At 44.2% G+C, this 265,087-nt stretch overlaps 6 protein-coding genes across 19 annotated transcripts; 2 read left to right on the top strand and 4 right to left on the bottom strand.

Moving 5' to 3' along the window:
- Window positions 1-2,402: 2,402 nt before the first annotated feature.
- On the top strand, window positions 2,403-22,965 carry TGFB3 (transforming growth factor beta 3). Its single transcript, XM_035108132.3, has 7 exons — window positions 2,403-3,598; window positions 10,829-10,992; window positions 11,981-12,110; window positions 16,320-16,427; window positions 17,845-18,019; window positions 18,736-18,889; window positions 22,001-22,965. Exons 1-7 carry the CDS (start codon window positions 3,253-3,255, stop codon window positions 22,157-22,159), a joined length of 1,236 nt encoding a protein of 411 aa, XP_034964023.1. The 5' UTR covers window positions 2,403-3,252; the 3' UTR covers window positions 22,160-22,965.
- Window positions 22,966-27,208: 4,243 nt separating this feature from the next.
- TTLL5 (tubulin tyrosine ligase like 5) lies at window positions 27,209-139,740 on the bottom strand. 9 transcript variants are annotated; one of them, XM_088672412.1, is made up of 36 exons: window positions 139,623-139,732; window positions 137,755-137,921; window positions 132,130-132,236; window positions 131,123-131,205; window positions 130,241-130,347; window positions 129,556-129,686; window positions 128,326-128,408; window positions 124,921-124,990; window positions 124,403-124,487; window positions 119,732-119,833; window positions 118,742-118,833; window positions 116,750-116,857; window positions 103,993-104,074; window positions 103,698-103,759; window positions 102,316-102,404; window positions 101,283-101,324; window positions 99,442-99,555; window positions 98,921-99,012; window positions 98,514-98,576; window positions 97,923-97,958; window positions 94,849-94,905; window positions 87,786-87,937; window positions 86,832-87,147; window positions 85,348-85,468; window positions 82,414-82,560; window positions 80,380-80,480; window positions 79,288-79,400; window positions 78,695-78,808; window positions 76,534-76,923; window positions 74,727-74,917; window positions 66,576-66,721; window positions 48,841-49,039; window positions 41,348-41,568; window positions 32,555-32,643; window positions 31,688-31,813; window positions 27,209-27,799 (listed from the first exon to the last, which is right to left on the bottom strand). In XM_088672412.1, exons 2-35 carry the CDS (start codon window positions 137,829-137,831, stop codon window positions 31,689-31,691), a joined length of 4,107 nt encoding a protein of 1,368 aa, XP_088528538.1. In that variant the 5' UTR covers window positions 137,832-137,921; window positions 139,623-139,732; the 3' UTR covers window positions 27,209-27,799; window position 31,688. The 9 variants fall into 9 exon arrangements, with proteins under 9 accessions (XP_088528538.1, XP_034964049.1, XP_088528529.1 ...); XM_035108158.3 differs by having other exon boundaries at window positions 32,555-32,640; XM_088672403.1 differs by having other exon boundaries at window positions 74,727-74,914; window positions 139,623-139,731.
- Window positions 139,741-139,967: 227 nt separating this feature from the next.
- On the top strand, window positions 139,968-149,411 carry ERG28 (ergosterol biosynthesis 28 homolog). Of its 4 annotated transcripts, none has more exons than XM_060272612.2 (5): window positions 139,968-140,149; window positions 141,005-141,158; window positions 143,728-143,818; window positions 147,180-147,298; window positions 147,567-149,411. In XM_060272612.2, the coding sequence occupies exons 2-5, from the start codon at window positions 141,026-141,028 to the stop codon at window positions 147,644-147,646; spliced, it is 423 nt and encodes a 140-aa protein (XP_060128595.2). In that variant the 5' UTR covers window positions 139,968-140,149; window positions 141,005-141,025; the 3' UTR covers window positions 147,647-149,411. The 4 variants fall into 4 exon arrangements, with proteins under 4 accessions (XP_060128595.2, XP_034964117.2, XP_088528627.1 ...); XM_035108226.3 differs by having other exon boundaries at window positions 139,983-140,149; window positions 141,002-141,158; XM_088672501.1 differs by lacking the exon at window positions 147,180-147,298 and having other exon boundaries at window positions 140,054-140,149; window positions 141,002-141,158.
- Window positions 149,412-151,689: 2,278 nt separating this feature from the next.
- Window positions 151,690-195,448, bottom strand: FLVCR2 (FLVCR choline and putative heme transporter 2). Of its 3 annotated transcripts, none has more exons than XM_035108203.3 (11): window positions 193,228-195,448; window positions 175,595-175,736; window positions 174,297-174,437; window positions 168,997-169,064; window positions 168,172-168,275; window positions 164,000-164,110; window positions 163,216-163,321; window positions 162,799-162,910; window positions 161,891-161,946; window positions 158,267-158,360; window positions 151,690-153,807 (listed from the first exon to the last, which is right to left on the bottom strand). In XM_035108203.3, the coding sequence occupies exons 1-10, from the start codon at window positions 193,801-193,803 to the stop codon at window positions 158,280-158,282; spliced, it is 1,497 nt and encodes a 498-aa protein (XP_034964094.3). In that variant the 5' UTR covers window positions 193,804-195,448; the 3' UTR covers window positions 151,690-153,807; window positions 158,267-158,279. The 3 variants fall into 3 exon arrangements, with proteins under 3 accessions (XP_034964094.3, XP_034964102.3, XP_088528602.1); XM_088672476.1 differs by lacking the exon at window positions 151,690-153,807 and adding an exon at window positions 154,371-154,506; XM_035108211.3 differs by lacking the exon at window positions 158,267-158,360.
- A 12,226-nt stretch (window positions 195,449-207,674) lies between these two features.
- On the bottom strand, window positions 207,675-214,654 carry BATF (basic leucine zipper ATF-like transcription factor). The gene is made up of 3 exons (XM_035108240.3): window positions 214,258-214,654; window positions 212,324-212,428; window positions 207,675-208,288 (listed from the first exon to the last, which is right to left on the bottom strand). Exons 1-3 carry the CDS (start codon window positions 214,321-214,323, stop codon window positions 208,079-208,081), a joined length of 381 nt encoding a protein of 126 aa, XP_034964131.3. The 5' UTR covers window positions 214,324-214,654; the 3' UTR covers window positions 207,675-208,078.
- Window positions 214,655-233,393: 18,739 nt separating this feature from the next.
- JDP2 (Jun dimerization protein 2) lies at window positions 233,394-256,169 on the bottom strand. Its single transcript, XM_035108255.3, has 4 exons — window positions 255,602-256,169; window positions 242,567-242,790; window positions 236,740-236,844; window positions 233,394-234,559 (listed from the first exon to the last, which is right to left on the bottom strand). The coding sequence occupies exons 2-4, from the start codon at window positions 242,765-242,767 to the stop codon at window positions 234,374-234,376; spliced, it is 492 nt and encodes a 163-aa protein (XP_034964146.1). The 5' UTR covers window positions 242,768-242,790; window positions 255,602-256,169; the 3' UTR covers window positions 233,394-234,373.
- Window positions 256,170-265,087: the final 8,918 nt, after the last annotated feature.

Here is a 265,087-nt window from a genome sequence, read left to right as displayed (position 1 = left end):
CGCCTGGCAAGCCCGGATGCCTGAGAGTCCCTGCATGCAATTGATCGCTCTCCGGTTAACAATCCTCAAGAATGGTTCGGGGCTTTGCCCTGAAATCTACAGTACTGCGAATACGACGAAGAAAGGAGAGCCTGTAAGCCAGTCCCGAGTGCCTCTCCCTAGAAACTGAGAAACTACCTTAGACACACACCACGTACACGTGCATTATGTATTCAATTTCTGCCAACATTGTTATGGACACAAGACAAAGGGGCGTTCGTGGTGGAAGGACATTGCTTTAGTTTGTTCTTAAAGGCTTCCGTAATGCTTGTCACATCATCCCTGTCAGGCGGGGCTAGGGCAGAAAAAAGACTGAATAATAACAAACCAGAGCACTTGTGGTATTAAAAGTTACAGGATTTCAAAAGTCCTGCAATAGGCATCGGCTGGAAACGAAGCGCTGTGACCGACCCCAAAAAACTTCACAGAAGCAAACTATCGAAAAAAGGATTGTTTATATGACCACCATGATAGCATCGTGAGCACCAATCATCATGAATGTGCAATAAAAGGGACTTCTGAAGAGACCAGGCTTCCTACCGGTAAGCACAAAGTATAGCTTTCAAGGGCTAGCCAGCACTTCTCATTTGAGCCATTTCCAGCTGTTGGCTTGTTGCAGCAGAAACAAACCGACAGACCAAGGGTATTCTATCACATTGAAGCTGAACACATTCATCGGATGCATCTGTTAAAGTGGGCTCTAGTCCAAAAAGTTGATGGAACATGTTAATAATTAAGGCGCTATTAAGCCCTTCATTTTGGAAAATGAAGAATAAACAGAATTATTACTTATGACTCCCTGCCTCCTCCATCCCTTATTTGTGTTTTTTTGTTTTCTTTTAAGTAAATTTTATCATGCTTTTGTTGTTCATTTATGCTGCATTTTGTAAACCACTTTGAACATTATTTTACAGTAGTGTCATACAAATACTTTAAAACAAATGCATCTCACTTGTGCTTATTTCTTTCTAAAGAAATAATTTCTGGCATTTTTCCACCCTAAGAGTTCCTAAAACCGTGCAACAGGTGTGCTATTTCTGTAGCAACTACAAAGATTTCTCATATGATGGAAAGGTCACATTAGGTAAGCTTTAACTTTCGATGTGCTTTTTAGTAGCTGGAAATAACTGGGAGGCGGACACCACGCCAAGTACCCAACCCACACTTTTTTCGGCTTTCTTGGAAATCGCTCCTATATATAAACAAGGACGCCTGGAAGTTACTTCACCGGCGCAGCTTGTCCGCCAGAGGGCACCGTTCGCTTGCCTTCGTTACTTGTCTTGACTCTCAGCCTCCGGAGATGTTTGGAAAATAAATGAAGCGGGGCCCGCCTTGATCAGGTCTAAGAAGTGCACAAGCCTCAGCCTCTTCCCTCAACTCACAACCTCCCCTTCGAAGGTGTACAATATTTTAAAAAGGGAAGCAGAACCGGGGGAATAAACTCGCCAGACTGCGTATATCCAGTTTTGCGAGATCAAACCTTGATGTCTCTCCATCATGAAATTATTGTTTTATAGCACAGACGTAATTACCATGTCTGCTATTGAATTCAACGGGGCTTACTCTCAGGTAAGACATTGGCAAGAAAAGTGATTGAAGGATGGATACCAAGGTCCCCCCCCCCCCTGTTGGCATTTGGTCATTCCCATGGAAAAATCCGGACTCGGACTACATAATTCGGCCACAACCCATCCATCCTACAATCATCCCATTGGTTTCCGTCAAGTTTCCTTGCGAGCAAGGCTGCGGTCCTCAGCAGCGCACCAAGAACTCAACTCCGTTTGAACCAGGGGGACTTCTTGCGCCCCCACCCCCAATCCTGTAAAACTCTGCAATGAAGGTCGGGGTGCAACTGTCACCATTCACACATCCTTTAAACCCTATCTGCTGGTAACGACCCGGACAGAATTGTGGGCGCTTCTCCAAATGCGTGGGGTTGAGGCTCCCATCGGGGGCGGCCACCATCGGGTGAGAGGGTGGTTGGTCTGGATCCATGAATCTGGCGGTCAGAAGCGGAATTCTCTGGCCAACCTTTCATTCGGAGGTGGGGGGAGTTGGCAGCATACATGAGAAAACTTGTGATGCCCCCCTTCCCCGGAACCGCAGATCATGCGCGAGAAACAGGGCCTGGAGAGACAAGCACCCCCACCCTAAATCAGCGCAGTACGTGGGCGTCAATATGCCTGTGTGCACGTATCCCCCCTCCCCCGCGGGCCTTTCCACAGGACGCGCCTGTTTAACACATTAGAACTGTGCTGGACGCGCAGGCTGGGCTGGGAGAGCTCCCTCGCTCGCTCCCCCTTTGCCCGTCCCAGAGACGTCATGGGAGGGAGGTATAAAATTTCAGACGAGAGGAGCAGAGAGAGGCAGTGTGTGTTGTGAGGGCGCGCAAAGGAAGAGGAGGAGGCGGCGGCGGGACAGGGGGGCGCGAGAGAGAGAGAGACGCGAAGGGGGATCGGCGCCGGAGAGCCCCGTCGAGCTCGAGGGGAGCCGTGGGGAGAAGGGGCGAGGCGGACCAAGGGGAAGGAGACGGCCGCCTGGCACCTGGAGACGGCGGAGAGAGACGCAAGCACAAGCAGGCAGGCAGCCGGCCGGCGACCAGCTCAGCCAGCGCCGGCGGGTCTCCCGCGACGGCGCTCGCTTTCTCCCTTCCTCGACGGCGCCAATGAAGCCGAGGCGCAACTCGTGAAGCGCCTCCGCTTCGGCCCGGCTGGCGGGGGAATGGCGACTAAGCGGGAGGCATGAGCGGGGCGCGCCGGCCGCCGCAAGTGCTCTCCCGGGCACGCCTGACACGTGCGCTCCCGGCTGCGCCTCCAGGGCTCCTGGCTCCGGAGCCGAGCCGCCCCGCGTAATTGTGAGCCCGGGGTGCAGCGGGGGCGCGCAGGCGCGGCGGTTGGACCCCCCTCGACGGCCGCTGTGCGCCTTCGGACTCATGGAGAGGGACCCCGGCAGGGCGAGGCGCCGATCCGCTCCCTCCTCCCGCTCCTGTTGCCCGAGTGCTGCCCGCGCTTCTTCCTAGAAGTCCCCCCTCGCTCCCGCGGACGGGGAGTTCCTTCATGCACCTTTTCGCCGAGCGCCGCCAGCCTGCAGGATCCGCCTCGTCGTCGGCGCCCTTTTGCGCGCGCGCGCTTTCCGCCGAGGGGGCGTCCCGCCGCCGCTGCCGCCGCCGCTTCCTCCTCCTCTCCCCGCTCCCTGCCGTCACCGCGCCTGAAGATGCACTTGCACAGGGCTCTGCTGCTCCTCTCCCTCCTGAGCTTGGCCACCGTCAGCCTGTCGCTGTCCTCCTGCACGACGCTGGACCTGGAGCACATCAAGAAGAAGAGGGTGGAGGCCATCCGGGGCCAGATCCTGAGCAAGTTGCGCCTCACCAGCCCCCCGGAGACTCTGGGGCCGAGCCACGTGCCCTACCAGATCCTGGCTCTGTATAACAGCACCCGGGAGCTCCTGGAAGAGATGGAGGAGGAGAAGGAGGAGAGCTGCTCCCAGGACAACACCGAGTCTGAGTACTATGCCAAGGAGATCCACAAGTTTGACATGATCCAAGGCTTCCCGGAGCACAGTAAGTCCTGAATCCTGTGTTCCCGAAAGGGCTTTTGTTAGGGGGGGGGGTGATGCCTAAGATTCACAGCGGAAAATCAGATCCTCAGAGGCTGCCCAGGTAGCTTGGAAGAGATGTTTCTATGCAACTAAAAGCTCCAAGGTGGGGAGAGGATTGGGTGAGCACATCTGACTTGGGTTACTCTTAAGTCCATTTTAGGGATGGAAAGTTGAGGCAGAGTGGCACGGTTACATGGGTATGCTGGGATTTGAACCCAGGTTTGAAGACCCAAGGCTTGGTTCCCTGGATTATTCTGGTTCTCATAAATGCCCAGGGATTCCAGGTTGCAGGGATGGAGAGAATTTCTCTGCCTGAGCTGCTGAAATCAGAAAGGCAGTGCCTTGGCAGCTGAGATGCCTTTTCTCTAGGATGCAGAATCCTGTCCAGCCAAGAGGTTGGCAACAGCTGCCCATTGCACCACTGACTGCAGTGCATGTGCTGTGAGTGTATGCCAAGGCAGTTGTGCTGTTGCTGTCCTTGCATATGGACAGCCTTGCACACATATTATCAGCTATTCAGCTAATCTAGCATTAGATGCACTGTCTGTCTTTGCAAAGACTTGTGTGTGTTGCCAGTGTATGTTTTGGATGCACCCGTATATCCTAAGCAGCCATGAGTCAGGAAGGAATGTTTGTGTGTCCAGGTTGAAGTGGGGGGAAGCATTCGAGTGAGAGAATGAAATGCATCTGGCTGTGAATTTGTGGCAGATGTACTGAAGTGTGGGTCTGGCTGATTTACATGTAAGCTGTGCGCTCTCTGTACATTGGCTTTTGTTCATATGTATCCATGATTTTTGTACCCGCAGTAAACACTTTTCAAAACTGGGCCTGGAATCTTGGCAAACGCTTAGAGTGCATAGGCAGGTTTTCCAATCATCTGGGGGCTGTGAGATCCTGGCAAAAGCCATGTTTCCTTTTGCTGCCATTAGGTGTCCTCGTGGGCTCTTGAATTACAGCAGAGCGGTTTGGGGGTGGGAAGAAGGATGTGGCCAAGTGCTGTTGAGGGAGGGGTGCCGAAGGCAGCAACCGGAGGAGGATGGCAGGAGTATCTTTCAGGATGTTGATCAATGGGAAGAGGTTGGAGGAGATGTGGAAATGTGGCTCAAAGGCAGGCGCCCAAACAATACGGGCTTCGATGTTGTGCACAGTTTGGGAGCAAGTCCCATTGAAGAAAGCGAGCCTGGCATCTGAGTAAATGCGCCCCAGGAAAAGGCTGGCAGATGGCTAACTTGCTTTGAAACCCTGAGCTATGGAAGGCAGGCACTTGCTGTGGAAGAGCCCCCTCCCAGCAGGTGAAGAAGCCGAAGCAGCGTTGGCACCAGGGCAAGCCAGAGCTGAGCCAGCTCTCAGTGTCTTGGAATAACATCAGCCCCAAATCCAGCCAATGAACAGGAAACAGAGCCAATGTCTAGAAAACTAAAGTAGGAGGGGTGGAAGGAAGTGGGAAAAGAGAGACTGAGAGGGAGAGCAGGGAGGGACGTACTTCAGGATTGGGAGAGAAAAAGCGTTATGAGGCTTGGAAGCCAAAACGTATCCTTGAAGGGCTGAGCAGATACATTAAAATGTTCCATATGTGAGTAGCGGTCACCACAAATACTGGGCAAGAGTTCTTCCTTGTGGGGTACATGCACACATACCGGTACATGAACACTAGGCAAAGTGAGGTAAGCCGAGTTGAGTGGATTTGGGTTATGTTTGGCGAAGCGGGCATGTGGCAAGGAGGGGTGGGCATGATCAGGCATAGCCACAACTGTTCAACCCACACTTAGATTTGCAGCCGTAAGGGGAATGTAAGGGGAAATGTTCAGCCACTGAAGCCCTTTGGCTCAGATCCACTCTGTCCACCGCCCCAACACACCACTGTGGTCGCCTGATCTGAGTAACACAGGAGCTTTGCACAAAAACAAAACAGTGTGGATGTCTTTCCAGGCAGGAAACCATTTTTACCAAGTGGCTCCCCACACAGTTTGGGCAATACCAGCTTTGCCAACCAGCACTATCCCCACCTCAACAAAGAGGGTTTGTGTTAGCATGGTGGAAGTGGCCATACCATGTGAGGAGCCACTTTACACAGAGAGCTTTCCATGTGAACCTACGCACTTTCCTTTTCAAGAGGGGAACCAAAGCCAGCATCCAACAAAATAGATGCATGCTAGTGCATGGACTTTTGACTGCAGAAACTAAATTCCCCCACCTCTCCTCTCCCTGTGTTGAGGGCATGCGGTGGAGAAGGAGTAGGATCTTTTATGGTTGGGTGCTACCCCGAGTCTCCAAATGGAGTCTAAGAAGAACAACTGGGGGCGGCCCAGAGAGCAAGCCGAGGGGAAGCATGGAGGATGAGGAAAAGGAGGTGGAAAAAGTTGGAGTAACAGGGCAGCCTCTTCCCGATGCAGAGGAGATGGTGGCTGAGCTACTAACAGGAAGGAAGCACAGTAGAGCAGCCAGATCCTCTTTATCAGTGGCAGGGAAAAAGAAGGTGCTCAGGAGGCTCCACAAAGATGCAGATGCTAAGCAGATGTTGTGCATCTGTGTCTTCTCACATGGAGGGGTGGTAATGTGGAGTCCTAGAGGCTGAGCCTATGCAGATGTGGAGTCACGTCAGGAGCTATCAGCTTTTCTTAGCGCTGCTGTTGCAATGCCAATGCTGCGATGACAGCCAACCATCATCTGTATTGTTATTCTTGCCCAGCTTCCCAGTACAGCAAGAAGTTCCAGAGGGGCAGCGCCTACCTAGACTGGAGACTGGCTGGAGTTTTGTAATCTTCAACATTATTTTCAAATATGCCGGTAGAGCATGCAGTAGGTGGAAGCGCACATCTTAAACACCTTGACAGTTGATCCAGCTGCTCCACATCAACTCTCCAGGGAAGAGCAGTCAGGACCCAATTTTTTTTCAACATCTGACAAGAGTGTAAAACTCATCTCAGCGCTCTCTGTTTCTCCCATGAAAGCAAACCAACCCTGCTGGTTTAAAACCTGGTTCTGTTATTCTGTTTGTGTACAGAGCCAGATTACATCAGTAGGGAAAACAGAAGACTTGAGGAAGATCCAGCCCTTGAGAGCAACCGGACTACAATGTCCTGAACAAAATCTTAGGAAGCAGTAACTTTCCCGCCAGCTGTGAAGGAGATTTCTGCAGGTCCTTCTCGCTCCATTAACCCACTTCTGTATTTTGCTCAGTGGGTCCTGCCTCTTCTTGATGATGTAAATTCCAAACCCAGAGCCAATTTGCTCACTCCAGTTTCAGGATCAGTTCTCTGAATGATCCTTCTGAAAACAATTTGGGAAAATATAGCTGTTGTGAATGGGTCCAGGGAAGTCCTTGCACCCAAAACCAAATGGGAGCTTTAGAGGAGACTGCTTGAAATGTTATCTAGTGGCAGGGGCACATAGCATCTCCTCTGTTCTATCTACCTGCATACTGGTAGCGAAGCCATTCAGGAATATACAGTAACATATTCACACATTACATTCCCACAAGTATTTGGGTATAACGACTGCAAAAAACAACAACATGTGAACCAGTCCTGTTGTTTCATGCTGGAATAAGGTATTAAGGTGCCAATGCAGCTAGATTCATTTGTCGAAGTGAATTATTCCCGATATTCATTTGACCAAAGCACTGCATAAAAGTTACATGATTAATGTCATGATATTTTTTTAAAAAGTCAGAATAATTCATCTAAATGGATGAGGGAAAGAAAGGTGTCAATAACCATTAATAATGGATCTACATTTATGGTGAATCGGAGCCTATGACCCGGCAGATCCTGTTGGATTCCAGCTCCCATCACACCAAGCAGCATGGCTTGGTTGTAGCCCATCAAGATCTGGATGTCCACTGACTCCACACATCTGATGCAGAAGGACCATGCCATTGCCCCAAGATGCTCTTGATTAAAGTTAGACTCGCCGTAAATAGGAAGTTGGAACCCATAAATCACTACGAAGAAGCTGGGGAAATGGAGGGGAGGTTGTCAAGCTCCTTTTGTAATAGATATGCCCCCCCTTCATTTGCTGCGAGAGGAAACATGGCAGCTGCTGGGCTTCTCCCTGCCATGCATGCAGCTGTGCTGATGCTCATGAAGTTTAAAGCCATGGGGAATGCTATCTAGAGGAAAGGAGGAAGCAGTGAGACATGGAAAAGTGGTTGGCCCAAGGTGAGCCTATTCAAAATGCTAGAGCGGTGTACTTGGGTGTAGAGAGAGAAAGCACAGGCCAAGACAAAGGTGGAAGGGGTGGCGAGACTCTCAGAAGAAGCTGGTGGAGAGGTGCTGCCGGGTAGAACTGGGCTGCTCTGACAGAATGGCTTTAGTCTACCGGGCAGGTATACGTGCTCAGTCTGTTACTGTGTATCTCCACAATACAGTGATAAGAGCTGAGCCACAGACTCCATGGGCAGAGGTGTCACCTCTGTTGGTCTTTTGGGACCAAGTTGTCTTCATCCCAAGAGACGCCGCTGAACTTAGATCACAGGGAGAAAGATGGGGTTGAAATTTAGCCATAGCGAAAGCAGTGATCTGCCTTGCAGAAGTCTGTGGTGCTCCAGCCACTTGCCTGAGCAATGGATTTGGTCCCATGTCTTGAAAAAAAGCAAAAAGAGGGGTGGCTGATGTTCAACTTTCCCATGGCTCTGTCCCTCTGCCAGGTGGTGATTCAGAATGAATGCGGAGCCAAAGCCAGTCTCCTCCCCGTCTTTCTCCCTCAGGAAGCAGGGAGAGCCTTATTCCATGGAGGGTTTCAGGATTGATACAGGCAAATCTGAGCTTACACACACAGGAAACTGTTCTGGCTCCCAACCATCCACCAGATACCTTGCAAGTATTTGTCCTGGTCCAGGACTTCGGTCCAGCAGGGGAAGTGAGATAGCAGGAGGAGGAGAGCTTAGCTCTGATAGGAAAGCAGACCCGATATTTTAGGAGCAGCCTCACATCCTTGTTCCAGATAGTGATAAAAGAGGAAGTTCCCTACACATGCACACAAACACGCCCTGCATTTCATCCCTGGGACAGTAGTGCATCGCAAAGAGAGAACGGGTGGCTGCGGTCCATGTTTAGCCTCAGCGTGGCAGGCTTCCCAAAGGGCCAGGCATGCTTGTCAAAGGCAGCTGAGAACACCACAGCTGTGTGCCTCTGGGGAAGCCGCCTCTGCATGTGTGTGAACTAAGGACCTCGCCCAACCCTCCCCTGGTCTTTCTAAATATTCCAGTCCGACTTTGGTGACCAGGGTGCAACTGGCCATCTTTTATTACAGGGACAGGCAACCTGCAGCCTTTAGCCTCTGCCCAAATTCATGTGGCTGTTTGCAAACAATCTAGCCATCCCCCAGAAGCTGGATGGGCAGGAATGAAAGAGGAAGGGAGGGAGAGAGAGAGAGGAGGGAAGGTGGGAGGGAAGGAGTTTCCCCACCCACTTTTGCCTCTGATCCTGCCCACAGCCTTGTCTCCCACCAGCATGCGGTCCTTGACAGATTACCCTCCGCCCCTCAAAAAAACCAACAACTCCAGGTTTTTCACTCCTGCTTTCCTATGCATGTAAACATCTATCCTTTATAAGTTTTACAATTGTTGCTTGTCCCCAGCATTGGGGATGGAATGAGTTTAAAGCAGGGGTAGGCAACCTAAGGCCCGGGGGCTGCATGTGGCCCAATCACCTTCTCAATCCCGCCCGCAGACGTTCCGGGAATGAGTGTGCTTTTACGTGAGTAGGATGTGTCCTTTTATTTAAAATGCATCTCTGGGTTATTTGTGGGGCCTGTCTGGTGTTTTTACACGAGTAGAATGTGTGCTTTTATTTATAATGCATCTCTGGGTTATTTGTGGGGAATAGGAATTCATTCATATATATTTTTCAAAATATAGTCCAGCCCCTCCACATAGCTGAAAAAGGTTGCTGACCCCTGGTTTAAAGAAACAAACGAACGGGCAGTATAAAAGAGAGAAAACTAAAATGCAACCAGTGTTTTAGTAGTGAATGTCATGTGCTTGGGACACAGGGCTTCATTGTTCCTTGATGCCGAGAATTGTTAATCCACTTACAGGAATAGCAGCTCAGTAGAAGCCACAGCTACCTTCCACACTACCTGTGACTTGGTGACTACATGCGACTATTTCACACTTGATGCCCTAAGCATGTTTGCTATGGCTTTATTGGTTCTGCAACAGGGTTTGTGGCTGTAAGCATGTAAGAGTGTGAAAGATTTGCATTTCCAAAGTAATGGCGATCCTGTGCCATATGTACAACTATATATACTCGCGCATACCTAGGGAATCCCCGAAGTCTGTAGAAACCACTGTCTTCTTATTGGGTGTCCCTGTTTTCTCTTCCAGTCTGGTAGTGAACTTGGGTGGTCAAGTGCTATGGGCAAAATGATATGTTTTATTGAGCCATTGTAATTCAGTGCACTGTAATTCAATGAAGTTCTTGAATTTAACATATGGTTTGTTGGTTTATTCCAGGGGTCAGCAAACCTTTTCAGCAGGGGGTCGGTCCACTGTCCCTCAGATCTTGGGGGGGGGGGCAGACTATATTTTGAAGAAGGGAAAAAATGAATGAATTCCTATGCCTCACAAATAACCCAGAGATGCATTTTAAATAAAAGCACACATTCTACTCATGTAAAAACATGCTGATTCCTGGACCCTCCGTGGGCCGGATTGAGAAGGCGATTGGGCCGCATCCAGCCCCCGGCCTTAGGTTGCCTACCCATGGTTTATTCCTTGCAGCGGAGGCTGGTCCTTTAGAGTGAGCAGGGCACTGTGCCACCAAACACAGCCTGCCCCCATTTGCCTACAGGGGGTGGCCCTGGCTGTCAGTTTCCTCCTGCTTAGTCTCAGTCTTGCCCAGGCAGAACCAGCAGGGAAGGGGTGGTAATAAAATGAGAATTAGTTGGCTCTGCCTGCCATTGACTCCACCAGCAGTAGGTCTCCTCCCCTGGCATCAGCTACCCCGGATTCCTTCAGGCCAGCATAGCAAAACCACTGTCTACCATGACAATGCTGGAAGCAATGGGGATTTTTCTCCTGCAAAAGCATCTACAGTTTAGGGAGAAGAATCAAGGCGCAGCTAGACCATCTCAGCTATTAATAACGCTGTCACCAAGTGCTGAATTTATGAGCCTGAGATCCTCTTATCTGTTGGATTATGGGCCATCCTGGCTAATAGGTTATTTCGGTTCCTTCTTTTTCTCTTAGATGAACTGACTTACTGCCCCAAAGGCGTAACTTCCAACCTGTTCCGTTTCAACGTGTCTTCGGCTGAGAAGAACAGCACCAACCTCTTCCGGGCTGAGTTTCGGGTCCTGCGAGTGCCAAACCTCAGTTCGAAACGCACAGAGCAGCGTATTGAACTCTTTCAGGTGAGCAAGCTCAATGCTGGGGCAGAGTGAAGTGTCTAGTTGCTGCCCCACCCCACCCCAAATATAAATGCTAACAACTGGGATCCTCAGTTATTAAACACCATTTAATGTTATTTCTCATGATGGTGTTACAATATTCTGCACCCAAAAAAGAAATGTGGGAGGGGAAGAAATGTGCAAAGCTGTAGCATTAGGGGAGTGTTTTGTAAATCTCCATCCTCCTCCCATTTTCACATTTGTTTTCTACATCTTATTTAACTCCTGCATTTAAAACAAACACTGCTGTACTTCAGGGAATAGCCTGATGTAATTAAAGAAACAATAGAGCGTTGCAACATTGTATATGTTCCAATGCTCTGTTATTTCCTTACATACATTAGGACTCAGGGTTTCCCAAAGTTGGGTCTCTGGCTGTTTTTGGACTACAATTCCCATCATCCTGGAACGTAACCCTCACATAAATGGGGAGTTGCCTGTACGATGTTTAGTTGGACCCTTAGTACCTTCTTTGCCAGCATTGCTTTTCGAGTGTTTGTGGTGACACGCTGGAAGCAGAATCCTGTAAGCAGTGGCACAAGACCAGCTGGCCCATGCGCAAGGAGACAGCACATGTGGAATTTTCCAGCAGTTTTCCATCCGATTAGCTGCCACTTGCCTAGCTGTTGCGCAGCAGATCAGCCTTCGGTTTCTGACTGGCCTCCTTGTTGCGTTTCATCACACCCGGTCAATCCTCGTGTGTCCTCCTGTATATTTTCACTTCTTCCTGTCTAAAGAATGTACAGAACTCGGAGGGATTCTCCTCTGCATTGAGCAGCAACTATTTTGATGCGTTCTTGGGCTTCATCGCCTTCGTATCCAGCAAATTGGTAACATATAGGAAGCGTGCAAATGTTTGTATGGAGAGGATTGTCCTAGTCCGTTCTAGTTTGGGAAGACACACTTGTTGCTGAACTGAGCAGGGGGTCTTGCGTGTCTCCTCCCGATGCAGATCCTGAAGCCTGATGAGCACATTGCAAAGCAGCGCTACCTCAGCGGCCGGAATGTGATGACGCGGGGCTCCCCCGAGTGGCTGTCCTTCGATGTCACGGACACAGTGCGAGAATGGCTTTTGCATAGAGGTGAGTGCATTAGGAAGCAGGTTCAGGGACCCTCTTTGTCTGGATCAGGTGGTCACACAGACATGTCTGTCAATAACTCATCACCGAGAGTGAACTACTCGCCATTCACAGCAAAATGTTTAAATTGTTTCCACTGTCCATTTTTCTTTTTGTGTTTCCTGACCCTCTGTCTGTCTACCCCAACAAAATGAATGCAAGATGTTATATTTTGCCCCGAGGGGGAGCAAGCTGCGGCAGAAATAAGCTTTCCAGACAAGATTTATTTCCCATTTTTGTTTTTGTTGTATAATTGTTATTAATAATTTAATAATAATTTGATGTAAATGGCTTTGTGAAGTTTATTATTACTCAGTTAATGAGTAATGTAAATGAAAACAAGAAATACAGTACATATTTGCAATTCATCAAGGAAAGGGAATACAAATCAAAATAGGGAGCGCTAAAAAGAGGATATTGACCTTGGAGAAAGGCATTGCGCTTGGCATGGAATCTGTGGCATTCAGTCATATTTATTTCGACCTCCCCATTCCTCCAAGGGGCTCTGAGTAGCATAAACCTCCTTCTTTATCCTCATATCTTTCTTCTTTATCCCTGTGAGGTAAGTTAGATTGAGAGGGAATGGTCAGTTGAAGGTTACCTATTGACTTGGTGGCTGAGTGGGCATTTGAACCCAAGTCTTTCCAGTTCTAGTCCAACAGCTCTACAAGCCATTCAGACATGCAAATCACCATTTTGATGCAGCTTTTTAATCTGTGATATTTGATGTATTTTAATGTTTGTTGGAAGCCGCCCAGAGTGGCAGTGGAAGCCCAGCCAGATGGGTGGGGTATAAATTATTATTATTATTAATTATTATTATTATTATTATTATTATTATTATTATTATTATTATTATTATTATGCTCACTCAGTGACTACAGCGTCTGTGAAGCAGACAAAAGAGTCTAAATTTAACCAGTAATAACTGTCATCAATTCATTCTATTTTGTGAGGAGGTAAGCATTCTGGCAGATTTCTCAGCAGCTTCAGATATATGAGTAATTAACTTCTCTGGGGGAAGGATGCCTTTGAGCAAAGCACTTCACTGGATTTCCATCATCCTAAGTAATAATGCTGTTCAGAGAGTTCGCTGATTGATAGTTTTGTCCATTTCTCAAGTAGTTCATTAACCTGCTCCAGTTCTTAGATAAACAGACTGAAAGGCCAAAATCAGAGGGAGAAATCCTGTCCATGCTACAGAAAATCAAGGCAACTGACTTGTAAGGGAGTCCCATACTTGTAAGTTGAGAGTGGCCCCCCACTGCTTCTGTGGCTGTTCTTGCCAAGCCACTGCCAACTCTGTTGCTTGACTCTCCTGTTGTGCACAGTGAATTGCACAGAGGGTAGACCAAACTAGCCCAAGGAAAGTTGGGAAGGTCAGGTGGGTGGGGGAACCCAGCCGCAAAGGTCTTATGGGCAACTGGTATCCTGACTGCAGGTGGAGGTGGCTGGCGTGAGACTGCCAGTAAGCCAGTGCCACTGATTCGGTGGTACCACAAGCCCCTCAGAGCTATGCCAGGGTTGTGAGGGGGGTCTTGGCAAAGTGCCATCAGATGGCCCCTCTGCATCTGCCATCTTTGTTTTCTCAAAATGCCGTGCCCTTGAAGTTCTGTCATTCCAGGGCACTGTGGGTTAAAAGAAAAATGTAAGCCCTCACTGGTAGTTGCCATGTTTTTGTGACATCATGACTCTTTGTTTGTTTTTTTTAAATCAACAATGTTCGGGAAAGTTGAGGGGACATACCATTTTAGAAAAAATAAGAGCCTGAAGCAGAGATCCTGTCAGATGTCACCATTGGCAGGCTTCACCACTGTCGTACCAGCACCGCTGTAACACTTCCATTTTCAGATTTAGCATGTAGAGGCCATGCTCTAGTCTACATGCAGGGCCAGCTCTAGGGGTATTCTGGGTGGCGCGGGGCGCCAGGGCGCTGGCCCGGTACGGGGGCACCGTGCGGAAACCATGCTGCGCACTGCGCCTGCCCACCAACCGCGGCAAGAAATGGAGCGGGGCGGGGGCGCCGGAGTGATCTCCACACCATGATGCCAGGGCGTCCGACGTGCTTGAGACGCCCCTGTCTACATGCACACTTGTTGCACTGGCACACCCTTACGAAGGTGGAATTCGTGCAAGGGGGTGCACCAATGGTCAGCTACAACATTGGGCAAAATCTGTCACCCCATGATGAACCCGAATGCACACTCATACAACACGCATCGAGCCGATGTCTACTCTGTCTTAGAGGAATTGGCAAGAAATTTGCTCCTGTTTAGCACAAGAAGCTGCTGGACATGAGGGCATCTTGAGGCAAGAATATTGATTCATAGTTGGCCTGTCCTTGCAGGTACAGTCGTATCTTGATGCCAGTCAAAGCTGGTATGCAGGCAATAAATTCTAGGAGGAGAAGCCGATTTTACGCTTCTTATATTTTTCTTGGCCAGAGTCCAGGGACTGAACCATTGGTAGTGCAAAGCTGTTAATCTGAATAGTAGCATGCACGTCGCATAGCTTTTGATGTAGGTGACGCTTGGAGATACAAGCAGCAGGTACCTAACCCAGGGCTTTGCGGCTTGTGCAATATAACAGTTGGCGCAGGGCTCGGCATTCATCAGAGAATAGCAGGAGAAATGCTGGCAGCTATAGAATTCAAGATGTGGGATTCAGCAGCTGCCACCAGCTGGGAAGATTAGACAGGTGCTGAGAGCCAATGGCTGCTTCTAGCTTGATCCTCGAGAGCCTTAGACAATTCCTCTGACTGCAGCTAGCAATGTCCACTTGCGCAGTATATGTTGGTTACTGCTTCTTCCCCCCACCCCTTGCCAGAACTTTCAGATTCCATGACAATGCAATGCAAATTCAAGGTCGAAATTACGTATGTAAAATGGATAAACCTGTGTTACTGTTCCCAACAAAGACCCCAGTTGCAGCATTTAGGGTTCTGTGGTTGTTTTGTTTTTGTGGCATTTCTGACCTGTGGTACAGAATTCCAAAAAGAAAGTTTCTTGTTAGTCTCAACCATTTATATAAAGGCAAGGACAGGAGAGTAGTGCAGCCTAACGCTGTTCATATTTACTTAGAAATCAGTTCTGTGGGATTTCTCCCACCAAATTATCAGAGGTCTGGAGCCTTGAGTGTCAAGAGTCCTCTCTTTTGTGTGTTTTCTGATTGGGCTCTAAATCTTATTATAAACATAATTCAGGAAAATCCTGCTTAAATGTTAATTTCCACATTATATTTGAGCCTTCACATGATATAAAAACTGCTTCTGGAACTACAGTCAAACCTCCGTTTGCGACCGCTTCGGTTTCCGACCACCGCGGCCCCGGAAGTGTTTACATCCGGGTTCCGTGGCGCCCGGATGCGCAGAATCGCTCTGCAAAGCACACACATGCGCAGAATCGCTCTATTGACACTTCACGCACGCGCAGAAGCGTGCATCAGGGAGCGGCCAATTCGGGGAGTGGCCGGCTCCGTGGAACGGATTGCGGTCGCAAACCGAGGTATGACTGTATAGTGAAACATGGCAAAACTATAATGGAATATAGTGCAAGTTTAGCAGTCATTTTCATAATATTTGCAGACTGATTTTTTTTCTGGAAGGAAATTACATAGTTATGAGCACTAAACTTGCAGTATATTCCACTATAGTTCTAGCGATGGCTTTTATGTGGTGTGGAAGCTCAGATGTAATGCAGAACTTAAAAGTTAGGGGAAAGTTGCAAAAATTGAATAAACTGTCATGTGAATGTGGATAGAATCAAATTTCTCTGCCATCCCTAGAAGGCTTTCGAGATTGCTGCCAAAGAGCAACCTGGGTCTGCTTACCTGCCCCCCCCCAATATCTCTCCATAGCATCTTCCCTGTCTTAATGTCATTACATTATGCATTTTCCTATTCCTGCCACTGGCAGCCAATGTTGGGGAGCAAAGTTTAGGAACCTGGATGATGTCAGGACATGAGCTGGTTAGCAACATGGAGCTGGTTAGGAAAATGCAGCATTTGGGCAAAAAGTCCATATTCGCTGCATGTAAAACATAGGAGAATGTCAGTGCTGTTGTCTCCAAAGAAATTAAACACTGGTGGGACAAAGGAAATGGAATTGCCAAAGAACCGTTTGGATTGCAGGGACATTAAGTTGCTAGTTCTCATGAATTCTTTCTCTCCCAACAGAATCTAACCTGGGACTAGAGATCAGCATCCACTGCCCATGTAACACCTTCCAGTCCAATGGCGACATCCTGGAGAACTTGCATGAGGTGCTGGAGATCAAGTTCAAAGGTGACAAGGGAGAGCTTGGAGGGGGGAGCAGCGAAATGGGCTACCAGGAGAAATTAATCCCATCTACATTGGAGTGTTTTTAAAACATTCTTTCTGTGTGGGTTTTGTTGTGTTTCTTAGCGATAAACCTGTGTAGCGGGTTGTCATAAGAGGGCAGGGGGTACCTCAGAAGTGTGGAGGCACAAATGCATGGGTTTAATAGTAATCTTCTTTCTGTGGGGAATCTTGGGAACTGTGGTTCTGTGAGGGATGCTAGGCAATATTTTGTTGGAAGCAGCCCAGAGTGGCTGGGGAAGCCCAGCCAGATGGGTGGGGTATAAATACCGTAATAAATTATTACTATTATTATAAATTATTCTAACAGCATTCTAAGCACCTCCCCCAAACAACAGATCCCAGGACTCTTTGGGGGAAAGGCTATGACAGAGAAACTGGCACAGAATGCTAAAGTGAAGGGAAACGGTATAATCAAGGGTGGATCTGCTATGAAACTACTGGGCCCCTAATCCTGGAGGGGCCCCAAAAGCAACTTTAATCCACATTGCTTAAATTTTTTAGGTCCAGTAAGACCCAATTTGAGTCGCATGACTTAAATGGATTAGGTTGTTTGGTTTTTTGTATATATGTCAACAGTCCCAATGTTTTAAGAGTCAGTCACACAGATGTTGTCAAGGTGTGGTAATCTGCCATGGTACAACCGCAATGAAGAAGATAACAGTGGTTACCCCGCCTCTTGGTTGCTGGTTGTGAAGGGGCCCCCATGACAGTTCAGGCTTCGGGGCCCCCAAAATGTAGGCCCACCACTGCATATATGCCTTATTTCATAAAGGTGTGCGAAGCAGATACATTGCTGAAGTTAAAGTCTCTCTGGAAAACTTGGTTCTGATGCGTTCTTGGTTTGACTCTCGTTTCCAGCTGTCATGATGTGGGCATGAAAAATTTGGGCATCCGGCCTGAGGTGGCACAGGCAGCCAGGGGCTGAGTTAGGTTCAACATTAGCAGCTGCCTGGCTTTGGGCCCTGGGCTGTGGCCACAATACCCACAGGCTTCACGTCCTGGATATTCCTTCTGCTGCACAGTTCCAGTCATCTGACATCTTCCTTAAGCCATTAATCTTCCTCGGCCTTTCTTGAGACTGAAACCAGTAACAAGAGGAGCCAGATTAATGGCTCCACCATCGGTTTACAAATTATAAAGCAAATTACCCACAACACTTGGTTTCAGGCTAAGAGGACAGCTCATTTCTCCTGGCAAGGCTGGCGGCAGTCCTTACAGAGGAACCTCACAGGGGCCAGGCTGCTGGAGAGTTTCCCAAGCTGCCCTCCTGTTAAACATCCTTCATGGGTTCCAACATTTTCCGCTGCAACTCTAGAGCAGCCATGCGGTTTTGCTGATGCCCTTCCCCTTTCCCATTCAGGCATTGAGAGTGAGGACAGCCACGTGGGGCGCGGGGACTTGGGGAGCTTGAAGAAGCAGAAGGACCTGCACAACCCCCACTTGATCCTGATGATGCTGCCCCCCCACCGGCTTGGGAGCCCCGCCCTGAGAAGCCAGAGGAAGAAAAGGGCGCTCGACACCAATTACTGCTTTAGGTAAGCGATGGATCCCTCTCCTTCCCTTCCACCTCACCCCCTGGGGTTAACTGTGGCTCCACCTGTTTGCTCTGCAGCTGCAAGGCTGGCAATTGGCTAGTTTTTCTTTTGTTTTCATGTTTGCACTGGGATGGGGAAACGTTCTGGAAGCCCGATGCAAAGCAGGGGTGGCTAGTTCAGTCAAATATTGTGGCCATGCCAGGTGCTTGACAATGAGGGATGCCTTTGAGTTTTGCATTTCCTGCTTTGCACATGCTCAATTGCATGCCACGTTTCCCTCAGTTGTGGTGAAATAGGAATTCAGGGTCACACACTTCTGATCCTGCTCTAGGAATTTCAGCCTGCCTGATCACAGGACCCACACTCCTTCCCCATGTGCTGTTTTGGTGGTTCCCCTGACCCTCCCCCAGAGCCATTTGGAGGGGGGCCGGGGGAACACTCCATTGTGCAATAGGAAGTCCTTGCCCAGAGCTTTCGCCGATGGACTTGTTAGGCGAGTAGTTACAAATTTAACCAATTCCAGTCAGGCAGCAAAACTTAATTTGGGCTGCCATGTTTAGCTGGTAGACTTCAAATCCAGCTTGCTAGGTCACTAGTCTGGCCTACTGCTTGTTTGGGCTACCAGCACCTCCAGCAACAAGTGAAAACTATGGTGCAGAGGAGAAGTTCCTCTTTCTCCAAAGCCCTTGATTCCATTTCAAACCTTTTTGTTCCAGGAACATGGAGGAAAACTGCTGTGTGCGTCGCCTCTACATTGACTTTCGGCAAGACCTGGGCTGGAAATGGGTCCACGAACCCAAGGGATACTTCGCCAACTTCTGCTCTGGACCTTGCCCATACCTCCGCAGTGCAGACACAACTCACAGCACGGTACATCAATTCCTTAATATTAGCAGGGAACCTAGAATTTGGGAGCTCTGTCTCCCCCAACTTAAAAAAAAGCATAGTTTCTAGTAGCTCACAGAACTGTTGTTGGCATCCGCCTGTCTCAAGAGACAATTGAGTGCCCCTCCAAGGTTGAAGTCAAACTGCTGTGTTAGTTCATCAGGTCACAAGCCTGGGCTGAGTGTAGGAAGGTCCAGGGCTGCCCAGATGACAAGACCCCACCCCACCCCACTCGTCTTTGCTGGAGTGTTTCAAAGGAAAGCATAGCAATACATTTAGCTACAGAATTTGCCAGTACCGGTAGAAGGCACACAAGGCCTTAGGGGTGTGAGTTTGAAGGAAATCTGTATAGAGAAATGGCATTTCCTAATTCTTAGAGCTATTTTTTATTTTCTTGTTTTATAATGCTCAAGACTTTGATCTGCCTCATGTTGAAGTGTGGCATGACTGATGGAAAGGCACTCTGCGGACACTCAGAATCAGTACCAAAGTTTAGAGTGGAGTAGTTTGCTAGCAGTTGGTATTCTACCCAGGTATTCAGTTTCACATGGAATGAGAATTAGATTTAGTCCTGGGTTCAGCTACCACCTCAGCTCTGTACTCACTTTCAGGCCTTTGGCAAATGGCAACCTCAGTAGTTGCCTTTCTGTAGAATGGGTGCGCCTTTGAGCAAACTTGAGAATAATCGTTGATGCGTCTTGGTTGAGGCTGTCTCTTCTTGTGCTGCTGAATATACCTGGTTGCCTCTGGCATGTTTCCTCATGTCCTCTTCATACTGGAAATGGGATGAATTATGCAAGTTACCATAAATGTACTTCTGTTCCAGTTGGAATATTTTGGGTGGGGAACGGAATAGAGGAGGGGAAGGAGTCATATGCATAATAAATGTAGTAAGGTACAGGATGTGTAGGAACTACAGAGTAGGAAACGAAAACTGGGAAAGGGCAAGGCGTATAAAAGTCAGTGGGATCCTTCCATCCAAACCCATCCTGATTTCTGAGATAGGTCAGATGTTGTATATTTTAAATTTTGCTCTCACCTGTGCAGGCCGCAAACTCCCTGCCCCCAATGATTCTGGTACATGTCCCTGAATTTGTGTGGCATAGTAGATTCTACAATCCATAGTGCAGGTGCAGGGGTGCCTATTTCTAAGCACTGCAAGCATTTCCTGGTTGTGGCTTTTTGTAGAGGAGATCTATGTTATCCCTAGTGGCTGGTCTCAGCTGCTCAGTCAAGCTGCGTTGGCATCTGTACAGCATAGGCAGCTTCCTTTGTTCCTTGATGACCCAAAAAGAGAAATCCCTGAAGAGAGCCCTATGGAAGACGGGGTAGTGTTTTTCTGGCAATATACTTGGCAGCAGCAAGATTTTAAAGGAAGTTGATGTTATGTCATAACCTCAGACTAAAATGACAGAAAACCAGTGCATGACAGATGGTGTGCTATGGTCTCAAGGGAGACATTTCCTAGAGCATGTGGAAAGGGCAAAACTTTATAATGGAGAGAGGCCATTGTGAGAGTTTCCCCAATTGTTGTTGTTTAGTCGTTTAGTCGTGTCCGACTCTTCGTGACCCCATGGACCAGAGCACACCAGGCACTCCTGCCTTCCACTGCCTCCTGCAGTTTGGTCAGACTCATGTTGGTAGCTTTGAGAACACTGTCCAACCATCTCGTCCTCTGTTGTCCCCTTCTCCTAGTGCCCTCCATCTTTCCCAACATCAGGGTCTTTTCCAGGGAGTCTTCTCTTCTCATGAGGTGGCCAAAGTATTGGAGCCTCAGCTTCACGATCTGTCCTTCCAGTGAGCACTCAGGGCTGATTTCCTTAAGAATGGAGAGGTTTGATCTTCTTGCAGTCTATGGGACTCTCAAGAGTCTCCTCCAGCACCATAATTCAAAAACATCAATTCTTCGGCGATCAGCCTTCTTTTCCCCCCCAATGCAGCTCAGTAAAATGCTATTACTTAGGTTGTGAGCCCTATTGGGATAGATATGACCTAGATGAAGCTGCCATAAGCTGCCCTGAGCCCACAGGGCAGGACAAGGTTTAAATATAATTAAGGAAAGACACAGTGTAAGAGGATCTGTTTATTAGGAGTGAAGGGAAGTTCTGGCTCCTATTCCCGAAGGAGGAAAACCCTTCACTGGTCAAATTCTAGTAATATGCAGGTGTGCCAGCAGCACGGTGAAGCTGTGAAAAAACAGTCAAAGGTGTCCATTATGGAGAAGCCATTAGAGGCGAATTCCGCAACCCTTGTCATTTCAAACCTTAAAATGAATGATTTATGAGGGTTTAGGGAGAAGCTGAGGACTAGAATGTGTGCCATCATTGTTAGCATTGGGCAGGGCTATGTAGGCCGAGGAAAATTGTTCTTCTTTTACAGTAAGGCAGACTCCTCAGTATTTAGAGAGGCATTTTTAGCAGGGATAAAAGCAGATTGTGACTCTTTCCCCCATAAATCACCAACACCCCTCTTGCATGAAAAGCAGCAGCCTTTGGGGAGAAACACTACTCTAAGGTTAGATGTTTAAAAGAGTGGCTCAGATCCAAGACTAAGGAGGAGGCGGAAGAATCTGTCAGTCTCCCAGGGCTCTGATCTGGCACTCCCTCTTTCTCTCTCTGGCAATATATGAGATGGAGCAGAGAGAGACCTCATTGGATTTGTAGAGGATTCAAAAAGCTGGGAGAGAATGTAGATATCCGAGAGGGACTGGATTAAATCCAGCATGATCTGGAGATGCTGGCCAAAGCAAGTTGATTTTTTTCAGCTGTTTTTCTTGAAATTCAAACAGGGCCATAGGATGGTTACACCCAGGGTTTTTTGTTTTTAAAATAGCAGGCTTTGCTTATTCGAATGCAGAGTCGAGGTCTGAGTGCTGCAGGGCTGCACTCGGGTTTATTACTTCGGGCTGGGCTTCACTCAGCTGCTGCAAATTAATAACCATATTGCCTAACAAGCTGTTAAATATGTTAGTGGCGGAGCTGGGTGTGGTAAGCTACACAGTTTAAGATCATTGAAGGGAAAGCATGTTTTCTGCCTAATGGCAATTTGTGTTTTGGCCTAAACAGATTCCTGTTTTTCCCCTGCTTGCTTTTCCAGGTACTTGGCCTATACAATACACTGAATCCTGAAGCATCTGCCTCCCCTTGCTGCGTGCCTCAGGATCTAGAGCCTCTCACAATCCTGTACTACGTTGGAAGGACCCCCAAAGTTGAGCAGCTCTCCAATATGGTGGTGAAATCCTGCAAATGCAGTTGAAAGGGACCCAATGTCAACCATTGCCGAGAAATTGCAACGATCCGTTCTCTGCTCCCAGGTCAAAAAGAAACAAGTACGTACTTGAAGGAAGGCACTGTAATCTGGCTTTTCTTACACTGCAGTCAAGGACAATCTACCCACTACGAAGACCTCTAATTAAAAAAACAACCACCCACCTCTCTGCCTTCATGCCTCTCTTTTTCTTTGGGAGTTACTTTTGCAATATGGAGGCTGGGGAAGAAGACACACATACCGGCTAAACATTTAGTGGACAGAAAGAAGCAAATGAGGAAAAATTCACTGAAGGAGGGGACGATTAGCAGAGCTGTGGACATTTGGCAGGAACAATGGGACTTCTTATCCCACCATTTGCTTCTCTGCGAGCCCAGACTTTCCTACAGAGTAACGAAGATTTCCTTATGAAGGAACGTAATTATTTTCTTAGAACCAGAACATATTGGACATAATTATTCTACATACAAATGGGTGCAGGAGTCAGTGGTCTCAACTTCTCAGAACGACCACTTTAGAGAGGACCTCTCGACTATGGCGAATTCTCACAGCTTCTCTCCTCCTGGAGTCCCTGCTCAAATACCTCTGGGTAAGAGTGGGCAGCAAATGCAGGATTCTTCAAAGTCATCTCTAAAGGATCCTGCACTTGCTGTGGTGGCTAAGGTATTGTAAGGAAATCTGCACATCTCTTGCACAAGGACCTGGCCCAGGCCATACCTGCCAAGGTTTTATTAAAAAGTATTAGCCTCAACTATTGTAAAAAAATAAAAATAAATATTTTTTGGAATTGGGAATTTTCTGTTCAAACAAGTTGCTTGGTCAGAGGAGGGGAATAGGTAGATGCACCAGAACTGCCAAATTTGGCTCCTTTCCGACAGCCTGCTGTTCTTGATAGATATCTTTCATGCTGTGGTCTGAGGGATTGGAGAGCAGATAGAGAACTTGAGCTTGTTTTCTGCCGAGAATGAAGTCGCTTAGTTTACCATGAACATTTGGTTGATTTTGGTTCTTGGTGAACTAGTCAGGTCACTTTACCATGAACATGATAATGATGCTGTTTACTTCAACCACATTTTGCTCTCCTGTGAAGCTGCTTTATACCAAAGCTATTCTTCATTGTCCTGTTATGTTTGGGGCTGCCAACTCTGGCTGGTAGCAGCTCTCCAAGGTCTCTGGCAGGGGTCTCTTGCAGCTGTGCTATCCCACATCGTTTTAAGTGGAGAGATCAGGAATTCAACCTGGGACTGGTTCCATGTGCTCTACCATTGACCTCTTTCAGGAATGAGGCCAATAAAAAGGGGGCCAACTCTGCTCTTGTTGGTCCTTTGCCCTTCTACTTATGTTTCATTTTCACATACTTAAGTGAGGGGCTGTGACTGATCTGCAGTAATCCAGTTCTCCTTGCTTGCATTTCCTCCTTTTCCACCATAAGCCCCACTCCATCGCAGTGACTCTGCTGTTTATGCTCACTCCTCTGCTTTTCTCGTGTGTGGTCTCCCATCTACATCAGCTTAGTACCAAGCTCACCTGCCAATGAGATTAACCTTCTGCCCCTCACTGTGGTCCTGAGCCAGGCTAGGGTTTCCACACCTGTAATCTGGACTGGAAAAAAGCTTTCCCCAATATTAATAGCTGGTGCAGACAGGCAAGAGTTGGGAGCAAGGAGGTGAGCAAAAGTGTCAAGGCCCTGATAAGGATTGGGGTGGGTGGGTGGGCCTCCAAGTTGCTTGTTTTTTAAGCCCGCCATGCAATTGCTGCTAGTCTGTTTCGTTTGATCCTTAGCCAGATAAATACTGGTGATAAAAAATACATGTGGACCTCCCCCCGCCCAACGCTTTTTCATAGGTAGTCTTCAAGGGCAGGGGGGCCACATTTGGCCCTTACCCTGGCACCAGTTTGAGCTCATCCAGATTGAGATGCACTTTTTCTAGAACTTGGAGAGTGATCTGTGCCATCGCCTCTGCGGCCCTTTCAATTAAACCCCAACCAAGCTCCTGTAGCCCAAGTCTATCGCTGTTCGTTCTCTACCATACTTGCTTTAATTCATAATTTCAAGCATTTTTTTAAAGGGATGTGAAAAACTGTAGTTAGAGCAGCTGGGCTGCTGTCAATCCATCATACAGGCATTCTTTGGCTGAGTGCCTGTGACAGGGAAATTCATGCTTGGATAAGAGGATACGTGCCCACTCATTGCCTAACTTTTGGCATTTTGATTTCTCTTTAGGTCTCATTGACCTGTAATCATGTTCAGATGAAGCAAGCGGCTTTTGTTTTGTTCAAACTTTGTTGGACGTTTTAATTCTAAAGGGCAAGCAAGATTTCTTCATCCTTCTAATAACGGAATACCCTTTTGGAATGGGAGAACTAATGCTGTACCTATGAGGACACACCACTGACTTGTGTGCCAGCATTTTAATTGTATTATTTTTTCAGCCCCCCCCCCCCCCATTCTGATCCTGCTGTTGAATAGCAAGATGTTATCCTTCTGGGCAGAAACTAATTGAAAACACATTAGCGGCCCAGCGCAATTTCCCCCACCAGCATAGATTAGCTGATACACATTTTGGGTTTCACATGCTGAGGTTGCATTTTTATTGCACGGTTCATGGCCAGAGACTTACCCATTCCCATTATCCTCAGTCTCCTTTCTCTATCAGCAAATTGTGGAGTTGCTCTGTTCAGCCTTTTCCCAGGACCATCAACCCTTTCCAGAGCCTTGGGCCTAGTCTGGAATCTCCCAGCATAATGAAGAACTAAACCCTTCCCTGCCCCATTCAGTATCATAAGCAAGGAGTTTTACCATCAAGGGATAAACAATTTGGGATGTGATCTATTGGTTCCAGAAGACTTGTTTTTCCAATGCTAGTGTATTGTAGCTTTCTGGAGGTTGGTGACACCAGAAAATTGTCCCTCTGCTTCTGGGCAAACTCAAAGCATAGTCAAAGGACACAATCTCAGCCATGTCTCCATGACTGTTTGAACCTATCACTACATGAACTTGAAGGAGGTAACTACTTGTGCCCACAGCTCAGTCAGTAGAGCATGAGACTCTTAATCTCAGGACAATGTGTTTGAGCCCCACATTGGACAAAAGATCCCTGCATTGCAAGGGGTTGGACTAGACAACCCTTGTGGTCCCTTCCAACTATAGAATTCTATGATTCTAATGGCACACATGGCTGTCTGACGTCAACTGGAGTGAGACATTTTCCTTTCTTTTAGGCAAGGGTAAGTTCAGACAATGACTAGGATGAGCCTTTTTCTGCATGTTTAGTGTTTGATCCCTTACACTTAAATCTATTAGTCTGTCAGACCTTGTAGGGTTGCTTGGTCATTCGAAAGGAATGTCAAGTCTTGGTGTGTGTTTTTGAACATTTTTCTTTGATGAACCTGCGTTTTGTCCTTGGGTCTCTAACAAATTCCCATGGATGTGCAAAGAGGATTGAGCTGGAGATTGGGGTGCTTACTAACCTGATCTGCAAATCTGTATCTATGCCTCAGCTTTGTAGCCAGTTCCTATGTCTGGCCATAATACATTAATCACCATTGCCTGAGATGTTAGCTAGGCTGTCACCAGGGAGAAATCGGTTCATAAGAAAATGGTTTAAAGGCCATCTTCTACATCCTTGAAAATGTTTGGCTCTGCTGTGGTGATCTTTTCTTCTCAACGGTAAGTAGCTCAGAAGACACGAGCTGATGACTAATGTTCACAGTGCAGAAGGTGTCTACTATCGTCACATGCATCATGGCTGCTGCTAAGGGTAGTACTGTAAGCCAGTGTTTCTCAACCACTGTTCCGTGGCACACTAGTGTGCCGCGAGACGCTGGCTGGTGTGCCGTGACGTGCCGCGACGAGAAGGGCGATTTACATTGTCACGTGCCTGGCGGCCGCCAATATACAACGCTGACCCACCGGAAAGCAATATTTGGCAAGTGTTTCTTACAGTCATAATTATAATATAGGGCGGCACAGAGTTAATTTTTTTAACTTTTTAAATGGTGCTGTGCCTCGTGATTTTTTTCACGGAACAAGTGTGCCGTGGCCCAAAAAAGGTTGAGAAACACTGCTGTAAGCAGCATGTCTTCCAAGGGGATCTTCACCATGACCAGTTTTAGCACTTAAAACAGCTTGTTTACCATGTGACAAACCACTTAGGAAACACCTGCATTTTAGTCCACAACTTTGGCTAGCTCTCCAACCCACTTATGTGGGATGGAGACAATAATTTATGAATACCATAAGGAGAAAACTTGAGTGGTGCTGCCCTTTTCTCCCTGGACATTCATGACAGTACTAAAATATTCATTAAGAGTCTGCCCAAGTACGTGTTTCCCTACTATCTGTCCAGTTATGGTACAATGTAGCTCTAGCATGTAGGAAGCAGTTCCTTGGGATGGCAAGATTCCTACATGGTGTGGACTGTTATGCTGGGTGGGGAGTGCAAACTGATTTTCTCAGTCAACATCAGGAGAAAAAAAGACGGTATCACAATTAGAAAGAAACGTCAATACTGAACAGTGTCATAACTAGTCTGTGAGCCTATGTAAACTTCCCTGAGAGTAAGCCCCGCTGAACACAGTGACCCTGAGAAGACAGGCATAGGATTTTGCTGTTAAGCTTGCAAGTAGTGAGGGCAGTGTAATGAACAAGGTGGCCAGTTTGGACAAAAATGAACAGGGACAAACTCCTGTTCTGTGACTGAGTAAGATATTTGTTTGGTTTGCAAGACTCTCTCCAAGCCCAGCTTGCCTCACAGGATAAATGTAAAACACTTAGAATGCTGAATGGTGTGGAAATGATAAATAATGTACTGTTTCCATGCTCACGCAGCTGATCTGAAGTGACAGAACCCTATTAGTGGGATCAGTCTGGGCTCTGGAAACACAACTTCAGTATGGAAACATAAGAAATGTAAAGAAATGAGAGGGAAAATCAACGTAATGCATGAATAATAATAAAGCCTCCCACTGCAGTAAAATTAAATGTCAACTAATTGGAAGGACTTTTACCCAGCATAATAAATGTAAATTGTAAGCTAAACAAACAAAATGAATGACTTTATTCAGACTGAGCATTTCTATGGCTTTCTGCCAAAATTCAAGATAGCAGCCAGCAGAAGTGTCTATAGTCAAGTCAGCATTTCAGCTTCTCATGCCACTGGTGGTGAAAGCTGCCCAGTACCTGATAGAGAACCTTGATTGTTCTCAAAGTGAGTCAAAATGACTGAGTGGATGGAGAAACCTGGGCCTCAGGATACATAATACAGACACCATTAAGAGCTCTTGTCTTATGTGAGTCATAAGCTTGACTAGTTGATGGAAGATGTGATATAAAATGCAAAGGAAGGCCTGAGGCTTAAGCAGCAGAAGCTCAGCGGAACTAGAAAGCCTCAAGTCAGGGCTCCAACAACTCTTCCAGAAACACTCAGCTGCTCTGCTCTCCTTTCAGTGGGGAAAATTCTGGAGTGTGCGACAGGTCTTGCTCTCAATCTGGGTGTTGCTAGGAGTGTGGAATGATGAGCACTCATCCCTGCTTCATCTCCTCCTTGCATGCTGATGCACTGGATTGTCTGTCCACCCGTTATTAAGGATTAATCCTTCACTTCAGAAAGTAAGTGCAACCGGGAGCTGAAAGGGAGACAAAAGAAAGCTGGTTAATGGTTCCAGAGATATGTGCACGAGCCACAGGATACAGGAGTCTTCCTTGACACAAGTTACGAAACCAGACAGGATAATTCCAGATAGTGTTAGCTGCAGGCAGACGAAATGCTGCTGTGGTGGTTCTGATCCCTGCTGTGCAGACTGAAGAATAGGCGCTGCTATTCTATAATAGTCTATATGATTGGCAGGGATCAGCAATCACATGACTGCCTTCTCACAGTAAGTGCAAGCTTGCTCTAGGGAAACAGGTACCTGCTATTTCCTGGGAGACTGAAGCTGCCACCTTCCGCATGCAAAGGAGATGCTCTGAGCTATGGTTTCTCATAACGTGCGCTACACATGTAGCAAGTTTTACTAAAATCAGTTGACTGCTCTGTGTAACCTACCTTGAGTAGCACTAAGAATATTAGCAGCATTTTACAAAGACGATGTGTCAAGCATCACACAAACCCATGGAATTTGGAATGATATCTGGGCCAAAATTGAAGTTTTTGTGAGCAATGGCTGATCCAACAGAACAAGCATATTAGCTATTAAAAATTAAAAGCTGGGTCACTGAACAGAAACTTTCAGTACAGTATCAAATTAAGTGAATTCCCATGCTATCAGCTCCACCTCTGTGCATGGTAAGCATTTATACTTTAACTTAAGGAATACTGCAAATGCCAGTGCTCACAGAAAAATTATTGGCCTTGTAACAGTAGCATTAGAGTTAAGATAAAACTTCTATTTCAACCCCACATTGCTTTAAAACTAGTATGCAAAAACATGTATATCTGTGACTAAAGTCTGCTATGGAAATAATCTATTTTGAGACCATATTTTTTCACTTTCTCTTTCTTTTTTTGCTGGAGTTAAACCCTGCTATATTGCAATAACTGTTTGAGCTAATGAATGAGTCTTTGCCTTTCCCCGTCCTACTCAGTTCATAGGCTTTGAGGATTCTGGACATCCCAAGGCCACTTCACACATTGCAAGTTTGGTTTTCAAGCTCCCAACACACACTCCGCCATACCCACACACATTAAAAGGCATCTTAACACACACAGATACTTAATCATTTCCAGATGCTCTATGCCTGATTCATGAGTAGCCAAAGATGTAACTTCATGTTGGTTTGCCCTACATTGATATTTTAATCACAGGAGTGACCTTTGGGGAATATTGTCATGCATGAAAAATGTTCTGTGCATAACAGAACCACTATCTGAGCTTGATTAAGAAGGCTGATTTCAAACAGCTTAAGAAACCACTGGGTGAGATCCTAAGGTCAGAAATACTCAAAGAGAAGGGAGTCCAAGATGGATGGGAATTTCTTAAAGGTGAAATATTGAAGGCCCAAATGCAGACATTGTGGCTGCTTAAGGAGCTTACAGATGAGCTAAGATTTAAGAAGGGCATGTATTAAAAAATTGAAGAAGGGGGAAATCATACAATTTATTAAACATATATGGCAATGATTTCTATCCAATGCTAGGGGATTCTTGGGCAAGGGAATTATTGGCCCTCTTCGCCATGTTATTGTCTCTTGCAGCCCTTCAAATGTCTCTGAGGGTCAGAGAACCCTCTGTGAAGGCCTGGAGGTTGTTGGAGGAGAGGCAAATAGCCCCAATCAAATAGTTAGTAATTTTTAAGTGCAAAAGCTTTTCGGAGGGTTCAGGGGAATGTACAAGGAAGGGCTGGGTCTGGAATTCCCTTGTTCAATATCACATATACAAGATCAAGATGAATTGTCACCCATGCAATAAACAAACACATCATCAAGAGAGATATGCTAAGCTTCTCTCTCAAATGTGCCAGCTTATCGTATTATGTTTTGTTGAAAAAATGGAGGGAATCATTAAAAACAATGAACCTTATCTGCAGGCTGAAATTGTATAGTCCAAGATTATTCCATCTCAAATCACTCATCCTACTCTGCTCTCGACTCAGAGAGCTGGTTTGACACACTACTTTTTCTCTCATTCCAGAGTTCCAAAAGTGTTTTCTACAGCAGAGAAATACTCTGTAGACTTGGATTATTTGGACTCTTTGTTGCATAAAACCAGCAGATAACAGGAAACATCTTCTTCCTCTTGTAAAACAAAGACAAAGTGGCTGACTCAAAGTACTAGGGGCAGGTCATTCTCATCGGCTGAGGATTAAAAGTATCTGTTAATTACTCATTAGAAGCAAGCACCAACCCTCAGATTTAGTGGGGAAGGTGGCTACAGTGTTTGACATTATACACCAGGTGCTCTCTTGAGAAGAGTTTTGAGAAAGCAGCTTTCAACTTTGCCGGGATTCAATCAACTTCAACTGAAAATATGGTCATTGAATAAACAGTTGCAATTGTGAAAGACGGTTTATTTTAGAACTGTAACTGCTTACTAAGAAAACCTAAGGGTGGAATTACACGTTACATACAGTTCCATAGTTCATTTTTCACTAGGGTATTTGTGCGCGCGCTCTCTCTCTCTCTGCATTATGAAGTTGCTGAGGCTGCAATCTGAAGTGGAAAACTGGCAAAGGGCAGAGGGGCTTCTTAACCTTTTCACCTTCATGCTATTATTCCACTGAAACTCATCCTCCAGTTATTTTCCCCACAATTGGAAAGAAAAGTTGATGCACAAAAATTTGTTACAGTGCCAGTTCTGCAGCCTCCCACCTGAAATGCCATTGGAAGGGAGGTTTCAAACTCAAGACAACTTACGCTGTCAGTTTTGGTAAGCAAGAGAGGCAGGAAGGTGAAAATGAGGAACGGAATTAAAAGGGATTACTATTGTGCAGGAAGGAATGCATCACTGCACAGAAGTTGGAGGGATTCCTGTTTCCAGCTGCTCCTGCTGAAGGATTTAAAGATATTGCTGACAATGAGGAGCTTTCTGAAACTAAGAGCCAAGGCTCTCAGGGGCCAGAGGTTTCAACACAAAAGATGCACACTTAAGAACTCTTCTGTCTTTATAGAAGCCCTGGGAACCTAAACCTACAATATAGATGATGGAAAACCTGCAAATAGTCAGGATTATAGATGCTGCCAAAATTCACTAGACTCCACTCTGAAAATGAACTTCAGGGGCTCAGTAACATTTGCCTAAAAAGAGATAAAAGAATCAAAAGCACTCCATATTTTTCTCAAACTCAGATTAAAATCCGATTGGGAGAAGCCTTCCCAGGTGACGCCTTGGAAAGCTGTCCCTGCTCACCTAGAGAAGATTCTCTCCATTGCCTTCTAGGGAGCTTCTTTATGAGGCTGCCCACCTTGCATAGGGGATCTTATTGTCCCACGCGCCTCCCAGGGAGATGAGTTTTTGCCGCCCAATAGTACTTTGGGGGAAGACTTGGAAAGCAAAACAAGTGCAACAATTAAAATTTCCATTCATTTGAAGGGGGCTGCATTCTACAGAGTACCGCAAGTGTACAGAAAATGGATTTAAAAGAAAGCAAAGCAGAGAAGAAACTAGTGAAGGTAACTGAACATTGCTGAAAGCCCTGACTTAATCAATCAAGATTTTATTGTACAATTCAAGGTATTGGCAAATTGTGAGTTATGGTTGGAAATGTGACTGTAATACAAGGGCAAAAACTTGCAAAAATCATAAGCCTTCATGTACGTGAGCGGCAAATATACGAGGGTCCGGCTGCTTAGCTCAAACAGCAAGAGCATATAGAATCCATTATTTATTTCTTAGAATATGCTGGCAAGTGACATATTACTATGAACAGACTTGCTACAGGTCTTTATTATGGCTAGTCTTTTCCCTTTCACAAAAAGTCCCACCCTCACATGTTCTCGTGGGGGGTGAATATGCCCCTTTTACTCTACTCAATTATGGAAGGAAAATATTTGGGAGGCGCAGATGAGTCTTCTGTTACCTTAAGCTGGCCCTCCCTCCACTGGCCTTTTCTTTCTGTGCCCTACAAGTGTATCAGTGGCTCTGGATCGGCTGGACAAAGGTCTAGTTCTGGCGAAAATAATGTGTGGGGAAGCTTCCAAAAGACCTGGAAAATGGGGGAAAATGGCTTAGTGTGGGGCAGGTTCCTCTGCTTCTTTTCCACTTGGCTTATCGCCCATCAATTCCAGAAAAGTTGACAATGACCTGATGCGAAATCAAACTGCAACACCATGAGAAGCTGAGTGTGTACTCCATATAGTGAAGGGGATTTCAACATACTCACCAGCATGACAGAAAAAAGTAAGTTGGCTTGGAGATGTTCCATTTTTGTATTTGAGCTTTTCAGGGGTGGGAAACTTCCAGCACTAATATGGATTCAGGACAAGAAAACACTCCCCCTACTTTAGTTAAAAGTGCTTTCTTCATTCCTCAGTTAAAAATTCAGAAAAAGCTCCGCCCAACATGACGTATGCCTGGCACAAGCAAGGACTACTCCTTTTCCGCAGCATGGAGTGGATAGGCCCTATTTTCTTAAAGTCTGCCATAAAAAGTAGCTTAAAAATTTGCATATATATTTTTGGCCTAAAAAGCTCAACAATTTTGAGCAAAAAATGCTCAGAAACTGTCCGGACTTTCACTGTTTGAAATATGGCAACCCTATTTTATGACATTTCATGTTAACTGATGTCATGGCTGAAAACTGATTCCTGTATTGCAGGGGGGTTGACAAAACGACCCTTTGGGTCCCTTCCAAGTCTACAATTCTATGATTCTTGTCAGGGCAGACAAGTTACAATGCAAATGGAAAACAAAAAAAAGGTTGGCTGCAATGCCTTAGTTCTCTCACCTTTGGAGTTTGTGAGTGGCTCACAGGATTTAGCACTGTTAAGGCTATTCTGGAATCCATTCAGATGCCCTTCTGTGGAGGTTGCCCTGCTAGACAAAACACTGAATCAGAGTATAGCACAAACCCAACAGGCTTCTATTATAAGCGCTTATGCACCAACACTGGATGCCGATGAAGACATTAAAGAAAAATTTTACTCTCAGCTGGATACCGTCCTATCAGAGACACCTAAGGAAGATAAAATTATCCTCCTGGGTGATTTTAATGCAAGAGTTGGGCGAGATTTCGATCTGTGGCCTGGGACTATTGGGAAAGAAGGAGTTGGCAACAGCAACCAGAACGGAATCTTACTTTTGACGATATGTGCAGCACACAACCTTGTTATTACCAACACACTCTTTCGACAGAAAAATAAATTAAAAACTTCATGGAGGCATCCTCGGTCAAACCACTGGCACCTCTTAGACTATGTTATTGTCCATGCTAAAGATCGCTGTGATGTGCTCCTTACCAGAGCTATGACGAGCGCTGACGACTGCTGGACAGATCACCAACTAATACGCTCCACAATGGCTATCAAGATTATACCTCAACGCAGGCTTCAAGGAAGGAAACCAAGGCGCAAAATGAACACTCAAGCCCTTCAAGACCCCATTAAGCAGGATTGCTTCCAAACGACTCTTAAGGACCATTTGCTTTCAGAATTCCCTGACAACATTGAGGAACACTGGACTAAGCTAAAAACATCCATTATTGCAGCCTGTGAACAAACTATTGGATACCAAACCAAGAAACACCAGGACTGGTTTGATGAGAATGACAGTGAGATTGAACACATGATTGACAAGAAAAGGAAGGCCTTTCAGATCTGGCAAAGAGATAGAAACTGTGCCACTAAGAAAAAAAGCCTATGCCAACAATAAGGCTGAGTACTAAAGAGTACTAAAAAACACCTGGTGGATTAAAAAAGCTCAAGAGATCCAGCACTTAGCCGACACTCATGATGCACAGAGTTTCTTTAAAGCCACAAAGACCATCTATGGGCCAATAAATCATGGCATATGCCCCCTACACTCAGCAGACGGTAACACACTTCTAAAAGATAAAGAAGCTATTGCACTGCGCTGGAAAGAACACTACCAACAACTCTCACAAATTCCACAAAAACAAGTTAGAGATGAGCTTGCTGTATCTCCAAATATGGGAGAGTTGTGTACAGCTGTTAACCAAATGAAAAACAACAAAGCCAGTGGACCTGTTGGGATACCTGCCGAAATCTTCAAAGTGGGTGGAATTGAACTTACACAACAACTTCACAAGCTCATTGAAAAAATCTGGGAAAGAGAAGAAATCCCAGCAGACTTTAGAGATGCCAAAATTATCAATCTCTTTAAAAAAGGTGACGGAACTGATTGTGGAAACTATTGAGGCATCTCTGTATTACCTGCGGCCGGCAAAATTCTTGCAAGGATCTTAGCAAACCGTCTGGTAACAATATCCGAGGTGACCCTTCCTGAATCCCAAAAGAGTTTTCGGCCTTCTAGGGGGACAGTGGACATGATTTTCACCGCTCGACAGTTTCAAGAAAAATGCAGAGAGCAAAACCAACCCCTGTATATAGCGTTTATTGTCCTGACTAAGGCTTTCAACGCTGTAAATCGTAATGCCCTGTGGACTGTCCTTCTGAAGGTTGGTTGCCCAGATAAATTTGTAAACATCATTCGGCTCCTCCATGATAATATGACAGCAACAATAGCAGATAACAATGACTCTCAAAGTGAACCATTCACAGTGGGATCAGGTATTAAACAGGGTTGTGTTATTGCCCCAACTCTTCCCCAGCCTGGTGCTGTTCATATAAACTTCCCTCCAACTTCCAGCGCCAGCAACCATGATCTGTGGTCAGGGACGATGGAAGCTGGAGTCCAAAACATCTGGAGGATTCTACATTCAGAGATGGTTGGGCTACTCAAAATGGATTCAGTTCTCAAATAATTCATGCAGAATCCATAATCAATTTCCTATGAACAATTCAGATGTTCTTCCATAAAGTAGTGCTTTGGTTCCAGGAATGTTTCATTTTGCCAGGACTTGTGTTCAGTGAATATCAAAACAAAGAAATCATGAAAAAATGAGGCAATGTGAAGGGTAACCCGGCTACATAAAGATTTTCAATTAATGCTGTATGTACCAATTCAGTTATTAAATTCAGAAAGGAGTACATTTTCATGACAGCTCAAGTACATGTCGAGAAGACTGACAGCAAGGTGCCACATGCAATGCCTGTCAGGATTTCTCTATTTTCCTAGTTTGAAGCTGAAAACATGGGTCTTCCTCAGAACTTCAAGACCATTCCTTACTCAAGCAGCACCCATCATTTGGCTGACAATATCCCTATAAACTTAACACAGAGATAGAAGTACACAGAGACAGAGTAAGTGAAGCAAGCAGCTTCAATTTTGGTGGGTTGCACAGTGCTTTTCTTTCTTATTAATTAATTCATGGAAGCAAACAAAAAACAAAAAACCTGCATGCAGTAGACATTGAGAATAAAATATTCCAGCCTAAAAAAAGAATACTTTCAGTCTGACAAGTGGAAGAAATGAAAAAATATATACAGTTATAAAACAGATTCAGCATAGGGACAGAATGGATGGGTCAAATTACTTTCACTGTATGAAAACTGTAATATATTGGACCGTATCTTTGCTACTTTGCAGATGTAATGAGAACTTGATATACACATATGTAATGTAGTAGATTATGTATTTTACTTTTTTAAATGAAAAAATAGCCCTAGAAGAAGTTACAGACCCAGCTCAAAAGATCTACAAGTTCCATTATTGAATTCATATTCAGACATAACTTAGACTTAGGCTGGGTCATTTTCCATCCGAAAATTAAAATCTGAAGTAGCCCCAAGGCATTTTGTCAGGTGAAAAGCATTACATTTTTGCTCACTGCAGCATTATGAATTAACACTGCTGCATTAAGAACTGCCTTCTATCTCTGAGCCCTACCCTCTACCTCTTTTTCAGCCTAATACGTTGCTATACTTAAAATTACAATCTTTGCAGAGATGACTCAGATGTATTTCTCTATTTCTGACCACTAAGCTTGGACTAATTTAATATCCCCAAATTCCACATGCTCTTAGATGTTCTGCTGGCAGATAAACATATACTTTCCAATAGAGTTGCTGATCTTCCACTTGATCATAGGTCACTGCCTCCTCCTTTGTTTCCTGACAGCTGCATTTCCCCTAATTTCCAGATTCTCTCTCTCTCTCTCTCTCTTTAGCACTCCTCTTCCTACCCATGGTTAGCCTTTTGCTGTTTCACTTTTCTTTATCTCCTTCCACACTTCACTCACTTTCTCATTTGTCTAAATCAAAGTTCATGCCCAGGTCTTTTTCCAATGGCAGCTGACTCCAGGGGGTTGGAGAAGCAACACTGAAAACTTGGTTTCTAGTAAAAAATGAAGTGCACCTCTAGGGCATGCAGCACTCTCAGCAGTACCCCATCTGAGAAGCACACTTACCGGGCGACCCCTTAGCTAACCTGCTCCCAAATTTTTTAATGACACCAGTTTCGCCCTAAATTCCATGACTTGGCACTTCAGTACTTTGCAAGCACCTGGATCTCATCAAGAATTGATGTCTGGATTCCAGCAACTGTTTCCTAGAGGTTTGCCCTCAAGTTCATCAAGGAGCCTAGACAGATGTTTATCAAATACCAGAGGTCCAAAAAAGCACCCGTGGTTTCTAACAGCTGCTCAGCACCTGGGGCACATCAGGGTGATAGAGCCTCTCTCTTGGTGAGATGGTTGCTCATACATTGAGCCTGCCTACTGATCTAGAGAGAGGCACCATCCTGACAAGGAATGTGCTCTGAGTTGCAGCAACTCCCTACCCTAGAAGCCTGAAGATGAATACAAATCCAATGAGTTTGAATATTAGTGTCACAGGACTATCTTTATCATTATGTTGAGAAACATACCAATTTAGAGTTATATTTCAATAAATAAACATTTATAATCCACCAAAGTCCCCAAACATTTAATTCATAAGTTGCATGTCTTTATAATGTTTCCTATATTTTTTTAAAAAAGCAATTCACTCTTACAAATTAGGAAGTGATGCAAAATATATATAGCAAGAGATGAGCCTTCTTTGTCTAGTTCTTATTACCTTCCTCGGTGGGAAAAATATGCCCACTTCTCGCTCTGGGATCCGGGGCGAAAGAGGATGCGTTCCCGCCCCGTCCCGGTTTAAAAGGACTGGAAGCCCTGCCCCGGCTGACCCGATTGGCCAGCCTGCTTATGACGTGGCGGGAATTCCCCCCCTCGCGAGAGGGCTGAAATCTCAGCCCCCATCGCGAGAGTTCTGTCGGGCCAAGCCCACAACCCCACCTCCGTGTTAGCGGAAGTGGTTTTCTCAAGCTATTCAAATATTGCTGAATTAGAAATATTCATCTTTAGGATATCCATCATGTATTCAGCAATTTTAAAATATCTCTAGTAATTCTCTTTCCTTCTAAAGATCATATGTGGTCCAGCTGAGACTGGAATAATGAGATGGTTCAGATTTTAGGTTTTCTTTATTGCTCAAAGACAGTTTTTCTAGAAACCATTGAAGAGAGATTCAATGGTTGTAGCATATTGTACCTATGATGAAATGGCAAAAAGACAAGGCAATAGGCAGCAGATTTGAGATAATATAGATAGAAATATATCCAACATCGCACATATTTACATGGGAATGGGCCTCCATTAAACACACAGGATTATTTGCAAGTAAATGTGCATAGAGTGGCATTGCAAATTACCAAGACTAGAACACAACAAAAGTAAGTTTGTCCTCCAGAATACAAAATGGTTTAACATGAACAGATCAAAGGAGTCATGTGGGCCAATATCTTGGTTGAACCTTTCCTTCAGAAGCTTCATGGAGACACATGCTCCACAACCTCCCGAGGCAGCTTGTTCTGAACTGCATGTTCTCTTCCTTATCTCAATACCTTGCACTGGAACTTGCACAGTTTAGTATATTCCTCCCCCACACCAGAGGAAAAATATTACAAACGTAGATTAAAAACTTGAAGTTTGAGTTTGTTTGGAACTTAATCCCTTCCTGTTAAGGATTTGGGGGGTGGGGGTGGGGGCGGGGGGCGGGGTGACCAAACATAAAATCTCTTAGCATTCTTAGATGTAATGGAATTCTTGACAGTGGAGTTCAAAAGGCTGGAAATATCAACAAAGAACAAATGGTGTGTATTAAATGGCTGAAGAACAATGGAAAGCATAAGACTTGAAGCACCTAAGAAGTAGTTTTCGTTTGAATTGTTTTTTAGTAAAAGGGAATCTCTCTTGCATATAGAACATGGGCTGTCTCTCCCCGCCCCCTGATCCTGTAAGAAAGACAAACTGGGCAATACAAAAGGACACACAGATCAGTGAAAGAGGTTTGGATGTGGTCAATCCAATCCCCCCGTTGTTCTGGAATATATTGGGAGCTCTCATTTCCGTGTAACTGAGAAAAGTCAGTATGTGATCCCACAAATTGCAAGAATAGACTTGGAGACTTGTGCTAGAGTCTGAACAGCAACTCAGAAAGTATTTCCGGAATGGCTCCTTGCAGCCTCCAGTAATTGGACTATGCTCTGAAATTGTGAGGGAATCTTTTACTTTTTTCACCCTTCTATGCATTTTTGATGCTGAGTTTTTTCCGGTTTTCCCACACTTATGCCTGTCACAGAGCAGAAACCACAAGAACGCAGTAAAGTAAAGTCTGTCCAAGGAGCTGCAATTCCATCTCACAAGGATAAACATTCTCCCTGCCAATATGTGAGTACAGCACACCGGCATCTTCAAATAACACATCTTGCTGAAAAGGCTTGTCACCTGAACTAACATGCATCACCTCCAGGACGGGGAGAGTCAAACCAAAGCTATTATCAGCACAGGACTATTGAAACAGGTATGGCTATCTGTACTTGTTGAACTGACCAATTTAATTAACACCTGGATCCCATTTTAATGTATAAAAATTGAAGGGGCAATCATTCTAATAGAACAATAATAAAAAAACCTGTGACCAGAAAGAAAGGAACAATGACACTGCTCTGTGCAGTACAATAATCTCAGAGTTGGATGGTCAGGGAAGGAATTTTGGGCTCTTGTTCGTACTCACAGTACATTGGCACATAGGAATCATTTGCAATGTTTGTCAGTGAACACAGTTCTCCATCTTACACTCTTGTAGGAAACAGAAGAGGCAATGGCCATACCTGTTCATTGTTGGGGATTTCCCCCTTTTGTACTTTTCAAACAACAACAACTGTGCTACATAGACACCTGGTTACAAGAGAAGCCATGCAGACACACATTCACATTGTGTGGGGTTGCGGTGGAGAGTTGGATACACCAGGCTACCAAATATGAGTATGCTTAAGTGCTAGAAGGTTCCAAACAACCATAACAGGGCAGCAGGGATGGAGAAGGATTTTCTTTAGTCCACATCAGATCAAATTCAAAACTCTGTGTCTTTAAGAAGATCAGAATGTAGTTATTAAGCAGATTGTGTGCTGTGCCACTTTTTGCAATGCAGTTTAAGTTCAAAAGATGCACACAAAAATGCTGATATACAAAGTGTACACAACTGTGCATTTTAGGGAAATTCATATAATTTAAATGCAATAAATACAATTTTGAAACCACTGGAGAATGGTTATACTAAGGAGTGGGTCTCTTAATTCAGATTTTGGCCTGGCTGATAGACATGTGAGACATTGTTGGTCAGGAAACATTGGTGGCTCCTCCTTCTGGCTGTGCTTATGTGCTCCAGAGGAGGCACCATCCTAAGGATTAAAGAAGCCCTTTAAAAGGATGGTCCTTCCATCCCTATGGGTCATTATTACTTCAGAGGATGCTGCATACTGTTGTATCCATCACTGCAGCTACACATATTTCACCTGATGTGAAGGCTGCCTAGTCCTATAGACTGGGGCAGCGAAGCAAACATCACAATTTAAAACAATAAAGATTTATAATGCAACTCAATATCTCCAAAGATAGATAATATAATTTACGAGGAGCTTGGAGAGGCTTCTGTATAATGAGAGACTGAGAATAATGAGATTGTTTAGTCTAGAAAAGAGACAAGCAAGAAGCAGCATGATGGAGCACAAAATAACAAAATGGTCAAGGAAAGATAAGTCAGACTCCAACTTAATGAGTTCCATAAAAATAGAAAGATGACAAGTTTACAAGCAACAATGATTTCAATACCTCTCCAGAAACTATACTGAAACTAAAAACTGAGGACAATACAATATGAAATTGTTCTCACATTTAAAACATCAACAGTTAAGGTTTTTGTTAGGAGTCTACAGAAGTAACAAAAGCAGTCTATCACACTGCAAGAAATAAACCATATCACCAGTACAGGGAGATAAGAATACACTTCTATATGTATTTAAGATAATTTGTTTTTAAAGCTTTCTTTGTAGCATTAAATACAAGTAAGAAAGATACAGGATAGTGGCTAAATTACACATTATTTTTTCAAACACAGACATAGATCAGAACAAGCATACATCACAATACAGAAATGCAAAGTTTTCTTGGCTCAAAATTAATACCCCAGTATTAGAAATCCATGACAAAGAAACAATGATCAGAAAGTGAAGTGTGCAATGAGAGGCCCTAGCAGGATGAATGCCAGCAGTGGGGAACTTTTGACAGCCTGCCATGTCTGTCCCACTGTGTGCTGCACACCTACTAATCATATGGAGATCGGAAATGAAGAGCAGGCAGGCAGATCTCTTATTTCCGATTTTAGCACTAAGCACCACAGAGCTAAAATTGTGGGTAACTGCTCTGATTGCTCTTTAATATTAAAAAGATAGAATTTCTGCCTATTCTCACTCCAACGTTGGAGTGGGGCTAGGAAGCAAGGCTGAGTTTTAATCTTCCTCCAGACTTATAGTGATACTGTCTAAAGAGCAGGCAGAGGGATTTCGCTAGCCACCTCCACCCCTGGAGAGGAGGGCTGGAAATGGTGATGGTGATGGTGATGGTGTGTGTGTGTGTGTGTGTGTGTGTGTGTGTGTGTGTGTGTACAGTGCATGGACCTGTGTGCCTGCATGCCTGCTGTGTGTGTGCACTGTTCCTCTGCATTTTTGGTGCATGTGAATTTATTTTGTGCATGTTTGTTTTGTGATGTTCGGATTCCCAAAAGGTTGGTCAAGTGTGAATCAGGCCCTTGGGGTAAAATAGATTCCCCACCCTGGCTGTATGCCATAGCAAAGCCTTTCTCAACTTTAGGCGCCCAGATGTTGTTGGACTACAACTCCCATCATCCCTAGCTAGCAGGACCAGTGGTCAGGGATGATGGGAGTTGTAGGACACCACCACCTAGGGACCAAAGGTTGAGGAAGGCTGCCATAGTGTATAGCAGTGATGGTCAAACTTGCCCTCCAGCTGTTTTGGGACTACAACTCCCATCATCCCTAGCTAGCAGGACCAGTGGTCAGAGATGATAGGAACTGTAGCCCCAAAACAGCTGGGAGGCCAAGTTTGGTCATCACTGGTGTATAGCAATTCATCTTACGGTATTTAAGTTACTTCTCCCCTCCTTCATCAAACAAAAAAAATGTTCTTAAAATTTATCTAATAGTTACATTAAACACTAAGGATACCCCCGCCCCCCAAGGAAAAGTTAGTCATTTACTGCCCATGTTTCTCCATCAACACCTTTCAATAGTGAGTTCTGTTTCAGGAACACAAACTTACTTGGAAATCCTCTGAGATGCCACCTTCCTAATAACTGCTTGTCTATGGCTGGCTGGGGGCTTAGGGATCAAGTTTGAAGATGCACTCTGGGATGGCATCACCTTATTCAGGTTCGGTACTTTCTGGCTGCTAGAAATGGCACTTGATGTCCTGTGGGCACCAGAATTAGTTGATAGGGTCATAGAGCTGATGGTGGATGTTGGGAAGTTAGCAAACAGAGCCTAGCAAAAAAAGAAAGAAAGAAACATAGATTTAATCTGCCTTCTATGAATAGGTAATGGTTTGTCCCGCCAAACCATTTCTACTTGAAATTTACGATGCAATACTAACTTTACAAACACCTTGTTCTATAGTTCACTGTGCAATGAAAAAGTAATTGAATTTATGCTTTTCTCCAATCTTTAGAGCCTTAAAATTCCTGATGTTTGCGAGATTATTGCTCAGTGCTGCCTTTGCATCTTCTCTAATTGCATGCAGACGAGGAGTTCTATCACCCAGTGGGAAGAGTCAACAAAGCAGCTTCTAACAGCATGACTGTCAGAGGCTGAAGAAAGGTCAGGACTGTTTTTCTTGGGGGCAGCAGACATCCAAAAGGCTTTTGTTTCTCTGGTGTGCTGTAATCCTGGCTGTTCTACACTCTAGCCAGCATACAGAATGACCTGAGCTTCTGGATTCAGCTTCAAAGAAAGCTATCCCACTGTGAACCCCCTTAGTGTATGTTAGGAAACCAGGGGAAGCTACTCTACAAACAAGACAGCAGCAAGTGAAGTCAGAGGTTTGACCACACAGCAAAAGAAGCCAGAGCTGGGAAAATCTTGACGCAGATAAATGGAGAAGAAAAAATAGAAAGAAGCTTTCATCTGCTATGGATCAGGTGCAATGAGGGAAGGACGCAAGAGCAATTCAGGCATAAAAAGTCAGATACGTACAGAACTATTAGTTTGCTGCCCATGTTTCTCCATCAACAGGGCCTGGGATAGCTGAGACGGTAGAGCACGAACTCTTAATCTCAGGGTCGTGGGTTCAAGCCTCACATTGGGCAAAAGATTTGTGCATTGCAGAGTGTTGGGCTACAACATGATCCTCACTGGTGCCTTCCAGCTCTACAAATTCTATTATTCTATGAGTTGTCCCAAGCAACACTAAGGAGTGTTTAATGCAATGCAAACATTTGTCATTACACATCCATTTTTAAACTGACAAATCAGAGTCCTGCTCTAAGGCTAAAGTGATGCATTTAGTTTGCTTACTGCTCCCCTTGAACAATCTCAGAGGGGGGGACACACACCAGATTTTCTGCTAACATAATTAGCATTTCGTGGTCAGCAAACAGTAGTTTGCCAGCCCAGAAAATTGAAGAAAACAATCAACTAGCTGTTGAATAAAACAATCCAGAGGGAAACAGATATTCTGCAGCATGGATTGTATCACATTTAATGTGAACTTTTCCAACAAGCATTAAGTTGTTAAGTTGGACTGGTATTGTTTCGATTTATGTTATTTCTCATGTGAAATATATTGGAAAATATTCTAGGCCTAACTATCCAGAAACAAATACCGGTAATGGGCAGAGACTATAGAAACTGACAGCCAAATGGAATCTTCCCAGGAATTAATTTGTAACGCCAATTGTTTATAGATTACCATATCTGAGCTTGGAGTAGTAAGTTCTATGTACATCGGGCTATAGAAAATACTGCCGTTTGAATTAATCTTCCCTGCTTCCAACCAATGGGGCGGAGTTTAAAATTCTTCACACCACTATCAAATCTTAATGTAACCTGCCTTTCACTGTCCTCTCTTTTGAATCTTTCCCTTCTCCCAACCCTTCTGTTTTCCAGCGGCTGGCTTGTCTTCCAAGGTCGTTCATAGATTCCCCACTTGTAATCTCAACGGGGTACTATTTGCCTTGGCCAGTGCTCCATTTGAGCTTATGGCTTCCTGTTCATTTGCATGTTGCTTTGGGTAAGCCCCCTGCTCCACTGCACCCCTGGGAAACAACTGTGCATTATTTGAGGAGGGCCGCCACTCTGACTGCCTGCAAGAGGTGATTCCCGTTTTTTATATCTGCAAGGTAACTACTGTACTTGGGCTTCACTACATACTTTTGTAAAACACTAGAAAATAGAGACAACTTTTCTCAGCTGATGCAGCATTTGGCAGGAAAGTCCTCCAGAGGGTTTTGCCATAGTAGGACTTTATAGAGGAAGTCCACTTGGCTCAGGGGGTACTGCTCTCTTCTATCTGCCTTAGGAATAGGCTCCAAACCTATTCAGCAAAAACCAGAAATTTTACTTACTGAGAGAATTTCTGTTTGAAGGTGGGGTTGGAGCACATTGCACTCAGCTCTCCTTCCTGTGTGGCTGCTCTCTGGATTAGGGTGTGCTAGTCACAGCTTTTGCCAGCATCCTACATACTGCACATAATGTTTAGAGTCCTTGTTTGTCTCTTCTTGTACTCTTTAATTCTGCAGTGGAATTCTGCTGCTCTTCCTGCGATTCGTCAGTTTTGTCCTTACAAAAGTCTTCAGAAGGATCTAATCGATTTTTTTAAGAGGGGGTTGAAGAGTTTGCCTTTGCTCTGCCAGTTAGTATAGAAGGTGGGGCAGCTCCTCCCCCGGAGGAGAAATGCCTTGAAGACCCTGCATGCCTAGCCCAATAGGAGGACTCATACTTCCACTTTTCTTTTCATTTAGTAGGACTACCTCACTCTTCCCGTGAATGCCATCAGAACTCTGGCATTGATTGAAACACAGCCACAGATGCAATAGCAGCTATATAAGAAGAGCCTGCTAGATCAGGCCAATGGCCCATCCTGTTCTCAAAACAGTGGTCAACCAGATGTTTGTGGGAAACCCACAAGCAGGCTTGGAACACAAGAGCACTCGTCTCCTCTTGTGGTGTCCAGAAGTATTACTGTGGAGGCAGAGCAGAGCCCTCTTCTCCATGAATTTGTCCAATCCTCTTTTAAAGCCATTCAGACTGGTGACCATCACTGCCTCCTGTGGGAGCAAGTTCTATCGTTTAATGATGCGCCGCACAAAGAAGTACAGTGGTACCTCAGTTTAAGTACACAATTGGTTCCGGAAGTCCGTACTTAACCTGAAGAGTCAAATACTCAAACCGAAGTGTACTTAAACCGAGGTATGACTGTACTTTCTTTTATCTGTTTCTGAATCTTCAAGCATTCAGCTTCATTGGATGTCAGTGAGTTCTAGTGTTATGAAAATCTATTCGCTTTCTCAAAGCCATGCCCAATTTTACAAACTTCTACTATGTCACTTCTTAATTGCTTTTTTTCTAGAAGTCTCTCAAGGTGGACATTGCTCCATCTAGTTCAGTACCGTCTACGGGAGTGAAAAGTACATGCTCTGAAACTGAGTTACTGCTGTTCCCCTGCAACAGGAGGCATTCTGATGCAGAAATATCCTAAGTGCTCTAAGAACCAGAAGCAATTTTGTTGGCTGCAGAACACAGTGGATCTTTCCTCTGCAAAGGGCTCTTGCAGAACTCAGCAACAAAAGCAAGCTTTTACAATATAACCCAGACTCTCCCACTGCCAGATAACCCGCTGTTTTCCAATAGCCCTGTCTGAAGAATGCAAAACAACAATTCTCACTTACACTCTCCATGTCAGATTGCATGGATACAGCTTCCATTTGAGATTTATATCCTAGGCATTATACAGAACTCAAAATGGGGAAAAACTTCTCTTTGAGGATCAATGATTTATGAGAAGAAATAAAGAGGGAATGGAAAAAAGAAAGAGGGGGGAAAGTGGAGGAAGGAACACACACCGAAGAAAGGATTGAACCAGGAGTTCCCAAGCTATGAGCCAGAAAAGCCAACCCCCATTCCTTCTTCTCAGCTGTTACACTAAAAATACATTAAATACATTCCTGGCATGATTTTTCTATGTGTATGACTGAAGTTCTTTCCAAAATAAGTTATGGCACTGTGGACCACAGGCTAAGGGACCCCGAAAATGGCAAATGTAAACCATCCTAGGAACAAACTAAAGAATGAGAAGAAAGTTAAGAATGAGGATAGCAGTAAGAAAAAGCAGAATAATTTTTATTCTTAATAAAAAATTATTTAAAAAAAGAAAAGTAAAAGCAGATCGAGAGTGATCAGAAGGGGAATGGAGAGAGAATTCCATGTAGTCATTGAATGCCTGTTGTGCTTTATATTCAAAAGCAGAAACTAAGCCAGGAAAGTGTGTGCTTTGGTGCACTGTTTTTCTTTTTCTTTTAGCAGGATGCTTCACCTAAAAATCTTATCAAAAACACAGTTTGAGAAATAAGCTTATGTAGGACACACAGTTTGAACAATTTAAATCAAGGATGGATGATTTTTATCAACTAAAGGGGCACGTTCCAGTCCAACAGGGCTGATAAGGGATATAGCATGGGAAGTGGGGTGTGACTGGGGAGGAAATATGGTCTGGAGAGAGTCCTAAGGGCCAAACAGAGAGTGCTACAGGGAAGCATTTGCTCCCCTGGCCTGAGGTCCCCCATCTGTGATTTAGATAATTCAAAAGCAAGGAAAAGCAACTTTGAACAATCTCTACACTTCAGTGGCCAACATGGCAGCCCTAGTGTTACAATGGAATATGAAGTAGTGAAAATAATCAGGATCTCTTCGAAACTGAAAGGGAACATAATTCATCCTGGTTTATTACACCGCGGATAAAGCATATTTGGACTAAGCTTAAAAAAAAAACCTGAAAGGGAACCTGCCTAAAAACAAAGAAAAAGATGAATTTATCACATGTGACCCACCTAAAATCCAAGCATATTATTATTTCACTAGTGTTGTTCAGCCCGTTTAGAAAACGGGCGGTAGAGGATATGTGAGAGCGTGCGCGCGCAGCTGCTGGTTGGGAGGTTGGGGAAAGAGTGAGAGCGGAGGGAATCGGCGCGTTTCCGCGCAGGCGCGCGCACTGCTCCGTAACCCATCTCACTGAATCCTTACTTGAAATCTCGGAGCAGGACACGGGAGCGCGCGCGCGCGGTTGCTGGTTGGGAGGTTGAAATCAAGAGAGGGTTGGGCGGGGCAGAGGGCAGGGGAGAAGCGGGCAGGGTCCTGCCTGCTCCTAGGCGGGGCTTCCACACCTCGTCAGTGCGTGAGGCTTGATACAAATACTGTAAGGTACTACCATAATGAGTGGCGATAACAATTACAAAGGCAAACGGGCTTTATGGGACAGTGGCAACGGAGCGGGTATCTTTTCTGCACTTGAGGTGAGCCGCGCTCATGGGAGAAAGGTGTCTCTCTTCCCCCACCTCCAGTACGACGGCGAAGTTTGTTTTGTCTTGGGGGGGATGAGCCTCCCTCCCTCCTTCACACTCTGAGACGCTGACTTTCCCAGGAGCAGTCACCCGCTTTCGCCCCATTGTGAACCCGGCGGGCGGTGGCACCATCCCGACTACATCCACGGCGACCCTCCCTGCCTTCAAGACGGCTTCGTCAGAGACACAGCGATCTGCGTCCCGAGGAGCGCATGGTGTTGGGCGGCTGGGCTGGCTGAGTGGGTGGGTGGGGGCACCGTCCCTTGACGGAGGCAGTTCCGCCGACGAAATGGTAGGCAGAGGGGTGGGGGGACCTGCTGCTAGTCGCCGGTGGGCGGGGAGCGTAGGAGGGTGGAAAAGCAGCCTTCTCCTCCTCACGCTTTAGCGCAACTGCAGTGAGGTGCTTGTCCGGCCGGGAGCAGCGGTTGGCAGAGGGGTGGGGGTGTGTGGAGAGCGCGCACGTCCAATCCCTGTGTCCCTGGTTGTCTCTGCTGTCCAATCCCTGTGTCCCTGGCGCACATGCGCAGTACCCCAGGGACACACGGGACAACTGGACGCAGGGACAACATGGACTTTATATATATAGATGAGAGGAAATTAATTCTTGAACATTATTAATAACTTATGGAGCATTTATCTGCCAATTTCTATAGAAATGATGTGTTTTACTCTCACAACCACCCTGGGATATCAATAATTAAGTTTCCAATTTTAGAATTTAAAGAACTGAGGTTAAAGAAAAAGCTACTTGCCCAGGGCTATACAAGGCCATGGGCAAAGAGGGAACAAATTCTGGTCTTGTACATCGAAACCTATTACACATGTATTATAACATCTTCTTTATACTATTTAATTCATGTTTTAAACTGTTACTTAATGATTTGTGAAACTTGAATGGTACATATAATGAATTAATAGGTTATGGTGGCAGTGGCTATGTGGACTTTTGCTGCAGCCTGATGTCAGCATGTAGATTTATGGCAAACCCTGCTGGTTACTAAGGGCAAAGCCAGATCATTTATATTTTGTTGCTTTGCGACATTTAAATTATACTGATCTTATGTTTAACTAAATTAACCTACAGTGTGTGCTGTGAGAGCCTCTGTCACTGAACAACCCCCTTTCTTCAATAATGGAAACTTCAGTGTTGCCTGAGCCTGCGGCATGGCAAAGATCTCTGTAACTACAACTCTGAACGGCTGTGCTTGGAGGAGAGGAGGAGGAGTGCGGGGGATGCAAGCAGAGGTTTAACAAAGAATCACTTTAACAGAAACTCCTGAGTAATGGCTTTGCCCCAAGCCAAGAACAACATCATCTCAATGTCAGCAATTAGAAGAGGGATCAGCCAGGCAGCACGGCCCCCTTCAACCCCCTTACAGACACAGCTTTGCTCAAAGGGCTACCCTGAGCTGAGCACTGCCCACGTGGAGCCCTTTGGATAAAAGATAAAAAAATGTGCCGACTATTTCTGCTCTGCTAGTACAGGAAGGAGAACAAATGGAGGGACAGTACACAGTGGGTCCTAACAACCAAGCGGGGATTGCTGAACTACAAGGGATCTTTTCTATATGTTTGCTTTCCAGAATCTGTTGTGAAACTGTGCCATTAAGTTATTATTCAGCTTATTTGTGTACCTAATGCTTATGGGTTTATGGGAGAGGGGATTAGAAAATATGCTTATAAAAGCATGGCTAAGTAATAGCGTGTAAGATGTGCAGTTGAGTGAATGTTGTTTCAGAATAAGCAAATATGGGGAGAGATTATTAATTTGCTTCCATTCTGTGCCTTATCCACTTAAAATTATTAGTTCAAGTCTGAGAGAAGTCTGTGGGGCTGTAATTATAACACAATCACACAAAAAACCTGGATTGTGATTTTTTAAAATTATGGCTTCTAATGATGAAGAAAAGACTAAAGGTTTGTAGGCGGCATTTCCTGTAAATGCTTGTGATCAGATGGAGTGGCTTTCTGCACAGGGCCATTCCTCTTTAAAGCTCTCCGTTGCCATTTGCAATTTGTAGGAATTGGAAGAAACAGGGAAGCAGCTATGCGAATCAAAATTCATTTACGTATACCAGCATAAATTGTGCAATTGAACAAAATTGGGTATGGGTGCTTTATTTTGAACACTAATCTATTCGGAATGGGTTTGGAATCTAACAATGATACATCTTCCAAGACGGCCTCACTCATCTTAAGTTACCTGGTGCCTGGCTCGGCTCTGGTCCAAAAGCTGCCGAGACTGAAGCTTCTGCTGTTGGAGCTGCTGCAGGGCAAAATGGAGCTGATAGCTGCCGGCACTTGGCGAGGCCCTGGGAAGCCCTGGTTGGCTTCCTATCAATTTACTGCGTATGCAGTTCTCTGTATCTCCTTCCCAGGCAAAGTTGTCAGCCTCCAGGGCCCTGCAGTAAGAAAGGTTCCATTTAAAAAGTTTTACGTTTTACTCATAATACTCTTTCACAGGAGCCCTCCTCTCCCCCCACACCAAGCACAGGAACTCTAGGATACTGTAATAATATCAACAACCAGGAAAAAAAATTCAGTGCCAACTGGGTCCCTACAAAGAATTCTCAATAAGCACAGAAATAAAAATTACAACCTAGAAGGCCTTGTGTGCCTGTCTCTGGAAAGATGAGGCAAACTCAGCCAATCAGTGTGGTGGGGGTTTGCTCTCCTTCCTACTCCTCAATAACAGACATTTACCATAAGTAAATTTTGACTCGGCCATCCCTGTGACCAATGCCCCAGAAATACAATTTTGATAGAATTCTCTCTAATTTGTGGCTACTGTAAAATTTGAGCCTACAGTGAATTAAAAAGAACTCTATACTTCTTCCAGAATCTCCATATGCAAATTTTGGACCCATTTTAAAATATACCTATTTTACTGTGTTATGTTTATGTCAACATCTAGTATACTGGGGAAACCATTTAACTTGCTGTTTCTTGGTCAGTTTCTCACATTCTTTCTGTTCCCTAATTTCCTTATTTTGCTCCAGTTTGTTCAAGAAGGTTCTTATTTGAATATACTGAAAGAATGGTGGTATGAAATTCTTGTTTTGTTGATAAAAGACCCGAATGTGTGAATAACTGTGGAAGAGCATTTATAGCACAATACTAGCCATGTTCTGGGAAAGTGCTATATCCACTTTCTCCAAGCACAAAAGGAACAAATAGGATTTTAGAAAGTGATACAGAAGATACAAGACTGAAAGGGAATCATGGTGCTGACAGAGTAAGTATGATTACAGAGCAACATGCAGTATTACTGTAATAATTTGCCTAGAACCTAGGAATCTTATAGAGATTAGAAAAGAATATGTAGACTCTGGCACCAAGAAGGGCATCAACAGTCCATTTTTAGTCCCCAAAACAGGTATACAAGAATTCAGATAGCACCAAAAAACAAAAACAAAACAGTAACTCTGAAATTCCTAGATGCCTAATTCCATCATGTTTTTGTAATTTTATACGAAGTGCTTTCACGTACCCAAATGAGATTGACCAGACCAATTAAATACATGAGGATGTCCTGTGTATTAGGAGGCAGAAAAATGCACAGGAGGTGGCCAAGGAAGCTTGGTAAAGGCAAGACTACACATGGAACTGGCTCATGATGCTTGTAGTTGGTTTTGTCTCATTCATCACACTAGTATAATAGCCAACCAAAAAGTAAGGTCTTCAAATAAACAGACACCTTTTCAAAGGACAAAAGCATTGTTACAACCTGGCCATCAACAGAGGGAGCTCAGCTGTGAATTGCAATGTGATACATGCCAATAGAAGCCTGCCTGTTTGCTTTGAAGTTTGAGTTTGTGGGCCTGGCTACAGTACTGCACTCTACGCCAGGCACACTTGTTTTGTGCAGAACAGGTGGTAGATTGAGAGGGCCTGGAATATGAAGCCCCTAAAAAGCACATTACATGACTCAATGACTCCTGGAACTTGGTTTAACTGGGGGGGGGGGGGACCATGACGCTCCTCAACGCTTAGTCTGTCAGCTCTACATGCTTCCTCACTGGTATGTTCATTAGATTATGTCTTTTGTGACAGAATCTTTTGTTTTCATCCACAGACACATACATTTAGCACTATGACTACATCAAGGCTATGTGCAGCTTTCTCCCGATTGAAGTGCAGTGTTTGAGGACCAGAACATCAAAATGTTTGTTTGCAAAGCTATTGTACTACCAAACTTACTGTATGCTTGTGAAACTGTGGAAGGACGTGTGGATCCAGAATTGGCCTCTACAGTCACTTACAGACTCACTGTTAAGACATGTTCATGGAAGACAATTTTACTTGGCTACAAGTGATCACCAGAGAGAAGCAGCAGCACTGTTGCACCTAGGCATGAACCTCTGAGGCTTAGATTATCAACTTGCTCTATACTAGTGACCTTGCTTATCCTCTAAACCCCAAGTCACGGAATGCAAATTGAGGCTTTACAACACTGCTGGTGTGTACATATAGGCACATGTCAATCCCTTTCAGACTTGTCAGGCCAAAAAAGCCTAGCGGCTGGAAGAGTCAAGATACCTAGCAACGCCGGGGGGGGGGGGCTTTTGTGGTGCTAACAGTGAACATTTTTTATTCTAGCTTTCTGTTTTGAACCTAGCCAGATTTTGATGCCTCAGGTTTAACAAAGCAGTATCCCTTTAAGTCTAGTGACCTAGATTGATAGCCAAATCCCTACTGCATGTCCTGACTGGCTCTTTTCAGTCCCAACTTGCTATAGAAGACCTAGTCTAGTCCCAAAGTCACTCCTGCTGCAGGCAATATACAGTGGTGCCTCGCTAGACGAATGTCCTGTAAGACGAATTTTCCGCTATACGAATAGGTTTTGCGATCGGAGGTTGCCTCGCAAGACGATTAGGTTTTTATGGCCGCCGCTTCGTCTTGCGAAGTGTGGCCATAAAAACCTCCGATCGTAAAACCTAGCGAAAGGGGCATTCATCTAGCAAAAGGGGAACCTGCTGTAGCAAGGGAAGAAGGCAAAGAAGCGCCTCTCAGCTGATCTTCCTTTGCCTTCTTCCTGCGCTGCAGCTGGTTCCCCTTTGTGTTCCGCTGGTCTCTGCCGGTGAGGGGCAACCAGCAGAGACCAGCAGAACACAAAGGGCTGTAGCGTGGGAAGAAGGGGGGGAGAAGTGGAGGATCAGATCAGTTCCCCCACTTCTCCCCACCACCACCACGCCATGGACACCCGGGAGCATCGGACGGAGCTTCGGAGAAGTGCTGCGCCTCTCTGAAGCCCCATCCGATGTCGGCTTTGTGCCAGGCACAAAGGAGGAGCCGCTTCTCCCGCCGCCGCCTGGCACACAGCTGCTTGCCTCAGCAGCCGCTGCCTGGTTTCAGGCGGTGGCTGCCTCGGCAAGCCGGCTTTGTGCCGGGTTGCCTCCCCTTCTCCCCTTCTTCCCACCACCGCCAAGCCAGTCAGCAGCCGAGGCTTTTCGCCGTTTGCGTTCCCCCAAGGGGGAGGCAAACGGCGAAAAGCCCCCTCCCACGCCGCACTTCGGCTCGGGGACTGGCTTGGCGGCAGCGGGAAGAAGGGGAGGCATTCTGCTTCCCCGAGCCGTAGCGCATCGGGGGACAGAGCCGAAGATCGGCGGGCACTGCTTGCCAGGGTTAACAAGCCCTGCAAGCAGCGCCCGCCGATCTTCGTGTGACAGGCGGGGGTGGGGGGAAAGCGGAGGATTTCTGCTTCCCTGAGCCGTAGCGCATCGGGGGACAGAGCCGAAGATCGGTGGGCGCTGTTTGCCGGGGTTGGCATGATCTCTATAAATTCAGTACGGGATCTCTGTGAAGGCAAAACGGTCCAGAAACAGTCAGACTAACTGGCATACCAAATATCCGAACATCTTGAGGTTGAGAGCACATTCCAACTCCTGGATTGATGTCTTACTGAACCAGTCAGCCATCTAGCAGAACCCACCAGATTGACAGAAAGCACTAACAGAACAACACACCCCTTCTTCCTGGATGCTTGTAGGGCCACCTACAAGGTCTAACCATTTTATGTTTGGGCAGAACTCCAACTGAGATCAAGTCTGTTGAGCCACATGCTCTCCAAGGTGGGCTTCCCGTTGGACCATTGTTACAATGGACTCTCTAATTCTGACTAAATCTGCATGACTGCTTATGCGAGTTCAACTACAAGTCCAGTGTTAGGTAGATATGGTCTCCGATCATCACCCTTCAGATGTGTGAGGGAAGGTATCTCATATTTATATTCTTATATGTTCTTATGTACACTAGGAGTGGTAAAAGAAGCTCTTGCAGAGGTCTGGAGGAGAGACATGACCATCATGTCTATTATTTGAGCCAAGGTCATAATAGTCATGCTTTCCTGTCTTGTCACTGACAACTGAAAAATCTTGTGTTTTTGTTTATCAGCGAGGAACGTTCTGTACTGTGCAATGTCCAGGATAAGCCCTAAGTGCTCCAGGCATTGCCTGGGAATCAGTGAGTTCTTTGTCCAGTTCACAACACAGTCAAGTGTCTAAGACATGAAAGTACGGCCTCAGTGTTGGTCAAGCTCTTTTCCTTTAGCCAACTGGATATAGATGCCCTGCATCTATAGACATGTTCCCTGCATCCTAAGGTGTGCACCAGGACCTTAGGAAACAGCCATGGAGCCAAAGTTAGGCAAAAGCATAATACAATGCAGTAAAAATGGCAAAGGTTATTCCAATATCTGAAAGGAATGTGGAAATATGTCTTATACAAATAAATGAATGCTACAAATTCATGTTTATAGAAGCCAAAAAGGATTTCAGCATTTCCATCCTGAAGCACTGCTAGCCAAGTGACTAGTTCATCTACTTCAGGTCCAGGATGGCTTATTTAATTTTATTTAGAAGAAAGAAAGAAAGAAAGAAAGAAAGAAAGAAAGAAAGAAAGAAAGAAAGAAAGAAAGAAAGAAAGAAAGAAAGAAAGACCCCTCTATTAAGTATACTCTGGAGCACTTGTTGGAATGAGGCACTGGTACAATGGCTTGAATTTCCAGGTGTTGAATCACGACCATAAAGAATCAGTGCTTTGCCTGGTATTTGCCTGTGCAAAGAAATACCACGGCTCCACTCCCTACGTTTGGGGAGGGGTGGAAGACGGAGTAGCAGTGATCTACAAGTTTCTTTCCCTCCCAATCCTGAAGGTCTTTCTTCTGTGGACTTTGAATAAGTGAGGAAAGGGAGGAAATCACTGTAAGAAAAAGATGAACCCAAACAACCTCATGGCGTGCAGAACCAAGATGAGCTATTGCTGGTTCAGGGCACCCTTCGTCTTAGAGAAGTTGCTGACAGAAGCTTGGCCCTGCCTCACAATCCAAGGGGAGAGTGCCACCTGAAAGGTTATCAGAATGCTCTCCTAGAGTTCAGGCAGGACATCCTCACAGTGCAGGCTACACTTTTGGAAATTTAGCCTGAAGCAATTGACCAAAGCCAAGCATGGTGGTCTAGAGGAGGAATGTGGCCACGCATGATGTAGGTCTGCCAAAACGTTAGCTGGCAAAGATGGACTGAAACTGTAGAAGAGGTGAAACACTGGAAGGGCTGTGTAAGTAAAATCTAAAGACATTCAGATTAAACTATTTCTGAATTCAATTGACATTACCCACACTATCATGTTCAGAACAACTAGAATTCGCCAGTTATTAAATATCTAACTTTTGGCAGAGTGGACTTTCACTTAGCCCAAAGTAGCATCTCTGGACCTGTGTCAAGAGTACTGTAACACTGGCCTCTATGAGCTGGGAAATATTTGGCAGCTGAGTGTCTCATTTCCCCCCCCCCCTCCTCCCTCTTTTCCTTTCATAGAAAATCAAGCTTTGAAAACAAATGGGAAAACATATGGGAACTAAGTCAAAAGGAAAGTGAGGGGTCATCTGGTTAAGAGGTTCAGTGCCTCCATCCCATCACAACACATTAGGTCAGAGGAGAAGAGGTAGTAAAGGCAGCAATGCTTATCCCCTTTGTGTGATTTGGATTAGCTGAATCAGAGAGCACACAGCAGCCTCTCTTTCAATTAGCCAAAGCCAAATGGTTAGGTGCACTGAACAGGAAGCAGTCCTGGCTTCTGGATGCCTGCACATGCTCCTGCACCTGCACATGGGCCCAGCCTGCTGGAACATTTTAATGATAAAGAATACATGTGATGAGATTAGCATGAATGAGAGAACTGCTGCTATTCCATTATTTGGGGAAGAGGAAGAGATGCCTCTGTAGATAATGCATGCCACAATTCCAAATTCCAAATTCAAAGTATTCCAACAAATGCAAAGTACAGGGAAAGCAGATTATCTGGAGAGCATATTGGTATATTACATAAACTCAATCAAAACACATGAAAACTGTTCCACAGATGGGAGAATTGCTCTTACGGCTGCCATGTGCACTACATGCAATTTTACTTTAGCCAGAAAACGATATTAAATTTGAGACCACATTAAGGAGGCAAAGTAAAACCTAAGTGGTCCTCTGGTTGGGACACAGTAGAGCAGGGTATCCTATGTGGCCCTTCAGATGCTGTTGGACTAAAACTTCCATCATGCCTGACCATAGGCTGTCTGGGCTGATGGGAGCTGGAATCCCACAACCTAGGGCACTAGGTTGGAGAAAGCTAGTCCAATGCATCAATAACAGCTCTTTCTGGAGTGCTAGATTGCTGAAAGAGGTGTTTATTCATCCAATTGTACAAAAGAGTAGATCTAAAGTACATTTCTAGTGGTATATTGGCCTACAAACTTCACAATAACACTGTAGCACAGAAAGGAATTAATTCTGGATTCTCCAGTCACTGGTTATTAATACGACTCAATTAAACAGCACAGGTAGGTAGTACCTACTTTCACACCATCAGAATTTTCACAGAAAGAAGTAACTGCATGCCTCAGATTTCCACAGTGGCAACTTACATCACTACCTTTGTTACACAGTCCTGGCTTAAAACTGAAGGTTCACAGTAGCATACCTATAGAGTAGCATTTTCTATAGAGAAAAGTGAAGATGAAAAGCATGAGGGAGATGGAAATCACAAAGCTCAGTAGTAGACAGTAGACAGGAGTGTAAGTTGGTTTCACATAGCCCCCAAATACGCCAAGGCTTAAGGCAGCCTTCTTCAACTTGGTGCTCCTCCAGATGTTTTGAACTACAACTCCTAGAATCCATGACTACTGGCCATGATGCCTGGAAGGGAAGCAAGTTGTAGCCTAAAATATCTAGAGGACACTAGATTGGAAAAGGCTGCCCCAAGACATCAGTCTTTCCCAGAAATAATCTCTGGCAGCCAGATCCTCTCTAACTTTCCAAGAAGCCATTCTCTGTCAGCTAAGGTTATTTCTCATCTTTAAAGCAAGATTGATCCTCTAAACCTTCAAGGAATGTATCTGCGACTTTCTTCATGTTTTAGAGAGAAAAAAGTATCGTAACACTGCACTAACAAACCTGAACTGCAGAACCAGGGAAGCTTTTTATATGTAAAAAAAAATCCAGTAAATATTAGTAAACACCTAGAAAAAGATTTCAAGTGAGTCACATGAGAAGTAGCAGAAGAGCAAGAGAGGGCTTGTGCCAAAAGAATTTTAAACGTAGAACTAGGTTAAAGCCTTTTACCCGCTTGGCTAATTATTTTCCTCCCTTCCCCCATCTGCAAACACTGGCATGTGCAGCAAAGAATGCAGCATATGAAGGCTGGGCTCAGAAACACTGCACAGGGCTGAGGCAAAAATACCTGGCAGCTGCTAAAACGAAACTTCAAAGACTCGGCTCACTTTGAAAACACATCAGGCAGGAGCCACTCTTCCCCCACAGCTTCCCGAGGAGCCTGTGGGAAACTTAACCACTTCAGCATGTTTTGCAGCCTCCAAGCCCATCCAAGCAGGTGATAGTGAGAAACTGAACAGCAAGAGGAGCATCAGGCAACACTTTCCCTGCACTCTGGGTCTCACTTCCAACAGGAAACACCTAGTGCAAGGGCCATGAAGGTACAGGTTTGCCACCAGTAGTAGATAAAACCCAGAAGTGAGTATGTCAACAAAGACACAGGTGCGAGTAGAGGAGACAAGATAGGATTGCTTATTAGTAATGCACCAATAGCTGACACTTCTATGCACATAGTAGCACATATTTCCTGCTTTCATTCTTCAGGATTACACAGGCATCTTTTTCCACACACAACCTCCTAACAGTTGTTCAGAACAGCCACAATGAGTTGCAAGGACAACTCCGATCCTACTAACTTCTGCATAAATCAAGATATCGATTCAAATACTAGATCAGCTGAAAGAATTTCACTCTCAGTCTCCATCTTTAAAACGGACAAAACATCTCAGATGCACAAGCCTCCACACTTGGAGTCAATAATGTTTCTGAATACCAGAAGCCACACAAGGGGAGAATGCTCCTGTCCTTGGGTTCTGCTAGCTGGTTTCCCACTGACCACTGTGAGAACAGGATGCTGGACTAGACAGAATGGGCATTTAGCCTGATCCAGCAGGCTCTTCTTATGTTATTTTATAGGCAGAGAAGGTGATTTAACTCTTTACTTCATATCCCTCTCTGATGTTCTAATGGAAAACAAGGCAAAACAAAAGTGAACTAATGGCATAAGATTACAGGATCTCAACAGACTGAATATATGTGTCCAAGGTCACAAATTCAATGTTCCTATATAACAAAGTCTAGGAGTGACATATTGTCCCTGAATTGATGTACTGGAGAACAAATGGAGATGAAATGATGATGATAAAGCAACTCCAGGTGTTTTAAGCTGAACAGATTGGCTTCTGCCATGAAAATGCTTGGTGTCAAATTCTACACTTGTCTTTCTAGAAATCTGCTTGCCACATAGCTAGCAACAGAAATGGGGGAGATATTTCGGTTAGAAACCTAGTTTACTGCATTCAGTATAAAGTGCACCATACAGCTGTTTGCACCAAGATCAAATAAGATATACATTGGCCAGGTGCAAACATCAGAGCTTTGAGAACCAAGTACAGCAACTTAAGGCTGAGGTTATGAAATTAGAGTAGGGAGCATTATAGTGAAAGCAGCTGAGGGTATATTCCCTAGAGAGCAGCATATAAATAACTAGAGTAAGCTCCAGCAGCTTTTGTTCAAGGAAGATAGTGAAGTTGGCACTGGTAAAGCCGAATCTGAGACCTTTTACACAACAAAAGGCTCCTACTGATTAAAGTACCTGAGGTCATATGACCCAGAAACAAAGGAGTTATTGTCAAAATGGGAATGATACACCTCTCTGAATGCAAGGTTGCCCTCTTCAATCTTTGGATGAAGGGCGGTGTAGAAATTTATAGTGCCAATGTCACACAAACTGGCAATTTGTACTTGAGGCATTTAATTCATATTACTAAGCACATATTCAGTATAATTATATAGTATAAATATATAATATAGTACAGTACAGTGGTACCTCAGGTTACAGACGCTTCAGGTTACAGACTCTGCTAACCCAGAAATAGTACCTTGGGTTAAGAACTTTGCTTCAGGATGAGAACAGCAGCGGCACAGCAGCAGCGGGAGGCCCCATTAGCTAAAGTGGTACCCTAGGTTAAGAACTGTTTCGGGTTTTTGTTGTTGTTTAGTTGTGTCCGACTCTTCGTGACCCCATGGACCAGAGCACGCCAGGCACTCCTGTCTTCCACTGCCTCCCACAGTTTGGTCCGACTCATGTTGGAGTTTCAGGTTAAGAACAAAATAAAAGTGAAGAAGTGTGCATGCACACACCAATAACAAACTTAGCTGGTCTCTAAGGTGCTACTGGAAGGAAAATTTTTATTTTGTTTTGACTACGGCAGACCAACACAGCTACCTATCTGTAAGGTTAAGAACAGACCTCCAGAATGAATTAAGTTCTTAACCCGAGGTACCACTGTATACATATTTATATACTGTAGCATATAATATAGTTTATTGTTCTCGAAGCCACCAACATGAGTCGTACCAAACTGCGGGAGGCAGTGGAAGACAGGAGTGCCTGGCATGCTCTGGTCCATGGGGTCACGAAAGGTTGGACACGACTAAACGACTAAACAACAACAACAATATAATATAGTACTTTATATGACTAAAGAGTCAGACACGACTAAACAACAAAATGACTAAAACAGAAGCAATATGAACAAGCTCTAAATTAATTCAGATGTTGAAGAGCAGCAAAATGTTGCAATGTTCACTTTCTGCAAATAACTGCCTAACTCCCTCTTCTCTTTTCTGCAACCCTTCACGTCAACAACGCAATCTGTCCTTCGGCTTGTACGATGAAAGTTTCTTTTTTAAAAAAGAAAATCTGAGAAACTTAAATATTTATGAAATATTTTGTAACAGGAACACAACCGATGGCCGGAGGGGGCTCGCTTTAATAAAACGAAGCCAAGAATCTAACAGCAAATAGAGTGGATTAAATCACTATAACATGCATTAATCCTCCCTTCCCCCTTCTTTTCTTGAGTGTATCAGGTTTGGGGAGCAAACTGGTAGTTTCTTTTGGAAATCTGTGTGTTCTATGCTATAATTTGATGCCTCATTCATATACAGCGGTACCTCGACAACCGAACGATTCGACTTCCGAAGGTTTCAACTTACGAAGTCAACAACCCCAGAAGTGTTTGCGCCATGTGCGCCATGCGTGCGCGTTCTGCGCCTGCGCAAAGCAGCGCGTGGGGTCGCCGCATGCACAGAAGCGCAAAATCGTGCATGTGCAGAAGCGGCGCTTCAACAACCAAAGACCTCGACTTACGAAACGGATCGTCTTCATAAGTCAAGGTACTATTGTAACCATGGAAAATGCCTCCTTCCCCCCCCCCTCTCACACACACTAACACATGCACACACTTTCCTTCAAGTACTGTATCTATTTGCAAACAGAGCAGCAAAGAAATGTATGGCAGTTGCTGCAGTATCAACAGCCCATTCCTAATCAAATTTACTCAGCAATGTTACAAGTATGTGCACTATAGCCAGAACCAACTGATACAATTTAATTTCATTTGTACTGGAAGCTAATAGGGGTGGGATTCAGTTTTGAAGCAAAAGTGGAAACTAAAGGGGGGGAAACCCATACACTCAAGCCCTATGTCAACCACTGGCAATAAAAAGAACACTCTTTGTAAGCAACTCAATGACTGTATTCAATCACTGTTTGGTTTGGAGGGGCAGGAACAATATCTGGACTCATGAGGTCTCTCTTGCCCTTAGGGCTTGGCTTAATGGAATCCCTGGCTTGATCAAGTCAGAGTTTGCAATCTTAGTTTGGAAATCCTGCTCAAAATTTTGCCGTTGTGTCTGAACCAGTAAGCTGACTGTGGCCAAACCAGAAAGTATTCTATTAAGACATGCATGTGAGAAGAAGAGAAAGGAGCACAAGGTTCATTCCCAGAGCTCCAAACCATAGTCTGGGAGATAAGAAATGTGATGACTAAATGAAGCAAACTAAAATCTCAGTGGAAAGCTTATGAGCAGCAAAAAGATCCAGCAAAGGTTAATATAGAGATTCTCATAAAAGACAACTAAATTTACTGTGACATAAACATCTGTAGGAAGGAACCTTCATCAGATACAGATTGCACTGGGATGGAAAACAATGATGCATTACCTAACTTGAAATATTGTCATCTAGAACCAAAAAGCTAACATAATAATATGAAAGACTGACCAGTAGAGGGAAAGAAGGGAAGCACAAATATTATATGATATCTGCTGAAAATTCAGCTGCCTTTGGCCTTCCTTCATTGTCACCTACTTGTAGTCATTCCATCAGACCACCTGAACCGTAAATTTAGGTGTTGGTGCTTGAAATTTCTTTTTTGCTCTTCCCATCCAACCCTTTTCCCCTTATGTATTATGTCCATAGCTGCCAAGTCTCCTGTATTCCCCGGGAAATCCCCGTTATCCAGCTGTTCCTAGCTGGAAAAAATGTATTTTTTTTGCTTTTTCCCAGTTTATTCTGGCGCGGTGGCCATTTTGGAACTGGGCGGAGCATGCTCAGAAGCGACTTTTGATGCTGCTCTGCACAGTTCCAAAATGGCTGCAGTGCGACTTCTGGCACGGCGGCCATTTTGGAACTGGGCAAAGCAGCATCAAGAGTCACTTCTGAGCATGCTCCGCCCAGTTCAAAAATGGCGGCAGCGCTACTTCCGGTCTGCTACTTCCGGCCCGGTCCCTTATTTCTCCGACAGCAACTTGGCAGGTATGATTATGTCTAGATTGTAAGTCTGAGGACAGAGACTTTCTTACTAGTGATTCTTGTGAGCTGCCCTGGAGCCCTTTCAGCTAAAAAGTGGGCTAAACATGTTTTAAATACCCAAAATGCGCTCGCTCTCTCTCGCTCTCTCTGTGTGTGTGTGTTAAGTTGTTGGCAATGGAGTAAAAATAGTTAAAGCTATGAACCCAAAAATAAATAGAGGAAAATTTAAGAGAGGTGAAGCTGAAGTAAACTAACTTTTGATAACTAGGATGAATTAGTGAAAGGGAAGATGTATGATTTTCATCCCTTACAGCTGCGATCTGAACAAAGCTGCCAAGAAAAGCTAAGCATAAGGACAATGGGAATGAAAAGAATGCTACCCTGAAAGTAAGCTGAGGAGTGACGATCAGCTGTTAATTATCTGGGTGCCACATATTCCAAAAATATAGTACATGTATATTACCCTTACTTGTGGCAATCAGAAAGAAACTGAGCAGGAAGACAAGAGTCCCGGGCCTTCATAGCCAAGTACCCTTGCCCTGGGGCAGACCTCCATGCCAAGGTTTTTTTTAGCGTCTTATCTCTAGAAGGTTCATAATGCTGCTCTGTGCAGAACTAATATGTACAGCAGCACAGAGACCTCAGAGAAGAAAGTTTACCAAGTGCCCAAGTAGATGTTACCCACCATAAATGAAAGCCATGGTGATAACATTCTGTCACCTCTCTTTCCACCCATCGCTTGAGCAATTGTTGTTAACTCAGAAGATATGGTCAGAAGTGGCTCTTGGAACTCACTGCACTCTACCTAACTCTCTGGCAACTAATATCCCTGATTACCTTGGAAAACTAACTGCTCATTAGTGCCTGGAAATCTGAGGTTGCAGGATCAGGCCTCAAACCACTGAGAGATATAAGCTTCCTGCATTGAGGCTCCAAGCTGACAAAGCCAAGACTTGAGGCTGCAAAAGACAATTGGCCACAAAACTGTCCCATTCCACAATAATGGGCTCAGAACTATTTCAGAAGAGGTGGAGGTACAACTGGACCTGCCAACAAAGGTTTCTCCAGTATGGTAAATCCAATACACAGGCAGTGCAAGTCATGCTGCTATAGTTGCAAGTAAGTATTTGACCGCATGAGTGGATAAGCCCCACTGAGTCAAAAGCCATGGGTTGCTATCCATCCCTTAAGGCTACAGTCATGTGGCTATGCCCTGTGGTGGCCCAGGAACAACTTGTCTCAATGCTCTTTGACTCTGATGGACAATCCTTCTAGAGAAACAGTTCATAAAAAGATGCCTTCAGTCGTCAGACCAGTGGCCCACTTAGCTCAGGAATGTCTACTCTGACTGACAGCGACTCTCCAGTGGTTGAGACCAGGGCTTTCCCAGTCCCGCCAGAGGATCCTGGAGATTGAACATGATACCATTTCTAACACAGAGCTAAGGTCATTCTTCAAATACTGTGTGGTTAAAGCTTCCTCAGGGAATAAACGTAATTGGTGGCTACAGAATATTCAAGGAAGGCCATAAAAACGGATATTTTCCTCTAGTAGGGGTGGTACTAGGTAGTATAGCAAAAAGCAGAGAATGAATAAGATGAATTTAGGGTGAAGGAACTATAACCAACCAAAGCTGTGACTTCTGGAAAACCGTTGGGTTCTGGACACTTTAGGACACACACACACACACACAAAACCATTATCTGTTTTCTCAGAAGCAATTCCTACTATTGTGCTCAATGGGACTTACTCCCTATTGTGTTTAGGATCACAGCCATTCCTTTGTATTGGGCTTAAAATAGGAACAGAGAGGGTGTTTTCATAGAAACTCCACAGCTTCTCCCACGCTAGGATTCTTCTAGTTAATCAGAAGATGTGGCAGCTGCAATGTCTGCCATGTCAAGAGCATGTGGCCAGAGAACAGAGAGTGTCGGGGCCAATGCAAGCAGCGAAGGATAGTGGACAGTAAAGGAGTTACAGTAGCTCAGCAACAATCTGATGAGGGATGAAACAACAACAGAAGGCTGCATACTTTAAATTCAGAGGGATAAAAACTGTGAGGCCGCTGAATAAGCCACCAAATTGGGGCACTTACAAATTGAAATTGTGCTTATAAAAACGTATTGTTGGAGGACAGGGAGGTGTCTCATTCTAGTTCTGCTTTCTGTAAGAACTGAATAGTTTGGGTGGGGGATTGGTGGGGGCGATAAAGGCACAAATGTACCACCCTTTATCTACCGTTCCTACAAATCTAAAAACACAGATATAAAAACAAACAGCAAGAAACATAGGAGTGAGGATCTGCCAGAAGAATTAGCACTTTCTAAATGTAGAAGGCCAATGCTTAGAAAATGGACAGATGAATCCAAGTAGCTTCAGTAATCCAATGTTGCTCAACTTTCCATGATTTTAGTTACATGTTTTGATGCCTGTGTAAAATTCATCTTCGTGTCTGGCAGACTTCCAACAGGACCCATGGCCCAGCACAAGAAATTCACAGAACTCTGTAATTCAGTGTCCAAGGGCAGGACCAGTATGCTTGGAGTAAGTTTGACATAATCAACCTCTTACATCACACTTTTAGAAGCACCAGGGACTTACAGAAGTAACAAATGAAATATTATTGAAACTCTAAATAGTGGAGAGAGGGATCTTCAGATTCAAAAAGAACACGAATAATTCAGTCAATAGGTCTGTTTGGAGCATAGCCTCCAGGCCACTTCTGGAGTCTTCACACCTCAGAATTACTTTTCAAACAGTTTACTAGCAAACCTTGGTCACAGACCAAATCAGCGGCCCCAAATATGTCTCCCCTTTCATTAGATTCAGGCTTGAAAACTTTTTGTTTTCATTTCTCTGCTTCAGAGCAGTCATTTCATGAGCTCAATTTCACAAGCTGAAACAGCACTAGAGGCTTCCGGGTTCAGCGCCAGCGCCGATCGGCGGGGTTTCGTCTCGTCTCCGAGACGGCCCGTCCCTGCTAGGAGTGGGGAGGGCAGCGAGAGCGACGCTGCGCCCCTTAGAACCTCGGGAAGGGCGTCCCGGGGGCAAATTTGCTCGGCACAGCCCCAATCCGGACTCCCCAACCCTTCGGCCAGCTCTAATAAGAGCTCCGGAGCGAGGAGGGTAGAAGTCGCGGGGGCCATTTTGAGCGGCAACGTTATTCTAGCAGGGAGAAGCTTCAAGCCGAAGGCGGAGAGCGCTGGATTCTTCCGAAAATAAAACGATTGGAAACAAGATTGTAAGTAACCTCACGATTTGGATTATAAAACAATTTGGATCTGGGAGAGAGGGGAGAAAAGAGGAAGCCACCCCCCCCCCACGGCAACAAAAGAGACAGTAAATAGAAACCCGAAGCCGTAAACAGAAGATTTGCAATTCAAAAGGATCCCTCAAAGGCATCAAAGAGAATCTCCCCTTTGATGCAGGGTGAAAGGGGAGAGAGACTGTGGTTGTGAGTGCCCTGCAGCAAGAGGTAAAGACTAAGAAAAACCTTTCTTTTCCTCGGGAGCCAGCAGCCCAGACAACCCAGTGAGTTGATCAGGATTTATAAGTCAATTTTTATTTCACTTTGTATTTCTGGACTTTGTGGAATTTCTTTTTTGGTTTAAATGTTTGTGAAATGTGAGTTCGAACTTTATTGTTAATAAGACTTGAAGAATGCAGCCAGTTTGTTAAAATGGAGTCGAGAAAATAAACTGTGATCATATTCCACCCCACGTGACAAGTTTTGACCTTGGCAGGATTGAACTATGTCAACAAAAAAGTGTTCCCCTGAGTTCCAGCGGTCTGTTTTGACCTTAATGTGGGAAACAAGAATAGAACTATGTCAAGAGGAGACACGACGGCAAGAGTTACAGCAACAATTTCAGATGGTGATGGCAGAATATGATTTTTTAGAAGATGAAGCTTTTGACACTGAAAAAGATGAATGTGAGAATGACAATGATGGTGACTGTGATTTGGAAGGAAAAGATGAAGATGAGGACTGTGATGATTCAACACAAAATGAAGCACACCACGAAAAAAATGATGACTTTACTCTACAAAAAGTTGGATGGAGTGCCCTGCCTTTGAGGGGGGCACGATTGGTATTACTGGAACTCCAGAACGCCCACAGGGAAGAAGGAAAAAATATGCAGAGAAGAGAAGAAATTCAGGGGTCCTGTATGGTGGCCTGGATGGCAAAAGACTGTAAACAGGGGGTGGGGTGAAGGGAAAGTGATGTTGTGATTATAAGGATGGATTAACAGGTTTATAACTGGTCTGCTGATTATGGAATTTGCTGGATTGGGGGGGTGGAGCCGGTAATCGGGGATGTAAGGTTAAATTGAGAATAGTTATAGTTTTAAAAGTGAATGGATTTTGGAAAAATGTGAAAATATGGAGGCTTATAGAGGGAGTAAAAATTAGGCACGGGAAGATAAAATGGGAGTTTGATTTTTCAGTGATTTGAATATTAGATGAAAATGTTAACAATTGATTTATAAGTTGTATAAGATACAAAGGTGTATTTTTATAAAGTAAGAAACTGTTGCAGATGATAAAAAAGGGATGAAAACCGGGGAAGGGGGGGGAGGGGAAGCCCACAAAATATGGTTTTACAATTATGAATGTAAGAAAAAATTTTCTGTTTTGTATTGTTTTTTTCTCTTTTTTTGCCCTTTCTTTTTTCTCTTTTTTCCTATTTCTATTTTTCTCTTTTTTTGGTATGACAATAGATGGTTGGATGGATGGCCTCCTGCGTACTGCCCTGGTTTGCTGGAGCTCCCTGGTGGCAGGGGGGGCTTTGGGGTCAGGGGAGGGGGAGGAGGACAGAAATCCAAGCATAAAATGGACCATCTCTGACTGTTCACATACATGGGATACTTCTGTGGCAGGGGAGGACCCATGTGGGTGGGTAGGAAGGAGGTGGAAAAGGTGTTTATGTATGTACCGTTTTTTTTTTGTATTTTGTGAAATTAATAAAAAGTATGTTTAAAAAAAAAATGAAACAGCACTAGAAAATACACGTATTATGTGGTGTACCACCTCCATATACTAGGAACATTTATTATTGCTAATTCACTTACAGAACTTTGAAAAATATGTGCATGCACACAATTTAGACAGGCTTATTCTCTATTGAAGCCATGCATTCTTTTGAATATTTCAGGAAAAGGAAGATCCTATCCTGTACAAATAGTAATAGAGGTCAAATAAACTCTTGAAAAGGTAAAGAGGTAAAAAAAAAGGTGAAAACCCAACTAAAAACTTGTGGAAATTCTGCCTTTCTTGCTATTCTACGCACCCTCCACTGAGAACACACAAAAATGCTCAGGCTACAAGAGCCCAAGAGAAATCTGCCTGACATCTCAGAGGCAGACAACCCAAAAGGCTTTGTCTTTCCCATTGGCCAAGTGCCTCAGTCAGTTGGCTTGCCTCGTTCCTAAGCAGATAGGGAAGACACTTCCCTTTGAGTAGACTTTCCATGGAAGAGAAAAGGGATTCTGAATTTTACTATCAGAAAATATACAGCCCATTTTCAGCTTATACTGTTACCTAATATGCACCATCTCAGCACTGTATAAATATCAATAGCTCATTCTCAGGTTTCATTGTGGAATCAAATAGCACCTCCCATCTATCATACCTGTTCAAACTGCAGCTACATTTCAGTTGTTGCCTTGCAAACTAGTAATACTGAAAAGCATTTCCGCACATTGTATTAGTATTCTCAGTCTAATGTTTTTAACTTACCTCACTGTCAAAGATGCAGGGCTAATGTCACCGGTGTGTGTTTGAAAAGCCCAAAATGAGTTTCCTTGGTTGAGAGGTGATCGGTAACGGGGAGAAGTTACATTTCCTCTGTTTATAGATCCATTCATCAGATTCAAATTTGTTAACTAAATACAAACAAGAAAAAAGGGAAATCACTTTATGAGACTTGAGGAAGTTTGGATGATAATACATTTCATAGAATCATAGAGTTGGAAGAGACCACAAGGGCCATCCAGTCCAACCCCCTGCCAAGCAGGAAACACCATCAAAGCATTCTTGACATATGCCTGTCAAGCCTCTGCTTAAAGACCTCCAAAGAAGGAGACTCCACCACACTCCTTGGTAGCAAATTCCACTGCCGAACAGCTCTTACTGTCAGGAAGTTCTTTGAGTGAAGGTATTTTCATTGTCTAATACATGGGTGCTGTTGGACCACAACTCCCAGCATCCTTGACTACTGGCAATGCTGGCTGGGGTTATTGGGAATCAATAATAACTTGAAGGCCACAGGTGCCCAATCCCTGATCCAACCGATACTGTCTCTATATGTTGATAGTGAGTGGGGTAGGGCAGGGTAGTGGAAAGGTAGTTGTATTTAAGTCTGGGAAGACCCTGGTTCAAAACTCCATTCATCCACAAAGCTTACTGGGTGATTTTAAGCTGGGCACGACTTTCAAGTTATCCTACCTCAGAGGATTGGGGGGGGGGGTGTTATCATGTATGATACCTTGAATTCCACTGAGAAAGGACAGGATAAAAATGTAACAACAAAAGAAAATATTTATAAATATGGCGTCATTGTTCTTTGGAGTTTATCCCTTTCCTTTCATCACTGTAATGGTTAAGATGAATGACACGAATAGTCTATGAACAGAACTGTGTTCTCTTCGATTCTGATCCAACCCCACCCTGTCCCAAGAGCTCAGGACTTGTTGCAACATTATTCAAAACCACAGCATAAAAACAAAAGATAAAGCTCCTGAAGCATCAATGGAGCAAAAATAAGTTGTGTGTTAATAGACACCATGGTTTTGCCCCACCTCTGCAATGTTTCATCTTAGATGAACCTCTGGAGAAATTAAAAAAATTCCCTAAGAGCCAAGTAGCTACAAAAATTTCCTCTTATCATTCTTCTGCCATTAGAAAGACAGTAAGAGTTAGGTGGACTCTTGGTGAGATTCAGTATGTTTGAGGAAAATCCACAACATTAAGACGATAGTGTGATTTTGAAGAGCACTCTCACTCTTTCTACTAGGGTATCCCTGCTAAACTCTTCTGACACCTTCTTAATTCTACTTTGTTGGTGCAAACATTCTGCCACCTATTGTGCAGCTGCTGTATCAACACATAAATGAAAGATGCAAACTTAACCAAAACCCAACTAGCAAGCTGTAGTGACCTTTATTTATTTATTTATTTATTTATTTATTTATTTATTTATTTGGTCGCTTTATCTTGCCCCGGGCAACCCAAATTTATATTACGAGATTATGAGTGGCTCTAGTTGGAACTAGGATATAAAAAAGTCAGCTCAGAAAATGCCCTGCCCAATTCCCGCTACAACGTAACAAAAAACGCAAAGATTTTTGAAAATTTTAAAGCAGCATTAAAATGTGCACTTTGCAAATGTAATCAGGCTGAAGAATTTGTATTTTCATAGTGGAGAATATGTGCATTTGTGGATGCACACAAGCCTGTAATGCATAAGATTTTATTTCCAGTAAAGAAGCGCTGCATGAAGACAGCTAAAATAAGATCTCTCCCACCAGCATCAATGTGCATTTAGTCAGCTGTTTCACCACTCTATCCTATTCTCCCCCATGTGCTACCTTGTTGCATTTTCCCTCCAATATCAAAACACCGTTTATTTTAAAGTTGTCTTTCCAAGTAAGGCAGGTGTGTAAACAGTTGAGTGTGGCCGGGTAAGGACATTTCACACATTCCATGTAGACAGGTGTTTAAATTACAGCAGAATTAAATACAGGCAATGGATTCAAAGGAGAGCACACAAGGCATATTTGAACCAGCCCACCAGCTTCGTTCATTTTGATAGTTACTCCTCCATGCCCTGATTTGTTTCAGCTGCTATAATTAGCCTGCCAGCTTGGTGGATTCCTTGGGTAGCCTGTAATACGTATGCATCTGTACAGCAGCTCTGCTTTGAATTATCTGATAGTGACAGTCTTTCCCATTCAGTTAATGAACTTTCAGACTGTCATGGATATATGACGACATCACTCCCCCCCTTCTTTTTTATTAAAAAAATGCCAACAGGTCTTTTTAATTGCAATTCTTAAATCACAAATAAGGAACAAAGTAGAAAACTCCTGAACAAATTAAGGGTTTCTTTTACTAGAAAAGTTGGGGGTGGGATGTAAGGAAGGGAAGGAAAACTGATTGCAGTGTTTCAGGCACATGAAATGGAAGAAACTATTATTATGATGATGACAACGATGTAGAATAAATGAGTTATTTGTTATATGAAGTTCTTGAAAGGACTTACAATACAGCAAGCTTTGGCAGTATGTTAATAATACACAATATCATCCTAGTCTATCAAAAGTCTGCTTAAAAGGGCAAGTCTTTAGCAGGTGCTGAAAAGATGTCAAAGAAGGCACAGGCCAGCCCTTGCTCGGGAGAACAATCCATAGATGAAGAGCCACAATTGAAAAGTGCCTCTTCCTTGTCCCTGGCCTCACTCATAGGAGGGACCCAGAGAGGGGCCTAAGATGAAGATCTAAGAGTCCAGGTAGGTTGATGTTGGGAGAGGTATTCCAGATGATATTGGGGTCCTGACCTGTAACTGTCAAAACCTGCACTTTGAATTGGGCTCAGAAGCATAAAGGCAGACAGTAAAGTTCAAACAGAATTGGTGTTATGTGGTCTGTTTGCCTTGAATTTGTCAACAGTTGGACATTCTGCATTAATTGAAGCTTCTGAACAGGTTGCAAAAGCAGCCCCACAATAACACATTGCAACAATCCAACACTGACTGGTTTAGAATCCAATTGGGCTGTAGTTTGGATTATAGTAGTCAAGTTATCCTTGTCCAGATAGGGTCACTGTTAGGCAAACAGGCTAAACTGATGTAAGGTACTCTGTGTCACCAAGAACCCTCAAACCCACATCCAGTGCCTCTCATCTCTCAAGGCCAATTTTTCTACTAGAAAAGTCAGGCAAGTTAACATGAAGTGTATTTATGGCCAATAACGGGGGCAGAGGAGAGGGTATAAATGCACTGGTGCACTATTCCCTGGCCTTAAGACTTGTAGTATCCAATTGTGGATAGGGAGCCTCTTGGGGAGAAAAAAAGGCCATTCTGTTGTCGACTGAGGCTCATTTTCAGCCACACCCATACAGTACAGATCTACCCTTAGGCAAGTTCATTTCGTTTATACATTTGTATTTACAACTATAAGCCAGAGGAAAATGAGAGCAAAGACTAAAGGGCTAGAGAGGTGTGAAATCTGTGTGTGTACCAAAGTTGATCTGGCTAAAGGCCCATGACATTCCTTCCCTGCTTGCTGAGCTTACCAGCTTACAGGATATGCACATGCATAAAAAGCATAAGTGTTCTAGTCTCCAGAAAACGTTCCAGACAAAGACCTGCCAAAGACATTCCTGGGAAACCTGACAAACTTGCAGATTCGTTTGTAGTTTCTCCAGCGTATGCATCCATTTAACAATAAAAAAAAGTAGTTTGTGCTGCAGTGGATGGTTACTTGCTTCTTGCCGTTACTGAAAAGTCAGGCTCTGAATTAAGTACTCTCAGCTTCAAAACTTCTCAGTGGGAGCTATTTCAATAGGGCATAGATGTGCCAAACGTTTGATGATCACAGAATAATCCTTCCCACAACAAAAGTTCCTTGAAGCTCAGCTTGGTTCAACTGGCGGCCTCCTTCAAATCACAAGGTCCATTCCAACTGCACAAAAGCTGCTGCAGCTGGAATACAGCAGGAATGGTGGTGCTCCAAAGACACCTTTCTTCTTTTAAATCTCTGGTCTTCAGCTGGTAGGTCATGACCTAGAAATGGGTCATGCCCTGACTTCAGGTGGGTCATATTCACCAAGTTAAAAAGTCACAAAGTACAGAGGAGAAGAAAGACAGTGGGGAGGGTGTCAGGCAGGGAAGGAGAAACATGGGCATCCCCTCAATAAATAAAGCAAGTCTCAAGTTCCAGGTTGCAGTGAAAAACAGCACTTGGGTCTGAAAACTTTGAAATTACTTTTCTAAAGATAAATTTCCTAACATGAGACATCTTACTGAAGTTGCTGCAAGCCAGTATTACTAGAAGCACATAATTCAACAAAGAAGAGTGACAAAAATGTAAAGCCAAAACAATGTAGAAGAAAACAGAGCACTTTGGGATGTCATTAGAAATTATTTGTCTCATCATTTCAGCATAAACTATGTTATTCACCTGCCTCCTTCTTTTTACAGCCATTGGTCCAATCTCTACCCAGAACGTGCTGGTCAGACAAAATCACACTGTAAAACTACAGGTCAGGTTTTGAAATGACGGGTACCTAGCAGAAGGCTAAACCCACAGCAGTAGGTTATTTGCACTCCGTATAGTTCTTTGAGGAATGACCTGTTCCTCTAATTATCTCCCTACCAGAATGAAAACATGTGAATATTTTAAATACTTGTCTTTAACTGCTTTTTACTGATAATTTCATTGTTTCATTCTTTCTGCAAACTCTGAGATTTTATTACAATCAAGCAGTATATAGATATATTGAAATAAAATAAATAAAATAAAACTTGAAAGGAATATGTGCTCATCGTCCTAGGGATAGATCATCACATTTGCAGGAAACCTGGCTTCAACATTTGAGCACTGGCTGGCTTAGATAAGAAAGATACATCTCATTCCCTCACTTGGGTGGTCTGGTTTTATGCCTGTGATCAAACTCTCTGGAAGGAAGAGCTGGAACTGTTCCTAGTGATAGCCAGCCCTAAATTCTCACACATTTGTTCATGGACAAGGGCAGCCAGTGCTCCTAATAAATTCTCCCTTCTCTTTATCAAGTTATGTCAATTCAACACAGCCTACTTGCCATCTATGACCACCAAGCACAGCAGCTTAGGAGACAATAGGAACAGGCTACTGCTTCTTGCCCCAACACATACATAAAACTACCATAAATATCTTACACTGATCAGATACTGCAGCACAGCATATTGTACAGAAAGGATAGGTACCGGTAATTTTTTTAAAAAGAAAAGAATCTGCACCCCCAAATGCATATCACCATAAGTCTTACTAAGCAAAAAGGGAGGTAGCTTATTAAACAGTTGTTGTTGTTAATTAATTAAGGGAGGTAGATTATTAAACAGTTGTTGTTAATTAATTAATTAAATTTTGAGCCAAAACTTTTATTGATACCCCACAACTTTGACCAACTAGAGACCAGAAGACTAGGATCATTAATGGAGAGTCTAGGACTGAAGCCGAAAACGATGAAACATTACTTGCAAACTGCTCAGTCACAACTACTTTAATCGCTTCTATATAGAAAACCCTATCTTGTTTAAAAGGAGGAAAAATAGGAAACAGAAGGAGTGAAAGGAAGGAGAAGGAACAGACTTGTTAGCACAGAAAAACAGAAGCAAGAGCACTTTAGCAGATACACCACCAGTTCCAAGCAAGCAGACTAGCCTTCAGGAATGGTAACTCTTTTCCATATAAAGTTGCACATTCTTGTGGGCACCTAATTCCATAACCGCTACCAAATACCAGTGCTAATCAATCGCCTTAGTTGCCTTTATTCCTATTTGTAATATAGCTGCTTCACCACACTAGAAAGGAGAACTCCCGCCACCCAAGAATTGTGAAAGGAGCAGCAGAAGATGCCACTGCTGTTGCCTCACACCATCCCTTCTCTTTTAGCTGCTACATCTATCCTCTCAAAACAGTAGTTTCTTCATTTCCTCCAGAAGGATCCTTCGCCCGGACAGGGGAGATCCAAGGCTGTTTGAGCAAGTTTCCTGCTGCTTTAAAAAGATAGGTCCACTTATTGGTAAGTTCAGGATGGTGTGGGGTAACTATAGGATTTATTTCTGCTCCTACTTCATCTGCATGAATGTAGGACAGTGATGGCGAACCTATGACACGCGTGTCAGACGTGACACGCAGAGCCCTCACGCTGCTGTTGTTGTTTCCCCCCCATTTCTTCTCCCGCTCCTCCTACAGCTTGTCTCCGCTACAGCTTGTCTCCGCTGTTAAAACCCGTTGTCTCCGCTGTTAAAACCCAGATCCTTTTTTGTTGTTGCTGGTAGCCAGAGATTGGTTTTTTAACCCTTTCTGTGCTGTTTTTCTGGCGCTTTGGCAGGCAATGATTGGGTGTAACAGCGTTCATTTTTTAACCCGTTCTGTGCTGGGGTTTTTGGCGCTTTGGCAGACTATGTCGGTGCTGTGTGTTAGTTCCAGCGAAGGTATTATTCGTCATTTATTTCTGTTCTCTTCCCCTCCCCCCAAAAAGCGCAGCAGCTTTGGGGCATCCCCCTAAAAAGCAAAGCAACTTTTGCACACACACCCCCAAAAATCCTCCAAAACTTTGGTCAGCAGCTCCCCCTAAAAAGCTCAACAACTCTGGGCACCTCTGGGTTTTTTAGTTTGGTTAAATAATTGGTTTTTTGTTTATTAAATACGGTTATATATTACAATTATACATTTTTGTTATTTAAACTATAAATATCATGAATTTATGGTTTTTATGACACACCACCTGAGTTATGCTCGGTTTTTTGACACACCAAGCTCAAAAGGTTGCCCATCACTGATGTAGGATGAGGAGTAAATCAGCTCCCTGAAGCTTCCTGTGACCTGGCTAACCACACTAAATCATGGTAGAAGGGAACACCCCCTCCCTCCCTTATTTGCAGTTTCAACAGTTGGTAGACTCTCCTTCATCCACAATTCCCAACTGTGCAAACAAACCTCAATAATTTTATTACTTGCTTTCATGACAGCAGAATTAAAGATCAGATACTGGGCTATTTTATAACAGTTTGCTCTACTATTCTCAAGCTCTGGGAGGAAGACCTTTCATTGCCTACAGACAGCCACCCAATCTTAAACAACTCCTCACCCACAATAATACAACCACCAGACTTAACATGGACACTGGTACCAGAGCCTGCAATAAACCCAGATGCCAACTTTGCTGCCACATACACCCGGACAACACCATTACTGGCCCCAACAACATCCAACATACCATCTCAGGACTATTCAATTGCTCATCTTCTAACATTGTGTATGCCATCAAATGCCAACAGTGCCCTTCAGCTCTCTATATTGGACAAACAGGCCAAACCATACGCCAAAGGATAAATGGATATAAATCTGACATCAGGAACCACAAGACAGAGAAACCAGTAGGAGAATCTCCCAGGACATTCTGTACAAGATCTCAAAGCAGCTGTTTTATTACAGAAAAATTTCAGAAACAGACTGGAAAGAGAAGTTGCTGAATTGCAACTCATTAGCAAGCTTAAAACCATGGAGCCACCTGGAATGAACAAAGACATAGGATTCTTATTTCATTATACATGATCAAGCTTTCCTTAGCACCTCAGCCCTTGCTCCCCCCCCCCCCGCAAGACCAATTGCAGTCATTAACAGTCGTTAACAGTCATCAACAGGTTTAACACTCCTATCAGCCCATCACCCATTCCCATCACCCCCACCCCCTACCCTCTGAATATACATAAGGGTCTGGTGGCCTCTGTTTCAGTGTATCTGAAGAAGTGTGCATGCACACGAAAGCTCATACCAAACTAAAAACTTAGTTGGTCTTTAAGGTGCTACTGAAGGATTTTTTTTTATTTTGCTCTACTATTGTTTTCTTTTGCGCTATGCCTCTAGCAAAAGTGCATCTACATTTTGTATGTAATGCTTCCAGTATCCTCTGGTGTAAGTCTAATTCAAAAAGAAATTATTTCCCTACAACATTTTGCCCTTGACAAGACTCTTTACGGACCGAGAGAAAACAAAATGAGCATTTTAAAGTGATGCGATCAGGTATTGCCCAAGATCCATTAAAAACCATTAACTAGCGAAAACATTCTGTCCAAGCTCTCATGCACAGACTTCGTTCCATAGACTACTGTTGCCACTGTACCTGCTGTGTAAGGAGACTGATGTGACTAGAAGGAGAGTACTTCCTGGCTGCCTGCTTCTCTGCCAGTCTCTGCAGTTCTGTTGTAACAAGACCATGACTGTACTGCTTGCTCTCAGAAGAGTCATCTCCATCCTTGTTAACTCTGGCAGATCCACCACGTTGTTTGCTTGGGCTGTGACTCCTTGAATCTGCTAAAGATGGTGAAAAAAATTACTTTGCAAAACTTTGTACTAGACAGTAAAGAATCTGCTTTGTGTGTTATTGGTGTGTCTGAAAATGGCAAGAGATGAACATCTGCACAACCAATTAAAACCATGGTGTTTTCTACAGAACCTACTGATATAGTCTCCTCTGAATGGCTGTGTTGCAGTTTCTACTGTTAAATTCTCTGGCTGATTCCAACTTCACACACCCTCCTTTGTGCACAAAACAGTTTAAATCTCCATTCTTTTCCTTTGTTTCTAGAGAAGGTTTAATACAGACCACTATGTTGGCATCCATCAGTCTAAAGAGACAATGGATTGTGCCTCCGGGAGTGAAGTCAAACATGCATTAGCAGCACCAAAGTGACACAAGCAGCGTGTATGGAGGTCCTGGGCTGCCCAGATGACAAGACCCCCCTCTTGGCATCGCTGATGAGGTCCAAAGGAAAGCACAGTAAAACGTTTGGCACCAGCTTGGCTGCAGGAGTTGCCAGAAGGAGGTATACAACACCATCCAACAATCTTAGGGACTCCACTCCGGATATGCGTAGAGATTACTCCTTAGCATTTTCTGTTCCCAAAGAAGAATGCAGCAGAGGTTTAGGATCGAAGTTTTCCTTCTAGATGGTGGTTCAGGGGCAGAATCAGTCCCAATATGACAGCAGATGCAGGAAGAGCATGGCGTAAACAGCTGGCAATTACTGACATTATTTCCTACTGATATCTAAAATCTTTGCCACAGTATTTAGTAGTGAGGTCTCAGGAAGGCCTCACCACTTGAAAAGAGAGGAACCATCACAAAAATGTGAATGCAGGAAAGAAGTGCAGAATACAACACCTAGAAATACCACTGTTAAAAAAAATGCTGCAGTACTATTTTGAAGTGAGAAAGTTGCAAGCCACCAACATGAAAAGCTACCAAACGTAGAAACTGACAAGGAAAAAGAAGCAATGTATGCAAGAAGCTCTCAGGTGCTAGTGGCCCAATTGGCAATTGAAAAGCACCAAGGATGTGAGAATATGCCATACCAAAAATGGCACCAGTCTCCATATTTAAACCCTTCATGTGTATCATTAGTGACAAAGTTCTGGGACAACTGAGAGATATATTGCCTGATAATGTGAGCAGAATAGCTACTTCACAGAACAAATACAGAATTATTCCAAGAAAAGAGTTATTAATCTGAGTCATCCATTCATACTTCAATGCAGGTTACTTTCTGTTGCTGCCCTACACTTTGCCCTAAGCAGTTTCACATGCGTAAACTTTAATCATCACTTCCTGGACTGCCGGGGATCACTGCCAAGCCGTGTCATGTGCCAACAGCAGCTAGATTGGAGAGGCAAAATGATCCTATATTTCTGGAAGTTGCCAAAATAATAATAATAATAATTTCACACATGTATTATTAATCTAGGATTTAACTAGAGGCCAATTTCTGAATCTGATTAGCTGAATTATTATTATTTTTAGCAAGCCATGAGTTTTTTTTGCTTGCATAGCCACATTCTGACCCTTTGTGCCAATTCGAGCTATTCTGAATACTGCTAGACAATAAAAATATTACAATACGGTGCCAGCTAAGCAGTCAGATATGGTTTACCTGCTTTTGCAGAAGATGGTCGGGACAGTCTCTGGCTGTAGATCTGCAAAGCACTCTGAAAGGAAGAGAAGGGGCTGGCAGTGTAACTGCCAGACCGACAACGGTGTAAGCTTGCATTGTTTGAGGACAGGCGGGGTGTAATTTTTGCTGTGTTAGACCAGATGTCAGGTGCTGTGCTTTGGAGAGAAGGGGAAGGAGTCAGTCTAGAACCAGATGAAAAAGAGAGCCCTGGGCGATGATCAGGCACCTGTGCATTATCTGAGGCAGCAGGATGAGAGGATAGCTGGGAGTTGATGCTTTGTGGAAGGATGGCACTTGGAACAAAGGAAGACGTACTAAGGAGGCTGGGTTGCGGTGCTTTCTGTTCATCTTCTGCCGAAGAGGGCATCCCTAATTTTTTTTGTAAAAAAAAGACATATCCAATCTGATGAGAACATTGAAGTAAAACGCAAATTTAGTACAGTGGTAACTTGGTTCTCAAACTTAATTCCTTCTGGAATTAAGCGTTCCAAAACCAAGGCGCACTTTCCCATAGAAAGTATTGCAAATCGGATTAATCTATTCCAGACTTCTAAAAACAACCCCTAAAACAGCAATTCAACATGAATTTTACTATCTAATGAGACCATTATCCATAAAACGAAAACAATAATCAATGTACTGTACTATAAAATAAGTAAGACAGTATTGTAGATGATAAAAATTAAATTTTTTTTACCTGCACTGATGATAGTCATTGTTTGGATGGGGGGCTTTTATCCATTTCCACAGTCACACAATCAATCAATCAATCAATAGCTGAACTGGGTTCCACACAGTCACAAAAACAAATTAACCAAAAAAGCCTCCAAAATCAAAAAATGCAAAATAAATAACAAAAACTAAAGCACCAAACTTAATCCGTTCCAGAAATCCATTTGACTTCCAAAATGTTCGAAAACCAAGGCACATCTTCTGATTGGTGCAGGCGTCCCGGAAACAATAGCCGACAGCTGCATTGGACATTTGGCTTCCGAAAAACATTCGAAAACTGGAATACTTACTTCCAGGTTTTTGACATTTGGGAACCAAGGCATTTGAGTATCAAGGTGTTTGAGAACGAAGGTACCACTATATTCACAATTACACTGGAGTAGCCTTTTACAAAATTGTGCAGAAGGACAGTTACTGACTGTGCAGAATGAGATCTGCTTGTGCTATTGGGCTCCCCATCTTCCCCCACAAGTCCCACGAATCTGCTCTGGAAGGTTGAGGGGAAACCCATAACAGGTTTAGTGGGTCATGGGGGGAAAGAAGAGGGTAGAAAAGTCTTGTTGCGCAAGTGAACCTCATTGCCCCCTGCATGCCCCACTTAGCGTTATGTTGCATTCCATCTTATGCAAACAAAGGACATGAGATATTATACAAGGCAGACTACACAACAATTTTCCATAACATGCTTTTTCTACAACTGAATTTTTCAAATGAGTCTTATAAAATGATGACTATGTTCTTTCTCAACTGCCTCTGAATACAAGTAGGGAGAGTGCTGCAGCATTCAGGTCCTGCTTGCAAGCTTCCCATAGGCATCTGGCTGAACAATGTGAGAAAAAAGATGCTGGACTAGGGCTGATAAGGAGTCCAGCAACATCTAAAGAGCCACAAGTTCTCCAACAGTGGACTTGAGTACCTTCCACTTGACTGATCCATTGTTACTGACACCGCAATGGAAATATAGCAAAGAATTCTGACCATGATTAACTCTAGATTACGGGTTTAGAATTTGGGAAGAAATGACCATTTTTAGCATACCTTCCAGTAGCACCTTAGAGACCAACTAAGTTTGTCATTGGTATGAGCTTTCGTGTGCATACCAATGACAAACTAAGCTGGTTTCTAAGGTGCTACTGGAAGGATTTTTTTTATTTTGTTTCGACTACGGCAGACCAACACGGCTACCTACCTGTAACATTTTTAGCATGTCAGCTGACTGATTATTCTGTTATAAATATTAATGTCAGTGGAAGATTTGTTAACAAATACCATTTATCGCTGTAGCCACCAATTATAAATGTGTCTGAATTCAAAAAGAAGCCATAAAATTCTGTCAGACCCTAACATCCAGCACCTGTTCCTAATGTTATGTATTGCTAGTTTAGTCCTCTCCATTGTTCTCACTCACTGGATAGTCTGGTTGCTTTGAGTTGGTCACTTCTCAGTTTCTCTGCCACATTTTCCTTTTCTACTGGGGTTTCAGGTTGCTGTTTTGCAGCTTCTTCCACTGTTTCTGGCTGATCTGAAATGAAGTTTGGAAATTGGGGGGGGGGAATCCCAATTATAACTCTGCTGAAGAACAGTATGAAACAAGACTTTCCAATGTGTTACCCACCACCGCTTTTTAATATATGGTAAATAATTTGACAGTATATTACAAGCACAAATCCATTCCAGCACCAAAAATTATTGTCAATTTGGTATTTCCACACATTACCTAGGGAGACTAAGTTAAGTACTGCACCTATGTTTTTATATGCAGTGGAGAAAATTTATAAAATATGTAACCACAGAAAGGAGGAAAGAAATGTAGTTGAAGCTGAAAGAAATGTAGATTGCTTTTGTATACTTTTGTTCTTCTTTGTTAAATGTATATAAAATGAGAAAAGGGGGGGAGAGTGTTTAAAAAAATACTGCGCCTATGTTTCTCCATCTCTCTGTGGGAAATTATCAGTAACAATGATAAGCAGCAAAAAGTATGCTCACTTTCTTTGGCCTTACCTTTCAACTTGCTGGTAGCATTCTGTGTAACTCCAGGATTTGTTCCCAGGAAGACGCTTGCTGACTTATTCTTGTGGGTGTAAAAAGTCAACACCTCCTCAAGATCACTTTCGCTAAGATGTGAAAAGAGTAGAAAAGGAGCAAGTGGCAAGCTTTTACAATGTGGTGACAGAACTGAAATAGATACAGAGAGACTCTTGAAGCATCAGCATTGCAGGGGGGTAGACCAGATGACCCTTGGGGTCCCTTTCAACTCTACTCTGATTCTATGAAAGAGAGAGAGAGACAGAAGGAAAAACTAACTGAAGACAATGATAGGTCAAATACCTCACCTGCTTCAATAATGAACAGAGGTAGGAGCACAGGCTTACACCTGCTGCTCCCAACCTTTGTGCATTCGACAGCACACAAGAGGGGAGTTTCTATGCATGTACAATTGAGCTCACATAAATCCCTTCACATAAAGAAGCCCTACAAAAAGGGTAGGGTAGAGAATATCCAGGCCACAGGCCAATCTTGACAGAGGCCATTTTCCCCAAACCACACCCACTTATCAAACAGCTTGATTGGTGGGAGGGTAGAATTTGATTCTGCATTGGCTTCTAGGTGCCTGTTCTGAGCAAGGAACAGGCACTAGCAGCCAACACAGCAGCATTTAACTCCCATTCATTGGATTATGAGCTTGATTCAAATTCTGCCCAGGGAACAGGCACAAGCAGCCACAGAAAGCTTCTTTCTTCCCTTCATCTCCCCTTCATTCTCCACCATCACCACTTTGAGGAGCACAAGAAAGAAGCCTGCATTTCACAGGCTTTCCTTGGCTGCACATGGCTGTTACCATTGCAGAATTTATCCCCCACATATCAGCTGCCATGTGGCATTTGAAAATTCTGCTCATAGAAGAGGCATATGCAGCTAAAGAAAGCCTCAAAATCCAGGGTTCTTTCCCACCTAGGGAGGGGTAAAAGAAGCATTTTGCCAGCCCTCAGTGCCTCCCAAAGCACTGAGCATAGCGCCAACAACTCCCCCTCTGCTGCAGTTCAAGGTACGAGAGCCTGGCACAATTATTCCTGCTTTAAAGTAAATTCATACCTTGCCTTAGCAACAAATTTGTGAAAGCCTTCAGCATCTACCCCTTCCTCTTCGTCCTCCTGATTCTTCATTAACTTTCTCTGAGCCATTTGATCTGTTTCCTGGAAATAAGTAAAATTAAGTAACCTCTCAAACAAGCCTTCCTGCACATAAAGGCTTCCTGTTAGGGTCTATGTTCTACGTAACATAAAGGCTGGATTACTGCAATGCATTACAGGTGAGGCTTCCTTTAAGACGGTTTGGAAACTAGTGCAGAATTCAGCGACCAGACTGGTGACATGGAACACAGTGTCCAATCATATACACTGATCTGGTCTAGCTGCAATGGCTGCCAGTATATTGCTGAGTCCAGTCTAACATGCTGGTTTTCGCTTATAAAGACTTATACAGTTTAGGATCCCAATAGTTTATGAACACCTCCTCTGACAGGAGCCTACCTGGACCCTGAGATTATAATCAGAGGTCTTTCTGCAAATCCACACTCCAAGAGAAGTTTGGAGTGTGGTACAGAGAGTGGGCATTTTGGCCCCCTCCCTATGGAATGCTTTCTCCAGGGAGACTCACTGTGCCAACATCTTTTCAGCACCAGGCAAACACTTTTCTGTTTTCCTAGCATTTGACCATCTGCGCCGTTATCATAGTTATTTTTAATCTTTTGCTGATTACAACTGTGTAGGGAGGAATTCTGCTTTCCATTTTTATAATCGATATATAATTATTTTTGTGTTCTTAGAAAAAGTTTTGGGATCTGCATTGAATTTGTTTTTGTGCTAGAAAGGTTATCTTTTAAATGAGACCTCAGTGAGTATTCCATGATATCTTCTCCTGTACTCCAAAAACTCCAAAACACGATCTGTTAGTTCAGGTAGCCAGTGATAGCTTCTCAAATGCACTTGTAGCAGCATGGCTATGCCTGAGGCACAGGACTGAAGACAATATTCTTACCACTGGAATGTAACTTCATGGTAACAGACTTCAGTAACAAGATGAGTTTTGCTTATCTTGCTCAAGACAAGGAGCTTTTATTCAAAATGTATATACAGTTATCTCAGTTGAGTGAAATAAATTTCTCTTGAATCCAAATTGTGAAATAAACACATCTCTGCCTCAAGACGTTCAGTAGCTTAAACATTTGTTTCTTAAAATCCTAACTGATCTGTTCTTGCTGCAATAAATCATGTATGTTTATAAACTGATTTACCATCTACTGTGTATCTTTATAGTACAAATGTACCCCTAAAAAATCCTGATTGTGAAAGTAATTCTAATACTTTGAAAATATAAAAATGCAGATTCTTCTGCACTACCCAGATGCTGGGTATTAACTATTCAATACAGTAAAAGCTAATTCATTCTTTAGTAAAAAAAAAAAGTGCCAAGTATAAATGGCAAAACACACATAATGCACATGCTTTACCTGAGGAGCAGGAGGAGAGAGGGGCTGTTTCAGTGTAAAATGCACCTACGCAATTCACAACTGACAGGGCTGCGCATGCATTTTGCCATTTGAACGTGGATACTTCCTGATTAGCAAGACATAAATGTAGGTTCCTGCACTTCATTATGAAGAAACAGGGAAAGGGAAAGCTAAAAAACAGAAGCTTCTGCTTATCCTGTAATATGAGTAACAAAATTTGAGAATTTCACAATACCATCTGTGAGCTCCAGAAGTTCATGGATCACCCGTAGGTAACATGCAAAAAGATTCTACTTAATCATTACAGTAGGATAGAAAGCAGGAATATGAATGACTCATGCTTCTGCTTTCCCTCCTCCTCTGAAACATTTGGGCCAACCCTAGAAGCAATAAAACAAAACAAGGAGTGTTGCTCTAGATCAGGCATGTCAAACTTGCGGCCCTCCAGATGTTTTGGCCTACAACTCCCATGATCCCTAGCTAGCAGGACCAGTGGTTGGGGAAGATGGGAATTGTAGTCCAAAACATCTGGAGGGCCGCAAGTTTGACATGCCTGCTCTAGATCATCTGCATAAATCCTCTGCTGCGTTAGAACTGAGCTGGCACATGCCACTCACCCTATTATAGCAGATGATGAATTCACCTAGCTGATGAGCCAAGATGCGCCTACGGTCAAACAGGGCCAGGCGCCGACTCGGGAGCAGCATTCTCAAAGACTGTTGAAGATTATTGGCTGCTCGCTTTAAAAAGCGAACAACCAGTTCCTGCCACCAAGAAATAAAATCAAAGAGTGAGCCCATTTGTTTATCTTCATATACACCACTCTATTAGAAACAATTTTCAAAGTCTGTTTGGGTTGAGGATAAGAGAAATTAGGTTGCAAAAAGTCAATAACTAAAAGCAAACTCATTGACAAAAAGGTGCAAAGCAAAAGCCTTGGGATTCTAACATAATCTATGATTGCTGAAAGTAACTGCAGACAAAAGTGCATCTCTCTAAGGACAGCAGGCTTTCAGATAAAACTCTGACCACTTATATTATTGTCACCTTCATGCATCTCTGGCACCACCTCTGGTCACTCTCTATGCTCTGTGCCTTGCACCAACTTTGTCTCAAAAACCACACCAATTCCTCCTACTATGCCATCAGCCAATGGCACGGAGAACTACGGTACCCTCACTTTAAAGTGAGCGCTAGAGCAAGACGCCTGCTGTGAGTGTTTAGTTTCAAACGTATTCTGTCTCCATTCTGGATTTACTTTTGGTTAGGTGCCCTGCTAGCATGCAAGTAAACTGCTTCATAGCCAAAGCGTTGAATTTCACAGCTCGCCTCTCACTAGCATTATATTAGGCTGGTTTGATCTGTTATTTTAAACATTATTTTTCACAGCATAGCAGACAAAGCAGCTCTCAGAGAACCAGTTTCAATTTTCCACTTAGAAAGAGCAAGGGTAACATTTTCCACTGAGGCAAACTGATTACAGTGGAACCCCTACTTACGAATGACTCAGTGGAACCTCGGTTTATGAACACCTCGGTTTATGAATTTTCGGTTTATGAACGCCGCGGACCCATCTGGAACGGATTAATTCACTTTCCATTACTTTTAATGGGAAAGTTCGTTTCAGTTTATGAACGCTTCAGTTTATGAACAGACTTCTGGAACCAATTACACCCATGTTTCAGTTTATGAACGCCTCAGTTTAAGTACTCCGCGGACCCGTCTGGAACGGATTAATCCACTTTCCATTACTTTCAATGGGAAAGTTCGCTTCAGTTTATGAACGCTTCAGTTTATGAACAGACTTCCGGAACCAATTGTGTTCATAAACCGAGGTACCACTGTACTTGCAAATTTTTCTACTTACGAAGACAAAAAAATAGTTTAAAATGGTGGCGCGCTTACAAAATTTTCGACAGCCGAACGGCCTCGCTGCCCTGCGCTCGCCACCGCCGCTGGATCGGGCCCTCGCCACCAGCGCCACTGCTGCGAGGCCGGCAGACCGGCCTCGCGGAATTGGGGCCTCGCCGCCGCCACACCTGCGAGGCCGCCTCTCCTGCCCTTGGCTTCTTCGCTCAGAGCGCAGCCAGAGCCACCATGCGGAGGAAGCTCCCTCCGCCCCTCGCCGCCGACCTGGCCTAGGTGCCCACTCGGTATTGCTTCCCCGCCGGGAGAGGCTCCGCAACGCTGCCCGCAACGTGTCCGTGCGAGCCCCGCGGGTGTCCTGGCTCAGTCTCCGACGTCGCCAGGACTGCAACTCCCATCACCCCGCTGGGAGAGGTGACGGCGATTATCAGCGGGGTGATGGGAGTTGCAGTCCTGGCAACGTCGGAGGCTGAGCCAGGGCACCCGCGGGCAGCCGTCTGGGACTTGGGCTCGTGCGGACACGTTGCGGGCAGCGGCAGCAATGCGGAGCCTCTCCCGGCGGGGCAGCAGTACCGAGTGGGCGCCTAGGCCGGGGCAGCAAGGGACGAGGGGCAGAGCTTCCTCCGCATGGTGGCTCCGGCTGCGCTCTGAGCGAAGAAGCCGAAGGCAGGAGAGGCGGCCTCGCAGCGCCCACCGATCTTCGTGTGACAGGCAGGGGTGGGGGGAAAAGCGGAGGAACGATCCTCCGCTTTCCCCACCCCCACCCCCGCCTGTCACACAGCACAGAGCCAAAGATCGGCGGGCACTGCTTGCCGGGCTTGTCAAGCCCCTTCCGCCCCTCGCGCTACCTCCCGCGGCCCCTCCAGCTGCCGATCCGGCCATCGGGACCATCGCCGCCGCAACCGCCGGCCTCCCCACCTGTGGATCCGGCCATAGGGCCGGATCGGGCCCATCGCTGCCTCCCGCCGGCCTTTAAAGTGCCTTTTTTTAAAGGCCCCGGAAAGAATTAATCCATTCCCAATGCATTCCTATGGGAAACATCGTTTTGACTCACGAATGTTTCTACTTACGAATGTGCATTCAGAACGGATTAAATTCGTAAGTAGAGGTTCCACTGTATTCCCAATTCCTGACATAATGGTTTTAATCTATGAGCTAGATTGGCTCTCTACCCATACAGGATTTTCACAGTGTCTCCATGTGGGCAGCCAGTTGAGGGCAAGGACTAGAAATGTGGACTGGAGTCAATAAGCACTGTAAGGCAACTGCCTCTGTGATTTAGCTACTGTCTGGGGAAACTGGCAGACAACTCAAAGTCATACCTGGAAACCGATTGACATACAAAGAGCTTAAAGTAAGAAGTGAGCTTCAGGGGGGCTATGCAAAAAATAAAATAAAGGCTGGCAATCAGAGGTGGCCATCACCTCAGCAATATTCAAAAATGCTTCTTCTACCCTGGAGTCCAATGTATACCTCTTCTGCCTGCTCTGCACACCAACAGTCTACATTGGTTCAGAGAGGAGTTCAAGTCATTTCAGTAACAGAAGCAGGATGAGTTAACAGCATCTAGCTGTTTAGCTCAAGCTGATGGGAATCAGCTTCACACTAACTGTAATTCAGGAACGTGGAGTAAGATGAGCTGGGCTCCTCCCTGAAAGGAGGAGGGCAAGCAAACAATTTCTTACCATCTGCTCATCCTCTTTGGCAGCCCAGGCAGGATTATGGACCTGATCCCCAGCCTCTTTCATCAGGCGCAGCTGCACACGTTGCAAATAGGCAGAGAAAGCCCTGCGAGCCTGAACTTTGCTGTAGAAGCAGAGAGGCACAGACAGCAGTCAGAAGTACAGATAAACACCTTTGTTTTTCGACAAAGAACCCCTCAGTACACAGGGCAAAGGACCATTTTACAATCTTGGCCAGCAACTAGAGCCCCCAAATTCCCATATCTGGTTGCCAACCTGGACATGAAAAAGCAGCATCTATGGCAGCAGAATTTGCTGCTGGCAGTCCATTTTAGAAAATCAAGTTAAAACTCTAGCTCATTTTTCAAAATAGACAGAAAAACATGTCTGGATATCAGAGTTCCTCATTCTCTCACTAGAATACCACAGGAGGCTACAGTAGGACAGAAAGTGGGGTTGAGTACTTCCCACATGAACATTAAGATAAGTGTGAAACAATTTATCGTCGTCATGGTTCTAGTATGTTCTGAAGTTATGATTTTGCTTCTCATGAGTAGTTTTGATTAGTCCACTAAAACAGGAAAACTCCCTCAAAAGTGCTATGCAAAGGAGACTTCCCATATTTCGCAGACTAAATAAGAAAAACTAACTCAAGTCTCAAACAGGGAAGCTTTATCTCAAAAACAAAACCTCAGGGGTGGGAGGTGGGGAAACAGCATTTGGTGGTGTGAAGCGTACACTAAGATTTTGCTGCCAATCCATTTCTCTCTAAATCCCAAGGGGGTCTGTGAAAGTCATTCAAGGTGAGCCTGTAAGACAATTTATTGTCTTAATACAACTCTACATCATAAAGCAGAAAGACATATCACCCAAGGACCTGTTTGTTCTAACCCTTCAACTGTTCTTCCTTTCTGATCCTCTGTACCACATACCATACATTTGTTTTATCATGCTTCAAAAAGTAATTTACCTAACTCCTACAGTGGGTTAGCTAAGAATAGATAGCAATGGAAGCAGCAAAGGAACAAGTAGAACAAACAAGCAAATCATGAACTGTGTCACCAGTATGGATTTCTCACTCTACCCCTACCGCAACACTGGCAATGGAAGTTCTCTGTTGAACCATTTGAACACCCTACTTCATTCTCACTGCTTCTTATCAACACTGTCTTTACTTTTGCCCACGAGCAGGCAAACAGCATAAGCCAACTGGACAAGTATACAAACTATTTTAGTATTCTGTATAGCATCTGGTACACTTGGGGCACTAAGTGAATGCTGGGCATCAATGGTAACATCCATCCATCAGCCTAGGGGAGGTTAAGAGGCCAAAGCATATGTTTTATGGAGCAATTCTTCTACAACCTAAAAACCAGGGGTGTGGTACAAAACCATGCCTTTTCACAAGTGGACAAGGACTCTGGTTTACATGCTTGTCCTCATATTTGCCACAATGATAGTCAAATAAATCTCATGAAAACTCCTACCTTAGATTACTGTTCTCCTGTAAAATCTGTAGCAAATTAAATGGAAGCTCAGTATCTTTTGGCATTGGTTCTGTTTTGGCTTGAAGCAGCAGCGCTTCACGGATAGGTTTCTGTTCAGACTCCTTTGACAACTTTTCCTTTTTTGGATGCTCCACCTGTTCATGCAAATCTGGCTTAAATTTCACCTGCATGTTCCTAAGAGAGCCAGCTATTTCCTCCCGAGACATCTCCAGTTCTTCATCTTCCTCCACTATCTCCTCCTCTTCTTCACATTCCATTTCTGACTTGAGGACAAAGTCAGTTGACTGTGAAGTCCCTGTCAAAAGTCAACAGGTGTCCAGTTCTCAACATTTTAGGATAAGTAAAGTAAGGCAGAAAAATTCAGGCTCTCATATGCACCATGTGTACTCATAGAATACATGCTAGCAACTGACCACCAATACAGGAAATATCTGGTGTACACAGTCTTTTTTCTTTTAGCCCAAATACTGTATGGTCAAGATCTACACATGGCAAGAGAAGCTAAAGATAAAAGTAAAGGACCCCTGACATTCAAGTCCAGTCATGAACGACTCTGGGGCTGCGGTGCTCATCTTGCTTTACTGGCCAAGGGAGCCAACATTTGTCCACAGACGGTCTTTCCGGGTCATGCGGCCAGCATGACTAGGTCACTTCTGGCAAAACCAGAGCAGCGCACGGAAACGCCGTTTACCTTCCCACCGAAGCGGTACCTATTTATCTACTTGCACTTGACGTGCTTTCAAACTACTAGGTTGGCAGGAGCTGGGACCAAACAACGGGAGCTCACCCCGTCATGGGGATTCGAACCGCCGACCTTCCAACTGGAAAGCCCAAGGCTCAGTGGTTTACACCACAGCCCCACCCGCGCTAACCACCCTTTAAACCCAGACACCAATGTTATAATATGGGGAAATAGGCAGGACTCGCATGTACCTGACAGTTTTGCATTTCCTGGTTTCAGTTTGCCAAAACGCCGCCTTCGTTTCCGTACCTCTAGTGACAGGAGCTTCCGCTCATACAGAGCAGCATGAAGCTGAGCATTACAATCCATAATGTCCAGACCCAGTTCTCCAGCAAGATTCAAACTGCAAAAGAAAAGAACAACGAGATTCCTCAATGCCTTTCCTCCCTAGCTACGGTATATCCAGATAAACGTATATGCTGGTCTCTGTAGTGAATGTATACTGTTCCCACACCACCAGACAAACAGGACTGAGTTAGTACAAGTACACTGTTACACTTCTAAGAATTATCCAATCACGAGGAGTACAGAAGAATCAGAGTTACCTACCTGTAACTAATACTCTTTGAATACACACACAGTCACACTAGCGGGAGCCAAAGTTTTTATTCCGTTCTTCAAAGCAGTGGGGATGTATGTGAACATGTGTATTTACTGGGGCTCAGAGAACCATGTGTAACAAGCCATGATGTGCACTAGGCTTCTATATTAACTATACACACAGGATAGTAGCTGGAGGGCCGGGGTGCGGGGTGGGGGAAGGAAACTGGCTGAACAAGAAACAATGATTATGCAGCATTAAGTTCCTTGGATTTGTGCACATGAAAGCTAATACCAGGGAGGCCTATCCAACCACTCCCAGGACATCTCTTGCCCAAATACATCTTATTTGTTTCATTTGTATCCTACTCTACTTCTGAACAGTCTTGCAACCTCACAGCTCTGTGAAGCATGTTATCCTTAAAAAGAAAAGAAAAAAACTTATTTAAGACTACCTATGAGCATCAGTGCACAGCTGAACAAGAATCTAAAACAAGGATCTGAAGAAGGATCTTTACCACTCCTGCCATTATAGTACTGCACCAGCTATAAGATATATGCCACATCACTCAGCCTCTCTGTTGAACATTGAAATCCTAATCAAATCAGGGCACCATTAGGCCATGGCAGTAGCCATCAGTTCCTGGACTCATTGTTTTTAAGATTTGTTTTCCTATACTGAAGGGTTGCCTTAGAAGAATTTTAAAAAGATTTCAACCAAAAATCCCCGAGCGTTTTCCTTTCCTCTTAAAAGCAAACTATTTTCCACTAAGAAGCTGTATGCTTAGGAAATATGTCCAATGGTATGCCAGGAAAGGCAATAAAACTTTAGGAGGGGCATTCTCTGCGATTCCAGATGCCAAGAACACCCCAACAGAGATAGTCACCAGCCAGCACAGCACAGGTATATTTTGCTATTGTGAATGCAAAGGAGTAATTCATTCCATGCACCCCCTTGTGGGAATTGAGACTCAATTGACATGAGGCAAAACAATTCTAGAAATGCTGAAAAACCCTTTTTAAAGGCAAGCAAAAGCAAGATTCATATAGTGGCTACAATGAAGTTCTCCACTACTGGATACCTGAGAATTACAAGTGGGGAGAGTGCTGGTACACCTGTGGGCTTTATGAAAGCATCTAGCTGGCCACACTGAGAACAGAATGGTAGACTTTCTGCTTGGCCTGATCCAGCAGGGATCTTATTCTCTTAAGGTTTCCTCAACAGGCTCCACTGTGCTAACTCAATAGATTCAAGTGCCATACAATGTTGTAGCAATCACTCTGAATCTGGAGAAGCAATATAATGCATTTTAAAGATCCCAGGTTTGGTAGTTCTGTGAGCCAGCCCTTTGTGAAGGAAGCTAATTGGATTTTTAAAGTTTTATCAATTATTCATCTTTTCACTCTAAAACTTCATTAGAATTAGCCTGTGACATTTCCTTTGTGAATTAAAACCTCCCAAATCTTCTTCCCACTTCTTCATCCTGCTGGATAAGTAATGTTAAATGCATGTGACCTATGAATGGTAAAAGGGATGCCTGATATTCTGGCAAACTATGCTTTGTGGAGTTGTGAAAATTTATTTAATTAGTTTATATGCTGGTTTTCAGGGAGAACCACTCACGAGTGGCCCACAAAATTCAAAATATAAAACAATATATTAACGCAAGCTAAGGAACAGTAGAAAACTGTAGGACCAGGGAAAAGAACAAATACTTATTAACACAGTATAAATGATGCTTAATTTCCATTTCCTGTAAGCGAAAGCTCAAAATGACATCATCACTGACTAGCCAGTGCAAGCCTTGCTACTTGTGACCAACATGTACAAAGTTAAATTGTCATCACTCTCCGTGAGAGACTGGATTTTGCTGTGAAAAGGCAGGGTCAGAAGCTTTTTAAAAAGTGGTTTTCTGTGCTTCTGATATATTTGGAGCCTAGAACATATAGTGATTTCCTGCTCTTCCATGCCCTGCTGTTCTGAAGAACCATAAGTCTAACCTCAAGCAGTAGGCATCGGTTAAACAAAGGAAGCTACATAAAATACCATTTTCTACAATCAAGTAGACGCCAGGCAAAAAAACCAGAAATTTGTACTACTGTGATTTTCTGTTTAAAGAGGGGACTGGAGGACATTCGGTTAACCGGATGACTCTTCCCACTAGAGAATATAGGCAGCGCCCTTTGAAAAATATTGCCTCCTCTTCCAGGGGGAGGAGCCATCCCACTCTCCAGATCAGGGGTCGGCAATTTTTTTTTGCAGCAGGCCGGTCCACTGTCCCTCAGACCTTGTGGCGGGCTGGAGAAGCGGCGCGGGGGGGGGGGCTGGAAGAAGAGGAGAGGGGGCAAGTTGTCCTCCTTCCCACCCCAGCCACTGCGCTTACCTTCCCAGGGGCTGCTGCTGCTGCCACCACCACCACCACTGCTGCTGCTTCTCATGGATAGGCAGAGCGAGCTCGTCTGCTCCGCTCTCTGGTCCACAGGAGGAAGAGGCCGCGCCAGCCTGGTTTACCTCAGCGTGGCTCGGGGATGTCTCTGCCATTCAAATGGTGCTGAGGTAAACCAGGTGCAGCGTTTGATTGACAGAGCCGCCGCTCAGCTTCTTCCTCCCATAGCCATTGCCGGGAGTCTTGCTTTGTGGCGTGTTCTGGCTTCGCAGAGCAGGCCGGATCCACAACCCAGACGGGCCTGATCCAGCCCGGGGGCCTTAGGTTAGCAACCCCTGCTCCAGATCAAACTGACAGAGCTAAGGAGACCCCCTCCACCCCTAACACAAGCAAAGTCCGTAAACCATGCTCCACACAAAAAATTATGTCACACAGACACAGATACAAGACAGTGTATTTTAACACAGAAAAAGAATACCTCACACAGTGAAAAGGAATTCCTAGATAACTGAGATGACCTCAAAAGGAATGTCTATTCCACCCCTAAACCCAGAAGGCAACAAGCAGAACCAGGGTGGGTCAAATGAAAAAGTGGACTGGAGGGCATTCGGTTAACAGAACGACCCATCTGACTTCCATAAAAGAGGAACATCTGGCGGGGTCGACAATATTCTGGCAGATTGGCTAAAACAATTCTCTATATTATCAGGCCTTTGGCTGATTAAATATTCTATTGCCTCTGTTTGTGGGAGGGAATTATATTTTTGTTTTTGTTTTCTATGTATTTGGTGTTCTCCTTTTGATGTTGTGAACTGTCCTGTGATCTTCAGATGAAGGATGGTGTGCAAATTCAATAAATAATTTTAAAAGTACAGTACTTAGAATACCTCTGGATCAGACACTATAAGCTAGGTGTGTAAGAAATATTAACTATTATTCCCATGTCCAACAGGTAGATCGTGATCTACCAGTAGATCAATGGACGTCTGTGGTAGATCACCAGTAGATCAGTGGCTCCCCCCAAAGAAGCTAAAAAACTTTGGCTCCCCTAAAAAAAGCTCAACATCTTTGCCCTGCACCTCTAAAATGACCTGAACCACCAGAAACAGGGCTTTCCTTCCTAAAAGAAACCTCAATGTCACTTTTCTCTTCCCTAAAGAAGCTCAACAACTTTTACATGAACCCCCCAAAACAGGACTTTCCTTCCTTAAAAAAAACCTAACAACTTTGATCTGAACCCCCCAAAAAGGGGGTAGATCACTGCCAGTTTTTAACTCTGTGAGTTGATCGCAGTCTCTTGGAAGTTGGCCACCCCTGCTCTAAAGCAATGTAAACTTTGATCTCCTTGTTGTTGTTGTTGTTTAGTCATTTAGTCGTGTCTGACTCTTCGTGACCCCATGGACCAGACCACGCCAGGCACTACTGTCTTCCACTGCCTCCTGCAGTTTGGTCAGACTCATGTTGGTGGCTTCGAGAACACTGTCCAACCATCTCGTCCTCTGCCATCCTCTTCTCCTTGTGCCCTCCATCTTTCCCAACATCAGGGTCTTTTCCAGGGAGTCTTCTCTTCTCATGAGATGGCCAAAATATTGGAGCCTCAGCTTCACGATCTGTCCTTCCAGTGAGCACTCAGGGCTGATTTCCTTAAGAATGGATAGGTTTGATCTTCTTGCAGTCCATGGGACTCTCAAGAGTCTCCTCCAGCACCATAATTCAAAAGCATCAATTCTTCAGCGATCAGCCATCTTTATGGTCCAGCTTCTTCCCCTTCTATTTGCCAGGAGGTGACGGGACCAGTGGCGATGATCTTAGTTTTTTTGATGTTGAGCTTCAGACCACATTTTGCGCTCTCCTCTTTCACCCTCATTAAAAGGTTCTTTTTTAATTCCTCCTCATTTTCTGCCATCAAGGTTGTGTCATCAGCATGTCTCCTTCTTTGGAGGTCTTTAAGCAGAGGCTTGACAGGCTTATGTCAAGAATGCTTTGATGGTGTTTGCTGCTTGGCAGGGGGTTGGACTGGATGGCCCTTGTGGTCTCTTCCAACTCTATGATTCTATGATTCTTCCAGCAATCTTAATTCTGGCTTGGGATTCATCCAGTCCAGCCTTTCGCATGATGAATTCGGCATATAAGTTAAATAAGCATGGAGACAATATACAGCCTTGTCATACTCCTTTCCCAATTTTGAACAAATCAGTTATTCCATGTCCAGTTCTAACTGTAGCTTATTGTCCCACATAGAGATTTCTCAGGAGACAGATGAGATGATCAGGCACTCCCATTTCTTTAAGAACTTGCCATAGTTTGCTGTGGTCGACACAGTCAAATGCTTTTGCGTAGTCAATGAAGCAGAAGTAGATTTTTTCTGGAACTCTCTAGCTTTCTCCATAATCCAGCACAGGTTTGCAATTTAGTATCTGGTTCCTCGGCCCCTTCGAAATCCAGCTTGCACTTCTGGGAGTTCTCGGTCCACATACTGCTTAAGCCTGCCTTGTAGAATTTTAAGCTAGCGTGTGAAATGAGCGGAATTGTGCGGTAGTTGGAGCATTTTTTGGCAATGCTCTTATTTGGGATTGGGATGTATACTGATCTCCAATCCTCTGGCCACTGCTGAGTTTTCCAAACTTGCTGGCATATTGAATGTAGCACCTTAACATCATCCTTTAAAATTTTAAATAGTTCAGCTGGAATATCATCACTTCCACTGGCCTTGTTATTAGCAGTGCTTTCTAAGGCCCATTTGACTTCACTCTCCAGGATGTCTGGCTCAAGGACAGCAACCACAGTACCTGCGGTGTACGAGATTTCCGTATCTTTCTGGTATAATTCCTCTCTGTATTCTTGCCACCTCTTCTTGATGTCTTCTGCTTCTGTTAGGTTCTTTCCACTTTTGTCCTTTATTGTGGTAATCTTTGTACAAAATGTTCCTTTCATATCTCCAATTTTCTTGAACATATCTCTGGTTTTCCCCATTCTGTTGTTTTCCTCTATTTCTTTGCATTGCTCGTTTAAGAAGGTCCTCTTGTCTCTCCTTGCTATTTTTTGGAAATCTGCATTCAATTTCCTGTATCTTTCACTATCTCCCTCGCATTTTGCCTGCCTTCTCTCCCCCGCTATTTGTAAGGCCTCATTGGACAGCCACTTTGCTTTCTTGCATTTTCTTTGGGATGGTTTTCGTTGCCACCTCCTGTATGATGTTACGAGCCTCCATCCATAGTTCCTCAGGCACTCTGTCCACCAAATCTAAATCCTTAAACCTGTTCCTCACTTCCACTGTGTATTCATAGGGGATTTGATTTAGATTGTGTCATACTGGCCCAGTGGTTTTTCCTACTTTCTTCAGTTTAAGCTGGAATTTTGCTATAAGAAGCTGATGATCTGAGCCACAGTCAGCTCCAAGTCTTGTTTTTGCTGACTGTATAGAGCTTCTCCATCTTTGGCTGCAGAGAATATAATCAATCTGATTTCGATGCTGCCCATCTGGTGATGTCCATGTGTAGAGTCGTCTCTTGTGTTGTTGGAAAAGAGTGTTTATGATGACCAGCTTGTTCTCTTGACAGAACTCTATTAGCCTTTGCCCTGCTTCGTTTTCAACTCCAAGGCCAAACTTGCCAGTTGTTCCTTTTATCTCTTGATTCCCTACTTTAGCATTCCAATCCCCTATAATGAGAAGAACATCCTTCCTTGGTGTCATTTCTAGAAGGTGGTGTAAGTCTTCATAGAATTGGTTATACTTTTTAATTATAATTCTGTGACTGAAGACTTCCTAGGTCTTACTGGAACAGCCTGTAAGGTTAGATGAACCAAGAGCAGAAATACTGGCTAAACTCAGCAACTGTGAGAGTGGAACCCTTCAGCAGAAAGATGTCTGCATTCAAAAGCTGAGGGGAAGCAGAGTTCACAGGTGGTTGAGAATTCCCCAACATGGCCTTTGAGGAGGGCAGGGACTGAAAGAATCATAGTTTGGGGGAAAATATGACGAAAGATCCTAGCCTAGTGAACTCAGTGCTTCTCCATACATGGAATTATGTGGAAGATGCTGATAAAAATGTTTCATAAGGTTTCTCCGAGATTTGGCAATATTCTCTACTGTCTGCAATGCTGGAATTATAAAAAGAAAATAGGAAGTTATGATACTTGTATCCTTTTGAGATCTTGCTGAGATGTGTGAATTTTATGAAGCAGAGACTGTACTTGAGGCTGAGTAGAGGGGACAAGAGCTTGCAGCTAGCCCGTTTATAAAGCTTTAAAATACTGCTTAGTTGGGATCAAAGGGTATGTGAAGCCATATGTAAATCCAAAGGGGGGGAGTGAGTAGTTTTATTACCTGGACTCGGTCCTGAGACATCTGGCGGCGAGATGACCACGTTGCAAGTCAAGGCCTCTAAAGAGTAAAAGAGCAAGAATTGTGTGATTTTAAAAACTGCACCTTTGAACTCTGTCTTGTGTCAATTGATGATATATCTTGTTAACTAGGAGGAGTTAAAGTGCAAGAAACCTAAGGCTTCTGCAATTTTCTGCCTGGAAAAACTGATTTTGGAAACTGGTGTCTTGTGCCTAAAGAACCAACTGCAAAAGAGAAGGAGAGGCTTTTCTAGGGATGAATTTTGAAATGAATGGAAATGCATCCCTCTCTCAGCTTCGCTGTATGTGTGAAGACTCTTTAATATTAATGATTTACTTTCCTGTACTGCAGAATACAAAGAACATTATGGGGAATTTCCTTTTAAGTCCTACTTAGTTTTGAATTATTCTGCTTGCTAAATATTTAGTTGTTCTCTTTTAATCAAAAGAGAGCCAGAATAGACAACCTACAGAACAAGTGCTTACTCATTGAACTACACACTGCACACTACAATGTAAAATGCAAGATTTATTTATTTCATTAAAATTATATACTGCTTGATTATAGAAAAGACTTCAAAGCAGTCTACAAAAAAGATAAAACAATCAAATTATCACTAAAAAAATTACAACCACAATTTAAAACATACAGCCTACTGAAAATGTGAAGCAAACAATAGAGAAACCAAAAAACATCTCACAGGTATTAGTTTATTTTGCCACTCCGCCCAGTGTCCAGGGATCATAGAATCACAGAAATGTATAGTTGGAAGGGACCCTGAGGATTATCTCGTCCAACCCCCTGCAATGCAGGAATATGCAGCTGTCCCACACAGGGATCAAACCTGCAACCTTGGCGTTATCAGCAGCATGCTCTAACCAACTGAGCTATCCATGATCTATTGGTATGTTAATTAATAGCCTCAAAGAACTGTTGTTGCTTAATCTGTAAATATCTATACATCTACAATAATTCTTTATAAGACCACCAAGAGAAAGTACACAACAAAACTATAACTATATCTTTCTTCCTAAAAGATTTATTGTTTTTCATGACAAATCTCTGTACATTACACTAACTTGAGTTTTCTGCCCATCAACTGACAGGGAGTGACTTCAAGCTCTGCTTTCTGCAGGGACTGGCCACACTATTTTAAAATATAATTAACTAGCTGGCCCTGCCACATGTTGCTGTGGCTTTTTGTGTTAAATGTACCTTCAGAGTCTCCCTTCAGAGTCCCCTCACCTTCAGTGTCCCCCTTCATTTTACATACAATCATTTCCCCAATACACGTGTTCTGTAAAATTTTGCCCTGTCCCAACCCGGACTCCCCTACCCACGCGTGTTATGTGAACTCCCCCCAACCCGCCCCGACACATTTATCCTACCCAAAGGCACGGCCCTGTAAAAGGCCCATTTTTAGTTTGTTGCCTGGCTGGGCAATGGTGCAGTTTTCCCGGCTGGGCAATAGTGCGGCCTAGTCAGTTTTCCCGGCCGGGCAATGCTGCGGCCTAGTCAGTTCTCTCGATGCGGCCTAGTCAGTTCTTCCAGCTGGGCAATGGTGCGGCCTATTCAGTCTGCTGGGCAATGCTGGGCCTTGTTGCTGCAAAAGGCCTGTTTTCAGTTGGTTGTTGTGAAATTTTATGATGTCACCGGTTGTCTGCAGCCAATGGAGATGCTGCTTCTTCGTTCTTTTTCCCAGCATGCACTTTTGGGTGAGTTGTGTGTTCTGGAACAGGGGGGTTGGGGTTTTTACCTGGCCCAGGTGTGACATCTGTCTTAGGTAACTTTCTAAGGTCCTTCGGACATTGGCATGTGATGTTGTGTCAAACTTTCACCTCAATCGGTCAAGCGGTTTCGGTGAAAAGTGGACACACACCCACATGCCCTTTTTACATATATATATATATATATTCTGGAAAACACAAGTTAGAATAAAATCATAATCTCTGATAGCCGATTTTGCTTACTGAAAAAGCAGAACTGGAAAACTCAATAGGGTTTTCAGGGCCACAGAAAGAACTTCCCTCTGGGTCTAGAATGCCAAGGGGCAATTTCCTGCATGTCCATGTTTTGCTGTTCTGAGGTAGGATATGTTGATCTCCCTTTTTAGAGATTGGTTAAAGAAACAACTATTTTCTACAACCAAGTAACTGGAAAAACTCCTGGTCAGAAACCACATAGGCCAGGTAAGAAGCTTGCGTTATTTGATGAATCATTGTATTTTAATATTCTGCTGGAAGCCGTCCAGAGTGGCTGGGGTAACCCAGCCAGATGGGCAGGGTATAAAGAATAAGTTGCTGTGGTTGTTGTTGTTGTTGTTGTTGTTGTTGTTAGATTATTATTATGCTTTTGACATTCTGTTTTCAATTCTCCTCTGACTTTTTATACACAGTATTGGAACACACACACACACACACACACAAAATGGATGGTCTCTGGCCACCACATACAGTTTAAAGTACTGGTAGTAACTGAAAATCACAAAAATCCACAATACACACAATACTTAGGACCACCAGTTTTCACCATAAAAAACAGCTAGTTGAGAGTTTAACTATGCAATCATAAGAACATTAATTTTTGACCTTAGCAAAACAATAATAGCAAGTAACTAATTCAGCTTTCACAACCATTTCATAATGGCAGAGCAACAAGCAGTCCCACGATACTGAAAGCCAAAGAAACAACACAGACCACCAAAGAGGGAACCCCCTAACACACATTTTTAAGACTATTTCCCATGCAAGGAATATTTGGCCAGGGTATGAGGATCACAGAAAATGGGAAGCAGAGTGTTACTACTTCCCTCCACAACTACAGCCCCCACCGCAAAAAAAACCAAAAAAGCAAAAACCAATTCCTCTGTAAAAGGCCTCCTACTGGATGTCTCAGCGCTTAGGGAACATTTGTCACTACCCCAAACACAGCAATTAGCCTTGAAAACAACCTTCTATCCACAAAAGGAGTCCCATCTATAGTCTAAGATGATTGCATGGTCAAAAATACAAAACCAACCTTTTTTCTTTAATAACTTGCCTATACAAGCTGCTTACCGAGTTCGTTTAGAAATTAGGCATCTTCTTGACCCTCTGCAGAAAGTAAAAAAAGAATATTGTGATTACATTACAATTATACTACATCAATGTAAAACAGATACATTAAAAGCCCAAGGCAGGATTCGCCTAATGAATCCCATCAGCAAAAGTCCTGCAGAAAGGCTTCCATAACAAGGCTTTTCGCCTTCTCTCCTCACTCCCCAAATCAGCTTGGTTGGCCAATTGGGATCTGGTTGGCTACTGTGAGAACAGGATGATGGACTAGGTGGTCCATTGGTCTGATCCAGCAGGCTCTTCTGATGAACCTCCAGGAGCTAGCTACCCATTGAGGAGGGCTTTCATCTGAACAGCCAAGGTAATTGTTATGTTTTTGAGAATTGCCTTCTTTATAACCCTGTGAAATACTTTATTTCTGTTATTGTTTGCTCCAGCTAGTGAGCTAAGAGCCAAAACGCATTCTACAAGCAACTGCCCAATGGACCCAGTACTTTGTCTACAAGCAATCCGCTCTTCATGTTCACTTTCATTTCTCTCTTTCCTCCTATGGGTCTCCTTCTGTACTGCAGACTCCTAGAACCACTTTCCTACCTGTCGCTGAAAAGGCGAGAGGCCAGCATATAGTTCATTGTCGTCTTGTGCTCCATATAGGATCTGAAAAACCAAGAGGAAGGGAGTCAGATTAAATTCAGATTAGGAGTATTTAAAAATGGAAGACTCAGTGAGGAAAGAGTGAAAGCTTATCATGAAAAGTGAGGGGGAAACAGCTTCACCTTTCAGGAATGGAGGAAAAGGTAAAAGGAAGCTGGTAAGAATTAGCTAACACAAAAGGCAACAGAATAGCGTTTGATATGCAAAAGGACCCTGAAAGTGAAATTTAAATTTATGGCCTTTGAAAGTGAACTAAGGTGGTAATAAATTAGCATTTGCATCTTCTACCTCCTAATGTGTTCTATCATTCCAGGATGAAATGATCAAAATTAGATTTTTTTGCTCACCCATAAGTGTCCCAAGTTAATGGCGTAGGGAATATACGAATGAATCCCCCTCTTCGCTCATATTCCTCCTTCACTCGACGCAAGACTTTTATCTGGAATCAGAACAAGCAATGAAAGGCATTAGTACTTTTTAGTTGTTTAGGTTTGAATTGGTTTTGTCGTCTTGCTGTAATTTGACCTGGCATCAATTTCATAAAAGGTGAGTAATAAATATTTCAAATAAATAAAAACAAATAATGGAAAGGGTTAACCTCGGGATAGAATGCATTGAGATACACATAATCCCTGTGAATCATTTAGTTATGGGCTTAATATTAACAGTTCCACTTTTAAAATACAAACCATTTTATTCTTTGCCACTTAATTTCCCCAGCTATGCTGCCAAGATGCCAGTCTCAGTCTGCTGACACAAGGCAGAGGCATCTAGTAGCCAAATGCACCCATTCATGGTGACTAATTGTTCCCTTCTTCTGCACATGTACCATGTCCAGTGAGCGAATACAGTAACTGACAACCCTTACCTCCTCCATGGAGAGCCCCAGCATGGAGCCAAAATGCCTTCCTACTGTTTTCTCCTTCGCTGAGGGCGTAAGGTTTTTCATCTCAGCATCACTGGCAGACAGCGGCCGAGAACGCTGTAGAATCACAATGAGAAACCTGATTTTAGCATTTTCCCTCCTTCTAATCTTATTCCAATTATTTTTAATGGGGTTTCAAATACCAAAGTCTTTGCCCAGCAAGAGACATCACTCTCCAGGCATCAGAACCAGGAGTCACACTCAAGAGGCAGAAAAATCCAAGGGCACCAATGCCAGGATTCACACTCTCTGCCTCCAACTATAGCAAGTCCACACCCCATTTGATACCAAAGCCAAACTTCACATTCCCAGTGTTTGACCACAGAACCACACCCCAAAGTAGCAGGAGCCAGCATTCACAGCTTCTGTCTCTATGGGCAAAACATGACACATATTCCTGGCTCTGGTACCTGGGGGTAACATTTCCAACTCTCAATTGCTGGATAACCCATGTCTTGTAGTAGTAACCTGCTTAGGAGATGAAGCTACAGTAAGGAAAAGAAATGTAGCTCATCTGTTTTTACACTAGTTCCAAGTGTTAAAATGACCACAGCTAAAGATCTTTACTGAGCCAGAAGATTGCATATCCTGCATTCAGCTCTATCTCACGTCACAAGGCTGTTTGAGTTAGTTATGGGCAAGCACAAAATGCAAACAAACAAAAAAAGGGGGGGAAGCAGAATATGAAATCCAGGCAAGACATTTTTGACCTAGCTGCACTGCCAAGGCTGAAAACAAAAGGTATTAAAAGACCTTGAGATAATAAGTTCCTAAAGTGTTTTTTAAAACCTTGAGATCAAAGCAGCTGAAGCTAAAACCAAGTTCAGCTGCACCACAGATTAAAGGCTCAGCTTGATCCATCTCCATAAAGATATGAATATTAGCAATATGGCCCATTATTTCATATGGGCTATATTCCTCTTAAAACAGAAAAGCAGAGTTAAAAAACCCCAAAGTGGATTTGCCTCAAAAGAGACACATACAAACCTAGACAAAAGAAGACCTATTATCAGTAAGTAACTCAGGCTTATGGATAAACATAAAAGAGGTTTTCTGGATCAGACCAAAACTTTATCTAGTTCAGCAATCTTTCCCATCACTTAAAAATAATAATAAACTGTAATCCTTCCAGCCAGTTATAGTATGGATCTTCTGCCATTTTAAAGCATACCAGTAATCAAGGGAAAGTACCATTTCTTCTCTTGAACAAGATGTGTCTATTACCTCCTCTTTGACTCTACGATGCTTCGTATGAAAATAACACCAAACAGTTGTGCGTGCTTGCCTCTGCTACCATAAAGTCAGTTATGAGCACCCAGTCTCCAATTTCCAAGGTTTCTTCTTCTCTTAGTACATCCTTTCTTGTCTTTCTTCTCCCTTACATTGGTATTTCTCCATATTTCAGAAATATGCATACACTCTATCAAAATAATCTAAATTTTGAATTTGTTGCAGTAACTTATGCATATTTTGCCGAGCCTACATAATCTTGTTTAATGTCTGTGCTTTATTCTGAAACAAAGTTGGGATTCACTTGACACAAATGGGTGCAATTTTAGGAAAAGTAAGTGCGGGAGAGAGGCAGGCAGGCACACCGAGGGTTATCACCTGCCTGCAGCTCCTGCCATTCCATATGCATTGTTCATTTCTCTCCCCTGAACCTCTTTACCATTCCTTTATAGTGTCTTAAAAGTCATTGCAGATGAAATAAATATATTACTTTAAATTTTGAAACAGACAAATGGAAGTTTGTAAATGAAGAAACATAATAGCCCAATACCTACCAATTTGGCATTTGTTGATCGGGACTGTGCAGAAACAGGGCGCTACAAGAGAAAGACAAAGAATAATGATTTGATGTTCCCCTTTGAATCCTGGGAGCAACTCTGCTCATGTAGCATGTCATAAATTTCACACCAGCAGACATGGAGTCTCCTTCTTTGGAGGTCTTTAAGCAGAGGCTTGACAGACATGTGTCAAGAATGCTTTGATGGTGTTTCTTGCTTGGCAGGGGGTTGGACTGGATGGCCCTTGTGGTCTCTTCCAACTCTATGATTCTATGACCAGATTTCCTATGCCTCTCCCTCCTCAATTTGCTCCAGAGAGTCTCTCAAGTATATGAAGCAGATTTTGAGGGTGTGAGCTAAAGTGAGGAGAGGAAAGGGAAGACACATTTGCATGAGTGGAAGAACATCATGCAAGCAGGATATTACAACTATCACCCATCTACCGTACATTTCTAATCTGTGTAAAATGTCAACTGCTTTTGCTTCATCCTCATCATTACATTTTTACCTCTTAAATATATACTCAAGACATTTAGGATTATACATGCAGCACACAATAGTGTTGAATGTGAAATGTTTAAAACCAACTTCCTCTTCTGCTTGAAAAGACTAAAGCAAAAGCACATGTAAATGAAACAATGCCAGATTGATGACCAGTTCACCATTTTCTTCTCATTTCCCTGTGTTGACTATAAGTTCCTTGGAACAAAGACCTGCCCTCTTGTATGTACTCCAAAGCACCATGCACACTGATGGCACTATGTAATCACCATAATCATCATCAAAATAGCAAAGGATTGGGTGCGGGGAATGGTTAGCATCTAGAGGTCAATTTCACTTCCAGCAGTATAGAAGCCATACACAGCGATGAAGTAATAAGATACAAAACAATCAAAGAAATCACAAAGTCATCAGATAAGAATGAATAAATGAAATGGCAATCATCCTTGCTTAAACCTGTCTTCAAAATCTGTTAATAGCAGAAGAGAAGGTTTTTATCTTTAAGCTACTTTCTCAAATTTCTCCTTACTTGAGGTTTCTGATAAGGGTGTCTCCTTCCCTCAGGGGTAAAGTATGATGTTCGGCTGAACCGCTGACCTGGATCCTGACAAACAAAGCCTAAGAGAGGAAGCAAAATAGGCCACAAAAAACTTAATTTATAGATTAGTTTAGTAACTCTGTATCAATAGCCAACAGCAGCTTAATTCCTCCAGTGAAAGAACTGTGAAAAGAGGGTGTTTGAAGGTACACCAGTGACACGCATCAGCTGGTGGAATAGGCGCAAATGCCCCCCACTCTGCAAATTCATGAAGATTTGAAGGAGAAACAGGGGGGGGGGCGCATTTGAAAGCCTTGAGTAAAGTGCAACCTTACCACTCACTCATCAGCTAATGAATGGCAGTGAGTGCTCCTCCAACCAGCGCACACATTGGTGCTACTTCTCCTTCAAGCCACTATGGTTTGAAAGAGAAATGCAGGACAGAAAGGGTATCTAAAAGCCTTTTGTAAAAATCCCTGCATGAGGAACCCCTATTTGCTTTAAAGTCCCAACAAAGAATCAAATTATGTCACTATGCCATCAGGTGACTCACAGGTGGGCAGGGCTAACAGGTCAACGAGCCCTCCAGGGGTGGGGGAGATAAAGATATAGCCTTCCAGTCAGAAAAAGTTCTCCATCTAAACGAAATCTAAATGCACTATAGTACTTGGAAACACCGAAATGCAACCAAATTCAAAACACACAGATCAGCTGATGATGGGGGTTTATCTCCTCTCTCTGCTCATCAAATGATTTATCGGATGACAGGAAAGGAGGAGAGTTGCATCTGTGCTGTGTCAACTTTTTTCCAGTCAAAATTGGTGGGCCTTGGGAGGCCAGAAAAAAATTGCCTGTAGGCTGGGTGAGGCCCATAAACTGGGGGCTAGCAACCCCTGGTACAATGCTTTGTGGACATGTGAAGGCCCAAGGAAAAAACAAAAACAAGAATCAGGTTCCCTTTTTTCCCCCTCCACCACCCCTTCACATCTCTTTATCATTCCTGTTACCTACTTATTTTAATAGGAACCATGCCAACAAAGGCAATAATTATTCTAGAGTTACCCAATGATCCTCAGGCTATCAAAGCATCATACAGATGTCAGGCACTCAACAGCATTCCCCCCGCCCCCACACACCCTGTTCACCACTATTCATTACTCTTTCATACTACACAGCTAAGGACACCTACGCTTCTCTCAGTTTATATACTTTTCAGCTATAGCAATCCTGCCTTTCACAAATACCTCTACTATTCTACAGCATACCATTCTAATGTCATATATACACACCCACCATACAAACATGGCATGCCCACTTTTAACCCGCTGTCACCATCCTAAGCCAACAAAACACTGGACTGAAACTCAACTCACCTACAAGTGTGAACATGTCTGAAATCATACTAGCTTTAATCTTCAGGTCCAAAGGAGCATCACTATCCAACAAGAAACAGGAAAGGCAATCAGTTAATTGTATCTCCAGTTAACCAGTTAATTTATCCCATGTCCCTGAAGGAACTGCATATCCTGAATCCAGAATGCTCTCTGGCCTCCTGGGGAGCCTTTCCTCTAAAACGTAGTATATAAAGTGGTTATTCAGTTGTAGCCATCAATAATATTCAACACATGGTAGTCATTTCAAATTCCATCTTTCTCAATAACTCCTTACCAGGCCAGAGAAGGGGACAGGTTCACTTCCAGTAGCCAAGGCTTGAGAGAAGAATCAATGAGGACATCAAAGCCATAAAGCTCTGAAACAAAACACACACAAAGTATTTCGTGGTGGCGCAATTGTATTTTCAAGGAATCGACCCAACATCAAAACAAGGGACTGTCGATAAATATAGAATATTTTACCACATGAGAAATGTGGTGATGCTTGCTCATTTCTTTAAAAGTGTGATACAGATTACCATGGCCAGTTTTGAATATTCTGTGGCCACAATTGCTCCACCTTTAAGATACTGACTCTTGCTTTGGAATGAAGATGTACTGGTGCTGTATTTTGTCACTGCTTCCTGGTTTTGTTTTTAGAAATATACAAGTCCAGTCCCACAATAGAGGCATCTGCATGCCTTTGTCCAGTTAAAGTTCAGGAAAAGCCCTAATGAAATAGAAAGCTTCAAAAAGGGAATGCAGAATAATGGCAGCAGAATAAAGGGGGTGGGAACAAGGCATGTCTTCCAGAACCCCATCTTTTCAGACATCAGAATCTAGTTTTTCTAAGCATTTGCAAAATTAAGTGATCCAGACATCATTGCAGCCTACACCAACAAGAAGTATGAGTTAGAAATGGGGAAAAGAGAGAGTCAAGAGAAGACAATTAAGTTTACCCATGCTGCTCTTACAACCAATATTTTGCCCCCATTTTTGAGGCCTGCCACTGGTCATACCTTGTATTTTTACCTTTAGAAAGGTTTTTACCTTAAATATATATATAGCCTATGAAGTGGGCAATGGACCAGTGGGAACAATCTACTCCAAGATACTTTTCCTGACAGATGCTCCTGCAACTTCAGTCAGTGGTCCTGTCCAAGATTGTAGGCTCTGCTTAGAATGAAGGGGTGATGGAAAGCAGACTGAACTAATTCCTCCCCCATGCCTAGTTATAATGCTTTTTAGCTTGTGCAACTGAAAAACAAAACACATAGATAAGCTACTTGGAGGTTTAAGGCCCACTGTGTACTCCCTGGCTGTTAAGGTTGGCAAGGACGAGGCTGGGCACATGGATTTCAGAGGTGCTGCAAACCTCTCCAAAGAATGGTAGGGTGCCCATATGTCTAAAGGAGGTGGTTGTGAAGCCATTACTAAATAAGTCAAAGTTAAGATTCTCTGGCTTGGAAAACTACTGCTCAGTCTTGAATTTTCCATTTTGAGACAAAGGGTTGGAGCAGGGCGGTCCAACACCCTTGAGCAGGCCCGGCCCTACGCGCAGGCTGGGTGGCGCAGGGCACCATGGCGCCGGCCCGCCAGGAGGGCGCCGCGAGCTGCGCCCACCCGCTGGCCGACCGGTCCGCCGCGCAGCTGCGCCTGCCCGTCCGCCTGCCGCGCAGCAACGCCTCTTGCACCCGCGCTGCGCCCACCACACTGGGAAACGGGGTGGGAGGGCGCCGGAGGATCCGGAACACCACGGCGCCGGGAGCGCTTAAGACTGCGCTGCCCTTGAGGTCTTTGATGCGTGTGCACACACACACACACACCTGTCACAGCCCTCACACTGGCTTCCCAAAGCCAGGTAAGCAAGGTGCTGGGCTCTGGGAAGGATATGGGGGGGGGCTCTAGGACCCTGCCAGAGCCTTCTGCCTCCTTCCCAAAGCCCCATGCCTCACTCAGCTGGCTTCAAATTTTGGCCTTGCTCCTCTCCTTCCCTGCAAGAAGGCTTCCATTGAATGCCCTTAGTTCTCACATCAGTGCAGGAAGGGAAAGAGAGTATATGCATGCACATGCACACACATATGCAAGACAGACACGGCTATAGGAATTTCTTACACTCAACTGAGGGGGGGGGGAAGAAACCTGCAATCAGTTCTGACCTGTATGTTACTAGAGGAGAAAAGAGAGGAAAGCTGAAATGGATCCTGGAAGAGTGGTGTGTGTGTGTGTGTGTGTGTGTGTGTGAGAGAGAGAGAGAGAGAGAGAGAGAGAGAGAGAGAGAGAGAGAGAGAGAGAGAGAGAGAGAGAGAGACTCTGCTATGCAATCCTGCAAGGCTGCAAATGCTATTGCTTTTGGCTCTGGCCCTGCCTACCACCAGTGCACAACCCCCAACAAATTACCCCCCAGAAATGCAGCCCTCAATAGAAAAAAGTTCCTTGCCTTTGTTCTGGAACAAAGCCCTAGAATGTGAATACCAGAGCCTACTTTGTATCCCTTTGTATTCCTCCTAGTATTACACTTTCCTTTCAACCTTTGCAGAATGCTAGAAATATTTTTCTTTTCTCTTAATAAAGCCCCAACTCCCATTATGGTTTCTTTATGTTCTCTTTCTGCCCAGTCACATACACAAGCTGAACACAACACACTTGAGCTGTCATTCATACCTTGAGGAACACAGCCTTTCTGGCACATGTATTAATACTTGTATTGATGTTCCCATGGGAAAAAAGCACACAAAGGAGGTCTTTATACTCTACAAACAGATGTTTGTATTACCCAATTCTTTTTTCCTGTGCACTGGAGTAAGAGGTCTTCAAATGCTCTGTGTTTTGAGTCCTCCTTCCATGGCTGTTACAAAACTCCAAATACTCAGGTTCTTTTTCCAAATTCAGTTTATGAGACGGAACTGCACCTTTTATTTGTCACAGCATGCAACAGATTGTTCACAATTCTCAGCAAGAGACTCGCTCTCTGGTAAAAAGCAACTTCATAGTAACTTCAAAAAGTTGTAAACAGTAGCTGCACCCTTGTCCTCTAGACCCAGAGATAACTCATGTTTTAATATGTAGGTTAATACAGCTATTTCCCTTTTAGGAAAGTCAGTCTTTCCTAAACTCAGTTTTTTTCTCCATATGCTTCATTATTCATTTCTTCATCACACTGTTTTCTCCCCTTCTGAAGTTTTCATGTTTCTCTTTCTCTTTCTACACCTACACCTATACCCACACACCCCACATTTATTAGGCAGTATCATAACTGCTCCTTTGTGTTTGAAAGGCATACCCAACACAGTGTCCTTCAGATGCTGCTGGACTCCTACTCCCATCAGTCCTAGTCATCATGGTCAGTAATCAAGGATTATGGGAACTGGAGTCCAAAAGGACCTGGAGGACACGGCACTGTCCTATCTCAGTATACATTGTTCTTCTGGCATCATATCCACACAGTAAACTCTTTGGACCCTACAGCTTTGTATTTTTGAACTCGCACCACTATTCCCTAACATAAGGCCTATAGCAGGCCTAATTTTTATAGAAAGATGCATCACATTCTGATCGCAATCATAAAATGTTTGCTACCATTCTGAAGAACACCCCAGCTCATGCAAAGTACAGAGAGCAGCCGTGGCGTTCCAAGAAAAGGGATAGTTATGCACCGTTCAAGAAACCCAGGCACCTTCTCTACAGCTGCTTGACACAGCCAAGCTTCACAGTGTCGCTTTCCCTTTGTAAAGGGATTAAAGAAAGCAGATTGATTAAAGGAGGGCAATGCTCTGGGATATCTCCTCTCATCCTGCAACATCAGCCCTGACAGCTCATATTGCACCACTGACATTAAAAGGGAAAATGGAAGCAAACTGAAGATCATGTTTCCTCAGATGTTTTCCTAACGTTCCACTTGTACCAGAATCTACAAACAACAAATGGCTATTTCACATTCACAGCCTTTCTGCATGGTTTGATATGAGTTCAGAAGGCAACGTCTTTTCCCCTGAGCTCCTTTAGAGGAGTTCGCAAAATGACCGTCAAGATCCTTATGAGAAATATTTTGGGAGATCTTCTTCCCCTTAAAAAGAAATAATCCTGGTTGCCTCTAGAAGTAACGTGCAATAAGGAGAGTGGGGGAAATCAGTACTAATACTTGTCCTTATAAAAATACTGAAACCCAAATTTCAAAGTTCCTATTTCTATTTCTCTGTAACATCTAAATCAGGAGAATAGTGCATATCCTAAACTGGTGCATTGATGCAGTCATGGGTTGGATGAAGGCTAATGAAGTGCAACTGAATCCTGACAAGACTTCGAGTCCCTCTGGATGGGTGTTTCCCAGGTGCAGGAATTGGGTTGCGTACCAGCTCTGGTTGGACAGTGTTCTCGAAGCTATGAACATGAGTTTGACCAAACTGCGGGAGGCAGTGCAAGACAGGAGTGCCTGGCGTGCTCTGGTCCATGGGGTCACGAAGAGTCGGACATGACTAAATGACTAAACAACAACAACAACCAGCTCTGGTTAGAATAGCATTTCCTCTGAAACAGCAGGTATATAGTTTTGGGGTGCTCCTAGGTACATCATTAGTTTGTGCCCCAACTACAAAGTCAAGAGATGCAAATCCCCCCAAATATTTGTGAGTTATTTAAAATCACATTATTAGATGCACAGCTGGAATATATACCACAGACCAGGAAAAGTACTATCAGGCCAGTAGGTTGCCAGTGTGCTTCACAAGTTAAGAAGCTGTTAGAAATATAAAAAATGACACTCTTGTACAAATGGGAGCTAAAGGAAAGACAAACTTTGGCTACAGAAGTGCAAACAGACAATAACAGATGATAAAAAAGAATCCAGGGAGCACATTGCTAAAAATAAATAAAACAATTTAAATACATTGAGCAGCATGAGACAGGCTAGTGAGACAGTTGGACCTTTAGATTATAGGAGTCAAGAGTATGCTAAAGAGGGTTAAGGAGACTGCAGAGAAGCTGAATGAATTAGTTGCATCTGTCTTCACAGTGGTAGAACATTGGGTCATCCAATAACGCTGAATGTTGGAAGATACAGGACAGACAAAAGAAAGTTCTTCTTCACATAACACATAATTAATCTATGGAATTCACTCTCATAAGAGGCAGTGATGGTCACCAACGTGGACAGCTTTGGAAGAGTATTAGACACATTCACAAAGGATAAGGCTATCATTTGCTACTAGCCATGACAGCTATGTTCCTCTTTCACTGTCGGAGACAGCATGCTCCTAAACCAATTGCTGGAAACCACTGGAGGGGAGACTGCTCTTACTTTCAGGTCCTCCTTGTTTGCTTCCCACAGACATCTGGTTGGCCACTGTGAGAACAGGATGCTGGACTAGAGAGGACACTAGTCCAATTCAGCAGGCTTTCTTGTGTTCTCGTACATGTTGGGCTACAACTCCCATCACCCTGGATACACTGGCTAGGGTTGATAGGAATTACCATCCAAAACATCTGGAGGGCACCAGGTTGGGGAAGGCTACCTTACCCTGTGAGAAAACTGTGTAGGGCATTCAAAGTCTTGAAAGCACTTTTGGTCTTTTTCGGGGTTCAGAGCAACATCTACTCCAACTCTAGTGTGGCAGAAAAGGACCACACAATAAAAGCTTTCTACACACACACCTTTTTGCCTGACATAGAATAAATTAAACATTGAGTTTCTCTGCAGATTAGGGGCCAAGGCTTTAAATAGTTGCTCCCAATACTTTCTTTATGGTGGTTTTCAGGGGAAGAACATTGCAGTCATTTGTTCCATTCGCCACTTCAGCTTAAAAGAACATACATCATTCGGTGAATAATTTCAGCAGTACGATCATGACACAATTTCATACTCTAATCTTTTACTGAACCACATGTGTTCTCTAATTTCCAAGACTGGAAAATGACAGCTTAGTTTAAGTAAGTGCCATGGGGATATGATTGTATGTCTGTATTAAAACACCTTTAATGAATAAATAAATCAAATACCTTTCCTTGCTCTCCCCTTCTCCCCAGTTATTATAGTCATATATTGAGCTCACTCTACTTAACTAATAAACCTACTGTATGCAAAAGTTGTTGCATTTTTCTTAAACAACTACTAACCCCTAAGCCTCTGCATGTTTCTTTATCGCTTTGACAGAGAACGAATGGGTTACAATTCAGCAATGTAAAACAATTTCTCAGTTTTTATGGGCTCATACGAGCTTTAAAAGGCTTCTGGTGCTCAGTCCCCCATTTGTTGCTTTCCTGCTCAATAACTAACATTCTCTGGGTAGTTTATAGTGCTACATTACCTATATCAGTGATTATGAGAGTGAGATATGGGACTGTGATAGGATTATACTTGCACCAGATCTATGCTGGTTACAGGTAGGTAGCCGTGTTGGTCTGGATCGAAGTAAAATAAAAAAATTCCTTCAGTAGGGTGCAGCAGTGGTGAATGAGTCAGAAAATGAACTTAGTGCCTTCTCACCATCTCTTCCCTTCCCCCCCAGGGAAAAATTTCAGTGCTTCAAAGCGCAGGACTCAATATATGCCATAATGGGGCTTTTCGATGCCCACCCAGAAGCAGACTCCAGAAGTCAAAACAATGAAACCTTTAATAGGCCTGGACCGGAATATGCCAGTCTCCTGCCTCCTCCTCCTGCTGAATCACTTCTGTAATGGTCTGCTTGGAGTGCTGAAAGCTCCCACTCTCCCTTGTTTAACTCATAGATGCCTCTGTAACCCTCCAGAAGTTGTACAAATGGGGAGAAGTTAGTTCTGCCAAACAGGAAAAAAATGCTTTTTGATCATCTCCCAAAACTATATTTACCACATTAAGGGGCTTGATCCTATATGAAGTTGGTTTATCCCAACTCCCACTTGCAAGTTGTCCTTTTTTCCTCAAAATGCAGAACCTCTTTCCACTCAATGCAGATGCTAAACACAGCTTTCACATTAGAATACAGCGCAGTGGCATTTTCCAGACTACCTGCCAAATTAATGCCTGGTCAGGATGTATACATAATACCTGCAATCTCCAGGGAGGCTACAGCCAGACCACCTAGGGCTGCAATTTAAGTTGTATCTCCCAATGTCAAGCTGGTTAGCGTTTACAAGGGGAAATAACCCTCACTGAAGATAAAAATACATTATACTAATCGAGGTTACTTTGGCTGTTCAAAGTTTAACTCTATGTATGATGAGAGACTACTGTATGCCTCAAGATTCAAGGATTAATAGCTATAGATTCCAAGGGATTTAGGAGCAAATATTACTAGCCAAATAGGAATATTTCGCCCCCATGTTTTCCCTTTAAGATTTTAGAAGAAATCTCCTACTTTGATTAACAGGGCCCTAAATTCATGGGCAACCACTTCTAGGTGCTTGAAAATAAAACAGAAGATTCCAAAGCAACTCTATACAAGCTCCAAATCAGAAAATGTGAATATTGCAAGGTCTGGTAGATGCAGAATGGGTAGCATAATACACAAAAGAGTGGAAAGGAGCTAGAGAGGACAGGACAGTACTCGCATTGTAGATAACCAGCAAATAATTATTCAATTACAGTCAAACGTTCAAAAACTAGAGCATTTACTTCTGGGTTTTCGGTGTTCAGGAGCTGAAACATTCCAAAATGGAGCTGTTTAGGGAACCGAGGTTTGACTGTATTTTCATAATACCCCAAGATTCTGATCACAGGAAAAAGTAAAAATGGAAAATACTGTTTGAAAAGCCGAAATCACCAAAAGGTAACTAGGAATCCTATAGTTTTGGTTCTCTTTATTCTACAACTACAGTGCACATGTGTAATTTGCCAATGGATACAGTAATCCACATTGTGATAAAACATGTGAACTGTAATTAAAACAATACATTTCTGCCCATCTGTAAAAAGAATTTATGCAAGCAATGCCTGCTGCAATCTCTGGGGGAAAGTCTGAATGGGTACTCCTGGTGTCATAGAATTTGGAGGCAGGTCCTGCATAGAACTCTCCACCCGGCCCCATGACTTGTAGAAGCAAAAACGAACTATGCAAACTAAGGATTTATGCACATTGTTTAATATGCATTTGTTTATGTAGTTTGTACATTTAAAATCTTCTTGGCATTAATTAGAGTCACTTTCAAATGCAGCTATTTGTTTTATAGTGCAAACGACAGCTGTTACACTAGAGAGCTGAATATGCACACCATTTCATAGAATCATAGAGTTGGAAGTGAAGCCCAAGGGTAATTAATCTAGTCCGACCCCCTGCAATGCAGGAATCTCAGCTAAAGCATCCATGACAGGTGGCCATGGATTCTTTATCAAAAAAGTGAAAAAGGTTAATCACCTGCCTCAACAATGTTTGTGCAAATGATATGAAAAGTTGTGCATGTTACTTTTGTAAGCTGTGCTTAATGTGCTTAGCAAGCTATTTAGCCTTGGAAAAAGAACACCTCACATATAATTATCAGTAGTCCTAGGACAGCAGTGGGGAACCTCTGGCCTGTGGATCTACCTAGGCCCACCAAGCCTGCCCAATTCAGCCAAGCCAGCTGTTTAACATCTGACATCAGACAAGGGACAGATAAAGCAAAGGCTGCAAACAGTGCAAAATTCAAGCCATGACTGCAAAAGAACTTCCCTCTGCAGCCAGTTTTACCTTTGGCACTGTTTGATTTGGGCAACTTACCTGCCAAAGGCAGTATGACAGGGTATCAGAGACACTCAGAAGCAACTGATTACTCCCAAGAGTATTCGACCCCTTTTGAAAGCAGCACAATAGTCAAATTCAAACAGTGCCCAAGTTAAAGTCTTGGCTGCAAAAAACCAACGCAGCCTACATAAGTTTGGCAAATTTTGGCTCCACACCACTGTCCTAGAACCACAAACTCCTCGAGCACAACTTTCTAAGTGAGGAACAGGCCAACTCAGAAGGCTGATGGTGAACCTCAACTTTGGCTAGTAAACAAGACTGGCCGCAAGCATTCTGATATCTGAGGCAGATACCAAAACAGCAACTTGAACCCCTGTCCTGGATGCTGGAATCACTGATGCTGGCTTTTCCCATTCATTCATCCATACTGCCCATGGAGTTTTTATCCCTATTTCCATAACCCCCAACACACATTCCACACTCTGCAACAGGATTCTGACTTCTGATTAGCTGCTGTTTATCACACATCCACCTTTCTTCTTTAGCAGCAAGGGAACTCTGGACTCCTTGCCCGCACACTCCTGCTGACACCAAGATCCCCTGCATGAGGCTTAGTACTGCTTTACACCTTTCTTCTCCGAGGGGGAGGGCAAAAGTCCATGCACATCAGCTACCGCAACAAGAAGATTGCTCCCTACTCTACAGATTTGGTTATGAATTAATGTAATTGAGATAGTAACTATATGATATCAAGCTTCAGAGCTCTAGTATCTATATCCCTGAGCTAGAGGGTTCTTCACTTTTAGGCCTGAGCAGCCATAATAAATAGTAACCCTTGATATGATCAAGATTACTGGAATGAAATGCTTCTGGGTTCTACAATTCCCAGCTCTGCAGCATCTGTCCTGTATTTACACATAAGGCTGCAGGAAGCAATAGGTTGCTGCCAAAGGGAAGGTTGAGAAACAGGTACTAGAAAGTGGGAGAAGGCACAAACTGGTACCATCCGTTGCTTTTTTGGAAACATTCCCAGGTTTCTTGCCAGCAAGTCTTCCAATCTTTGCCAGCACATAACTCCATTCAAAAGCGCTGCCAGATGTGAGCTCTATCGCCGCCATGTGGTATGACCATCCAAACACAAGCCCAGAAAAAACCCAAATGAAAGCAACACACTTTCTCTCTAAAATGCTAAATTTGTGAAAGAGGCATGCTTGTGCAAGAAGTGCAAGCATTCTGTGAATCTTCACTTAGTCATTTTTGCATCATTATGGATGACAGATAGTGCAATTCACAGTTTTGAAGCTACCATCAGTGTATTTATCCCAGCCTGACAGTAGTGAGGTCCAGGTGCTGGATGAAATTTAATGGTGGAAACAGAAGTTAACAATTCAAAGCTATCCATTTGGCATTTGGGGAAATCCACAGCATTGGGATTTCTAGGCACACTGTTCAGACGCAATTTATTCTTAGATCAGGATCTGAGCCAAGTGTACAGTGCTTCATAAGTTCTGAAGAGCTCCAAAAGGCTGTTTTCCCCAGTGTTTAAAATATTGTGAGTAGATCTGTTTGACTTTGTACAAAAAATATTGCAAAGCTGGAGAAAACGGTGTGTGTGGGGTGTGTGTGTGTGGGGTGTGTGTGTGTGTGTGTGTGTTAAGAAAGAAGAACTAAAATCATTGGGGTAGTGTGTCATTATGAGAGAGTGGACATTGTATTGGACAGTAATTTCATCTTTTTCATTAATTTCAACTACAGCCCTGGGCTACCCAATGCAAATGATAGGCATTGTGGAATTCAGTGCTACAGAAGGCTGCAACAACCACTAACCTAAATAGCTTTAAAAAGGACTTGACAAATACATGGAAGATCGCCATAATAGTTGAAATATTCAAGACAGCGTATTTCTAATTATACTCAACAGGAGACAGCAATGACAATTACGCTCAGTTTCTGAGCTTCCAGGAGCATCTGGTTAGCCACTGGAGGAAAGTGAGTATTACGAGTAGATGGATTGTTGATCTAATCCAGAAAGGAAATATGTTATGTTCTTACATTTGAGTCATTATTTTAATAATTGAGATAAAATTGGGGACAGGGTGGACAGTGTATGGCTGGCTTTCAAATATTTGTCTTCATCAGGCTTCCTCAACCTCGGCCCTCCAGATGTTTTGGCCTACAACTCCCATGATCCCTAACTAGCAGGACCGATGTTCAGGGATGATGGGAATTGTAGTCTCAAAACATCTGGAGGGCCGAGGTTGAGGAAGCCTGAGTCTTCATCAATATTATGTCCCTCCTCCAATAGGAGAGATCTTGTCCTTGACCTAATGCTGCATGTCTCAAATGCAGTACAAAATTAGTTACCATCCTCTACTTCCCTCTTTAGCTCCAAGCTTGGAGCTGGGGAGAAGTGTGAGGCATTCCCGGCCATACAAGAAGCCTCATCACTGCTTTATTACTGGAGGAGGTTTGTGGAGCCTTGCTTTCGTTCTGGACCCTACAAGTACTCAACAAACAGCCAGAAAGATCTGCTTCCTTTCTTGCAGGCCTTTTCCACCTGGTCTGGGAGAGCAGGGCCTTGATTGACCCCAGCTACAAAAGCTGAGGCTGCTGAACACCCTCTTGGGCTAGGGAGGGTTGGGGGACTTGTTGCTGTTCGTTTTTTGTATCTTCATTTTAGATCTTGTGATTTATGTGGTTGTGTATTTTTTAATGTTTTATTTATAGTTTATGACTACTTTTGTTATGTTGTAGTTATATATATATTCATGTTGTAAGCTGTGGAAAGGTGGCATACAAGTAAAATTATTTATGTATGTAAACACAGAAACAAACTTCCCTGTTTCATCTTCATCTCAAAGCAAGGGAAGTCAGAGATGTGTCAAGTTCTTCTGCTCCAGCAGCATCTGCCAAGCTCAGAGTGCCCGGCAGAGGCAAATCCACATGTCTCCACCATGTTCCTCAAGTTCAGAGCCAGGGAGGAGAGGCAGAAGTGGAGGCTTGCTTTGGCTCTGCACATGCACCTGGCAAGAATGCAGTCAAAGCATATCTTAGCTCCTCTTTCAACTCAAGTCCTGGGGAAGAGCCAGTGATCCTTCCCCACCAACTGAGGAACCAGGGTTAGGAGAAAGCATTGGGCAATATCACACTCACCAGGAACTAGTTCAATAATCACCAACCTAGACTGCTCCCCCGCCCCTAAAATTAAACCAGGATACAAAAGCAACCAAGTGCAAGACAAAAAGAAACAAAATACCATGAGAAGCAGAGAGACCCAAGAGATCACAAGGAGCAAGGGGGGGGGGGTGACCCCAATTCAATTTCTTCTGTTCTTAAAGCATCATTGAAGCCCTCCTATTTCAGGAGACATCTGATGCACATTTTCAAACTGTGAACAAGAAATATGCTTTTCCTTTCTTTTCTTTTTTTAAAAAAGGATTAAGTTTTCCATCTTACAGCTGCTGCCATTAATGAGTTGAGTGCTTTTCTGTTACACTTTTACTAGTGGAATGCACCCTCTAGGTCATCCGCGCACTGAACAGATGAATATTCTCTTGCATTTTAAACCTTGCATGTTAATTTAATTGCTGGCATCCTGCCCATATTACATTACTAAGAAAAACAAAGCAGCTTACCTGTTACAGTTGTTCTTTGACAGCAGCCCATGCCACAGTGGACGTACACAAGCAACGAACACAACCAGCCACCCATGTTGTGACCATGTGTGGCATCATTCAAAGAACAGCTGCTTACAACTTCATATGGTCTACAGAGGGTGTCTGGCCCATTCTTTGTCCATTAATGATCTAGTATGAAGGGCAAATTACCCTGACCCCCATCAAAATATGACTTGAGGAAGAAGAAACACTGAAGGGGGAGATTCAACTAAGTTGTTGGATGTGAGGAATGAGGTCTGCTTGTACAATGAGGCTTACCCCTGTGGACCCCTTAAATTTAGTCTGGAGGGTTGAGGGCAGTGGTGCCAACTATAGGGGGCTCTGGGTGCTTGAGGACCCACAAAAAATTGTCATGGGTACTCAGCACCCACACTGCAGGGCCCCCGTTGCAACTTCCGGTGCCTCGCGAAGCACTGGAAGTCACATCCGAGGCCTTGTGAGGTCTCAGAACCTGACTTCCTGTCTCACTGGAAGTCAGGTTCCAAGGCTGGGCAACACACATGACGTCTTGACATCACACACACTGGGTATGTCCCATTGCATGAGCAGACCCTGTCCCCACCCCCATGCATACCCCACTTAGTGCTATACTGAATTCCACCATAAGGCTGGAATCCTTTCACACTTAACTGGAAGTAAAAGTTCCTCTGAAGTCAATGTAACTTACTTCTGACTCAACACATATAGGATTGCATTTTCAGAGAAACTACATACAACAGATGAGGTGCCTTCATTTCCTTACCAAAACAAACACCTCGGTGTGGGAGAAAGGCTTTGCAGGCAGCAGCTATTACCAGTTCAGCTGAAAGTATTGTCTTTATTATCAGATCCTCTACACTGGCCATCAGAGCTGGAAGGAGAAAAGGGTAAAGCAAAAAAGAATGAGAAATTTGATATGAGGATTGTTAACCTGTGATATTGCAACAAAGACACATGAGAAAATGAGCATCAACAGCAGCCAGCAAACAGAAAGTTCGTAAGAGCACACCCACAAGAGAAATTTAAAGGAAACTTGTAGGAAGGATTTAGGAGGCTTGCTTATAGGTACACCATAAATACCAACCAAAGTATAAGAATTAAAACCAAGTAAAGTAATATTCTAGTTTTACGGTACAATGTAAAGTGTTATTGCATATTATAACGATTATTAATTACTGTATTAGATTTATTATCCACCCTCCATCAGAAGGTCCTAGGGCTGGTTACAGCAATATAAAACACAGCATTAAAACACTTTAAAACTAATTACAATCACAACTAGAGTGGGTCTTCGAAATACATAACTCAAGAGGTAAAGGCCAAGGTAAAGAGGTGTGTCTTCAGCATACAACAAAAGCTATATAATGAAGGTGTCAGGCGAACCTCCGTGGGGACAGAATTCCACAACTTTTGCAAGTTGTGCCTCTTCTAAACTAGGATAACCTAATGACAGCCCCCAGGGCAATTAGTTTCAGTCCCTGTTAGCCCTACAGTATCATTATTTTTTAATGAAACCCCTAATATATTTGCCTACACTTTCATTCTGCAGAAAAATAAAAAGTTTGTAAACTTGCTGCTTTTCAAGAAAGGTATTCTACTTTAATGTTATAGCTCTTCTTGACTATCAGCAATTGTACACATTTGTATGTATTTCTATACCCAAGTACAAAAGCTACATAAAACCTTTAGGAAGCATCAGTTTAATTATGGAACCTAGCTACTGTGCCAAAAAATATTCTCTTGGCCTCAAGACCACTGTCTGGAGACTAGTGACCCCACATGAATAAATAATTTGTCCATTTCTGTTGCAGACTATCGTATCACTTTCAAGATTTCAGACAAACACAAAGTTGATCCAAAAATTTTTAAGTACATCAGAATGCTCACGTCTTAGTCTGGCTAAACCACCTGTGTATATATTAATTGTAAGCAATTTCAATTCTCACATGAAAATGAAAACCATATATTCTCATAGCCATTGACTCTTTACTATTGCAAAGACAATGCCTGCTTCAAACAGCATGGATTATTCCATGCATTACACACTTTTGAGTTCACCAGTCTCCTTCCACTAAACAAGAATTTTGACAACACTGGTACTGATGCTAGTCATTAAATTAATTAATTAATGCTAATAACTTGTTTCCTTCCATTCTGAAGGAAATCATCCCTGAGTGCTCACTGGAAGGACAGATCGTGAAGCTGAGGCTCCAATACTTTGGCCACTCATGAGAAGAGAAGACTCCCTGGAAAAGACCCTGATGTTGGGAAAGATGGAGGGCACTAGGAGAAGGGGACGACAGAGGACGAGATGGTTGGACAGTGTTCTTGAAGCTACGAACATAAGTTTGACCAAACTGCAGGAGGCAGTGGAAGACAGGAGTGCCTGGCGTGCTCTGGTCCATGGGGTTACGAAGAGTCGGACACGACTAAACAACTAAACAACAACAAATAACTTGTTGCTAAAAAGAATTTCTAATTTGCATTGCTCATTCATGATGCTATCAGTAAATCAATCAAATGTGAGGAAAAGAAACTGTCCAATAAAATATAGAATTCCAGAATTAAAGGCATTCACTTAATAAAGTGAATACTACCTAGGGAATAGTGTGTTTACAAAAGACACATGGGAAGTATTCAACCTGACACTCTTCTGATTGTTCCATCAGAGCAAGAGGTTTTGCTTGCCAAAACGGAATTATCCCTCCTCTCATCCTATCGTGTGCTGTTCTGGGGGTAACAGTTCTCTTCTCACCTGTAGTATCTTTCCCTTCCTGTTTCAGATACCTCAGCATTGCACTCATACTCCATTTGTTCCCATAATCTTCCACTTCAGGGTCATCACAGCTATAACCAAAGAAATAGATTTCAAACTTTCAAGAACTTCAGTATAATGTCTCCAATTTCTGTTTAAATGTCAATTTACAAGTTTTGGGTTTTTGTATTAATTTTGACCAAATTGCAAGAGGCAGTGGAAGACAGGAGTGCCTGGCGTGCTCTGGTCCATGGGGTCACGAAGTTGGACATGACTAAACGACTAAACAACAACAATTGCTGACAAATGTTTAACACAAATAAACAATTTGGGTCAAGTCTTACAAGCAGCACATAGAATCATAGATCATAATCACCATTATTATTATTTTATTAATCACCTTCTAGGCAAGCATTTCAAGGCAATGTACAATAAAAACAGCACAAAAAAAAAGTTAACAACACACACAAAAGAGCCAATACCTTTAAAACAAAACTAAAACAATAAAAAATAGAGACTCATGGCAAATGCCCATTTATTATTCAACTGGGAAAGCCTGTAGGAACAAGAATGTCCTCAATTGTTTCTTGAAAGTGCCAAAAGTGGATGTCTGTCATATCTCAACAGTAATGCTGTTCCACAAAACAGAGGCAGCCACACTAAAAAAGACTGATCCAAGTTACCGCAGAGTGGGCGGCTGAGATCTTTGAAGCTTGCAAAAGAAACCTTCCCGCAGACCACAGGGATCTACTGGGTTAAGGTGGTCTCTAAATCAGTGTCTGCATCAATTTAAGACAGCCACAACAAAATACTAGTTTTTTTTTTAGTGCTTTAGTGTATTATATATATTAACTGCTGTAAGCTACTTTGCGGGGGGGGAGGTCTAACGGGCAGGATAAAAATATATTTAAATAAATAAATATCATGGCTGTGCTTTTCTCTGGACAAACGAAGACTCAAAAACTCTTCAGCAAAATGTAAGTGCAGTACCTGACATAGTCACCACTCTTCTTGTTGACACTGTAGTTTGTTAAATGCATGAATTGGTTCTTAATATTCTTTGCTCCCTGGTCATATCTCACAGTTGCAAACCTACAAAACAAGAACCAAGAATACAACAATAATTCAAAGTATAGCAGGCCAATTGTCCCATCATCTTTTATCTAGAGATTGGGGAATGGCTAGATATTACTTTTCTCCCCTCACCTATACATCTGATGAAAGCTAGCTGCCAACTTCCATGCTTCTTCCCCAAACCCATCCCTCATCACACCATATCAGAAACTGCTATTGTCTCTTTTTCACAGTCTCTTTTCCACTACCAAATTGCAATGGGCTATTTGCAGTCTTATCCAGGAAACACACATACATTTAGAAACAGCAGTGCGACTGAATTCATTATCTGTTCTGCCAACATCAGTAACAGGAACTATCTCTGATTACGTAATTATTTTTTCTGTTTGTGTCACATAATTGGACTTGTGTGAACTAATTGATTGAAGGACCCTATCCTCAATGCAGGAAGCAGTTTAAACGACTTTTAAACCATTTAACTCTATATGGACACAGGGATCACAAATGAACAGGAATGTGGAGTGAAAAATTTGTCAGTGCTTTATTTTTCAACCAAAAAATGTTCTGTTTCTTAAGTTAATTAGGGACAATTGAGAGATAGCAAATGCAAATAATTTATTAGGCCAGCTTGGCAGTTTCAGCATTTTTAGCCTAGTGTTCCAAATAAAAGTTAAATAAGCATGTCAAATCAGATCGTGTTCAGGGGCATCAGAAAAGTTTCCAATGCAAACTAAAGTTTGATGCAAATTAATTTGCAATTCAAAGTTTTATGGAAAATCTAATATCATTGCAAATGAATGATGGAACTTAAATGGAATGAGGACACACAAATGGCATTATGGTATATAAACCGTGCCAAGGAAATTAAAGGGGGGGAGCTCTTCCCCATAAGTCTGTTGGTCTCCAAACTGACTCCCGCTTTGAGATCAGCAGAAGAGGTCCTGCTAATGGTTCTACAACCAGGTATAGCCTGTAAGCTGGTTGCCAAAGACTGAGCCTTCATGGTAGTGGCACCCTGGTTATGGAATTCCCTCTACGAGGAAGTATCTTTCTCCCACACTGAAAATTTTCAGATGTCAACGAAACGTATTTATTCATCTGAGCTGTGGGAACCTAAATAAGCCCTGGAAGCCAGTAGCTGGTATGGTGGGCTGGCTGCGTTATATTAGGCTTCTTGTTTTAGATTTGATTTTTGTATTGTAACATTGCTGTGCACCCCCTGGGCTCCTACAGGAGGAAACGCTGTATATAAACACAAACAACTTGGCCCAGTGTACCATTTTGAATGCCACTCCAAATTCTCCATACTTCTTCAGTAAGATCTGTATAATCTCCTAATGGGTACATAATTTATTACTTGTAGAGTATGAGACTCTTAATCATAAGGTCGTGGGTTCAAGCCCCACAATGGTCAAAAGATTCCTGCATTGCAGGGGGTTGGACTAGATGACCCTCATGGTTCCTTCCAACTCTACAATAATATGATTCTATTATTATTAGTTGCTTACTACAAAAAAGTTTCTAAGCTACTTACAAAAAAAATGAAGAACCATTTTCAAATTCTAGCTACTACTTCACATGCACAAAACAGACAGCACCAACATTCTTATATCCTGCCAATAAGCCCAACGCTCTTCAATGTAGGTCAGGCATCCCCAAACTTTGGCCCTCCAGATGTTTTGGACTACAATTCCCATCACCCCTGACCACTGGTCCTGTTAGCTAGGGATCATGGGAGCTGTAGGCCAAAACATCTGGAGGGCCACAGTTTGGGGGTGCATGATGTAGGAAACCAATGGTGGTATTCTGCTTCATACTAGTTTAACTGATCGAGGCATGCTCAGTACAGTAGTAGCAAGAAGTACAAAATACTGTTGCTCAAAACTGATATGTTTGCTATAACCTGGGAGGTGGAGGGAGAGAGAAAGGAGGATCATGAGACCAACTGCAATCCCCCCACTGCTTAAGTTAGCTACATTCCCCAAACATCAAGGGCCTGCCAGGCAGGGGTTACTGCAAAGGGGACTGGGCTGCTGTAACAGGCTCTGGCCACAACACAGTCTATGAGGTAATGTAAATTCCTTGGCTCACAGTAAGTACCTGAATTCTTTGGAAACCACAGGAATCCAGCAGAGAAAAGGTAAATATCTCCATGGAGCCAGTGCTAATTAGCAAGCAGGACTACCAAAGGAGAGGGCACTAGGGGGCTTAGGGAACAGGAAAGCAGCACACTGTCAGGCACTACAAGGTTCTGCTGCCTGCTCCTTCGTTTCAGAGCATAGTTGTGCAGCCACGTTCTTTTCCCACCCCTTCTCCTTCTGGGGCCCCTCTGAAGCACATTTGGTTTTCTGCTCAATCCATTGTATTTCCACAAAACGACTCTGCGTTTTCTCTGCACTGGTCCAACTACAAATGTCTGCCTGGAAGAGTTTAGGCCCCAAAATATAGCCCTTTAAAACTTGATATTTTAAACTAACTGACTTTTTCCCTTTGACTCCAAACAAAGAAAAACTAAATTGAGGAAGAAAGTTGCAAAACCTGTGCCTGAGTGCCCCCTACTGGCACTTCATTGCTGTCAGAAGTATGCGCACAATCCGAAACCAGCAAACATGAAGGGGCACAGGCTGCTAAAGAACACAAAAGGAGGTGGCAACAACATTCACTTTGCAAAGGGACGTTACACAAAAAATTACCAGCATGCATCCAAGCCTTTTGCACTTTATTTTGATCATGTACAACGGGCTGTTTTAAGATGCACCACAGAAGCTGCCTGTTGTGCTGTGATATTCAAGTGTAAAGTTGATTTCCCCCCCCCCAAAAAAAATCTGCTCACAATTAAGTACGTTCACTTGATAAGTGAACTGCTCTGAGACTGGAGAGCAGAAGGGAAACATACCGAGACTTGTGCCATTGACCAGAGGACCGAGGGCCACTGAGAAGCCACAGCCCTTGCCTCCCAGGAATAACATCAAGGCAAGAGGGAGACCAACTTGGCCTCATCCATCAGCCACAGACGAAGCAGCTGCAGGGAGTTTGCTTCCCCCTTTACAGCCTGAAAGAACACTCAGCTCCAGCTGCCTGTTGCCCTGGAACTGTAGAAGCAAGAGGAAAGAACACTCTGGCCCCATCTATCAGCCAAAGAAACAAGAGCCACCATTTGCTATTCAAGCAAGAACACCAGCAAAGGGAAGATCAGCATGAATAAAAACAAATGCCTGCTTATATAGTTCACCACTTTGTTCTGGCCTTGAAGAACTGATCTCCCTCCTCTACCTTTTCCTTTCACTCCTTTCACTTTTGAGGGTTTGTTTCTTTTTAAGTTAGTATGCCTAATATTAGGCCTCTCTCTTATTCTTACTGATGTGAGCCACTTTAGGAAACAATAATTTCTGAAAAATGTAATAAATAAATCTACTTCAGGTGAGGCGATAAGAGACAAATGCCAAGTTCATTAGTAGGAGTAGGGACAAAAGAGGTTCATCACAAATATACCTTCCACTTTAAAGTATCAGATTGTTACCTGCAAAGGAGGCCCAGAGCTAGAATGGAAAGTTGCTCTGGAACAAGTCAAAATATATGACACAGTTTGCAACCCATTTGCCCATATCAAACAAGAAAGGACCACTGTCCCATAACACTACGTACTAAGGACACCACAACTTCTTCCTAAATTCAGTACAAGGGGAGCAACATTCTACTTTCAACCCATATTATCTCACATGCAGTATTGTGCCACTTCCTACAAGTCATTGCATACTGCCTCTTGTTCTTAATATAGCTACTGAAGAAAGGCTGTGGAATGTTTAAACTTTTCCAACCAAGTTTTCAATTAAAATAATGGGTAGGACACATGCCTGACCTGGTATAAAACACCTTCCTATGTTCCTATAGTATAGATTTCTTGGCATTTTGGCCAGAGACGGAAATATGTGGACAAAGAGAGTTGTAACCTGATGGCGCCAAAGTCATGAAAGCTTTCCCTTGTGCCTATACTCACAAATTCAGGAAAGACAAAAACTTTGGAAGGCAATGAAAGCCTTAAAGTCCACTACTGCCACCTGAAGGCCACAGTCAGGAAACGGCATTTCATTCACTGATACATACCGTATTTTTACAAGTATAAGACTAGGGGGGGTTTTACCAGAAAATTAGGTTTAAATTTGGGGCTCATCTTATACACGGGTAGTGCTAAGGGGTGTTTTCTTAATTTGGAGTCCCCCAAAATATACACGATAAATACGGTATATTCCATAATTCCCTGTCATTGCTGAGGCTGCTTGAATTTCAGCCAGTAGCTAAGCTCAGCAGATTCTCCACCAAAGACTGCCCCTAACACTTGGGGCTTGAGGAGAATAGGACAGGAAAGGGATGGAAATGCACTCATAATGAGAGAAAATATTTTTTATCTAGATACTTTATAAGCATTGATTCATCATTCCCAACTTCCAAAAGTTGAGTAGGATTACCAAGAGACCTCTTCAATATCTTAAGAGACAGTCGCAAAATGAAATTAAGACACATGGCTCTTCAACTTTGTGGAGCAAAATATTTGCCTTCTACAGCATGGGACACAGAACCGACACCTACCTGGCCAGACCTTCCTCATAGAGGTAGATGACAAGGGGGTCATAGGACGTCACCAGAACATACAGCCGCACATCAAATTTGAAATCTGAAAAAGGAACAACACTGATCAGTGGCCACAAATTGTTCAAAAATGGAACCTACCTAAGAGTTGAGAACAACAGGGTCAAGGGATCAGATATTTCCAGTGAGTATTTCTGAACAGTGATGCTTTGTGCGTTTGGATGACACAACTGTATTTTTAATAGGGTGAATGCTTCACAACAGAATCAAACAGAATTGTTTTCCTATTATTCAATAGCCAGGTTCAAATCACCACTCAGTTCTGTAGCTCATCAGGTCACTGGGCCCATTGCTATCTCTCAGCATAATGGGTTATTGAAAGAAAGTGGCAGAGGGCTAGAACCACATATGCTGCCTTGAACTTCTTGGAAGAAATGTAGATTATAAATATAAAAAATCAATAAATAAAATTCTGAAGCCTCCGCATACATCTCCTGAAAGAAAAGACACAAACTCACCATCTATGAGTAGAGGGTTGTTGATGTAGCGGGAGACCAAGATGTTCTCTTCAAGGGAAATCTGACTTGGCTACAGAAGAAACAGACAGCACATTGGAGTGAGGAACAGGACACCTGAATGCTAACAGACTGTCCCCAATTGCTGCATGCCAGGGAATGTTTGCCTGATTACTAGGTTAACCAAATGCTGTGGCAAAAGCTATTGGATCGTATCCAATGAAGTTGTCCCACTTGTGCAAGGATTTGCTCAATGGAATTTTACATCCCTCAGGCCCTTTCCCGAATTCAGCTCCAGGGGGTTGTGTATGAACCCTGGACAGATTCAGGAGGCATGTGGGGCGAGTAGATAAAAATATGATTGGCAATGCAAAAAGTGAAAAGGGAGCATTTATCCTCTTAAATACACACAAACCACTGTCTGAATGAAATTTGTCCCCCTAAAACAGGCATAGGCAAACTTGGCCCTCCAGATGTTTTGGGACTACAACTCTCATCATCCCTAGCTAACAGGACCAGTTGTCAGGGATGATGGGAGTTGTACAGTGGTACCTCAGGTTACAAACACTTTGGGTTACAGACTCCGCTAACGCGGAAGTAGTACCTTGGGTTAAGAACTTTGCCCCAGGATGAGAACAGAAATTGTGTGCTGGTGGCGCAGTGGCAGCGGGAGGCCCCATTAGCTAAAGTGGTACCTCAGGTTAAGAATGGTTTCAGGTTAAAAACGGACCTCTGGAACGAATTAAGTTGTCTTTATATGAACGCATCCTTGTTATTGTATATAAAGATATGCAAATATCAAACACCAAGTTCAACATTTTCAGAAATTATCCATCTTCATATAATACAAATGCATCAGAGAGCAAAACAGAAGGCAGCTTATTATCAAGCTTGTTTTCTCCTGCTTTGGAGGCTAGGACCTGAACCAATGGATTGAAGTGATAAGAAAGGAGATCCCAACTAAACATCAGGAAGAACTTTCTGACAGTAACAGCTGTTTGGCAGTGGAACAGACTCCCACGAGAGGTGGTGGACTCTTTTTCCTTAGAGGTTTTTAAGCAAAGGCTGTATGATCTAGTTGAGATTCCTGCATTGCAGGGGGTTGAACTAGATGACCCTTGGGGTCCCTCCCAACTCTACAATTCTATGATTCTACACAATCACAGGGCTCCCTCTCATATCAAAACTGGATCAGAATTAAGTGGTGGTGTTTCTCCCTTTCAAGTTTTTAATATTATTCTTTCCTTCCAGCAAAAACTGGAATTGTTGACCACATTGCTGTGAATGAGGACTCTGTAATAGGAACTAAAGATGCAATCATATGCAGATTTACCTAGGAGTAACCTCCACTAAACACAGTGGGACAAATTTCTAAGTAAGCATGCATAGGATTCAGGCTGCACATCATCAACAGAGAAAACAACTTCTTTACATCATGCTTTCTGCACCACAGTCCAAATGCCAAACTAGGCAATTCTGTCCAAGACTTTGAACTGTGTGAGCACAGAAAAGAACTGTGTGCAACAACTATGATACTAGTGACAGTTCAATATACAGTAGTAAAAGCTAATGTGATAAAGTCATGATCAAGGGTTCATATTATGACAGGAATAGACTATAGACTGCATGTCTGAGGGCTGCAACATCCTGAAAGCACAGAACACGGATATGGTTTCTAACAGCAATACAGAAAATCTAAAGTGGCTTTCCTATGTAGCAACCACTATTCAAATAAGTTTGGGTATGAACAAGTTAACTACAGTCAACTGGAAAACTTTGTGTTTATCTAGTGTGACACACAAAAACAAAAGCATCCCCTATTATTTGCAGGAGATTAGATTTAAGAATGAGATTCTAGAGAGCACTCTCTAGAGAAGTAAGACATTTGACAGATCTGTGGGTTTAACAATCCTGGAAGAGCCAGATATTATGGGAAATAAGCTTAGAGTGTCTTTCTCCGGGTTCTGACCCTTTGTTCACATATGTATTTCCTTGAAGCAGAGAGTAAAGTCTTGTGCAGCTCTGGAAACAGTTGCTTCATGTACTTGGCTAGCAGCTGCCTTATTCCATGGGAAAGGAGCCAGGCTGAGAACATATGAGACAAACTGGCCCCTTCAATATGTGGAAGGGAGAGATATATATGAGTGAAAGCAGTGACTCACTGTTCAGTTTTATAGTTTGCCTATTAGTTATAGGGGACACACACACAATTTTTCCTATCCATTATGGCTCCTTTCACAACTAGTGATAGGCAAAGCACTTAAAACAGTCAACAGTGAATCTGCTACACTGTTCTCCATGGGTGAAATCTATTTACCAAGTGCTAATCTGTGCTGAATGCAATAGACTCAGGTGAGCTAGTTACCTGTAGCAAAAATGTCACCACAGTCACCACACCCTTGCTTCTCCAGATTTCTGATCAAGTGCTTGGTAACGTTTGCCTCACCATACAGACAACTAGCCTAACATATGAGTGTATGGTCAAAATGACCCCATTACCATCTGATAGCTGCTTCTAATCATTCTGTGGCTGCCCTAAAAGCATGCTAACTTTTGCACTATGAACCTCAATATATCTCCACTTGCCAGAATGGGGATGTGTCTGTTAAGAAGTAGCACTAGCCAACAAACGAGTGATCTCAGTTCAGAAGGTGAGAATGCACAGAAAACATACAAGCTTCACATTTAAACAGCAACCACCTGAACATAACTGCTCCTAGGCTTACAAAGTTTTTCTGAATCTACCCCTCTTTACTGGATACACCCCTGAAAAGATATTCCTATAACCTCTCTGGCAAGATCGTGGGAGTCACCTAATCAGCCCTGTCAAGGGAAGCCCTGCACAAAGTTAGTGCTTGTACAATGCAACTTTCCCCCGCCTCCCACAGCACCTCCCACTTCAAAAAAAAGGCTCTTGGGGAGTCAGGAGAACCCCCAGAACAGCACACAATGGGAGAGGGTTTCGTTCCATCTGGCAAGCTGGAATACTTGCACAAAGCGAACTGGAAGAGCACAACATTGAATTTCACCCAGGAAATTCACTCACAGTTTTAAAACATTCATGTCCCAAGTCAAAGGTCTTATATACTATTTCCTTGGTATCCAAGACTCATACTTCTTGCACATGTTAAGTAACAACCAAAACAGTAACAGCTATTTTGCTTGCTCCGTCTACACTCTGTTGTCAGCATTTGACAAACCAAATAAGCAATATCTAACTATCTAATAATTTGCTTAACTGATATAAGTGACAGGAAACAGGACAAGTGCAGCAACACAGTACCATACTAAGTGTGTTGCTCCTAACAGTCTGAACATTTATGTGGAGGTCAAAACATTATCATGAAACGTTATCACTTGCTCAAAGATGCAAGCGACTTATCAAGCTTGGTATATTTAAGTGCTTACATTGTTGATCAAATAGACACCTCGTCCTCTAGAAGATGCCACAGGTTTCACTATCCAGGGTCCCCTATCCTTTGAATAGGAACCTGGTTGAGAAAGAATAAAAATCACAAACACTATCAAATGCTATACCAAAAGGTTTACCAGACATTGCCACAGCTTCCAGCAATGACTGAATGGAATTTCAGCAGTACTTACGGGCCTCTTTCAGCCAGTCTTTATATGAACTGCTAAAAATTGCCACAGGTGTCTTTTCATTCTGCATCTTTCCTCCTCACTTTATACTCGGTTTGGTCACAGATAGCGACACATAGCAATTATGGGATTTGGAAAATTCGCTTGCCTGGTTTGTACTTAGCATAGAAAGCTACCTTATTCTGACTGAGATCATTGGTTCATCTACATCTGTATTGTCCACCCTAACCAGCAGCAGCTCTCCAGGATTTCCAACAGGGTTCTCTCCCAGTCCTACCTGCAAATGCCAGGGATGGAACCTGGGACTTCCTCTATGCAAAACTGATACTCTACCACTGAGCTACAGCCATTCCCCTGTGATTTATGCCAAAATGATCAAGTGTGCCACTGCACAGGGAAACTTGTGCTGCTTCACTCCTGCTGCACTACCAGCACCTAAGCCATGGTTTGCCTTAGAACTATGTCCAAACCCAGGCTCATGGTTTGTTTTCTCCCAAACCATAAGCAGTAAGCCAAGTACAAACTTTGGTTACTGATCACATTTTGTGAGCCCATGTTTGGATATAATGCTAGGTCAAAGTACTGCAGCAGCAGCAGCAGCAGCAGGGGAGGAGAAAACCAGACACAATTCTCTCCCTGTGCACCATGGTTTGGCTTATGGCTATGTGCAAACCAGATTAAAGTAAGCACAGAGCTTGGGAATGGCCCCCTGTCAATTGTTACACTGAAATGGCTCATGATTTTTTTTAAAAAAAATAAGGCTTAAGACTCAAAATCATGTGCCTTAGTATGGAGGAACAGAGATGTCCCACATTTAAGTATCTATTTCCCAGGTTTTCCCAATGCATTAATGACCTCCATTGCAAGGATTCAAAGGGTTAAGAGAGGACTTTATCTAGGGTAGTCACTGAAATATCATGAGTTTCAATTTCAAAAGCTGACATACATTTTGTCGCCTGGAGCACCAGAAAGATCATAAAATGAAAAACACTTCCAAGCTTTACTTAATACTTGGTCACTTTTGAGTCAGTCACTTACAGCAAAACTCTTGATATTCAGCAGGGAGAATGAAGGTCTGAGGGAGCACATGGAAGGTTTTGAATCCATAGGTTTGCTGCATGCGAATGATGTTCTTGTACAATCTGTCCTTTCGAGTTAATTCATAAGACCTGAAGAGATGTACATGCAGTTTTCAGATGTCGCCTCTTTGTGAGGATCTTTGAAAATTAATTACCTTAACACTCACAAGTTTTAAGGAACACAAGGATCTTACACAATTCTAGCTTGCTCTCTTGCTACTGTCAGTCTGAATACAACATAAGGGTCTGCAGTCACCAACTGATCACTGACTCTCTCCTACTGAAGGAATTCTAAAGGATGGTATGAATGTACCAAGCTTACAGAAAGATTTCTTGGTGGTGGTTCCTCATTCCAATTTTCCTAGAGATCCATTAATTCTAAGTAATAATAGGCAACTATTTGAGCAAGTATCTCATGGTAAGGGATTTTATTTTATTTTTTTAATTTAGAAACTATTTTTATTAGTGTTCTTATGAAAGCTTTACTGAGCATGAGGAATTTGGGGATAGAAATTTATAAATCTCATTTGTCCCAATTTTCTACATAAGCTATAAGAGAGCCTGAAGCATAATATTCAAGTCACACTGCTTATTTTCACCCTTCTATAGAGGCATTTCTATGCAGTCATCACATATCCCCTTACCTGGGGAAGTGGTTGACTTTTTGAATATCTGTGAGGGTTCGTAGAATGTAGGGTTTCAGATGGGATCCTGTCCACATAAGGTTATACTCATTGCTGCTTGGGTGTACCTAGACATGACAAGGAAGTTGGGGGAAAGTATATTACCTACCAATCAAGGCACTAGATTAAAAAACTGAGGTCTACGTGCTTTCTAATCTAGAAAAAAAATAAGACAAATGTCTCAACCTGAGTGAAATATTTTCCAGCTACATAAGCCCTTTTCTTAACATACACATTTTGCTAGAGGATATGTATACATTTACTATATCTCGCTCCAAGGATGCTATCCAAAACAAAAACAATTTACAAAGCCGCTATTAATCCACCTCCACAAAGTTTTTTTCTTCTGGTATGTATACAATTTATAGTTTTTAAAATATCACACTATACAAAAGGAATGTACATTATAAAGTTATCATATTAGAAACAGTATATAGTGGTACCTCGACTTACGAAGACGATCCGTTCTGCGGCCATCTTCGTAGGTCGAGGTTTTCGGTTCTCAAAGTGCCGCTAGAGCGCATGCTCAAGCGTGATTTCGCGCTTCTGCACATGCGCCGACCGCACGCGCCGCTCTGCCCAGGCACGCGCGGTGAAAGCACTTCCAAGGGTTATCAACTTCGGAAGTCGAAACCTTCAGAAGTCGAAGCATTCAGATGTCAAGGTATGACTGTATATGACAAGCTACCAAATGCAGGAGTGTGCTTTGTCATGCTTTTTGTTTGAACAGCTGTACCTTAACACACTCAACGCTCTGAACTATATCTGTCTCTTGGCTCTAAGAGCAGGGAAACCTAATTGGACTTTCAGTCTCTTCATATTAACAAGTCCTGATAAACATACCTCACGGAATCCATGAGCTGACAAAATGCTCCGCACCAGGCGACTTTCTGTTCTCACAATCTTAAAAGACAAGCGATAGCGCTCTGTGAAGAAAGTATCACAAATTAGTAACACCACGCCAGCCACATTATATTTAACTGGGTGCCAAAGGCTGCCAAAGGGAAACAGTATTAGGGAAATTGACACATTCTATTAATCCTACACTAAAGGTAAAGGTAACCCCGACCGTTAGGTCCAGTCACAGATGACTCTGGGGTTGTGGCGCTCATCTTGCTTTACTGGCCAAGGGAGCCAGCGTACAGCTTCCAGGTCATGTGGCCAGCATGACTAAGCCCCTTCTGGCGAACCAGAGCAGCGCACGGAAATGCCGTTTACCTTCCCGCTGGAGCGGTACCTATTTATCTACTTGCAATTCGTGCTTTCAAACTGCTAGGTTGGCAGGAGCAGGGACCAAACAACGGGAGCTCACCCCGTTGTGGGGATTTGAACCGCCAACCTTCTGATCGGCAAGCCCTAGGCTCTGTGGTTCAACCCACAATGCCACCTGCATCCCTAATCCTACACTACTACTTATTTATTTATTTATTATTGTTATTATTATTAAAAGGGATGCAGCAAAACCAATATGGGTAAATTGCAGAATTCACCCTGGCCCTCCCTCTTTCTTTCTTTCTTCCACCTATTTGTTTAATCAGCTAATTTACTGTTGCTGCACAAGAACGAGCCTATGAACTTTTTCGACTTCCAAACAATGTTAAGCACTTTTTAACTCCTGTTGTTTTCAACAGACATTTTAAGTGCATGTTTAAATTCTTTTCTTAGGAACTTATAAGGTTGTAACTTGACTGTTTTCATTTATTTATTTATAGTCAAAGCACCACATAACTGTAATATGTCAAGAGCCATTTCATTTATTTATATGACAAGAAGAGAAATCATATACTGTACAGGTAATTTCATTTTATATACTCTTGCTGAGATAACGAGTTGCATAAAACCACATTTACCCCCAATCAAGCGGATGTAACTGTCCTTGGTTAGAATAGCTTCTGCATGAAATACCAGGATTGGGATCCTTCTGAATCCACCTGTCCACGTGATGCATGGGTGCTCCCTAAAACAGCAAAACACATTTATGAACATATACAGGAAAATGCTAATTGTGAAGAGAGTCAGAATACTTGCATACAGCAACCCCTATGTAGATCAAAACTATTTAAAAGTAAATATAAGCTTCAAGATTCAGAAACATAAAGTAGCAGTTAACACTCTTATGACAAACATTTATTCCTGAAGTGTACAGCTAAAATATACACATCTCATTAAAACCTGGCTATCTCCTATTCTTACCAATAATACATTGAACTTTAGCAGTTGAGGAGAATGCAATTTTTCTTTTCCTTTTTTCTGATCCAACATTTAAAGCAAGGCATTAAAATGCTTATGAGGGAAAAAGAGATGATTTTGATATTTTATGTAGCATTAGATTGGGCTACAATGTTCAAAGAATTATTCCAAAACAGAACCTTACATTTTCCGAGTGCAGTTCAAGTTATAAACTGGCCAGGTATCGTGGCAACCCATGCTAAGGCAACACCTCAGCAAGTCAAATGGCAACACATTACTACACTAAGGTTACACCTCAGCTCAAACACAGAGATGTTGACATTTGTACAGTTACCACACAGCAAAAGGTTTAATTCAGTCTAGAATGTTGCATAGAAAAATAAGAAAAAGTGGAGTTGGAAGAAGAAAAGCCAGGGTATAGTATGTGGCAATGTACAAGCAAATTCTTACAAATTAAGCAAGTCATCATACTCAGAAATGCTTTTATTTTATCAATATTTCTATTACATAAAATTAAAATTTGGATATTTGGGTGGTCTGATAACCATACAGCATGCACCAAAAACTTCACAACAAGTTTCTATTAAGATAGGAGTCATTATATACCCATCTTCCAGCATTGCCCTGTGCTAAAAGACATACAGTATTAGAAACAGAAAGGAGGAACGCTTAGATATTCCCCTCACACCAATTTCACCCCTTTTCTCTCCAAAATAACATATAAGCTGGTAGGTGGGGAGCAGTAAATTAAGAGATCTCCTACATGGCTTATATTCTGCCCAAGAACAAAATGATACAAAAACACATGCTAGTTCAAGACTCCCATTAAGGAACAGGAAGGAAAATTAGGATATACAAGGACTCAGTTGCAAATAGGCACTTTTGCCTTTCCTAAAACATGAAGAAAAGCATGCTGTTGTTTAAGAGTATACTATACAGGTACTTAAACTGACAAGTAGACCAAGAATATGAATGTTTCTTGCTACAAATACAAAGCAATGCATTTACAGTCTTGAAGCAGTGAGTGTACTTTTCAGCTGCTGCCTTAACAGTCCTAAAAACAGCAGCTTTAGTTTACTGTTGTTTTTAAGAGATTTCCAGTTCTCACATCACTGCTGTAAACTGTAAATGTGATAGCAGGCCATTCAAGCATATGTTACACAAGGAAGGAAGCCAAGATGCTTGATAGTCTATGTAGTGCTGTCAGCACATCAACATTTCAGCACTCTGGCCACATTTAATTATTTCAGAATTTTTAAAAATAGTGCACAGCATATACAGTACACTATGTCCACCAACATTTAATATTTGCCACCTATAGATGGAGCATGCAAATTATTATGGTATATGCAGCATGCTGCTTAGCAAGAGCTCTCAAGCTTATGATGATGGGCTTGAGGGCATCCTGAGCAAGTTTGCAGATGACACCAAATTGGGAGGGGTGGCTAATACCCCAGAGCACAGGATCACACTTCAAAATGAAAGGCACAAATACAGGATGGGTGACACCTGGCTTGAGAGCAGTACATGTGAAAAGGATCTAGGAGTCTTGGTAGACCACAAACTTGACATGAGTCAACAGTGTGATGCAGCAGCTAAAAAAGCAAATGCAATTCTGGGCTGCATCAATAGGAGTATAGCATCTAGATCAAGGGAAGTAATAGTACCACTGTATTCCGCTCTGGTCAGACCTCACCTGGAATACTGTGTCTAAAGTTCTGGGCACCACAGTTCAAGAAGGATACTGACAAGCTGGAACGTGTCCAGAGGAGGGCAACCAAAATGGTCAAAGGCCTGGAAACGAGGCCTTATGAGGAACGGCTTAGGGAGCTGGGTATGTTTAGCCTGGAGAAGAGACGGTTAAGGGGTGATATGAATGCTTTGATGGTGTTTCCTGCTTGGCAGGGGGTTGGACTAGATGGCCCTTGTGGTTCTATGATTCTATGACATATTTTCAATATTTACAAGTGCAAATAAGCTATTACAGACCCTTCACAAAAATAACCATTTGCCTTCATGGGAACACATGCCCAAGTCTAGGACAATTCTATCTAATGTATCTGCATAAACTGCAAGGAGTCAATCACTGAAGGTGATTCTACAGTTGTACACTTCCTTTCCCTTAAGTTCCTTTACACAGGATTCTTTGGATTATTAGAATCTCACATCACCATGTCAGTATGAAGAACAATTTTGTGTCCTCTGATGCCCCAGGTTGTTCACCCTGAACACTGAGCTGGGTCAAGCAAAGGTTTTAAGTCAAATATTTTTCATGCCTACTCTAACACCTTATGTAAGTGGGAACAGAGCTGAGACTGAAGGAAGGTACTTTAGATTAATTCCTGTTCTGAGGATTTACACTAAGGACACCACAGCTCAGACACTAACACTCACCCTCTTTATGACCCTCAGTTTCCTGGAATAACATGCTGGAGGACAGTAGTCACTACCTAGAGAATAATCCAGACATCTATGTACTGCAACCAACTCAGTATTGCTTGAAATATACTGAGAAAGAGGTCTGGACATGCAGACTGGAGATCCCTATAATTGTGGCACTGATCCCACGCTATTCTGTGCACAGTGTGGTATTTAAGACAAAACAGCAAATGCCTGCCAAAGCAGATTTGGTTGCAAGAAGGAAGATTTGGGCCTTAAGAAGAATACAGAGAATCCCTAGCAGGATGTAACACACACACACACACACAGAGAGAGAGAGAGAGAGAGAGAGAGAGAGAGAGACAGAGACAGAGACAGAGACAGAGACAGAGAGACAGAGAAGATACCAGAGATGTTTTATGGGCATTCCCACCTGATCTGAGGTGCAGTCCATGTCCCTTTCAAGTCACGGGCAAAACTCTTACTTACATATTTAAATAAATTAAAATAGCAACCTTAGAAAAAAATAGTGTTCAGAGTGTATACCAGTAGTCAAATAAAAGACAGCTGAGAGAGTAAGGTTGTTCAAGTGACCAGATCAAGTTATTAATTATCATTTCTAGAACACCTACAGTCTACTAAACACTGTACAGATATTTAAAAACAAGTATACCTGCCCTCTAGCCTACAATCCAATAAACATACTACAAAAGTAAAAAGGAACTGGGAGGGAAGAGAAAACAAAGCAGTTTTCAATTCTTAATGCTATGTAAATGATCTTATAGCGAGAAGCTGAGATAGAAGCGCCACACAGATTACTCAGGAATAGATATTGCTGCCACTTGATATTTGTAATATATTATTTGTCATATTATAAGACACGTCTTATATTTATTTTTTCCTCAAAAAAACACACTATGGCTTATTTTCAAGGGATGTCTTATTTTTTTTCCTCCTCCTCCTGCCGCGGCCAGCATTACTGCTGCGCCTATCACTATGTCTTATTTTCGGGGTATGGCTTATATTCCTTGAATGCTTAAAAATCCTGCTATGGCTTATTTTATGGGTATGTCTTAAAATATGAGAAACAGGGTAGTAGCATGACTGGTTAGCAACAGATTTCTCCTCTATTGTACCATTCCTCTATGGCTCAGGGCTAACATTTTAGAAGATTCAGACCTCTACAAGCACAGCATATGAAACAGGATAAGGTTCCCAAACCTCTTGTATTTCAGTATCATCTTCTATTTACCTGCAAGCACTGACGGATCCAGAGCTGCCCAGGCTCTCAGGTTAGATGGATGTTCAGGTACAAACAATTTGGAGAAGCTAAGAAATCACTTGATGTTTCTCATCTTCTCTAAACATGAATACAGATGCACAGATCACCACCCTACCCACTCTCTAGCAAGTAGAGTTTTATCTCACTTGCCTTGTACTTTGGATAAGAAACAACAAAGTTTTTTTTTCCAAACCACTGCACAGGTAAGAGAATAACCTCCACCTTTCAGAGTTCTCCATGCACTCCAAAACACTTGGGGAAAGAGAGGGGGTTGGTGGCAACCACCAAAGGACCCATTAGTAAGTCACGGCAGTATCTGTTGAAGAAGATCAATAACAAGATCATAGAAATTGGTGATAATTAAAGACAATCATTCAGGAAGAAGCCAGAGCCAGCCAAAGGCATTTTGCAAAGGGCAAAAAGTTGCCTCCCCGGAGTCTGTTACACAAACAATAGCTCAGCAAGCCATTTAATCTTATTTCAACATTCTCCACAGCACCCTGAGGGCAGGGGCCTAGTTTAGTGGATACAGGAAAGGCACACACACAGAGCTCTCTCCAATCTGCCACCTGAGGCACCTGTCTCACTCTGCCTCATGGTAGTAATAATAATAATTTTATTTATACCCTAACCACAACTCAGTGATAGAATCATAGAATCATAGAGTTGGAAAAGACCACAAGGGCCATCCAGTCCAACCCCCTGCCAAGCAGGAAACACCATCAAAGCATTTTTGACATATGCCTGTCAAGCCTCTGCTTAAAGACCTCCAAAGAAGGAGACTCCACCACATTCCTTGGTAGCAAATTCCACTACCGAACAGCTCTTACTGTCAGGAAGTTCTTCCTAATGTTTAGGTGGAATCTTCTTTCTTGTAGCTTGAATCCATTGCTCCGTGTCCACTTCTCTGGAGCAGCAGAAAACAACCTTTCTCCCTCCTCTATATGACATCCTTTTATATATTTGAACATGGCTATCATATCACCCCTTAACCTTCTCTTCTCCAGGCTAAACATACCCAGCTCCCTAAGCCGTTCCTCATAAGGCATCGTTTCCAGGCCTTTGACCATTTTGGTTGCCCTCCTCTGGACACCTTCCAGCTTGTCAGTATCCTTCTTGAACTGTGGTGCCCAAAACTGGACACAGTACTCCAGGTGAGGTCTGACCAGAGCAGAATACAGTGGTACTATTGCTTCCCTTGATGTAGATGCTATACTCCTATTGATGCACAGCATCAATAGAGCAAGTGCTTTGCATGTAGAAGGTCCTAAGTTCAGTTCCCAGCATATGCAGCTAAAGGATCATAGAGCAAGAAAGACTTTGGAGAGTCACAGTCAGTCAGAGTAGAAAACACTGGACTAGATGGACAAACAGTCTGATCTGGTATAAGAAAGCTTTGTATGTTCATGTATTCATTCCATCTTCCTGACTCCAGAATTACAGAACACAACTTTTCGGGCTCTAAAAGAATACTCAGGTGCGAGCTGAATACTGATCTTTCATGCATTGTAACCAACCAACAGCCCCCCCCTCTTTTTTAACAACGAGAATTAATCTTCCAAGTATGGATGATGAGATGCAAGATGTACAGTTTCAATGTTATTCAGGTGCCATGTTAACTCACTCTGGTCCTTCCTCCGCTTCCTCTTCCTCTGAGGACGAATCTATTTCTTCCAAGTCCCGAGCCATTCCAACGGGCATTTCCTGTGGACGTTTTCATACAGCCCAGAAACAGTGGCCTCTCAAACTCTCCCCCGTAGAATCAGTAAACCTATCCACCAGTGCTGTTTTCTATAATAATAATAATAATAATAATATGATTATGATGATGATGACTGTTTTGAGTAAACTGCAGATATGGAGTATCCTGGCATTATTTCCTCCCTTACAAAGAAAGTCAGGGTGGTGTCATGACAAGAGTGCTGAATCTGGGTATTGCGAACATAGCTAATAATCCCCCTTAACCGCAATGCTTATGAGCCAAGTTACTATTTCACAATATTGCTGAGTGGATAAAATATGATACACCACCCTGAGCTTCTTAGAGAAAGGGGAGGATACCAATATGAATAATTAATACTCTCCAACAGACCACCTTTAATATTGATCTAAGCCATATTTTCACAGGCATTTCATGCAGAAATTGCAACAGTGCCTCTTGCATTTTGAGAATGTTTATCTATTCTTCTTATTTTATTTTTATTTCTGTATAGTACATGGCATTATAGTGGTACCTCAGGTTACAAACACTTCAGGTTAGTGACTCTGCTAACCCGGAAGTAGTATCTCGGGTTAAGAACTTTACTTTAGGATGAGAACAGAAATCGTGCAGCGGCAGCGGGAGGCCCCATTAGCTAAAGTGGTACCTTAGGTTAAGAACAGTTTCAGGTTAAGAATGGGCCTCCAGAACAAAATAAGTTCTTAACCAGAGGTACCACTGTATCTTGATGCTCAGAGGTTTATAAATATACTGTACCTGATAAAATTCAATGAATAAATAACTGGCAGAAGGCTGTACTATGATTGCCTTCCTCCTCCAGGTGAGTTACACTACTTGTACTGCTATGGGAATCAGCACCTTAAACATCCACTCGAGTCACAACCTGATAGTTACATACAGTATATCCTTATCCCAGACACGTTGACATGTACTGCCCACTAATTCACCGGCTCTAATCTACCGGTTTAAAAGATTATGCAGTACTGTATACCATAGACTGGAAGGGGAGAGCTGAGAGAGGCGCCTGTGCTGAAAACTTGCCGGTTGTCAGAAGTTCAACTCAGATTCAGCTCAGCACCGTTTCTTTATCAACTTTTTATTCGGTTCACACTCTCCTACTGTGACTTTGGGGCTCTTTTCCCGGTAGCCCGAGGCAAGCTTTCCTACAGTTCCTTCCTCAAAATGAAACTCAAATCCCTTCCAACACACACCACAGTGGGATAACATCGCTCCGCAACCCAAAAGTGCTTTCTGCCAGCGCAGTTTGTTCAAAATAAGATGTTTAATTGTAATCAGGCAGCTCTACGGACTGAGGTGCAGGGACACCGCGGGGAGGGGGGGGGAGACACTGCAAGTGGGTAGCGACGTCTCTCAGCCCCAACTTGAAACGCACACCGTTCCCAGAGGACGCGTTTCCCCCACAAACTGGGCCCCCATCCCAGGTCTGTAGGGGGTTCGGGGGTGAAAGTGTGAGGGAAAAGGCGGTCCTGCATGTGGCCCTCAGGAATCACCGGTGTGAACTCCGCGAACTTTGCTGCTCAGCCGGCCAGCCGGGCCGCCCTGGCCTGTACCTCTATTTAGGCAAAAGGGAGGTGTTGGGGCGAGAGCCGCCCCTCGCCCTCGGTTCCAAGGCAGGTCCCCCACGCCCGGCCGCCTGGTCCTTCCTGTTAAGCAGGAGAGGAGATGCTGCCGCCGCCCAAGCACAAGCCGCCTGCCTAAGCAAGTTCTGCAGCTGCCAGCGCCGTCACTGCCGGGCTCCCCCAGCGCCCTACCTGCTGCTTCATCTCCCTTCGGGCCCGGTAGCCGCGGCTCCCGCCGGCGCTTCTCCTGTTACTACAACAACCAACAAGCAACCGTTCCCTCCCTCGCCGAAGACGCGTCTGCGCAAGCGCCGGCTCTCGGCTCCCGCCCGGGTTCCTTCCCCGCCCGCATGCGCACAGAGGAACACTCGCCCGTTCGTTCGCCTATGCCTCTGCTAAGATGGCGTATTGCAAGATTCCCTCTGTTAAAAAAAAGAAAAAGAACCGAGGAGCCGTAGCGCCGTCGGTTCTTCTAACCACGCCTTTGATGAAAACGTCACAGCGCCTCAGAAGGGTTCCACGCGTGTGATTGGCGCAGTCGCTTACCCTTCCATGTGGCGCGGAGGAGAGGTCTAGCTATGGGCGTAGCGGCCAATCAGGGGAAGCCAAGCTCCAACAGTGCGCTAATCGTTGCGTAGAGTGCGGGGAGGCGGGACTGGTGCTTGCTGCTGCTGCTGCTGCTTGAGGAAGGGTGGAGAGCTGCTGTGGCTGAGGACCAGGTAAGGCGCTGTAGGGTGTCCATTGATGGGTGGGGTTGCATTTTGGGGGTGGAGGATAACGAAGAGGCGCGATGTGGATGCGGGTAGGTTTGGAGGCAAGCGAGCAGGTGGCATTGCAGCGTGGGAACTGAATTTGGGCGGGCTGATATCTTGAGGGCATTCCTAAATATGACAAACGTTGTACTGTAGGTACAAACGTTGTTCCCTTCAGTGGGAGAGGAGTGAGAATGGTTAATACTAGGGCCAACTACAAGGCTGCAAAGAAGCGAGTTAGCTTTTAAAATCATCATTCCTAAAAGCAATCGTCTAAACTGGATATAGCTACCGGGCACAAAGCTAAGCATCTTAATTGGAAAACCAACTGTGCCTCGTGCTCCCTTTTCCCCCCTTGGGCAGCCAGCTATCTCTGCTGTACCTGTAGTTTAAATTAGGATTTTGAACATAAAATGATTTCTCAAGGCTGATCCTCTCTCCAATAGCCAATCCTAAATGTATTTACTGTGAAATAAGCCCCCCCCCCCCGTCCATTGTGGTTTAACCCCAAGGCAGCATGCAGAGGATCAAAGTTAAGACAGCTAGCTACATACCAGTCCTCTCTGGAAGACAGGCCAGTGGCTTTGTGGACGATGCGTGTGAGATTTCCATCTTTGTAATTATTATGGAATGCAATCGTATAGGACAAATTGGATGAAGGGGAATGATAAAATAAGCTTATGGCCCTTGCTGTGATTCTTATGAAGCCCCTTTACACTACTTTAGGAGGAAAGGTTACAGACATAATTAAAGGAGGGTGACTGAATTATGATGCATGGAAGCATTGTGAATTCTGGATTCTGTCTTTGTTCCCATTAGCAGATTCGGTTTTGACACTTCAAGATGAGCCGTTTCCTGAATGTACTCCGTAGCTGGCTAGTTATGGTGTCCATTATTGCCATGGGGAACACAGTGCAAAGCTTCAGAGATCACAGTTTCCTCTCTGATAAACTATACACTGGGAAACCGAGCCTTGGTAAGGTGCACAGGTTGTCATTTTTGCACTTAAGAAATTCTGGAACCTTAATCCTGGGTTATCTTGCCTGAGCTCTGAAATTTTTTGTTCAAATTTCAAAATAACCAACCTTCTGCTTACTTAAACTTCTAGAGGTGGCTAGTGCTATTTTTGCTTGAACAGTGACAGCTTGAATGCCACTAAACGTGTTACAAATTTAGGTGAAACACTCTGTGTACCTTTGGTATACCAAAACCTCAATGATGTATAAAAAAGCAGCTCATGTTTGTTTCACTATTTGTACATGAAATGGAGAGCAGGGGCCCATTATAGCTTTCTGGAGCATGTGTATGTGGTGAAATAAATATAAGACCACATAGTTGTGAATGTGTCAGACAGCCCTTAGGAACATAGCTTTATACCAAATTGATCCACCTATCTCGATGTGATTTACTCTTACTGGCATTCTTACTCTTCTGGGTTGCAGACTTAGGAATTTTCCACTCCTACATGGAGATGCCTGGGATTGAACCTGAGACCTTTTGGTACCTCTGGTTAAGAACTTAATTCATTCTGGAGGTCCATTCTTAACCTGAAACTGTTCTTAACCTGAGGTACCACTTTAGCTCATGGGGCCTCACGCTGCCGCCATGCAGCCGCCACGTGATTTCTGTTCTCATCCTGAAGCAAAGTTCTTAACCCAAGGTGCTATTTCTGGGTTAGCAGAGTCTGTAACCTGAAGCGTCTGTAACCCAAAGTACTATGCATGTGCTCTGCCATTGAGCTAAAGCCCTTTCCATTAATCTCCCTTTCACCTGTAGTGATATTCTGTCACCTCATAATGCATTATCACAGAAGATGAGGCATCCCCAAACTTCGGCCCTCCAGATGTTTTGGACTACAATTCCCATCTTCCCTGACCACTGGTCCTGTTAGCTAGGGATCATGGGAGTTGTAGGTCAAAACATCTGGAGGGCTGCAGTTTGGGGATGCCTGGTTTATCTTGCAGGCAAGAACGAGCCGTCTCAGGAACAGTTTCTTCTCTAGAGCAATTTTGGCCTTAAATGGAAAGCCCGGACTTTGAAGTCATCTTATTTTACTTGTTATTTTGTAGTATATTTACTGTTTTTAATTAGCTTTTTGTAATTTTGGATTATGCGGAATGCTTTATCTGAGTGGATATAGCAACCGAGTAATTTCGTTGTTCCCGCAAGGGGACAATGACAATAAAGATATCTTATCTTAAAAACACTGTGCTGCTGGCACTCAACCACCCAGATGACATCATCCCAGCAAAATTTCCTATTGTGGACAATCACTGTTGAACAGTATTCAAGCCACTAACCAGAACTGTTAGTAAAATGTATCTCTTAGCCCAGCAAGTGCAGGTATTTTTTATTTTCTTTTTATGAAGAATGGACCTTATGATAGAGGCATAGACACCCATTGATGATGATGATGATTTATTTATTTATACCCCGCCCATCTGGCTGGGCTTCCCCAGCCACTCTGGGCGGCTTCCAACAAAATATTAAAATACAGCAATCCATCAAACATTAAAAGCTTCCCTAAACACTGCCTAGCAGATTATTAAGCTCTTCCACACCATTTTGAATTCACTGCCACCTTTTCTAGATTTTTGTCCCCTCCAAAGCTATACATGCATTCCTGTCCAATGCTGAATAGCTCATCTACATTTTTTTAAGACTAGTCCTTCCATCCCAAACACAACCATATACCCTTATGTGTAGAGACAGGGACCTGCTGGCTTCAGCTGAAGTACCAGTAAACCAAACTTCAAGTAAATGAGTAGTTTTAATTAACTGCCAGTAGCATTTTCCCTGCTCCCTCGCGCATTGATAATAGCATTACTCCATCATTGGGAAAGACCTTGACCCCTACGACGCTTTCCAACTCCATTAGTCTTGAGCCCTATCCATGCCTACTGCTTAGCTTTGCCTAGACTGGGAGAGTATCAGAAAAGATAGTTGCCCCCCGCCCGTATATACATAAAAATGTACAGTTGTCATGCTGCAGTTCATGTGGCTGCCTTTGTCAACTCCACCATGATGGCAGGCAGGTAGACAATTTGGTGGCAGGCAGAATTGGCAAGCTGTTTAAACAGGAGGATGTGCTTCACAGAGCGATTTTTCAAACCACTTTGGAAAGCGCTTCTCATATGGTTGTCCCCCTCCCACCAGTTAAACATGGCTGCAATAAGGCTTAATGGAGAGGGGCAGGTGCTTCACAGAGTGGTTTGTTAAACTGCTTGGTGAAGTGCCTGCCCCGTTGTTAAACAGGTTTCCCTGGCCACCTGCCTGCCATCACATTGGAGTCTGCCAAACTGCTCTGTGAAGCCCCTGACCCCTCCTTTAAAAGGTGGTGTGGGCTGGCAGGAGCAATGAGCAGAGGGGCTTGGGCTGAACTGTGGAGGGAGCTGTGAGGGGATGGGTAAGGGGTCAGCGAGCATAAAGGGGGGTTGGTCATGTGTAAAGGGAGGAGGGGTGGACAAAGGAGTCAGTGGGGTTAGTGAGCAGAGCAAGCAGGGGCAACAGACCCTAGTAATTCTATATTTGTTATCTCTACACAGTAAATGGCCTCCAGGCTCGGACCTTTGGTATTTGGACCTTACTCTCCTCTGTAATTCGCTGCTACTGTGCCATTGATATCCGCAACAAGACGTATGTACAATAAATGCTATGGGGGGCATTGTCTTACCCACCTCCCCATCATGTACACACTTGGCTGCCACAGTAACTCTTCTCTATTCCCATATAGCTGGGGTTGGTAACCTGTGGCCCTCCAAGTGTTGTTGGACTCCACCTCCCATCAGACTCAGCCAGCATGGCCATTGGTCAGGGAAGATGGGAGTTGTAGTCCAACACTTATCTGGAGGGCAATGGTTTGTTTGTTTTATTTGTTGGTTTTTATACTGCCTTTTTGCCAAGGCGCTAGAGCCGATTTACAATTTTACACTTCTTATACCAGCAAATAAAAATAAAACTCTCCCCAAGCCCTCCTTTTTCCTTCTCACATGGCTGATGGTGTTGGTTATGTGAGAGGAGGGAATACAATGGTACCTCGCAAGACGAATGCCTCGCGCAACGAAAAACTCGCAAGACAAAAGCGTTTTGCGATCTTTTTGTTGATTCGCAAGAGGAATTTTTCTATGGCCGTGCTTCGCAAGATGAATTTTTTTGCATATTTTTCCCCCTTTGATTTGTTTAAATTGGAAAACCGCAAGACAAAATTTTTGCAATACAAAACGACTCGCGGAACGATTTAATTTCATCTTGTGAGGCATCGCTGTAATCTGGCTGGCGCAGACCCTCATGGTGTCACTGCCTGACTCCCTCACAGTTATCCTAAACTCTTTTATCACGTAGCTTGTGCAGTTGAGGCAACAACTGTTATTTTCTTGAAATGCTTCATTCGCACAGGCATGAAGGAAAGACTGTTTAGCATAATACTGATGTAACATCAAAATGTAGGTAGTTATTCTACAGCACATGTTTGATTAGAGGTCTGGAATCAAAAGTGGAAACACTCTAATTAGGTATTCGCCCTATCTTTTGGTGGTATTTGGATAGCTCGCAAGTACACTTTCAGTCATCTTCTGTTGGAAGTTGTTTTTGGAACTTTTATTCCATTCATATAGTTTGTGTCAGTGATTTCCAAGAAAGCCATATGCATGAATGGGCTGAGCTGATGTTTCTATTTGGCTTGACCTCAGCATTAGCTTGGGGTTGTGTGTGCTAAGAGACCTAGTTTGGTTGTCTGAGAGGTCAGGAGAGCCTCTGCAGGAGGCTTAAGATGGGACAACAGTCTACTGTCTTGGTCTTGAACTGTCAGTGGAAAGAGCATTTGAAGCTGGTAACCTTTATATATATAGATATATAAAGGAGCATTTGAGATCTGGTTGGATAGTTGCTTGAAGAAATTTATAAAAATAGCAAGTTGGGCATATGGGACCTCTATAAGGAAGCACAGCTCTGGGTTCACCCACCATAGCTTTTGGTCCTCTGCAATAGACTGCCTGCTCCTGTTCTTGACATTTTTAAAAAATATACCCCCCACCCCCTTGTTGCTTGCATTTTCATCACTCTTTCATCTGCATTGACAGGGTTCCCTTCCTTTGCCTTCCTCTTCTGCTGGCAGATGCAGCAAAGTGACAGTGAAGCACACTTACCAGAAAGTTAAGATGTACTGAAATCAGTAAGACTGACATGTTTATAAGCATCAGGATGAAGACCATTCTTCCCCCTTTCCCTCCATCATCCCAGTCCTGGTTAAAGCAACCTTAGTTACACAAGGAACTGGCCATTTACACAATTTGCAGTTTAATTTTAGTTGCGCGATCTGCTTTATTTATTGCATTTCTAGATCAACCTTTCCTCCACAGAGCTCAAGCTGGCATACACATTTCTCTCCCCCACATTTTATCCTCACAACAACCCTGTGAGGAAGGCTAGGCTGAAAGATTGTGAGTGGCCGAAGGTTACCCAGTAAGCATCATGGCTCGAGTTGGGGGTTTCAAACTTGATCGCCTAGGACTGCAAATGGCATACAGTATATAAACATACCAGGGTTTTTGTTTCTATTTCATATATTTATTTAAAATCACAATGATTGAAATAATACATTTGCAAACACAATTTAAATGTCACTTATTTACAGAGAAAGATGTGGACTTGAAAGCACAGATTAGGTTTCACAGGGCAAGGTTTTTGAATTACAATTCTTTTTTTAACTGCCAGGGCTGCAAACATACTTAAAGTAAAATGTAGCCATTTCGTCCTCATTCATTAGTAATACTTCCATGACTTCAAAGCACTATGCTGTCCCCATTACCCTCTGTGCAAGCATAACTGATCAGAGTTTAGCTGTGGAGTCTGTTCCAGAGACATAAGCCAGCTCATCCTCCTTCCACTCTGTTGGCCCAACAGGAATAATGTGTGAAAAGCCACAATAGCTCTTTTTTTAATCATTGAAGTTGGCAGCTTCATCTCCCATTTCCCAGAGTGGCAAGGAACTGCATGCTGAGAAGGAGCTATTTGTACTACTGTGTCACTCGACAAGGTGAAGTGTACTTTTAAAGGAGAATGGGCACTCGGTCCGTTTGCTTCCCCAGAGTTACGCGGCAAGTCTGAAACCTGTCCCCAATTCTTTTCCAATTGTGATGTCATTTTAGCCCTAATAATAAGAGGGATTTAGATAATACCAAAGTAATTTTTCACCACGCAGGTGAGTGAGTAATGCTGGTTGGTGGGACCTACTTCTGGGAAGACATATAGGGTTGTGCTGTATGTGTCTACATTTTGATGGTAAATCGAGGGTCACTTCAAACCTGGTTATTCTCGAAGTCACTATAATTTTAAATTAAAAAATCCCAGTTGATTTTTATCCATCTTGCTTTAACCAAAGCAATAGCAACTACCACAAGTTGGTGCACCCCTTGCCATCCATGCTGTTAATCCTATTAATCAGCCTGGGGAAGGCCATATATCCCATGTGGTGACTAGTGGGTGGAAGATGGACTGAACCAGCTGGTCTGAATTGCCATTTGAGCAACAAGAGGCTCTCTGTCAATTCCAAGAAATGCAGAAGCCAGTCTAGCACAGGCATCCCCAAACTGCGGCCCTCCAGATGTTTTGGCCTACAACTCCCAAGATCCCTAGCTAACAGGACCAGTTGTTGGGGAAGATGGGAATTGTAGTCCAAAACATCTGGAGGGCCGAAGTTTGGGGATGCCTGGTCTAGCATGTAGCTGTATTACCGGATAGCCAGTGTGGTGCTTTCCAGATGTTCCTAGACTCCAGCTTCCATTATCCCTGACCACTGGCCATGCTGGCGGGGACTCATGGGAGTTGGAGTCCAACAGCATTTTGAAGGCATCATCATATTGGCTATCGCTGACATAGTGCAAAAACTGAGTGTGTTTGCTTCGGGTGTTTTTTGTTTTAACTCCTTGACTCTTCATTTCTTTGTCGGCATCTCTCTGTGGCCTGCAATAATTCTCATTTTTTTTGTTCTCTCTTGCAGCCTCTATAACATCACACTTTTGACCTTCTTCCTTGCCCTTGGCCACTTCCTCTCTGAAGTGTTTATTTATGGCACAGCAGCTGCTACAATCGGTGTCTTGGCACCCCTAATGGTGGCAAGTAAGTAGAGCCCATTCTTTGGTGCCTGGTGCTTGGCTTGTTAAAGCTGTAGCCTGCTTTCCCCCCCAAGAAGATCACAAACTTAGCCTCACACTTTCCCTGTGATGGGTTGGTTAGACAGGCTTAAGTGACAGTGATATGCCCAAAGCCAACAAGTAAGCTTCATAACCAAACAGAGCTGAAATGGGGGTTTTAGTAACCAAATGCAATAAAGATATAGAAGAGGTAGCAATGTCCTCTGCTCCCTTTCATTTTCCATCTGTCTCAGGTTTCTCCATCCTGGGTATGCTGATTGGGCTGCAATATCTCGAAGTAGAAGCAACATCGCAGCTCAAGAAACGGAACTGAAGTTATGGATCCCATATCTGTCGGATCAGCCTCCCAGCCATCTTCCAGTGTCTACTACCACATTGCCTCCTTGACTTTCCCTCCTCGTCCCGTACCCCGAAAGTGGTCAGATCGTTCTTGGGACTTCAGTCATCCTTTCTTTTGTTTGCAGTTGATTTTGATCTGAACAGGCAGTACTTGACCTGCGACCAGCGGCAGACACGGAGCCCTGAAGAGCTGTTCTAAACTGGGTGTGGGTTTCCCTGGTGGAGGGTGCCCTCCTGCGCTGCAGGGGGTTGGACTAGATGACCCTTGGGGATCCCTTCCAACTCTATGATTCTTAAAGCATCCTCAGTTCTGGTGGTGGGAAGGGAAGAGAGGGCTATAGATATCTTGCCCCCATCACCTTAGCAGGAGAGGGGAAACATAGTGCTGCCCAAAATCCAGTGGAGACTGGTATTGTGGGAAGAGGCCAGACCAAAGTCATCATGGCACATAGTAGCTGTGTGTTTGTCCATAAGCATGGTTTTTCAATAAACAGGCAAAAATTGTGCAGAACTGCAGCTTCTTTTTATCTGGTAGGGAAAAGGAGAGATATCAGGTTTTCTGTCTGTCTGCCTGTCAGCCTCACTCCTTAGCAAGAGGTACCATGATTTTTTGTATTCTTCATTTTAGGTTCTGAGGAATCTGCTTTGTCAATTTCCCCTTTAACAGGATAGGCTATAGTTCTAGATAACTTCTCCCTATTCCCCTCACCTATCCTCTCATTCCTTCCTAAGGTAGCTGTGTACTTCCTTCAAGTCTCCATTTGGCACACTAAATTCAAGCGTAAGCAGGCAACTTCTGTATCAGTAGTACTGTCCTTGACTGCCTTATGAGAAGAGCTAGACCAAACCTCAGGCTTGGAAATGAAGCTTGGCATAGCAAGCTCCTTAAAAAAAATACTATTGCATAGTTTCGGGGTGATAGAAGTAGGAGCCATGTAGAACAGGGGACTTGAAGAGACATGTAGAGACATTGGATTCTCACTGCTGATACAAAAAAAGGCAAGGTCACCTCCTCCTAAAATGTTGTCTTATTAACTGGAATGCCTGCTGCTGAAGTCACAAAGATGAGGATACATACGCCTCTCTTTACTAGAGTACAGCAAGTGGAGAGAGTGCTGTTGTGCCCAAATCCTGCTTGTGGGTTTCCCACGGGCAACTGGTTGGCCACTGTGAGAACAGGATGCTGGACTAGAAGGGCCATGGGCCTGATCCAGCAGGCTCTTCTTTACGTTCTTAAAGGTTTGTTATAGGTTAGTGCTGGGCTGGCCCAACCTAGAGACAAACTAGGCAATGACCCAGATTGCCAAATTTCCAGGAGCATCTGCCTCAGCCTTGGATTTACAAGTGTAAATGCTCTTTCACACTTGTGCAAGAGATTCCCAGAGGCAGCTGAACCCTTCACAGGCTGAGTGATATCCCCTGCATTCTAGGTATCTTAGGATGGTGAGATACTAACCTATTTAATCAAAGGGTCAGGCTGCCCGTTTTCATTTTGGTGCTGAACCAAATCTTTGTAAGTTAAGTTGTCCTTTCAATCAGGGTGGTGAACGAATGCTAAAGGGTCGATTTTCCCTTTTTTAAAGTGCATGCTAACAGGTGAAATTGGGGTTCTGATCTTGTTGGTAATGGTGCTCAGTATTTAGTCCAGCTGCTCAGTATTTAGTCCAGCTGAAGTAATTTGCAATGCAAATAAGTATACTAAGCTACTGAAACTGAAAATAAAAATTGGAAAATAGTAATGCCGGTCTTAATCATTTAATGTGCTACTCTTAGGTTGTTCAGCATATGGTGGAACAAAAGGAGGGCGAGATTTTAGCTCTCCCATGGCAGTGCATCTAACTTACATACGAAATATAGAATGGGGGTCATTTCCCTCAGCATCTTTTGAGGCTCCACAGCTCTTGGAAAGTTGCATTCCAGGCAGCCCAACTTGGAGCAAAGCTGAAAGTACTGCTAAACATTCTTTACGTTCTTAAGGTTTGTTATAGGTTAGTGTGGGGCTGGCCCAACCTAGAGACAAACTAGGCAATGACCCAGAGTGCCAAAATTCCAGGAGCATCTGCCTCAGCTATGTAAATGCCTTGGTTTACAAGTGTAAATGCTCTTTCACACTGGTGAAAGAGATTCCCAGAGGCAGCTGAACCCTTCACAGGCTGAGTGATATCCCCTGCATTGATACTCGACCAAACTGTAAGCATACGCAACATTGCACTGTATGTTTCATTGCACAGAAAAGGGACTAACTAAAAAAAACAAACCTGGAAGGTGCATCAGGTATACATAGTGCTCCAAAAGCTCATAGGTGAACATCTGAGAATGTCTGTGAGCCAATCATGCAACAACAGCAGCAACAAAAAAAAAAAAGCCAGAACAAACGTAGACAATACCATTGTAGGTCACAGAGAGGCAGGATGGAGCTAGAAATCAGCTGTAGCCTACATAATCTGGATCCTTAACTGAGGCATCTGGCTTGGGTGGTATTTGTTTCTAAAAATCTTTTATGAAAGCAGACGAAAGGGATTTGGCCTCTTTCCAGGTATAGCCACCTTTGATCTGCATCAGCTCACTGGGTCAGGCATCCATTTATAGCTAAGTAAACAAGGCATTTGGTGTCAGCTCAAGCATGAATGATGCTTTCAGAACATTGCTGTACCCTAACTCTTTGAACTTAAGAGACTAGCGTAGGCATTCCCAGACTGTGCCAGGGCACTAGTTATTTAAAAGACTCTGAACCCAAAGCGCCCACTCACAGAGGAGCACCCCCCCCCCATGTTACTTTCTCCCAACACCCAAAATAATAGGCACAATAATGGCATTAGAAAGGGCAGTAATCAGAAACTGCTCAGTGAATATTTTAACATCTCAGACACTGTTACTGGCCTTAAAGGATCATTTGTAAACAAAGAAATGTTGAAGACTCCAGCGTGAAACCAATTAATTGTAATTTAGCAAGTTGTTAACATTTATCACTTGTGTGGCTTGAAGCAAGTTAGTGGGTTCTTACCCCGCTAATTTCAAATGCTAATTACGTGACCAATACCAGCATCTTTGTGTTATCATCAATACTGTTCTGTGAATAATCACTGTAATTATTTACATAAGTTCAAGTTTCAACACCTTAGATTGTGTGTTTTTTTACATTTCATTTCCCTCAGTGCTTACATTTGTTCCTCTACTGACATACCCTTAGAATTAAGTTTAGTTTGTTTTGAGTAACAGAACTGAAAAAGAGCTAAAAATCCACTTCTGGTTACCCAGAAAGTTACCCAGTATAATTGTGGAAGGTGGGGGTGGGGGAGAGATTTTGGTGCTACTGTCAACAATAAGGAGTTGGAAATCCATTCCAATCTACTACAGACCACTCAGAGACCTATCAGTAGATACAGATCTATCTTCTGCCCCTCTGACCTTGTTGCGCCACAGATTTATTCGAAAACGGGTGCACTAGTGACTTTCTTGCAATTTGTTTCTAACATCCACCTTTTCAAGCTTGCAAAAGGTGATGAACAAAGCAATCAAGTGAATTAGTTTCACGGGTCACATTTGGGTTGTTGGCCAATAAGCCAGAAAAAAATAAGAGCAGCATGGGTTGTTGTTTTTTTGCATGGGATTGGGAAGTTAATGCTTCACCATAACAACAACTGCTGCATGTGTAAGAACTTGCCAGTCCCAGAACCTACCTCTTCAGATAGGCTATGGCACTACTAGACAGACTTCCCTGGATAAGGAAATGGAAGCAGTGTATCCAGGCCTGAATGAGGATAATACAAAGTCAGGCGTTGGATCTATGGTTCCTTACCTCCAATTAATGTAAAAGCCTGAGTGCTAACTTCCCCTGTTTCTATGAAGAATGGCTATACATTGCCTGGATATGAATAGCTAGATCTCAAACAAAGAAGTTAGCAGATACAACTTACCTCCATCAAGCTACAAGTTTAGTACCATTCAGTGGAAAGAGGAAAGACCAAGTTGTGGACAATCCCTGAGATCCCAGAGAGACACAGGAGGGTGAGTAGATCAGTTTCATCACATTTATTTTATTTGTATCCAACCCTTCAAGGAGCTCTTCCCTGTTTTATCCTCACAACAACAACCCTGAGAGGTAGATTGGACTTAACAGAGAATGGAGGACCCGAGGTCATGAATTAGGCTTCATGGCCAAGCAGAGATTTGAACCTGGGACTGCCTTGGCTCTCTCAGATGAGTTTGGGGGCCTTGTTGTGAATGAGATTAAATGATAAGGATACTTGTCCAATGTAGAAGTGCTATGGGGGGAGCTGAGTGTTGTGCATTTGTTCTAAAACTATCAAATGCTCATTGGTTTTAGAACAGTATTTGAGGTAGCACTATGTAGATAATCTCCACAAAAATGCATATATATTTTTTACAGTTACACAGTGCTTTCCAAATAATAGCATGACGCATCCTAGTCAAAGAGCTCATAAACCAAGCCCAAATTCCCAATACATTGGCAACAGATACTATACAACATGATCTGAATAAACATAAGGAAACTAAGATTCGGTAGAACTTGATGCCTTCAAAATGAGGGGAAATTGCACTCTAATTTGGAACTGGCACTTCTCGGTCTCAGATGATCGTGATATGCATGGGGGTGGGTGGGGGATTTCTGTATGGTTCAGCTCATAACCATTTCAAAATACACAAGGTTCATCCTCTGTCCGTAAATTAAACTGCACTTTTCCTCCCCTGATCAAAGGTAAATTTCCATGAAATATAACTGGTTTAAATAATTTCCATAAACCACAAAGCTAGCCACTGCATACAGTGATTGCTTCCAACACGGGCCCATTTCTCTGAAACAGCCATCCTTAAGAAATTTGGCAATTTGTTGCCAAATTGTTGTGTTTCCTGTGTTGTCGTCCTGTGTTTTTTTCCAGACCTGTTTTATGACATTTTTCCTGCCTCCTGCAATAAAATGCAATTGCAGTTACTGCTTGTCCTGTGTGTGCTGGCAAAACATCAAGGTTTTTAAGACTTCCTACACCTTTGATTAAAATTTCCTACAAAGTTTAATTGCTTCTCGTCCAGCACTGCTGGGACAATTAGTGATACATTATACTTTTTGGTTAGCTTATGCTCAGGGGCTTTAGTTACTGCTTTCCTCACATTGTTTTTTTCTTTCTTTCTTTGAAAACAGTGTTATTTAATTATAGAAGAATAAAATTATACAAGGAAACCAGTAATTAAATTTATGCACCCCTCCTCCAGGAAGAGTAAACTTTTAATAAACATTGTAGGGGCTCATTGAATAGGACTTACTTGTGAGTAAATATTACAGAGGTCTATTTGGAACCTCTGTTTTATTGCTGCTTCCAGACAGTTTGTGGAAAAGCAATATCTCAAATAATACTAAAAAGCTGTAGTGTGGAAGCAACCTATGACAAGCTGTCCTTTTCGAATATTCTTTAAAAACGATTTCCCCATAACATTTCTGGAGTATTGCCATAATTTTGGGTAATAAGAGAGCATTCTCATTTCAAAACTATCGTCCGTTACTTTAAAAAGAATCTTCTCTGGGCTTGATTTACTGAAATACAGTTTACCAACAGGAAGTTTTGAAGGGGAGAAAGCTTCCCAGTGAGGTCTTTCCCCAGTGACAAATCACGGGTTGCGCTTCAGTTTGGGCTGCTCACAGAGCAAGTGCTTTCTTGTTCTCCCTGGGGAGCAAGGATCTTCCTCTGGATCCATTTCATATCCCATTCAGTAGATCTGCTGGACACATAACAGGATTAACAAATGGTCGCTCTCAATCCATGCAGTGGAAGAAACGCTGGATTCAGTGATTTGGCTGCAATGGCCAAGACAAGCTATCTTCCGCTGAGAAACTGCTGCCTTTGGTCCCTTGGCAGAAAGGGCACCAGGACACGCCGCCAGGACAGAGGAGCTGGCCCAGGTGAGGATGACTCAAGTCCTGTGCACTCCTTTCCAGCAGCAGCTTCCTAGATTGCCCTCAGATGCTAGACTACACCAAGTGTAGAGGGAGGTACAGATGTCAAAGACGAGAATGGAGGTGGGTGGTGGTGGCAGCTGGTCCTCAATCTCCCACCATTAGAATTTTGATTCCTCATACAGTGGCACAATACTGGTTTGAGGCACTTTTCCCAATGTCTTCTGAAAGTCAGAGAGAGAGAAGGGGCACAGTTAGGGGGTAGTCAAAGGCATCAGACAGCAGGAACCCACTGCCAGCACCAAGGTTGCAGGTTCAATCCCTGTTTAGGACAACTGCATATTCCTGCATTGCTAGATGCCTTCCAACTCTACAGTTCTATGATTCTATGAATATATGCTCCTGAGAAGCATTGCTGCTCTTGCTTTGGGTCCAAATATCTCGAAAGGAAAGGAGAGGTACCAAAGAAGGACAAGTACATTCCATTTTCTCTTACCAGCAGTGCCTAATCCTTATTGCTGCTCAAAAAAAGGTTACAAAGCAAAGTTAGGAAGAAAGAATTCACCCTTAGCTATGAAAAGTGAATTTCATAGGGGAGAATAGTGCTTGAGAGAGCTCTGCTCTCTACAATGATGGGAGTATCAATCCCCAGAATTGCCGTTCAGCACTACCATTTGTGATGCTATTTCTAAGTCTACTCATTGCCTTAATCAAAACAGTACAATCCCAGATACAATGTACCCCATCTGAGAAGGCAGGAGCTGATGGGAATTGTAGTCCGAAACACCTGGAGGGCATCAGGTTTGTGAAGGCTGCAATGATACATTTGCACCAGGGGTGCCCTTCGAGTCGTATCTGCATCCACGCTGCAGGAGCTAATACTTCTTATTCATGTAACAAGTATTTAAAAATCCTGGATGGATCTGCAGAGAAGGAAGTGGTGCAGTAGATTTAGCCAATTACAAGCTACAAACTCTTGCCTTGTTTCTGTCTCCTGACCACGCACACCATCTGCCTCATCACTTCCACCTCTCCACAAGGAAGCTTGCTGGTGCCTAATGAAGTTATCCATTCCTAACAGTAAGGGCATATGCACATACAAAGTGGGTAGAAATATATGGAAACTATTTAACTGTCATGACCCAAAGAATCCTTGGAATTGTAGAAATGGTTTGTTAGAGGAGCATGGTTAGGCCATGTGATGTCCTCCAGATGTTGTGCCAGCCACCACTGTCACTGGCCAGCAATGATGGGAGTTGGAATCCAAGAAGACACCACAATGTGGAAGGCACCACATTGGCTACCCCTGTTAGATCCTCCCCACTGCCTTCGCCAAACAGTGAAATTCCAAGATTTCCCGGGGAGAAGGAATGAGTCTGTTGTGCTCTAAGAGTACTGTTGACCCAGATCCCACAGAACAGAGAATGATGGAGGTAGATCATTCATCAGGACCTGGCAGAGAGCAAAGCCAAACGCGCTGCTACCTGTGATCAACTTGCCTTCCATAGTTAATCTTCAGGAAATTGATGCCTCATAGGAGACAGCAGTGTCTCAGTGTGGGATAAACGTACCCACAAAGAGTGGAGTCTTTCAAAACGCCACAAGCCTTTACATTCTTCCGGGACAGGTGAATATTTGCAGTTGCCTGGAGAGGCAAATAAATGACAACTAGACCAGCCATTTGCTGAAGGTTACTGATCCTTTCGTGGAGGGAATGGTTATGTATGCAAGGCTGCCTCTCTATTTTCACCAAATTATCGCTTAGTCATACAAATTTCCAATAGCAACCCAGTGAACGTTGTTACAACTGAGGTACAATAAGGTTCACAGACCCTCCAAGTGTCCCTATTTTCCAGGGACGTCCCTGATTTAGAGAAGCCATCCTGGTTTCTGATTTGATCTCGAAATGTCGCATTTTTCCTTAGGCTGTCCCTATTTTCACTGTGTAAATGTTAGAGGTTATAGAGTTATCCAACCCCTGAGCTGTCTGAAGGCAATCCTATATAGGGAAGTGGTTTTTTTTAATGTTTAATGTTTTGTTATGTTTTTATATATGTTGGAAGCTGCCCAGAGTGGCTGGGGCAGCCCAGTAAGAAGTGTGGGGTATAAATAGTAAAGGGGTTAGCAGCAGGGAGGGGGCGAGCAAGGAAGATGTGGGATGGCAGGGCCCCTCAATAATGGGGAGGGAGGGGGTTTGATCACCAGAATATGGCAACCCTAATCTGGTGAGCTATATCAGACTTCCCCAATTTGCCCACTTCTCCCCCCCCCCCAAAAAAAGATATTAAACAATTGTGCACAGTCTGTTACAAAGATTAGAACAGACCATGCTTAGCTGAGCAGAAGTAAAACAAAAATCCCCATCTGCCTCACAAGTCAGGGCCTACAGATCTTTGCATTCCTTTATCACATGCTGGTGGAACTGATCAGCGATGCCAGAATAAACTGCACAAAATGGCAGTAGATAAATAGCCACCAGCTAGGAACCTACGTCTAGGTGTTAATGCCCAGGCCCAAGCCTCAAAAGGCTAACACACTGGTATATTTATAATGCGTCTCAAAACGCCTGGCTCATAGTGCAATTGTCCCAATGATTACTTGGTGTGGATTTAAAGCCATTCGGTGCTGAGGAAACATTGCCTAAACTAAAGGCTCCGTCTGTGCAAGAAGAAGCAGGGAGGGCCCTGTCATTCATCTGCTTGATGGGAGGGAAGGAGTCCAGCTGCAGGGCCTAAGCCTGAATGAAGGTTGGGGAAACCTGGAGGATATAAAAAGCCTCAGAGAGGAGGGGGAAGGAGGCCATGGAACTCCAGAGAATATCCTAGAATGACTAGGCCTTTAAGTGAGGGCCTGCCACACAAAGACACACAAAGCTCTTACTCCTACGCCATCTTCAGGCTCTTTGTCTGAGTACCATTGACTAGACTCATAAGAGGGCATAGAGGCATTCTAGGTATACTCTGCCACATTTCTCCACAGGAAGGCCCCAGGAGTCCGGGACTTAAGCCTGCCAAAGCTAACAGCACAGAAGCCAGGCACAGGGCCGTCTTGAGCACCTCTGGTGCTGTGTTGCGACGGATCCCTCCGGCGCCCCCCTGCCCTGTTTCCCAGCGCAGTGGGCGGCCGCAGCTGCATGATGGGCGGACGGGCTCAGCGCGCAGCGCTGCTGCCGAGGGCGCTGCTGCGCGACGGGCAGGCGGCCGCAGCTGCTGCGCGGTGCCCCCCTGGCGGGCCGGCGTTGTGGCGCCCTGCGCCACCCAGCCTGACCATAGGGCCAGCCCTGGCCAGGCACCCCAAGGAAGAAGGCCAACAGGAGGGCTGTACTTATTGTTGATAGTAACCTAGGACATGGTGGAAGATGGCCTGTGAAACTGAAAGCCATCCTTTTGCGCTTCCACCACCTGGGACACTTCACTCTGCCTCATTGCTGGGCTGGCTCTCCTCTTTTCGACAACCTTCCAGGGGGCACATGCCAGAGGTTGGCAAGGCAACTCTTATCTTCCTATAGTAGGCCACACTCCAGCCACACAAATGTTAAGAGGTTTCTGCACATACATCTCCTCCCTCCAGGTAAGCAAGAGGCCTTGTTACAGCTGAAGAAGAACTGGAGATGGTGCAGAATAGGTCCAGTGAGGGGTGTAGCCAATGAGGTGATGTGGCCTGGGAAAAGCCCCAAGTGCTGGATACCAAATGGGAGTTGGGGAACGATAAGCAAAAATGCATTCATACATTTCCGATCTTGCATCTTGTTTGGTCCTGATTTACCATTACTAATGTCAGGTATGGTGCCTGTGTACTGAGTCAGCAATATACCTGAAGGATTTCAGAGTCTTTGAAACAATCAAAACATCATTCCATCCTGCAAGTAATGGATCAGGCACAATAATGGCTTAAGACAGCCGGTATGTAAACATGTTACATTTTGAAGCAGCAACGGTAAAAGTCGTGGGAGTGCAGCATGTTTTCATCTCGGGGTGTCCTTTGCACATGCATGGCACCTTGAAAGATGCATTTATGTTCACATATTGATTGCTCGCTACTCTAAAGTGAGCTTGCACATATATATAACCCCCTAAAATGCCATGGATAGAATTTTTAAATAATCGTAAATCTAGCACTTTCCTGCAGCTAGCCCCCTCCCCACCATGTTTTTACCCGTTCTTCTTTTGACTGCTTCAGAATTCAGCCCAGCATTAAGAAATTCATTACTGCATCCAGTGATTGCCTCTGCACCAACAAACTTGAGAATGGTGAGCAATAAATATGCGAGCACACATTTTCAACAAGGGGAAGGTAAGGTTTAAGGAAAGATAGATAGTCAGATGAAGCATATTCAAGCATGTACTTAGCGACAACATGAAGGTCTCTTCAGGCAAAGGCGTAGAATTAACGTTGCAAAGCAAAGTGCTTTGAGAATTGCAATAGTTATTTTACACAAAAAGGCACCAATCCAGTGGCTGTTCTAACTGGAGCACTTAACATTCCCTTTGACAATTGGTTGGTAGGTGATCAAATTTGCATCATAACCCAAATCCAGCATGCTGGATCCAGTGAGTGTGCCTTTCCCCACACTCAGCCCTTTCCCATTCTCTACACATCTTGGCCCTGCAACATGCCATTGGTTTGGTGCCAGTGCCATCTCACAGAAAGAGTTGTATAAGCAGGTTAGTATGATTCTCCTACCTTAGTCTGAGAATTACTGAGCAGGGATGGGAAATGATGGGATTAAGGTACAATGTCCATAATTCATTATCTGACTGTTACTGCCCTGGAGTCTCTGTAACAACAGCCATATGTCACAATCCCAAAGAGGGGCAGAATTAAAAAACAAAACAAAAAAATGAGGCACAGACAGTCAGAGAGGGAATAGTGATGGAATAAGCTGGTGAAACTCCGCAGAACTGAAAGCGAGTGAGCCTTTTGATCACTAAAAATTCCACAGAATGTTCAGCTTTATAAGCCCTGTACTCGTTCCAAGGCAGCAGGAGATCTGATTAACCTAATCCCTGAAGAATTATGTAGTCTCAATGTTAAATAAATTCATTTATTTTAGCTTACTTCTCTTCTGCCAAGATGTTTCACTTTAAGGAGGCTCCAAATGTTCACATTAGCATTTTGGGGCCTGAAAGTTATATATTCATGTGGAGCAATGTGTCCCCCCCTTAATAAAATAAAATAAAAACCAGTTGTGCATTTCTCACTTTTGCTTGTGATTCTTCTCAAAACCACTGAGCTCCACCTCTCTGTCGTTCCTTCAGCACCATGTTTTCCCTCCTCTTTTACAACGTTATCCCTAGCAATCTGGGATCATGCAGCAAACATGATGGTTCTACAATGCTGTGTCATTAATCAAATTTGGTACTATCAGAACATCACTGGAAAGTAAACAAAGCCAATTCTGAAATATGTATTAGTGTTTTACATTGTTTGTAGGTCATTTTATTATTGTGAGCCACCCTAGGCTCCCATTGGAGAGGAAGGGTGGGTTTTAAATTTGAAAGAATAAATGAATTCAAAGTGAAAACAATGCTCTCCATATCACATTACCTTTCCACATTACCCTGGGCAAAGGAACACATCAATAGCCTGAACGGGTGCCACAGAGAGAGGAGCATTGATACCATTGTTGCCTGGGCTGCTGCCAAGCAACACGTGCTATAGCACAGGGGTGGGTAACCTTTGGCCCTCCAGATGTTGCTGAACTATCATTCCCATCATCACTGGTCATTGGACATGTTTGCTGGAGCTGATGGGAGCTGTAGTTCAGCAATATTTGGAAAGTAAATCCCCCCCACTCCTTCTGCAGTCACTCCTTCTCCTGGTAAGACAGTGATGACACATTTTGTAGAGACCCTCCCCGCCCCCAAAGAAAAACAAAAATCAGAATAACAATGTGAATTAAAGGAAACTCCTCTCTTTTGGCTTAATCATATTTGTAACTCCATAAATCAGAATCCAAGACCAGAATCTTCATTATATATTGCAGAAGAGAATCCTTCATTTACCCAATTCAGCATGACCTGATTCAGAGTTAGAATTGCCTTTTTTTCCTGGTAGAGAGTCTGTCCCTTTTAACAACTGCATAACAGGCAAGTCTTTCCTATCCTGTATCCCAGGAAAAGGTTCAGTTGCTGAATTCTTGCCTGCCACGCAGCTGTCTAGAGCACAGGTACCCTGTCAGAAAAACGGTTCGCTACATGAACTAAATATTTCAGTATTTGGCTTTACACAGAAGACTCACATAACTCTCACTGTATTGAGTGTGGAGAGCTTAAGCATTAGGGAGTTATTTGAACTTCCTGTTTCCAGTGGTAGGAAATGGCTGACTCCCATATGATCGGATCCCAGCCATGCCAGAAATTCAGGGCTGATATGGGGTTAATTAGCCCTGGCAGACTCCCCAGGGTGGGGGAGGACTGTCTCGAAGACCCGCAGATTGTCTGAGATTGCCAGCTTGCATTGTGCAAGAGGCAGGTCACAGAGCACAACACGGCTGGCACTCTCCGATGCCACTCCCATAGTCGGGAATATCTGTTTGATAAAATAATCAGTTTGATAAAATAATCAGATTTGGACAATCAACAGACATAGTCTGGACCAAAGAAGACTGAGAAAAAAACCTGCAGATTTGTACAGTCCCTGGCTAGGACTTCAAGGCTTGAACTTCAAAGAGATTCTCGTCATGGTGTTTGGATTAAGGAGGTATCGTACGATCTTTTCCCCCCCACAATACTTACAATTGGTTTCTCTGCCAAGCCTCATTAAGAAACCTAATTTATTTTGAGGAGTACAGATGGACTATTTATAATTGGATATTCAACTGTGCAGCCCTATTTGGCTTGAAAGACTTGATAAAGAAAGGAAGAAACAAAATGGCACTTGGAAAAAATTAATAATTTGGACTACAATTTGGCTCTTTTTTAGTTTATTGTTTTTAATTGGAATATGACTATGTTAATAGGCTGTTTGTATTGGAAAACTAATAAAAATTATTTATAAAAAAAGCATTAGGGAGTTATTTGAAATTTGCTAGTTTTGTTTGCCTTTTCAAGAACTGTCTTCTGATGAAGAGTTAAAGCCTATTGATGACTCAGGTTTTACTAAATATCGCTGTATGTCTGTTTTGAAGTATTGAGTACAGGTAACTTGCAACGTCCGTGCATTGAACTTGTGTTTTACACACCTGGCAAAAAAATTTTTTTAAAAAAAGAGGGCAGAAAGGAGGGGAAAAACTTTGGCAATCCCACCTTGCCTTTGAACCCGATGTGATTTGGTCATGTGTTTTCTTGGCTTTACTCACTATCCGCAGAATGTAACCCCAGGGTAAGTTGAGAGTCACCTGTACTACTGCACGTCTGCTACAAAACTTTGCCAAAGATATATGCCAGACACAAAAAATAAAATAGTCAGAATATACACAACAAAAGTAGCAAGGAGAACTTTGGAGGAAAAGCTTATGGAAAGCAGAAATGCCCATCCGGTTCCTGTGCACAAGGGTCAGCTTACAGGCACAGAATCTTAGAGCTGGAAGGGATCAGTAGCCCATTCCTCAGCTGAAAGCCAGGATCGCCCACCCACCGTACAGTGTGCCCAGGAACATCTTTACACTGTGAGCCCCATCACACCCACCCTCTATCTTGTTGCAGACTGTCCCATGGATTGCATAAGCCCATCTACTCCCTGCAGGGCTCTTTATGTTCTCAGAAACAATTGGGATGCTGGGAGTTGCAGTCCAGCAACATCTGGAAGGCTACAGGTTCCCCAGTCCTAAATGAATTTAAGATCAGCCAGAGCCTCCATCATCCCTCCCAACCTGCTCTGGAGGGTCCGCCAACATTCATTGGGTTTGGGGAACCCTCCAGGGCACATTTTGGGGGCACATAGTGGGCAGGTAGGAGAGTAGGTTCAGTGTGCACAAGTGAAGTCCATTGTGCGAGTAGGACACCACCCCTGGATATTACCCATGATCTTTCACCTTTCTTTAAGCAGCTGTACTTGCATTTACTTAAGGTTACAATGAGCCTAACACTGGTCTGGCTAGTGCTGCACCAGATGTATGCCCTCAAACAGAGAGATTGCCAGCATGTCTCTCTCAGTACTCACAGTTGGTCCCAGGCATATGCCACACTTTCTCCTGGAGGAGAATCCAACAGCATTCAACCGTTAACGACCCAAACCTGGCACAGCTGAGGCAGCAACAATACTCCCTCAAGCTGGCACAGTTATTCATCACGATAATAGGAAAGGAGACTCACAGGTGGGGATGGTTGGCCATAAGCTACCAGCATAAATATATGATTTACTCACAGTCTGTTCATCGCGCAGGTTGGCCTGCTGTCTCCGGAGATCTGCTTTGATGAAAGCTGGGGCATTGGAGGAAGAGAATACAGAGTCAGGAAGGCACTGTGTGTTGACCATAAGCAGCTCTTCACAGAGCAATGGAGCTCAAGGCAAGGTGACATGAGGAACATGGCTTACGACTCAGAAAGCACAACTGAAGTAGGGAACAGGGTCTGTCCTCTCCATGGTGGAAAATAAATTATTTTTAAACCTTAGAACATCTATCCCACTTCTTAAATCTACTCCACTTCTTAGCCACCCAAACAGGTCCCCAAGGCAGCTTCCAGATTAAAAGCACAATAACACAATAAAAATACAACAGGATATCAATTCAATTATTAAAACAGCAGCATGGAAGGACACAAAACAACTAGGTTGGCATAAATAGGGCTATTGGAGAAAGAGGATTTTGTTTGCATTTTAATGAGAAAGGTACCTAATGCACACTTCTTGAACATAGATGCAAACTGAAACACGGCTATTTTACTTGCAAAATTGTGTAATGAGTCAAAACTACATACAAAAAAATGTGTTTATTAGGAGAAATTCTCACTCAAAGGCATCTCAGCCAGACTTTTGGCTAAGAAACCATCCTCTATTTTTTTAAGACACTGATGATCATGAGGATTAAAATAATAATAATAATGAAATGCTGCAGAAATGTGCAGAACTGAGTTTAAGATTGAAAAAGAAAATAACTGGAAGAACCAAATTTGACAGATTTGCCACCCTAGGTTAAAAATAACCACATCAAGTGATTCAACATTGCAGCCCTCCCCTAAACTTCAGTACATTAAGCTGGGGTGGCAATACAAGGGTTGTAGGAAGCAGGACCTGAAAAAGTTTTGACAATTGATTGGACAGTGTGTAGTTACCAGTTATAACAGTGCCGACAAGCAGGAAGCTGCAGAGGAAGAGGTTTCCTGCTTGAGTTCCAAAATGTTCAAAGATCTGTGCTTGGCTAATGGTGAAAATTATTCCAAATATCTAAAACAAGATAAAAAAAGAGTTACAAAGAAGAAACTGAAGAAAGCTACTGCAGCATAGTCCGGCCACACTGCACCATCTAGCACACTGGCAAAGCTAAGCAGGGTCCAGTATGGTTTCAAACTGGATGGGTGACCACGTGTTGAGATTTCTGCATTGGAAAATGTCTGGGGTCCCTTCCAACTCTACAATTCTATGATACCACCTTGAAGAGCTGGATTCATCAACAGAATTCCTGTACATCAGCAAAGCCAAGCTAAGAAGTGAGTCTGTTTACCTGCTATATTTTCTGAGTACGCACTCACCTGTGCAGCTACATTAAGGAGGCCCGATGACGTCCCTTCCGATTCCGGGTATGTCAGTTCTGCCGCAAATTCAAAGCCCAGTGGTAGGTACCCAGTCATGAAGAAACTGCCAGGAAAGATTGGCAGGGACGAAAGCATCAGCAGCTGCAACGTTTGGGCCATGCAATTTCAAAGTGAGGGTGCTTCTCCAAGCCCCACTTCAGGCTCATAGGCATAACCCTATTTGCTTCCCCATGGCCAGGAGCAGCTGGTGGTGCAGAGCAGAATGGCATAGCTTACCTTGCTTCCTATTGGATACTGCTGGTAATCAAGAGGGGAGGGAGTGAGGCTGCAGGGAAGTCAGTGCAGTGCAGACACAGCAGCAGAAGCGTCTGATTGGCCATGCGACAGCACCTACACTGCACCAACCTCCGAGACGCCTCACCACTCCCCCTCTTAGTTTACTGTCAGCAACCTCCACACTGGGAAGCCAGGTCAACAACAGCACCCCACCCCACCAGCAGCTGTTGCCCATAGCATTTCATTCAACCACGCTCTGCAATGCAAGATGTTAATGGTCAGCAGAGACATGAAAGGATATGTTGGCTGCTATGCATATCCCAGAGTTCTCACTTTGCCTGGGTATCCATTGCTCGTGGTACTTTCTTACTCTTCACTCCACTGGAGAGAGAAAGAAGGGGCACCTTCATCTCCATTTCAGAGGCAGCCACCAAATGCCTTCAGAGGGAAACTCCTTCGAAGAAGAGAAAATTCACCCTGGGTGTGAGAGAAGAAGCAAACTTACCCCAGCATTCCTGCCGTCACAAAGACCACCCAGATATTGCCTAGGTCCAGAGTAAACGTGAAAACCACCATGCCCACAAATGACATGATGTAAACCAGCAGAGTTGTCTGCCTGTAACAAACAAAACCACAATCAGAATTAAGCTACTGCTCTTACATTGTATTCAATGTTTTAAAATGTGTATTTCATTACATCTTAACAAAAATTAAGTTCTATTGTGCAAGAGCAGAGGTAGAATGTGGGTCCTGCAACAGTCCCCTGAACTTTGCACTGCATCTTACTGCATTGTTAAGCTATCTACCTCAGTCAGAGAGACAGGGAAAAGAGCCTCATGCATGAGCCTGGACCAGCTTCCCCACTGCAGTTCTATGTCACTGTAGGGACAACAAAATGGTGGTTGCCTGGTTCTCTTAGGAGAAACACTGCTGCTGCTGCTGCTGCTGCTGCCGCCGCCGCCGCCATCATTCCTCTTGCCCTCCTTGTTCTCCTCCTGTTTTCAGTTGTGTGAGGGATAAGAGATACTGGGAGCCCCCTCCCATACTGAATACAAGCTCCCCCCCCAGCAGGGAGGGGGAGACTTCGAGTGGCGATTCAGGAAGTGGAAAAGGGAGCACGAGTACCTTAGTGGAGCACAGGCACCGCCGGGGAAAGGAACAAGGAAGCAGGGAGACGGTAGGGAGGAGGCCAATCCCAGCTACTCCGGAATTGCGTAAAAAGCGCAGGGGGCGGAGATTCAGCATGCCTAGATTACTTTGCTGAGGGGAAACGCGCGAATCGCCATTCGGAGGTACTGAGGAAGACTGACAGCATGCAACACTATCTGTAAATAAAACTGCCCTTAGCACTGTAAATACACAGCACCAATAAAAGGATAAAATGCAGAGCTGTGTGGAGTCGTTACTCTGAAGTAGCCCACCCAGGCCACTGTGACAAGTTGGTTGCTGTGGAATTTTGTGATGTCATCTGGTGGCACGGCTTTCGAGGCAGCAGTGGGCGATCTGCCTTTCTATTGGATGCTGCTGGAGTCTTCAGAGCTTCTGCTGGTGACGTCTAATTTGGGCGCCACTTTTTTGTGTGTTTAATCATTATTTTAGGTATGAAAGGTTTGCTTTTGGGGGGGGGGAATTATGCCAGATCCCTCACTGATGGGCATGGAACGTTGTGGCCAAATTTGTTACATTACAGTTCAGCGGTTACGGAGAAAGGCTGTGACCTCTGCGCACGCAATGCCTACATATATATATATATATATATATATATATATATATATATATATATATATATATATATATATGGCAGAGCTTTGAAGCTGATCCTAGCTACTTTACAGTATTAAAGTAAGAACAGGAGCGAGAACAGGGCTTCAGTGCGCTTGCTAAGTATTCCTTGGGTGGAGCACGGATGGTGAGAGACATTTTACACACAGATTTTTAGGATCTCCCTGGATTTTGCCTTTAAAAAATCTGCTAGGGAACAGGGAGAGATGTACTTTAATATGGGAAGAGGACAAGAGAGGCTGAGACTGAGTCATCCAAACCTAGTTAGCACTCTGCAGTTGTTGTTGTTTAGTCGTGTCTGACTCTTCGTGACCCCATGGACCATAGCACGCCAGGCACTCCTGCAGTTGAGTTTGCTATTAAAGGGAGTGAGATTAAGGGCAGCCACAATTTGCTTCTAGCCAACTGTGGAAGAGCAATAACTCAGCAGGGCTGTTGAAGTACAGAGTTACCGTTTACAGTGGTAGGAGGTATATATAAGTTCAGCGATTACCGTTCTGCGTTGGGTCATAGATATATCCTTAACGTTTAATGGGAGGGCAGCCTGCTATTTTCAGAGCAAACATGCACAGAACGACAAGAAGCTGCCACGCTGTTATATCAGGGATAACCAGGATACAGTAAAATTGTATCTATCTTGCTTCACTCTGAAAAAGCACTCTCTGTAAGTACCCTGCATTCCAGAGAATGGCTTGGCAGGAGGGGTGGGTACCTTTCGCGGTTATAAAAAGGGCAGATCAGCAACAGTTGCCTTAAATCCCCCCTGTCAAGCTAAAACATGCAACTTCTCAAAAGCTTCCTTCTCAAATGATAATAATAATTTAAAAAACCTCTTCCTGTACTTTAGGAGATTTATAGCATTTGTGCTTGTGTGTGCATGGATTAATTCTTATCCATAAGTGGTAAAAACCGCAAGAGGCTTTGCAGGATCCTTGTTAAATCAGATGAGCAGAAACACGTCACTCCTAGCAGCTAAATTCACCCAAAAAAGTTCATTTTACTCACCTCTGTTTCAGGGTAGTTTTACATGTTACTGCGGGAAGCAGGCTGATCCCCCCCAGGAAGTGATAGTTGAACCCTTAGCCAATAAATATCTACAAATTACACACCTGGAAGCCGTATTTGCTTTGGCAGCTAAGAAGCTCCAGTCTAGGTATGTTAATGGATCATACTTTACGCTGTTGGTTTTCATGCTGCAGACTTTTATGCTGTAGATGTTACTGGTTAGGTTGTGTGATTTTAGAGGAATCCCTTTGTTGTTCATTGTGAAGGCCTTTGGCTATATACAATAAATTGATTGATTGATTGATACGGAGGGAAGCATAAACCAAGTGTTCACCTCATTGCACCAAAGTTGGGGTGAGGGAGGTATCTGCAGAGGGAGGGCTTTATCCTTCCCCTGAAAGTCTAATATTTGCCAAGGTAATAATGCCTCCTTCCTCCTCCACACACTTATCTTCTTCACTTGTTCCTTCTGTCATCCCAGCTTAACTATGTACAGTATAGAGCCTCTATAGAAAGCATGATGTTAAGCAGTGCTAAAAACTAGCCCGTTGGCTGCTGCTGTTTAAGACAGAAAGCCCTTTGGCGGAGATTTCCATGTAGTGGCACAGCTGCCTTCTGGGAGGTACGAATCAGCAAGGCCACATGCCTTGAGCAGGCCTGGATTGAGTCACACCACTAGTGTCACAACACTTGTGAAGATATAGGAAGTCTCCTTATACAGGGTCACTGAATTATAGCATGTGCAGCTAGAGGGACAGTGACAACCTCTGTGCTGCACGATGGGTAATTTTTTTATATAAAAAAAATACCTTTAGAAATACTTAAGAAATTTATGAGACCCAGATATTTAAGGACTGTTTGAACACACCACAGTGGCAGAAAATTAAAAGTTTTTGTTCCTAGGTCCCAAACTTTCCATAGCTCTAGCTTTGCAAAACAGAAGACACCCTGACAACCCGCAGCCTTCTGCAAAATTCCCACCTCCTAGCTCTTCACCACTCAACTTTTCAATTCCAGTCCATTATTTACCTCTCCTGCATCCTGAAAGATGCTTTGAGATCTGTCTTTGCTCTTGGTTTTCCTCACAATACTTTGTTTGTGGGCACTCTCACTCCCTTTCATTGCCTTATCAAAGAAAATCTTCCTGCTGAGGTAAGGCATTTGTTTTATCAGATAAAAACTTGTATTGCTTCAGTTTTCATTATCCTGTATTAGTGGTCATGAGGTTGTTTTTCATAGTTGGCTTTAATTGCTGTGAGCTGCCTTGAGTGGTATGAAGGCCCCAGAAAAGCAGGAAACACATTTTTATATAACTAAATACATTTGCAGGGGAGAATCAGTGGCCGGGGAGATAAGCATCCCTACCTCCTGCCCAGCAATCGTTTCTTGTGTCAGCACACATCTGCCAAGAGAGCATCTAGTCTGGACCTAAGAGGAATATTGTGGTGCATCTCAATTCCCCTTTACTCTAGCTACCCACCTCTCTTTCCCTAGAAACACATTCAAAAAGCTACAGACATATCTTAGGAAGTAAATCAATGCAATACCTTAGGGATGCTACACATTTAAACCAGCCTTTCTACAATATATGAAAATGCTCTTGGCCCTCTTGGCAAGCCTTTACCCCAAACTGTGATCCCCGCCTCTTCCTCCTACCAACCTTTAAAAAAATAAAATAAACAAAATGCTATGTTTTCTGCTAGTCTCTCCGATGCACAGTTCATTTAGCTAGGACAAGCACAGCCGCACACCGCAAACAGTAGACGTCGCAGGCGCGTGTGCCAAGGATTTCAGCCAAATAGCTCCAAAGCTCTTCCAAAGCAGGAAGCAGCTCCTGCAGAGTTTCCCCCTATACTTACCCGCTGAATAGGGGTGGTATAAAGGACTTACTTGTAGGTTTTGGTTCTGTCCAACCAGATGCCAGTGATCAAAGCTCCAACCATGCCAGCCACTACAATGGTGAGGCCAATTCGACCAGCGTTCAGCTGCTCATCCTGCAGAAACACACAAATCCGCAGAGCAGTTTGCTTTCAAGAATGCAAACAGCTGGAGGGACATCAGGAGACCTCGGGGTGGAACCAAGAGCACTGAAAACCGATGTGGTACGCAGGACCCAGGGGTTAGGCTAGGACCAGAGAGACCCTGTTCAGGGCTCCACTCCAGCAGTGAGGCTCACTAGGTGAGAATCTTCCTTCAGGCAATGGAATGAGAACCTGCTCCAGCCTGAGGGCCACATACTCACATGCACAATTTCCCAAGGGCCGCATGCCAATGATTAAAGAGGCCAGCGGCAAAAGTGGGCATTGACTAGGGAGAATCTGGAGGCATTATCAGCACTACAAGGCTTTGAAGACACTGTTGGGAGGTGGTATTATATTCCTGATCCACATGCGTACACAAAATCAGGAGCGTTTTTCCCACACACAAGGCTTAAAATGACATTCTGCTTGGAATACGCATGCATGAAATCTGCCTTGATTTTTCGAATGCCTCTCTTCCTTTTCCCGTTGAGCATCAGAAAACGACTGATTGCTCACATACATGGAATTAAGAGGCTGAGAAATTATTTTCAGCCTCATGTTCTCAGACTCTTGTCTTCGTTCTTCATTTTAAGGCTCCCCCACAAGAGAGGATCACAGACATCTATTATGCAGCAAGAGCCAGTGTCCTGAAGGGCAAGCCAGTGCCATGACAGCTGAACAGAACGTCACTTACCTTATAGTGGCTGAGCACCATGCGGGTGAGTAGGGTCGAGAGAGCATAGAAGCAGCCTGTGTTTAAGCCTGGAAGGTAGATAACAAGACAGCAAATTCATAGCGTGCCCTTGATTACGACACACACAGCAGCACAGCCAGGTCTCAATCACAAAATCCAGTGAGGTCAAAGCTAAATCGGGGTTTGAACCCTTGTTAAAGTCTGGATGAACACACATAGAGCAGCTTTGTTGTCTCCACAGTCATGATACTAATCTTCAGGTATTTCCTGAACACACACAACACCCCTTCCTCTTCCTGCAATTGTACACTTGAGTTTATTTATTGGGACGGGGGGGATTTAAGAAATACTGAAATGCAGGCGCACAGACGGGACAATGACTAGAAGACGACGTTACTTTGGAACAAGCATCATTCAGTCACATCAAAGCTGCTGTCTCATTAACCAGGTAGGAGCTGGAGCGGGGGAAGAGATAGTGAAAAACCCAGAGCACAGGTGAGAGGGATGCAGTTCGCAATTCCTCTTTCACAATTTTCTAGAGGAGACCACCTGAATAACTGGGCACAGCCTCTGATGTACACTTTTATTGCAGCCCAGCTCTCCACACAAGCCCAGCCACTGCTGCTGTCACCATTCATACTTCTAAAATAGTGTGGTGTTTCTTCACAGCTCCACCAATGTCTCTAGCGCAGCCTTTCGCTGCGTTTCAGTTCCCCTGTTTAACGGGAAGGAGACAAACGAGCAAAGAGAAACACTGTTTCAGCATCCCCAAAGCACAATGCAGCAGTTTGGATTCCTAAAGGGGACTTGTCAGAACAATAACGAAATGCACAAAGTGCACAGATTCATCATTGGCCTCTGCCCACAGTAGAATTAATTGCCGCAGACACAGCAGTGATTTCTAAACCTTTCATCGCTATCGATCCTCATACATTTTTATTTCTGCTTTTGTATGATCACGTCCAAGAGATCAGTGACAGTTCACTGCGCTTCTGCTCAGTGTGGACGGTAATATCAATCATCACCATCATCACCATCTCAGTAGGATGGACTGTTAGTTTGACCACACTTACAATGAATCCAAATTCTGCCAGCAGAGCTGTGGCAGAAATGACACACTGCAGAATATTTAACATTGCCATACAGTACGCAGAATGGAAAGCCTGTTATTTACAACAGGGCGATAAACCACATAGAAGGAAGTCAATAACTCCCAGCCGAGAGACATGACGGTGAACTTTGAATACTCCTGTCTTCTTCAGGAGGAAGGTCGATTGCAATCACTCTGGCACACTCTTCAAACAATCAACAAGCCAACCACTAAGGAAGTGATAAGGCAGGCAAGATGCTGACAGGACACATTCCAGGGGACCACCTGACCCTGAACGTAGGCAGCAGCACACCTTGTCCTTTGTGCTACACTGTTTTGACAGAGAAATGGGATGAATTGAAGGGTACGCTTAAGGCCAATGACACAGTCTTGGCGGGGTGGATGGTGGGGGGGGACTGGTAGAAATCAGGACTCTGGAATTCATTTCATGTCATTTGTTCAAATAAAACCACATCCTTTCTCTTGTCACAAGACCACAGCTTCACAAGATTTTAGTGTGACTTTATAGGGAAGCATGCAGAGACCTATTTGTTAAGCTGTCATTGCTGTAAAAACAAAAAACAAAACAAAACACCCCCAAACCAATGCATAACTTCAATGAAAAGCTTCATGATAAATTTGGAAGCCAAAAGGAATGTCCTATTAATTTGTATGAGAAAATGAATGCCTGGCTAACTGCTCATTAGAGAAAGTTCTGTCATCTCCCTTTCTCCCCTAGTGCTTTTTGTTTGTTTGTTTGAACCTTATTAGAGTTTGAACCATTGGCAGAGTCTTGGGAAAGGGTGGAAAAAATTGCTTGTGGAGGCCAGATGAAGCCCCCGAACTGAGAGTTAGCTATCCCTGTTCCAGGCATGCTACTGCTACACCTACCTGATCCCTGTCAGTTTAATCCAAAGCAAGATTCACCCCCACAATCCCCACACACACCTAGCAACATTTAAGTCCAATGTAGCCATAGCAGCAGCCATAGGTGCTGGAGGAGATTCCCATGGACTGCAAGAAAATCAAACCTATCAATTCTTAAGGAAATCAGCCCTGAGTGCTCCAATACTTTGGTCACCTCATGAGAAGAGAAGACTCCCTGGAAAAGACCCTGATGCTGGGAAAGATGGAGGGCACAAGGAGAAGGGGACGACAGAGGACGAGATGGCTGGACAGTGTTCTTGAAGCTACGAACATGAGTTTGACCAAACTGTGGGAGGCAGTGGAAGACAGGAGTGCCTGGTATGCTCTGGTCCATGTGGTCACGAAGAGTCGGGCATGACTAAACGACTAAACAACAACAAGAAGCTATAGCAGTGCAGCTGTGGAATGATTATCTGGAGGGAGGGAGAGAGATAAGTGACACCTTGCCTCCATATAGTCTAAGACATATGAAATATTTGGTTGTTTTGGATGTTTTCAACCTGCTTATCTGTGAAAGGAGGCTGGGAAAGAGGTTAAAAGGAATAGTTTTCAAAACTATAGACTGGAAAATCCCTGGGATACTCTGGGAGGAAGGGCAGGATATAAATTGAATACACAAATCATAACACTTAATAACTGGTTATAAGTTACTTTGGGCTGTCCTGGGCAAGATAAAGCAACTAACAAATTTAATACTATTCATAACTAAATGGCCTAAATGTGAGAAATACTCTCAGGAAGATCCATTTCCATCCTTCTTTTGGCATTACTTTAATCCGTAAGTGATCCCTGCCTCTTTCTTCTGAATTCCGTTCCACTGAATGACAGGGACAAAAAAAGAGAGAGAAGACTTTCTGTCTGAAAGTCATGCGTCTCTATTTCCTCAAAAGAATTCAAATGCAGAACAATAGTAGGACTGTCTCTAGCAACTAATTGTGATGCTCAGAGCAGCAGAGATGCCTGAATGCAAAAGACTGTGCAATACTGGATCTGAACGGATTAGGGAGAAGCAGGAACACTCTGCAAACTGTATTCCCGCTCAGGACATCTTCTGCACTGTGCACAGGAGGAAGGAAAAAAAGACACCCCAAAAATTGCTCCATCTCTTTCAGCCAGGAAGCCAAACCACCCAATCACACCTTTGGCTACATAGCAGAACTGGAGCCAGAGCTCTCAGAGCAATGAGAGGGCTGTCTTTACAACACTGCATACCCTGATCCCTCAAATAAACAAACAAGGTTGTTGTTGTTTAGAGCTAGAGAGAACCCATAGAGAACAGGAGACATATCAAATCTTTTCTGTTACTGTGGAGAGAGAACTGTACACAGCCATCAAATTACTCTCACTGTGCTAGGGCCTATAACTGAGACTTCTGTTGAGCCGAAGACACTGGGAGGAATTATGAGCCTTTGATTCTGTCTGGGTAAGCATTTCAGCATGTCAGACAGAATAATTCCCCTTCTTTGCCTTCCACATGCTGTCCCCAGGGGTACTCCCACCCAACTCCTGAGTCAATTTTGGGGCAAGGTGTGTGTGCAGGAGGAGGGAGGGGCAGGCCCACTGTGCAAGTGAAAGTCTTTGCTTAGGGCTTCTGCAAGCAGGACTCTTCAGTTCAACCCCACCCACACATTTCCACAGAACTTTACAACTCCTCCCTGTTTATAGATGCTTCCTCAAAGGAGGTTTCTTCATGTTCCAAATGTGCCAATTCAGTGCAACTGTGCACAGTTGCGACATAAAGCAAGGGTGTTTGAAATAGCACACTAGAGCCAGCTTCCAGTTTTGCCCTAAAGCAGAAAAGCACAAGTGAAGAAAAACCCCAGGCACACTGGAAGGCTTCCTAAGCAACACGTTTTCTCCCCACCCTTTTTCTTTACCATGTACAAAAGTGGGAGAATTGTGCAAGCACACTTAAATAAGCACAAAACCTCCTAAATCAGGGGTAACTAACTCATGGGTCATGGGCCATAGATGGGTCTCCAGGTGTTTTTTTTTCCGGGGTGTGTGTGAAAGTGAATGCTGTCTTTCAAGAGCAGCATTGAGCACCTTTGACTTCTCTACAGCCAGTTGTTGTGTTTTTCTTCGCTGCTTCTACACAGTCAACAGTCCGTCAAATGTTGCAGAAGATGGGGCTGGAACTCCAATGGGAAGGGTTAGAAGTAGTTTGTGGGGAAGGAATGGGTGGAACGGTTCAAAAACTTTCCCTTCCTTTTTATTTCCTCTAAGTTGCTGGTTTGTTAAAGGTTTTCTGGTGTGTGTGTTTGCAAAATTAGGAAGAAAAATACTTGTTTTTAAAGCTATCCCTCTGTACTGTGTTGGCAAATAGAGTTTCCAGTTTCTACCTTCATATTCAACGGATTGATTGAGTTAAAAATATGAAACTGCACGTGCCAAGAGTTGTTGTTATTATTATTATTATTAATCAAAGTTAGCAAACTGTTTCTTATGGAGTAGCATTTAAAGTACAGTGGTACCTCGCTTAACGAATGCCCTGCTTAACGAAATTTCCGCTTAACGAAAGGATTTTTCGAGCAGAGGTTGCCTTGCTAGACAAATTCATTTTATGAAAAATTCATCTAGCGAATCGCGGTTTCCCATAGGAATGCATTGAAACTCAATTAATGCGTTCCTATGGGCAAAAAAAAATTCAAAAAAAAATTCAATGCATTCCAATGGGTTTCGCTAGACAAATTTTTCGTTATAAGAAAAGACCCGTGGAATGAATTAAATTCGTCTAGCGAGGCACCACTGTAGTGGCATAAAGTGAAGTGGAAGAGAAATGCCCGTTGTGCCTTCAATACTGACACATGAAGAAATTAGACGAGCGCTTTTTGATGATGGTGCTGACAGCAGCAAGAGTCTTCTGTGAAGACAAACTATAAGGAAGCTTTCTTCTTAGTAAAAAGTTACAACCTTTTACATAGGTGGGGCTAACAGAAAGGGGGACACAAATCACAACTGATCATGGGATGTGGTCCTGACTGTGCTATTTCCTCACACAAATATTAGTTGCAGACTGTCTTAAATGAAATTAGATGCTTTGGTATGTGTCTTTCTAAAAGCAGAATTAATTTTAATTTTATCTTTAACTCGATTTGGAATGTTTTCTGTGTTGTCGTTTTTTAAAGGATGGCTTATTACAAAACGAGTTGCTGTTTTATACTTAAGCTTGCTGCCTTGAGTACTGTATGGTACAAAGGCAGCCTAAGAATTAAAGAAAACGAATGAATGACGGAGAAACTGCCATGTTGGCTGCTCCTTATGAGCAGGAAAGGAACCTTACCATAACTGACTATTAGAAGCACAAAGTTGACATTGCGAAACAGACGGACAATAGATTGCAGGTAGGAATATTCCTCAGGTGATGCTGTGTGGATCAAGGCTTGGGCCCGGCTCGGAGGATGCGGAGGCTTTTCCTTGAACACTATGGAAAGAACACAGAACCAGAAGTTAGAAATGGATTGGACGCTGTGCCCGACTGCAGAACAGTTCAGTTCAGTTCAGTTTTATTACAGCAAGAGCCAGCAATACAAAGTACCATAATTCCAAACAAAAAATCAGCAATAACATCACCAGAAGCAGAACAGTTACACAAAAGGAATTTGCAATGTATTATTCAATAGAAGAGATTTATGTTTCTTAATAGCTAAAGTGCAGAATTTGGCCACATCATATGATACTGGACTTGAGGAATCTTCCAGAAGGAATTTTAGTAAGATTTCGGAGGAGAATTCCAAATAATATTTTAAGGGTATAAATTTTGATAAAAGGGGTAAAATAAGTCAAGCTCGTTCTTCACTATAAAATTCACAGAATAAAAGGATGTGAGTGACAGATTCTACCTTATTGGACATGCAAGGGCACAGGCGCTCATGAATTGGTACCCGCATAAATTTGCCGTACAGCACAGCTGAGGGCATTGCCTCAAAACAGGCTCTAGAAAAGGCCCATCTATAGGCTTCGTTAGTGATGTTAGATAAGTAAGGGGCAGCTGCAAAGTTAGGCCATGATTTTAGACATCTGTTATTCTCCGGGAGTAAGTCATCTTCTTGTTGTAATTCAACATCGTGAAGTCCCTGAGTAATAATTATTTTTGACTGCAGAACAAACATAGGGGCATTGGCAAAGAACCTTGCAGAGCAGGGGCTGGGAACCTGCTTCCCTCATCCCATGGGCCAATTTTGACAGATGGGTCTCTGCCTGTCAATCACCTGATGTCACATGATCTGCTTTTGCCCTTGTGAGCGATCAGATAATTGTATGGCGAGGAAGCCATGGAAGCTTCGGCAATCAACTGATCACCACCGCTTGCATGACATGTGTATGGCACTTTGCAAGCCCTGGTGATTAGCTGATTAGCAGAGGAGAAGCAGATTTCAGAAAAGAGTAAACCTATCTGGTGCCAACTTTAGTCATCATTCTCACCTAGAGGTTTGTCTTATGGATTTACTATTTCCAGACAGTACATATTTACAGGAAGCAGCTGTCAAAAAGAGAAGTTCGTGATTTCCGGAGTTCACACAGTGTCCAAACCTGATTTATAAATCAGCCTTAAACTGTATCCCACTTAAATCTACTTACCAAAAGCTACTAAGATGAAGAGTGCTGTTGCCACAGCCGCAGTCATAAAAAACATGATGCTAATATGATAGGCCAGCTTCTCCTTCTCTTCCACATCGGGAACCAGAACTGGAGGCAGGAGGAAACCCACTGCAATGCCAAGCTAAACACAGAAAGCATCATCAGATGGCGTTTGTCATCTCTCACACTTATCTAGTCCAGTAAACTTATCTATGGTCTATGGAGGAGGTTGTTTTAAATCTACTTCATCTCATATTTTACCAAAAGCCATAAGAAGTGATCACTTCAGGACCACCACTTATCCTGACAGGAACAACATTATGCATTGGGTTGCACTAGAGGACCCTTGAGGTCCCTTCAAACAAATCCTATAAAGGCTCAGAGCTCTACAGCTATCATTTCTGCTTATGCTAGCTTCACCAGCTAAAGCCAAATTCCACAGTTTAAGCTGGCGAAGTATGCACAAATATCCAAGCATTTGGATACACTTGGCCAGACAGTCTTAAGACTAAATGTATTAACCCCACCCAACATGCATTTGAAGCCAGGCACTAGTAAAATACAGTCCTTAGGACTGAAGCAGTGGGTCTTCGACTACAAATGGTTAGGAATCGCAAGTGGGAAGAATGCTATTGCACTCATATCCTAACAGACTTCACATAGTCATTTGGTTAGCCACTATGAAAACAGGATGCTGGACTAAATGAGCCTTTGGCTGAATCCAGGAGGGTTCCCCTTATGTTAACTGCCTCCTCTCAAATTGACATCAGTTCGTACCAATTTGTGTGTGAATATACCTATTCAACTGTGCAAAACCCCAAACAGTGTACAGAGGACCATAACAACCATAACAATAATAAAATTATAGAACATCAACATGAGTAAGATACATAAGCAAAAACTTTTTGACATCTTAAGCAAGGCTTAAAAGCATAAAAGAATAGGCTTTTCTTAAAAGGCTTAAAAGAATAAAAATGTATTAAAGTGTTTTCTAAAGGTTGTGAGGTTTAAGCCCAGATGACCTCCCCATTGTCAGGAAGTTTTTTAGGCTGCCTCCTGTGAACTCTCGCAATTTTACACAGCAAAGGACTTTCAACCAGGGCTCATTGCACGAGGATGCAATCTTCTTGCTCCGAGCCTTGTAAGGCACTTTGTGCCTCAGCCTTAAATATAATTACATCGCCGCCCTAAATACACAGCAGGGTTAAATTGTTTCCTAAATTTTAAAATACAAAGCCTTTTCAGAGAGGAAATCCAAAACTAAGTATCCTTTTTAAAGATATTCATACGAGTTGATAAGAATAGGTACTTCATATCAACCCTGTAGCTAAAAAATACCGATGAACCTAATATTGTACATGCTGTGACATCCCAGCATGTCAGTTCTCCCAGCTGTGACACAGGGAGAATGGGCTTAGTTAATACATCACAGCCCTTTAAGAGCAAACTCAGGTAGTGAGTGCCAACAGAAACTGAGCTAAAACGGGGTACTGAGAAATTTGATTAGAGGGGGCAGTAATCAGAAATTCAAACAAAACTGGGGGAAATTCGGAGATTATGTGAAGAAGCAGTGCCCCCAAATTAAAACTTGGATTTATTTTTAATATTCTGTTGAGATCCCTAGAAAGATTGTAAAGGAAAGCAGTATTACTGTATATGAACTATGTAACCCGGGACGAGGACAAGTGGAAGTCGACCTAAAGAAGAATATACAGTGGTACCTTGGTTTACAAACACAGTTGTTTCCAGAAGTCTGTACTTAACCTGAAGTGTACTTAACCTGAAGCAAACTTTCCCATTGAACGTAACGGAAAGTGGATTAATCCGTTCCAGATGGGTCCGCGGAGTACTCAACCTGAAGCGTACTTAACACGAAGTATGAGTGTAATTGGTTCTGAGAGTCCGTACTTAACCTGTCCTGAAGTGTACTTAACCTGAAGCGAACTTTCCCACTGAAAGTAATGGAAAGTGGATTAATCCATTTCAGACAGGTCCGCGGAGTACTTAAACTGAAAATACTCAAACCGAGGCATACTTAAACCAAGGTATGACTGTATGTGAATATAAAAGAAACTATCTTATTTGACAATATATGGATATATCATCTACCCGATTGAGGTTATGATTTAGATACTTATTGGTAGGTTTTTTAAAGTTGTATATTGTTAATAATAGGTGTGTTTGGTTTGGTTTAAAAAAATTATATTATTTCTATATTATCTGCTTATATTTTACGGTATCTGGATAATTTGTGTAAAATTTAATAAAGATTTTAAAAAAACAAAAACGGGGTACTGAGAAACCAAAGAGAGGTATCGGCCAACTTAGGTGTGAGGGGGAGCCTGTCCAATAAGGACTAAGCACACTCATGTTGAGAAATAGAAACTGGGAATTTGGTGTGGGGGTGGCTGGTCTGCTGGGGGAGGTTGTAGCAGGTTGGCTGGACAGTTGCTGGGAATCGCAAGTAGGCAGTGCTGTGGCATTCAAGTGCTGCTTTTGCATTTCCCCAAAACATTTGGTTTACCACTATGAGAACAGGATTGTGGCCTAGATGGGCCATTGACCTAATTTAGCAGACTCTTCTCTTCTTATAAACATTCCTATTGTGAGATAAAAAAGACATTGTAGTATTTTGTGGCAGGTCCCACCTTTTTGTCTAACTCGGCATTCCTTCACAAGAAGTCTACTCTAAATAGACTAAGCGAACTGGAAAAACGTATTCTCTCTTTTACAGGGTATGGTGGGCTCTCAGGCCAGACTCTGAGCATTTGTGACTGCTGTTCAGACTGCATGGCTGTGTCTCGCTTATCTTGTATGAAGGTGGAATCAAAGCTTTGCTTTTCTACATGGAAGACTTGACTTGCATATTTAGGTTAATGTGCCCTGCTCTGTCACTACCAACTCCACGGACTGCAGTTTAAACACAGATCCAGAAGACATTGTTTCTGTTTTGTTGGTATTACAGGAGCAGGACTTAGGAAAACTGGAATAAATAATTGTTATTACAAACATATATGACAAATGCGTTACAAAATAAATTGTGAGAACTAAATAGTTCCTCATGTTATGGTGGAGAAATTCAAATTATGGACTGTGTCATGTTTGACCTTTCAATATATTAACTTGTTTTCAATTGTGAAACCAATAATACCATCTAAACCTACAAATCATTAACTCCCGCAATGTTTGCTGGAGATCTTCATTCGCCCTGAAAGTCCCTCTTATCATTCCACACCTGGGCTGCTCTGGAGCTGACTACTATCATGGTGAGACACATGTGGGCAGAGATTCCTGAAACTCAGGTCATTGACGTGAATGACAGAGCCACAACTGAAAGCAGGGATGTCTATCAGGTAGATCGCAGGATGAAAGAAAGTGATCACCAAATAATAATAATAATAATAATAATAATAATAATAATAATAATTTATTATGTATACCCCACCCATCTGGCTGGGTTTCCCTAGCCACTCGGGGCGGCTTCCAACAAAACATTAAAATACAATAATCTATTAAACATTAAAAGCTTCCCTAAAGCTTCAGATGTCTCCTAAAAGTCTGGTAGTTGTTTTTCTCTTTGACATCTGGTGGGAGGGCTTTCCATAGAGCGGGTGCTACTACTTGTAATGTAATGTAATGTAATGTAATGCTGGCCCCTAAAAATAGCTCCACAACTTTGGCCTCCCCCTAAAAATAGCTCCACAACTTTGGCCCTTCCCTCCAATGACAATGGGTAGATCACTGCCAGTTTTTTTATACTGGATTGCAGTCCCTTGGGAGTTGGACGTCATGCTACAATGTAATAATGCACAACATATCCCACTTCAATGCATGGGACAATTAAGAAGAGATTTCCAAGAATTTTGCCCCTAGCACTTTCAGTGTGAGAACACTTCAAAGTGCTTATCACGTTCATCCTGAAATAGGTAAGTGCACCCACTTTGTGGATTGGAAACAAACAAACTCAAAGGTAAGTGCCTTGCCCAAGGATAGAGTAGACTATTTGATGACTCAGTGGCATCATAAACTATTGTGCCATGTTTTAGACCACGACTAAAAGTTGCCGCTTCTATTCAGGTCACTCTGTTCAAGTGATCTCCCAGAAACCAGGCCCCACTAATTCCCAAGGTCCCCAAAAGAAGACAACCAGCTTAATTTCTGTATAGCTGTGAGGAAAGCATACAGATCTGAGTCTTTACTTGAAAGGGAAATAAGGTCACGGGCCACACTGGCTGGGAGTTGGAGTCCATGGAATATCTGGAGGTCCCCCATCCCTGATCTACAACTATAGCAAATCCTAAAACTGATGCCAGCTACCGGTACTTCCTCCCACAGTCTAGGTATCCAGCATGCAATAGTACAGGGGTAGGCAACCTAAGGCCCATGGGCCACAAGCATCCCACAGGGGTCATTTAACAGGTCCGCGAGCCGCCCCTGAACCAAGCCACCCGCTCGGTGAGTCCCTGTGCGCTGTGATAAACTGGTGCAGCACGGAGCGGGGACTTGCTTCTGCAGCGTCGGATGCCGGAAATTGCTTCTGCAGAGATGCAGACGCTGGAAATCGCGGGCACACGCACTCATGCGCGCACACAATCCAGCCCACGAAGAGATCTCTGCTGGAGTGAACTGGCCCAGGCGAGGTAAACCTTGCAATAGCAGATCAGAGCAAACCTGAAATTTAATATTCTTCTTGTCATTTCTTCCGTTTTTACATGTTCAGCTGGTGGTTACACAATTAGGATAAAATAAATTTGGTCAGATTTCTTCACTATCATGATGGGCAATCCTCCACTTTGCATGTGGTTCAGAGACAGTTTCCAATATAGTTGGCAGGAAAACTACAACAGGCTCTAAGAACAACTTTTAATTTGGATACAGCAGGTGGCATTCAACATAGCATTACTCAGAGTGCATCCATTGAAATTAATTAACAATGTTAACATAGAATCATAGAGTTGGAAGAGACCACAAGGGCAATCCAGTCCAACCCCCTGCCAAGCAGGAAACACCATCAAAGCATTCCTGACAGATGGCTGTCAAGCCTCTGCTTAAAGACCTCCAAAGAAGGAGACTCCACCACACTCCTTGGCAGCAAATTCCACTGCCAAACAGCTCTTACTGTCAGGAAGTTCTTCCTAATGTTTAGGTGGAATCTTCTTTCTTGTAGTTTGAATCCATTGCCCCATGTCTGCTTCTCTGGAGCAGCAGAAAACAACCTTTCTCCCTCCTCTATATGGCATCCTTTTATATATTTGAACATGGCTATCATATCACCCCTTAACCTTCTCTTCTCCAGGCTAAACATGCCCAGCTCCCTAAGCCGTTCCTCATAGGCATCATTTCCAGGCCTTTGACCATTTTGGTTGCCCTCTTCTGGACATGTTCCAGCTTGTCAGTATCCTTCTTGAACTGTGGTGCCCAGAACTGGACACAGTACTCCAGGTGAGGTCTGACCAGAGCTCCATTAATTTCAACAGGTCAACTCTAAGTAAAAGTCAGTTGACTACTACCCAATGTTTTGTGAACATTGTTAAACAAAGAGTAAGAAAAGCAGATAGAAGCACTATATTAAATAAGAGTTTGGATTTGATATCCCGCTTCATCACTACCCGAAGGAGTCTCAAAGCGGCTAACATTCTCCTTTCCCTTCCTCCCCCACAACAAACACTCTGTGAGGTGAGTGGGGCTGAGAGACTTCAAAGAAGTGTGACTAGCCCAAGGTCACCCAGCAGCTGCATGTGGAGGATACATTAAAGTCAACCTTACTTTTTCACTTATTCCTTTATTAAATGCAAAAGCAAAATGAAAACGTTTAAGCATTATTTCCTCAAAGTAGCCAAAGACTCACACAGCCTGGCAACCCAGAAGGATATTCCAGAAAACTTTTTGTCTACAATTAAAATGAGCCTGAAATGTCTGTCAGTGAGAAAAAGAATTAGTGAGCTCTGCCAGGCCTTTCAGGATTTTTGGAAGGAAATGAATGCAAAGGCAAGAGACATCACCTCTCTTTTCAAGTGGTGCATATAGCCTTACTTGACACCCCACTGCACTTTGGCCCATTTTCTCCAGTCATGCTTCAGCTCTACTCAAACACAAAGACATATTATACTTTCATTTGGTTTATTCCCCCAGACACCCAGTGTAAGATATCTGTGATCCTCCCCCCCCCCCTTTATTTAATTACAGTGGTACCTCAGGTTAAGTACTTAATTGGTTCCGGAAGTCCATACTTAACCTGAAGTGTACTTAACCTGAAGCGAACTTTCCCATTGAAAGTAATGGAAAGTGGATTAATCCGTTCCAGGCGGGTCCGCGGAGTACTTAACTTGAAAGTACTCAACCTGAAGCGTACTTAACCCGAGGTATGACTGTATAGGCATTGGAGTTGGGGTGTTGGGAGTGATTTCCAGTGGACCACAGTATAGATAGAGGGCAACCCCAACCAAAAATACAGTGCTCGTGTGTTTAAGTGGATGCATTTCCTCGAATAAACATGGAAGTGGGCACGTGATCCTTTCCCATGTAAGAACTGCCTTAGTGGAGGAAGTATATGACCAGTGGTACAAGCAAACCCACTGATGGACACCCTCAGGGTCCACAATACGTGGACACCCTCCAAGTACCACAATCCTCCACCCTCCTTTCCAGGCTGGTTTGCACAAAACACAAATACGGTAGACTTACTCAACCTCACCACACACAAATAATGTATATTGTTTTCTAATATAGCACAAAGGACTCCATTTAGAAAAGCAATCTGAACTTCCTTAAAAAAGAAAGAAAAAAACAGCTTTGGCAGAGTTTGTAGTAAGCCTTTATGGACTGAACATCTGAAATAACCACATGCAGAAATGCATAAACATGGAGCTATTCAGGGGGGAAGCAGAATACCACAGGGAGCATGGTCATCAGCTAAAAAAATCTGCAGAGTAACAAAAGAAAGGCAGGTATAACTCCTGTATCAACACATAAGAAAGCACAGCTGGAAATGCGAACACGTCTTGCGACCAAATAGCCAATGACATGGCACTTTCAAAAAGGACTTCTGACCTGGTCACAACTCATCTGGGAGGTTCAAGTCACTGAGCAGCATCTTCCTTTATTTCCAGCACTCAAGCAAGTGTGCCATCACTTCTGTCATCAAAATTGCACCAACCACATACTAAAAAGGAAATATTAGCCGACTTGGGGAAGCACCAAAGTTTGCACAAATACAAACAAAGGGGGGTGGGGACTAAAGAGATGGGACTCAAAAGCATCCCAATGAGGGCTGAGCATGTTCACTGGACATTAAGTGCTGACTCACTGTTGGGGAGGGTGGAAAGCCAAAAGGGAGGAAGAAGGGAATGGAGAGACCTGGAAGAGAAGAAGGCTGGTTGACTGGGACAAGGAACTGGTTGACTGGGACAAGGAGCATGTTGCAGGGAGGGATTGTTGCAGGTCCAACCTGCGGCCTTTAAGTCAAACTGGCTTAATGTTTATCCTACAGTCTCTTTTTCCTTAACAGTGCAATCTTACCCATGTTTAAATGGAAAATTCCCACCGAGTTCAATGAAGCTCACTCACCGGTAAGTGGACCTAAAAGTACAGCCTCAGGGTCTGATTTCTAATGGCTACTGTCTAGGAGGAGAGACTCAGGAACCAAACAGGTTTCCAAGTGTGGGGAAACCATACGTGAGTAAGCACCACTCAGATCAAAGGGACACTCCAGAGCAAGGTAGGAACAGAGCAATGTAGTTGGAATATCAAACAAACACATTTAGCAATACCAGTCACCTGAATTTCAAAAGTTCTCCACAATTTGCTAAGACACAGAAACCTGCCAAAGTGAACTTGAGAATCAAACCCCCAACAAAGGATAGCAGTAACATTTTTTTTAAAATTAGTTGCCCGGGGTCAGCTGAAGGCAGCATGGGAAGATGCTGTGAAGCTCCTCCTCCTGCCTCCCAGGAACAGCGTCATGGCCAAGGGGAGACCAAGAGGGTCCCATCCATCAGTCAGAGAAGGAGCAGTTGCAGAACACCTGCTATCCCCTTGCAAGCAGAAAGGATGCTCCATTCCAAATGCCAGCTGCACTGGGACCTTGCTTTACATCAACCAAGGAACAAGAGCCCCCAAAAGACTATTCAATAAGGAAATATCAACAAGCAAATAAATAAAAAGAAAATGGCCTTAACTCAACTAGAGAGAAATGCCTGCTTATTCTTCACCACTTTGTTCTGGCCTTAAAGACCTTATTTCCTTCCTCTACTTTTCCCATCCTCTCCCCTTCCCTGCTGTGTCTTTGTAAGCCTGGTAGCAATGCCCCTCCCTCCCTCTCTTTTTAATGTGAACTTCTTTGGGAAACAAAGACGTTTCTGAAAAGCAGCATTAAGATATAGTAAAATAAATAATCACACCTGTTTTGCTGGCTACTACTAGACCCACAGGGGCAGACGACACATGGCTACACTCTATTTCCTCCTCACCAGGGAGATATTTCAGCCATGTAAAACTCATACAAAATGGTAATGCCTGCAGCTATGTGATGAAGCCTTACCAGAACGGTGCTTGTTCCACAAATCCCACTGTCAGCCATATGTATGGACAGCAGCCTTGAGCAGAGGAGAGGAAGTCCCTGGTACATGTGGGTTCTGGGGATTGGATGTGTCATTGCCATAAATGCAACCAATCCCAAAAATAAGTGCACTGCAGTCAGGCCCAAGCTAAGCGCCAACAGATGTGCTAGAGAAAGTGGTATGCAGTCTATTTGTGTCTCAGTGTTGCTTCATTCCCCCTCAGGCTGGCATCTAGTTTTACAAACCCAGTCATTTCTTCAGGAGCCACACCTCTGCTGGAATAAAACACACACTCCACTTTCTCCCCTGGACTTTAGAAGCAATTCAATGGTCAATGGCAAATCTGGAGTGCCTCCTGTAATTAGAACATTCCACTTCATTCAGCCATATGGTTGCATTGGGGTTTGTCCCACAAACCACTATGGCCTCCCCTGCCCCCCTCACATTAAAGCTTTGCCACCTCTTGGTTAAGGGTTTGTGGGAGATCCAGACCAACACCCTGCTTTTGTTTCTGCCTCCCCATCTTATCTTCCTAACAATCTTCCCCTCCCATCTCATCTTCATCTCATTCACAGGCAATAAAGCATAAAAATGAATCCCTTCACCTTCCATTTATGCTACAGCGGGCATCTTTGGCAAATGAATATTATAATGAGCCCTAGTTGGCCTTGTTGTCCTATAAAATCTCCTTTTTGCTCTCACCTAAGAATCCAGATTCTAACACCCACCACGGCAAGAGTAAGAAGGGAAAGCAAAGAAGATCAAAGCTCTCCAGGATGCTTTGGAGTTGTTAAAATCCACAACAAGAGAAACTCAGCTAGAATGTACCGTATTTTCCTGTGCATAAGACGCCCCCATGTATAAGACACCCCCTATTTTGGGGGACTCCAAATTGAGAAAATGGGGGGAAATTGTATTCGTGTATAAGATGACCCACAATTTTGAACTTAATTTTTAAATTAAGAAACCTAGTCTTATACACGGAAAAGTACTGTATATTGCACATCAAGAAATGTACCACTGATGCTAAGAGGATGCCAATACTAAGATCTGTTGTATTTTTGTGCATTTCAGGGGTCCCACAAGCCTATACTGTAGATACTTTCCTCTCACACATGGGTGCTGATGTGGCCACCTTGCACTCTGGAAATAGAATATTTGACTATAAAACTGACTTGCCTTGCAGGATTGTTGTAACATTCGCAACTCGATAGTGCTCATGAAGCACTTTGAACACTATGCAAAGATTAGGCATTACTGTTCCTTGGCCACCTTCATTTATTTATATTATATATTTCTCTTTGAAATGTTTTCTGGTATTTCCTGGGAAAATTCCATTGCCAAACCCTTGCCCAGCTCATTTCAGTCTCCCTCCATTGCCAGAATCAAATGCACATCCTAGTTCAGTTCAATACTCAAATAAAACTTGTCTTTCATATGCAGACTTTTGCCCCTCCTGGGCTCACATTCAGGGCAAAGTTAAAGCAGCAAGGTAATAATAATAATAATAATAATAATAATAATAATAATAATAATAATAATTTTATTATTTATACCCCACCCATCTGGCTGGGTTTCCCCAGCCACTCTGGGCGGCTTCCAACAGAAAAATAAAATAAAATAATCGATTAAACATTAAAAGCCTCCCTAAACAGGGTTGCCTTCAGATGTCCTCTAAAAGTCTGGTAGTTATTTTTCTTTTTGATATCTGGTGGGAGGGCGTTCCACAGGGCGGGTGCCACTACTGAGAAGGCCTCTGCCTGGTTCCCTGTAACTTGGCTTCTCGCAGCGAGGGACCCGCCAGAAGGCCCTCGGCACTGGACCTCAGTGTCCGGGCAGTGCGATGGAGGTGGAGACGCTCCTTCAGGTATACTGGACCGAGGCCGTTTAGGATGAGTTAATCTAGCTGGCTAGCAGGAATTTATAGTCACAATATGTGAGGGACATAATATAAGGACACTACAAATGTATGTGTGAATGTTCTGAAAAGCATATTGCAATTATCCAATGCACTTTTCTTTGGCTCAGCATATACGGTAACCCTCAAAGCCGGCGAGGAGGTGAAGCAATTTGCCTCAGGCAGTAGATCCAACCTGTGCTTTGCCATTGTGCCACTGCCAGCCCACTGCCCATGCTGCTGCTACAACGTCCTTGCCCTCACTGCTATTGGTGCACCTTCACCACTGCCGCTGCATCGTACAGGCAGTGAGGGTGCAGCTGCAGACAAGGGTGCAATTGTGGTGGTGAGGCCGGCAACAGTGTGGGCACAACACTGGGGGTAGGGAGGGGGCCTGGATTGGGGTGTGTATGTCAGGTGGCGGGACATTTCGCCTACAGTGGCAAAATGTCCAGGGCCACCCTTCCAGCCCGTGTATATTTTATCAGTTCAATAACATATAAAATAATATAATATAATATGCAAGAACTTAAAGGCAGTCTCTGCCGAACACCATTACCATTTATGGCTTCATTTGCAGAAATTACATCTAGTTTAATGTGGCACCAAAGCCCTCTTTGGATAGCCACCAAACATAAGTCAAACATGTTAGGTCACAGCAAACTTTCTCTTTGAAAAAACTACAGTACCAGACAAATTATTATTCTAAACAAAATGACAGCGTAGCTGAAAGGCAGAGGGCTACTAAAAACATTATGAACAGCTCAAGGAACAGTACTCTGTGATATCGCATCAAACATTTCATAAGAGATACTATCCAGACTTTTGTCCTTGAAACAAAAGCAAAGTCTGAAAGATGTGTCTAACATACCACGTCCCCAATGGCAACCCAAACACATTGTCTCCCTATCTCAGTGTTTGCATTCTGGGTTTAAGGTCAAGATACTTAGCTGGAGAGCAGGGAAGCAAAAGGAGTCTCATAGATCCCTCTTGCAACATCGTGTGTGGTGCGTTCCAAGAAATCGTGTGATAACTTAAACAATGAAAAAAGCACAAGTGGGGATTATTTAGAATGGGGCAAACATGCTAGCTGACAAGCCTTTAGAATAAATGTTGGTAATTAGATGTTATCTTGCGTATCTTGGGCTACCTGAACCAGGGAAAATTGTGAAAGATAGAAAGGCAATCCACTGATTCCTTCTCTTTCAGTAACTTTGTTGTTGTTTAGTCGTTTAGTCGTGTCCGACTCTTTGTGACCCCATGGACCATAGCACACCAGGAACTCCTATCTTCCACTGCCTCCCGCAGTTTGGTCAAACTCATGTTCGTAGCTTCGAGAACACTGTGCAACCATCTCATCCTCTGTCGTCCCCTTCTCCTTGTGCCCTCAATCTTTCCCAACATCAGGGTCTTTTCCAGGGAGTCTTCTCTTCTCATGAGGTGGCCAAAGTATTGGAGCCTCAGCTTCACGATCTGTCCTTCCAGGGAGCACTCAGGGCTGATTTCCTTAAGAATGGATAGGTTTGATCTTCTTGCAGTCCATGGGACTCTCAAGAATCTCCTCCAGCACTTTCAGTCACTACTTGTTGGCAAAGAAGATCACTTCCTTTCAGGCTTTACTTACTGTATGTTCTACAAGTTCAGTATCAGCAGAAGTGGATTTGGGGGAGGGAGGGTGACTGGTTCTGGTGCACTTGGTGCCAACACTACAGTACGCTGCAGGGCTTTGCAATTATAATGTAGTGAATTGAGCAAAATGGGAGATAAGAGGTGGGAGGAGGAGGAGGAAAATGCAGCAACAGCTGGCATCACATGCCCCCTTCACTCCCGCCGTAGATGGCGCCCAGCATGGGACAAGACTGCTCTGTCCCCGAGGAGAAAAGCGCCGCAGTGTGAGGGAGAGGGAGGGAGGGAGAGGGAAAGAACATGCGTACTGGCGAGCCACGCAGGGATTCCTGGACCGCCCATGGGCCAGATCTAGAAGGCAATTGGGCCTGATCTGGCCTGCGGGCCTTAGTTTGCCGACCCCTGCTCAAATCCCATAGAAAGGTTCTATCTTTGAGTTCTATTTGACCTGTTTGTTTGTTTGTTTCCCTCTCCCTCCCTCCCTCCCTCTCTCTCTCTCTGCATGTGTGCATTTCAAGACAACTCTGACAGAGGAACTGTTCAGCTGCTTAGGTCTCTAACAGCTCAAACAGTTTTACAAAGTTAAGTGTCTCTGCTATGAAGAGCCATTTAAAATGCATCAATGGTACTTGTTGTGAGAGATCATTCTTAAGGACATGCAATTTCAGTCCGGTGAGACAAGCACACTTATCTCCTTTCAAATGTGTACAGCGATCTTCACCATCACCTTCATATGGAAACATTTGCTTCCAACGACACTGACTTTTAATGATCACAGCCATTATTACGCATATATCTTCTGCATATGCAGAACTCAGGAATACTGCCTGAAAGCCAAGGCATCTTCTTATTGTGCAATATCAGCATCAGGCACTTCCCTTTTGCCTTCAGCAATCCACACCTGTGAAGGGGGAGAACCTGAACACAGAGCATTCTTATACAGAAGCTGGAGGGAAACTTATTTTATTTGCTCTTGTTCAGCTCCGTAATATCCTGATTTTAGAAAATAAAATGATTGAGCACAGGAGATGCTATCAATAATATTCTGTCTAGGTCAAACAACTGGAGAGCAGCAAGCTTGGTAGGAAAATAAAGAGAGATTTTCATGTAAGAGGATCCATCAAGTTTGCAGGAGTACTAATACATCCCCTATGGTGGCCATTCATTGCAAAGAAAATGTTCCAAATACAAGCGATTATAAAGTAGCTTTGTTTGTTTGTTTGTTTGTTTGTTTTGTTGCCCACCTGACTGGAAGCACACTTGTCTCCTTTCAAATGTGTACAGCAATCTTCACCATCACTTCCAACAAATTATAAAACAACAGTAAAATATCAAACATTAAAAACCTACCTGCCTCTACCTATTCTGACAGAAACATGGGCTTTCATACTGCTTTTGTTTGTTATTATGTTATGCAATTTTTGTGTTTTTTAGTATAAACTGCCTTGTGGTCCTCACTATCTTAACAACAGATGGTTTAACAGAGTGTGATTCACCCAATGAGCCCTTGGCAAGGACTTCTGCTTCCCCAAATCTCCTCTTCTCAGGCACCCACTCAAACTGGCTTGCTGTGGGCAGGAAGGGGAGGAGAGCATTTCAACTAGCTAGCTAGCTAAAACACTTGCACTGACAGAAGGATCAGAAGAGCATATTGCTGAATTCAACCCATAGACTTTGAGGGTTGGAGGGATATTTGCATGATCTTATATTTAAAATGAAGGTCTTAGTTTCACAGTGAGGCTAACCACAAATGCAAAGGCAGGAGAGACCTGCGATTCCCTCTTAAAAGCGGCAAACGTGTGTGGGAATTCCCTTTGATGCAGCAAAATCAGCATTTAGGGAGACATCACGAGAGCAAGGGTAGCCAATGCTGTGGTCGCAGATGATGAGAGTTGTTGGCCTAGAGCATCTGCTGGATTCCACAATGTCTACCCCGTGGAAGAATAGAGAACATTGAACACTTCCGCCACATGCACAAACAAACTCACCAGAGACAATTGTACTTTGATGTACACGTACATTTCCTTTATTTCCCCCTGCCCAGGAAGCCACTTTTTTGATAACAATGCCAATTTTGAAAGGAGGGGGAAGTATAGAGCTCAGATCTGTTGCCAGTACTGTATCACAAGAGAGCCACTAATTGTTTTTTACTGTCTTTACTGATAATTTTAATATTTATCAGAGTAGAGGTTTTACTACAATCATGCAGTATTATAAATGTTGGTTTAAATATACAGTATATATATTGGAAACCAGTAAGACATATGAAGTAAAATAAAAGGGGGGACTGCACAAAATAACTGGATTGTTATTTTAACTTCATAACAAAGTTCTGAAAATTCAGTAACAATAAAAATCTGGAAAACCACCATATGCTGTTCGAAGAGCGTGAAACACTGTTCTAGACTTCTGCTGTTTGCTAGGAAAGGTACAGTGGTACCTTGGTTTGCAACCATTTTGGATTACAACCCTGTCAAACCCTGAAGTGTGTGCCCCTTTTTTTGGATTACAACCTATTTCTGGGGATTACAACCATTATTATTTTTGAGGCCCCATTGGTGAAAGTGTGCCTTGGGTTACAACCTGTTTTGGTTTACAACCGGACCTCCGGAACCAATTATGGTTGTAAACCAAGGTATCACTGTACTGAACTTTAGCAGAAGCACATCCCTAGGGACAGTAATGGGCTGGATGAGGATGAATAAATGGAAACTTAAACAAGATACATGCACTCCCCATAGCTTTCAGGTTTTCCCTTTTCTCGCGAGGAAGCCTATTCAGCATAAGGGAATTTCCCTTTTAAAAGGGGAGAACTTGACAGCTATGGCACTCCCAGTCAGGAAGGATGCAGACTCTGGAATAGGGATTCAGCCTGTTTTGGATGGGATAGTACTCACCTTGAAGAATCAGACTCACAGCCTGAGCATCCTCCTGGGTTCTGCCTCGCACCAGGATGCCCAGGATGTGCCAGGAGCACTTATGCCTAATTTAGGCACTTATGCCTAATTTAGGCTGGTGCACCAGCTATGCACATGCCTGAGGAAGTATAGCAACACATGTCTTACATCTAGATTTACTTCAACCTTTGAATACAACAACTCAGGGTCTGGCCAGATACTCTACCCCCAACAGGGATGGGCGTTTATTAAACCTCTCGTTAACAGTCATGTGTAGCACCTTTAAAACTAATCACATTTTGCTGCAATCTTGCTTACCAGAGTCAGAAAGTAATTTCAGTGGGCTTTACTTCTAAGTAAACATGGGAAAGGGAGTATAGTTACTGTGACATAAACCCACTCCTGCCCATATAAGATTTTGTCACAATAAAACATGTTTGCTAAGCTGTCGTGATTAGTGTACTGATTAATGAACTGAAGTGAAGTTCCAGAACTTCTGCAATATATTCTGGTTGAGTGCGATCCTATAGATGTCTACTCAGAATGAAATGCCATTGAGTGAAATGGGCACGGGCATAAGATTGCAGACTAAGTTCTACCACTGAAAGGAATGTGCTGTCAGATACAAGAGGCACATAATTATCTGGACATTTTGAAACAGTGGAGCAGGGATGGAAGTTGTATTAATCTAACCTGATAATCTTTAAGGTTTCACAAGTAACTTCTATTGTTTGTTGCAATACATAGAAATGAAACCATAATTCTAATTGCAAAAGAGAAGGCAATTTTTTATCTGCTGGCTTACTTTTGATACAGGTGTTTTCTGTTTTCCTCTAAATTGTACATCTCTGACAGTGGAATTTTGTATACTGTACATTTCTTATCAGAGAAAAGCCCCAATGAGTTAAAATGAACTTGCTCCCACGTAAGTGCTCATAGGGTAGCAGTTTATGTTACCTCTAAAGTAAGCCTCCACTGTTTCTCTGCAGATATGGAGAGGAAGGGGAGGAAAATGGGTCCAGGGATTAGCAGTCACCACTGAGTAAGTGGTAGGGTCTTCTTAGTGGATGCACCAATAACACAGAACACCTTGCCCCACGAAGCTGGAGTCAGTGCCCTCTCTCCACTGTTGCTTTCCACTGGTTAGTGAATCCTTTATGCTAGCAAGCTTTTAGCCTACAAAGTAGATCAGAGGTGGGAAACCTGTTTGGCTCCACAGGCCAGGTCCTCATCAGGATTGGTCTCTCAAACCAAATCTGAGAGATGGGTGGCCTGCCTGTAAATCATCTGATATCACAACGGCATCATGTTATTTGGTGTTTTGAAGTCCCAAAATCGGAACATCAAAGCACATTGGTAAAATTGGGGGGGGGTATTTTTGCCGGAGTTTCGATTCAACCCCCTTCCTGATCACAGAGGTTTCAATGCAAAGTGACTTTTTCAGGCAAACTAACCACGATTTAACACCACCCTGCTGATCAGCTGGTGAACTAAGTGTACCATCCTGTTGCATTATCTGTGAACACCAGTTCTCTGCAGGGAACTAGTGCACACCACCAATGAAGAATTGAACACCACCACCCCTGCCCACCAGCTGACACCCACCGATCAGTGTGATGCTAGCTGATTGGCAGGGGAACAAGAACTCCAGATGGGTCAATGGCAAATAGCAATTTGGGTTTGCTCTGGAATGTCCTTTCTAGGCATGGGGCAAGCAAAAACATGGATGAGCCCTCTCAAGATCAGATGACTACCTCCTTTCCTCTAACCCCCCTCATCTCTTTCTCTCCCACCTTGCACTACTGAACAAGATGGAAATTGTTAGTATTATTTAATTTGGTGGTCCTCAAACCATGTTTCCCCATGGACCACTGCTAAGAATATTGGTGGACCACTCAATGATTCTTCTGTCTGTTGTAGCAATTATAATGGTGCTAGATGCTGTATGATTTGTAATTGTATTTTTGATCGCTTCTTTCGTTTCAATATGTTGGAGAAGGTTCAACGTACTTTGTCCCTTCTGTGCCCCCCCTAATTTATTTATTTCGATGGTGTTGTCACTGCAATGACATGACAACTTGCTCAATTGATCTGAAAGACTGAAAGAGGCACCTGGACACATAGTGGCTGCTTTGGTGGCGAATGCAGAATGACTAATACAAAAACGGGCCCCCATTAAATGTGCTTTAAATGGAAGGTGTGGGTGTGACCAGAGATCCCTGTAGAGATCAAGTGAGCACTGACAACAGGGCACTTTCCCTTTCTTTTTACCCTGGCATTACCTGATTATAGATATTTGAGTTTTATATTAGTTGTGGCTGTTGCAGCTGAACTGCTGTACAGTAGTTTAATCACGTTGAGATTCATACATTTATAAACAAAAAACTGTAGCTAAGTTTTGAAAGACACAATTTGAATTCTATAAACTTCAACCTGCAACACAACAAAGTACAATATAAGAAATACAAATGCAATACAAATGCAATTAAAAATCAATGCAAATACTGTAGTAAAAGGCAACGGATGCACCATCTCCCATTTTCAGATACACTATGAAGGATCTGAGTAAAGCTTGTGGACTGGACAGCTGGTGATCTGTGGATCATAACTTGGGAACCCGTGGCTTAATGCGTACCCGAATATTTTGCTACCTACCTGGTTACCAAAGACAGCGATGGAGCAGGCACTGGAGACTTCCCGGGACCCAAACCAGACGGAAGCGATGTGGGACGGCATGCCCAGGATGAAGACTTGGGCCAGCGAGCAGACGACCTGTCCCAGGACGGTGACCGGGAAGAGGTGGGGCTTCGTGCTGCCCGTCTTCACCCAGGCGCCCACGCAGTTGAGAGCGGAGCCCACCAGGGCGATGAGGCGCAGCCCCTTCTTGTCGAGCAGCCAGGCGACCGGGAAGAGCAGCGGGATGTAGACGATCATGTAGCACATGGAGAGCCAGTCGATGGCGAAAGGGGTCACGTCGTAGAAGCGCGCGAAGACGACGCTGATGCTGCCGTACTGAATCCACTGGAAAGCGTTGCAGAACGAATAGGCGCTGAAGAGGAACACGATCGCCCAGCGCCGCCGCGTCAGGCGCACCTCCGGCAGAGACCCCGGCGCGGACCCGTTGGGCGTCTCGGCGTCCGCCAGCTCAGACTTCGCCTCCTGCAGCAGGTCGGGCTCGGCTCGGTACCCCGGCGTCCGCTTCTCCCCGAGCTCCGGCTCCCCGCTCACCATAGCGGCCGAGGAAGTGCGCGCTGAGCGACAAGTTCCTCCTCCGACGGCGGGACACCAGCGGCAGCAAGCGCCACCAGCGCGGGCTCGGGGGTCCCTCGCTCTTCCCTCAACCGACAACCCCGGTGCAGAGAGCGCCCCCCGCGCGCACGCCTCGCCTCGCCGGACTTTCTCTTGCGCTCACCTTTCGTGGCTCATGTTGCCAGCTCAAGGTTTGCCTCCACGGCACACGTCACCACGCCCCGCCCACCGAGGCGCGTCAGCCAGAAACCACCTCGGCCCGCGTTGGAAGGAGCTACCTGGACGCCCACTACCACGCCCCTCCGTGCGCGGATTGGCTGCCTGCCCCCCGCCCCTCTGCGCTGCTTCCTGCTATTGCTATGGAAACTCTCTCCGTCCCGCGAAAAAGCCTGGGGAGGGGCACAGAAAGTGGCGCAGGCGCCCCACGACGGTCCCGTCCGGGAGTCTGCAGCCGCGCGGCGTCGTTAGCGTTGCTCCTTGCGCGAGAATCCCGCAGCCTCCGGGAAAGGGGGGTAGGGGTGGGCCTGCCAAGCTCTTCTCCCACCTTCCGTTCCAACCGTCGCGCCCAGAGCGCGGGAACCTTTTAAGGGAGAGGGTAGCCGGCTCTGTGCATGTAGATAGTAACAGATGCTCATTGCATTATTTTTAGTTTTAAAATATATTATCCCTTTCTAGAACAATGTGGTGCTGATTCCCAAGTCAATACAGTTCGCATCAGGACAGCAGAAACAAACTCTTGTTCTTGTGGTCCTGATGGTGCTCTGACGGAAGTGAATACAGAGTGAAAAACAGCACATGCTGAGAGTATTTATTTACCTTTAACCAGGGCTGGCAAACTGTTATTTGTTTCCTTTTTGCTGTAACATATCAAAAATGTAGAAGCACTTGTAAAGCATGGTGAGGAGGCGGAGAAGAGAAATGCTCACGGTGAAGTAATAAACATGGCTGTCTTAAAGCCCCACCCATATCCCCCACCGACCATTGAGTCCAGAGTTTAAAATTCCCTAGCTGCACCACTGCAGTAAGTTATGCACCGAAAAGAAATTCCATTGATACAGCTTTTCAGCAGCATAAAGCAGAACATTGTAGTGCAATGGTGGAAAGAGCCTTCTGACCTCAGTTGAAGTCGGTAGCACTTGCTCTTTTTGCAAAAGGGCATTATATCATAGAACAGAGTTTCATAAAAACTGAGTGAAATGCTATACAAGCACCTTCAGTTGGGGGACTAGGGCTCTGTACAAAGAGAGCAGCAGCAACCGACAAGTCAATAACAGCTTCAGCAGAGAACTGGGTCAGCTCCTACTGCAAAACATAACACTTGGCTTCTGATGCAAACAAAAGAGCATGTTCTCCCGCTCTTGTGATGGGGAGGAGGAGCATCAAATGCAGCTGCGGACATTTTCGGCATCTTTTACACTGTGGTCCTAAGCATATTTATTTGGAAGCAAGTGTCATTGATCTCAGTGGAACTTAATACACAATCTAGGAAGTAAGGGTTGCAGCCTTGTAAGTTCAAACTGAATCCAGAGAAGATGGAGGTACGGTTAGTAGGTGGTTCATCTGCCCTGATAAATTGTGTTGAGTTTGTTCTGGAAGGGGTACATAAAAGATGAATAAAGTACATAGTCTGGGCACTTGCAGACTGTCTCTTTCCCCCGCCAGGTGAGATTCAATCGCATCTTGGCCAACTCTCACTGCACAATTAAAGCTGATTTGGGAGCGCTTGCAAAACAAACCCACTTCCCCGAAAGATCAGACTTATATTGAAAAGGAAAGTAAACAGAAAATGCACTGGAAGGTGTAGGATAACACATCATCCAATCTCCACACAAATAAATCAGGATAAATGCTCATTAGAGAGCCAGCACATAATCAAATCTCTCTGCAAACAAATCAGGCTGAATGCTCATTGAACAGGTAATCTAGAAGCAAACTCTGTCGCTGGAGGCATAGAGTGCTTCTCTAACATAGAGTGCTATCCAATAGATTAGGCTAGACTAGGGGGACTGAGCTAGTCCTTGTTTTGGGAAGGAGGCAGCAGGGTTCCAGCATTCTGTCTGAGACCACAATGTTGTGTGTGCAACATTCCCTCCCCCACACCGCCCTGACAAGCTGGCGCCTCTGGCCCTAACTGTTCCCCTATGCAACATTTCAGTGCACGCCACTGTAGAGAAGCATTTGTGATTTGTAGGTAGCTGGTTCTGCAAGAAGTTAAGGATTAAAATATATAAATTCAGAGTTGATAAGCCAACTACGGACCCTAAAAACCATTAACTAATGTCAATGGCATTAGTTTGATGCATTCTCTGTTTATAGCTCATTTATGGGCTAGAACCAATTTGGAAAGGCATTTTACTAGCTGTAATGGATAAACATCATGAGGAATAGGCTCTGCAGGTAAGAAAGGTCAATTACCTTTCCAGTATTAAACAGTTCAAACTTCATCTGGCATGCAAGCACAATAATAGCATATGAACGATTTATGAGCTAGGCAGGTTCAACATGTTCTACTGTTGTTGTTGTTTAGTCGTTTAGTCGTGTCCGACTCTTCGTGACCCCATGGACCATAGAACGCCAGGCACTCCTGTCTTGCACTGCCTCCCGCAGTTTGGTCAAACTCATGTTCGTAGCTTCGAGAACACTGTCCAACCATCTTGTCCTCTGACGTCCCCTTCTCCTAATGCCCTCAATCTTTCCCAACATCAGGGTCTTTTCCAACGATTCTTCTCTTCTCATGAGGTGGCCAAAGTATTGGAGTCTCAGCTTCACGATCTGTCCTTCCAGGGAGCACTCAGGGCTGATTTCCTTAAGAATGGATAGGTTTGATCTTCTTGCAGTCCATGGGACTCTCAAGAGTCTCCTCCAGCACCATAATTCAAAAGCATCAATTCTTCGGCGATCAGCCTTCTTTATGGTCCAGCTCTCACTTCCATACATCACTACTGGGAAAACCATAGCTTTAACTATACGGACCTTTGTCGGCAAGGTGATGTCTCTGCTTTTTAAGATGCTGTCTATGTTTGTCATTGCTTTTCTCCCAAGAAGCAGGCGTCTTTTAATTTCGTGACTGCTGTCACCATCTGCAGTGATCAAGGAGCCCAAGAAAGTAAAATCTCTCACTGCCTCCATTTCTTCCCCTTCTATTTGCCAGGAGGTGATGGGACCAGTGGCCATGATCTTGGTTTTTTTGATGTTGAGCTTCAGACCATATTTTGCGCTCTCCTCTTTCACCCTCATTAAAAGGTTCTTTAATTCCTCCTCGCTTTCTGCCATCAAGGTTGTGTCATCTGCATATCTGAGGTTGTTGATATTTCTTCCGGCAATCTTAATTCCGGCTTGGGATTCATCTAGTCCAGCCTTTCGCATGATGAATTCTGCATATAAGTTAAATAAGCAGGGAGACAATATACAACCTTGTCGTACTCCTTTCCCAATTTTGAACCACTCAGTTGTTCCATATCCAGTTCTAACTGTAGCTTCTTGTCCCACATAGAGATTTCTCAGGAGACAGATGAGGTGATCAGGCACTCCCATTTCTTTAAGAACTTTCCATAGTTTGCTGTGGTCGACACAGTCAAAGGCTTTTGCATAGTCAATGAAGCAGAAGTAGACATTTTTCTGGAACTCTCTAGCTTTCTCCATAATCCAGCGCATGTTTGCTATTTGGTCTCTGGTTCCTCTGCCCTTTCGAAATCCAGCTTGCACTTCTGGGAGTTCTCGGTCCACATACTGCCTAAGCCTGCCTTGTAGAATTTTAAGCATAACCTTGCTAGCGTGTGAAATGAGCGCAATTGTGCGGTAGTTGGAGCATTCTTTGGCACTGCCCTTCTTTGGAATTGGGATGTAGACTGATCTTCTCCAATCCTCTGGCCATTGCTGAGTTTTCCAAACTTGCTGGCATATTGGGTGTAGCACCTTAACAGCATCAACTTTTAAAATTTTAAATAGTTCAGCTGGAATATCATCACTTCCACTGGCCTTGTTATTAGCAGTGCTTTCTAAGGCCCATTTGACTTCACTCTCCAAGATGTTTGGCTCAAGGTCAGCAACAACACTACCTGGGGTGTACGAAACCTCCATGTCTTTCTGGTATAATTCCTCTGTGTATTCTTGCCACCTCTTCTTGATGTCTTCTGCTTCTGTTAGGTCCTTACCACTTTTGTCCTTGATTATGGTAATCTTTGTACGAAATGTTCCTTTCATATCTCCAATTTTCTTGAACAGATCTCTGGTTTTCCCCATTCTATTGTTTTCCTCTATTTCTTTGCATTGCTCATTTAAGAAGACCCTCTTGTCTCTCCTTGCTGTTTTTTGGAAATCTGCATTCAATTTCCTGTATCTTTCCCTATCTCCCTTGCATTTTGCTTGCCTCCTCTCCTCCACTATTTGTAAGGCCTCATTGGACAGCCATTTTGCTTTCTTGCATTTCCTTTTCCTTGGGATGGTTTTCGTTGCTGCCTCCTGTATAATGTTACGAGCCTCCATCCATAGTTCTTCAGGCACTCTGTCCACCAAATCTAAATCCTTAAACCTGTTCCTCACTTCCACTGTGTATTCATAAGGGATTTGATTCAGATTGTATCTTACTGGCCCAGTGGTTTTTCCTACTTTCTTCAGTTTAAGCTGGAATTTTGCTATAAGAAGCTGATGATCTGAGTTACAGTCAGCTCCAGGTCTTGTTTTTGCTGATTGTATAGAGCTTCTCCATCTTTGGCTGCAGAGAATATAATCAATCTGATTTCGATGCTGCCCATTTGGTGATATCCATGTGTAGAGTCGTCTCTTGTGTTGTTGGAAGAGAGTGTTTGTGATGACCAGCTTGTTCTCTTGACAGAACTCTATTAGCCTTTGCCCTGCTTCATTTTGAACTCCAAGGCCAAACTTGCCAGTTGTTCCTTTTATCTCTTGATTCCCTACTTTAGCATTCCAATCCCCTGTAATGAGAAGAACATCCTTCTTTGGTGTCATTTCTAGAAGGTGTTGTAGGTCTTCATAGAATTGGTCAATTTCACTTTCTTCAGCTCCGGTAGTTGGTGCATAAACTTGGATTACTGTGATGTTAAAAGGTCTGCCTTAGATTCGTATCGAGATCATTCTGTCATTTTTGAGATTGCATCCCATTACAGCTTTTGCCACTCTTTTGTTGACTATGAGGGCCACTCCATTTCTACTACAGGATTCTTGCCCACAGTAGTAGATATGATAGTCACCCGAACTGAATTCGCCCATTCCCTTCCATTTTAGTTCACTGATGCCCAGGATGTCGATATTTATTCTTGTCATCTCATTTTTGACCACATCCAGCTTACCTCCATTCATGGTTCTTACATTCCAGGTTCCTATGCAATATTTTTCTTTACAGCATCGGACTTTCCTTTCGCTTCCAGGCATATCCGCAACTGAGCGTCCTTTCGGCTTTGGCCCAGCCGCTTCATCAGCTCTGAATCTACTTGTACTTGTCCTCCGCTCTTCCTCAGTAGCATGTTGGACGCCTTCCGACCTGAGGGGCTCATCTTCCAGCGTCATAACTTTTATATGCCTGTTGTCTTTGTCCATGGAGTTTTCTTGGCAGGGATACTGGAGTGGCTTGCCAGTTCCTTCTCCAGGTGGATCACGTTTAGTCAAAACTCTCCACTATGACCTGTCCATCTTGGGTGGCCCTGCATGGCATAGCTCATAGCTTCTCTGAGTTATTCAAGCCCCTTCGCCACGACAAGGCATTGATCCATGAAGGGGGTTCTACTGTAACAAGTCTATAAAATGGTTTTGCATGCATATTGGGTTGGTTTGCATGCATCTTGGGCAGGTGTTGCATCTTGGAACTGAAGTCTAGGGTTGCATATTTCAAATGCAAAATTCTAGGCCTGGTTCTTTGTGTGATTTACCTTAGCGAGATTAGACCCCTCTTTCTAGTTGTAGTTTCATGACTGAAAACTCGTTACTTAATCCCAGTTGTGTGGAATCTTTGGTCACCTATGGTTAACTCCCTAGTCCAGGGGTTGAGAACCTGAAGCCTGAAGGCAGGTGGAAGAAGCATGGAGGGAATGGGGGGGGAGCCAAAATGGACGGAGTGATGGGAGGAGGTGTGGGTGAAAGCCTTCTACTACTGTTTGATTCAGGCCTCTGGCAAAAGTGGCCTGTCCTTCCCCCCTCCCCGAAGCCCATTGTGTGTCAAGCGATGGCCCCACTTACTTTTGTCTCCAGCCATCCCTATTATTGGCTTTGTTGGGATGCAAGGTTGAGTCTTATGCAACAAACCCACTTTCCCCACTTTTTGCAGTAAGGAAAGTGATGAAGAAATGCACTGGAGGGTGTCTGACCTCCCCTCAAAGAAATCAGAATCTAGCCAATGTTGTGTAACCTCTCAGCAAAAAAATCAGGCAGAATGCTCAATAGCAGGTCCAGTGACCATCATAGATAGGTTAGCTTGGCCACAAACATCATTTCCTGTGCTTTCACTAGTTTTTTCTAAACTAGGATATTATTTAGTTTTCATGTCAGATGTTTGAACTTAAATTCACTTCTTATGACTTTAAGGACAAATAACATACTCAAGAGCCAAGAAAACACATTGTAGGCCCCTGCAGCACAGAATCACCTCGCTCTTGACCTGTAGCTAAACCAGATGTGCCCTACACAGCTGCGCCCATGGCCTTCCTTCTCCCCCTTGTGCTTTCAAATTAAGTGGAGAGACATTTATTATTATTTTCATGCCCTAAATTGCACTGTGTTCTACACTCAGGAAAGGGTCTTATGCCAAAGGCTTGCAATTTGAGCGCATCATCAACACTATGCACATACCCAGTGTTTTTCAGCCATATACTCCAGGGCACCCTGTGCTCAGACAGATATAAAATGACAGGTGGGCATGAGGAGAAAATGCAACAAGTCAATAGCACTCTTTCTGCTCCAGAGGACTGGCACAAACAAAACTCACTTGTGCTTCCCTGGGTAGCAGACCTTTTAATCAGGATCTTCTGTGCAAGTAAACAAAATATTGCTTCTAAGGCCCACGAATAAAGAAAAAGCGTACACTTCTCCCCTCACTACCATCTCAAGGCCAAAAGGACTCCCAGCTCAGCCTGCAAGGGCATTGCCATGAGAGGGAGAAATGAGTGTAGATTGTGCTAGAGAATGCTCATGCAAACATATTTCCCTGTTATCTGTGTTGGTTTCCCAGATCTTGTGAGTTTTGCTGAAGCTGTTTGGAAGAAATATTAGAACAGAGCATTATGAACTGTAAGCTACTCATCCAGGCACTCCTCTAGAAAAAAGACATGAAGCGCTTGTACTGGAAACTTAATGACACTCTTCGTCAGCCTGATGCCCTCCAGCAGAGGCACCAGCTCCTAGGGCAGTGATGGGCAACCTTTTGAGCTTGGTGTGTCAAAATTCGCAAAAAAACCCGAGCGTAACTCGGTTGGTGTGTCACTTTGAGAAAAAACCCATAATTTCGTGATATTTATAGTTAATTAACAAAAATGTATAATTGTAATATATAACTGTATTTAATAAACCCAAAACTAATTATTTAACCAAACCAAACTAAAAAACCCTTATTTATCACAAAGTGCCCAGAGTTTTTTTGGGGAGCTGCTGACCAAAGTTTGGGAGGTTTTTTTGGGGGGTGCAAAAGTCGCTTTGCTTTTGGGGGGATGCCCCAAAGCTGCTGCGCTTTTTGGGGGGTAAAGAGAACAGAAATAAATGACGAATAATACCTTCGCTGGAACTAACATGCAGCACCGACATAGTCTGCCAAAGCACCAAAAAACCCAGCACAGAACGGGTTAAAAAACGAACGCTGTTACATCCAATCATAGTCTGCCAAAGCACCAGAAAAAAAACAGCACAGCACAGAAAGGGTTAAAAAACCAATCTCTGGCTACCAGCAACGACAACAACGAAAAAGGACCCGGGTTTTAACAGTGGAGACAAGCTGTAGCAGAGACAAGCTGTGGGAGGAGCGGGAGAACAAATGGGGGGGGGGACAACCAACAACAACAGCGCGAATGGGCTGATGGGGCGCGTGCCAGCAGTGAGGGCTCTGCGTGTCACGTCTGACATGCGTGTCATAGGTTCACCATCACTGTCCTAGGGGTTGAGTCATTTGGGTGCCCCCAATATATGGGGTGAGGCAGTGCCCCTCATGTCCAAAAAAACAGGGTGGAGGAGGCCAAGTGCGGAGGCAAGCATGGCATGGCTTCAGTGGCTGGCTTCTCCAACCAAACATTTCTCACTCCTGCTGCAGTAGGAATGCAGTAGGGGATGTCCTAGAGAAGGTAGCTTATACCTGACAATAGTTTCAGCTCAAAGGAATTAGATCACTATTTGTTCAGAAAAAAATAGAGAAATGTTCAGAAAGAGATAGGGCAAATGCTGGCATCGTGTGTGATGCACACAGCCTGAAAGAACATGAGCAGCGGGGCTTTTTTTTTCAGCCAGAACTTGGCTTAACTCTCAGGTGGGCACCATTGCCATTATAAGAGAACAAGGGTGGTGTTCATGGCAAGTTCCAGCACCTCTTTCTAGAAAAATAGTGCTGATGAATAGTGATATAAATTCCTTACAAACTTTGAAAGAAGGTGATTGGGTGATTGATGGGAGTGTCCCTGACTTTGATCACATCTGGCCAGGTTAAAAATAGGGTAGATGCCCCATTAAATGAAAACAACTTATATACATATGCTGATGAGCTAAGCAGCAGCCCAGAGTACAAACTCTGAGCCAAGTGGCAGGATGTGATGAAGCAGGGGTAAAGGTTGTAAACCATTCGTGAGGTGGTCAGCCTATTTCCCTGCACATAATTAAGAGTGCATACTCAAGATAAGAACATAAACATTGCCTCACTAGCTCAGGTCAAGGTCCATCTTGCATTCTGCCGCCAACAGCGGCCAACCTTAGGAAAGCACACATATGTGAATATGACAGCCATTGTCTTTGATCCCACTTTCTGGAAGCTGGAGGTATACTGCTTCCAAACATGGAGGGTTCACTCTAAGCCACTGATACAGTGTTCATTCATCTATCCAACCCAATTTCCAAACACATCTAAGTTAGCAGCCTTCATCACCATCTCATGGCATTAAATTTGGCAAAGACTTACCAAATTTGAAGGCTCTAAAAGGACTTTAGACAAATTCATGGGGGTGGGGGGAGGCTATCAGTGGCTATGTGCAAGGACTTCCGCTTCCTCAACAGGACTTTCCTGCCTCTCCCTCCTCAAGCACGCACAATTTCCTGGGGGTGGGGTTTCAGAAGAACCCCTGGAACAGTGCATAGCAAGAGAACAGAGGGGGTTGGTCATTCCTTCATGCAAGCCCAAATGCTTGCCTTGATGGAGCAATCATCTTAGCATGACATTGCATTCTTCACAACACCTCCGAATCCTAGTTGCTTGGAGTCACACTTGATTGGCCACTGTGACAATAGGATGCTCAGTTAGAAGGGCTTTGGACCTAACCCAGCAGGGGATTCTTCTTATGTTCTTATATTGGTACATTCACTATGCGTTATATGGGCTTCCTTTTTCCTGAACCTACTGCCAATCAGGTAGGTAGCTTGTTGGTCTGGAGTAGTCGAAACAAAATAAAAAAATTCCTTCCAGTAGCACCTTAGAGACCAACTAGGTTTGTCATTGGTATGAGCTATGAGGTGCTACTGGAAGAAATTTTTAAATTTTGTTTCGACTACTGCCAATCAGTTTCGCTGAATCACAGTTTGGCCCCCTTTCCCTATTGCACAGCTCCTGCACAACAAGAAGAAATTGAGGAGGCAGCCCTGTTCCTGAAGATGCCTTGATGAGGAAAGCTGTACCCATGGAAGGCAAAGGAACTCAGGAAAACCTAGCAACTCTCTACTTGAAGGAACTAAGAGAAAATTCTAAACACCGTTGGGGGCAGCTGTGCAAATATTAAGAATGAGGGATGTTTTACGGTTCTAATTCTAAGGCGAAGAGGACATGATCTGAGCTTCTTGTGGTGATGGAATGTGTTGGAAATTCCAAGGGAGCTCAGTGGAAGGAAAAGGCCAGAGGTGGGAGTATAATGTGGTTAAAGTCCAACAAGCCACATATTGTAAAACAAGAAATCCTTTGCAGCTGAGGAGTGGGGATTTTTTTGAAGATAACTGACATGAAGGATTCACTTTAGTGCTGCTCTCTTTTTTTTCTAGACCAGAATTACCGCAGAAACCTGATTGATTGCCTTCCAGCTTTTTGTGATTATGTCATTTTGTTCTTCAGCACGGGCTCTTCAAATATTCTGACAGATTCTTACAAAACCTTTCACTAATAGGGTATGTAGAAGGAGTTGGTGGTGGTGTAGAAGGTAATTAATTATTGTAAAATAAAATAAAAGTAGTAGTAGTTTCATCTGCATTATTTTATTACATGGTTGTTGTACCGAGAGCTGCCTTGAGTGTTCAGAAATGGAATACCATAAAGGCAGATAAATCTATTGTGTTTCAGACCAATAAACTATTTAGAGGGTTAGAATTATCTGTCTGCCTTTACCACTTCGAATCTGATTTATCTTTCTGTTTTCTACCTCAGGTCAGGCTGCCTAGTGCAGGAACATTCTGTAAAGGTGAGGAAACCCAGTAGTCAGTGATTATGAAGAAATGAGTCAAAACACTGGGATTCTTTATGGAGAGGACAGTGGGGAGAGCTAGCAGGAGATCAGCAGAGACTTCTCTTCCATTAGAGCTGCAAGGATTAGGGAAATTCTCTTTTACACTTGAAAGCAGATGTATAAGCAAGGCTGACCCAAGACATTTTGCTGCCCGAGGTGAAGGACAAGATTATTATTGCCCCACATTCCATGTACAGCAGTCAGCTGGACTTGCAGTTGGGTTTCACTTCCACACTTGTGACAGGGCCGCATCCTGCACCAGAGGTGAGGGCAGCAGGGAGTGCAGGGCAACCCACAGCGCTCTTCTGCAACACCTTGCTGGCCCCATCTATGCCCCACTGTGGCCTGACTCTACCCAATGGTAGGCCCTGCCCTGCTCAAAAAGAATAAAGGGAAAATCCCATATGATCTAGCTGCCGAAAGTGGTTTTATGCCCATGTTTTAGGGGGGTGGACAAACAATCAGGCTATTTACTAATTACTTACCTTAACTACTCTTCATCCTGCTGTTGTATTTGCACTTTGTACAGGCTGAGCTGGCATTCTAATTTGCATGATGGAGGAAGGACCAAAAGCTCATCTCCCCAGGCACATATGTGAGATGGGTCTTCTGCGTATCTGGGATTACCTGATCCCTCCCCCCTTTTTATAATGAAATTGAAACTTAAAGCAAATGTCACAAATGAAAATCATGTGATTGCAAGTAACCATTATCTAAACAGATTGTGTTGAATCAAAAATGCACACTTCCTTTGGAGTGAACTCCACTTAACTCAGTGAGACTTGATTCTAAGTTAAGGTGTACTTACAGTGTAGGATTCCATTGTTTAAAAGTTCAGCACTCTGGTTGTTAATGCTGCAGTTCTCCTTAGAGCCAATAGATGTCAGCATTTACAACAAAGGCTGCATTTTGTACTACTGTACGCTTATTTGAAAGCTGGCCATCCTGGCATCAGGGGAACTTATTCTCTAGTCTAGAGAATGTGGTTAGGATAAGATCTGCAGTAGGGTCTTCCTCTAGTCCTCCTCAACTCCTCCCTCCACCATTGACACAGATTCCAAATTTGCTCCTCCAGCAGGAAAATTAACCCCCTAGTTTTGCACCTTCTTTACATTCCCTCTACCTTTATTCTCACACTGACCAGTCTCCTGGGTTTTTTAACTCGTTGTATGCTTGCTTGCTTGCTTTACTCCATTGACTCGAAGTTCAAATCCATCTGATCTCCTGATACTTGGGCTCCTGGCATTACACAATGACATCGCAACAGCCTCTTCATTCAGTATGAGCATTACTTACTATACAAGGCCTCGCCTTACGAATTCCAAAAGGGCCGTAGGCCTGATACAGCATGCTCTTCTTAAATTCTTAACTCTGATCTCTGGCTTCTAATCCCACAAGGAATACTTGCCTCAGAATAGGGGGAAGGGCCATCACTAATAGTGTATTCACATACTTTGAATATACAGTGCTACCTCTGGTTAAGAACTTGATTCATTCCGGAGGTCCGTTCTTAACCTGAAACTGTTCTTAACCTGAAGCACCACTTTAGCTAATGGGGCCTCCTGCTGCCGCCGCGCCGCCAGAGCACAATTTCTATTCTCATCCTGAAGCAAAGTTCTTAACCTGAGGTACTATTTCTGGGTTAGCAGAGTTTGTAACCTGAAGCATTTGTAACTTGAAGCGTTTGTAACCTGAGGTACCACTGTAAGAGGTTCCAGATTCAATCCTTACATTGCTACAGTGGTATTTTAATTATTTTTATATATAAATAAGCAAAGAAACAAACTTCAGGTAGGACCGAGAAACTGTCTGAAATCCTAGAGAGTCACTGGCTGTCAGTCAATGTACCTACCATATACAATACTTTGCTAGATGGACCAAATTAGGCAGCTTCCTAATATGCCCACCTGAAGTGGCTTTTTAAAAAATTATTTTTAGGCAGGGCTTCCCACTAGTAGTTTTTGTATGAGTGCCTTATAGTTCCCCTCCCTCTACTATAAATGGGTATTTCAAAGGTCCAAGGGACATTTCATGGGGCTTTCCATCCCCACTTGTCCCCATGATTCTGGGCAGATGCGGGGAATACTGTATATTTTATAGCTAGGGGCCACAATCCCTTCTGGGCAATGTTCTACGAGCCACATGCCAGGGATGTGTGGGGCCAGAGCCTCAAGAGGGCAGTGCAGTGAATGCAAATTTTGCTGTGGGTTAAACCACAGATCCTAGGGCTTGCCGTGATTGGCGGTTTGAATCCCTGCGACGGGGTGAGCTCCCGTTTCTCGGACCCAGCTCGTGCCAACCTAGCAATTTGAAAGCACATCAAAGTGCAACTAGATAAATAGGTACCGCTACAGCGGGAAGGTAAACGGCGTTTCCATGTGCTGCTCTGGTTCGCCAGAAGCGGCTTTGTCATGCTGGTCACATGACCTGGAAGCTGTACGCTGGCTCCCTCGGCCAATAACGTGAGATGAACGTCGCAACCCCAGAGACGGTCACGACTGGACCTAATGGTCATGGGTCCCTTTACCTTTACAGTAGGCTAGTCAGTGTCTACACCACCTCTCTCTTCACCTTCGAAGGAAGCAAGAGGACCGATCAGAGTTCAATGACGAAATAAGAGAAAGCACGGGGGGGGGGCAAAGCAAATTTGGTAGGCGGTGCAACTGGGAAGTGGGTGTGGCCTGGAGAGAGTCTTTGAGGGCCAGTTAGAGAGCCTTAGAGAGATCCACCCCTGCTTTTCACTGGGTTGGGTGTGGAGGGAAAACCTTGGTGATAAGAGCTTTTTTTTTTTAGTTTTGCCCAAAGTTGCCATTTTCGTATTCCATATGGGAATTATGGCAACCCAAGGACATTTTTTTTATGCAACAATAGTATTTGCTCCACGGCAGGAGAACAATATGTTCTCTGTTTATCAAAGCTTCTCACACAAGACCCTTTCTGGATGTTATTCGACCAAAGAATGCTGCGGCTCAGAATTTCCACAGCCTCGAATCCTCCTCAGATCAGAAAATTCACTGAGAAAACTAGTAAGATAGGGAATGGGAGAAGCTGCTTAATACACACAAGCAGGCATCAGGAATTTAGCAGGCTTCTCACCCCACCTTCCCTAACATGGGTGTAGCTAGGGGGGGCAGGGAGGGGCAGCCGCCATCCATCAAGTAAAACAGTAGAAGTGCTTAACTAACGAGAGAGAGAGAGAGAGAGAGAGAGAGAGAGAGAGAGAGAGAGAGAGAGAGAGATCTTTATTTAAAAAAATAATGGAACAGCACCTTTTGTTCTCGTTCTATGTCCACAGAACCACTAGTATACATTTTACAACAGAACATGGGTTATCACACAAGGCTCTGTGATAAGAAGATCAGTGCAAACAACAGAACAGTACTGATAGTGGTTACTGTAGATTAAATCACACAGTCAATACCCTACAGGGGAGTCTCACATGTCACAGGTTCTTCACAAAGGCCAAATCCTACTGACACTTTACTCCTTATTCAGGACAGCACCTGCCAACAGATATATGGGAATACCACCCCCAAATGGTCCATAGTGGTAAAGTACATCTCTCTTCCTCCTCCTCCTGCTGTCCAGGCACAAAGTCTGCAAACTTTTCCCAGTCCTAGAAGTTGCTCTCAGAGCTGGAAACATGGGGCACTGATGTGGGTCTGGGGAAAGGGGAGTGGCGTGAAAAGCACTTCGGAGGGTGCTGGGGGCTGTGTATGGAGGATAGAGCAGTGAGTCTCGTGGGAAGTCAGCATGGCGGAGAAGTGTTTCAGTTCATCTGACAGTTGCTTGATCTCCCGGCGCAAAGCAGCATTCTGCCTCTCCAAGTCTTGACTCTCCTTTAAAGAAAAGGGGGGGGGAATCAGTTAGAAACTATAGACCAGGGGTCCCCAAACTAAGGCCTGGGGGCCAGATGCGGCCCAATCGCCGTCTCAATCCGGATGGTCCGGGAATCAGCATGTTTTTACATTAGTAGAATGTGTCCATTTATTTAAAATGCATCTCTGGTTTATTTGTGGGGCATAGGAATTTGTTCATTCCCCCCCCCCAATATAGTCTGGGCCCCCCACAACGTCTGAGGGACAGTGGACTCGCCATGTCACCTACATAAAATTAGGCCACTGGACTGCCCCATTTTCTTTCTCCACGGTGGGCCTATAGCAGGGGTCAGCAAACTTTTTCAGCAGGGGGCCCCTGCTGGACAGAGGTGGTGATTTAGAGTGCAGCATGAGAGGCGGAGAGGCGCTGAATTTTTGCACCGTACAGGGTGCTGCTGAAATTCTGAGACCCCGAGATCAGCCACTGGTGGAGGATGGTTAGTTAATTATGAGTTTAGGACAGTTCGAGAAACTAGCTGTAACAGTGGGCATTATGAAAAACAAGTTGATAGTTGCAGCTCAAGGGAGAAAGAGGTTCTTAGCTTGCATCCTGCTGTGTCCTGTGATAAGCAATCCCTTTCTTCATCTCTAAGGCCACAATGGGGGAATTTCCTTTTAATGCAAATAGCAGCTTCAGAGGAGGGCTTTTCCTCAGAACTGAAGCAGGGGAGGAAATGGTTAAATACCACCCATAAGATCCAGATAATTATCACTTCCTCCCCCAACTAGTGTTATTTGCATTAAAAAAAATTGAAGAACAGGCCGGGGTGCTCTTTTGTCAGACAGCTTAAAGCTGCAAAAATGAAACTCTTAATGGAATTCTAATTGTAAAATGTCTGCTCAATAAACAAGTCTTTGCTGGGGGGGAAAAAAAAACACAACCTGATCCGCTAAAAGCAAAGGCAATGTCAAGTCTGGTTTGGCCCTGAAAGAGAAAGGGGAGGGGGGCGGCAATGATTTAGCTGCCTTCCAGCCCTATCTAGATTACCAGAATTGTTTCCTTTCATCTTTCCTGGCAGGGAGGTGTATCCCCAGCTACTCCTGTGCAACTCAGTTTGCTTCTGTTCTTCAGAGCTAGAAGTTGAAAAGGAGGAGGGAGGGCATCCAGTAATTATTTTATCCTCAACAGATGAGTGATTATCTCTGAGGTTTGCGGTTGCCAATTCCCACAATTGTAGTGACACTTGTTTTTTTCAGTCACCAAAGTCACAGGAATTGCAACAGAGAACTGCGGCCCATGCAGATGTGTACAGAACTTGGGTCATGCTATGGGTTTCCATGTGAATACATACCGGTACATCCGGTGAGCTGGTGTGGTACAGGGCAGTGGTTTCCCCAACTTTGTTTTCTGTAGACCACTTGAAAATTGCTGAGGGCCTTTGCAGGCCACTTACTTATTATTTTTTGTGCCTGCTGTACCAATTGCAATAGCCCTGCTTATTTGGTGCCCTCTCAACAACCACTCATGTTGAGAACATCCAGGCTGTTGGGGAGGAAAGGAGACTTCTGCTTCGGAAGAGGCATTAAAGGGAGCACCACAGAATAGGAACCTCTGGTGTAGTGGTTAGAGCAGTGGTGGCCAAACTGGGCCCTCCAGCTGGTTTGGGACTACAACTCCCATCATCCCTAGCTAACAGGACCAGTGGTCAGGGATGATGGGAACTGTAGTCCCAAAACAGCTGGAGGGCCAAGTTTAGAGCATCCATCTGGACCTGGGAGACCTGGTGATTCCCACTCATCCATGAATCTCACTGGATGACCCATGCACCAGTCCCTGTCTCTCAGCCTAACATAAGCCTCACTAGGTTGTTGTGAGGATAAAACTGGGGAGGAGAACCAAGTGTGCCCCCTTGAGCTACTTATACAAAAGGCAGGATATAAATGTAATATTACATTCTAGGAAAATTAGAAAGTATGGCTTTCTACAAGGTACATCACCTGGAGCCCTTTAAAACATGCAAAATAGGCCATAGGTACATTTGTAGAAAGAAGAGATCCACAGCAAAAAGCAGGAAGCTTTTAATGTTTGATGTTTTGCCGTATTCCTTTATATTTTGTTGGAAGCCACCCAGAGTGGCTGGGGCAACCCAGCAGGATTAAAAAATAAAAATAAAAACGAGTGGGCCTCTGTTTTTGACTGCAGTACTGTATCTAAGAAGTGATAGTGGGAAAGGGTCTGTGTGGGTGGGGTTCGTAGCCTTTTTTTGCTAGCTACTCTAGAGTTTCCAGGCTGACTGACTGACGTTTTCTTCCTGTAAACTCATGTTCTGGGCAAACCCAAGCAGAGAACCCGGCCCCGCGCTGATAGCGGATGACATTTTCAGTCCTCGGCCGCACTCTCTCCCCAGCCGGCGACTTATGAGAAATGACAGCAGTGTATCCTCCGCTGCCTGTAGGTTCCCACTGCCTGTCACCAAGCCCTTTTCATACACTCGTATTTCCTCGGCCACAGACATCCTGACCAGAGAGAGAGAGCGGGGCTCAGGCCTCAAGGATACAGAGTGGGGGTGGGGGGTGGGGTGGGGTCAATAACTGTCATCTAGAAGTAGAAAAACCACCTGCCACAGGAAACCTGCCCTAGAAGGAAAGTCTCACTTGTTTCTTTCAGCAGCTGGGGAAAGCGACAACGCAATGGGGAAATTCACCAGACGATAAAGGGGAGGGGGGCCTCTCTCTCCTTGTAGGTGCAAAAACACAGGGAAACATTTCGTACAGAGAACAGGGCTGCTCTTCTTTAAAGTCCTGTTTGCAATTATGATTGGTGACATGACACATTGCTGAAAATATCTTTCCAAAGGCAGCCTCATTGGATTCTGCCTTATCTCACTGAATGCTCCCGCCAATCTGAGCCGTGTGTGTGTGTGTGTGTGTGTGTGTGTGTGTGTGTGTGTGTGTGAAAGAGAGAGAGAGAAATTGCCATTGTTCCGTTGGAAGCTGTCTTAGGCCAAGCCAGTGTGTTTGCAACTGTGGTCAGTTTCAGCAGTTCTGGAGCCACAAACAAAAGACACTGGCCATAAATGTGAGTGATCTGGTGCAGAGCTGAGTCACGGGCCTAGTTCAGACAGAAAAAGTGGACTAGATCTGTACTTGGACTGTACCACAACAGGTGGGGAATCGCATGCTTGGATGCTTTCTGGTGAAAAAGAAAAACTACTTGCCCACATAAAACTAGCATATCGGAGAGAAGGCTAGGTGAGAATTTTTCTCCATTATACTGTATCTTGATTTCTACATGCAGATATAGCGTTCGATATGTGTGATTGCTGCTTACTAGCATTGCAGTACTGTGGAAGGTATAGGGATACATAAGCTCACCTCAATGCATATACAGTACAATATACCATGGGATGCAGGGTGTATGCTATGGATAATTTGTGGTAATTGTGTTATTAAGTGCATAAAAGTATTGAAATGAGTTGACATCATTGCTGATATAGGAACAAGGGGGGGTAGGCGGGAACTATACTAAGGAGAAAGGTTCTGGTGATATGCCTGCTAAAGGTAAAGGGACCCCTGACCATTAGGTCCAGTCGTGACCGACTCTGGGGTTGCGGCGCTCATCTCGCTTTACTGGCTGAGGAAGCCTGCTGTCATGTGGCCAGCATGACAAAGCCGCTTCTGGCGAACCAGAGCAGCACATGGAAACGCTGTTTACCTTCCCGGCGGAGCGGTACCTATTTATCTACTTGCACTTTGAGGTGCTTTCGAACTGCTAGGTTGGCAGGAGGATATGCCTGCTAGACTCCCATAAATCAAGAAGAGAGAGCCTTTCTTTCCCTGTGAGGGCTGTATAGGGCAGATTGCTAAAGCAACGATAAAATGAATATTGAATTACCAGTATATGAAATGAGCTTTTGCAAAAAGGCACACTCAGCCACACAATTGCCTGCCTGCAGTCTGTGGTGGTACAGTCCAGGAACAATTTTATCACCACACCTGCATGAAATAGGCCTAATACCAGAGAAATCATGGTGGATAGCGGATGGACGTTCTTACCATATGCAGGGTATCTGCTTTCTGTGTCTGTTTCTGTCGGCTCTTCTGGGCTGCAATACGATTCTTTTCTCTCCTTTGTACTTTTCTCATATCATCAGAAGATTCCTGGGTGAGGGGAATCATGCAATACAAGGTATGACAACAGGAACACCATCTTAACATCTATACATGTAAGGATGTTGCGTAGAATGCCAATGTTGGGATAGAAAGCAGAAGGAAGCGTTTTTCTCAGCAATTATCTCTCCTCCTCCGTTGTCTCCATGGCAGATTCAGTACTGTATCAGCTTGATGGAGGACCCTCCCTCCCCAAATTTGCCCCAATTCCTAATGCAAGAGAAGTAAGTGCATCTAAGGATCAGGAAAACAAGCAAGTTAATTACATGAGACATCAGAGATGAGCAACAACCCTTTTGGAACTCTAAATACATATCAGTATACAGTTGGGGTGTTCATCTTACATTCTAGAGCAGGGAAGGTTGACCTCCAGATGTTGCTGGACTACAAATCCTATCATTCCTTACCATTGGCCATGTTGGCTGGGGCTGATGGGAGCCGTAGTCCAACAGTATCTGAAGAGCCACAAATTCCCCATCCCTGAACTACAGTATTGGGTTTTATGTAAAAGTCTCCCGACCTACCAATCCCAACCTAGCTATGGTCCTAGGATATAGTGTGAAGGCACATGAGACAACCAGCTTACAAAGCTACGCCAGTTTAGGCCTACTTAGTATCTCTCAATAGGTGATGGACTACCTGGGAATCATACATATGCTGCCTTAGGTTCCATGAACCTAACATTTATCTTAAATGTTAAGATAAAAAAAATCGATTCACCCATGTCTCTGTCCTTTGCCTCACTTAAAAAAATTTTTACATCATGTCCAATGATGTAATTTCATGCCTTCCTTGGATAATCTCTTACTGTGTTGTGTTTAATAATTCTTGTAGGGTTCCTACTTCCTTTAGTATATGAGTCTATGAACTCCTTGCACAGATTTGTTCAAGTTTTAAGGACCTGTTCCTAGCAAAGTAAATATCTGGTCTCCATCTTAGGATTTTAAAACTTATCGCATCTTGGGTGGTTGTGGTGCTGGAGGCATCTTAACTCTTTCAACGTTTTCTTGAGAGGGCTGCAATGGATCAGCACATCTGGCTGCTAACCAGAAGGGTGATAGTTCAGGCCCACCCAGGGATGGCTATGGGCAGGATTGCTGCATCGCAGGGGGTTGGACTAGATGACCCTCAGGGTCCCTTCCATCTCTACAATTCTATGATTCTATGACCTCTCCTCCAAAGTTTCTTCCTTTTAGGGACCGTGACTTCACCCCATGGAGAATAGCACAATCCAGCAGAGGTTTGAGCAGTGCAAGCAGATGAGGACATTTTATGCCACCTATCTGTAAACAGTTATTCTACTACGATAGCCATCAATGAGACTTGTGATGCTTTTCTGCAAGAGTATCACCAAGCTCCCTCATTCTGTCCCTGCACTGCTTTAACTTTAACTGTTCTGTATTACCCTATTGCCTAGCTTCTTATCTTTGGTTTAGCTTTTCTGGATAGCATTTTCCTGCATTTGTCCCTACATCAGTTCCTTCAAAGTCCTGCAAAAATCCCCACAGCCCTGAATGTTTCTCATTCATTCTGTTCCTCTCTATTTCAGGACACGAGACGAACCGAAGAGTTTGGCAAAGTGGCAAGACGGTATCAATTGGAGTTCATATTTCATTTCTGGCGTTGTTCTGGTGCTTTTAAGCATAAACAGGCAGAAATCCTGTAGGCAAAGTTTTTCCCCATGCTAGGAGATCCCGCATCTGTTGAACTTCTGTGTTTTGTGCTCAAGGCACAGGAGCCCTGCTGGGGGTGGGGGGGGGAGAGAGAGAGAGAGAGAGACGGCCATGAAATTAACTCAAAAGGAATTGCCCAAACTGTACCTGTTTGCTGGATGAAGAGGACTGGCTGTAGCTGCTGGAGTCGCTGCTGTCAGAGCTATGGGGCATGGCTTACAGCTCCCCCTGCCTGTGGTCTTCCCTTCCTTGCTTCCTGGGGGGGCCTTAGTGATCCCCCTCCCCTTTTCTTTTGACTTTTCCTCTTTCCTCCTTTCTCTCTCCTTCTGACTTCTTGGTCACTTTCTTTGACACTATCCCAGTGTCTACATTCATGTCCTTTAAGAGTTTGCAGCTCACTCTGATAGTTCCCTCTCTTTAGAGCTTAGCTGCTGTGGTTTCTCGGAAGCTGCAAGGGACTCAACTGAAAGTCACGTGGGCGGAAACTCCGAAGATCAAAAGTAATGAGAGAGAGAGAAAAAACCTTTGGGAAAATCAAAATAGTCTGAAAAGAAAAAAAAACCCGCATAACTTAAGGCAGTTAGCAAAAGAGAAAGAGTGGTTTCGGCTACATTGCAAACTTCAGAAGCGGAGGTGAAACAATAAAGCCCATTAAGTATAAAGATAGGCTTGCCATATTTCAAAAAGTAAAATTCCTGACACCCACAAGGTGGCTTTTTATTTGGAAGACCCCCAAATTGCTGAGCTTTTTTTTTTAAGGAAACCACCAAATTGTTGAGAATCTTTTTGGGGAAGAGACACAAATTTTTGAGCTTTGGGGGGAAAACTTCACCACAAAATAGTGTGGTGTTTTTAGTTTTTGGAGCTATTTCCCAGGGATGCAGGAAGGGGTGTGTGATCCGCCCCAGGTGTCATCCTTGAGAGAGGTGACAAAATGGCACACCACGGGGGGGGGGGTGGCACGGAGTGACGCGGTGGCACGGAGCCCCACACTGCCCAACAAGGGCGTACCCACCATGCGGCAAGTTAGGGCAGCTGCCCTACTCTAGAAGCAGGGCTGGTGGGCAGAGGCGGAGCACAGCCCGGCGGAGCGCGAGTTCGCCATTCCCGCCGCACCGCGCTGCGCCCTCCCTCCAGCTCCCCGTCGCGCCCTCTGGCAAGGCCAAGCGCGGCGGGGAACCAGAGAGCGCGGCGCGGCGGGCAGGAACGCTGAACTCGCGCTCCGCTGAGCTGGGCTCCGCCTCCGCCCACCAGCCCTGCTTCTAGGGAGGGGCACAGCCCGGCGGAGCGCGAGTTCGCTGTTCCCGCCCACTTTGTGGCCCCTCCCCTTCCGTGCCTTGGCCCCTCCCCTTGCCCCCCCCCTAGTTTTGATCCTGGGTACGCCCATGCTGCCCAAAACGGCATTGTGGGGCTTGCGTTCACCAGGCGGAGTCTGTGAGCAGATAACCACGCCACCGCCTTCGGCGGATCACCACGGGACTCTTAGAATTTTGAAGTGTCAGGCATAGCTCTAGTGGCTTTAGCCCAAACGTAGCAGAGTTTTCCTGCACAGCGCAGAAGCTAGTTGAGGTGGAAATGACTAGTCGGCAAGACGCAGAATAACTATTTACAGGATTTATTAAAAGAAAATAAAACCAGCAGAGTTTCTTGCATACAAAGCAAAGCAAAATAAATCCTTACTCTCTCTCTCTCTCTCTCTCCAACCATACGCAGCACTCTTACTCCTAACACCCAACAAGAAACAACTGTGCTAGCATTCCTAGATAACAGAGTTCAGTGCTGGTCATTAACCAATCAGAGAGCTGTTGCCAGGCCAGGCAGACCTTGGCTTTCTGCCAAGAGTAAATTGACACTGCCTTGAGTTAATTGTGTGAAGCAAGAATCTGTAAGTTTCTCATGAGAACCAATTATCAGAAACCGAACAGGGACCCCCATGGGTGGCTCGCCCCGCCGCTCCAGGTGCCAGAGCGGCTAGCTACACCCCTGCTGTTTCCACTACTTTTTCTGTCACGTTGCCATACATCCAGGGTTTGCCTGACATATGCCAATTTGGCAAAACTGCCCCCAACGCCATTTTTACATCCCCAAACCAGGAATTTTCCTGACATATCGGAAACCTATATAAAGATGAATTGTGAAGGAGCCGTATGATAGGAGAGGAGGAAAAAATATGTTTTGTAGAGGCCATCACAATTGTAAATGGCTGTGATGTATCTTTATGATTCAGCACAATATAAATATTTATAGAAATGAAGTAAAATGATAATAAAATGCAATGTTCAGTACTGGTAAAAAAAAAACCAGTTTGATTTTTTAATATTTTTTTTAAAAAAGCTGTACATTTGCAAGTAAGCAAGCAAAGGAGACAATATTTGATATTAAAATTCTCACATTATTGGGAAACATAGAATCATAGAATCATAGAGTTGGAAGAGACCACAAGGGCCATCCAGTCCAACCCCCTGCCGAGCTGGAAACACCATCAAAGCATTCTTGACATATGCCTGTCAAGCCTCTGCTTAAAGACCTCCAAAGAAGGAGACTCCACCACACTCCTTGGTAGCAAATTCCACTGCCGAACAGCTCTTACTGTCAGGAAGTTCTTCCTAATGTTTAGGTGGAATCTTCTTTCTTGTAGTTTGAATCCATTGCTCCGTGTCCACTTCTCTGGAGCAGCAGAAAACAACCTTTCTCCCTCCTCTATATGACATCCTTTTATATATTTGAACATGGCTATCATATCACCCCTTAACCTTCTCTTCTCCAGGCTAAACATACCCAGCTCCCTAAGCCGTTCCTCATAAGGCATTGTTTCCAGGCCTTTGACCATTTTGGTTGCCCTCTTCTGGACATGTTCCAGCTTGTCAGTATCCTTCTTGAACTGCGGTGCCCAGAACTGGACACAGTACCCCAGGTGAGGTTTGACCAGAGCAGAATACAGTGGTACTATTACTTCCCTTGATCTAGAAGATGCTATACTCCTATTGATGCAGCCCAGAATTGCATTGGCTTTTTTAGCTGCTGCATCACACTGCTGACTCATGTCAAGTTTGTGGTCTAACAAGACTCCTAGATCCTTTTCACATGTACTGCTCTCAAGCCAGGTGTCACCCATCCTGTATTTGTGCCTTTCATTTTTTTTTTGCCCAAGTGTAGTACTTTACATTTCTCCTTGTTAAAATTCATCTTGTTTGCTTTGGCCCAGTTGTCTAATCTGTTAAGGTCATTTTGAAGTGTGATCCTGTCCTCTGGGGTATTCACCACCCCTCCCAATTTGGTGTCGTCTGCAAACTTGCTCAGGATGCCCTCAAGCCCATCATCCAAGTCATTGATAAAGATGTTGAATAAGACTGGGCCCAAGACAGAACCCTGTGGCACCCCACTAGTCACTACTCTCCAGGATGAGGAGGAGCCATTGGTGAGCACCCTTTGGGTTCGGTTAGTAAGCCAGTTACAAATCCACTGAATGGTAGCATTGTCTAGCCCGCATTTTACCAGCTTCTTTACAAGAATATCATGGGGCACCTTGTCAAAGGCCTTGCTGAAATCAAGATAGGCTACATCCACAGCGTTCCCTTCATCTACCAGGCTTGTAATTCTGTCAAAAAATGAGATCAGATTAGTCTGACATGACTTATTTTTCAGAAACCCATGCTGACTTTTAGTGATCACACTGTTTCTTTCTAGGTGCTCACAGACCGTTTGCTTAATGATCTGCTCTAGAATCTTTCCTGGTATAGAAATTCCATTTCTTGTCTTTGCCTGGAAGCAAGTACTTAAGATATTTGGATATTTATATATCTCTATCCTTTGCATCAATTGACACTTTTTAAAGAAGCTAAGCCAAGCACACTCTGCTTCTAAGAAGTCCCATTTGAAGAATAATTGAAAGGCTGTTCTAAAATGCAACGCCTGGACAGCCTGTTATCACACTTACTTGGTTTTTTCAAGCTTAAGTTGTATTATTATTTTTTTAGTGTTAAATTCAATCTAAAAGTAGACTCCTTATTTGCATACCTATCATGTGGGACAGTCCGCATTTGAAAAAGAAAAAAAAATCCCACTGACTCTGCATATGCATTGCTAATTGGATGAGGACTGAAAGCTAAGAGCAGGCCAGAAGAAAAGTAGGACAGCTGAAAAATGACACAGGTGAGCCAGCCCCAGCATTCCATATGCCACAAGGCTGCAGCAGCTGAACGGGGAGCAAAGTGGTCCTGGTCCTGGGTTGTTCTGGGTCTTCTAAACTGAAAGTAAGACCTTAAACCTGACCCAGCAACACTTCATCAGCCAGAGCAGTTCTAACAGCACTGGTGACCTATGCTGAGGATGGGCTGCTCCACAAAGTCATCTAGCTGCTGCCTTTTGCCCTAGCTGCAGCTTCCAGACCAGCCTTGAAGGTAGCCCAACACAAGCACCTTGAAATTATCCACCCTTGAAGTTACCAGTGCACACACCACTGTGACCAACTTGTCCCTGTCCAGGAAAGGCTGCGCCAGCTACAGGCAGTAAAAAGCCCTCCTCATCACTGCAGACACCTGGGCCTCCAGCAACCATGATGAATCTAGTACTACTCCCAGGCTATGTACCTTCTCCTTCATTGGGAGTGCAGCCCCATCACAAATAAGTTACTGAGCAAGCTACCGGACCTGGAAACCCCCCATAAACAGAGCTTCTGTCTTAACAAGGATCCAGTTTCCGTCTATTGACTCTCATCCCACCCACCACTGAGTCCAGATACCGACCAAGGACTCGCACAGCCAAATCTGATTCAGATGTCACAGAAAAAACAGAGAAGTGAGTCTTCAATGTACAGGTGACATCATGCCCCAAATCCCCTAATGGTCACTCCCAATGGTTTCATACAGATTTTAAATAGCATTGGGTATAATATGGAACCCTGCAACCGAAAAGCAATCAGCCAATGCTACTATCTGGAAATGCCCTCATGAGTAAGAGTGGAATAGTGGTTGGGAACTGAGTACCAGTTGCTGGAAACCAAAGGAGAGGAGAGTGCTGATTTGGTTGGATCCTGCTTGATGCCTTTCTCACAGGCATCTGGGTGGTCCCTGTGAAAACAGGATGTTGGACTAGATGGGCCGTTGGCCTGAACCAGCAGACTCTTCTTATGTTCTTAGGTAACCATTATAACACAGTGGCCCTGAGTGCTCACTGGAAGGACAGATCGTGAAGCTGAGGCTCCAATACTTTGGCCACCTCATGAGAAGAGAAGACTCCCTGGAAAAGACCCTGATGTTGGGAAAGATTGAGGGCACTAGGAAAAGGGGACGACAGAGGACGAGATGGTTGGACAGTGTTCTCGAAGCTACGAACATGAGTTTGACCAAACTGCGGGAGGCAGTGGAAGACAGGAGTGCCTGGCGTGCTCTGGTCCATGGGGTCACGAAGAGTTGGACACAACTAAACAACTAAACAACAACAACATAACACAGTGGGCATCAGAGGAGGAAGGGAGTGATCATCAGGGGAAGGAAAGAGGGACAGAGGCCAGTGTTGCCTGTGGCACCCCAGTTTTAAGACGTTTACCTGTATTTAAGAGGCAGGTGTGTGGCTGTAACATGCAGCTATCTTTCTTTGCCTGTAAGATGTGTCCTGCTAGCAGTCAGCAAAAGATCTCCTTTGTTGAAGAGTTTTTGATTTTAGCCTGGTCTCTGTCCATTTATTTCAGGTCAATTTCCCACCTGGGAATGAGTGGTGGGGAGCCAATTTTTCCATGACACCTTTCGTGCGGATTTGGCCGACTTAGGATGCTGGAGATACGTAGACACCCTGCTGCAGAAATAGTAAGGGGCCTATGACCCCAGACCACTGGTCCTGCATTGACTAATAACATGCCAGCAGAACTCGCCCATTTTTAAATGCTCTCGGTACTTGCTAGAGGTATGATCCTCTTCAGCGATTTCTTAAATACAAGAGGCTTATCACCACAGGTCCTACCCCACAATGTCTGTTTCTGCTTGGCACAAGATTGCTTGAAGGACCCAGGTGTGGGATTCAATTTCTCCCCATGGGGCTTTCTGGGTTTCATGATCTTAATCACAGCAACGGTGAAGCTGTTATCTGTGTTAGGATAACAGAGATTAAAACTACGGTACAGCCTAGGTTTCAACCTCTGTACAAGCTGCAAGAAACAAGGATTTTCTTAGGGAGGCCATAGCAGCTGTGCATTATTGTTCAAGTACTTGCTTCTCTGCTCAGTATATTGCTGAATAATGGGAGAATGGAAAGAAGATTTCATGTTATAAACACTGTGGTGCACAGTTATCCTAGTTGGGAGACCATTCGGGGGAATCCAAGAAGACTTATTTCCCATCTCCTTCTAAATATGTTATTAATATGTGGCTTCTCTTCTTGCTGTCTCTCTCTCACACACTTTCCTCTCCTCTCCTTGTGTTCCTTGTCCAACTTCGTATTTTGGAAGGTCAGTCCGTCTACAGCTTACACCCAGGCATTTCTCCCTGTAAATTTTGCAGAAACTTTGTGAGTCTAAAATTACACAACTTTTAGAAGACATCTGAAGGCAGCCCAGTCACAGGAAGTTTCTTATGTTTGACATTTTATTATTTTTTATATTTTGCTGGAGGCTGCCCAGAGTGGCTGGGGAAACCCAGCCAGATGTATAAATAATAAAATTATTACTATTAATGTTATTACAAAGAGCATAAGTGCAACCTTACATCTTCTCTCCCCCCAAAAACTCCAGCCACCCCAATATGTCCAACCACCTTCATTAGCATCTGACAAAATTCTGGTTTTAAAAATGTATTATAAACCCAGACTAATTCTTTAATCCATAGCAGCCAGACCCCCCCTCTCCCCCCCTCTCTGTGTGTGAAGCTTTTCATGCCTGACATTTAATGCAAATTAGCTGATGAGGTAGTTTAGGCTGCGTGACAGCAAATGATTTGCATAGAAACATAAACAACAGTTAATGAAAATTGTGTGGGCCGAGTCTTCCATGACAAGCGACAAATTAACAGACTCAGTGATTCACATTCTCTGTTTGTCTAAAGATTACCTTACCATAACGTCACTGGTATGTCAATCTTAAATAGTCGAGAGAGGCTTCTGTTTCTCCGGTCGCTGAGCCCTGGGCTGCTTCATGCAAATCCCTCAAACGAAGAAAAACCAAGCAGCGCAACTGAGCAAGAAAGCTAAGCACTTCTTAATCCACATTGATTTTGCTGGGAGAGGGTTACACTTCTGCTGTTTGATTTCTGAAGTTTTGCTCTGGCAGCTCTAACCACACCATATGCTTGACCTTCTTCCTCTCCAATTTTTAAAATTAGATTTTAGAAATGTGGGGGCTGGCCAAAGAAGGATCTAACCAGATGAAGGACAAAGGCCAGAGACAAAAGTAATGATGTGTGATCTGAGCTAACAACAGAGCCAATAATGCAGGTCGCTAATAGGTTCAGGAAACGTGGAACTAATTATGAAGCGGTCAAGGGGGAAAGTCATTTTGACACATGCATGTGAAACAGAAGTTTGATCCTTTTCCTGAGGGGTTCAGGAGCCTCCAAACATCATGAAGATTGGTCTAATTCAGGCATCCCCAAACTGTGGCCCTCCAGATATTTTGTCCTACAACTCCCATGATCCCTAGCTAACAGGACCAGTGGTCAGGGATGATGGGAATTGTAGTCCAAAATATCTGGAGGGCCATTGTTTGGGGATGCCTGGTCTAATTGGAAAAGGAGGAAGACTGGAGGAGAAAACCAAAATGGCCTTGGCCATGCCCCTGCAAACTCTTTGGCCACCAAGGAGTGGTTCTCTGTTGGGCAAGGAAACCTCCTGTGAAGCAGCAGGTTTGTAGTTTTCACCAACATACAGGCGTCTCATGACAGGAGCAACGCTGATATGGTTATATATTTAATGGGAAAGCAGTTACCAAACAACAGGCAAAGGCTGGTCTGTCAGGGAGCTTTGAGTGTTTCCCCAGAGGAACCACAAGTAACAGCTCAGCAAGTTCATTCTGTGGAACAGTGATAACATCAGCGCAAGGTGAGTATTACTGGCAAAAGAGTTTGTTCCCGAAGCTTCATCCGAGACAACAAGCCACAGTGAAACCTTTGATAGCCCAAGGTAAATTACTTTCCTCATTCATGCCCAACTGTTTCTCTACAAAAGGGTAACAGACTGTCCTGGCTGTGTTTGACCCCTGTTTCTGAGACATTCACAAGATAACTTCCTGGATGGCTGAGAGCAGCCAAGGTATAAATACTGTATATTCCTTCCCTGCTGAAAAGATAAGGATTGAGGCCTGTAATACAGTGAGGTTGGAATGAGGAGCTATAGTCTCTCCTCATGACTAGGTAAAAAGGTAATGGACCCCTGGAAGGTTAAGTCCAGTCAAAGGCGACTAGGGGGTTGTGGCGCTCATCTTGCTTTCAGGCCAAGGGAGCCGGTGTTTGTCCACAGAAAGCTATCCAGGTCATGGCCAGCATGACTAAACCGCTTCTGGCGCAACGTGACACCATGACGGAAACCAGAGTGCATGGAAACTCTGTTTACCTTCCCGCTGGAGTGGTACCTAATTATCTACTTGCACTTTGATGTGCTTTCGAACTGCCAAGTTGGCAGGAGCTGGGACAGAGCAAAGGGAGCTCACCCCATCGCGGGAATTTGAACTGCCAACCTTCTGATCGGCAAGCCCAAGAGGCTCAGTGATTTAGACCACAGTGCCACCCACATCCTCATAACTATATCACTTCAGATGAGGAATAGCAACTTTGAATGCTCTCCTGCATTCAACACCTCACCCAACCACACCTGTAAGCAGCCAGTGTGGCACCGCATTTAGAGCATTGGACTACGACCTGAGAGACTAGGGTTAAAATCCCCACTCAGCCACAAAGCTCTTTGAGTTTGGTCAGTCAACCAGCTATGAGTTTTTATGCACACTTTCCCCTCAAATACACGTTTCTGCATGTATTTGGGGGGGGGGGGTAGACTGCATTGCAAATTCAGAGAAGCTTGAAGGACATTTGTGTTCGGTTCACATATTGTTTCAGGAAGTGTGAAAATAAATTTGTCCCCCATTCCTTGGTGGGTTTTTTATATATTTTATTTAAACAGCTGCCACAGGACTGTCCATGCAGAACTGTGATTGCAGTGCACAGGGAGGCATTTTTTTTAACACCCTCCCCCCGCTGTGGTCCTGAGGAAACTTCTGGATCCCTTCTCCTGACAGTAAAGGAGTTTTTCTAGGCATCTCGCTTGCCACTGTAAGAACAGGATGCTGGACTAGATGGGCCAGTGGGCAGATCCAGCAGACTCTTCTTAAATTCTTATGAGGGATTCCTTCATTCTGGAGCCAATGGGAACTTCAGAGAGGGAATTTTTGTCTGGAATATGACAATGAGAAAAAGGTTTAGCCCCTTCCTCATGTACAACCATCTATGGTTCTTTTTGAGGTGGAAGGATGCCCACAGCAGCTTTCTATTTAAAGAACAAAAGCCATGCCTGTGAATTACCTGCATGTAATCTGCACCACGTTTGGTTCGCCCCCGAGTTTCATGGTCAGAACCTGTACCTTGGTTAAAGTGGTACGAAGCTTCCCGCCATTAGTCTCCAAGCCCAGCAGCTTTTCGCAGCTTCTGCCTCCAGGGGACTCTTTCCCACATTGACTCATCTGCCGCTGAGCTCCTCCAGCACATTGCTGCTGCAGCATATTCTAGAAAACACGGTTCATTCAGGGCACCAGGTGCATGGGGAATTTCGCAGTGGCCTCACATTAACCGAGCGAGCGAGTAGCAAAGAGCACACCCAACATACCCGTGAGGATATCACAGGAGACTCTTCCGTGGCAGTGAGCAAACTACCATCTAGGGAAGCTCATTCGTTGTTCCTTTGCCTTATTGACTACCTCCTGAGAAGCTTCCAAGGAACTCCACAGCAGTGCTGGCTTGTGAGGGGCCTGTGTGGCAGAGGTAGTGGGGTCCTCTCAGCAGCAGCTGTAGAGCTGTTTTTCGTTGGGATGAGGATGGAGCAAGGTGATGGAGGCAAGGTGTGATGCCCAGGTATGTGCACACCTACAGGACTTTTGCCACCCCCGTGCCCGGGTGCCAACAAGGATATAACATTATTGAGGCACAGTATTAAAGTCTCTGCCGGGTGTCCCCAAGTTTATTGCCTTAAGATCCTGGCAGAGCCCAGCTCTGTTCTCTGCGTGCCTTTTTCAGTCTCATGCTAGAACTGCAGACTTTTCCACACAGACACCTGGTTCGAAACATTCTTTAGCACTAGGGAGAGGGATCCCATTCAGATACTGTGCTTGTTGGCCATTAATCTCTCCTGATCATCTCCGGGTAACATGCCTGCCCCCATCCTGCTGCCATAGGGGTTTGATTCCCCTCCTGTAAAGTTAGCCAACCCAGTAACACACCAAGAAGAAACACAGCTTCAGCAGTCATGTCCATTTCAGAACTAACAGCAAGAAACTCTCCATCTGAAGCTGCAATAAGCTACGCCTGGTCATTAGTCCATTGTTGTATGTTCTGACTGACAGGCAGTAACTCTCTAGGGTCTCAGAAATAGGCCTTTATCAGCCTGAATACTTGAGATACATTGACTGGAGACACCAAGCACTTTACCTGAGACGTTTATCATGCCAGGCATTTCCCCTTGTTATGGGCTGTCTCCGCAATGCAGCCCTGCGAAATAATAATAATAATAATAATAATAATAATAATAATAATAATAATATATTTGTACCCCACCCATCTGGCTGGGTTTTCCCAGCCACTCTGGGCGGCTTCCAACAGAATATTAAAATAATCTATTAAATATTAAAAGCTTCCCTAAACAGGGCTGCCTTAAGATGTCTTCTAAAAATCTGGTAGTGGTTTTTCTCTTTGAAATCTGATGGGAGTGCATTCCACAGGGCAGGTGCCACTACCGAGAAGGCCCTCTGCCTGGTTCCCTGCAACTTGGCTTCTCACAACGAGGGAACCGCCAGAAGGCCCTCGGCACTGGACCTCAGTGTCCAGGCAAAACGATGGGGGTGGAGATACTCCTTCAGGTATACTGGACCAAGGCCGTTTAGGGCTTTAAAGGTCAGCACCAACACTTTGAATTGTGCTCAGAAACGTACTGGGAGCCAATGTAGGTCTTTCAAGACCGGTGTTATGTGGACTCGGCAGCCGCTCCCAGTCACCAGTCTAGCTGCCGCATTCTGAATTAGTTGTAGTTTCTGGGTCACCTTCAAAGGTAGCCCCACATACAGCGCATTGCAGTAGTCCAAGCGAGAGATAACTAGAGCATGCACTACTCTGGCGAGACAATCCACAGGCAGGTAGGGTCTCAGCCTGTGTACCAGATGGAGCTGATAGACAGCTGCCCTGGACACAGAATTGACCTGCACCTCCATGGACAGCTGTGAGTCCAAAATGACTCCCAGGCTGCGCACCTGGTCCTTCAGGGGCACAGTTACCCCATTCAGAACCAGGGAGTGCCCCCCAACGTGCCCACCTCCTGTCCCCCCACAAACAGTACTTCTGTCTTGTCAGGATTCAACCTCAATCTGTTAGTCACCATCCATCCTCCAACCGCCTCCAGGCACTCACACAGGACCTTCACCGCCTTCACTGGTTCTGATTTGAAAGAGAGGTAGAGCTGGGTATCATCCGCATACCCAGCCCAATAAGCAAATAGAGCAAAACTGATCTTTACCTTTGTGTTCTGGGGTACTCTGTGTGTTCCTGTCACCGGTATCAAGCCAAAGTAAATGGCCTTTTGTTTATAAGCAAATCAAAGGAAAATATCAGGCCAGCAAACACCTCCCTAGCTGCTCTGTAGAAATGCCACACAATACAGTATTTCAAAGCGGCCAGTAGATGGCGGAAGAGAACTACTGATCCATGCAGTCGGCAGAACAGTTTAGGATCACTTCAATCCTGTGCATTCCAGCTTTTTCAGATACATGCAGTTTTCCCAGCATATTTTCTCAGCCAGGTCACAGAATTGTAGAGCTGGAAGAGGCCACTGGGGTCATATATCCCAACCCACTGCAATGTAGGAATCTTTCACCCATCGTGGGACTTGAACCCATGACTCTGAGATTAAGAGTCTCATGCTCTACCAGCTGAGCTATCCCTCAGTCCAAATGATCAGGGCCATGTTGCCCCAGTATGCTGCCCCAGTGTCTCTTAAACTGGAAGAAGCAGTTGTCAGACTAGGACTTGGGAGACCAGGGTTCGAATCCTCATATGGCCATGCAGCTCAATGGATGACCTTGGACCAGCCACTATCTCGGCATGGATACCGTTCTGTGCCTATTCAAAAGCAGGTGATATGCTGATCTCAGGGGAAAGATTGTCCATCTGCAAAATTTTGTGTTTACAGGGCTTGGACTATATTCCTTTATCTTTCACATGACCATCTGACTTTTTTTCTAAAAGTTGCTGCTGCCCTGTAAACAGATTCTCTCATTTGTTTCCAGTGGCTCACACAGTGCTTAAAATGCTTCACTTCAGTTTCCTCAACATTGTTGGGCTCTTTTAATCTTCGGCAGAGTTTCCTCTAGTTATTGCTACCCTCATAGGTTGCTGATTCTCAATAATGGTTCACTTGCTGTCTTCACCTTTGTGCTTGTCTCCCTTTTCAAAAAAAAGCAAGTACATTAAGAAAACACTAATACCGCCCTGAGACCTCCAGGTAAAGGGTGATATAAATACAAATAAATAATAATAATAATGTTAAAATGGATATAACTCTCCTGGATGGTTGTCAGGTTTATTATATCAGCTATATTCCATCATAACCCTATCACATTTGCAACATTGCTGACTTTCCACCTTGCCACAATTTCCATTCTATCCAAGGTCAAAATATTTATATATATATTTATATATGCAGATCATCATATATTATATAGATCAGGGGTGAGGAGCCTGTGGCACTTCAGATCTTGTTGGACTGAAAGTCCCATCCTCTCTGTTTGTCCTGATGGGACTTGGGACTTCAACAACGTCCTGAAGACCACAGATTCCCTGCCACCGATGTAAATTATCCTCCTAAATCAAAGCTTGGAAACTTGTTTTCTCATTCCTTTGGTCTAAAGCAGGCATCCCCAAACTGCGGCCCTCCAGATGTTTTGGCCTACAACTCCCATGATCCCTAGCTAGCAGGACCAGTGGTCAGGGAAGATGGGAATTGTAGTCCAAAACATCTGGAGGGCTGAGGTTTGGGGATGCCTGGTCTAAAGCAAGAATTTGTCCTGTTACGGGTATGCTAAGTTGAGCAGGAGAAGCAATCCTCCACTAGTTCGTTACTGGAGTAAAGGTCCATTGGATGGTATTCAACTAAGTTTTACTCCGAGTAAATTCACTGAAATTGATGGCGCTAACTTAAGTCATGTTCATTAATGTCTACTCTGAGTAAAACTTAGTTGAATACCACTCATTGTTTTGCTACAGGATTTACCAGAATGGCATCTTACTTTTACTTCTTATATAGTGTGGTGAAATTAGAAGGGAGGGAATGCCTTGAGTCTGATGCTTCAAAGAGTACTTGAGCTCTGTCGCCGTTTTATTCCCGAGGGTCACTCAATTTATGCAACCATTGCCCTTGGGTGAACCAGGAAGCAAATCTGGCTTAGCAAATTGACGGTCATTGGGTGTCTTTCTGGATGTACACCACTAGAGGGCAGTAGGAACATTTGAAACCACAGCTATCACTGGCTATGCTTGAGAATTTAAGTGTCAGGCTTACTTTCTGGTAACCAAGCAATTCAATAGGGAAGGATAAGGATTTCCTGGAATATGTGCCCTGCCAGTCAAGTTAGGCAATTCAGCATCTCTTAAATGTTTACTTGCTACATTTCATATTCTGGGAGTCATAATCTGACATTTATAGGAAAATTATTAGAGTCATGTACTTAGACTGAGATACAAAAAAGGTAAGGTGATATCTGTTGTTTTCTGGAACCAATGTGGCAAAAACTGCTAATACTTATGGTTCAGAATTAAAGCTTCCAACAGTTTTACTGGTTCTGATCCTGCACTTTTAAGAGCCTTATGACATGCCAAAATTGAGCATGTGATACCTTTTATGGCCTGGATGTGAAGAGATAGGGAAAAGATTCTCCACAATAACACCTGCATTCTGGGTTGGTACTAAAGGCACAGGAGCATGCCAGGAAAGAATTTTTTTTAGCAACCTCTGACATTATGAGTCTCTCTACTATAAATGGAGGTTGGTTGGCTTATAACCTTTGCATTGTTTGATTTGCTGGTCTAGTGCTCATTGTTTGTATTTTTGATTATATAACTGGTTTGATGCATTTTTAAATTTTAGCAGCAGCTAAAAAAGCCAATGCAATTCTGGGCTGCATCAATAGGAGTATAGCATCTAGATCTAGGGAAGTAATAGTACCACTGTATTCTGCTCTGGTCAGACCTCACCTGGAGTACTGTGTCCAGTTCTGGGCACCACAGTTCAAGAAGGATACTGACAAGCTGGAACATGTCCAGAAGAGGGCAATGAAAATGGTCAAAGGCCTGGAAACGATGCCTTATGAGGAATGGCTTAGGGAGCTGGGTATGTTTAGCCTGGAGAAGAGAAGGTTAAGGGGTGATATGATAGCCATGTTCAAATATATAAAAGGATGTCATATAGAGGAGGGTGAAAGGTTGTTTTCTGCTGCTCCAGAGAAGCGGACACGGAGCAATGGATTCAAACTACAAGAAAGAAGATTCCACCTAAACATTAGGAAGAACTTCCTGACAGTAAGAGCTGTTCGGCAGTGGAATTTGCTACCAAGGAGTGTGGTGGAGTCTCCTTCTTTGGATATGTCAAGAATGCTTTGATGGTGTTTCCTGCTCGGCAGGGGGTTGGACTGGATGGCCCTTGTGGTCTCTTCCAACTCTATGATTCTATGATTCTATAAATGCATTTTTAATTTGTATTGTGCACCACCTAAATAATTATACTGATGAATACATATATTGTATAACAGTACATGCTGCTAACAAAAAGGCCCCCAAACTGAATAAGCATGGGACTAGCAGATAGCTCAACGGTAGAGCACATGATTTGTGTATCAATGGCTTCAGATTCAATCCTGGCACCTCCAGTTAAATGGTCAGGCAACAAGTAATGGGAAATTCCTCTGCCTGAGACTCTTGAGAGCAATGGGCAATCACAGGATCAACATAGGAAACTGCCTTGTACTGAAGTAGGCTATTGATCATAGAATCATAGAATTGTAGAGTTGGAAGGGAACCCAAGGGTCATCTAGTCCAACCCCCTGCAATGCAGGCATCTCAGCTAAAGCATCCATGGCAGATGGCCATCCAACCTCTGCTTAAAAACCTCCAAGGAAGGAGAGTCCAAGTGAGACTGTTCCACTGTTGAACAGCTCTTACTGTCAAAAGGTTCTTCCTGATGTTTAGTCGGAATCAGTTTGAAAAGAGTCAGCAGGGTGGGGGGAACAGGGGGCTTTTCAGTCCCATACTAAGAGACACGAAAGCAAAAATAAAGTACTGTATTGTATCAAGCACCTTTTAAGGTTTTTTTCACACATGACACGAAAAGCCCTTTTGAGCTTCCCTGTCATTATTTATGTGGCTATATGAAAGCTAAACCACTGAGCCTAGGGCTTGCTGATCAGAAGGTCGGCGGTTCGAATCCCTGTGACGGGGTGAGCTCCCGTTGCTTGGTCCCAGCTCCTGCCAACCTAGCAGTTCGAAAGCACATCAAATTGCAAGTACTGTAGATAAATAGGGACCGCTCCGGCGGGAAGGTAAACGGCATTTCCATGTGCTGCTCTGGTTTGCCAGAAGCGGCTTTCGTCATGCTGGCCACATGACCTGGAAGCTATACGCCGGCTCCCTCGGCCAATAATGCGAGATGAGCGCGCAACCCCAGAGTCGGTCACGACTTGACCTAATGGTCAGGGGTCCCTTTACCTTTTATGAAAGCAGCCAAGTCCAGACTAGCAAGGCCCGGCAGAGCCCCTTTGTGCCTTTGATTGCTTCATGACCCATGGCAATGGCACACACAGTCTTTCAGACCCAATTATACAAAGCACTACACCTGTTGGGTTTGCGCCTGCCACACAGTACTTAAAGGCATGAGGACTCTGCTTTGTTGTTTGGGAGTGACTTCACAACTGCAAAAACAAGAGCTCTTGTGGACCTGGGCATGTGACTCCAGGGAAAGCCAGATCTATATGCTTATTGGATGCCTGCAGAATAAGAGAGAGTGTCTTTCTGAAGTTGGTGACTTTGGCCAGGGACCGAACGTAGCGGGGGCGAAGTGTTGCCACCAGCATCCCTTGATGCCCGAACATGCTGTACCATCTGTAATACTACCAGTGCCTGGAATCCCAGCTATAGTCAGTCACACTAACTAACCAAAAGTAGGGTTGCCACATTTTTTCCTGGAAAGGCTCTATTACAAGCAGAAATGCAACAGCCTTCTGGATTCAGGGAGCATTGCTAAGTGTGGCCATGTGGCGTAGTCCCCCAGTCTTTTTCTAGCTGGGTAATTCATTCAGGGAAATATGAATTGGGTGGGTGATCTGGCTAGGATATCAGAGAAAATAAATCAAGGAGACAGGCTATCTGAAATATCGTGAATGGGGCAACTGAAAGGGAATTGCTTTAAATGTTTCAGCTGAGGCTGGTGGGAGTTGTAGTCCAAAGCATTTGGCAGACAGCAGGTAGGCGGAGGAGACCTCCTTGCATTTGTTCTCCTCTGTGCTAGTCGTTGAGAGAACACAGTCACCCAGAGATGGTGTTAGTTCTTTCTGATTTAATTCCAGTGGCAAAGACTCATCCCAAGAGCTCGTCCTTGTTCTCTCTGCTTCAGAGCTGCCAGAAAAGGATTGTTGGGAGCCAAGTTGGTGCCGAGGGCAGCAAGGAGCACCTAGCTTAGTGGTTTGCCCACTCATAACACCTGGCACTGTAGCAACTGGCCCGGGCAGGAGTGCCAAAGTGGCAGCACTGGCAGGGGCCCAGTGCAGCTGTTCTTTGCCCTGTGATATGTCTAGCTCTGCTCAGGAACATGCCAGGCCCTGCCCTCTCAGCAGGGGCTGCTAATTGGGAAGGACAGGCGCCTCACGCACACAGCGCTTTAGCAAGAATTAGGAGGGCAACAACAGCTATAGTTCAACAAGTTCTTTTTTTTAAAAAAAGTATAGACGGACACAACAACTGGCTTTAATGTTTTCGTTCCTGTTCCGACAGTAGTAAAATTACCGACGGCTTGGCAGAACAGGGCTTCCTTCGACTGGCAATGGAGGTGCTGAAGCCTCTTTATAGCCGTGCATCCCATTTCACCTTCCAGAGGAACGCAGGTGGCTCTGTGGTCTAAAGTACCACTGAGCCTCTTGCCAATTGGAAGGTCAGCGGTTCGAATCCGTGCGACGGAGTGAGCTCCCGTTGCTTTGTCCCAGCTTCTGCCAACCTAGCAGTTTGAAAGCACACCAGTGCAAGTAGATAAATAGGTACTGCTACGGCGAGAAGGTAAATGGCGTTTCTGTGCGCTCTGGCACTCATCACAGTGTCCCATTGTGCAAGAAACAGTTTAGTCATGCTGGCCACATGACCAGGAAAGCTGTCTGTGGACAAACGCCGGCTCCCTCAGCCTGAACAGAGAGGTGAGCGCTGCACCCCATAGTCGCCTTTGACTGGACTTTTACTATCCAGGGGTTCTTTACCTTTCCTTTCACCTTCCAGAGCTTTAGTCCAACGACCCTCATTCCAGGAAGTTTAAGCAGCTACTGCAAAAAGGCTTGGGCCTTCTCTGCAGGTGCCTCCTCCACTTCAGCAAAGTGTTTATGAAGACCTTGCAAAGGGGTCAGTAGGCTCTCTGGGTTTATTAATTCCAGAGGAATTGCCCTGTTATGAGTTTCTTGCTGGAATAATGTATGAGTCTCCGGCAGCTTCAAAGACAGACAAAATTATTATGGCATAAAGATGGGGAACCATGGCCTTCTAGGTGTTGCTTAACTGCATCTCCTATCAGCCTGACCATCTATTGTAGGGTCTAGGGCTGATGGGAGTTGGGGGGCCACTGGCTCCTCATACCTGGGAGTAAGAAAACATTGGACAGTGAGGGCAGACGGAAGTGAAATACAAAAAACAAGCCTGGAACCAGGTTAAAGCTATCTTTCCCCTTTTATATACCTACTAACTGAAAATTGCTACTCAGCTGATGACATAGACTCTAGTCCACAATAGTAAATGTGCAGATTTCCAGAGGGCGACAAGATTCCCTTTTGGACTATTATGAACAATGGAACGCTTGACAATGTAGCAAGCAAAAGGCATTGTGTTGCTTGTGTCCTCCTGGAATTTAACTTGCATTTCGTATATAAGTTATATGAATGGTTTTGCCGAGTGCTGGGAAAGCAGGCTAGAAATATTTAAAATAAATAAGCATCAGCTTTGCTTCGCATACGATAAAGCAGATTTACACAGGAGGAGGAGAAAGAGCCACATGCACCATCCCGTGTGAAAAATGAAATTAAGGAACGGTTTCTTTTGCCACAATTAACATTCTGGAAGCCACTTCCACGCTGCAGCCTCCAAACTTGTTTAATTGTAGTAAATGGGCACCAGTGTGCTTTTCACACACATGACAGGCGTACACTTTCCTTCCTACCTAGGAAGAAAGTATGACATGTGAGCTGCCCTCCTGTCTGCCTCCCGCTGAAGTGTGTCAAGCAGTCCCCACTCCCATGCACAGTCACTTTCAGCTTTCCCTGGATTCAAATACATTTATGTATGCAGGTATAAATATAGGCATAGTTATAGCCAAATGTGTAACTCCCATCACCCCTGTCCATTGGGGCTGGTGGGAGTGGATGGGCACTACCCTGGCTACCCCCTGGCTAACATGTGCTTAAGGATGCAACAGCACCACTTAGATATGTAAACAATTGAGACTGACACTGATTTTTCCTTAGTAGCTGGTGCGACTGTGGCCAAAATCCCTCCCCACTATATCCGGGGGGGGGGGGGGGAATCTGAAGGGAGCACTTGAGACAAAGGGATGTCTGAGAGAGTGCCAGCTCCCTCTTCAGCTCAGCATTCCTTATCTCCCAATTGAATGACCCTGCTCTCCTTGAAAGCCTCTAGTTCTTGGTGTCTGCAAATGAACTGCTGCAAATGAACCCCACCTGATTAGGGTCAGGCCATCCCGCCAGCAGCCACCACCAGCCGACTTCACAAAGTGTACACAAAACCCTCACGCGCGATAAAACTTAACGGGGCAAGATCCAGAACAAAGCAGAAGGCATGATGGAAGGTGGATAAGTAAAAGTTAACATTTACTGAGAGATACAGGACTATTATGAAGGAGGACATACATGGATGGACATGGTAGTGGAGCCCACGGGGAGGGCACAGGCCCATTTCCCAGCATGCCGAGGGAAAAGAAGGCCCGTTGCCGAACAAGTAACACAATGGAGATAACTGTGGCATATGTATTTTGTAACAAAGAGACCAGAATAACATACATTTCTATGGGATCACATCTAGTGATTATATAAATCCATATAGAGACTGCTGTATAAAAAACAAAACTTTATAAAAATATAAAAAAGTGTAAAAATGTGCATTTTTTAAAAAGCATGGCCTGGACAGCTGGGCTGTAAACATTATACTGAGGGTGTGCTTGTGGGGGGCGCCAGCGCCACAGTGCCACAGGCAGGCCCAGCGATGAGGCAGGACTTGTGTCAAGTGTTTGCCGTTCTTGGTTTCTTTCTGGGGAGAGCACAGAGGGCAGAGGGAGGGTCCCAAAGGAGCAGAGGCTTGCGCAGCTTAGCCTACTTCCAGCTTCCTCCTACCCTAGTTCTTACTAGTGTTCAAACCTTGTGTCCATGTTGATTGCCAACCAGGAGCTGTAGGGAGAGGGATGGCGGGGAAGCCACAGCGCCACCTCCCATCATCCCTACCCCCAAAACATTCCAGATTTGAGATGCTCCGCAATGGGTAGCTGACGGGGCGCTGGGAAATCCTCCTCCTCAGCAGCAGCTGCCACGCCCCCTTGTGTTGAGCCTTACAACTGCAGCCAACTACAGCTCCCCCTCTGAGCGTTTCTGTTGTGGTCGTTCTCCTCCATCCCCTCTATTTGGTTGGCGTGTGCAATCCCCAAGGAAGCTCACTGTGTTCTGGTTGCACCCATCTCGGGTGCGCAGTCCTTCGTACAGTACATGGAAGAGAGACACTCCAAGGTCCCGGGTTTTTTGTCTTTTTTGCCGCCTACGTTCTTTTGGCCCACCAGGCCCCTCTCACTTCTTCTCCAGCTGCTCGAGCAGCGGGTTGGCCTCGTTCTCTGGGGTTTTGACACTGTCTGTCCGCACAATGCAGGTGGGGCGGTGGCGGTTCAGCATCAGGATCAGCTGCTGCCTCTCTTGTTTCAGCTCCTCGATCTGGGCCTTCAGCTCAGCATTCATGAGCTCCAGGCGTTCAGATTCCTAAGCAGAGAAACGGGGGGGGGGGGTGTTAAGTTGCTTGACCGATGCGTTCAGAAGCCCCAGCATCACCTGACACACACACACACACAAAGCACAGAAACTGTCACATGCAGGGATCCTTTCCAGCTTCTTTCTGCAACAACGGGGAGCTGGTGGCCCTGCCAACATTGTCGGACTGCAGTTCCCATCAGCACCAGCCTGCATGACCAACGATCACGGGTGATGGGAGTTGTAGTCCAACAATGACTGCAGGGCTGGACTTGTGAAAGGGTAAAACAGTATTGAGAAATGATCCATAATGTGGGCAAAGGATTTTGGGCATAATATTGAATATGACGCGTGGTTGAAATTATGGAACCAAACTTTAAGATTTACAGCATGTACTGCCTTGAAGGAAAATATATATAAAATGATGTATAGATGGTATTTAACACCAGTTAAATTAGCTAAAATGTATAGAATGAGTGATAAAGCATGCTGGAAATGCAAAGAGAGAGATGGTGAATTTTATCATATGTGGTGGACATGCGATAAGGTAAAAAGATTTTGGGAGATGTTATATAATGAATTGAAAAAGATGTTTAAATATACCTTTCCAAAAAAACCGGAAGCATTTTTGTTAGGAATAATAGGAGGAGAGATTAGAAAAGAAGATCAAGTACTGTTTATGTATGCGACAACCGCGGCTAGGACATTGTTAGCCCAAAAATGGAAACTACAGGAATTACCAACAATCGATGAGTGGCAGATGAAAATGATGGACTATGCTGAACTTGCTAGACTGACTTGCAAGATCCGAGACCAAGGAGAGACGAGGTTTCAAAAGGACTGGAGTAAATATGTGGACTATATGGAGAAAAACTGTAGATCTTTAAAAACACTTGCAGGATTGAAATAAATCCTACGAATTGACTAAAAAAGCTAAAAAGGAACTGCAAAAAACGGAGTTAACAAGAAACCCGCATGAAGGGAGGGGGGAAGTCACAGCTCGGCAGAGCAAGATGTAAGAGGAAAATATAAGATGTGTTGTATAAAATATTGTTTTTTTATTTTAATTTGTTAATTGGAAAATTGAATAAAAATTTATTTGAAAAAAAGAGAGAAATGATCCATAATGAATTGGGAAAAAATGTTTAAAAGTACTTCCCCCCCCCAAAACAACAACAACCCCAGAGTCCTTTCTGTTGGAATTCAGACTGAAATTCCCAGGTGTTAAAAAAAGGTTATTTATGTATGCTACAACTGCAGCCCGTGTTTCGTTAGCCAAAAAATGGAAAACGAGTGAGGTCCCAGCCAAAGAAGAATGGTAACTTAAGTTGACAGAATATGCACAACCTGAAGACTTAACATAGAATAAGAGAACAAGAACAACATACATTTAAAGAAGATTGGAAAACGTTCATTGAATGTATGAGAAATAATTGTGTACAGCTAAAAATGCTGGCAGCATTAAGATAAATTCAACAGTGTAAATAAGTTTTGATTGATGCAATAATGGAATACTGATTGGTATAGTTCTTGTAAAATATGCAGGGATTTATGATATGTAAAATGAACCATGGGAAGAGAAGGAGGGAAGTCATTGATATCTTAAGGATGTAAAATGAGTATTTTAAATTGTTGAATGCATGCCTTAAAGGTAAAGGTAAAGGGACCCCTGACCATTAGGTCCAGTCGTGACTGACTCTGGGGTTGCGCGCTTATCTCACATTATTGGCCGAGGGAGCCGGCGTACAGCTTCCGGGTCATGTGGCCAGCATGACAAAGCCACTTCTGGCAAACCAGAGCAGCACATGGAAACGCCGTTTACCTTCCCGCTGTAATGGTTCCTATTTATCTACTTGCACTTGACATGCTTTCGAACTGCTAGGTTGGCAGGAGCTGGGACCAAACAACGGGAGCTCCCCCCGTCGCGAGGATTCGAACCGCCGACCTTCTGATCGGCAAGTCCTGGGCTCTGTGGTTTAACCCACAGCGCCACCCGCGTCCCTACCCACGTCTACCTTACTGGTGCCCTAATTGTTCACACCTCACGCAGAGGAGTAAAACAAGGGCTTCCAACGAAATGGGATTTCCTCAAGATATTTTTACCCATCTTAAAAGCATGCTCTGGACAAGAGAATGAAGCTATGGAGAGGCAGTGAGAAAATGAGGGAGGAGAGGAGGACGAAGCTACTCACCCGCTGCAGAAATTCTGTCCTCTCCTTCTTCTTGTTCCGACACCGAGCAGCTGCTACTTTGTTTTTCTCTCGGCGCCTTTTCCTCCTTTCTTCTTCTTCATCTAGCTAAAGGGAAAGGCACAGGCACACCGTTACAACCAGACAAAAAAAGTAGAAAAGGCAATGCAACAGCCTCCTTGAAAGAAGCTCGGGACAAAACCTTGGTACATGCCTCTTGCATGTAGCTCTTTGGTTAAGTCCCAGTCCAGGCTTGCAGAACCCTAGCTATAAAACCACGGGGTTGTTCTTCCACAGGGTCCTCTTTTGATACCAGGTCACTGTAGTCTTCCCTGGACTATTTGTTAGGGAAACATTCTTCAAGAGACAAATGAAAGTCCCTGGAAGCTTTAAAGAGGGTTCCAGAGTTTTCTTTAGTGTGTGGAAGTGGCACTCTTGGCTTGATTGGTGTCAGCTGGAGGTGCAAATAAAGGGAGGAAGTTGCAGGCTGCAATTCCAGCACGAGGAAAGCACACACACTGAGTTTATACTGAGCCGGAGAGATATAGAAGGCATGTAAATAGTTTGTATATATTTGCAATAGAAATACTTGCGTGACCAGTCAAGAAATAAAGAAGCTTTTGACTGAGGACTTTTGACTATGGCTACTGTTCTTGTCACCTGCCTCCGGGGGAATTCTCTGCTATAAACAGTAAGACAAGGTCTTCACCGCCTCTATTGCATCTGCAGGAAACAGCAGCAGGAGACTTTTTCAGGTGGTTCGCAGTTTAGTGGAACCACCTGCTCCATCAGGGCCCAGTACAGGCCACATGATCTCCTGCAATGTAAGTCGCTCAGATTTGGGAAGAGGTAGACTCCACCATGGGAGCAGGGCCGGGGCAGGGGAGTACTAGGGTTCTGTCTAGTCAAGTTGCGTGGGATCAATTCCAATCTGTTACCTCCGAGGATGTGGACAGGCTGCTTGGACGAGTGAAACCAACCACCTGTCTCCTTGATCCTTGCCCATCCGGGCTTATAAAAGCTAGCTGGGAAGGGCTGGGCGATGGGCTTCGTGGGTTGGTGAATGCTTCTCTCTATGAGGGAGCCTTCCCAGACCCACTGAAAGAGACGGTTATTAAACCGCTTCTGAAAAAACCATCTTTAGATGCAGCCAATATGGCCAACAATCACCCAGTCTCAAATCTTCCATTCTTGGGCAAGGTGATTGAGCGAGTGGTTGCTGAACAACTCCAGGCACGCCTGGAATAAGTGGACCATTTGGATCCCTTCCAGTTGGGATTCAGGCCTCATCATGGGACTGAAACTGCCCTGGTCGCACTGGTTGATGATCTCCGGTGGGCTAGGGACAAAGGTGAGAGCTGTTTCCTAGTTCTGCTGGATCTCTCAGCGGCTTTTGACACCATCCACCATAACATCCTTCTGGACCGTCTAGAGCAGTGGTTCCCAACAGGTGGTCCGCGGACCCCCAGGGGTCCGCGAGCTATGCCAGAGGGGTCCGCAAGATGCTATTAGAAAAAAATATATATTAAATATATTTCGTATGATAACAGATTTTTTGTTTTGGCCGCTTCCTGCATGAGCAGAGTCTAGCGCAAAACTAGAATTAGATAGAGGCAGTAGTTCTGCTGTATGCCGTTAGGTGGCGCTTTACAAACACTACTGTTTTGCAAAGAGGCAGCGCGCGCATTCTACTAACGCTCACCTCCCCAAGATGCTTTGCGCGCGTCAGCTTCATTTGTGCGCTACTGCGCAGGTACCCTGTCTTCTCCATTCCCCTCCCTCCTCCCTGGCGCGCGCTGCCTCTTTGCAAAACAGTAGTGTAACCAAAGCGTTGTTTTTCGCGGAAGCTACAGTTTGCGTAGTTAAAAATGGACCATTGGTTAAAAAGTGGTTTGTTAAAACGACAAAGGCCTACAGATGAAGAGGAAGATAGTGCATTTGATGTTCAAGCAAGTAAGTCAGTGACTCTCGAACCGATCTTGTCAGTGTCCATTGAACCTAAATCGTAACTGTAAAAAACGTATAAATATAAAATATGAAAAGACTCTTAATTTGGCTCTCACTTTTTAATTTTAGGATTAGGAATTAATGGGGGTCCTTGTCACAATAGCGGCTCGATGAGGGGTCCTCGAGAAAATTTTGTTGGGAACCCCTGGTCTAGAGGGGTTGGGAGCTGGGGGCACTGTCATACAGTGGTTCCGCTCCTTCCTCCTGGGCCGTGTTCAGAAAGTGGTGGTGGGGGATGAGTGTTCAGACCCCTGGGCTCTCACTTGTGGGGAGCCTCAGGGTTCTGTCCTCTCCCTCATGCTTTTTAATATCTACATGCAGCCGCTGGGAGAGATCATCAAGGCGTTTGGGCTGGGTGTTCATCAGTATGTGGATGATACCCAGCTCTACCATTCTTTCAAATCAGAACCAGTGAAGGCGGTGAAGGTCCTGTGTGAGTGCCTGGAGGCGGTTGGAGGATGGATGGCGGCTAACAGATTGAGGTTGAATCCTGACAAGACAGAAGTAACGGTACTGTTTGTGGGGGACAGGAGGAGGGCAGGTGTAGAGGACTCCCTGGTCCTGAATAGGGTAACTGTGTCCCTGAAGGACCAGGTGCAGAGCCTGGGAGTCATTTTGGACTCACAGCTGTCCATGGAGGTGCAGATCAATTCTGTGTCCAGGGCAGCTGTCTATCAGCTCCATCTGGTACGCAGGCTGAGACCCTACCTGCCCGCGGACTGTCTCACCAGAGTGGTGCATGCTCTAGTTATCTCTCACTTGGATTACTGCAATGCGCTCTCCGTGGGGCTACCTTTGAAGGTGACCCAGAAATTACAACTAATTCAGAATGCGGCAGCTAGACTGGTGACTGGGAGCGGCAAATTCATTTTCATTTCAGTTCCAACACTGGTACTTATGGCACTTGCTAATTCGTAAAGTACAAAAAAGAAGTCTTAACCTCCGCTCCTGAACAAAACGTCTATTTGGTATCCAAACTCTTGAGGAAAGAGCAAAGTAATCTACCTTTTTCCTCTGCTAATCAAAAGAATCATACATTACACTAACTGTAAAATAAATAATATTCATATTGTTCATTTTAAACTCTTTGCATCTCCAGCAGGCTAGTCCAAGCTTCCTGAATGGCATCAGTGAAGAGTGGCATCAGCCGGGCTTCTTGTTGGCTTAGGGATGCTCTCTCCAGACTAGAGCATGGAGCCTTTAGAAGCAACAGAAAGTATCCAAGGCTATCAAAAGATTAAGTGATTAAATTTAATTGGCTTAGAAGATAAATACAAACTACACCATTTCCCAAATCCTCAGTGCATGTGCCATTTTGAGGATAACAGAAGAAATGATAGCTCTCTTGAGGGTGAGAAAACTCTTGAGTTGCATAAGTAAAAGCCATCACTAATTACTTGAAAGAAATACCAACCCTCATCTTTTTATAATAACTTACAGGTGTTAGGAGGGAGATTGGGGGTGGGGCTGAAACTAAAAATACCCCTAGCTTGACTAATAAATGGTTAAGCTTGACTAATGATGCAAGCCTATGCACACTTACTTGCGAGTAAATTCCACTGAATGCCGTAGGAATTACATACATGGGATTATCTACAGGGCCATTTTATTATACACATGCTACTCAACCTCCAGTAAGCTTATGGCAACATGCATGGTCTCCCTCTCCCCTCTTTTGTCCTCAAAACAACCCTGTAGGGTAGGTTAGGCTGAGATATACATGACTGGCTGAAGCTCACCAAGTGAACTTAATAGCTGAGAGGAATACATAGGTCTGAAGCACATCTAAAGAATGTGGGTCTCAGTTGCTCAAGTTCAACCCACTAATCATTCTGCCATGCTGGCTCCCTCTAGAGCAGGCATCCCCAAACTTCGGCCCTCCAGATGTTTTGAACTACAATTCCCATCTTCCCCGACCATTGGTCCTGCTAGCTAGGGATCATTGGAGTTGTAGGCCAAAACATCTGGAGGGCCGCAGTTTGGGGGTGCCTGCTCTAGAGCTATTCCGGTGCTACTAGCTTGCTGTCTGAGGAGTTAGTAGAGGTGGTGAGATTTAAATTGGGACTTCCAGGCTCACAGCTCATACTCTTGGCTGTGACATTAGCTCTTTATTGATTAAGGATTTGTTGAGCAATCTGACAATTAATTGCAGAAAGCTGGTAGGATGGAACAATATTTCCTTAAAGCAGTTTTGCAATATCTTGAGAAAGAGGCTGGCTATGTTTGGATTCAACATTAAACCATAAATCACAGTTAAGCAAATTAGGCTCTGCATGCAGCTCGAGGTCTTCTGCTTGCTCTTCCCTTTCTCTAGAAGAGAAAGAAACCATGCCTGGCTCCGCATTATCTTCAAACTAACCACAATCTGAGGCCAAGGTTTGTTCTTGGCTCCATGGTGGTGCTTTGCTGGAAGAAACAAAGGATAATGGCCAATTAAGATGCGGCACCAAGCCAGCCAATCCAGGGCTTGTTTCCCTGCTTGATCGATGGTTTGTTTCCCCACTCGACTTAGGGAGAAGTAAAGTGTGAACTGAATCACAAGCCTGCAGCTCGGGCACACACTAATTTGCTTAACCACAACTTCTGGCTTCTGAATGCAGCCAATGTATGGACCCAAACACACTGAACATGAAATGCAAGATTGTATTAAATAGGTTCACAAGTACCTTTGGAACAAGCCCCCACCTCCACACCCCCACGTTCCCTGTGGCTTTTCATACAAACTTAAGGCCATGTTCATACCACACATTTAAAGCACTATGACCATAGCCACCAAGTCTCCCACTGAAAAATGCGGGATCAGCAGCGCTGCGGCACCGGAAGTTGCTTCTATGCATGTCTGGACATGAGTAGGAGCAACTTCCGGTGCCGGCGCTGCCCGATTTCCAGTGCCCAGACATGGGCAGAGCGGCACCCGAAATGGAGCCTCCCTGCCAGGTAGGAAATCCGGGGGATTTCCGGGATTTTTCTCTATTTGGGATGATAGCGGGAAACGAATTAAAATCCGGGGGTTTCCCGCGAAAAACGGGAGACTTGGCAGCTATGACTATGACACCACTTTAAACAGTCATGGCTTCCCTCAAGGAATTCTGGGAGCTGTAATTTGCAAAGGTACTGAGACCCCTATTCTCCTCACAGAGCTACAATTCACAGAGCTCTCTGGGAAGAGGGATTGATTGTTAAACCAACAAGTTCATTAATCAGTTGGTTGTTAGCAGGGAGTGGTAGTCAGATGAATGTACAGTAGCCTTCCTAATGTTTATCCAGGACGGGGATAAGATGGAAATTGTAGCCAGGTTTCTGAAGCACGGAATGAGGATCCATGAATGTTATACAAGAATATTTTAAATGTTAAATGCCAATTTTCACATGTGATTTTATTGCACTGAACTTTTAGGAATTTTGTCTATATGCCAATAAAGGTTTGAGATTGAGATGAGTACAATTAAAAAAGTAAACATCATAAAATTCATAGCTTCTTGTATAAAAAGAACAGTCAGTATAAAAACAGCAGTCAGTGGTGCCCCAGTTTCCATTGGCCGACACCTCAACAATAACAAGAAAAAGGGAAAAAAAGAAAGGTTTAACAAAACTAGAGGTGTGCAGCACACACACTTGCAAAATCAGCAGCTATGTTTGCTTTCAAAGTTGTACTAGGAGCTAGAGTTACAGTTCATGGTAGCTGACTTTTTCGATTCTAATTTTGTTGTGTGTGTGTGTGTGTGTGTGTGTGTGTGTGTGTGTGGAAAGGCCTGTGAACACCATTCCTTATGGACAGCACAAAGGAATTAGCATACAGAAACAGGCCCTTTTTGAAACTCACCTCACTTTTCACTGGCTGGGGCCTCTTGCCCAGTTTCACCTCCAGGAAATGTAGTGGCGAAATCATGGCCCCGATGTTGCGAATGTCAGCATACTTCAGCTCTTCCGCTGTCAAGGTGGTACCAGGCAGCCCCGTCAAGGGGCCAAGGCCAGGCAGAGCGCCAGCTGTGAGGGATGGATCTGGAATCTGCCCGGGCATCATAGCAGGCTATGCAATCCCACAGCCTGGAGAAGAGAAAGAGAAAACCGCACGTCACTATGGGAATCTGAGCAATGATAATCCAAAAAGGCAAAACAAATAATTCTGAAATCTTAAGGAAAGAGAGTGTAGATGAGGAACAGCATGATTTGTCTGTCTCTGCTTAAATATCTGGTATCAGGAAATGCAAACTATACCACACTGGAATCCTTGCACACAATGTGGCAGAGACATCTTCCTAGAATGTCACCCAGAAACTCTGGAGGAAAATCAAGGATAGAGAACCTTTGGCACTCCAGGTGTTGATGAACTACAACTCCCATCCTCCCTAGCCATTGGCCATGTTTGCTGGAGCTGGTGGGAGTTGTAGCTCAGCAACATTTTGGAGGACCAAAGATTCCCCACCCCTGATCTAGAGGAACATGAAGAATTCCTACCTGCCTCACAGGGAAATAGCTACAAAAAGAAAACATTTTATCAAGGTAATCTAACATGCAATGTCAGGAAAATTAGATATTTGCATATGTTTACGTAAGGCAAGAAGCCTTTATCACTGCTAAGTAAAGGGTGAAGAAGGTCAGTGGACAGAAAAAAAGAGGTAATTATTGACTCCTATGCCAAAGGGCAATAAAAGCAGCTTTATGAAGTTAACGCTTTAACAGACAGGAGGCAATGATTGTCTAATGCAGAACTCAGCAATAATTATGAGCTTAAGGAGGAAGGCAGAATGGCAAGAAAGAAGTTAGCCAGTTAGTTACACAGATTGCTTAAGACTAGGAAGTACTGTGTCTCTCTAGATAAAACCCGTAAGACAAATGATCAACCTGAATGCAAATGGTAAATATAAGGGTGTCACCACAGAAACAAAAAAAATCTTTCCCATATATCCTAATTGGCTACGTTGCTGAGAGCAGCCCTCCACAGGAAGATTAGTGATCATTTCTCACAAAATACCACCTTAGATAACTTAGGCTAAAAACCTACAATGAAAACAGGAAGTGAAATAAAAATTAACTTCATGGCTAGGAATAGTGATTCTATGTGGAGACTGAGAAAAGATCTCCATATAAGAAAATGAAAGGGAACAACTAACTTTCCACATGGAGTAAAAGATAAGAAACACAGAGTGATGTATTTCTTCTTTAGAAAGAAGAAAATTAGTCTGAAATTAAGAAAGAGGCCTGCTGACTGGCCGAAAGCATCACAGGATCTACTTGATAAAAATTAATTGCCATTAATGCCATTTGATGTGACTGAGAATACATGCAACACTTTATAAAGAACATAGAAGAGGTAAGAAAAGTCAAATTTTAAGGGTTGCCACTGGACACTACATATAAATAGCATTTCATAGAACCTCAGGACACCGGGCAGAATCCAGCAAAAAATTAAGCACAAAGCACACTGATGTGCCATTAGTTTCAATACAGCTCAGGTCAACATACCTCCAGAGTTAAGCACACAAACAACATAATCCTATTTACTGGAAATAATGCGCAACTACCGTAGGTACTTAAAAGATTTGGGGCACAGGGCCATAAAGTACAAAATTGCATATGCCCATTTAGAAATGATTACTGGAATTGAAATTTTCACAGAAGGCAAACCAAATCTGTCCACCCAATTAACCTCAAATCAAGTATTTTTTTATCAATGAATTTTCAACCCTCCACCCCAAATCAGTAGCTCCTTTTCAATTAGAATTTACAATGATTACAAACAGGTTTGAGAAAAATGCAGGGTGGATGATAGAAGTAATCAAAGCCTCTTCACAAACACGCTAGTCTAAAAATGGCTTTTACGCCAAAATGGAGATTCAAAAAATTTGACAGCACACTAATCTAAGTTAAATAAGCCAAGGTCCAATGGGGGGGGGGAATGTCCAACCCTAATTAATCACTTACACAGATCCAACTCCAAAATTCAATCAATTCCCCTACAGTTAATTACCCCCATTCAATCTTCATTAACCCTATTAATTAGATTCAAAATAAAACAAAACAATTGTATAATTCTGTTTGAGCGGGGGATTTCTTACTCTGAGATGAGGTTCAAGATGGCAGCCACCAGGTGGAGGTGGTCCTTCTCATTTTTTAAATAAATAATTAACTGAAGTGTCAGTTAACAGACTATTCCCAGGGTCACGGCAAGTTGTAAATTTTTAAGGCTCACTTTCTTTCTATGCTTGTAAGGTGTTTTAAACATTGTTTTTAACATTGCGTTTTCATTGTTGTAATGTGCCCTGCTACTTTAGGATGGAGGGGTGCAAATGAATAACAATAAGTTGATTAATTCATAGATAATTTAAAATCAATACTTTATTGACTAAAAAGCTGTTATCAGTCACTAGATCTAATGCAGCTGTCTCAGCGCAATTCTCTGCATTCACGTTCCATGGTGTTCAAATACAGCTTGCTCCCATGCAGAGGTGGGCCGGCCCATTTTGCTACCTGAGGCAGAACGGGAAGGTGCTGCCCCCCCCCCAAAGCCTCACTTTCTAGGGTCCTGCAACAGCGGCAGGCTTCCTATGAGATTGCATGAGATCTTCCGGAGATCTTGCAGGATCTCACCAGAAGCTGCTGCCACCGTTTTTGCCTCGCTTCTCCAGCAGCCACAGCAAGGGCACCCATGAGTGTGCTATTCTGTGGGATTCTGCTATCTGAGGAGGCTGCCTCTGCTTGCTTTATAGGTAAGCTGGCCCTGAGTTTAGGATTATAGCCTCAGCTTCTTCTTATTATCAACTGTGTTCATGATAAATACACTTTTGCCCTCTAGAAACATAGCTGCCAAGTTTTCCCTTTTCTCGCGAGGAAGCCTATTCAGCATAAGGGAAAATCCCTTTAAAAAAAGGGATAACTTGGCAGCTATGTCTAGAAATCAGGCAATTACTAATTCTACAGACACCACCATGGGTGTCATATTGCCGCCATTCATATTTTGGAATTATCTTCGTATTCCCCAGAACACAAAGTTTAGCCATTTTTGAAGGGTTTTTTGGGAGGAGAGGGGTTCCCCCACTTCCTCACATTTGTGTTCTTGTAGCCTTTTAAAAAAAATAAAAAACTTTTTTAACTTGGGGAAACCTGCTACCTCTCTGATAGCAATCAAACTTGTCTTTAGTCAACAGTGTGATGCAGCAGCTAAAAAAGCCAATGCAATTCTGGGCTGCATCAATAGGAGTATCGCATCTAGATCAAGGGAAGTAATAGTACCACTGTATTCTGCTCTGGTCAGACCTCACCTGGAGTACTGTGTCCAGTTCTGGGCACCACAGTTCAAGAAGGATACTGACAAGCTGGAACGTGTCCAGAGGAGGGCAACCAGAATGGTCAAAGGCCTGGAAACAATGCCTTATGAGGAACGGCTTAGGGAGCTGGATATGTTTAGCCTGGAGAAGAGAAGGTTAAGGGGTGATATGATAGCCATGTTCAAATATATAAAAGGATGTCATATAGAGGAGGGAGAAAGGTTGTTTTCTGCTGCTCCAGAGAAGCGGGCACGGAGCAATGGATTCAAACTACAGTACAAGAAAGAAGATTCCACCTAAACATTAGGAAGAACTTCCTGACAGTAAGAGCTGTTTGGCAGTGGAATTTGCTACCAAGGAGGGTGGTGGAGTCTCCTTCTTTGGAAGTCTTTAAGCCGAGGCTTGACAGCCATCTGTCAGGAATGCTTTGATGGTGTTTCCTGCTTGGCAGGGGGTTAGACTGGATGGCCCTTGTGATCTCTTCCAACTCTATGATTCTATGATTTATCCAGAATCATGCAGGTGATCTCCTCCCTCCCCTGTGTGCTACTACATGCAGTTTACAAACCCCGCCGTTTCTCTTTGAACTCTATATATGAGATTTGCGCTTCTGTGGAGGCTAAGCGCACATACAGGGCACAGACTGGATTAAGATGTTATGGGCTGGATACAGCTAGTGGGGTCCTGCTAGCTAAAGCCCAAACAAGGATTTCGCAACAGGGCTTTCCCCCAATTCTCCTCCTCCTGCCCCCTGCCAAGTTGGTGGGGCGAGGTAGGTGGGTTGGAAAACCCCAGAACAATGGCAGTAGGGGGGCGTGGAGGCATAAGGCAGGGATGTTGACAGTAGGTGGAGCCAGAACCAATGGCAAGCAGACCTAAACCCAAGGACAGACAAAGTCAACTAATTCTGGTTCCAAAGGGCTCGTTCAGATTTCCTTTTGCGCTGTGCTTTCCAGGCACAAGTACGCACTCTAAAGCTATGTGTCCAAGCGTGTGTCTTTGTTGTTGTTGTTGTTTCCTGGTACTTTCCTTGGGAAAGTCCACGTTTTACCGCTGGATTGCAAACGGCAATCCACGGGAAACCCTATTTGCTGTTTCCTTCGATTTAGCAGTGAAACTGTTGCTTTTCCCAGGGAAGGCACCGAGCCGAAAATCAGATACGGAGCTTTAAAGTGCGGGCCTGTGCCTAGAAACAAAGGGAAGTCTGGATGGGCCCGCATTTGACTAGGTTTGTCCCAATCCTCCTCTCAGCAGAGTTCTACAAAAGCAACATGGAGGCCAAGGAGCCATGGTGGACGGGGGTTGGCTGAGCTTGGTGGGGCAGTGCCCCACTTGCCCAATAGGCCCGTCTCCATTGAGGAGTCTTCCCTTATGCTCCCTCAGGATAGAATTGTGCTGTTTTGCCACGTTAGCGAAATCGGGAGGAGATAGGATTTGCAGTAAGCTAACCTTTCCACTAAAGTAAGGCAAGGGGAGAGAACGCTGTACTTGAATTCTGGGCCTGTTCAGAACTCCTTAAACATATTGTTAACATCTCACGTTTCTTACAGAGAAACTTGCAAAAAATTGCAGGGGTGGGGGGATGATTATGACCAGAGTCTCAGCTACATTAGTTTTTTAAAAAAAACCCCAGCGTTTTGAATGCGTTATAAACATGCAACACCAGGTGGTGCTGGAGAGCAAAAATAATAATTCTCTGTGGTTTTCCATAGCATGTGTGAGCGCAGCGCCTCCTCTGTGACAGCATGTTTTTTTCTTTTGTTATAACACTTTAATTTCTGACTTATAGCAGGCTTTACCTGTATGTAGACCCACCCCAGGTTTCAGGGCATTTTTGTTATCTGCCTAGAACATAGCTGTCAAGTTTTCCCTTTTCTCGCGAGGAAGCCTATTCAGCATAAGGGAATTTCACTTTAAAAAAGGGAGAACTTGACAGCTATGGCCTAGAAACATCAAGCCCTTAATTAATTATGTGGTAAAACACGGAAGGGGGGTGGAATGCATGTGTGACTCTTTCCTGCCAGCTGAAATGCAGGCCCTGTTTCCTGTAGTGTAGAGGGAAACTGAGAATCTTGATTTGCCTCAGATTGTCTGTTCACTTTCGCTAGGTTGGCAAGACAGACAGACAGACAGACAGACAGACAGACAGACAGACAGACAGACAGACACACACACACACACACACACACACACACACACAAAGTATCTCACAACCTGCCATACTGGCAATTTCAAATAACTTAAAAGTAATTAAAATGTGTGGGGAAAAGAAAATCTGGCCATAAAGGTGGTCCAGAGTTAATTCACAGTACATTGCTTCTGCCATATGGAAGGCAGTTATTGATATTAGCCCACTTACATCTTGGTTTGTATAGCATGAAGCCTGCTAAGGACAGTAGGAAAGTGTCATATATCAGGCCAGTCTAGCTGTTCATCTTGCCTGCTTGTGACCGGCAACAGCTCTCTAGGATCTGAAGGAAAAGAAGGTCTTTCACGTCACCTGCTAGTCAGGGCCGGCTCAATACATTTTGTCGCCTGAAGCAAATCACAAGATGGCGCCCCTCTCCCTGCCAGGGAAGAAGCAGTAAGGGAAGAGCTACATTGGGAACAAGGAGGGAATAAAAATCTACCTTGCCTCATGGGTGGGTCAGCTCTGTTGCCAGTCGATCCTTTCAAATGTGATGCCCAGGATTGGAGCTGGTGTCTCCTAACAGCAAGGCATGTGCTCTACCACATATTCAGTGACAGAACACCTCCTTTGCATGCAAAATGTCTCAAAAGTTCAATCCCCAGCATCTCCGGGTAAGATTGCGAAAGACTTGAGAACGACTGCCAGTCAGTGTTGACGATATGGAACTAGATGGACTCGGTATAAGGGCAGCTTTCTACGCAATCCCTATGGGATGGCAGCTAATTTAAAACACATCAGAAGTCTGCCTGTGCTTTTCTTACCAAAACTGCCTTTTAAAACCTCTTCATGAGGCCCTGGATTCCAGAATGCATTCCTGCTGTGGAAATGCCATTTTAAAAAGTGGTTTGGAATGGAAATAGAGAGGCGGGTTCACCTCATGCCTTCCTTTCAGTTGTGTCCCTCTCCACCTTTACAGCAATCTGGCACCAGATTCCTTTCTGACACATGGACCTGTGGCTGTCATGTCTATTTTGGCCCCAAGAGGATCATCACACGCACCTCTGATAGAAAAACCCATTTTGGAGACAACAAGTCTTTTAATAGAGTATTGCCCACAAACAGAATCATCTGGAGGCAGAAAAATATGAGTATCCCCTTTCCAGGTTAGAATTTATTCTGGAAGTGAATGGTAACTTTTCCAGTGTGCAAGAAGGAAATTTTAATTTAAATACTCTCATATATATTTTTAAGTGGCCTCTGTTATTGCTGAATTATTAATGGTATTTTTATGCCACCCTTTCTCATAATTGAGCTCAGGGCAGATGGAACCTCAGAACTTCCAAGTCGCCTAGGTTTCAGAAAAGATTTTGTTGCTCACCTTGCTAACTCAGGCCTAATTCTGAGTTGAGGAACCTGTTGACCTCTAGATGGAAGTTGGGAGTCCAAAATCATCTGGATGGCCACAGGCTCCCCCATGCCTTCTGTAGAACATTTTCACACATTGGAGCAACAAGCACACATTCCTATTAGAGCACATGCACGATCTACCTCACCCCTCTTCTCTATTGGAAGAGAGAATGGTTGCACAAATGTCTGAAGCCACCAGAACCAGCCCTCCACATTGGCCAGGTCTATGTGTACAATGGAGGGGAGAACATGCCTGCCTGCAAAGAGGCACTGTGAGTGTTCTTCAAACTGGGGTCCTCGGCTGTTGCTGGACTACAACTCCCATCGTCCCTAGCTAGCTGGACCAGTCGTCAGGGATGATGGGAGTTGTAGTCCAACAACAGCTGCGGACCCAAGTTTGAGAAATATTGATAGACCTTAGTTTAATTTTCAGTGTTCATCAACTGCTTTCTACCTCATCTGCATCCAAAGAAAGAGGTCCTTGCCTACCAAGCTTCATGCCAAATAAATCTGGGGCTGGCTCAGAGGTTTTCTGTTCATTGCTAAGGCAGGGGTGGATACTTATAGCAGATTAGGAGGTGGAGCCAATATTCACTCCAAGGTTTACAGGCTTCAGACCCAACTGCAACTTAAGGAAACATGCTCATAGGTACAGAAAGCCCCCAGGTTTCAGATCCTACCACCATTGCTGCCATGACATACAAAACCTTAATGCAGTCTTCTTGCCTATAGGAGTTCTCCAAGGCCATTCCTTGTATCTAGAGCACAGCCAGCATTGCACAATGTCCTTGTCATACACCTTCCCAGGCTCCCTAAACCCTCGCAAGGTCTCACTGCCAACACCTGGAGCCTCCTAGTCTTCCTTGCTGTGGTTGCCTGTTCATCTGGCATCTCCGAGAATGAAAGCAGGGACAAGAGTGAGGCAACTGGAACAACTACATTCTCCTCTTGTCTTGCACTTTCCCAGCCTCTGCAAGGGCCCAGTTGGAGAGGGCAAGCAAGTGGGCAGTGGTGATACCGGCAAGAAGGAAGCATCTGGGGACATTTCCCTAAGAGCCATCTGAACCCTGGAGTCAAAAGTAATGTAGAGGACGTTTCTTCAAAGCCTTTTAGTTAAATGGTTGGAAACAAGTTACTTCTAGACTTACTAGACTTACTTACTAGACTTACTTGAAGTTGAACACATTAACAGAAGAAGAAGAACCTGCTAGATCAGGCCAATGGCCCATCTAAACCAGCATCCTCTTCTCACGGTGGCCAACTAGATGCCTGTGGGAAGCAGGACCTGAGTGCAAGAGCACTCTCCCCTCCTATGGTTTCCAGGAACTGGTATTCAGAAGCATGATTGCATGACTACATGATTGCCCTGTCCAGCCATCATAGCTAGTTGCCATCAATCACCTTCTTCTTGAATCCTGACAAGAAAGAAGTACTGGCGGGTGTGGGGGACTCCCTGGTCCTGAATGTGCCCTTGAAGGACCAGGTGCGCAGCCTGGGAGTCATTTTAGACTCACAGCTGTCCATGGAGGCACAGGTTAATTCTGTATCCAGGGCGGCTGTTTATCAGCTCCATCTGGTACGCAGGCTGTATCACAAGAGTGGTGCATGCTCTAGTTATCTCCCGCTTGGACTACTGCAATGCGCTCTACGTGGCGCTACCTTTGAAGGTGACCCGGAAACTGCAATTAATCCAGAATGTGGCAGCTAGACTGGTGACTGGGAGCGGCCGCTGAGACCACATAACACCGGTCCTAAGAGATCTACATTGGCTCCCAGTACGTTTCCGAGCACAATTCAAAGTTTTGGTGCTGACCTTTAAATCCCTAAACGGCCTCGGTCCTATATACCTGAAGGAGCGTCTCCACCCCCATTGCTCAGCCCGGACCCTGAGATCCAGAGCCGAGGGCCTTCTGGCGGTTCCCTCACTGCGAGAAGCAAAGCTACAGGGAATCAGGCAGAGGGCCTTCTCGGTAGTGGCGCCCGCCCTGTGGAATGCCCTCCAATCGGAGGTCAAGGAGATAAACAACTACCTGACATTTAGAAAACACCTAAAGGCAGCCCTGTTTAGGGAAGTTTTTCATCTGTGATATTTTAATGTATTTTGGTATTTGTTGGAAGCCGCCCAGAGTGGCGGGGGAGACCCAGCCAGATGGGTGGGGTATAAATAATAATTAATAATAATAATTTGTCTAATCCTCTTTTAAAGCCATCTAAGTTGGTGGCCATGACAGGCTCCTGCAGAAGCGAGTTCCATAGTTTAACCATGTGCTGTGTAAAGAAGTACTTTCTCGCATCTGCCTTGAAACTTCCAACATTCAGCATCATTATTTAAGCATCAGCAAATATACCAGCTCAGCCTAGGATGCCAGCAAAGGAGGAAGGAGGACGAAATCCTGGGTGGAGAACCAGGTTGTCTCTTCTGCAGGTAGTGCCATCTTACTTGAGCTAAGACCATTGTGATGTGGACCATATTGCAATGAGGAAGTTGCAAGCATTTGTGAAAGGGATGAGATATTCCCTGCGGGCAATAGCAGCATAAAATGTCAGAGGTTACAGGGCAAAAGGCAGCCAATTTGCATTTCATTTCTCCAGGAATTTCGTTAAACCCTCCAGTGCACGCCAAGTAATCCCCAGACAGCCAACTGTTGCCCCTCGCAAAAAAAAGGGGGGGAGCGGATTTGGACTGCAAGCCCTATGTCCTGTCTCCCCCACCCACGCAAATGGGCATTTTAAACTGTCAGAAACTACACAAAGAATCTGACATCCTAACAACTGGTATCCCAGACGCCCCCACAGGCTCACAGAGTCCCAGTGGAGATCTCTGGCAAAAGCCTGCAGATAATTTTCATGCAGGCTTCAAGAAACAAGTTGAAAAATTCCTAGCCTGACTCAGTGAAGCATTTGTCTCTGCTAAGCTCTCCAAGCCCCAACACACACACGCACACACTGAGAGAGTTTGGCAGTGGTTGTGTTCCAGGGCTGGTAATACAAGCCATGAAGCAAGCTGCCAAGACAAGCAACAGAATGAGCCAGGCCCCGTTTCATTGGCCACCATACGTTGCATATGGCCCTGGAACCAGCCAAGAGAGTGTTCTCACCCACCTTGAGGGCATAGGAGACCCTGTGTTTTCAAATACACCTCCACAGGGCCTTCATTAAAAGGAAAATGGAAACATAATGTGGCTCTTGCTTGCTCTTTTCTCTCTCTCTTTCTCTCTTGGTATTTCTCCTTCCTCTCAATTTGATCTCCAACCTATTTCTCTACAACCAGAGGCAGGGAGTGGAGGAAAGAGAGAGCTGCTGTATGGAGTGGAGCAGAGGATTGCGGCTTGAATTCCCACTTTATGCCCAACTGCTAAAGCGAGCTGAAGACTGCCTCTGCTTGTTTAAGACGCAAGAGACTCCTTTCCTTTGCAGGTTTAAGAGAACTGGAAGAAGAAGGAACATCCATGGACTAAGCACATTTGCAACACCAATCCCCTGGGTAGCAAAACTACAAGAGCTCAGATGGAGCGGAGATCAGTTTATTTTGCATTATCACATTGCACAGACCAATGAAGTGAAGAAGAAAACAAGCTGTCTGCAGAAGAGAACCATCACTCCATGTTGCAAAACAGAATGAAAATCCCTTGGTCCCAGTCGTCAACCAAAAAAACATACTGCAGTACTTAAGAGAGCCTCTCTCCAACCTGGTGCCCTCCAGATGGAACGACTGCACTCCCATCCTCTGACTATTGGTCATACTGGTCTGAGATGGAAGTCCAAGTCAGCAGGCTGGGGAAGGTTGTCCTAAGCCAAAATTATGCACTTGTTATTATTATTTCCCATTTGTGGATCTGGGCCCTATATGCATCTCAATGCATTCAGAATCATCAGCAAGACTGCTCTATGTGCATAAAAACCTTGCTGACTCAGAATCTCCTTTAAAGCATAAGAAACAATTTCCTGGGTCATATCAAAAGGTCCATCTAGTTCATTCAGTTTTTCTGTAGCAGCCAGTGAAACACTGACACTGAAAACTGGCTGTCCCAGGAAGATGTGCCTCATGCAAGTCTGCAAAACCATAACCTATATGCCCTCCTTAACATGCCAGAGAAGGCGTGGCTAAAGTAACAGACGTGCCCAAAGCTGTGAAACTTGCAAGCTTGAGAAATTGCTTTTGTAGCTCCTCTAGGCAGGGCCTAATCCTACTGCCTCAGATTAAGTAACAGCGGGGCACCCAAGGATGGCCCAGCCCCAGAGGCAAAACATCTACTCACACTATCCATTCAGCTTCACACAGATAGGCGAATAGAGGGGGGTGACTGTGCCTCATGGCAGAAGCCGATAATAGGAACACACAACAACAGTGACAACAGAACTGTACAGGACAGCAGGCACTTCTACACTGCTCCTGATTATATGGCCAGTGTCCCTGGCTTACCCTTCCCTATCTACAGCCCCCTGGGCAAATTCAACATGCTCATTGTTTGAAGTCTTTCCCATACTGTTGTGGGAACAGAAAAGCTGCCACCAAGCCCATCAAAACTGTCCACACTCATGTCTGTTTTCCCTGCCTGTTGGAGCCAGCCTACAGAGCCCACCTTTATCGAAGGCTCCTGGGGAAACTGCTGGGGGAGTGAGGGCCTGGTGTGCTTCTCTGGCATCTTAGTAAAGAGTGTGGCTTGGGACAGGGCAGACAAAGCAGAGCAAAAAATCAGAAGGAAGGAGAGAGGTGAGAGATGTGGGGATGCAGATGGGTGGGGAAAAGAGGAGGGGCAGCAGAAAGTGACAGCAAATAAACTGTGGTTGTGCAGAATAAGAGAGGGCTCCCCACATTAAGGGTGCAAGAGAGACAGGGGAGACAAAAAAGGGATTAACAGCAACTATGTTAAAAAGGAAACATTAAAACTGCACCAAAAATACTTTTTTCTACAGTGTGGCTGTCTTCACTTAGTTAACATCAAGCAGCTCTTGAAGTAAGCCATGTTGCACCCACCAGACACCTTTGACCTGGGGCGCCTTATGCATGCATGTACACATGATCAAGCATGCACACCCACACACCCCATGCCCTCTTCTTGCAGCACACTCTATTCCAGGGATGAGGAAGTTTGATCCTCCACAGATTGGGCTACAGCACCCTTTATCCCTGGCCACTGACCACACTGGCTGGGGCTGATAAGACTTGGGAGTCAAACAACATGTGATTCTTAATCTCTGGGTTATGGGTTCGAGCCCCACATTGGGCAAAAAGATTCCTGCACTGCAGAGGGTTGGGACTCGATGTCGAATGGGGGTCCCTTCCAACTCTACAATTCTATGATTCTATAACACGCGGAGGGCCAGTTTCCCTAGCCATGCTCCAGTCCAGCCTTTCCCAACCTGGTAGCCTCCATACATTTTGGACCGCAACTCCCATCATCTGGAGGGCTCTGGGTTGGGAAAGCCTGCTCCAATCTACCAACTGATTATTTTAAGATGCTCCTACATAGGCCTTGGTGCTTCAAGTTTTATTAGTCTACCTTCAGGTCCTTTTCCAGCCCAAGATTCTGGGTCACAATGAGGTGCTAGGAGAGCACCCCATGGGCACCCGAAGGAGAAGCCAGCAAGGGAGAAAACTTCCGACGGATCCTTGCGCTTCCTACACAAGCATCCATGCTGTAATAACTCCGCATCAATTAATCCAGAGTAACTACAGCCCCGTGGTTCTGCCTTCAATCACGAAAGCCATCAGATCATGTTACAATAATTCCCCAATTGACCCACAGAATGCCCTGGAGCTGCAGGGAAGTCCCGCTCTTTAGTCACCCGGACTATCAGAAGGGCAGGACGGCCAAAGGCTGCGGTAAGGCTCGCGCAATCCGGTAACGAAAGGACCCCGGCCGATGCGTAAAGGGCTGCGACCCCCGGGAGAAGCTTGCGCTCCACGCGCGCTGCGTTCCGGAGCAGAGGCAGGCCCAGCCGGATCTGCCCAAAGTCAGGTCCGAGGCGCCGCCTCCGAGAGAGAGCTCCCGCGGTCCCCAACCCCCGCGCCCGCCCGCCCGCCCGCCCGCTCCATCTCCGTACCCACCGAGCTGACGGCAAAGGTGCCCCCGGGGCCCGGCTGCAGCGGGAGGCGGGTTGCGCGCTCAGCTCCCCTGCAGCCGCCCAGCTCCGGGAGCGGCTGTCGGCCTGTCTCTGCAGGCCCGTCGTGCCGAGCGCAGTCCGGTCCCGGGAGGTGTCTCCGCGGCCCCGGGGACGCCTGGGCGGCTGCAGCCCCCGCCGCCGTCACTGCCAGTCGACTCTCTCCCTCGCCGTCCCTCCCGCAGGCTCTGTCGGACGGCTGGGTGGGTTGCATCAGCCCCAGTTATATAGCGGCCCCTGGGCTGCGGGGAGGGGTCGGGAATGCGGAACCGGCCGGGCTGCCAGCTCCAGACGTCAAGGTGGGAGGAGAAGAGGGGACCGCAGAGGAGGAGAGCGCAGGCCGGGGGGGGCGGGACCACTTGCACGGGCAGCGCGCGGAGGATCGCTCGCCTGTTCCCGCCGCCTCCGACTGTCCTCTTTGCAGAAGGCAAGAGGCCGGATCTCAGCCCCGGAACCCGTTTTCAGAGCCGGGGATCAGCGGCGCAGACGCAAGCCAAGGCATACATAATGCGAGTGGGCGACTCTGAGCATGTGCAGAATGCCTGCCTGCAACTTTTCGTTGCGTAACATAGCTGGGGAAAGGCTGCGAGAGGGCTTCCAGGTCAGAGGGCGTGACTTCCAGGCGGGCTTCAACCCCAGCATCTCCTTCCCTTTTTTTTTTTTTTTTAGAAAGAAAGCGCGGGGCTGGGGAAGGGGCGGCCGGGGAGCTTCACTAGTGGCTCTTGATGATGATGCAGCGCAAGTCTTCGTCTTCATGGTATGGATGACAGCACGGAGGTGGTTCGCCATCCAACCAGAAAGCACAACACGCAGTTCTGAGCGCCGGTGTGATGCCAGGAGACACGCGCAGCCAAGGGATAGAAAAAAGATATATGTCCTACAGGGCATGTCCAAAGCAAGATGCTACACAGATCAGGGATAGGGAACCTGTCGCCTTCCATCTATTGTTGGATGGCAACTGCCATCAGCCCCTGCCAGTACTGCCTAAGAATTGTAGTTCAATGTCTGAACAGCCAGAGGTTCTGTACCCTGTTATAGATGATAACCAGCCTCCTGGTGTGCTTTGAGAGCAAAGAGATCAGGAATCTGCAGTAGTAGTTGTTGTTTTTTTAAAAAAGTTTTTGTTGAGTTTTAAACAAATAACTAACACGTATGTGAACAACCATGTAAAGTTGAATATAGGAATATGCAGTTCTGGTTCCATGTCTAGGCCAGCGTTTCTCAACCGCTGTTCCGCGGCACACTAGTGTGCCGCGAGACGCTGGCTGGTGTGCCGCGACGTGCGGCGACGAGAAGGGCAATTTGCATTGTCACGTGCCTGGCGGCCGCCAATACACAACACTGACCCGCCGGAAAGGAAGCCGGCCGGGTCACGACGCGGGGTGAGCGCAGCTCTCAACAGCCACCACCACGGGAGGGTGGTTTTAGACAAACTTAAAGAAGCTGGCTGGATGAGCTCAACCTGAAACTTGCTGAGCAAAGGATTGTGCTGGCAGAGAAATCAGCGGCTTGTGAAGCCTTATTACAGGAGATTGCAACCAACACAGCAATTGGCAAGTGTTTCTTACAGTCATAATTATATAGTCAATATAGGGTGGCACAGAGTTAAATTTTTTAACTTTTTTAATGGTGGTGTGCCTCATGATTTTTTTCATGGAACAAGTGTGCCTTGGCCCAAAAAAGGTTGAGAAACACTGGTCTAGGCTATGGTAGGTCCCTGCACCTTTCAACACACTTTTAATATCCAACAATCTACATGCATAGGGGACTTGCAATGTATTTAAATTTATGGTGACTTATCTCAAGAGCAAGCCTGCTGAATCAGGGCAAAGGCCCACCTCGGCCAGTCTCCTGTTCTCACAGTGGCCCACCAAATGCTGTGGAGTTCCTCACAATCCCTTGTAGATTTAACCACTTTGAAGAACTTGGTATCATCAGTAAACTTGGCTGCCTCACTGCTCACCCTTAACTCTCTAGATGATGGTTACCAGCATGGATCCCAATAATGATCCTTAGGAGACTCTACTTTCTACCAGCCATTAGCAGAACAGTCCATTTATTCTTCCTCTCTTCTTCCTGTTCCTTAACCATAAGAGGACCTCTACTTATACCATGACTGCTAAGCTTATTCAGTATATTCAGTAGTACTCAAGAGAACAGGATGCTGGAGGTACTTTATCAGAAGCATTTTGAATGCCTATGGGCTTCCCCAGACAGCCTGCCTACTGAGCATTCATATTGACTTGCTTGCACAAAGCTTACACAAAGATTAGACTATGGTGAGTCTTTATGGAGCATTTTTTCTGATTTGTTTGTGGGCAGGTTACACAACAACCAACATTTATCCCAATTTGCTTGTGTGATATTTGTTCATCTTCCCATTAATCATTCATCCACCCCACAGCTTTCAATGCATTTCCCTGTCACTTTCCTAGTTGCAAAAGGCACTTTTAAAAATGGATAATTAATTGCACACATTTAAATTTCTGGCATGCACTTGAATCCCTCCCCCAAAATACTAGCATTCTAGAGGAAACTTAAGTACACATAGTCAACTGGATCACCTCTGTATGTTTGTTGACACTCTAAAAAACAACAACCCTCTAAGGCAGGCATCCCCAAACTTCGGCCCTCCAGATGTTTTGGACTACAATTCCCATCTTCCCCAACCACTGGTCCTGTTAGCTAGGGGTCATGGGAGTTGTAGGCCAAAACATCTGGAGGGCCGCAGTTTGAGGATGCCTGCTCTAAGGCTAAAAAAAAAACACCCTCAAAAAGATTAGTGAGACAAAACATACCCTTGCAGAAACCACACTGGTTCTGCTTCAGCAAGACTTATTCTTCTGCATGTTTGGTAATCCTTTAGCAATGCTTTCCACTAGTTTCCTCAGAACAGTTATTCAGATAACTGGCCTGTAATTTCCCAGACTCCCCCTGGATTCCTTTTTTAAAATTGGTGTTATATTCACCACTTTCCAGTACTCAAGTACTCACCTATCTCACCTCATTCCTGTCTAGTTTAAGTGATTTCCCCCCTTCACTCTATTTCCAAGTAAATATACAGCACTGAATGTCACCAATGATCCCCTGGAAACATGACAGAAATATTCCATGTGCACAACGCATCTTTGGATCTTCTAGTGAGAAGAGTTCAGGAAGTTAACACAGGCAGCTGTTCCCATGTCATAAACTTGATTGGTTTGTGTACTTGAGGCTTGAAACCCTTAAAAAAAGCAAGCTCTCTCTCTGGTGTATCCTCCTGGCACATTTTAAGCATCTTTTGTTTGGGCCAGTTTTCAGTAGCCAGGCTTGAATAGGAAATGGGGAATTTTGCTTTATTGTAGAAGAGCACTTTCTGTGTGGGTGTAAATATGCAAAGGACAGATTATATTTGAGATGCATTTATCTCCATTCCATATCCCCCCCCCCATCATCGTCCTTACCAGCTCCAACCTAGGAAGTGTGCAGCTAGGCTCCATCAACAGACACTGCAGGCCCAGTGTTTACATTTTTATTCAGGATCAAGATATAGGTATCATAATTAAAAATGCAGCCTCAGCAAAAAAATATTTGTTAAATTTCTTATTTGAGGAAAACAATAGACAAAACACATAAATAACCATTTTAGAACATTTGAGGGCCAATCCTCTTCCCAATAAATTGTGCATTGGATTGCACCTTAACATTTCAAAAATATAAAACATATATATGCATTTTTAAAATGACATAGAGAGACTAAAAAAAGACAGTGGAAATCTGGAATCTGTTTCTACAGAATGGGAAACAAATGCACATATAGGTTAGTTACGGTAATCCCTTCGTTCTGTAGCTTTTAGCCTGAATATAATCCCCTTACCCAAATCGCCTTTCATATGAAGCAAGAGGCACCCCAGTCATATGCATATTCCATAAGCCATCTTGCTGAAATTTGCATAAATATTCTGCCTTCCTACGGGTATGTGATCTGCAGCCTTCGTTTGTTTGCACGGTGGTCAAAGAGCATGCTCCCTATCCTAGGAGCAGAATAAGGCTGCAGCATGAGAGGAAAATGCCAGTTAAGTGACAGGAAATTGAAAGAAATGGGCACCCAAGCACTCATTTAGGGCCAGGATCAGAAAATCATGCAAATACTTGTTAAGATCAGAACTTGAGCAGATGCTTAACAGATACAGTACTGCTTTTTTGGGGGGGGGATATCTTGCCGCTAAATGTTACAAATTGTGGAATAGGGTCATATCAGTCCCCTTCGAACCCACCTCCACTGCCATCTTGCCCTTGCCAGCAATAATCAGCAGCTGGGCCATTGGAGCTGATGGGCTACTGCCCCACCAACCTCTGCCCTCAGCCCCACCTCACTGCCTAACTTAAAACCAATCCATGGGGTGGCCCTGGCTGCTAGCCTCCTCCTCTTCCTCTTCCTCCTCTGTCTCTTAAGTTGAGGAGAAAACTAGAGTTGGCTCTGTCTGTCATTGGCTCTGGTTCCATGTAATGTGGAACTATCTCCATCATACCAGCCCCAATGGACACCTACAATAGCACAGTAATGGGGCCAGACTACTCCAAAGTTCAACAAGGAAGTACTATTTTAAAAAATAAAAATATAGACTTGACTGTATTCCCTTCATTTTCAGCATCATTCTAAGTGATAAGGAGAGTGGTTGAGAGTATTGGAGTCCATTTCTACAGGGATGGGGCTCTCCAGATGTTGGACTTCAACTCCCATCAGTTCCAGACCAATGGTCAGGGATGATGGGAGTTGTGATCCAACAACATCTGGTGGGTCAGAGGTTCCCTATCCCTGCCTTACTGAGTGTTGTTTTTAGCTCCCACATCTTTAGCTCTTTCTCTCTTGGGACAGGAAGCTCTCCTTCCCAGTTCAGGTTTTGGTTTATGCAAACATGAAAGAAACATGGCGATTTTATAGGCATCGTTCTGTTTGGTTTAAAAGAGTAGTAAGGATCCATCAATTATCTAACATTTCACCAGCAGGTGAAACTTTACTAAAAGGCAACATCAATGAAAGGGTGGGAAATTGGAGGGCAAACAAACTATTCCTTTGGAAAGAAAAGTCTGTGATTGCAGTGGCTGCATTTACAGCGACTGACAAAGAAAAATTACCATTTGCCCAAGGTCAAACCAATTGGGAATAGCCAGGAGTTTCAATGCGTGAACAACAGGCTGGGAGTGGGACAAAAGCTCTCTTCCATAAAATATCACCAAAAGCAAAATTTTATCGACTTTTTCTTTTCCAGTGTTGTTATTATTAAATGCATTTTTGTTCTGTCTGGATGACAAAAAGCTTAAGTGGTGGAGTGAGATGAAACATCCTGAAGAAATAAAAGATATAAAGAATGTATGAAGATCCTATTTGTTATTGGGGAAAGTGCTTATGGGGGACGAGGGAGAATATTAAAATAGGCAGTAAGCGATAGGAATAATTCATTCGTACACATTTGAATTGTAGTAAATTCCACTGAAAACAAATTTCCCTCCAAGTACACATGCATAGAATTGGACCATAAATCATCAAGAGACATAGCAGAGTATTTCCCGTGTATTTGACAGATGGACACATAAGTTTTGTAACTGAAATGCTAGGTTATATATCTTGACGACTAAATAATGTGTGTGTATTCTTAAGCCTTTGTTCCGCTCATTCTGCTCCTCTCCAAGTATTAGTTATACGTATTACTTGTTATGTCGTTGCTTTCAGTTAGATTGCAAATCCTTTGACCGAATGATGTACCTACCTATGGCAGCTCTGCCCTCCCACCCAGTTTCGTTTCCCCAGTGGTACTGCGGTTATTGCGATTCAGCTCCACCCATTCCAACCACGATCAACGCAGGATTCCAAATGGCGATTAGTGTTCTAAAACCCCTGGAATCCAATTGCACTATAAACAATGTCTAGACAATGTCAGCATTCTGACCAAGAAAGATTTCCACCACCACTGGAAAAATTATGACAGCAAGTCAGGTGGGAATTAGGATGAGCATCACATGTGATTGAGTCTGCTTCATTCATAGATAGTGATGATGGCTAATAAAGACTTAAAATGCTGACGGCCTTACCTCCTTTATCGGTTTATTGTAAACATATAATAAATACAACTTCTTTCTTTAAATCCCTTAATATGCATCCTTTCCGGACAAAGTCATCTGAAGGTGGTTTAGAAAAGATTATTTCATGTGCATTGCACGAGAATTTATCTTCATGTGCCTTTCATTTTTATTTATTTATTTAAAAGCATTTAGATGCCGTTTAATACTTAAAACACCTCTAAGCAGTGTACATCTCTAAGCAGTGTACACAGAGGAACATTAGGCTGCCAAATCATTTGCAGAACAGTCCTCTTGCAGTGCTTCCAGGCCAGACTTCAGGCGATCTTCCTTCTTTCTATCCATTCAACTGTGCATTTGGCCATGTCAGTCCATCAAAGTTGTTCCAAGCCTTCTTCCTCTTTGGCTCCACCTCTCTCCTTGAATGGTCTGCTCCAATGCCTCAGTTCAACCCGTCCTAGAGCACTGTGGAAGAAGGTCTGCTGCTGTTTTCCCCTCTGGTGGCTTCAGCAATGGCAGTTGAGAGCTGGAGAGATTGGGCTCTCAGCTGGAGCTCCCTCTAGGTCTATAGCCTCACACTATCAGTCCTACCTGCCTGAGGTTTAAAAGCATACTTTTAATATACCAAATGTGATAACTTTTATGGCAAACCAAGTTAAACATAATACCTTTTATGTTCCTAAAACAACAAAGTGACTTTCAACCTACAAAGAGTGTTCTAGCTCTGCCTGGAGACAGACAGTCAGGTTGTGCATCCACAGCAGTGACTAGAGAAGGAATGACTTGCTTAAGTGGAGCACAGACAGAAGAAACGCCAAGGAGCATCTGCAGCAGCACAACCAGATGCCTTCATCTGCCCCAGCTGCAATGAAACATGTCTCTTCTGAATCAGTCTCTACTGCCACAGCAGGCGCTGTAACCTTCCAACAGTTTTGACTTCACCCACAAAGGGGTGCGTGCAATATATATATATATAATTTCCCAAAAAATTCTCCCCCCCAGTAAACCCACTGGGGTGGTTCTTTCTTATGGCTTCAAAATTTCCAGAAATTTTACAACTCTAATATGCTATCCACAAAAGTGGGTGTGGTTACTTAATATGACTTTGAAGTCTCTCCCTTTGATTAGGTTATCCATGCCTTTTCCTCCTGGCACATGCCTCAGGGGAATGAAGAAGGAAGATGTGATTGCAATCTTGGTATGCATCCACCTACAACATCCTTGAGCAGGTGCACATATACCTCTGCTTGCTAGGACTTCTTACATCTGTTTTCATCTGTCTGTAAATGGACACATTGTGGGCAATGCAGAATCAATCTGCAATGAGCTTTTACTTTCAGAAAGAAGCCAGTGTCTCCAGAAGTGACTACATAGAAAAAAGCAAGTATTCAGTCTCCATTGATTCTATAATAAAATGTGCATGCATGCCCATAATTTGCTCTCTGTTGCCCTATCACTTAAAACCAGCCAAATCTATTTGGTTCCATTTTCCTTGCCTTTAACAGCTGTGCCTTTAAAAGAAATCCCGCGAGAAATACACTTTCACCCTCACTACATGGGGAATGCTGCCTCAGTTTAATGTGTTAAAATGGGGATAGGGAGAGAAAATAATCTAAGCCCCTTGACCGCCTTGGAGGAAAAGTGGGATTAAAATAAAATATAACAACAACAACAACAACAACAAGCCCAATGAATTAAGAGGCTTTCTGTTGAAACCCAGTGAATAGCACTATAGATCATTGCAAATGTTCTCACAATGGCTGAACCTACAAGCAGGGTCTGTGCACAAGATCACCCTCCCCTTCAATGGATTCCAGCAACTGGGATGCAGAAGCATTTCTGCCTCCAACCTTAGAGGCGGTGCATAGGCATCACAGAGTTGGAAGGGATCCCGAGGGTCATCTAGCCCAACCCCCTGCAATGCAGGAATCTCAACTGAAGCATCCATGACAGATGGCATGACTAATAGTAGCCGCTGATAGCTTTATCCTCCTTGAATTATTTTTGCAAAGTACAAGAGGAGGAAAGAGAAAAACGCACAAACCCATAGGTAACGCCAGAGTAATCTAAAAAACAACAACCCCAGTGTATATAAGAGATGTCTTATATACAAGATCCATGCCAGGTCAGAACAAAGTTACTCCTAATTCCCCCACTCCAGCTGCTCCTGCAAACAGCGTTAAGTTCCATAAACAATAAAGTGTTAAAAACAAGGGGGGGGGAGAAGCCCCTTCACCCCACAGAGCCTGTTCCCGGGAAAGGAAGCAGCTTGCCTGTCCCCCGTCGCTCCCCTTCCACCACCCCGTCGGGGCCGGAATCACGCCCCCTCCCCCCTCCCGCCCTTTTTCGCTCCCGGTCGGAACTCCCCGCCCATAGCGACGAAGGGAAAACAACATCACAACACTCGGGAAGCGGCGGCGAAGGAGGCCAGCAGGCGGGAATTCTTCCGAGAAATCAGAGGAAAAGCAGGCAGGGAGGGAGCAGGGTGGGAAGCGGGGAAGAGGGCCGGCTGGCTAGCGCGCTTGGTAGAGCTAGTACTGTATGAGGCTCTTAATCCCCGGGTTGTGGGTTCGAGTCTTGCGTTGTAGTTTGTAGGGGGTTGGGCTGGATGACCCTCGGATCCCTTCCATCTTTAGAATTCTATAATTGTAGCTGGCTGGGAAATGGAGCGCGGAAGCCAAGCGGGGGGCCTCGAACCCCCTCGAGGGGGCGTGGAGGAAGGGAGGAAGAGGCGGCCATAATAATATCTCCTCCGCCCTTCCAGAGGTGTGTGGGGGGGAACCCTAGTTATTCGGGGATTTAGGACGGGGAGGCTTTCTTCTTGGTAACAAAAGCTGCAGCTGCCTGGCAGCGACCCCGTGATGGGTGCAGGTTTTTCCCACGTGGCGGAGGCGTTGCTCAAGCCAAGGCGCAGCACCTTTTGTTTGGGTGACGAAAGGTGGCAGCCCGCAAGGTTGCATAAGCTAGGGCGGAGGAAGCCGCCGGCTTCTTGGAGAAGGAAGGGTTCACGAGGCGGTGCTTGCCTTGTTGGTCTCTCTCAGAGTAGGATACAAAGCAGGTAAAGAAAAGACAGTGCTTGTTTATCGGAACTGAGACCTCCTGTGCAGCTGGCACCGGCCGCTTGGTTTTATATTGAAACACTGAAAAAGGCGAGGGAGAGAGGAAGGAGGAAAGAGGGAACAGCTAGCACATGATTCCTAGACAACAGCCACAGTTTTGGAGTGAAAGGAGTGTGGTGAACCTTGCTTGCTGCTTAGGGATTCATTTTTGAAATTACATTTATATGAGGGAAGGTGGTGCATATGATTCTCCCTCTCCCCATTTTATCTTCACAACAACCCTGGGAGGTAGGTGAGGCTGAGAGGCAGTGACT

Source organism: Zootoca vivipara, chromosome 1 (genome assembly GCF_965207765.1).
Source record: "Zootoca vivipara chromosome 1, rZooViv2.hap1.1, whole genome shotgun sequence".
Classification (NCBI taxonomy): domain Eukaryota; kingdom Metazoa; phylum Chordata; class Lepidosauria; order Squamata; family Lacertidae; genus Zootoca; species Zootoca vivipara.
Note: the sequence above shows the minus strand (reverse complement) of the source record. Positions and strands in the feature narration are given on the sequence as shown.

Bases quoted from the DNA above. Each gene is read 5' to 3' on its own strand.
- BATF (XM_035108240.3), bottom strand. From the start codon at position 214,323: ATGCCCCATAGCTCTGACAGCAGCGACTCCAGCAGCTACAGCCAGTCC. The intron at 212,429-214,257 runs GTACAGTTTGGG...CCCCTCACCCAG, and splicing joins CCTCTTCATCCAGCAAACAG to GAATCTTCTGATGATATGAG. The intron at 208,289-212,323 runs GTAAGAACGTCC...TTTTCTTTAAAG, and splicing joins AAGCAGATACCCTGCATATG to GAGAGTCAAGACTTGGAGAG.
- ERG28 (XM_060272612.2), top strand. From the start codon at position 141,026: ATGAGCCGTTTCCTGAATGTACTCCGTAGCTGGCTAGTTATGGTGTCC. The intron at 141,159-143,727 runs GTAAGGTGCACA...ATCTCTACACAG, and splicing joins CACTGGGAAACCGAGCCTTG to TAAATGGCCTCCAGGCTCGG. The intron at 143,819-147,179 runs GTATGTACAATA...TCTCTCTTGCAG, and splicing joins ATTGATATCCGCAACAAGAC to CCTCTATAACATCACACTTT.
- FLVCR2 (XM_035108203.3), bottom strand. From the start codon at position 193,803: ATGGTGAGCGGGGAGCCGGAGCTCGGGGAGAAGCGGACGCCGGGGTAC. The intron at 168,276-168,996 runs GTAAGTGACGTT...GTGTTTCTGCAG, and splicing joins TGGTGCTCAGCCACTATAAG to GATGAGCAGCTGAACGCTGG. The intron at 164,111-168,171 runs GTAAGTCCTTTA...TGTTTGTTACAG, and splicing joins GACAGAACCAAAACCTACAA to GCAGACAACTCTGCTGGTTT.
- TGFB3 (XM_035108132.3), top strand. From the start codon at position 3,253: ATGCACTTGCACAGGGCTCTGCTGCTCCTCTCCCTCCTGAGCTTGGCC. The intron at 10,993-11,980 runs GTGAGCAAGCTC...CTCCCGATGCAG, and splicing joins AGCGTATTGAACTCTTTCAG to ATCCTGAAGCCTGATGAGCA. The intron at 16,428-17,844 runs GTGACAAGGGAG...TTTCCCATTCAG, and splicing joins GCTGGAGATCAAGTTCAAAG to GCATTGAGAGTGAGGACAGC.
- JDP2 (XM_035108255.3), bottom strand. From the start codon at position 242,767: ATGATGCCCGGGCAGATTCCAGATCCATCCCTCACAGCTGGCGCTCTG. The intron at 236,845-242,566 runs GTGAGTTTCAAA...CTTTCCCTTTAG, and splicing joins CCCAGCCAGTGAAAAGTGAG to CTAGATGAAGAAGAAGAAAG. The intron at 234,560-236,739 runs GTGAGTAGCTTC...TTCTCTGCTTAG, and splicing joins GGACAGAATTTCTGCAGCGG to GAATCTGAACGCCTGGAGCT.
- TTLL5 (XM_088672412.1), bottom strand. From the start codon at position 137,831: ATGCCCGTTGGAATGGCTCGGGACTTGGAAGAAATAGATTCGTCCTCA. The intron at 132,237-137,754 runs GTGAGTTAACAT...TTGCTGTTTTAG, and splicing joins GAAGCGGAGGAAGGACCAGA to GGAGCACCCATGCATCACGT. The intron at 76,924-78,694 runs GTGAGTGAGAAC...AAAAAAAATTAG, and splicing joins CAAAGCAACCAGACTATCCA to GGATGCCCTCTTCGGCAGAA.